The sequence below is a fragment of the Vombatus ursinus genome, unplaced genomic scaffold, assembly GCF_900497805.2.
Source record: "Vombatus ursinus unplaced genomic scaffold, bare-nosed wombat genome assembly UNPS02014832.1, whole genome shotgun sequence".
NCBI lineage: Eukaryota > Metazoa > Chordata > Mammalia > Diprotodontia > Vombatidae > Vombatus > Vombatus ursinus.
Genome location: NW_020954610.1, coordinates 45,778,260 through 46,022,428, shown reverse-complemented (window position 1 = coordinate 46,022,428; position 244,169 = coordinate 45,778,260). Strand labels below are relative to the sequence as shown.

General features: G+C 39.4%; 4 protein-coding genes across 10 annotated transcripts in view; 2 read left to right on the top strand and 2 right to left on the bottom strand.

Moving 5' to 3' along the window:
- The first annotated feature begins 2,462 nt into the window (after positions 1-2,462).
- NDE1 (nudE neurodevelopment protein 1) lies at positions 2,463-26,383 on the top strand. Its single transcript, XM_027839266.1, has 9 exons — positions 2,463-2,515; positions 12,945-13,074; positions 14,064-14,217; positions 19,464-19,612; positions 19,826-19,962; positions 20,969-21,148; positions 21,902-21,993; positions 23,580-23,731; positions 24,460-26,383. The coding sequence occupies exons 2-9, from the start codon at positions 12,989-12,991 to the stop codon at positions 24,551-24,553; spliced, it is 1,044 nt and encodes a 347-aa protein (XP_027695067.1). The 5' UTR covers positions 2,463-2,515; positions 12,945-12,988; the 3' UTR covers positions 24,554-26,383.
- Positions 26,384-26,741: 358 nt separating this feature from the next.
- On the bottom strand, positions 26,742-145,675 carry MYH11 (myosin heavy chain 11). 2 transcript variants are annotated; one of them, XM_027839265.1, is made up of 42 exons: positions 145,572-145,675; positions 126,662-127,023; positions 119,216-119,372; positions 106,425-106,452; positions 90,926-91,028; positions 86,991-87,083; positions 85,561-85,624; positions 80,881-80,979; positions 79,778-79,921; positions 75,571-75,666; positions 73,777-73,895; positions 73,170-73,322; positions 71,735-71,908; positions 68,355-68,528; positions 67,720-67,834; positions 66,070-66,263; positions 65,362-65,483; positions 65,174-65,243; positions 64,858-65,018; positions 63,560-63,668; positions 63,074-63,205; positions 62,679-62,885; positions 60,421-60,558; positions 59,854-59,977; positions 57,781-57,952; positions 54,811-55,023; positions 54,140-54,284; positions 52,024-52,230; positions 49,049-49,153; positions 48,806-48,958; positions 48,206-48,454; positions 43,487-43,699; positions 42,557-42,769; positions 38,891-39,052; positions 37,799-37,927; positions 37,312-37,400; positions 35,712-35,835; positions 34,641-34,849; positions 33,475-33,583; positions 33,216-33,388; positions 30,980-31,012; positions 27,425-27,512 (listed from the first exon to the last, which is right to left on the bottom strand). In XM_027839265.1, exons 2-41 carry the CDS (start codon positions 127,004-127,006, stop codon positions 30,988-30,990), a joined length of 5,811 nt encoding a protein of 1,936 aa, XP_027695066.1. In that variant the 5' UTR covers positions 127,007-127,023; positions 145,572-145,675; the 3' UTR covers positions 27,425-27,512; positions 30,980-30,987. The 2 variants fall into 2 exon arrangements, with proteins under 2 accessions (XP_027695065.1, XP_027695066.1); XM_027839264.1 differs by lacking the exon at positions 30,980-31,012 and having other exon boundaries at positions 26,742-27,512.
- Positions 145,676-158,143: 12,468 nt separating this feature from the next.
- FOPNL (FGFR1OP N-terminal like) lies at positions 158,144-178,994 on the bottom strand. 3 transcript variants are annotated; one of them, XM_027839749.1, is made up of 5 exons: positions 178,892-178,994; positions 175,972-176,169; positions 173,560-173,644; positions 169,138-169,278; positions 158,144-159,979 (listed from the first exon to the last, which is right to left on the bottom strand). In XM_027839749.1, exons 1-4 carry the CDS (start codon positions 178,917-178,919, stop codon positions 169,179-169,181), a joined length of 411 nt encoding a protein of 136 aa, XP_027695550.1. In that variant the 5' UTR covers positions 178,920-178,994; the 3' UTR covers positions 158,144-159,979; positions 169,138-169,178. The 3 variants fall into 3 exon arrangements, with proteins under 3 accessions (XP_027695550.1, XP_027695552.1, XP_027695551.1); XM_027839751.1 differs by lacking the exons at positions 158,144-159,979; positions 173,560-173,644 and having other exon boundaries at positions 169,158-169,278; XM_027839750.1 differs by lacking the exons at positions 158,144-159,979; positions 169,138-169,278 and having other exon boundaries at positions 173,556-173,644.
- A 20,533-nt stretch (positions 178,995-199,527) lies between these two features.
- Positions 199,528-244,169, top strand: part of ABCC1 (ATP binding cassette subfamily C member 1) — a 138,693-nt gene continuing 94,051 nt past the window's right edge. For 2 of the 4 annotated variants that reach the window (XM_027839205.1, XM_027839203.1), the window contains exons 1-2: positions 199,534-199,607; positions 242,312-242,488. In XM_027839205.1, coding sequence (XP_027695006.1) covers positions 199,560-199,607; positions 242,312-242,488 — 225 coding nt within the window. In that variant the 5' untranslated portion in view covers positions 199,534-199,559. Of the gene's footprint in view, positions 199,608-200,058; positions 200,181-242,311; positions 242,489-244,169 lie in introns of those variants that run through there. The other 2 variants (XM_027839204.1, XM_027839206.1) reach the window with 2 other exon arrangements.

Below are 244,169 nucleotides of genomic sequence, written 5' to 3'. Positions count from 1 at the left end.
TGTTAAGTTGAAACTTAATAAACAGTAACTCCTAGGAGAGCTAACCAAGGGCTTCTTAGAGACCTGTTTCATGAATGGGAAAAAAATTTATTTATGAGTGTTTGAATATTATTTTCCTTTAAGTCTCATCTCCTTTATAATGATAAATTCCTTTCAGCGACAGACCTATATATCTCATAATGTCTTTCAGTGCCTTGCACAGTTCCTAGCAAATAACTAGTGCTTAAAAAATGCTTGTTGATTGATTATACACAAAAGTCTCAATGAATGAATAGATTGAACATACCACTACAATTTTCATTTGGGTAGTAAATTCCTTTATCATAAAACAAAGTTAAATTTCAGTCAGCCTCTTGTTAAAATTTATAAGAAATTACAAATTGATGATGTCTGAATTAATTAGATTTTATAATATACTAATTAGATCATTGCAGTTCCAATGCTATGATTGCTGAATTTACCAAGGTAGCACCGAAGGAGCTTTTTCTATAGCAACCTTCTCTTCTTTCTATGTTGGTGTTAGTATTTTGAATTAATAAATCATGATTTGAAGCCCATGGAAAAGAAATAAAGGGCTCTCAACTGATAGAGGCCCAAAGGTATAAGGAAAATACTAAAAAAAAATGGATTAGACAGCAAAAGACTATTTTTAAGTCCATCAAGCATTATTTTAACTACTTAAGGGTTTATAAAATCACTAGTGTTCAGATTTTTCTGTCATATTTATTCATTTATTTAACCTTCAAAAAGGTTTGTAGAAGAGGATAGGAGGAATAACCCAAGATAATAAAACCCCACCTCCAAGGAGGTTAAAGGATGATAGGGGAGATAAGATAGTTATACAAATAATATATGATAGAATTTGTTATAAAGTGCTATGAGATCAGAGGATGGAGAAATCAATACAACTGTAGCTATCCGGGAAAAGTTTATGTAGCAGATGGTCTTTGAAGAATGATGGTTTGGAAGTCACAATGTGGAGAGACGGGAGGGAATTGCATATGACAGGTATCCCACAAAGGCATGGGAGGTAAAAATGCACAGAACCTACTTGGGGCATGAGGAAGTAATCCAATCCGGCTAGAGTGAACAGAACATGAGAGAGAGTAGTCTGAAATTTAGACAATTTTATACCTGAAAGATCATCTTTAAGAGAGGAAAACATGATGCAGCGGTTAGAGGGCTGGTCTTGTAATCAGTAACACCTAGTTCAAATCCTGCCTATGACAGATTCTCCACCACCTAGGCTAAATCCCATAGCCTCTCAACTCTCCAGCTCTCTGAGACTATTATTAAGTAACTAGCAAGTAGTCTAACTGCAGGGAGATTCCACACTGAGAGTCCTCAACCTAGATGAAGTCACAGGTTCGAGCCAAAAATGAGGTCGTTCTATTTTCTCCTTAAGGAACATGCGATCCAGAAAAGTAAGACTCATTTAATGTCCCGAATCTAATTAGTAGGAAAGCTTGATCTAGAATCCCAGGTCTCCTGTTTCGAAATCCTAAGTGGTCCTTTCACCATCCTGAGCATCTCTGAAAGTTTCTCGAGTGACTAGGACAATAAGAGAAAAGCAACCAGCCTGGTATGAAAGGGGTGTTGATGATTTGCCCAAAGAGGAGGAATTGGGTGGAGGTGAGGAAACAGAAGACTTGTTTTGCCTTAGGTGCAAAATCCGGGGCAGAGAGAACAATGTTTTCATTTCAGTCATGTCCCACTCTTCTGGACCCCATTTGGGATTTTCTTGGCAAAGATACTAAAGTGGTTTGCCATTTCCTTCTCCAGCTCATTTTACAGATGAGGAAACTGAGGCAAACAGGGTGAAGTGATTTGCTCAGGGTCACACAGCTAGTAATAGCTGAAGTAGAATTTGAACTCTGGTCTTCCTGACTCCAGGCCCGGCGCTCCATCTACCGCGCCACCTAGCTCTCTCATGGAGGATCTTTTTCCAATGAACAATGCCCGCGTTGACATCAGCGGCTCGGGACCTTAGCCTCTGATCTGGGGCTAGGGGTTGGTGCAAGAAGCCGAAGTCCCGGAGGGTGGGCGTCTGAGGTTCACAGCTCTTGCGGGAGAGCCGGAGGGACAGCGCGTGGGCCAGGTCCATGCGCTGGACCTTGTCCATGCTAGACGCTAGGGGTAGTAAAACATGCTGTCCCGTCCTGTCCAGGGGGACGAGCGTGCAGAGTTCAACTACACCCGCAGGTGAGGCAGAGCCAACCACATTCCCCTCCACTGACCCCTCCCCCGCCCCCCACCCCGGAGCTCCCGGCTGGGCCTCGAGGTCCCCGCGGCTGCCGGGGGAGGGAGGGCGGGAGAGGGGAGGGGGAGGAGGGAGATAAAAAGTTTCCAAATGGCGCTGAGCTGCGCTGATTGGCGGAGGAGGTCGCGATTCCGCGGCCAGGCCGCCAATGGCAGGCGCGGCCCCGGGGGCCGGGAGGCGGGGGCGGGGAGCCGGCCGGGCTGGGCCGCGCCGCTCCCGCCCCTCCCGCCTAGTCCTCGGCCGCTCGGAGCCCGGGTAAGTGCAGCGGTTGGCCGCGGGAATGGGAAGGAGCCCGGCTCTGTTTCGGGGCTGCGGGTGCGTGGGGGGGAGGTCGGTCGGGGCTGAAGAAGGAGCCTCGGGAGGCGGCCGAGCGGCCCCGGGAACAGCCGCGGAGCTCTGGCCCCCGCCATCGGCCTTGGCTGTGCCTGCCGACCGAAGTTGGTGTCCCCGCCCTTTCCCCCTTCCACGGCCCGTCCCTTTCTCCCGGGCTTGGGGTCCCGGACTTCGGACTTCTCACTGCTCCCCGCCCCGCTTTCCAAACTCCTTGTGCACCCCCAGCCCGTTTGGCCCTCCTGCCCCTGGGCAGCGCCCCGCCCCTGCCCCGTTCCGCCTCCAGAGCTCCCCCAAACCTCCTTCCTAGTGTGTCCTTTGGGGGAAGGACCCCCATCCTTCCCTTCCCCCGCAGCCCCATCTCCTTTGGGGAGCACAAGTCAGCCCTCCCCTTTCACTTTCCCCCGGCTCCCTCCCCCCACCCCCCACTCCCTACTCCCTATTCCCTTCCCTGCCTCTGGTTTCTGCTGCAGGCAGTTTCAGATTTCCCCAGACAGCAGTTTTGGGTGGTGCTGGATAGATGGAAAAAAAAAAAAAATTCTCATCCACAGCTTGAGTTTCAGTGACTTTTCTGGGGGTCATGGGAAACCCCTCCAACACCTTCACATCCTCCTTTTTGGAAAACTGATTAATAGTCTGGGGAACAACCAGACCTCTTAACCTCTTTTGTATGTGTTATGGGCCCCTTTGACATTCTTGTGAGGACTGTGAATCCTTTCTCCGAAAAATGTTTTTAAATGCAAAATAAAATAGGATGACAAAGGAAGCCACTTTTATTGAAATAAAGATGTAGGATTTCTCTCCCTTTTCACCCCCACCCCCCAAATCCAAGTTTATGGACCACTTCTAAACCTTGCGAGATTAAGAGCCCTTGATCTTGCAGATTCGATCGAGCAGTAGATGCCACCTGAAGATTTTAAGCTTCCTTGGTCCCTTTGTCATGTTTTAAGCAAAGTTGGAGCTGTCTTTATCTTTAGCCTGATATTTCTTTTAGCTTTTTAAAAAAGTGTTCTTTGGTGGAGTGTCGCTGGCTTGGAGCTTATGTCACTGTACTTGCAGATCATATGGCAGATTTTAATGCATGGGGAGGATGCTTCCAAGGATTCCTGAATTCCAGTCTGACCCCTAATCACTTATTTTTTGGTTCGTTGATGGATGAGATTTCCTTGGTGTGGGTACTGTATCCATCTATCCATATCTGTGCAGATGAAAACCTTCTTTATTCCTTTTCATTTTCTTGCCTATGGCTTTTCATAAATCTTTTATAGAGCATCCAATCAATGTGCTAGATATCTCCCTCTGATTCTTTTACGGAGGGTTACCATTCTAGCACTCAGGCTGTTCATCTGTTGTTTCTCATTCTTAGTACATGACTAGCCTACCTCCTTTTCTGGTCATACGTATTTCCCCTTCTTAAGAGCATGTCATCATTGGTAATATGTTTGCAGCCTGCTTGTTTATGTGCATCATGAGCCTTGTTCTTAAGTTCTTTAATTGCATTTAGCCTCATTCACCCCATTGATAAAGTGGATGAAATTTATCAATGATATGTAGCATAGACAGTGCTATGCAGCTGGGTGGATAACCTTGTTGAGAACTTAATGTTCTTTCTTTTTCAAACATAATGAGCGTACATGCATATATATCTTGGACACTGGACTGCAGGTGGACGATTGAAAACTGCACTGTAGCAGAAGCCCATTCCTGTAGTGTGGATTTTCTCTGATATATGTCTGAGTCATGGAGCACTGTGATCACGGAAGAATCAAAATTAAAAATAACGGAAAGAGTAATTGGAAGGGAACAAGCATTGATTGAAGCCAACCGTGTGCCAGATACTGTGCTTGTTGTTGTTCAGTCCTGTCCAACTCTTCATGAACCCACAGAGCATACTGTCTGTGGGCTTTTTTTTGGCAGAGATACTGGAGTGGTTTGCTCTTTCCTTCTCTAGTGAATTAAGGCAAACAGAGGTTGAGTGACTTACTTCTGGATCACACAGCTAGTTAAGTGTCGGAGTCTGTATTTGAACTCAGGTCTTCCTGACTCCAGGCCCAGTACGCTATCCACTGAGCCACGTAGCTGCCTCCAAGGCAAAGAGGTTAAGTGACTTGCCCAGGGTCACTCAACTAGTAAGTATCTGAAGTTGAATTTGAACTCAGATCTTCCTGACTCTTGGCTCTATCCATTGAGCTATCTACTGTGTTAAGCACTTTCTACAAATGTTATATCATTTGATCCTCACAGCAGCCCTGGCAGATGAGTGTTGTTGTGATCCCTGTTTTGCAATTGAGAAAACTGAGGCAAACAGGGTAAGTGACTTGCCCAGGGTAACCCAGCTTGTAAGTTTCTAAGGTCATATTTGATCAACAGGTCTTCTTGCTCCACCTAGCTGTCTCTCATGGAAAGACTCTTATTTGAAGGTCAATTCCTAAGTGCATTCATACCTGTTTTCCTCATCAGGTTTTACTTCTTGCATTTAACATTGGGTAGAAATAAATTGTGCTTAGGAAATTTTGAAGCTCCTGATTTGGCAGAAGGCCATTCTTATTTTAGAGAAAGATTCCTTTAACCCAGTTCATTTTCCTGGGAGGTTTTTTTTACACAGTGAATGTTTTCTTTTACTTTATTGTGTCTAGGTCTATATTGCAATCTAACTCATTGGAAGATTATTCATAGTATAAGAGAGACATGCTGGTATTGTAGATAGAGTCAGTTCTATCTGTAGTAAATAGAATAGATAGAGCTTACTTCTGACATGAGCTGTATGACCCTGGGTAAGTCATTTAACCTCTGTGTATCTCAGCCTACTCCCTAGAACTTAGTAACTAAGTCATGGGAGGGAATTCCCACACTGAGAGTGCCCAATGTTGAAGAAAGTATGTATCCTTTTTATGTCTGCATATGGTAGATCTTGTGTACAACTTTAAAAAAACATAGACATTAAAATCAAAACTGAAGCATGGCCTGCTTGCTGTGACACCATGATGTCACTTCTGTGAATCATGGAGCTTACATCATACATTTAAAACTGTTGGAGTGTGACGCTTAGTAACTTCTTTACTATTCCTTTCTTCTCTGCTCCCGTCTTCATTTGTTTTAATAAGAAGCTGTGCGTGATAGGTCAGGGAGGGAGAATATGGAGGAAAGAAAGAGCAGGTGACATAAATTCCTGTGGCTTGACGTGGTTTTGTGTTGTCGGGGAACACTGTGATGACTTTCTGTACTGACAGGAAACTTGAAAATTTGTTTAAAACTTGTTCTGCTTTTAAATGGTGTTTTGAAATCAGATGTGCACCCAGAATTTGTTTTTAAGCTCAATTTTCTGGGAAGTTTAATTAACACTTGTACATAATAAGCAAAAATCTTTCTGTGTGCAAAAACAGATTTTTGTATGATGGATACATGACTGCTTTTTTGGCATAAAATACTCTGGTGGAGTTAGTCCCAATTTTATTCCTTTACTTGCATATTGTGGCAAATATGTTAGGAATTTTGTAGGCTGATATTTTTTCTCATTGTAACTACTTAGAATTGCTCGGGCATGTATTCTGAGAAATGACATAATTTAATAGCATCATTTAGTTCGAAAAAAGACCAAGCTACAAGTCTGAAGACGTGGGCTTTAGTTTCTGTTCTGCCATACTAACTCGGTGTAACCTTGTACAAAACACTTAACTTTTCTGGGCCTCAGCTGTGGAGTGGGTGGATTCAACTGTTTGGTCTTCCAGGTCCCTTCTAGCCTTAAGTGGTTCGGGGACCATATAACCCAAGAAAAATGATGTGAAAACTGGAAGTTTTGATTTAGGCAAGGTAATACTCAGGTCAGCTGGAGGAAAGTCCTGCCTCAGTCAGAACATCTGCTTTTTCCGTGGTTCTGAAATCAAAGGTACACCCTGTTTGCTCTTAAGCTTGGTTTTCTGGAAGGTTAACTTTTGTATGTTAAAAAGCATTGATCTTTCTCTTTGTCAAAGCAGAGGTGTAGGAGGTATGTACATGTCTGCCTTCTGGAATTAGTAATTTATTTACGTTTAAAATAGAACTAAAAATCTCCTTCTGTAGTATGCCATAGTTCTCAATAAGAACTGTAGGATCAAAGACAAGTCCCTTTCAGTTCTAAGTCTGATCCTGTGATCCAAGGAAAATGACTCAAGATAATAAGATTGGATTAAGTACATTTCTGGCTGCTTGGGACAGAGATGTTTTTAGCCAGTCTAGTACTGGGATATACAAAGGGAATTGAGCTTAAGAACCCTCTTGGAGTCTGAAGCAATTTTTATCTTTTTATTTTTGTTTGTGGAATAGAACTCTCTGAATAATAGCCTCACTTTTATTTGTGTGAGTACAAAAAAAATTGCTTTATGTCACCCAGATAATGCTATATAAGAGATAAATAAGACATGCTAGAGGAACATGTCTTTGAACTTTATTGAGCTTGTTTGCTTCAGAGAACAAAATGTTAGATGTCACTATATTCTGTGCTGTTTTCAAATAACAAAATCTTAAATTATTAAGATATTTATTAAAAAGTTGAATTGTTGCTTGCCTCTTGCCTTTCTCAGTAGCACTGTGTGGTTTTCCCAAAGGTTTGTTTTTAAGATGAAAATGCTTGATATGTGTTTACTCTTAACTATCTTCATTTTCAATTTCAGGTTTAAATAATTGTGCTGACTGATAAACATTTAAGCATACCACGTACAAGGCACTGTGTTTTGTAACGAAGACCCATGATTCTGCTTACCAAGTCCCAAAGTCTATGACTGTACTTTATGTACATGTGGCTGTAATTAAGACCTCGCCCTATCATAGGATTTTTGCCCCAGAAACATGCCTTGATGTCATCCTTTCTTTAATCCATAAGGTTATGAAATACTAGAGAGAATGGTTTTACCTTAACATGAGGATCTACTTTTATGTTTTCATTTGTTGAGATAGGTGGCATCCCCTGAAAAGGAAACCCTTTTCTGAAACTCACTTTGTCATAATGGTACACTTTTATGTGCCTCATGTCCTTTATCTCCTAGCTTTTTCTTCTCACCTCTCTACTAAAGTTCATGTTTATTTACAGATATGAGTTAATCCCAGAATGGGGACTTTTTTCACCCGTAGCCATTTGTTTTTTTCTATTTAATTCTTTCTTACATGTTCATTTTGCTGTTAAATCTTTTTTGTTCTGAACTTTAAAAAGTTAGACCTATTCAAATGATTCATGAGAATAACATATACTTTATTGCCTCTGTATGGTTTTTAATTATTTTTGATTGTCCAGTCACACACATATGCACATACAAATTAGTGTATATGTTTCTAGCTCTTCTTTCTTTGATTTGTATTGTGGCTTATATCATTTTCATATTTCTTTGTATTCTTCATAATTGCAATTTTAATGGTGGTGTAATGTAGTAATTCATTCCATTCAAGTGTATCTAAGCTTATTTTAGTCAGCTTTTATTACAAATAACCTTTTTCCAGATAGCTCTTTCTTTCTTCTTTTAAAAATGAAATCCTTGTAGTGTATCCCTAGCAGCAGGATTATTTGGTCAGAGGTTTGTAATTTGTGTTATATGCTCCTTCATTGTTCCTTGTTTTTCACCGTATTAATATCTAGTTTTCTCAGTATTTTGAACAATGATTCCTTTTGCCAATGTTTCATATCTATATGTTTATCAAACACCAAACATACTTTTTATACATTTAGTTCTATTTCTGGAATCTATATTATGATCTAATTTTTTGTCTGCTAGATGATATTGATAATTGTTGTGGCTATATATGTGTTAAAGCCTGTCCTTTTAGAAGACTGAGAAAAAACAGAATTATTCAACTCTTAATTTACGTCTCTTTTCTCTGCTATGGAAACTGATCTTTGGACTGGAAAGACAGAACAAATGTAGCTAAAAGGGGAAAGATAAGTAAAATAAATATAGCTATACATATATAACTATATATGTATATAATACTATATATATAATATAAATATAACTATATATATATAACAAATATAAGTATAACAAATATAGCTAAAAGGGGAAAGATAAGTAAGGAGATGGTAAAAGCCCTTAGCTGTCCTCAGTTACATAAAGTGACTGGGTCTGAATGAACTGCATCTTAGGGTGCTGGCAGATATGATTGTCAGGCCATTGGCAGTGATTTTCAAAGCATCATGAAGAATGGGAGAGGAACTCCAGAATTGGAGAAAGAAAATATCCCTGTTTCTAAAAAGAAGGAGAACAATCTTCAAACTGTAGGCTAATGAGCTTGTCTTTGATTCCTGACAAAATTCCAGAATGTATTCAAAGTATGATGATAGAACATGCAGAAGAGGAAGTTGTGATCACAGAGGTTCTTCAAGAATATGTCATATCAGAGGAGCTCCCATTTCCCTTTTTGCAAGGTTTTTAGATGAGTAGATGATTTGAATGCTGTAGAAATATCATTTACCTGTATTTTAGCAAAGTATTTAATAAAGTATCTCTTGTGGAAAAGAAAGAGGTGTGGGCTAGATGATAGTATAGTTTAGATGGATTTGGAATTGGTTCAGTGACTGGACCCAAAACACATTCATTAATGGTTCATTTTATAAAGCAGTGGCTTTGGAATCTGGGGACCTGTGTGTGATTCTCAACTCTGCTATGTATCATTACCTGTAACACTTGGGACCAGTCACTTTAACCACTCTGGACCTCGGTGAGGGGGCTGATGACCACTCAAGGCCCTTACTGCTCCAGATTTATGTTTTTAGGATTCCATCTGAACTTGGAAGGAAATCTCTAGTAGAATGCTCCAGGGTCCTGTGTTTTTAACATTTTTATTGGCAACTTGAATGAAAGCATAGAAAGCATGCTTATCAAATATGCAAATACTGCAGAGCTGAGAGGGATAACTAACTTGCTGAATTAACAGTCAGGATCTAAAAAGATCCTGAACAGGCTAGAATGTTGGGCCTGACCTGTTAAGTTTAGTTTTAAATTTAATAGGTATCCAAAAATGAGATCTGGGAGTTTCAGTAGACTACAAGCTCAATATGAGTCAACAATATGATTTGGCAGTTAAAAAAAATCTAGTGTTCAGGGTCAGGAAAGTGGTAATCCCACTGTACTATTTTTGGCCACATTTTGGGAAAACCATTGGTAAGCTGTCAAGCATCTAGAAGAGGGTTGTGAGGATAGTGGAAAAGGCCTCAAGTTCATGCCATGTGTAGCTCCATTGAAGGAATTGGGGACAGTTAGCCTGGAGAAGTGAAGACTTGGAGATGTGGTAACTGTCTTCAAGTATTTAATGGGCTCAGATGGGAAGAGGAATTAAACCTGTTCTGCTTGGCCCTAGAGGACAAAACTAGGAGCAGAGGATAGAAGTGATAGTGGCAGATTTAGGCTTGACAGAAGAAAAAGCTTCTTAAGAGTTGGACTCTCTTGTCAAATATGCTATCGAAGGGATTTGGGGGGGGGTTATGTTTATGGGTTTTATTTGATGGTATTTGGGTTGTACATACAGTTTGACCTCTGGGGTCCTTTACAACTCTTAACAAAGATTATTTCTCTAGTTGTTCAGTGCTTCCTTTATGTCTGTCATTATTTTAAATTATATAATATTTTTGATTAGCAATACTGCCAGGCCTCCAGGCAACTTTCTTACACTAAGTTATAGAAATGATGTCATACCATTTACAATGGTACAGAGAGTTTCCTCTGCAGGTCCAAACTCTGTCCTCCATAATGAAATTATTGAGCACTGTTTTGGGCACCATAGAGTTTGCTTAGTGCTTAGTAAATGTGATCTGGTCCCCCATAGATCTGATCAACTAGATCTAGTGTAACTGATGACCCAAGAATAGAGCCAATAGTGTGAACAGGGAAGAGGAGATGGGACTGATAAGCATATTTGAGGGTTTATTCCTATAATTCATAAAATATCTCCCTGCCCTTCCCCCAAATAAAAACAAACTACCTTTTTTAAGCATTGAGAATATTTTACTCACCAAAAAGAATATTTTCATGCAACTGAAACTTCTCTCTTCAGAATTACCAATGGTTTCTAAATAATCAGATTTTTTTTTAGTCTTCATTCTTTTCTTTTTTTTCTCCCACTTAATAGTATTTTTTTCAATTACATGCAAAGATAGTTTTCAACATTCATTTTTATAAGGTTTGAGTTCCAAATATTTCTCCCTCCCTTCCTTCCTCCTCCTCCAGCAAGCAAAGTCATCCTTTTCAACCTGTTTGCTATGTTTGACTCTGGTAACCATACTCTCTTCCTTTCTGTGACTTCATGACTGTTTTCTCTCCTGCTTCTTCCCCCACTTGTATGACCACTCCTCAGTCTCCCTTGCTGATTCATTATCAGTATTATGCCTCATAACTCTTGAGATCATATCTACATGAATGAGTCATAGCTTTCTGTATATATCTAGCCCTAGTCTTTCCCTTGAGCTTCAGGCCAACCATCACCATTTGACTAGTTGACATTTCAAATCAAATGCCCAGGAAACGTTCTAAACTCCACATGTTCAAAATTGAACTCACTGTTTTTCCTCTTAAACCCTCCCTTTCTTTAAGTTTTCCACTTTTTTTTCTTAGGCAAGTGGGGTTAAGTGACTTGCCCAGGGTCACACAGCTAGTAAGTGTCAAGTGTTTGGTCTGAGGCCGGATTTGAACTCAGGTCCTCCTGACTTCAGGGCCAGTGCTCTGTCCACTGCACCACATGGCTGCTCCTTAAGGCTCCCACTTTCAATTGAAAGTACCACCATCCTTCCAGGGTTTCAGGTTTCTAAACTTAGCATTAGCTTGAACTCCTCACTATCCTTCACCCCAGATATCTTAGATCTTGCTGTTTCTACCCCTTGTCTCCATTCACATAGCTGCCACTTTTGTTGAGGCCCTTTTTTACCTAGATTATTCTAACATCCTACGAATTGGTTTCTCTACTTCATCTCTTACCACTTCAGTCTATTTTGTACTCTGCTGCCAAAGTAATTTTCTGTAAGCACAGATCTGACTATGTGTCTCTCCTCTCAAATCTTTCTTGTATCATGGACCCGTCCTTTGGCAGTCTGGCGAAGCTTGTGGATTCCTTGTCAGAATGATGTTTTTAAATGCACAAAATGAAACACAGATGATTACAAAGAAACCAATTATATTGAAATGCAGTTCTCAGAATATTTAAAAAATTTCACAATCTAGCATAAAATTTCCTGGCCCCAACTTATCTTTCCCGTCCTAAACTCTGCAGTTTAGCCAAAGTGTCCTTCTCTTTCTTTCTCACATACAACCCTCTATCTCCTCTCATTGCCTCTGTACTAACCATCTCACATGCCTGAAATGTATTCCATCTGTACCTCTACCTCAGAGATACCCTGCCTTCCTTTACGAAACCGCTCAAGCAGTATCTTTTGTGTGAAGCTTTTCCTGATTCCAACTGCTAGGATCCTCCCCAAATACTTTGTATTTAACTCTTTTTGTGTTGGTTTACTTTATATTTCCGCTGCATATGTTTGTATAAGGACTTGTTGCCTCCTCCATTAGAGTATAAGCTCTTGGATCGTAAGGGATTGTTTCATTCTTTGCATTTGTTTACCCAGCTCCTAACAGTGCTTACAAAGCAGGGGTTTAATAAATGCTTGCCACCCTAAGGGTGAACCAGGGACAGTTATTAATAGCTAACACAAAGAATCTAATCTGCCTCGCCCTGCCCCCCCCTACAATTTAGATATAAACCACTATTAATATTTTTAAAAACATTCTTTTTTTGGGGGGGGGGAGCAATTGGGGTTAAGTGACTTGCCCAGGATCACACAGCTAATAAGTAAGTGTCAAGTGTTTGGTCTGAGGCCGGATTTGAACTCAGGTCCTCCTGACTTCACGGCCGGTGCTCTATCCACTGTGCCACCTAATTGCCCCAAAAATATTTTCTTAACTTTCACCAAATAGGGTCAGTTACTTTTTATATTTTTTTAGTAGCACTAAGATCCAGAGAGGCAGCTGGTAAGAGTGGGGAACTTCGTGGAGGAAATACAAGGCATATTCCCTCCTCAGAATTTGGGGAGGACAGGGAAATAGGTGAGAAAAAGTAGATAAAGCCTAAAATGAAGATAAGAAACAAATGATTGCATTGAGAAGAGAAATGCTAACAGAAAGTATTACCTTAGCAAAATCTAATTTGCTGATCATTAATAGAAGTTAGCAACATCAGCCCCTATGTTGAATACATTAATAATTTGTATGCCCTGAATATTCTGGTGATTGTTGGATTTTATTTTGACTTACTTTGAGTATTATTTCCCTGGAAGCATTTTGTAGGACTTTTGGGCTACAGATTGTGTGTCAAGTATGTGTAATGTTATCTGAATTTTTCTTTATAGGTAGCATGCCTCGAAAGTAATAGATCTTTCCTCATATTCTTACCATGGAGGACTCGGGTAGGAAGAATTTCAGCTCAGAGGAGGAAGAAATTAGCTACTGGAAAGACTTAGCTATACAGTATAAGCAACGGTAAGTTATTAAACTTCCCCGTTGCTCCTATCTCATTATATATCCACCATCTTAACTCCTTGTGGACTGGCATAGTGGTTAGAGTGCTGGACTAGGAGTCAGAAGACTTGTATTCAAATCTTCCCTCAGAAAAAGTACTAGTTGTCTGATCCCAGGCAAATCATCTAACTTCTCTGGCTCTCAGTTTCCTCATCTGTAAAATGAATGAGATTGGACTTGGATCTCTAAGGTTCCTTTCAGCTCTAAATCTGTCGATCCATGCCCCATCAATTCTGAAAATAGAGAAAATGAGCTTTCCTCAGCATCATGTTATAAGCATATGTAGTGTGGTGAAAAGAGCCCTGAATTTGGAGAAGACCCAGGTTCATATCATGTCTTTGTCATTTAGTAGTTCTATAACCTTGCTGTAACCAAGTTGCTTGGTGTGTGTGTACTTCAGTTTCCTGATCAACAAAGTAGGGATAATAGCTGTACTCTCTACCTCTCATGACTGTTTTGATGATCAAATAATGCAAAGCATTTTGTAAACCATAAAAGGCAGTATACCAATGTCAGCTCTTATGTCTTCTGACAGTCAAATCTTTATGAAAAAAAGAAAAGGGTATTTAGGACTTTGAATTTTCTGTGGTAGTCCTCACCTCTGGTTTTGTGTTTGTTTGTTTTTTAATGGTTTCTCATTATCTCATGTAACCCAAAGTTGCCTGATATAAGGATAAATACTGGTTCTCAAGTCACCGGACCTGGGTTCAGATTTCACCTCTGATGTGATTATAATCCTGGAAACCTCCCAGGAGAAGTTTTATTCTATGGATTATTACTTCCTTCTACTCAAACACATTTTAGATTTGGTATTATGTCGTTCCTCCAATTTCAGGTATTGGGGACAGGAGGTTAGAGAAAAGGAAGATTAAAAGATGGATGGTACTAGATTATTCCACAAAGTTCTGGACGTCCGACGTATAAGTTAGTGGTTGGGAATTCTTTTTTAGGGCGGAAAATACACAAGAGGAACTGCATGAATTCCAAGAGGGAAGCCGAGAATATGAAGCTGAACTGGAGACCCAGTTGCAACAAATTGAAACTAGGAATCGGGATCTTTTGTCAGAAAATAACCGCCTCCGCGTGGAACTTGAAACAGTTAAGGTAAGAAGGCAACGAGCAGAGATCCATTTAGGGACCAGTTGTGTTTTCAGAGGACTGTTGGTGAAGTAGGCCGTCTTGTCCAAAGCACAGGTCGGAGTAGGCTGGAGTCCCGTGGGGTCAGTTATGGCCAGTGGGTTGGTTCACTTTTCTTACCTCTCCTTTGTTATAAGGAAGTATTCTGTTGGGCAGAGGAAAAAAAGAGAAGCATCAATTAAAAAAAAAGAAAAGAAAGATGGAACAGAAATCTTTTGCAGGTGTTGAAGGAACAGGAACATTTTAAGTGGGCAAAGGCACACGGGTAGGAACAAGCTTGGTGGGAGCTGTGGACATGAAGATCCTGATCTGCCTGAAACAGAGGGTACGGTTTGGGTGAATGATAGGATAAGGTGAGGTAGGGCTTGGAAGCTTTGTGCCCTAGGCAGCTACATCCCTCAGTAGCTAAAAATTATGCCACTATATGTTACTTTCCACCTGAGGTTTTGAACTTTCACTGCACATGCAATTTAATTTATCATGAAATAAATACATGTTATGGAGAGCAGAATTTCTAGCTTGAAGAATCACATACATTTATAAAAAATAATATTGAATAGTGTTCCATAGAACATCCCTGACTTATGGCTAACACATTCCCTCCTAATTCAGAGTTCTAGGCTGCCTACCAAAAGCACCTTTCTTCTGCGTTTTCTCTCTGATTCTTCATTTTCTTCCATCTCAGCCATTTTCCTTTCTCTAGACTCTTATCCTGTTGTGTTATCCCCTTCTCTCATGTCCTATGGAATAACTTATATTTTACTGTTAACACACTTTTCTTTGAGTTGGAGCCCTTTCTCTCATACTCCTTCCATCTTCGTGAATTCAACAGAAATCTGGCTCCCCCCTAAAAGATATTGCAGCCCCAGATACCCTCTCCAGTTGTGAGTGTACCTTCCCCTCTGCCTCAGGAGGAAAATAGGTTCCTTACTAACACTTTCAGACCCTCCCTTTGCTGCTGCCATTCCTTTGAGATTTACTGCATCATCTCTATCACCCTTTCTAGCTTCTGGTTTCAATTAAAAACCAACTCCCATATCATTCTCCCTCCTTTCTCAAGGAGTTTAACACCTGGCTCAGCTAGGTGGTGAAGTGTAGAAAGTGCTGGACTTAGGAAGACTTGAATTTGAATCCTGTCTCAGGCACATCTATCAGCTGGGTGACTCTTGGCAAGTAACTTCACCTCTCAGCCATATCCTTATCTATAAAATATAGATAATAATAGCACATACCTCACAGGATTATTGTAAGGATCAAATGAGATAATTTATGTAAAGTTCTTTACAAGCCTGAAAGTGCTATATAAATGGTAGCTGTTGTTAACTGTTATTTTAAAAATCTTTATTTGATCTTGCTGTCCTCTCAAACGATGAACATAGCTTTCTTCCCTTTTATAAGCAAACACCTCAAAAAAGCCATTTATACTTTTTTATTTCTACTTCTCCTCTCTTGTAATTCTCAACCCCTTGCAGTCTGGCTTTGAACTCCTTACCATTTTCCTGAAACTGTTTTCTCCAAAGGCATCACATCTTTTAACAGCTAAATCTAGTCTTCATCCTTGGCATCTCTGCAGCATTTGACCTTGTTGATTACTTCCTCCTTTTCATGGGTATTCTGTCTTCCCTCCTGCTTTCATGACTCTGTTGCTTGGATTTTTCTCCTACATTTGTGCCCACTGCTTGTCAGTCTTCCTCGGGGTCATTGTCCATGTCCTGACTCCTAACCATACCCTTAGACCTTCTGTTCTGTTTCCTGTTCTCTTTTTATATACCTTCTTTGGATGATCTCATCAGTTCCCATGGTCTAAATGGACTCTGTGCAGATAGATAACAACAAAATCTGCACATCTATCTCTAATTTCTCCCTTGTGACTTCTTTCCTGCTCACTAACTACCTGTTGGACATCTCCAACTGAAGGCTTCTCAAGCTCGGGTTGTCCAAAAGAGAATTCATTGGCTTCCATGCTGAATCTACTTCTCTTCCAGACTTAACCATTTTTGTTGAGGGGATCACTGTCTTTCTAGTAATTCGAGTTTGTAGCCTAAGTCTGCTTTCTCCCTTGCCCCTCCATACCAATTAGGTGACAAGTCTTGTCAATTTTATATTCATTGCTTCCATTCTCTCCTCTCCACTCACACAGTTCTCATTATCTATCACTTGCATTATTGCAACAGCTTTGTAATTTGGCTTCCTGTTTCCAGTTTTCCCAGCTCCAAGCCACCTTCCACACAGCTGCTGAAATAGTCTTCATAAAGCCCAAATCTGACCTCGCCACAGTCCTGCTCAAGAAAGTTTGGTGGCTCCTTTTACTGCTAGGAAAAAATACAAACTCTTAGTTTATAGATTAGAGCTGAAAGGCACCTGATGTCATGTATTCCAAACCTCTCATTTTATTTTTAATTTTTAGCTTTTACAAAGATATGTTTACTTTGAAGAAATAGCAAGAACAAAGTACAGACGTTTTCCCCAACATCTCTGGAGCATACTGTTCCCTGCACCTTGCTGTCTGGTGGAGGAAGTAGGCTCAAAACTTGGCTCAGTTCCTACGTGTCATTGGTCCCACCAGTTTCATGTCCACTCTTTGTCTCATCCGCTGGTCTGGAGTCCCAAAAGACGCTCTTCAGAGGATTAATGCTGAAAGCCTGCTTGGAACACTCGGACATCAAGGTTTCCTCTAGAACCCTCAAATTCCCAGTGTCAAGGAGGCTTTACCTCCCTCACTTGGAACAGAAAAAACCAAAGAGCTAGGCCTATTTCTTGGGCTGTGTGGCTCTCAGGGCTACCCCCACTTTGCGCGTGGTCTCACCAGATTCTGTAACTAAGTCCAAGCTCTCCTAGACACAAGTGAAGCCAAAACCAGCCTCCACATTTTATAGATGAGAAAAACTAGAGAGGGGGAATGACTGCTCCAAGGTCCCACAGGGAATAAAAAAGGGCAGGCCTGGGCCTTAAACCCAGACTCTCTGTCTTCATTTCCTGTGCTCTTTTCACTGTAGCTGGTATTCATACCTTTTCTCCTTCCAGCTCCAGCTAAGTTTTAATCAGACTTTTCCTGAGCTGGAACATAACTCCATCTCTTAAGAATTCTAGCTTATTTAAGTTTCAACTCCTTGTGCCAACTCCAATGAGAAGCCTTTATTGATGCCTCTACTTATTTGTGCCCTCTCTTCTCCTCATACTTCCATATATGTACTAAACTGTTTACATATTGTCTCCACCAGTAGGAAGGAAGCTAGTAGGGTGGGGGTGGAGTTCCTTATCTCTATATCCCTGGCACCCTACACAGTGCTTTGCACCTAATAGGTGTTTTTAATAAATGCTTGTTGCATTAGATTGGATTTGCTGCCTTCTAGACAGCTGCCTACTTTGCACATCTGTAATCCCAACTGGTCAAGTCAGGTTATGAGGAATTGTGAAATCAGAGTAGAGATAAGTGTAGACCTGATAAGGTAGGCAACAGGGAACTATTATTATAGGTTATTAAGCAGGGGAGTAATATGACTGAAAACTGCATTTTAGGAAGATGAGTCTTACATAGTGGTGTGCTAAGTGTTTGGAAGTACACAGCACCTGAAGGACGTAGGAGGGCCAGATGGCTGTTGCAGTAATCCAGATGTGAAGCAAATTGCTGGTGCTGAGTAAAATATTAACTCTTTCAAGCATGAAAGATTGAATTACTTAGACTGATCCTAAAAAGCCAACATTGGAGAATATATTAGCATTAAAAAGTGGGAATAGTAGAAAATAGAGGGAGAAAAAGTAGAAATAACTTGGTCTTTGTTTTTTAAAAACCTCTATACTAAAATACATCAACAAGTACTCATTTGTAAATCACCTTATAGAAACATTCAACTGAGACTGACTTCCTGACAATTGCCTTATTCATCACATGTTGAATATAAAACCCTGTAAGGGAAGAAACAGAGAATCCATTGATAGCTGCATCAGCTGACAGTTTATTATAATTAGCACAAAATGAAAGCTCAACCTTTCAGCAACATTCTTTCTTGTTCATCCTTTCAAAAGAGAGAAGATTTAAATGTGTAAGTATATGGGAAGTGTCTTACAAACCTGTGTTCTTTCAGGACATATTTTGAAAGGAGGTTTTCTGTCCAGGATTTTGTCAGAACATACTACATAGTTATTCATTATCCTGTTTCCCAAATATATGAATAAGGACTTTAGAGAATCTCCCAGTAAAATGAAGTGAGATATCATCAACTCTTTGGGAACGCCAGTGTGGACAACTTTGTCATTAGGGAGTGACATCAGCTTGTGCTTCTTGGTTTGGTAACTTACTGAGATGGAGATTGCTTAAGCGGTGTGTTTGCTTGTGGCCAGGAAACTGCCCCAAGGGGAACAAAACCATTAAAGATGTCGAATGTCTCTCCTCACACTGTGAACAATATGCATGTTCTTCTGATGTTCTTTCACAATGGCTCTCTCCACAACTCTCTGGTCTATTCGTCATTACATCACTTAAAACCCTCCCAGAGACTGACTCATATTTGTTTCTGGGAACAGCTTTGTTTACAGAACAGAGAAAAGAAAAAAAAATGTTCGTTTCAAAAATTAAATTGAATTTTTGTTCTTGAACATGAGAGGTAGGTGCTTTTTTCATTCTAGCAATAATTTCAGGCTGATTGCAAATTACTCGCTATGATTATGTGGAAATGATTTTATGGAGAAAAATTGAGGCAAATTTTGTATTTTGTTTGGGTACATGTCTTGTGAATTTTTAAAAAGAGAAAAGTGGTCTCTGATTTTAATTGAGCTTATCATTAAATCATATGAGACAAATAGACCATTAGAAGGAAAGGTTTTAGATCTATATCTGTCTTTTACAAAGGATTACATAAAGCATACCAAAAAAGTAAAGACCTTCCACGTTTCAGTATCCTAGAGGTTAAAAAAAAGTTTTCAAATTCCTCTTGCTTTAGAGGAAACATGCTATAACAAAGAAATTAGAAACGATGTTAAGGAGAATGTGTTCATTGCTAATGATGTATGATCTAGACAAATTAAAGTACGTAATGAAATAGGTCAATATTGTTTTCATTTATTGGCTAGACAGAGAGGTTAGAATAACTTTATTTAGGTAAGTAACATAACAGTAGTTGCAGGATTGACTTTTCTTTTACTTTTAATGAAACAACAAATGTACTTTTTCAGAAATGTTAAATCATTCATGTGGCATTGGTTTCATTTCTCAGGAAAAGTTTGAAATGCAGCATTCTGAAGACTACCGACAGATCTCTGCATTAGAAGATGACCTTGCACAGACTAAAGCAATTAAAGATCATTTACAGAAATATATCAGGGAGCTAGAACAAGCAAATGATGACTTGGAGAGAGCAAAACGGTGAGGATGAACAGATAGTTTGATTTTCACATTTTAATCGTTTTTGTTTTTTAGAAAAAAGTGAAATGATTTATTTTTAACATGAGAATAAGATATAGAAATATTACTTCTTTGAACAAAAATTTACCCAGTTTCTTTAGCCAGCTTTGCTAAAATCTTTTGATCTGATGAATTGTGTAGTGTGAGCTTATGTGTAATTTTTTCTCATTACAGAGCTACTATCATGTCCTTGGAAGACTTTGAGCAGCGGTTGAATCAGGCCATTGAAAGAAATGCCTTTCTGGAAAGTGAACTTGATGAGAAAGAGAATCTCCTAGAATCTGTTCAGCGATTGAAAGATGAAGCTAGAGGTTAGGTGGACATTTGTGCAATTTTGCCATTTTCCCTAGTGTCCTCATCCAGCAGTCCTAAGGCCTCATCCCTCACCTTCCCTGCCCCATCCCACAGCTTTAAGCAGACACTCCCTTTTGCTGGGAAGTTGAAGTTTCCTATGTTAATGAATGCTTATGGAGCAGACTCAGACTCGTTAGACTACCTATTACTGCTTTGGGTTAGGCACCTCACTCTGTTGTCTGCGTGAGAACAAGAGGTATTCTTTCATGGAATCGGGCTATGACCCATATGGAGTCTTGGCTGAAATTCTTTTCTCATGTTAGGTTCTGTCTCCACAGCCTTAGCCACTGTGGTAACAGTAGTACCCATTTCAGGAGAGATGCTTCCTCAGTGTTGCCTTTACTTCTGAGGTGATTGGATGTTAATTAAGAGCAATGATGGGGGGAATTGCCCTGTTTGTGGAGCTTCCAACTGCCAGCTACAGTCCTGTGGCCTAATGGGAATTGGAACAGTCTAAAATCCTGTCTGTCCCCTTCAATTCATTACTTGATGTAAAATCATCAGATTTCCGAGTATTTACTAAGGTGTGTGTGTCTGTGGCTGTGTGTCTGTGTCTGTGTGCGGTGCCTGAGTAGGACAGAGAAGAAGTAGAACATGAGGTTCACAATCTAGTTTATTTTGAAGGCCTGGGAGGGATGGAGGGATAGTTCTCTAGTTGTGTACTTTATGCTCTCCAGGTTCTTTTTAGAATTCATCCCATCAGTTTGTTTTCTTCATTTTTGGTTTGTTTTTGCTTTTTTGTGAGGTTAAATGACTTGCTCAGGGTCACACAGTTAGTAAATGTCAAGTGTCTGAGGTCGGATTTGAACTCAGGTCCTCCTGACTCCAAGGCCAGAGCTCTGTCCATTGCGCCACCTAGCTGCCCCCATCAGTTTGTTTTTACAGTCAACATTTACTGTAGACACATGATGGCAGTTTAGATTGAAAGGAGAATAATTTTTTTTGTATCCTTATCTTTGTAAGATCTGCGACAGGAATTAGCAGTGCAGCAGAAGCAAGAGAAACCCAGGACTCCTATACACAGTTCATTGGAAGCAGAGAGGACAGATACTGCTGTGCAGGCCACTATGTCTGTGCCATCCACACCTGTAGCACACCGAGGACCCAGTGCCAGTGTAAACACACCTGCATCATTCAAGAGAGGTAAAGGGATGGTGAGAGAAATTTCTAGCATTTTTGAAAAGAGATCAAAGGGAGGGAGGAGCAAGATGGATAGATACCCTAGTTTGTTTTTATAAATGTATGTGTATATTTATACATGTATATATGTATGACATCATTCCAGTGTCTGAGTTATCCGCCTCAGGTAGAAACTGGATGAAAAAGCTGGTAGTGTTCTGAACAACACCCAAGAAGCTTGTTTAACCTTGAGTAAGTAATAGGGTGAGAATTCAGTGAAGTGAATTCTAACTCCAGTGATTCCATGGATAAATTACATGGTCCCAGTCAAGCCACTTAGTTTGACTCATACATCATTTTTCACATCTGTACAATAGATATACATTACTACATTCCAGAATTCTGCTGAGATAATTAATAAAGATAGTTATGAAACACTTTGTATTTAGTATTTAATGTTAACAGGTACTTTTAATAATGATACAAATACTATATTATTCTAGAATTAGGTAGTATGTATTTTGGACTTCCTTGGGAAAACAGAAATATTTGCCACACACTACATAAGGACTACAAGAGTTACCCATAGAACAAACCCCTAAAGTGGTAGGGTGTGAAAATGTTTGTTCTATTATTGTAGTATATTGTAGAATTGGAGGCCATTCATAATGAAAGTGCACAAAAGAATCTGACAGAATGCTTCTCTGCCATACCTTGGTCTGGGACCTTGGAGTTGCATAGCGTTTCTAAGAGTCTTCTCCCTCTGCACTTTCTAAGGCTTGGAGGACAGTTACGGGGGCACTCCTCTCACACCGGCTGCCAGGATATCCGCACTGAACATCGTGGGAGACTTGCTTCGGAAAGTCGGGGTAAGAAGAGGTGGCTTCCCATTGTTTTGTATGGCCTCTTACAGATGCAGAATTCAGATGGAACCATAGGACTTTAGTTGAGATCCGTTTGTTTGTTGTATGAATTTTATACTTGACTTTGGCTCTTTGTGCAACATAACGTGACACTTTGATGCATTATCTACATTTGATTGAAGTTGATTTCTTTTGAAAGACTGAATAATTCAGTATTGAGAAAAGTGATCTTTGTGTGTTGGCTTCTTCATTTCAGTGTAAGGTCCGTGAAGGCAGGAACTGTCTCATTTGCTTTTAGTTGTATCCCTAACACTTAGCACAGTGCCTGGCACATAATGAATGCTTAATAAATGACATTTTTATTTAATTTTTTTTATTTTTAGTGAGGCAATTGGGGTTAAGTGACTTGCCCAGAGTCATGCAAGTAGGAAGTGTTGTGTGTGAGGCTGCATTTAAACTCAGGTCCTCCTGACTCCAGGGCCGGTGCTCTATCCACTGTGCCACCTAGCTGCCCCTCATTTTTATTTAATTTTAACAACTGATCTTCTTAAGGAAAGGTTAATAACATGAGGAGACTGGTTTAATTTCCTCTTCAGCATTTGGTTCCCACCTGACATTCCTACCAGTGGCAAGTCATTTAACCTGTCTAGCTTTAATTTTCTTATCTCTTAAGTGAGAATATTAAATCTATTGATGTCTTTGGTTTCTTCCAACTCTCAGTATGTGAATCTGTGTATTCCAGAATAGAATTCACTTAGAGCTCTGTCCTTTCAAACCAAGACATTCAATCCTTTCCCCAAGGTGGCTGTATGTTTTACTAGGGAATGTACCTGGATTTTTCTTCTCAAATTGACTTTTTAAAAATATTTAGAGATTTACTTAATTCTGGAACTCTTGAGGGATATTTTGAGGCCATATTTGTTTCTCTTTGTTTCTCATGCAGTTAATTTCTTAAAGAGAAAATTTTAAAAGGCTGAGGCAGAAAACTTACTTTTATAGGTTTGATATTCACTGCAAGGGAAGCGTTTCTATTTTGGGACTAACAAATATTCTTCATAATTTAAAAAAAATGATATTTTGAAGGCTATGGAATGCAAACAAAGCTCATCCTATTTTCTATATGAGTAGGTACCAACATGTATGACTTCATGGAAACTTGTAACTAATTCTTTTTGTTGTTGCTTTCAGTTTTCTTCTTTAAAGAGCCTAATTTCATTAAACTTATCTTATTTTCCATTATATTGAACAAAGTCTAAAGTTTGGGCACCTACTGATATTTGTGCCAGGCTCTGAGGCTGTCTTGATATGTTGGCTTTGCTTTTCACATCATTTGTTTTCACAAGGCAAAACCAGTGCCTGTTTGATTTCTAGTCTGCCTTTGCACTTGTGACCATGTTTCAAGTCCTGAACAAGAACCTCAGGAGTTCCTTTACTAATCTAGGTGTGTGGCATGTTTCCTTAGAACTGAGTAAAAGAGCAGTTAGGGTTCATCATTTTGTAGAGACCACTTAATTTTTTTAAGCAGTTCTCTGGAATTAACTTGACAATAGAGTCCCTGCCTCTAACTCAGAAATAAAAACATTTCTCTTTAGGCACTGGAGTCCAAACTTGCATCCTGTCGAAACTTTGTATATGATCAGTCCCCAAACAGAACAAGTGTTGCATCCTCAGGGAGAGGCATGAAGACCAGAGATGGCAGTGACAAACGGCCAAACAGCACCAGTGTGCCTTTGGGAGAGAAAGGGTTAGTATTGGTTGCTACATACTCTCTTGAGAACTGAGTCTGTGCAAATAGCTAAGGAGATGCTCATTTCATTTTAATATCCCATAACATTGGTTTGTAACAACATTATGAGAATTCTGCAGTTGAACCCATGTCACCAAAGTCATTATTTGTCTTTATAACTTCAAACAATACTCTCTTTCTTGGAAGAGTATTTTATTTTTTCCAGAACCTTCAGGAAATTGGCATTAAATTCTGATCAGATAAGATTACCAGAACTAGTCACTAGATCTGGAAATACTTAGTTGTCCTAATCTACTTTATTTGTATTTATGTTGTTTTTGTTTTGGTTTTTGAAAAGGTTATCCAGAAGCATCTTCCAGATTCATGGAGTTTATTTAGAAATATGCCCACCACCTTTTTAAACTAAGAGCCAAGTTTCTAGTTGACCCTCTGTAAGGCAAAAGTTAACCAGGAATTTTTCCGATGTCACTATGATGCAAAACTGATTGCAGATTTCTACTGAACTGTTAGAAATCACTGTTTTTAGACAGTTTTCAGAAACTGAACATGTCATTAATCCTCTTCCACTAAACACTAATCAGAGGCAGGTATAATCTCATCCATAGAGGAGGAAATTGATGCACAATTGTTGGCCTTCAGATTCCGCTTCTAATTATTCTGTGTATCCTGATGTAAGCAAATGACTATCTACTGTATTAATAGCTTAATTTTCATTCTGTCCTAAGGTTAGGAAAACGACTGGAATTTGGAAAGCTTCCTTCAAGTATTCCATCACCATCGCTGCCATCACCACAGGGTGTTGTCAAGATGCTGCTTTGAGAATCGTGGGCATTGAAGACCGTGGTGTTCTAGTTTTGTTACCATTTTCTTTTGAAACTAATCTTTTAAAATTTGTTTGAATAAAAGAACAAACAGGCATAGTAGTTAACTCCATGTGTTGTGGACCAAGTGTGTAATTTGGAGAACTAGCCTGCAGGCAGCAGTTTTCTTACCAAATTTAGTTTAGTGTTGCCACTGTCTTACAGTGAGAAGACTGAACATTTTGTCACATGCTTTATTGTGGAAGTGGCTGTAACTCAATTTTGACCAAATACCTGGCCAACTCCGATGTCATAACTGGCGTCATAGCCAGGGGGATGTTTTATTAGTCATTGGTTCCTCATATATGTGCCTGCCCATCTTACCGGCCTGCCTCCATCCTTCAGAGGGCCCTTATTCAATTAAAATACACTATTCATAGTGACCCATTTTGTCTGGTATGGAATTTCCAGTGCTGTGTAGACTTATTAAGGGATGGTTTCATTTAAATTATTTCTAGGAATACAAGGTAGTATTCCTGTAGAATACTTCTTTTAAAAAGGCATAAATGGTGCAGGGCTACCCTTGTTGCCTTGCCAGAACATTTTAACCTCTTACTGAGTTATTTAGGTGCTTTATCCTAAGACTTTTAGTCCAGTTCCAAGCTAATTTTGATTTTGACCAAGGTCAGTAAAAGTTGGTTACTTTATAAGTAAATTGTAACCATTGACTGTCTAAATCTACTAGTAGGTGTTGGTTTCATTTTTGAATTTCATGAGGCAATTGAGGCAGGTTGCCCCCTGTAAGGTGATCTGTATAAAACAGGCTTCATTCAAAGGCAAATTCGAATTATGTGAGATATCTTTTAAATGTGCCTACAATGGAGCTTACTTGTTTTGGAAGATTTCCTTTCCTTCAAGGAAAGACTGTGGCCTCAACATTGCTTAAAACCTAGGGGATCCATCAGTTTGCAGCATTCAACACTGCTTGTTGGTAACACCTGTTCTGTATCTTCAGCCTGGAGAGGGGAACTGCACTAACTTCAGGGGCATATTCTCATCTTGAATCAAAAACCTTTGCTGACAACCTTCTGCTGAGTTAGTTTTTGGGGAGACAGCAAAAATCTTTGAGTTGGGAATATAGCTTTAATTGCTACTGAAATTATTAAGTGGAAATATTGCTACTATTGATGTTTATTAATCTAAGAAATGTTCTTAACGTGTATCAGAAAAAATGCTTTATTTTTCTAAAAAAAAATTTTTTTTTGTCAAGAGAGAGTAATGTTTCACTTTGTTTTAAACTAAGCAATAATTCCAAGATAGTTATTTAATGTCATTATAAGTAGGTGCATACCCTGTCTAATGTCTCCAAGTTGGTTCTACAGAAGTGCAGTATTGGGTACAGTGACTTTACGGGGGGGCAGTTAAGTTCCATAAAAAATGTTATAAATGGGCAGTCAGGCAAATGATGTTACAGTGGGGTTTAGTGACATTATGTCAGGGTTTGGTTATAATTTATTAAGGATTTAATATGGTGAAGTGATACTGATTAGGGCAGCATTATATAAGGTATGCTTTTATTTGTATTTTGTCATGTGGTTTAAAGCCTTGTTTTTTTAACCAAGTAAATGGATATGAATTGAAAATTATCTTTGAAAATAAATTATTTCCACACAGGTAGCCTTTTTAGAAAATGCTGTTTCAGGTGAGGGCACCGATAAACGTGTGCTAATATTGTCATTTTACTGAGTACTTGTTACTTCTTATAATGGAAATTAGCAGTCTTTAATTTCCTTGAATCTACCTTATCTGGCTGAGTCAGTGTACAGAATAAAGTTTGTTCTTAATGATATATGTGTGCAAGCCGGTGTTTTGCCATCTGAAATTCTAAAGAAATCTATTGCTACCCCATATTCTTGCACTCAGCACATACACTGCAGTGACATTTGAAATTATTCCTCATCACCTGAGTTTGGAAAAATTCTTGAAAGAAGAAATTAAGCATGATTGCCCTTTGAAGCCCCTTTCCTCCATCTCTCCCTTGTAGTTTGGCTTCAGGTTCCACAGTGATCTTCATTGGCTGCTGATGTCAACTTCTCACTCGACTCACTGCTCCCAGGGAGCCTCTCAAGTTTATTTCTGCCTCAGGACTCCTCTATTTTCCCCTTGAGGCCATGGAGAAAATTCCCCAACAAGAAAAACCCATTGCATTCTAGTGATTTATAACCTTTTATTAGTGAAAGTGTCTTTAAGCACAATCAGGGTGCATATAAAACAGTGCAACATTTCTGCTTTATTAGTTTGAGCAAATTATTTCGTTTTTAATGTGTGACTAATGAAGGCACTTCATTGTTTTTTGGTGAACTGTGCATCAGAAGTGTAGTAACCAGGAAAGAAAAAAAAACTTCAAACACGGGCATATGGCAAAAGAGACAAAGGATATGCAGTTAAGAAAAAGAGTATGGGGGCAGGACCACCCGATGTGGTGACTGTGTCCCCATTTCATGTAAACTAAGGCTCATCTGGGATTAAAAACTGCCAGTGATTCAGTACTGTGGTTGTATTTTCTTTCTAAAAATCTCAAAACATTTGCACAGTTCAGGAGGGACAGAGAGAAGGCATGCATGCAGGGCACATATTTCCTGGTAAGATTTTTTTTTTTCCTAATTTGGTAACGATTGAAAATTTCAATATATACCCTGTAGCCAGGGCTGTGCTTTTTAATCATTGCTGTAAGAGTGTTTGTTGAGTGTCTTGTGGTACTGGAACTGAAAATTGATTTAGACAGTGCTAAATATTGTCCTTTGGGGTATCTGACTGCAGTGCGATATGCAAGCAGAGTATTTATCTATTCACTGGCTTTGGTTCCATTGAAGTCTGTATCTCTGGCATCCATTTCTTCTTCTGAGCCTTCTGCATTTTCAATCACTCTTCGGCCTCCAGATCTTCTAGGGGGGACAAAAGATGTCTCGTTTCCTCTCCTATGTATTTTGAGAAAATAAACATCTTTTAGAAAACAAGTTTTTCTCAAGTCTAGATTGGATTAAAAGGTTAAAAATGCATCAACATGAGAGTACAATTTGAATTCAAGAAATCCGGAAGGCTTTTCAGGTGTAGATTAGATAATTTAAGTTAGCCCAAACATGTCTTGTGCAAATTCTAGGCTATATCTTAAGCAGAAATAATCCATATTTGGAAAACTATGAAGGTCATAGAGAAAAAAATATTCCTGCTTCGTCTTTTTCTCTATGAAAAGAGAAGGGTTAATTTTTATTTAGACCCTTTAATGAAGGTGTAGCTCTCCATCCCTAGGAAGTCCAGGGCTAACTTCAATCCCATAGTAGGTGTTTGTCCTTTGCTCCCTCAAAATAGTTTTATCTACTTGAAATCAGGTTAAAGTAAATAACGAAGGGTATCCTTCAAGAGGAGGAAGAGTCACAAAGAGCACCCTGAGGTGTATGGAAGGAGAAAGGGCAGTCTTAGGGAGCGTAAGGGATTTATGGGCTGACTGTGCATTTAAATTTCAGTGTTTTTTTTTTTTATTGTTTTTTAGTACTAACTTGCAGACGCTACCTTCTCCACCTTTGTGCTGCTCAGATAGTGGCTGGTTCTGATTCACGTTGAGGTAAGTGCTTTATAAGTAAAAATTCACGCTGTAACAGCAGCTGAAAGACTGCTATTAAGATGATAAGATAAATCTAAAAATACCAAAGGGAAAACTGATGAATGTACCTGATTTGGAAGAGGAAAGCAGGTCCATATTCAATTTAATTTTGCTAGTTTGGAAGAAATGATTTAAATGAAATGAGCCTGCAAATATCGGAAAAGATGAAGAAGGAATAAGAGACGATTTTTCCCCCAGCAGAGTAACTGCAGTAGTTGAAATGCTTTTAGGTGTGTGGGAGGAAAGTTATCCCCAGCTTAGTATTTTTGTCTCTGACCTTGAAGATAGAACTTGCTCCTTTGTCACCGTCTGAGAGCAAGCAAAGTGTGTCCTATATGAGAAAGTTATCTGATAGCACCATAGCTCTTGGTAGACATGCTTGGGGCAAGAGAAGACCATAGTTTTGTTTTTGTTTTTTAATTCCAAAGCAGCAACTATATTTAGAGGTAAGATTATAGACATAATAAGCAAGGGCCTATATTTCATGATCGCTGAGAAAAGTAGCAAAAGTCACTCATTGTATTGGAAACATGAAGACACTGGCCTGTAAATGCTACCAGCTTTGGGAATGTGTTGTTTCCAAGTAGGCAGCAATCATGGATAAATAGTTAAAGTTGTATCATGTCACTGCAAAAGACTCTAGGTCAGCTTCACTCATTTCAAAGGATGGATGTTTAGGCCTTAAAAGCCACCTTAGAACTTCAAAGGGTCAGCAGTAACTCTTGTAGGCTAGCTATTATTCTGATCTTAAAAGCTTCAGTAAGTTCTACTTAGACTTATTCTGAAAGCTTAATCATTTAGGGCAGTATTTCCCAACACTTTAAAGTCAGTGACATACCAGTGAACTGGCGTGGGGAGGGGGAAGCTACACAGATCTACATATACTTTCCTAGGAATAGCAAGGTAGGATATACTTCTGAGAACTAGTGTACTAGTGTACACACACACACACATACACACACACACACCTTTCTGCCACACTTGCTGCTTCATGCCAAAAGTTGAAAGAGAAGGGAGAGGACTAAGGTTGCCCAGTAAAACACACACAACTCCATGTGTTGAAAGTGTCCCACCTTAGTAGTTGAGAAATGGATATTTTAGGAAAAACACAGATGAGGCAATAGAAAGTTGTGAAAAGGGCACAGGATTTGGAGTCACACCTGGGTTTCAATTCATCTCTACTACCATGTGATTCACTATACCTGTGTAATCCTAAGCAAGTAAACCTTTTAACCTCTGTGGTCTCCTCAGTTTCCTCCTCTGTAAAATTAGGCTGGACTAAATCATTGCTAAGGTCCCTTCCAACTCTAAATCCTATTATCCTACAGTTAAAAAATGAATTTTAAAATCCCTGCCTTATATGGTTTCCTGCCTTCTGTTCTGATTCCAGTACCCAAAGGAGACTTGTTGTGATCCAGAAATCCCTGTCTTTCAAACCCTAGTGCCAAGGGTTAAGGTTGGGTCTATTTATACTATGAGATAATATTTTATTTAAAGGCCTGGTCCTAGGAGAAGTCAAGCTGAGTAAACTTCCCTAGAAAAAAATAAACTTGCTCTGAGGATAATACTACTTTTGAGGACCTTGCTTAGTATCCTAAACCAGCTTCATTCCACTATTTGAGAACTTCACTAATAGGAGGCAGTCTCCTCTTTGTAGCAAATCAAGCCCTAGGCTTGCTGAAACAAGTACCTACCTGCCTTTGTAAAAAAAAAAAAAAAAAATAGTGCTTCACCCTCTGCCCCCTCCAAAAAAAAAAAAATAGTAAGCCCTGCAGCTGCATGTACTAAAGGAGTCAGGATGGTTCTGTAGAATTAGAAAGTGAGATGTCAAGCTGATAATAAAGCCTTTGCTAAGACATGATTCATCTTTAAATATTTTGGTGATAGTAGCAAAGCAGAGACTGCCCCAAAGAAAAGATTCACGCAAATATTACAACACAGGGTCATTTGGCCTCTGAAAGGAAACCAGGGGCAAAGTGACATAACTTTAGATAGGAAAAGACAATTAACTCTTTTCAGAAATTAAAAATTTCATCTCTTGCAAATGACCTTCACAAGCATTTTCAAATGAAGGGTTCTGCCTTCCATTCCTTGAATGCATTGTTCCTGTGGTTTTGAAAAACAACTCTGCCAATAAGAATGGTAGCTGGTTTTGCAGTGGCTAGGGCTAGACCTTTCTGTAACCTACACTGAGTAAAGTGGCCACTGGCAATTAGGACATTCTTAAGCTTCATGCAGTTCAGGCACTAATGAAATATTTTGGTGACAGGTTTCTTTTCTTTCCCTGACGTCGATGCTATTTGTGAAAGCATAGTTGTGAGAGAACATTGGTTGTGCTCTCTGTAAATGTGGTGCTTTGTGATTTAATATAATTTGTGAACCACCATAGCCAGATGGGAGCAGTTTTTCTTGCAAAAAAAAATTGTGTCAATGGCAAAAAAATTGATGCTCAATTATCAATGTGTTTTTAAGGGTGCAGAAGACTTCATGCAGATAAGAAAACTCCAGCAATTCATTCAGTGTACAGCTTCTCATCCTTAAGAATTAAGTATTATTTGGTGTAAAATCACATGCTACAGTGTTTCCTAGAAGTAGGGAAAGAATATGGGTCAAGGGATGGTCTTATTGTAATATTTGTCTCTTGGGATAAAAGACAAATTGGTACCAAAAGATGTTTAAGCCTTCAGATTTTGCAGGAATCTCATGGAAATTTGCCAGGGCAAGAAAAACGAAAATGGAAACTTGGTACAACAGAAATGAGCTGCAAAGTTGAAGGCATGGTACCTGGTGAGTCATTGCGAAGGTTCCTGTGGGCCTCTGAAACAAAGAGAGAAGAGTCCCTGGTGGTTACCATTGGAAAACGGGAAGAATTCCATTTACTTACGTAACTTTTCAACAAAATGTAAGCATTTGGTACAGCACCTTCAAACCAGCCTTGCAGATACCCAGGTACCTGATGTCTGTGGCAAAGATACTGACTTTTCCAAAGCTTTTTAGAGAGAGGGAACTAAAATTTTTAAAAATAAAAATTTAAAAAATAAAAGGTTGGGCTGGTAAATTTCTGTACACCAAAGCTCCTCTTAAAAAGCTATGTTACTTCATACTTTGTGAATGTCTTGCACTACTGCCTCCCTGCTTAGACAAAAGAGCATTCAAATGCCTTGCTCCAGAAGCCTGACTTTGAAACAGAAGCTGAGAAGTTGTAGATAAAAGGTCTTTGGTAACATATCGGTTTTATCTCCTCTTGGTATAGATCATCATGCTCATTCCCTTTACACCCAGTAAGGGGGTAGAAATGGATATCCACCAAGTAACTGGCAACATGCTAAGTGATATGTCTTAGACCATAGACAAGAGGAGAGTAGGTCCTGTAAGGTCTATCCTGATGAGGAAGTAAATTTCTATTGCTACATTTCCTGGAGAAGCCTGGAAATCCCTGTTGAGTTGAATTACTACCTGGGACCTGACTAGAAGCCTCTCTTCATCTCAAAAATGAGGCTGGACTACCTTTCTAAATGTAGAGACAGAGAGTGACACCCAGGCAAGGCAAAAGAGGTACTGAACTTTTCCAATTATTTGGTATATATTTTTGTATTATCAATTTCGACTGTTGATTATCTCTTTTTTTTTTGTACAGGTTGTAAACTACGTGAGGACAGGGATGTCTTGTCTTTTCCAATACCTCCCTTTTGTCCCCAAGTGTTTGGTATAAAGCTAGGCATCCCACAAGTGCTTAATAAATGTTAATAAGTTGATCAGTTGATATTTTATGCACAAAAAGTAGGTAAGATGGCATGTTGTTTAGCTCGACATAACTAAACTGAGGAAGCTCCTTCCAATGTTTTAACCCATAACTCACCTACGACCTTAAAAAGAACAGCATAATTTAATACATCCCAAAATCTTTACTTCACAGCCTGAATAAACTGCTGAGACTAGCTTCTGTTATCCTGTCCTTGTCCAAAAACTTGGTCTCAGGACACTGCTTCACTAGTAGCAGGTGAGGCCTGTGTTCTGTGACAAATAGTTCAATATTCTCTCTTTTTGCTAGTAATGGGTCCTTCCTGAAGACATGGTAGAGAGCTATAATTCAGAGGCTGTCCTGGAGGAGTCACAAACTGCATTAGGTTACACTGATCCCTTGTTAAAGTGGGATCTTAGAGCTCTCTTCAAATGGGCCCAATGGGCTCAGGCCCTTTGACCATTGAGAGCTGTTACTGTAGACATAATTCTTCTGTATTGTATTTGCTCTTCTTTCTAGAGAAGATAGGATAGGAGGAGAAGTAGGTAAATAGATAGATAGATAGATGGATTTTTTTTTTCCAAAGCACTGGAATGAATTAAGAGGTAAGAAGAAGAAAACAGTTTTCATTGACTTTCAGCTAATTGTGGAAATTTCAGAAAGGGACCTGAGCAACAAAAGTCATAGTCCTTTCTACCATCCATATACCATCCTTTCTTTAAACTGTCCTACCTGTACAATGCGTGGCACAATGGATAGAGTACCAGGCCTGGAGTCAGGAAGACTCATCTTCATGATTTCAAATCTAATTAGACACTTACTAGCAGTGTGAGACCCTGGGCAAGTCCCTTAACTCTGTTTGTCTCAATTTCCTCATCGGTAAGATGAGCTGGAGAAGGAAATGGCAAACCACTCTAGTATCTTTGCCAAGAAAACCCAAAATGAGTTTATATAGAGTTGCACACGATTGAAAATGACTGACAGAAGGGGCAGCTAGACTGCACAGTACATAGAGAGCACCAGCCCCGAAGTCAGGAGGACCTGAGTTCAAATCCAGCCTCAGACCAAGCACTTGACACTTACTAGCTGTGTGACCCTGGGCAAGTCACTTAACCCCAATTGCCTAAAAATTAAAAAAGAAAATGACTGACAACAAAAACCTGCACCCTAGGCTTCTACTGGGTTCTTGCTCCACCAGACCATTTACCAGGCAAATAAAACTCCCAAGCCTGGGAAGGCCTTGGTGGAGGCCTCTACAGATTCTGCCCCAGACCTTACCTGAGTTTGCTCTTGAGTGCGTTCACCTCCCGACCCATGGCCTCGTTGCTTTCTGTGGCTTCATCCAATTCTCTTTGGAGCTTCCTGCGGTTGGCATTGATACGCTGGGATTCCTCTTCTGCCTCCTCCAGTTGTCTCTTCAGCTGCTTCACCCTGGTGTTTCCTTTCTCAGCCTGGGAGGAGAGAGCCAGAAGTCAGGAAAGGGCAAAGAGCGAGGTGCTAACTTCCTCTGGGAAGACCATCTGCCCAGTTCCATTACCTGTTCTTTGTATTGCTCTGCTAGCTTCCTTTCGTCTTCCACTTGCAACATGACTTCTTTCAACTTCTTGTCCTTCTGGCGTAATGTCTTGGTAGCTGCCTGTTTTTCCCTGCAAACATCAGAGAAACAAAACAAGTTTACTGAATGCCTACTATGCATAAAGCATAATGAGGAAAGATAGGAAAATAGGTCAAACACAAGAATTTGTAGTCTTGTAGTGAGAAACACATTCATCTCTGCCTCAAAGGAGATGCTTTCCTTTTTGGGGCAGCTAGATGGCACAGTGGATAAGTGGTGGGCCTGGAGTCAGGAAGATCTAATTTAAAATCCGGCATCAGACACTTACTTGCTGTGTGACCCCAAGGCAAGTCCCTTAACCTCTGTTTGCCTAGGAGGCAACTAGATGGGGAGTCAGGAAGCCCAGAGTTCAAATCTGGCCTCAGAGACTTACTAGCTGTGTGACCCTGGGCAAACCACTTAACCTCTGTTTGCCTAGGAGGCAACTAGATGGCTTAGTGAATACCGTTAGGAAGCCCTAAGTTCAAAAATGGCCTCAGACACTTACTAGCTGTGTAACCCTGAGCAAGTCATTCAACCCTATTTGCCTTAATACACTGGAGAAGGAAATGGCAAACCACTCCAGTATTTTTGCCAAGAAAATCCCATCAACAGCATTGATGTACTATGGTCTGTGGGGTCATGAAGAGTTGGACACAACTGAACAACACATGAGATGCAGAGGGCTTTTTTGGGGGAGGCAGGCATTCCTTGTTCCTGGTTTGTATTTAAATGACAGAACTAACTGCTACAGGAATATACTGTGATCCTTGATCTCAATTATCTTATCTTCAAAGGGAATGCTTTTACTTCAACATTAACCTTTCCATGGAGACTCTGGGAAAACAGTTTGGAACAGGAAAATACCTTCTTCTGGTGAAAGATGGCTGATTTTATCGTTAATGGATGATTTATACAAGTCCACATTGTGATTAATCACAATCTGTGGTCCTCAGGTCCCTAATGCCTAGAATTGAAGACATAATTCCTGTCTTTCCTTGCTTTTAAGTCAGACCATTTTCAGTGGGTTTGGGGGCTGGAGCTAAGGGATTTGATATCCTGCAACCTTGTCAGCAGATAAATACAAGTGGAGCAATGTCCTCTGGTACCTGGCTTCCTGTTCCACCTGTTCCTCCAGCTGGGCGATCTTGGACTCTAAGGCAGCAATGGTCGCCTTGAATTTGGATTTGACAGCCCCCTCCATCTCCTGGAGTTTGCTCTTCAGCTCCTTGTTCTGCCGCTCGAGTTGCTGCCGGGCACTCTCATTCTTTTGGGCTGTGCTGCGCTCTGTGGCCAGTTCATTGTTGAGCTGCTCCGCCTGGGTAGATGTGGAAAAGGGAGTTCAGGGCTCAGGGGAAAGACCCACTTAGCCTCATGAGGAAAGGAATCATGACAGTGAAATCTTAGGGTAAGACAAAAACCATCTAGGAGAGTGATACAAAGACTTTCATTGACATACATGCAAGGTATTATAACTCTAAAGCCTCTCATTTCTGTATGACCAGATTACATATTAAACATTACAGGGTATATAATAGCCCCATTGCTCTTTTGGTTAATGGCAATAATAGTAATAATAATGATGATGATAATGATAATAGCATTTACCTAGTACTTTAATATTTACTGTTTAATAGTTAAATAATGATAATAGCATTTACTTTAGTGCTTTAATATTTATTACTAAATTATTGTTTAATAGTTAAATAGTGATAATAGCATTTACTTCAGTGCTTTAATATTTATTATTGTTTAATTATTGTTTAATAGTTAAATAATATGATAATAGCATTTACCTAGTACTTTAATATTTAGTTATTGTTTAATAGTTAAATAATAGCATTTACTTCAGTACTTTAAGGTTCACAAAGTGCTTTACAAATATTTTTGCCTTACAACACCTTAGGTGCTATTATTATTCTCATTTTATAGGTGAAGAAACTGAGGTAGACAGAGGTTAAATGACTTGTCCAGAGCCACAAAGCTAGTAAGCATCTATGGCAGGGTTTGAATCTGGGTCTTACCAACTTCAGGCCCAGCACTCTATCCATTGTATCACCTAGCTGCCCCGTTAATGGTTAATGGTGATTGCAAATGTGGCTTCAGAGTTATACTGTGTATCATTGCAACTAGAATGTCAGGAATGCCTCAGTTCATCCACATCACTGTCAAACCCTTACCTGTTGGGTAGCTTTCCTGAACCGGTCACTCATAGCCTCCATGTTGCCCTGTTCTTCTTCCAGTTCTTCCTCCAGTTGGGCAATTCGAGCCTCCAGGCGGCGCTTATCATCTTGCAGGGCATTCCTGAGTAACAGAATGGTCATGGGTTTCTGACATCAACCAGAAATTTGGATAATGTCTCCCCTTCTTGCATCTGAACCTGAATGAGGACCAGCAGATTTTTTTTGTCTCTTTCCTTTCCCTTGTCATTCATTTGCCCATTTCTCCTTCTCATGCCTACCACAACATTTACTCTCAAAACACCAAAAAACAAAAAAAACCCCAACAACATGGAAATGCATTGTTGGTAGAGTTGTGAACTGATCCATCCATTCCGGAGAGCAATTTGGAACTATGCCCAAAGAGCTATAAAACTCTGCATACCCTTTGATCTAGTGATACCACTTCTAGGTCTGTATTCTAAAGAGATCATAAAAATGGAAAAAGGACTCACATGTACAAAAATATTTATAGCAGCTCTTTTTGTGGTGACAAAGAATTGGAAATTAAGGGGATGTCCATCAATTGGGGAATGATTGAACAAGTTGTGGTATATGAATGTAATGGAATGCTATTGTGCTATAAGAAATGATGAGCAGGCCTAGAAGAGACTTATATGAACTGATGCAGAGTGAAATGAGCAGAGCCAGGAGAACATTGTACACAGTAATAGCAACATTGTGAGATGACTGACTTTGATAGACTTAGCTCTTCTCAGCAATGCAAGGATCTAAGACAACTCCAAAAGACTCATGATGGAAAATGGTATCTATGTCCAGAGAAAGAACTTAAGAGTCTAAATGCAGATGGAAGCATACTATTTGCTCCCCTTTTCTTTGTTTTGTTTCTTCTTTCTTGTGGTTCCTCCCATTATTTCTAATTCTTCTTTACATCATGACTAATGTGAAGATATGTTTAACGTGAATGTATATGTAGAGTCTGTATCAGATTGCATGCCATCTTGGGGAGGAGGAAGGGGGAGAAAATGTAAAACTCAAAATCTTATGGAAGTGAATGTGGAAGGGGCAGCTAGGTGGTGCAGTGGATAGAGTACTGACCATGGAGTCAGGAGGACATGAATTCCAATCTGCCTCAAATACATAACACTTACTATCTGTGTGACTCTGGGCAAGTCACTTAATCCCAACTGCCTCACCAAAAAAAAAAAAAAAAAAAAAAAAGGAAGTGAATGTTGAAAACTAAAAATAAATTATTAAAAAAAACCCAAAAACATGGAGCACCCTCTATCCAAAAGTCCTGGATAGGAAATGCTAGATTTAATTCCTGTTAAGTAACAATGTGTAATAAGCTCCCCCTAGAGGATTTCTTCCACTCTTAGATTCTCACCCCAAAGACAAAGCTCTGTTGAGAATCTCCATGCATTTTGTATCGTAAAGATGAGTCCATTACTGCCAGTCCAAATGATTCTTCTAGCAAATTGAACTGTGTTATTTAAACGCCAGGAAGATCTGAAGGAGTGAAACTACTTTGCCCCACATGCTCTTTGGTTTTTTGCAGTATTACTTCCCCAGGGACTGAGTGTAGACGTTGGTCTCTTACCTCCCAGACACACTGCTGGCCAGCTCCTCAGTCAATTCATCTTTCTCTAGGTCAGCTTGTTTTCGAGCCCTCTCAGCAGCAGCCAGATCCTAGAGAATTAGGGGAAAAGAGAAATCTGCTGTTTTCAAAAGAAGAGACTTCTGTGTCATTTTTCCCGAAAATCATTCACCGTCTCCCTTGCTCTTCGTCCAGCTGGGATGCTGAATCCTACCTGAGGATTGTCCGTGTCTATCTATGTCTTTAGATAAAGTCGGCCAACCAAATCAGACTTGGAAATAGCCACTCAACTTCTAACCAGGAGAGAAAGGCAATTTACATCAGGAAAATAGAAAGAACTTTGGTTTCCTTAATTTTATTACTTTCCTTGGAGAAAGATTGACAGGGAAAAGATTGATATGGGAGGGGGTGAATTGAGAATACTGATTTTTAGGCCTGGAGTTACTATAATGCAACTTGAGGATTTACTTTTTTCTAGGTGAGGTCTTACCTCTTGAAGTTGCATGAGATCTGCTTCTAAGCTCTTGGCCTTCTTCTCATTCTCTTTGGCAGTGGCAAAGATCTCTTCTCTAGAGGCCCGGGCATCTTCCAGCTCTCTTTGAAAGTCCTTCATCTGAGCCTGGATTGGTTCAGCAAGAGTGAACAAAAGGAAAACTGTATCCCCGTGAGGGGCTCTGTTCCTTCTTTTAACAAAGCTCTATTCTTCAGCTTCTCTTTTAGTTCAAACATAGATTTGCCCCGCTTACCACAGACACCCACGAAGCTATAGAGCTCCTCGTGATGTTTTGGCTTTTAGCCTCAGACCCCAGCACCTACATGAGTCTCTTCTTTGGCTGTATTCTATGTGTCCAGATTGACCTATCTTAGAAAAGGAGCCCTCAGGGCTCAGGTGGAATTTACCTGGTCTACTATTCACATCTGCTGCTTAATATAGGGTCATGCAAACAGCAGGTACCTAGTACATGTTAGCTGTTGAAAGGGGAAGTCCTACTTATATAAAAAAAGTTCAAAAGACAATTTCTGGGTAATCATTTTATTAACAATGCCAGTATTTTTACTAATAAAAGGATGGTCGTCTCTTTCTTAGACCAAAGACAATCATGGCAGCAGACTCAAGGCTTATATACCCACTGGAAGATGGGCATTCTTGAGGGTGGCAATCAACTCTGATTGGTTAACAATGAAAGAATGAATATCACAATGAGGGGCTGAACCTATTCAAATGAACTTTGATTATGTCATTTACTTCTAAGTTACCCCCAGTCTTGGCCAATCTATTCAAAGAATTTATCCCACCCAAAACTGAGTAGAGAGCACAATGGTTTCCCCACCTGGGTAGTGTCTGAACAAGATTATTAAGAAAGTCCAATCTCCTTATCAGTAACGTCCTTCAAGAGACTGAACTTTTGAAATCAGGACTTTAGAAAAAGGGAACTATGGATCTCCCCAAATCATTGGTTATTAATAATCATTCCTCTCACTTACAAGGCTGTAATGTTAGAAAGATTGTGTCCCGTCTTTTTGTCTGACTCAGTGGGGATCTGCATCATGCCCAGTGAACCCAAGGAGGAATTCTACCCACCTGGAGTTTACGGAGTTGCTTGATGGCTTCCTCCCGCCCTTTGATGGCTGAGTCAGCCTGTAGTTCCAGATCTTTGATGTCTACTTCTAATTTCTTCTTGGCTGCAGCTGCCAGGGCCCGCTGTTTTCGCTCATCTTCTAGTTCTGTCTCATACTCATGGAGCTAACCAAGGAAAGGAAAGGTTGGTGTGGTGCAGGTTTACTTTCTGGCAGGCACCTGAATTTAACTATCATCCCTGAGGGGTAGGTCACAGATAGCAGTCAAGAAGAGCTGCCTCCGGGATAGGAGAGCTCAACCAACAGAATTCCCAACTGCTTAGATGGGGTGTCTCTGTTTGGTGCCAAGGGTCCAAATGAAGCCCAAATATGCCTAGAGTAGACAGTGGAGTCCCTCAGGGGAAGCTAAAACAATTGTTGGTGTGATCTACCACTCAGTACTACCCCACCATAGAAAGTACCATAGGAAGTATGCAGCTAAATGTTTAACAATCAGCTCCTCCAGCACAGCCCCTTCTCCCCCAAAGTACAAACATACTTTTATGTTTAATTTGCATTATTAACATTTTCTCCTTCATTTTCTTAATTCTGGACAATCAATAAATCAAGCCTTGACTTGTAGTGTTTGTCATTTTCCAAGGAGTAAATGCTCACAATGAAATTTTAACAATCAGCTTTCTGCAGCTGGTATGAGTTGGCGCCAGGCCTAATACAACCCCTAATACATGCATTTCTTTCTATTTCCTTCTTTTATCTTTTTCTGCTTTCCTAATCCTTCTTCTCTAGTCCTTCCTTTCCTTTCCTCACATACAGAGTTAGAATCAAAATTCAGTTCAGATACCATCTTCTAGGCCTTTCCCCTTGTGACTCTAGTGCCCTTTTCTCTCTTTTTTTTTAGGCAATTGGGGTTAAGTGACTTGCCCAGGGTCACACAGCTAGTAAGTGTCAAGTGTTTGGTCTGAGGCTGGATTTGAACTCAGGTCCTCTTGACTTCAGGGCGGGTGCTCTATCCACTGCACCACCTAGCTGCCCCCTGTCTAGTGCCCTCTTCTCTAAAGCTACCTTGTAGCCCTACTCTATGCACTCTGTGTATTTCCTATGTATTTTGTATGTGACTATTTATATACATGTTGTTTTCTCCATTAGAACATGAACTCCTTGTAGACAGGGACTGATCATTATTAATCTTTGACTCTCCAGTCAGTCAGTAAACATTTATTAAGCACCTCTGATGTACCCAACATTGTGCTAAACACTGGGGATATATAAAGGAGCAAAAGACAGTCCCTATCCTCAAGGAGCTCACAATCTACTGGGGGAGACAGTAAGCAAACAAATATATACAAACAAGCTATATTGTATAGGATAAATGGGAAATAATTAACAGAAGGAAAGACACTGGAATTAAGAGGGGTCAGGAATAGCTTCTTGTAGAAGATGGAATTTTAGTTGGGACTTAAAGAAAGCCAGGGAAAACAGTAGGTAGGGGTGAGGGGGGAAAAGCATTTCAGGCATGGAAGACAGCTAGGGAAAATGCTTAGAGCCCAAGAGATGGATTGTCTTGTTTGTGAAATAGCCAGGAGGCCAGTGTCACTGGACTAAAGAGTAAGTACATGCTTAGGGAGGAAGGTATAAGAAGAACAGAAAGGTAGAAGGGGTCTGGTTTATGAAGGGCTTTGAGTGCCAAACAGAGCATTTTGTATTCAATCCTGAAGGCAATAGTGAGCCACTGGAATTTGAGTAGGAAAGTGACAGGGTCAGATCCCTGCTTTAGGAAAATCACTTTAGTGGCTAAATGGAGAATGGATTGGAATGAGGAGAGACTTATGGTGGGTAGACCCACAAGCAGGCTCTTGCAATAGTCCAGGCATGGAGGGCCTGTACTAACATGGTGGCAATAAGTCAGAGGAGAAAGAAGGCAACGTGTTTGAGAGATGTTGCAAAGTTGAAATAGTTAGGATTTGGCAACAGACTGGATAGGGGGTCTGAGAGATAATAAGGAATTGAGGATGCCTTCTAAGTTATGAGCCTGAGGGACAGGGACAATGGTGTTGCCCTCTACAGCAATAAATCCCAGTGCTCAGTAAATTGCCTGGCACAAAATAAGCACTTAATGATTGAGTTCCATTCATTCTATAGTAAATGCCTCGATAGGGGAGTACTAGGGCATGGTGTAGTGAATAGACCCCTGGATCTAAAGTAAGAGGACTTGACTTGGGATCACCTTCTTGCCATTCAACAGCTCTGTGACTGTGTTGATTACTCTCTCTGAGCCTAAATTTCCTTACCTTTAAAATGGAAATAATAATAGTTGTCCTACTTAGTATTGTTGTTTACTCAACAGCATTATTGTATGGATCAAGAGAGGTAGCAAGGCGCTTGTAAATACAAAGGGTTATATAATTGTGTGCTGCTGCGGAACAATGTTTTTTTTAACAGCTGCCAATACTGTAATTATAATATTGTATTTCAATAGCTGCTAATATTATCGTTAATTTTCAAGGCATGATATGGCTCACTACAACATGGAATTTGGTTTAACTCAACTGTTTTTGGAGTCTAACCCTGTGGGGGGTTAGTTATCAGAAGGAGTTTTGTTATAAAAGGTCTAGTGGCATGAATGAATGAAAGAATGGGTATTGAGTTCTTTCTACTCTGCTAAGCACTGGAGATACAAATACAAAAGCAAAGACAGTCCTCTTCCTCAAGGAGCTTACATTAATAGGGGTAGACCACATGCCTAGGGAAGCAGTGGCTAGCCACACAGTTTTTTGTTATTATGTGAGCACTATTTGTTGAAGACGCCCAGGAATTTTTTCCAACACTCTTTTTTTATTAAGAATGCATTTTGGGAGGCAGCTAAGGGGCACAGTAGATAGATCTCTGGTCTTAGAGTTAGGAAGACTTGAGTTCAAATCCAGCCTCAGACACTTGACAGGTACTAGCTATGTGCCCCTGGGCAAGTAACTTAACCCCAATTGCCTCACAAAAAAAAAAAAATTCATTTTGAAATATTCTGTTTTATGTTGAATTCTGTATTTTTGATTTTTGTAAATTTTTAATTAAATGTCTCATTTTTAAAATATGTTCTTAGTATCTTAAATTTAGATACTTTTTCTTTATTTCACTTTTGCTATTTATTTTTAATAGAAGTTTTATTTAATTTCTATATTATTGTCAAGTATAGGTATTCTTGTATACGAACAAGAGCGTAAGAAAAGTGATAGAGGCAGCATGACATACGATATGTGTTTGGGGTTTGAAGTCCAGAATACCTGAGTTCCAATCCACCTCTGGCACTGAGTAGTTATACAGTCCTGAACAAACCCTATTTTACTCTAGGACATAGTGGATGGATTAGGCATAGACTATTGTAAGGGAGTTTCAGTGTAGGAACCCCATATGCTGCCTGCCTTGCATTTGTGTATAAGAAACTGACCAAGTAAGATGAAACTAAGGAGAAGATAACTGTAAATTATTGTGCATGTCTATTAACTACTATTTGCAAGTTAACCTCACCCCAAAAGATAGGTATGTGGAACTTAACTTAATCGTACCCACAGCATCCATGTCAGGTGAAATGATATACGTATGTATACATGTTAGCTATTATTATTATTGTATGTGAGGGACAGCCTCTGCTCCTTTCCCTCCCCACCAGGAACAGTACCTGCTTCTGCAGCTGCCTTCTCTTCTCTTCATTTTGCTCATCCCTTGCTTGGAGATCTCTCTCATACTGGCCCTTCAGGGCTTGCATGTTGACCTCCAACCTCAGCTTGGCATCTTCAGTGGCCTGTAACTCATCCTCCAGCTCCTCCAGTTGGGTCTTCATCTCCTCCATCTGGGTTTCCAGAGCTCGTTTGGACTTCTCCAGTTCATGGACCTTGTAGACACAATAAACATTATTACTTTTATCATCATTTGTATAATCGGGCTGCTAGATGGTGTATTAAATGTTAAGTGTCGCACTGGGAATCAGGGAGATCTGAGTCTGAATCTTGTCTCAGATACTTTATTAGCTGTGTGATCCTGGGCAAGTCACCTAACCTCCCTCATCCTCAGATTCCTCATCTATAAAATGAGGATAACAGTAGCGCCTACTTCACACAGTTGTGAGGTCAAATGAGATAACACATGTAAAGTAATCTTCAAAGACTAAAGTGCTATATAAATGCTATAGCTATTATTATTGTTGTTATCACTGTTTTAGTTATTATATAACATAATGAAGATTACTAATGAGTAATATTGCTTTTAACCATACATAGGATATTCTTGACCAGAAATAACAATGCTGTCCCAAAAGCAGAGTTTTCCTTTCCTCCCTAGGTCTCCTATTTTTATCTTCCACATTGATCTCAATTCTTTCTGTCTCTGCTCCAATTTCAGGCATCCCTTCAACTTCTCAACGTTATGGTGATGTAAAATGGTTTTGGCCGCAGGTCTGTGCCCTGAGCTCAGCCTTTACTTTTCGGGTTCTACCCTGGATTTGTAGCTGGTGGGGTCTGGCAATTGTAGGCTCCTGTAGTGAATAAGTGGTGGGACCAGTGCTGGCAGACTTGAACGATACAGATGAGAAGACGGATCGGGGAAGACTCACATTTTTGCCCACGTCATCCTTGGAGCTAACCAGATCTTCCATTTCGGCTTTGAGCATTTTGTTGGTTCTTTCGAGTTCCTCTTTGGATTCCAGAGCCTCCTCCAGAGCCCGGGCTAAGGATAAGGCTTTTGTTTCCTTCTCTCGAGCTTCCGCCTCTGCTCTGTCTCTTTCATCAGCGTATTTGGAAGAGATGTTTTTCTCCTCTGCTAACAACTGCAAAACAGCCAAAAAAACACAGAGGTAAGTGCTGGCTAGAGATAAGTGTTAAGGACTTTGGAAGTTATATCGGCATATGTTTTCATCTTCGTTTCTTAATCTCCAATGCTAAAAAAAAAAAAACAAACCTTGTATTACCTGTAGAAATAATTTAGCTATTTATGCAAACAATTCAACATAATAATTCTGCTTTAGTTTTTCTCAGTTAACCACATTAAAAATCAAAAGTAGCTGAACTACTTTCTCTATGTAATTCTATCATAGTCCAGTGATAGTTAATGCTGATCAGAGCATGACTCGATTGAAGTCAAATCCAAATAAGAACTTATTCCTGTTATGGGCCTGTTAACCTTGTTCTAGTCCCCCATCCACAAGTATCTGTCACAAATATGTTCTCTTGGTCACAAGGGTGGCCAGGGGAGAGTGTAGATGAGTAGCACAAATCCATCTCTCCCACTGGAAAACCTCAAAGCATAACAAACTATTGGTATCAGCATAATCTCTATCTGCAGAGAAAAAAGTACAATATTATATAGTAACTCCTCATTTATACAAAGATCTGGCTACTGGGAAATTTAAGCTTCCAAAAGATAACCAGAAGTAAGAAAAACAAAACAACAAAAAAGCAAGCTTCTAATATCCATAATCCATGCAATTTTACTAAATGGGAGAGGCATAGAGTCAGAGAAAGTGTTAGATCCTCACCTAGACACTAAAGTAGGTTAGAGGCAGTGAGGGCAGACTGACAACAAGGAGAAGAGATAGCTAACAGAGGTGATAAAAGACTGAAACTGAAAAAATAAGCAGAATTGTAAAAACCACTAAATATAAAGGGAAGCACACTAATGTTCTTCAGTTTTCCCAGAAGGCATGCCTGTATTACCGAACAATAGGAGATATGTGCTCTGTATATGTGTGTATATCTGCAGAGCTAAGCAGTGAAAACATTGAGTTAAAGATCTGAAGAGTCTTAGCCTGACAGATTTGAACTCCACCTGGGCTTTTATAGTGTTTTGCAGTTTAAGAGGAGTGGAATAGTCAGAAATTCTCATATTTCTGCCTACGTAGGGCAGCTAGGTGGTGCAGTAGAGAGTGCTGGACCAGGAGTCAGGAAGCCCTGAGTTCAAATTTGATCTCAGACACTTACTAGCTGTATGACCCTGGGCAATTCACTGAACCCTGTTTGCCTCAGTTTCTTCAACTGTAAAATGGTGATAATGACAGCATTTACCTCCCAAGGTTGTTGATCCCAAGGATCAAATGAGATGATATTTGCAAAGTGCTTAGCACAATGCTTGACATGCAATAGTTTCCATATAAATTTTTATAATCTTTTTTCCTTTTCCCTTCTTCTTCCCTTCCCACTTGCTCTGTGACTACAGTGTGACCCATCTTGAGTTAAAAAATGGGTTTGTGAAACTCAAAATAATGGGTCCAAACTAAGAAATTATGGGGATAAGTATGAAATTCTATCTTTAGATTTAAAAAAAATCAACTTCCTGAGTTCAAAGTTGGAAAAATCATGGCTTAATGGCAATTCATATTTTTTATTGTTGTTGTTGTTTTTTGCTAGGCAATGGGGTTAAGTGATTTGCCCAGGGTCACACAGCTAGTGAGTGTTATGTGTCTGAGGCCACATTTGAACTCAGGTCCTCCTGACTCTAGGGGTGGTGCTCTATCCACTGCGCCACCTACCTACCCCAGCAATTCATATTTTTAAAAAAAGACTGAGGGATTTTAGTTGGCTACAAGTTCAATATGAGGTAACAGTGTAACATAGTTGAAAAAAAATTAGAGAATATACAGGGAGAGATAACAACCAAAATGATAATTCAAATGCAATCATATGATAAATGGTTAACAAAACTGGAGAAAATTAAGGAGGAAAAGATGTCTTCAAATATCTAAAGATACTTGTCAAATTGGCAAAGAAGATAAAATCCAGAAATAGTCAGTGTTGGATCAGCTGTGGGAAAATGGTTATACTAATACACTGTTAATAGAACTTTGAGTTCTATTCAACTGTTCTAAAAACAATTTGGAATTAAGGAAAAAAAAATCACAATTTCATAGTCTTAGATCCAGCAGTCCTAGAAATTACACCCCAAAGAGTCAAAGATAGAAAGAAAAGTCCTGTGTATGATAAAATATTCATAACAGCACTTTTTGTGGTAGCAAAAAAACAAACAAAAAACCTAACTGGGAAGAAAATGAGTGCCAATTGATTAGGGAATGATTGAACAAATTTTGGTGTATTCTGAGCCATAAAAATTGATGAATATTAGGAATTCAGAGTAACATGGAAAGACATATATGAATAGCTGCATAATAAAGAAAGCAGAATCAGGAGGACCATATACAAAATGACTATAGTGATGTAAACAAAAACAGCAATAATAGCAGGTGAACCCTAATCATTCTGGGTCCCAGAGAACAAAAGACAAGACACTTTTTTTTCCCCTTTCTGTAGAAAGGTGAAGGACAAGGGATTTGGAATTTTGCAATTGTCAGAAGCTTTTCCTTTGTTAGTTTTACTTAATTTTTTAAAAAATTTTTAATTAAATTTTTAAAATTAATTTATTTAATTACTTTTCTGTGTTACAAAGAAGGGGTCAATGTATTTGTTGGAAGATATATCCAGAAATGACTTTTTTATATTAAAAGGCATCAATAAAAACATGAAAAAGTAAGGGATTGGATTTAATTTTGAAAATAGAAGTTACAGGAAAATAGATTTTGGCTTAACAGAGAGAACTTTCTCATGAAACTATCTAGGAATGCAAGGTACCGGTGAAAAGTCCACAATGGATAAATGAGCAAAGGATCTGTTTTTACAGATAATTTTCAAAATAGGAAACAGAAATTATTAGTAATCACTTGAAAAATGCTCATCCTCGGTGATAGAGAGATGCAAATTAAGACAAATTTAAGGTGTCACCTCACACCAATTAAACAGGACAATAAAAAATAAGAACAATGTTGGTGAATTTGTGAAGACACAGGTACACTCATTCATTGCTGGTGGAATGGCAAATTTGTAGAATTTTTTGGCGAGTAATCTGGTAGGACACAGTAAACATTGCAAAAATAATCATATTCTTTGACCCCATTATTCCATTGTTAGGAATATATCTTGAAAGGTTTGTTGTTGTTGTTTTTTCAGTTGAAAAAGAGATGTCTGTATAGATTTTCATAGCAGCGCATTATGTGTAATCACAAAAACTGGAAGCAACCTAAATATCCAACAGGGGAAGAATTAATTACATGGTGATACATTCATGTAATAAGATGCTATAATATAATTAAAATTGATGGGTGTGAAGTATATAGAAATTTTTGGAAAATATCTATATGAAATAATGCCAAGTGAAAAAAGCAGAGCCAGAATGAAGTACACATGAACTACAACCATAAATGAGGAAAAGTCACTGAGAATGAATGGGCAAAAAACACAGATTCCTAATGAGGACCTTAGAGGGAGCAACGAAAAAAGTGTTATGATATTTTACATATTGAAATTAATTTAAATGTAAACACTAATAAAGTTTACTTGCTTGATGTTCAATGTTGATCTTTTAATTAAACATTTTAAAAAGTGGAATGTCCTCTGGAAGGCAGTAAATACCTATCCACTGAGGGTGAATGACACCCACCAGGTTGTAGAGTGAATTGAACTAAATATCTCTGAGGTCCCTTTTGATAACTCTAGAAATAACTAATCATCATAACAATGACCCTGAAGTTATTGAGAAAAAGTTAAACTATATTTAGTATATTCTGCTTAAGAAAGCAAGCAGAGGCAGCTAGGTGGTGTAGTGTATAGAGCTCCAGCCTGAGAGTCAGGAGGACCTGAGTTCAAATACGGCCTCAGATACTTGACAATTACTAGCTGTGTGATCCTGGGCAAGTCAATTAACCTTGACTGCCTCACCAAAAACTAAAAAAAGTATATAATAATTAAGAAAGCAAGGAATCTGTGCCTAACACATTTTAGGAAGATTTTATATCCAAAATGATTGAGATTAAAAAAATAATAATTTTTGTCCTTAAATCATTTAAAGTCATTTGGAATAGTATGTGTGTGTGAGTGTGTGTGTGTGTGTATGTGTGTATCATGTATGTGTGTACATATACATATCTACATATATGTTTATCTGTGCACGCGCTCGCACACACACACATATTCCTTGTCAATGCTGGATAAATTTAGCGGCCCAACAGTCAAACTGATCCCATTAACGATAGTCTCCCATACTGGTTTCCTTGCCAGGGGAGGTTCACTGTGAGGGTAGATCCCTCTTCACTTTCCACATCTGGTTTATACTTCATCGGGTTTAGCAGCCGACAGATCAAGATTGTTCTGTGACCAGAGGTTAGGTGGCAATTCTTCGAGGAGAAATGGGGAACAAAAATACCCAGAGGAACTTCAAATGCTAATTTGACTCACTTGACCATTTCCTATGTGAACCACCACAGGTAAGAGATCGTAAGAGCAGACTCTACCTGGTCAAACTTCTTTTGCTTCTTTTCCAAATTGGACACCAGTTGGCGCTGGTTGTCCAAGTCCACAACCAGGTCATCCAGCTCCTGCTGAAGCCTATTTTTAGTCTTTTCCAGTTTGTCATAAGATGCTGCCTTCTCCTCATACTGCTGGGTGAGGCCTTCAATCTCTTTCTGGAGCTTCTTCTTGCCCTCTTCAAGGCCCTCCACAGTGCTGGCGAAATCTTGCAGTTTCTTCTTTGAATCAGAGAGCTGAAATAAGAAAAAAATTCAGGTAAGAAGAAGGGTGTATTACTGTGTGCTGCTCAGTTCCCTGAAATGAGCCCACCTTGCGTCCTATCCTTGTAAACCAAGATTTCTCTTCTTCTTGAAGATATCCAGCCAGTAGGGAGAATAGAGTGGCTAATAATTAAACCAATGAACTAAACAACATGGTATAAATTCTCCATGGTCCACACTTTAGGGTCCTCTAGACCTAAAGATCTAGTAAGAATTCAGACTCATGAACTTAGCTGGGTCATGGATATAGTATAGATTCTTAGAACAAACTCTTCTGCCTCTTTCCAAATCCTGCCTGTCCCTTGACTGGGATCAAGATGGTACCTGTATGTTAAGAGTTGAGATGTGCCGCTCCAGGTTTTGCTTGGCTTCCATTTCCTCATCCAGTTGGTCTTGCAGGCTATTCCTCTCATCCTCCAGCTGGCGAAGTTTTGTAGACACATTCAGTTTCTGCCGTGTTTCTTCTTGAAGCAGCTCCTGTGAAAAGAATACAGCAAGTTTCCTTACCATGAAGATTTGTGTCTCAGCCCTGCTCCCATTTCCTAGGTGGTATGGCGTGATACTTACTTGAGTATCCTGAAGCTGGGATCCTAGGGATGCAACGTCTTTGGCCAATTTGATGGTCTTCCCCTCTGCCTCATTCAGCATCCCAGTGACACTCTCCACTTCATTCTAAGGTTCAATTACATGTAAAAGGAGAAGGGTTCACTGATTGATTCAGTTGACAACCCTCCCTCCCCATACACAAAATAACACTCTATTGGATGGAAAAGCTAAAATCTGTTATATCTTGGTATCAAATACTGAATTATTATCTGAGATCTCTAATCTCATCTAAGATTCAATTGCAGAGGAAGCCTCTATTGATTGGGACTTATAGAGAACCTCCTCTAACCAGAGCAGTCCAGCAAAATTAAAGATATAAAAAAATAAAAAGGGCTGATTTGAATGATGATGGGTTCACCTTTACAAAAGCTGGATGACGTCTTATTGGGTATATTTTAAAGAGGATTCTTTTTTTCAGGCACAGATGTATATGCCTTTGAGGTTCCTCTCAATTCTGAATTACTGTGATAAGTTGGTCTTAAGCACCTTACCAAGAGAGGCACAGGCAAAGAAGACTCTGTGTCTGATCCATTTCATTTCCATAAGATGGACACAGAGTGGACATTTACCATGGGATGAAAGACATGCCCTTCCCTTTGGAAGTATATTTACTAGAAGGAGTTTGCAGTTCCCTATTCCCATACTTATTTCTCCATCTATTTGGAGGTGCCTCAAGATGGGGAAGGTAGTGCTTTATACCCAATCCTTAGGACCCTAACCTGTCATAAATTGCCTTCTTCTCACCGTAGAGAAAACTGTATTCAAGATCTCTGCTGTTCTAGATTTTTGTAGTTCTAAGATAAACCATTTTAATCCCCTCCCTGAAATCCATCTTATTCACATTTGCACAGATAGTTTAAATTAATAGTCTGTACCCAGATAAGAAGTTGCTTTTATTATGATGATAAAATCAATCCTCTACAGAACACTTAGTCTGCAAAGCACAGAGGGAAAAACACCCTTCCCCTATCTCAAACAAATAAAATAGTAATAAGTTTTTCTATACTTCACTATTCATAGAACAGCTAAATCAGTGCAAATGAGTCAAATTCCTAAGAAGAGAAGGATGAAGGGAAAATGCAGTAATGGTCTTTAAGAATTATGAAATGGGTGGTAACACACTGTTCATTTCCACCAAGAGACCAAACTAAAGGAAATTGACTGATTTTGCAATAGTGGAGACTGAGGTTCGCTATAAAGAACTTTCTGGGAGAGCTGTGAGATTTCAGAATGGGCTATTTTGGGAGGCTGAGGGAAAGAGCTAAGAACTGAAGAAAAAAAAAATCCATCATCCCATTATGAGCTAAGTGCAGAGTTGCGTAAGATAGAAGCAGAGAATGCACAAGTATAAAACTGGGAGGACAACATTAGACAACAGTTCAAATGAAAAGGGCATGGGGGTGTCAGGGGACTGCAGGCTCACTACAAGTCTACAGAATGACAGAGCAGTCAAATCTAATGTGATGTTAGGATGCACTGATAATAAGACAGATTACAGAATAAGGGAAATTATAGACCCGCTGCATTCTGCCCTGGTCAGACCATACTCAGAGGGGTCTGTACAGTTCTGGCTGCCATATTTTAGGACAGAAAACTGATAAGTTGGAACATGTTCAAAGGAAAGCAAATAGTAGAATGAAGGGATTTCCAATTATTGCATAGGATTGGGTGAAGGAACTGGGGTACTTTATCTTGAGGAGTGAAGACTTGAGGGGTTGGGGATGAGGTGCAATAGCTATCTGCAAATATTTGAAGAGTCATAAAGCAGAACTGGAAACAACACAGAAGTTTCAGAGAAGTCGATAGAGGCTTCTTGTTAGGAAAAATATCCTAACAATCAGAGCTGTCCAAAAGTGCAATAAGCTCCCAGAGGAGACAATGAGTTCTCTAGCACTGAAAGTCTTGAAGCAGATGCTAGCTGATCAGTTAGAATAGTGTACAAGGAATTCCTGATCAGGAAGGAATTGTCCTAGATTCCCTCAGAGATTCCTTGCCAACTCTGAGATGATGTGGTGCTAGCTGGTATGGTAGATAGGGCACTGAGCCTAGAGTCAGGAAGACCTGAATTTAAATCCAGCCTCAGACCCTTACTAGCTATGTGACCCTGGGCAAGTCACTTTACCTCTGCCTCAGTTTCCTCAACTGTCAAATAAGGATAATAATAGCATCTACCTCCCAGGATTGTTGTGAGGATCCAATGAGATATTAAAATATCTTTTTTATTATTTTATTATTATATATTATATTAAATATTATAAGATGTTACACATAGTAAGCACTATATAAATGTCAGCTATTATTATTACCTCAATTTCCTCAACTGTAAAATGGGAGTTCTATAATCCCCTAGCAGGGATTAGAATAGTACCTATCTCCCAGGGTTATTATGAAGAACCAATTAGATAATATTCTTAAGGTGCTTAGCATAGTTCCTGGCACTTAATAGTCACTATACATTATTATGATGACCTCCGTCTCCTCAACTCTAAAAGGAGGATTATAACAGCACCTACCTTGTGAGGATCAGAAGAAATAATAATCGTAAAGCACTTAGCACAGTGTCTGGCACATAGTAAGCACTACATCAATGTTAGCTACTATTATTATTACCTCAGCTTCCTCATCTGTACAATGGGGATAATAATAGCACTTCCCTCCCTGGGTAAGGATCCCATGAAATAATAGTCATAAGGCATTTAGCACAGTGCTAGGCACTATATAAATGTTAGCTATTATTGCTATTGTGATGATGATGATGATGATGATGATGATGTAATTTTTATGACTAGTAAAAACTCAGAAGGTCTTTGCCAATCCCAAGATTTCAGCCGTTTCAGAAAGCTGAGGAAGTTAAAGAAGCCGCTGCTGGGACCCTACCTGTCTCTCTAGTCCCTAGTTATCTCCGCCCCTCCTCTGGGATGGGCTCCGGAACTCACCTGCAGCTTGTGGACTTTGTCATTGAGCTCTGCCCGAACCCGCTCCCCATCACTGTACTTAGACTGGAGGTCCTGCAGCTGCGCCTCCAGTTTCTTCTTCTTGTGTTCCACCTCTTGCTTCGCCTGGTTCAGGGACCTCAGCTCACTGGTCAGGTCTGCGTTGTCCTTCTCCAGAGTCTGTTTGTTCTTGTCCAAGTTGGCCTTAGCCTGTCCCAAGAGAAGAAGAGGAAAAACATGATGGCTAACCCAGCAATAGTGGCTGAGACCAAAGGCTGCAAAGGCTGCCTATGGAAGCAACGGAGTCTAATTGAATTCAATATTTATGAAGCACATACTGCATGCGTTTGTGGTGGGTGAGTGAAGAGATGAGTAAAAACATGGTCCTTGCCCTCCACGTGTTTATAACCTAATAAGAGGCTAAGACAAGTACACAGATAAAGGACAACTCCAAGTTGCCATCTATTATCACAGTCTCTGTAGGCCTCAGTTTTTTTTTAAAAAATAAAATAAATTAATTAAATTAAATAAAATAAAAGGGGAAAAATAATTCCTCTCTACCATTCTACCTAGTACAGACCAGGTTATGGAAAGACCCATAAGAAAGGTGAAAATTAAGTTGCTGGGGATGGGGGAGGAAGAGATGATGAAAAGAGCCCTGACCTAGGAGTCTAGGAATAATAGTAATTTGTGTTTATGTAGTTTGCAAGGTTTGCAAAATCCTTTAAATATATTATTTTATTTGAGCGTCACAACCCTGTAACAAAGATGTGATTGTTATAGGTGAGGAAACTGAGGCTGACTCAACCAGCATCACACATCTAAAGTCTGAGGTGGATCTCCAACTCAGATCTTCCCAACTCCAAGGCCACTCCATTAAATCACACCCACTCTCAAGATGGAATCTGGGTTTTAATCCTTGTTCTGTCACTAACTAGGTGTGTGTGATGGCAGACCCACTAAAGAGACAGAGCCATGTTATAAGAGAGATATCGGAACTTGACATCCAAAGACCTGGATTCAAATCTCAGCTCTGCAGCATGACTTGGGCAGGTCAGTCAACTAACCTCTCCAAGGCTAATTACTAGTCTCAGAGGTAGTGATACCCGCTCTGTTTACTTCACAGGGCTGTTCTGAGGATCATGTGAAAGAATGTTTGGGAAAATACTTAAAGAACTTTAAAGAGCCCTAGGACTCTGAGGTAGTAGTATTATTATCTTTAGCCTCTGTGTGCCTCACCTTCTCTCAGACACCTAGGTAGCACAGTGGATAAAGTGTTGGGCCTGGAGTCAGGAAGACCTGAATTCATATGTGGCCTCAGACACATATTAGCTGTGTGATCCTGGGCAAGTCACTTCTGTTCTGCCTCAGTTTCCTCATCAGTAAGGTGGGGGATAATAACATCACCCACCTTGCAGAGTTGTTGTGAGGATCAAATGAGATAGGTAAAGCACAGTGCCTGGCACATAGTAGGCTCTGTATAAATGCTAGCTGTCATTATGATGATGATGATGATGATGATGGACAATGTCAAAGATAGAACCCTATATTCAGAGTGAGAAAGATCCAAATTCAAATCCTACCTCATATTAACGCTGATTGCCTCACCAAAAAAAAAAGCAAAAAAAAAAAATAGTAGGGGCAGCTAGGTGGCATAGTGGATAGAGCTCCAGCCTTGGAGTCAGGAGGACCTGAGTTCAAAACCGACCTCAGACACTTGACACTTAGTAGCTGTGTGACCCTGGGCAAGTCACTTAACCCCAATTGCCTCACCAAAAAAAAAAAATTATCCTACCTCATGAACTTAATAGCTATGTGACTCTGGGCAAGTCATCAGTTTCCTCATCTGTTAAATGTGGATAAATGAGATACATGAGGATCAAATGAGATAATACATTGTAAAGGGCTCTGCAAACTTTGTATAAATATTAACTATTATTATGATTTCTGTCAAATAAAAGGAGGGCAAATAACTCATCTCCACCTACCTATCTCCCTACCGCACAGAGCTGTTGTTTGACAGACCCAATGAAATAAGAGCAAGAGACCTGGAAAGGGCTCATTCCCGCCCTACTAAGCTGCCTTCCTTCCTGACGCTCCCACAGCACGCTGGGTTTACCCTCTTGAACTGCTCCAGTTGCTCTGTGAGCTCTTCTACGGCCTGTGTGTGCTTCTGTCTCATCTCTTGGACCTGGGCTTCGTGAGTCCGGGTCTCCTCATCAAGAGCCTTCTTCAATACTGTCACTTCTTGTTCCCGCTTGGCTCTGAATAGGAACAAAAACACGAGAGCCGTTTGAACCGGGAGAGAGGAATGAAGGGCATGGAGAGGGACGTGCTGCTTCCTCCTTGATGGATTATCCATTATGACCAGTCTATAATCTCAAACCAGCTTCCCTTTGTGGTCTTGTATTTGCTTGTGTGTGTGTGTGTGTGTGTGTGTGTGTTCTGGAAAGATGACATAATTTTAATATCAGCCTAATCAAAACATAATCCAGAAGGCAGGCATTCACCATAAACCATGGCATGCAAGGCCACCAAACCCAACCCAACTCACTATTGAGGTGGTTGAGATAACCATTGTCCTTTGTTGTTTTAGCTATGTTACTGGTCTCCCTCTCCATTCATGTGGATAAGTGGGAGTTGAATTTTAAATACCACTATTTAAGTAAAAAAACACATTTTTTTTTTTAAAAAGAGGCCCAAGTGGCTATTGTGGGAGAGGGTGTGGGTGGGAATTTGAGGGGCTATTGATTCCCTGGGACATGGAACAGATGAGACAGATTTCTGTACCTGAGTTCCTGCTGTGTGGCTGTGCTGTCCAAGGTGTCCTCTAACTCTGTCTTCAATGCCTCCAGCTCTTCCCCCAGGTCTCTTTTCTGTTTCTCCGCCTTATTCCTTGCTGCCCTTTCTGAGTCCAGATCTTCTTGGAGGTCAGAGATATGGCCCTCTAACTCTCTTATCTTCTTCAAGGCATTGTTTTTCTGAGCAATTTCATCATCGAGCCTGTGAGGAGGAAGTCATCATGGTCTATACCAAAGGGCTTGCTTATACCTTATCTCTATGGTGATGCTACAAGAAACTTTTTTCTAGGACCAGATGCTCTCATTCCCCCTGATATCAGCAATGTTCCTTCTGCACCCTCCTATTATCATGGACACAAGTCCCAGAGCCTGAGAGAAAGTGGGTTGAAGAAAAGTGAGACAACCCATTGTACCATTCCACTCCTACTACTTTGGGTTTGGTTTTTAATGTAACTTTCATTTTCAACTAGATCCCTACCCTTATTCTACCCAGTGAATCACTGTTTGTAACGATTAAAAAGAAATGTGTGGTGGAGGGGTTTGGTCGTGACCTGTGATTTCACCGAGTCTTAATGTAGAAATTTCCTTCAGTGATCCATATTACTATCTCGTATGTAATTTCATAGTCTTTTTTTTTCCTTTAAGGCAATTGGGGTTAAGTGACTTGCCCAGGGTCACACAGCAGGTAAGTGTCAAGTGTTGGTATGAGGCCGGATTTGAACTCGGGTCCTCCTGACTTCAGGGCCAGTGCTCTATCCACTGCGCCACCTAGCTGCCCCATAACTTTATAGTCTTAAGAGAGTTGTCTGAGGCAGTGAGAAGTTAAGCGATTTGCCCATGCTAGTATGTCTCAGAAGTAAGACTTGAACCCAGGTTTTCCTAATTCCAAAACCAGCCATCTCTCCACTATATCGCCCTTCTTCTAGTCCTTTACTGGCACCAAATTAATTTATTCAGCAATCACAGATCATCTACACATGTGCAAAGCATTAGTAGGTGGTATGGGCAATACAGAAAAAAATGTCTAAGGTCTGGTTCCTGCCCTCAGAAGCCTGGAAGGAGCTTACAGTCGAGTAGGAAAATAAACTATGTACACAAATAACTATTAACAGAGAGCAGTATGTAATAAGTACCACATGAATGGTACAAAGAGTTATATAAACTCAAAGGAGGTAGGGATCACTTCTGGCTGGGTTGAACAGAAATGGTTTCAAGGAGGGAAGGATATTTAGACTAGGTCTTAAAAGATGGATAAGATTTCACTGGAAGCAGGTGATGTGGGAGTGAAGAAAAGGCATTGGAGGATTGAGGCTAGGTTTGGAAGCAGGAAAAGGCAAGGCACATTTTGAAAATGACAAGTAGTCCAGTTTCACTGAAGGCAAAATAGAATTTATATAGGAAAATAATAGGGGATAAAGCTGGAAATTTGTTAGAGCCAGGCTTTAGAAGATCTTTAAGGAGTTTGAACTTCATTTAGGGGAGAGTAAGGAGATATCAAAGGTTTTTAAGCTAGGGAATCATTATGGTATTTAGATCAATCTGGAAGTGGTTTTTTAGGATAGACTGGAAGGGAAGGAGATATTAGTTAAGAGAGTGAAAGCCATAGTCCAGGTATGAAGCTGAAAGGGTGTCAGTAAGGCTGGTCATGGTAGTGAGAATGGTTCCTTCCCTGTAAGATATTTTGCAGAAGGAATGAACAGAGCTCAGTGACAGGTGTGGGGGGTGAGGAAAGGGAGGCAGGTAGTGACAATGTCCAAGAAGAGGAATCAAAGCTAGCTGAAACTTCAAAGCTGAGAAGAATATTGGTATCCTAGGCAAAAACCTCCCTACTTCTTTTTAATTCTGTTACAGTGATTTACTTGGTAGAAGAAGGGTAGGGATCTAGTTGAAAGTGAAAGTTACATTAAAAACAAAAGACATTAATTTTTTTCAAATAAGGAAAAAAAGAAAATGTTGAGCAAGCAGTTGGAATTGTGGGCCTGGACCTTGGTGGGGAAGTCAGGGTTGGAGATATAGATATAGCAGTCAGTCTGTCACAAAAATTTCCCACTTAAAGTTGTGAGGGGATAAGATCACTGAGGGGTCGGGGGGCATAGAAAGACAAGAGAAGAAAGCCCAGGAAATAACACATGGGGAGTTTGAGAAATAACACATGGGGAGTATTGGAAATAACAACAACAATGACAATAGCAAGTTTTTCTATAGGGCTTTTAGGTTTACAGAGCGCTTGACATATGTATCTCATTTGGCCCTCACAACAAACACTGTGAGGTCCACGCTATTGTTATCCTCACGTTATCGATGAGGAAACTGAGGTAGACAGAGATCAAGTGACTTGCTCAGGGTCACACAGCTAATAAGTGTATGAGGCCAGATCTGAACTTAGGTCTTCTTGACTCCAGGTTCAGTGCTCTATTCACTGTGTGACCATACCTAATGAAATCTACAGCTTGGTGCTTTATGATTGATTTTACTGGGGCAGGGGTGGGGTGGGGAGGGAATACAGAGTGTCCCAAAAGTCTGAGTGCAGTTTTAAGCTTTGTTAGGATAAACTATGTACACAAATAACTATTAACATAAAGCAGTATGTAGTAAGTACCACATGAACAGTACAAAGGGCTATGGTAACTCAGAGGAGGGAGGGATCACTTCTGGTTCGGTTGAACAGAAAGGGTTTCAGGGAAGAAAGGATATTTAAACTAAGTCTTAAAGGATAGATAGGATTTCAATGGAAGGAGGTGGTTTGGGAGTGAAGAGAAGGCACTAGAGGATTCCAGATAGAGGAAATAGCGTTGAGGACAGGTTTGGAAGCAGGAAAGGGCAAGGTGCATTTTGTTGGCTTAAAAACGCACTAAGACTTTTGGGACACCCTATAGTATCGACACCCCCCAAGGTATTCTAAAATTCTAAAATTACACTTGGGCTACCCCAGCAAGCAGAGAGAGTCAGTCCCACTTACCTGGCCAGAGCTGCTTGGAGTTCCTCTTCTTTCTTGGCCAGCTGCATTTTCAGCTCAGCAATCTGGGCCTGGAGGTCAGCAATCTGTTCATGCAGGTCACTCGCTTCTCCGTCTAGCTTCCTCTTCATCTTCTCCAGCTCCTGTCTACTCTTCTCTTCCTTCTTTAGACGTACTAAGAAAAAGGCAAGCATCTCTTGAAATGGAAGAAAACAGCTCGAGGGACACTTGGGGAATGAGCCTCTGAACTTGGACGAAAGGTTACTGAGCGAAAAAGTCAGACTCAAGAGAACCATAGACACAGTGATGACAAGCACCTAAACCATGACAGCAAAAGTCAGCTGAACTATGATAAACTGTAAGGAACAACCTGGGCAAGATCTATAGGGCGAGAGAGAGAGGCGAGATCTAGAGATGTAGAAAGCACAAAGTGCTTTCGGAGATGGCATCTATGTCAGCAGGCCTGGTTTAAATTTTTGATTGTTACAAAAAATAGTTCAGTGGTGGATAGGAGCAGGGTTAAAGAGTCATGCTATAGTAATGAAAACAAAAGGAAACAATAACACTATTTTTAAAAGATAAGAAAATGAACCTCTGCTGAATGCACTTAAAATTGAGATAATCAGGAAAATGATACCTAGTAATTCCCACTGTCCAAATAACTTTTTGATGTATGCAAAATAAATAATATTAAGAAAACCTCATATTAATGTATTAGTTTGTTGGGTACAAAGCATTTCCCTCACAGCAGCTTTGGGAGAGGAATCCAGGGGTGTGGTAGAGCCAGCTTGAACTGGCTGGCAAGACCCAATTGTTAAATTTTCATTGTGAGCATTTACACTTGGGAAATTGGCCAGCTACAAATCGGGGCTTGATTCAGTCTTTTGTTGCATCATCTGAACTTAAGAAAGTGATGGAGAATATGTAAACAATGCAGATTAAACTTAAAAGTGTATCAAGCACATGCACACACACACATTTTTTAAGGACAGCTAATTGTTAAACATTTATCAGTACACCATTGGGTATATTATTTCTATTCAAGATTCTCCTCCTATATCCCTATACCTTAGGTCATTAGGGGGAAAGGGGAAGGGAATAAGCATTTCTCTCTCTCTCTTTCTCTCTTTTTTTTTTTTTTTTTTTAGGCAATTGGGGTTAAGTGGCTTGCCCAGGGTCACACAGCTTGTAAGTGTCAAGTGTTTGGTCTGAGGCTGGATTTGAACTCAGGTCCTCCTGACTTCAGGGCCGGTGCTCTATCCACTGTGCCACCCAGCTGCCTGGGGAATAAGCATTTCTATAGCACCTACTACGTGTCAGGCACTTGGCCAAATGCCTTTTACAAATATTACCTCATTTGATCCTCACAACAACCCTGGGAGGTAGGTGCTATTATCATCCTCATTTTGCAGCTGAGGAAATAATAATAATGATAGCATTTATATGGCACTTATTACATCAGCCACTTGACTAAGTACTTTATAATTATTATTTCATCTGGTACTCACAACCTCGGGAAGTAGGTGCTATTATTATCCTTATTTACAGTTGAAGAACTAGGCTAAACAGAGGCTAAGTGACTTGCCCAGGATCACACGCCACTAAGTGTCTGAAGCTGGATTTGCGCTCAGGTCTCTTTGATTCCAGACCCAGTGCTCTATCCATTGTGCTACCAGCTTCTTCTAATTATTAATAAATTATTAATAGAGACTATTTTGTACTAACTTCCCTCCTTCTATTGAGGGCTTTACTTATCCTTCATCATACTTTTGGCACAGGGCAGATTATGACTGATTCTCTTAAAGCATAGCTCCAATCTAACATTGTCATGCTTCCTTTTCTAATTTTCATGTTTTTTTAAATTTTTTTTAAAATAAATTCAGATGGGGCAGTTAGGTGGCACAGTGGTTAGAGTTCTGGCCTTGGAATCAAGAGGACCTGAGTTCAAATATGTCCTCAGACACTTGACACGTACTAGCTGTGTGACCCTGGGCAAGTCATTTAACCTCGACTGCCTCACCAAAAAGAGGAAAAAAAAAAAATTCAGTTGTAAGTCTCTCTGGCTAGTGCATTTACCTTCCAGTTCTGAAATCATAGATTCATGTTTGTTCTTTAACTTTGTAAGGTTCTTTGCTTTTTCTTCCTCTTCTGCCAGATTTGTCGTTAAATCACTTATCCTTTCTTCGAGGAGTTTTCTTTCCTTTTGTGAAAACAAGAAATATTTTTTCCTTATTGTAAAAAAAGCATTGCAGGAGTTTCCAGGTAGCAACTAAAAGATAGAATATATTCCAGGCAAAAGTAATCTAGGATGAGGGGGAGATCACCATAATTTTAATATAGTTAAGGAGAATGGGCTAAGTCCTCAGAGTGCTAAAGAGCTCTCTCTCTCTCTGTCTCTCTCTTCTCTCTCCTTTCTTTCCCCCCGAACTCCTACATGTAAACAAGACATGAAAAATTTAAAACCAGCAAAAAAGATATCAAAAAAATGTTTTAAAGTAGGTCTTATATAGTTTTAAAAGGCCTGAAACACAGGTATTTAAAATTCCTGGAACAATCTAGCCACATCTTGAAGGAAAGAGACAACATTTCAGGTCCACGTCAGTAACCCTGAACTTCTTAAGCCAATAAGCTTAATCCACTCACTTTGGTTAATTTGTTGTTTTGATCATCCATGACCAGGATGTCATCCTCCATTTTCTTGATTTTCGCCTCGGCTGTGACTTTCTCAAGCTGTAATTTTTGCCTTGCGGCTTCTTCTTCCTCTAACTGTTCCTCAAGGTCCTTTATTGGGGGCAAATAAATAATCACAGTCACAGAATCTCAGACTAGCAATGGTCCAACATTCAATAAGCCTAGAACCCCTTCTACAAAGCTGGCCCCTTCCTCCCTTTCTAGGCCTCCTGTACCTTACTCCTCTCCACACACTCCAAGATCTGGTTCACACTGGCTTCTTTGCTGTTCTACCCACAGCACACTCCATCCCCCAGCGCCATGTCTTAGCGCTGGGCTGTCTTCCACGACTTAGATACTATGCCTTCTCACCACTGCATGGCTTCCTCCAAGGCTCATTTTAAATACAGCTTTCTTCCCCCTGCTGCTAGTGCCTTCTCCCTTAGATTCTTCCATCTATTCTGTATGCATCTTATAAGTACCTCGTCATTTCCATGTTGTCCCGCTCATTAAAACATGAGCTGACAAAGGGCAGGGATTGTTTTTGCCCTAGTACTGTGCGATGCCAGCACTTGGCATAGTGCTTGGCACATAGTAAGTGCTTAATAAATACTTGTTAACTGACTGATCATCTGAAAGCAGCATAGCTGGAAAGAGGTATAGAGGACCAACATGCTACATTTACATAGGAGAAACTGAGGCCCAGAAAGAAAAAGTGATTGGTGTGAGATTGCTCAACCATTAAGGGACTAAAACCTAAGTTTCCTGAAGCAGAGAGAATTAGAGAATTCTGAGGTAGGCAAGAAAGAGGGGCCAGATCTAGAGCCAGTACTAAGGGCAGACAAGGCAAAAAGTCTCCCTAGGGATATTATAAAGATGCAACAAGGGACTCTTCTTCCCCACCCCATTACTTTTTATAAATGCCTATAGTTTTAATACCAGAAAACTTGACTTTCTATGGCATGTAGCTTTTTTTAATGACAAATCAAAGATGACTGCATTGTTGTTCAGTCATTTTCAGTTGTTTTTCAACTCTTCATGACCTCATTTGGGGTTTTCTTGGCAAAGATACTGGAGTGATTTGCCATTTCCTTCTCCATTTTACAGATAAGCAAACCGAGGCAAACAGGGTTAAGTGACTTGCTCAGGGTCTCACAGCTCGTGAGTGTCTGAGGCTGAATTTGAACTCATGAAGATGGATCTTTGTGACTCTAGGCCAGCACTCTATCCACTGAGCCACGTAGAGTACATTACAATAGCATATAAAAACTTCCAGTAGGCAGTAGCCTACAAGGGCGACAATTATTAATCCCAGTATAGAACTCTCAGATGCCTTTTGGAGGGTCTGGCAGGATCAGAAGGGCTCCCAGGGGCTCTAGGACCTCTTTGGTTAGAACCAAGAAGGTATTGCTGCTGAAAATTCTCCATGGAGTGTATAGGCTTTGATTCAATTCAACACCACACCTGTCTTAAGTGTCTACATGCAAAGCTCTGTGATAGGGTGTAAGAGTAAAAAGAAGAAATGAAGCAGCTTGCAAAGAACTTACATTCTACCGGAATCTGTGATGGCATCTTTCATTCTTTCTGTCTCTGTCTCTCTCCCCCTTCCTTCTCTCATTCCTCTCTTCCACTATCTCTTTTTTCTCTCATTTTTCTCCTTTCCTCCTTCTTTCTCTCTCTTTTCTCTCCTCTTTTACCCTCTCTCCCCTTCCTTTTCTTGCCTTTTCTATTTCCTTTCTATTTCTTTTTTCTCTTTTCCCTTCCCTCCTACCCACTCCTCTCTTCTGTCTCTCTCCTCCCTCCCTTTTTCACTCCTCTCTCCCACTCTGTTTCTTTTCTCTCCTCTCTCTTCTCACTTCTCTCATAAGAAACATGTTTTATATTATAGGATCACAGTCATAGATTCATACCTTTAGAACACAAAGGGACCTTACAGATCATTTAGTCCAACCCTCTCATTTATAGACAAGAAATCTGAGAGACAGAGAGTTTATGTGACTTGTCCCAAGTCACATAAGTCAGGATTTGAACTCTGGTCCCATGATTCCAAAATCCATTGCTCACTCCACTCTACCATATTGATCTAGAGTTGGAAGGGACCTTAGAAGTCATTTAGCGCAACCCTCTTATTTTACAGCCGAGGAAACTGAGAACTAGAGAGACTAAGTGGCTGGAATTCAAACTCGGGTCCAGAAACTCTAAATTGAGCCATCTTTCCCCTGCACCCTTACCAGCATCTGCTGCGCCATCTTCTTCTTCTCGGCCTGCAGCTGCTGGCCCCTGTCCTCCTCTTCCTCCAGGCGGGCCTCCATCTCATGCAGGATCTCCTCCAGCTCCTGCTTCTTGGCCGCCAGTCGCACCCGCATTTCCTCCGCTTCCGCATACAGTTCAGTCTCGGCTTGGAGCTGTTCCTGAAGGAGGTTCTTCTCCTCGGACAACTGGGCAAATGAGAAAGGGTTCCCAAGGTTATGGCACAGGCTCTCCATTCCCTCCTCCCTCTCACCAATGAGTGCTGACTTTACTGTAGATGAATGGCTATCCCATGCCCTGGCCCTTCTCCTCCAGGTATCCCAACCTATTCTGAGATATGCCTTTGCTGTGGATTTTTGAAAGCTTTTGATGGTACCTGAGTGTGCTTCTGTTCTAGCTCCTTGAGTTCACTCTCTGCTTTCTGTTGTTTCTCCTTGATCTTCTGGAGCTCATCTTCCTTTGCCTGCATTTCTTCTTCTTGGCGAGTCACTTGGAGCAGTGGTTTCACCTAGAGTAGGGATTTTACTTCTGTTAGGTATCTGGTTAGTGATGCACAATGAGGGAGTTATATTAAATGGCTCTGTCCCAGGCATTGGACTAAATGAAGAGAGGATTCCCTAAACTAGAATCATGTTAAATGTGTCTGCTTGGTTGAAAACAATTAAAAATGACCTCCACCTCAAATTGGAGGCCTTGTAAGAGATATTGGAGGCTAAGGGTGGGGAGAAAGGAGAATAAAAAGGTGGGGTCAAGCTGGCCCTGTCAATGTTCAGGAAAGGAAGGTGTCACTGCTCCAAGCTCAGTTGAAGTCAGGAATAGCCTTAATGACATCAAATTGGCAGGAAGAAAGAAGCCTACTCACTTTGGTGAACAGTCTCCACCACTGCCAATTCCTTAGCTTGAGGTAGGCGGCACAGTTTCTCTGGATGACTTTCATGGCAGTGAGCTGCTGCTGCCTCTTGGCAAAAGCTCTGCAAACAAAGGCAGTGATAGACTGAGGAAAGACCATCTCTGAGAATGGAGAATCCAGAAATATCTGTTTTCTTAAAATAGAATGACTTGATCTGCGCTACACCAATCTCTGCCTTGGCCTCCAATATCCTACCCAGCATACTTTTTCTACATTCTTCTGACTGCATCATTTTTCTCTGTCTCTGCAAATTGTGACTTCAGATGGAAATTACCCTAGAAGTAGGGACCAGGTTTTTTTTAGTTTAGTTTGTTTAGTAAGAAAAAAATTAAAACCATATAGAAACAATGGGCCACACCATCATGGACACTATATAGTTCATATTTTGTATTCTATAGAAGCTTGGGATTTCAAGACAAAGAGCTGGTTCTGGCCACCAACCTAGCTTAGGTAAGTAGGAGGTGAGAAGTGGCCCAGTCACTAGGGAGGCAGGGTCTCCATAAAAACACATTGTCTCAAAGCTATGACCTTGGAACACAAAGCTTTGAATTATGGGACACCATCAACTAACCAGAAGAATGCCATTGCCGTTGCTGGTGTATCAACCTCTACAACTGTGTTTTTTGAAAGAAGAAATATTCTGCTCTCTTTCACGCTATAAATTGGGAATATCTAAGTGGAGACCAGTCACTTTCCCACCATTTTCCCATCAGAGGGCTATGAGGCAAAGTGAATGATTTCTCTCATTCTTGAATGGTCACCATCTTGATGAACTCTACAGCATGGGGGTGATAGAGTAGCCCTAGCATCTTTTATTGGACTTTAGGAATGAAGTCATTTGGATGGGGATGGAAGCACAGCTAAGAGGTATACCTCATAAGACTAGTTTTTGGGGCAGACTTACACACCCTCTATGCAGTTGATAATCCACTAGCATGAATCTTTCCCTCTACCACTGCTCCCCAAATACAGGAATTGGCCAGACCTAGCATACCTTAACTATATAAACACTTGATCAATGCTTTTAGACTTCTTCTTGGTCAAAAGACTCAGCTATCTAAGGCCATAACTAGTCCTCCATAGCCCACAAAGTAGACGGAGCACCCATTTTTCTAAATTGCAAGTTTGTGACCCACTATTTTGTCATCCTTCATATAAAACATGAAATTCAAAATGAAAGACATTTATGGGATTGCATTCTAGGGGTACAGGGAAGGAGGAAAGGTTGAGATATTGAAAAACATCTTTACTTTCTTGCCAGATAACCCCGACTCATTGCTTGGAATGCCATGATGACATCTGTGATCTTCAAGTCTCTCTCCTCTTCCAGATGAGCTAGGACACCAGTTCTAAAGAAGATTTTACTTTGCCCAATTCTGTACAAGTTGGGATCAAGTTCTAGTGCTTTAATCTATGGAGGGAGGAGGAAAAACATTCTTATTTCCAACAAGAGGTTGAGTGAACAAAAACACAAGTGTCTTCTTCAAGGGTCTTAATATAGGAGTAGTTCATTGCTGAAGGACCAAAGGTCTAGATGCGCAATGTATGGGCAAGGCCTATACTTACCATGAGGATACAAGCCTGCTTCCCATCCATGAATCCTTTAGGAATGGCATTTGCTGCCAAGATCTCATAGCTGGAAATAAATGACAGAAGTCACTTGGGGCTGTTTCACCATTACCCTTCTTTTCACCCAGTCCCCATTGACTAAGCATCCCCACCAACATAACGTGTTCAGAAACAGGAGAACCTACCGTTGGCGGAACTCTTGGAATACAATCCTGTTGGGGAAGCCCTGACGACAGATCCGGATGCCTTCCAAGACTCCATTGCATCGAAGCTGCTCCAGCACCAGAAATGCATCAAGTTTTCCAGACTATGAAGGCAATTAGAAAGTGATGAGGGGAAGGAGAAAGTGATGAGCAATGTAGGGCCATATGCAAGCTCAGAAGTGAGGTTACCGAGAGCTGATGTGTCCAGATCATACAAACTAAAATCACTCCCTAGTTAGGACAAGAATGCTGTTATAGACTTCCTCTTGGTCCTTTCTCTGACCTACATGTCCTTCTTTATAGCTGAAAAAAAAATCTAAATTTAATTTTCCCCTTTTTCTCACTTCTTCCTTTAGTCCCTAGTTAGATTTGGGAGACTATGTGAAGCACCCTTAACTGACCAGTGGAAGATCTCTTGAGGTCATTTGAGGTCAGATGACCCCTATCTTTCCCTCTTCCCTATGACTGCCACTATTTCTTCCTAGCCCTTATCCATATTTACCCAAGCATAATTAGAGTCCCTCACAGTATCCCCAGAGGGACCATCCTTCCCCACTCAAGGACACGAGATCCCAAATCCTTCAGCTTGGGTTTGTCATACCCTTTGGAGAAAGGTCTTAAAAGTTTAAGGTCATTTGAGAGGACCTAGAGAAAGCCAAATAATCCAGCTGGTTGAGACATAAGTTTTACCCGCTTTTCATGGTTGGGGATGATACATCGGACAAAGTTGGGTGTGGTGTTCCTCAGTGTAGTCATTAACTTCCCAAGTTGCTCCTTGTATAGCTGCCCCACTGTCCGAAACATGCCCTTCTTTGTCTTAGAAGCACTAGGCAGGGAGCTTTCTGTCATCTTAGCCATCTGGTCCAGCCCCACAATGCGATCCACTATCAAGCACATAAAAGAATCATGTCAACAGCCTCCTCCCTCCCCCCCCCCAGGTCACAGCCTATTTTCAGAGCTGCTCCATATTCTTTGTGGGCAGAGCACAGGGCCATGCTAGGGTCAGGGGATTTGTAAATGGTGCATACAGCTTTCTGTGAGAAAATTTTTACAAGGGCGTCATCCCTGCTGATCTGGGAAACCATGAATTGGGAAAATGGGAAACCCTTCCCAATAGCTATAGTGGATGGAGAGCTGGATTTGGAGACAAGAAGACCTGCATTCAAATCCTGCCTCCAAAACTTATTAAGCTGTGTGGCCATGGAGACAAGTCACATGTTTCTGAGCCTTCGTTTCCTGATTTATAAAATGGGAATAATAGTACCTACCAAGCCAAATTAATGGGTTTGTTGTGAAGCTTAAATGGTATAATACATACAGAGTGCTTTGCAAACCTTAAAATATTTTGTGAAGGTCAGTTATTATTTTTGCATGGGCATGGTTACTCTCAGAACAAATCAAATGCTTTTCTTTGTGAGCTGAAGGCCCCAAGAGGTTATAGGAGTTGGCATGGGATAGAAGAGGTAAGAGATTTGCTTATAAACCTATATGGGAAGCCTCCAAGGATGTTGTGAGTAAAGAGGAAATGGGCCTCTCTCTGATTAGCCTTTAAGCATGGAAATAAATCCCCTTAGCCCTCAGCACTACTCACATAAAGTCTATCTGGATCAGGAAGAGCAAGGGAAACAAACATTTATCAAGCTCCTACTATATACCAAACACTGTGCTAAGCACTATACAAATATTATTTCATTTTATCTTCACAATAACCTTGGGATGCTGTTATTATTCCCATCTAACAGTTGAGGAAATTGAAGCAGACAGAGATAAAGTGACTTGCCCAGGGTCACACAAATTCTAAGTATCTAAGGCCACATTTGAATTCAGGGTCTTCCATAGTCCAAGCCCAGTGCTCTATCCACTGTGCCACCTAGCTTCCCCTGGGTCTTCAGTGTCTCCCACAAAACTCTTTCCGATTGCACTTAGAAATAAGACTACCTTGCAAATAAGCACTGGTCTGTGGAGTCTGGAAGAACAAAATAAAGTTGTGGGCACTAAAAGTTTGCATAAGACAGAAAAACACCACCCTTAGTTTCTAATTGTGCTTCCTTAAGCTACTTACTACCTTTTCACCACCCTCAGGATATTGATTAAACCTAGGTTAGTTTGCGGGCAGCTAAAGGGACATTCTTTGTAAGGCTGATTGCTTCAACAAAATTTCACTAGGTCATCATCTAGCTCAAGTTGGGAGTTGGATTTCAAATCTCCCTAGTATGATTCTGTGACTATGGAGCAAGGCAGGATCAGATACTAGCTATAAACCCTATTTGGGCAGGAGAATGGGGAATATGGGAGCAAATTTCCAAGATTGTCTGTGATCGTCAGGAATGAGGATGATACCATCTTTCCATAGGTCAGCCACAAACTTGTCTGAGGAGGCATTGAGCAGAGAAGTCACATTATCATTCAGGGGGTCCATATTCTTTGTCAGCCAAGCACTTGCATTATAGTCAACCTGTCAAGAATAATGCCATTTAGAAGTTAATTAATTAATTAATTGATCTCAGTTAATAAAGGAGAACAAGGGTTGGATCATCATTTGGCTATCTCCACTAAGATTATAATAAAAGTAATCCTAAACTTGTCAGTTGTCACTGGAATCAAAATAACAAGTCAGTCAATAAACATTTATTAAGCATCAGCTAGGTGGCAGGCACTGCTAAGAGCTAGCGATACAAAAAGAGGCAAAAGACAGTCTCAAGGAGCTCATGGTTTAATGGAGGCTTGCACTGCTTGGGTGAGTTTAAAACAATCTGATCTACATGCGAGGAGATAGACTAGGTTGTTTCCAGTCTTGAGATCCCACAATTCTCAAATTATTCTTGAAGTCCTGCTCCCAGTATTAGTTTCCAGGTTGTCATTCTCATTTTGACCAGGCAAGTTCTTGTGTAGGGGGTTGGAGAGTGGTATTCACAGGAGTTAAGAAAGTCCTCAGATAGAAGGGAATGGCTTTAGACAGGGGGACTAATTAATACCTTTCCAGCATAGTGGATGATAGAGAACTCAGTCTTATCCTTGAGCTGCTTGGGTTTCTGAAATTTGGGGTGACTGCCCTGTTCTGAGCATAGCTTCTCCACAAAGGACTTGTCTGTGGCTTTGGGGAACCAGCACTCCTCATCCAGCAGAGCCAGGACACCGGGAGGGTTGTTCTGGGAAAAAAAAAAAAAGCAGATCAAAATTATGGGCAATTCACAAAACAAAACATATCCAAACTATGGAGAGATGGGAGTGGGGGAGGGGGGGTGTAGGAATATAAGGAGGGAGAGGCAGAGAGACAGAGAAAGAGAGAATTGACAATGTATATATTATTTGTTTAATTTCAAAACATATAGGCATTCTCCTACTGCCTATTATTTTCTTCCTTCTCCCTGTAATTTCTCTTGGTGCTGTGTGATGGTTCAAAATGAAATAATTTCCAAATGGACTTGATTTTACTTGGCATTCCCAACCTTGATTGCTGGATGTGAATGGCTCTTATTCTCTCCCACCTTCACTTTCTTAAGTGTCAGGAGAACCAAAGACACTCCGCGGCCAACAAAGGCCAAAACATTAGACTAATGTTCTAGTTTAGTTTTATTCTTCTTGGCTCAGAGACTCAGAGTGGTAAAAGAAGCACTTTACAGAAGGAGAACTCTTAAATCAAGTCAACAACAAGCATTTATTAAGCGCCTATTACATACCAGGCACTGTGCTAAGCAATGGGAATATTCTCCACTCTGGGCATTTTCTCTGGCTGTCTCTCATGCTTGGAAGACTCTCTCTCTTCTATTCTGCCTACTGACCTTCCAATCCCAACTAAAATCTCACCTTCTACAGGAAGTTTTCCCTAACCTTTCTTAATTTCAATGCCTTCCCTCTGTTAATTTTCTCCTATTTATCCTCTATGTAGCTTGCTTTGTATATATTTGTTTGCACGTTGTTTCTCCCATTTTGAATTGTAAGCTCCTCAGGATGCTTTCAGAAAAATCTGGAAAGACTTATTTGAACTGATGCAAAATGAAGTGAGCAGAACCAGGAGAACACTGTATACAGTAACAGCAATGTTGTATGATGATCATCTATGAACGACTTAACTATTCTCAGCAACACAATGATCTAAGACAATTCTAAAGGACTCATGATGAAAAATGCTATCCATCTCTAGAAAAATAACTGATGGAGTCTGAATGCAGATTAAGGAATACTTTTCTTAAACTTTATTTTTCTTGGGTTTTTTTGTCTGTGTTTTCTTTCACAACATGACTATTATGGAAATATGTTTTACATCACTGCACATGCAAAACCTATATCAAATTGCTTTCTCAATGAGGGGGGAGGGGAGTGAGGTATAAAGAGAATTCAGAACTCAATTTTTTTAAATGAATGTTAAAAATTGTTTACATATGATTGGAAAAACAAAATGGTATTATAGAAAATATGTAACACATGATACATGTTACATATGTTATACAATGCACGGTATAACTAATATGTTATAATATGTATCATATTATGTAATTATTATAGATAATATATGTGATAAAGTGGGGATAATCAACAGAGAAAGTGCTAGCATTAAGGTGGATCTGGAGAGGCTTCTTATGGAAGGCAAGAAGGCAGAATGAGAGGTCAAGGGAACCTCACTCCTCATGATTCCATGTACTATTGAAAGCAATAAAAACACTGAAACCCCTCAAACTGGTCAGATATCCTGACAAGAAAATTTAAAACTAACATCCATAGAACAGGCAGCTCTCAAACAGCTCCAATACAACACCAAAAATACACCACAAGACAATCAACAGAAGAAGGATGGGCTGAGACAGAATTCAAAGTGAAATCATAAACCATAGAAGAATTCTAAAGCCACAACTAAGTGGGTAACAGACAGAATCAAGAAATTAGAGGAATAAATGGAATCAACAAAATAACAACAACCAAGCAGCCATGATAAAGGACAAACTGGGGAAAACTAGACTCTCAGGAGATGATGAAACAACAACAGTATGGAAATCAGTAAGGAAAACATGAAAATATCAAGAAATTACAGAGAATAAACTTCATGTAGTGAATGACATGATGGCAGATGGCCTACTCAAGTCAAGGGAAAAAATTCATAAAATAGTTATATTTTTGAAAGATTGATAAATAATACTGATGAAAGGGATAGATTTGGAGGATGAATGAAAGGAGCAAACCTAGAATTACTGGGGCCTCGGAGAAAAAAAATCCAAGAAGAAAAAAATCTGATCACCATGTTTTAGGAAATTACACCAAAAATATTATCAATGATCCACTAAGACACAAACTCAAGTAAGATTTCATTAAAGGATGATGAGAAACCATAGTAGCAAATACAGCAACCTGGGCAGTAACCAAAACAAGGAGGCTCATTTTGAGAAGTACCATTGCTGCTATACAGTAGCTAGAAACTAACATATAGATATAAAACTATGATGGACACCCAGAAGGAACTGTTAGTTACAGATCTGTCTATTCAAACACAACCATATATGTATATATGTGTGTATACATATATGCATGCACACTATACATACACATACGTGTATATGTATACCTATATGCATGTGGGTAAGTATATGTGTCTACATGCATGCATGTACATGTATAGATGCATGCATATACATATATGTGTGTATATATATGTATTATATCTATATCTATATCTATATCTATCTATATCTATATCTATATATATATAGTAGCAGCTAGATGGCACAGTGGATAGAGTGCCAGGCCTGGAGTCAGGAAGACTCATCTTCCTGAGTTCAAATGTAGCCTCAGTTTCCTCATCTGTAAAATGACCTGGAAAAGGAAATGGCAAACCACTCCAGTATCTTTGCCAAGAAAACCCCAAATGGGATCACAAAAAGTCAGACACTCTTGAAAATGACTGAACAACAAAAATATTAGATAGATAAATAAATAGACAGACATATAGATAGATAGACAGACACATATATGTATATATATATGTATATGTGTTCTTCTTTAAGAAAACAATTCACTGGAGAAATGAACTCATCAATTAGAAGGTACAAATAGAATTTCTACTTTATGTAAAAAGTTCTTTTAATAGTTAGCATCTCTAGTGTACTCAAGCAGTTGTTTACAGGTCATTAACTTTTTAACAAATAGGCTAGGCAGAGACACTCCAAGCTTAAGTTTTAGGATCCACTGCCAGCTGACGACCCCTTTCCCCGCCAGCCCATAAGTCCATCAGAATGGTTGTCCATTGAGTGAAGCCATGTACCCAATGAATGGCGATACCATCAGCCTTGCTGTCCTTGTACAAAAAAAACTCCTAAAAAAACAATGAGGTATATGTGTACTGCACACAAGGACGGACTCTTACCGGCCTCTCAATCAGTTCAATGCAAGGTTGCAGATCCAGGCCAAAGTCAATAAAATTCCACTCAATCCCTTCCCTCTGGTATTCCTCTTGCTCCAGGATAAACATGGTGTGGTTGAAGAGCTGTTGTAGTTTTTCATTTGTATAATTGATGCAGAGTTGCTCGAAGGAGTTAACCTATAGACAAGACAGATCAGAAGAAGCTCATGAACCACAAGAAACAAAAGGGGAAAATATGAAGTTATTACCCCTCAAAGCAACTTAGGCACCAGTGGAAAATCCAAAGTCCGTGATTTCTTCCAGTTAGGGTAGTTTATTTTTAAGATTTCATTATATAAATGAACTTAGAAATTAATGTCAAAGAAAGCACATTCTATATCAAATGCAAAGCCAAAAAAATTGGCCATCTGGTCAATAAACATTAATGATTTTTACTTGCCTACTGGAAGTAGAAGGCCATATATGGCCACCTCTGTTTATTTACCTCCATTTTGCCAATATCTGAAAAATACGGCTAATCAAATTATCTAAAGGTCACATCTGTTGGGCTTGAGAATTTGGGATATTGTAATGTGTTTTGGTACTTAAAGGTGTGGGCATTACCGATGCTCTGAGAATTCACTTGAAACAAAAAATAAAGCCACACTTGGAAAAAGTGATTCAAGGTCTCTGGCAAGCTTGTCTAAATTTCTGATTCTGTTTCATGGTCGACTCCTCTCTCAAATGTGTCCACTGTGTGATAAGAAAAGTTAGCTTATCTCTCAGACAAAACCTAGGCAGAAAACACTTTCAAACCTTCCCAGGCTGAAGTGAGACAGGGGTAAGAGCTCACAATTTTTTTTTTTTTGAGGCAACTGGGGTTACGTGAATTGCCCAGCGTCACACTGCTAGTAAGTGTCTGAGGTGGGGTTTGAACTCAGGTCCTCCTGACTTTAGGTTCAGTGCACTATCCAATGCACCACCTAACTGCCCCAGAGCCCACGTTTTCAAAGGTCTTCCCCACATAGTGAATGAAAAGTAAATAAAGAACAAAGACCTAAACAAAGACCTCTTGCTCCAGGATAAACATGGTGTGGTTTAGAGCTCTGGGCCTAGAATCAGGAAGACCTGAGTTCAAATCTGGTCTTAGACACTCACTAGCTATATCACGCTGGGCAAGTTACTTAACTTCTGTCTGCCTCAGTTTCCTCAACTGTAAAATGGGGGATAAAAATAGCACCTTCCTCTCAGGGTTGTTGTGAGGAAAAAATGGGATAATGTTTGTAATGTGTTTTATAAACCTTAAAGCACTATAATGTATTATTTTTATTATTGTTGCTGTTGCTGTTGTTGACTTAGTGGAGCCCAGTTCTGCCATCTTCCTTTCTCAAGAAAGTTCGATTTCTCCAGAAAGAAGCCACATCACAGGCCACAGTCATTGAAGCTCCTTGTACTTTACCTCAAAGATCTCAAATCCAGCGATGTCCAGGATCCCCAAGAACGATGCTCCTTGTCTGTGTGTTTTATCTAGAGCTTTGTTCACTCGGGTTAGTATCCAGCGGAAGAGGCGCTCGTATGTTGCTTTAGCCAATGCTTCTACGGCAAAGTCAGCCTAGAGTGGTAAAGAAACCAAAAAACTACTTGCAAAGATTCAAATGAGTCAGGCCAATTTATATTCAGCTTTTAATTCTGCCTTCTTCCCATACCTACCACTTTCCAAGAGAAGGAAGATGCCATTCCCATAAAGATAAACTGGAAGATGTGGGCTCATACTACAAGCCATACATTGTTTAACCATTAGAAAGAACTTTATGACAGGAGTGATTAAATGCTATTTAATAGGGAGATTGAATATCGTGATAGGGTGACTGAATGATATTTAATAGGGTAACAAGGTAATTAAATACTATTAAAAATGTAATCATTTTCATTCTAAAGATCTTTAAAGAGAGACAATAGGATGAATGATTCAGAGAGCACGCTGCTTAAAAGTGGTTGGACTTGACCCCGGAAGGTCTCTTCTGCATCCAGTAATCCACAGCAATCAACCCAACTGACATCATTACCTGTTCTTTGGTCTGAGCCTTCTGCACCACATCCCGCCCAACTTTGATCCGGGGTGTAAGGATGGATCTGGTGAAATCTGTCACGTTTATACCCATTAGGTGGCAAACTTTCTGAGCAGCTAGGAGGTGAAAAGACACCAGTGAGTTCAAAGACGAACAGGAGATTTGTAAATTAAGATATACAAAGAGACATTTCTGAAATCTATAAGTAAATCTATTATTTTAGGCATAGCACAGGCCTAGAATCTTGGAGAGGAGTTTACAATCTAGACGACTAGATTACAAAATTCCTTAAAGGTAGGGACAATATGTGATTTATATTGGTATCTCTCTGCCCTTCATGCCTAAAACATTATGTGCTTAATAAGTGTTTGTTGACTGAATGAATGAGGGTGATATATATGAGCAGGTACTCCTGCCTCTGTTATTGTATTTCTTGAGACCGACCTAAATAAATTCAATCTAATAAGTGTTTATTAAGTGTCTACTATATGAAAGGCACTGTGTTATATCCTAGGGATAAGAAAATGAAACAACAACAACATCAAGAGTTCCTACCCTCAAGGAGCATACATTCTTCTGAAACCAAATACTATTAAGAATAATTTATCTGCCCTGAAATCATAAATATAGAATGGGGGGACCTAGGTACTGTGGATAGAGTGCTAGACCCGGAATCAGGAAGACCTGAGTTCAAATCCAGACTCAGACACTTACTAACTCTGTGACCCTGGGAAAAACCTTTAACCTGTCTGCCTCAGTTTCTTCATCTGTAAAATGGGGATAACAGCATGTCCCAAGATTGTTATGAGGTTTAAATGAGGTATTCCTAAAGTGCTTTGAAAGCCTTAAAGTGATATTTAAATGCTATTATTGTTATTAAGGTAACTTAGAATCATAAAGGTTTTGAACTCTCCCCAAAGCAGTTTTTGAAATAGAGGTCTCTTAATGTAAATATGAAATAAGTGTTATAATAACTCATCAATGCATATTATATACATATTAAAACAATATCCAGTACCTATAATGGTTTAAGCATAGTAAGTCTTGGAGACTGGTTGGAGGCAGGTAGGTGGTACAGTGGGTAGAGCACTGAACCTGGATTCATAAAGACCTGAGTTCAAATTCAGCTTCACACTTACTAGTTGTGTGACTTTGAATGAGTCACTTAACCTCTCCCTGGCTTAGTTTTCTCATCTTGAAAATGAGGTTTAATAATAGCATCTACCTCCCAAGGTTGTGGTAAAAATAAAATGAGATAATGTTTCTAAAGCACTTTGTAAACCTTAAAGCACTACGTAAATGCTACTTCTTTTTACTATTTTTAGACAGGTGATTAGAGGTGGACTAAGTAAAATGATATAGTGAAAAGACTATCGGCCTGAGAGTCTGGAGACCTGGGCTCCAGTGACAATTTTGCCATTTACTAACTTTCTGACCTTGGACAAGTCATTCAACATCTCTCTCTATGTATTTCTAAAGTAAAGATGTTGGCCTAAATGATCTCTAATACCCCATACAACTCTATAGGTCTATGGTTTTACTTTCCAAGGTCCCTTCTGGCCCAGGTATATTTAAAGTAAGTTCCTTTTAAAATATCCCTTTAATTAAAAAAAAAGTGCATATAGATTTCTTTAGGAGTTGCAAAGTCTGAAAACGAAGTCACCAGTAATTTGGCCACTTTTTCAAGCCCTTCATGGGTTCTAAAAGTAAACAACTAAGTATGACCTGCCTGGATACTACTGTACAAAATATCTTTCACTCCAATCATTTTGAAATAATTGGAAAAAATACCTGTATTATCTGGCATAGATGCTTGATCTGTGTTTCTTTCCTTCTTAAAGACAATATTTCCAAGCTGCAGGACAGATGAAACAACCCTCAACATGGCTGTGGTCAGAGAGAGAGAAAGAAACAGGACATAAGTCTCAAAACAAAGACTCAATTTATGAGTGAGAATTTAAAAAAATCATTAGAAACCTGGATTTTACCAAATGTATTTCAAATGAGAAGCATAGAGGATGATGATACTATGTGTCAGGAAAGGGAAAACAACACAATTTCCTACTCAAAAATAGAATAAAATTAAGCAAAGAGAAATTTCATGGGTTAGATTGTTTTAAGGCTGTGTCTACATGTTGTATATTAGGATGAAAATGAAAAACTCAACTTATGATGCAAATATGTCAAGATATTGAGATGTTTAGCATTATTTGCAAATGACCTCAGTTTGACTTTGGGCAAAAGACATATTTCCAAGGGAAAAAATGGCTGCAACCAGCATATAAAAAACATGGCCTGAGCAGTTTTCAAAACAAACAGAAATGATCCAAAATCATTCAAAATCTCGAATAAACTGAAGAAACAAAAATTAAAATAGCTCTGAGATAATACCTCATACCCCTCAGATTGCCAAAGACCATGAAAAACAATAAAATTGGCAAGGCCACATGGTGAACAGCATAATATTGTTAGGTTGTTCACTAAACAAAAATTTGGTTCAGTCTTTTTTTTTTTTAAGATAACATAGCTTTATATAATAAAGGCTACATGTTTCTATATCCTTTGATCCCAGTCCATAGGACTGTACCCTAAGAATATTATTAGGGGGGGAGTCCTATTTGTGCAAAACTATTCATAGCAGCATTAAAACTTGAAAGCAACCTACATGTCCAGCCATAGGGTATGAACTTAAAATGTTATTGTGCCATAAGAAATTACAAGATAGGAAATTTCTGAATGTAGGAATGTTGAATTAGTATTGTATTTAGGGAGATCTCAGTCCTAATTCTGCCTCTACTTCATACTGCTTGTGTGACCATGGACAAGTCATCTAACTTCTCGGTGCCTTCAGGCAACCTTCTTAAGACTACATGTTACAAATGGGTCGCTGATCTTATTTGCATTGCTTGGTGGATGCTTCCACATCAAGAGTTCCCTACATTACGGAACTAACAAATATAAAGAATATAAATATGGGCAAACATAGAAACTGATTCATCTTTGTAGCCACATAATTGGAATTTTAAATATCTGTTTCATTGCATTATTTCAATTAATTAGATGTCATTTAAAGCCACCCTAATTTGACTGCTTTCATGAGGTCCCCTTGGGTGAAGGATCTTTATTCTACTTGTTCTAAGCTCTTCTGTAAACCTTCAGAAGGACTTCCAGGGGTAGGGAACCTGTAGCCTTGAGGCCACACGAGGCCCTCTAGGTCCTCAAGTTCGGCCCTTTGATTGAATCCAAACTTCACTTCCAAACAAATCCCAGATCTGTTCTGTTCCCACCCCTGGAACCATTCCTCTTAAAAATTATGGAAGCAGGGGCAGCTAGGTGGCGCAGTGGATAGAGCACCGGCCCTGGAGTTAGGAGGACCTGAGTTCAAATCGGGCCTCAGACACATGATACTCACTAGCTGTGTGACCCTGGGCAAGTCACTCAACCCTAATTGCCTTGCCAAAAAAAAAAAAAAATTATGGAAGCAGTATAATTGAAAGAGCCTTGGACTAGGGGTCAAAAGAATTCTAATTTCCATTAGACCGAGTTCTTTGAGAGCAGGGACTGTTTTTTATTTCTTTGTGTCCCCAGCTCTTAGCACAGTAACTGGTACACAGTAAATACATAATGGATGTTTGCCAACTGACTGACTGACTCTGCTATCAACTAGCTATGCGGCCTTAAGCAAGCAACTTTCCCTCTCCAGGCCTCAGTTTCCTTTTCTGTAAAAATGAAGCACTGGACAAGATGATGTCCAAGGTGCCTTCTGGCTCCAATATTCTATGATTCGATCTTGAATGGAGTCAAAGTCCTTCTTAAGGTCATTGATGTTTAGCTGCCTTGAATTGAACAGCTATTCTTCCGAGCCTCAGTTTCCTCACCCATAAAATGAGAGGTTTGGACTCAGTGGATGCTTAGATGCCTTCTAGATCATAACTCTATGATCTCATGACATTTTATTTCACCTTTGTAGCCCCAGAGACAGATAGTGGTGCTACCATATACTCCTCTTCACACTCATGTTGAGGGGGAGGGAAGTATGTGATACCACAGAACCTGTGGAGGCAAGGGGAAGCAGTGCCCTGACTCCTCTGGTCAATCAGAGCTGCATGGAGTCATAGGGCACAAGGCCAAAAGAGCCATTTTTCTCAGCTTCCATTTGGAGGTGGAGGGGAAAGCTCTGGTTTTACAGCTGCTGCTGGTTTATGCAAGTTCCACGACAGGTTTCAGCTTTCATCTCTGCATCTTGAGTTGGTTTGTTTTTTTTTAAAGGGTGAAATGAAGAAAAATAATCCTCTCCCCTCAAAAAGCCCTACAACCAAAAATTCAAAGGGGGAAAAAACCTTTTGACCAAAACAAAACAAGATGAATCATTTTTGAAGACTCTTAGTCATTGGGGCACTAATGTTAAAATACTGGATTGAGATTTGGGATATTCTCCAAAGTTTCAAAGAAGTTCTACAGTTCATCCATTTGAGGTAGCTAGGTGATATAGTAGTCAGAAAGATGTGAGTTCAAATCCAACCTCAGCCACTTAATAGTTGTGTGGCCCTGAGCAAGCTATTTAACCTCTGATTGCCTCAGTTTCCTCAACTGTAAAACACGAGGATAATAACATCACCTAACTCTTAAGGTTGTTTATGAAGATCAAATGAAGTAATATTATAAAGTGCTTATATATACCTGGCACCAAGGTGTTTATTGGTGATTGGTAATTGCTAAGGTGATTATTTCCTTCCTTTCTTGTTGCACAACTAAACAGACATTTTTCCAGCCTATGAATTATCTTGGAAACTGCTGCACATTCAAATATTGGTAATCAACATTTTCTAGGGACCAGAGAGTAAGGCTGTCAGCCCTGGTGGTTGGGAACTGGTAATGAATTCTGTGGCAGTTTTGCCTGTATCTGGAATAACAATGATGATGATGATAATAATAATAATGTGATGATGATGGTAATAGATCTCATTTCTATAAACATTTTAAGGTTTGCAAAGCACTTTACAAATATTATCTCATTTGATCCTCTCAACAACCCTGTTAGGTAAGGGCTACTATTATTCCCATTTTACAGAGGAGGCATAGGAGGCAGGCAGAGGTTAAATGACTTCCCAAGGATCACACAATAAGTGTCTGGGATAGGATTTGAGCTCAGGTCTTCATGACACCAGGTCATGCTATATGCACTATGCTATCTAGGATTAACAGGGCAGATAGCACTGTCAGTGTTTAGTGCTATTCACCAAGCTATGCGCAAGACTTCAGAGAGTGTCAAAGGCTTGGCTAAGGATATCTTGGGTTCCTTTATGTTCCCTTCTGTATTTTTTCTGTAGCCTTTGCTGTGAATATCCTAAGAGCTCATGTGGTCTATCCTGTGCTATTCGGGAGCCTAAACACACACCATTAAAAAGTATCCTAGTGACAACAAAGTGTGTCACAGATTCAGCCTTAGGATCCATCGCTGATGCCTAGAAACTGAGCTCAGTCCCTCCTCCTTTGAGAAGAGTTGCCCCACAGAAAACACCAGGACATGACAGAGGAAAGTAAGGGAAATCTCTGTTTTTAAATGGGTATCTTTGAGTGATAATAATCTTGGCTTGTATCTAACCCAGAAAAAAAAAAGTATTAAAGAATTATATTTTTGAGAAAAATTTTTTTTTATTTTAATGACCTCTATGGCACATTCCGTTCTCATAGTGAAATACTATTCTATGCCATTTATTTAAAGTTGGAACATTAACATGACCTTACTTTTAGAGGCATGCCAGTAAAAAAGAAATTTTAAAAAGAGACATTTATCTCTACAAAAGGTATTTTCTTCTTTCCCCCCAAAGATGAGCACAGACTATCACCATTTTCCTCTGTTTAAACTCCAATCTCTAGAATAACAAGTACAAAAATCTCCTTTTTGTCTCAAAAGAACACTCGGATGCTGATACCCAAGGGTGCATGTCTGACATAATACTTCTGGGCCCTGGACTTAAGATTCTTAGATCCTTACCGAGCTGTTCCTCTTCACTGAAACCCATAATGCTCATTGCCTCCAAGGTCTCCTGGAACATCTCATCATCTTGGGCAGCAGGAATGGGTACAAAGCCATTGGAAAGAAATGTATAGTTGTTGAAGCCTTCAAGTAATAAATCATCTGAAAGGACATAACAATGGTCAGGGCATTAAGATAATGGCATTTTTCTTTCAACTAGAAGCTTTCTTCATTCCATGACAGTGACAAGTCTGGTTTAAAAACCTTCTACCTTACTCTTCTCCGAATGGAGGGGGTTGCCAAAAAAGAAAGGCAATGCTTTTTATGCTTAATTTGGTAGATATCATTATGGAAGACATAAAGCTGTCTCCAAGTGTGGAATAACGTAAACCTTTTAGATCAAGCTTACTCAGTTTTTCGTTTTGCTAAGATACTTTTTTAAGGGCTTTTTTTTTTTAGACCAAGTCACTTGCAAACCAATTTGAAAAACCAAAGGCTGAATTAAAGCAGGACTTTGGAGTAACTCAAATGAACAAAAAAGGGCTGAATTGGGCATTTTGCCAATTCCTTATTATCCAGGAAAATGGAGGCAAGAAGATGATGGGAAAAATCAAATTTACTAATAGTCCTAATTCTCTTTTTCTACTTTACTTTTCATTGACTATTAACAAGAATCAGAATTGCTTGGAAGGAGTTTCACTTCCTCTCTTGTTCCTGCCCCACCTTCAGTAGGGGGTGCAGATATTCGATGAGAAGGCCAAGAGGCTAATGACAAAAGAAAGAGAGAGGGAGAAGTAAATGGACCGGATGATTCCCAAATTGGATTATGAGTTCTCAAATTACTGAGTGTTAACTTTATTTGGTCTTGTGATACATGAGAAGGGAAGCCAGCAGTCATGAGGTGGAGGTTGAGTCTCTTTTTTTCAGGCCATTTGGGCACTCCCTAGTATCCTGAGGGTCAGGCAGAAATTTACCAGACCTGAGGAGTAAAGAGTCACAATCACATCACTCTTTTTCCTTTCAGGACCCAGGCCATTATTTCTAAAAGCTAAAGACATCTCATGTAAGAGAAAGAGCTGAAGCCACTCAATTTCTTGTCTAATTTTTGTCTAGACACTTACTTTTCATTTGTTCCTTAGCCCCAGCAATCAAGTAATAAAAGATGTGAAATGTCCTCTCATCTCTCGCTTGGCGGATGGCCCGTGACTTTTCCAGCAGGTCTGGTTGGGATGAATTAAGGATTCTAATTGTCCAGAGGGCATTCTCTCTTGCAGCAGCCCAATCATCTCCAAAGTTCCCTTACCAACAAAAGATGCTTTGGGGGAAGCATCTAAAAGCCAAAAAGTGGCTAGAAGCTCTCATACTTTGAAAACAACATTCCTTCATTCTGGAAATGAGCCAAACAGCAAGGTTGAACTTTTTATTCCAGCCCATCCCGCTCCTTTCCACACAGAAATTCATCAAAGAATTGATATGCCTTTCCCTGCCAGGTTAAGGCCCTGGAATGTAGTAGGCACTTATGTTTTGTCTCCCCCACGAGAATGTGACTTCCTTGAGAGCAGGGGTGGTCCAGCTTTTCTATTTGTATTCCCAGTATTTCACACATAGCAAGCATTGAATAAATGCTTTTTCACTAACTGATTAATCGACTGATTGATTAAAAAGAGCAATAGTAGATCAGTCTAGTTCTAAATCATCAGCCTCTCCAGCTCTGATGGTGGCCAGTCAGACTAAACAATATCTTGGGGTGTCTGTGACAGGCCTAAAGCATAGACTAGGAAGAAAGAAACATAGGAGGGAATCAAAGGGGTGGGAAGCAATTGTTGTTGTTTTTCAATGTTTCAGTAGTATCCAACTCTTTGTGACCCCATTTGGGGTTTTCTTGGCAAAGCTAATGGAATGGTTTGCCATTTCCTTCTCCAGCTCATTTTACAGATGAGGAAACTGAGGCAAACAGGGTTAAGTGACTTGCCCAGGGTCACACAACTAGTAAGTGCCCGAGACTGGATTTGAAATCAGATCTTCCTGACTCCAGGCCTGGCACTCTATCCATTGTACCACCTAGTTGTTCTGTAGGAAGCAATAGAGGGGTATAAAAACAGAAAGGACAGAGGGGGAAGAGAGAGACAGAGAAAAGGGTCTATCTATAGGGTAGAAAATAGTAGAGTGCTGCTAACAATTGCATTTAATGACATCCATACTGATACTCTCATAAAGATGGATAGCTGAGACCAGAGAAGTGAGTACTTTAAGCTTTTAGGAAGAAAATAATAGAGCAAGGGTTATTAACCTGAGATCCATAAACTTGAGTTGTTTTTTTTTCTAACTGTATTTCAAATATTTGGTTTTCTTTGTAATCCTGTGTACTTTATGCATTTAAAAACATTCTAATCATGTTCTAAATGAATAATAAATTAAATTTAAATGATAAAATATTAATTATTAATCACATGAATAAAGTTTAAATTAATAATAAATTAATAAAATAGTGAATAGAGTCATTAATCCTAAGAATAACATTTTAAGTGAATAATAAATTCTAAGCTTCAGATTGCTAAAGGGGTCCATGGCACATTCTAAAGCTAAAAAGCTTTAGAATCCCTATGCTAGAGAAATCCTAGTCATTAGCGTTAAAGAAATTCTCACCATTCTTCCCTTTGAATGAAAATCTAATTCACTGATAACTTTGGCTCTACTACTGATAGAAAGGAGGTAGGAGGACAGGGCTCAGCCAAAGATGAGCTCAAGAGTGAAGAAGAGGGGCAGCTAGGTGGCACAGTGGAAAGAACACTGGCCCTGGAGTTAAGAGGACCTGAGTTCAAACCCCAATTGCCTCATCCAAAAAAAAAACAAAAACCAAGAGTGAAGAAGAGTGAAAACCTGAGCCATTAGGTCAATGGGAATGTTATAAGCAGGGCTGGACCATTTCATAAGTAAGTATAACTTTAGTAGAGGACAAGAGGGCATGGGGCAGCCAGGTGGTGCAGTGGATAAGTTCCAGCCTTGGAGGACCTCAGTACAAATCTGCCCTCAGACACTTGACACTTACTAGCTGTGTGACCCTGGGCAAATCATTTAACCCTGATTGCCTCATCAAAAGGTAAAAAAAAAAAATTTTTTTAATTAAAAAAAAGTAGAGGATGAGGGATGGAGCAACACTGGCCAGCTGGCTCTGGGAATCTACCTCACGACCTGGGATGGTGGACATTTGCCCAGACCGATCCATGTTAGTCACACCTCCTTGGTTACTAACCACCTCAATTTCTCTGACGAATATTTGTTGTTGAATCATTTTAGTGGTGTTCTACTCTTCATGACCCAAATGAGGTTTTCTTGGCAAAGATACTAGAGTGGTTTACCATTTCGCTTTCCAGTTCATTTTACAGATGAGGAAACTGAGGCAAACAGGGTTAAGTGACTTGCTCAGGATCACCCAGATATTAAGTGTCTGAGGCTGGATTTGAACTCATATCCTCCTGACTCCAGGCCCAGCACCCTATCCACTGTACCACTTAGTGTCCAGACAAATATTTAGGCACCTGATCGTAGCCTATGCTCTCTGCCTCAAGTATCATTCTTCAGGCTATTTTTTGAAGGAGAGTAGGGCGGGGAGGAGGGAGTTTTATTAAGGGAAAACAGCCAAAGTTTGTGTTCAGCTGTCCAAAAACAAGTCGGTCGTCCGCAGCATTGGCTGCTCCACAGAGAGACTTGAGATCTTTTCAGCAATGAGCTTTGAATCCACAGTGGGTGGGCCAGGGGACTTGATGGCAATAATCTTAACTAACAAAATGCACCTGTTTTTTAAAGAATGAGTCAAATAAACAGTAGGATGTTACACTATTGGATACTGCTGGCAAGTGAAATGTCCCAGAAAGCAAAATAATTTTGCGAAGGAAAGAAGCCTTAGGCTTTGAGGCTTTAATTTTTTTAATTTTTAATTTTCAGGCTCCCCTCTATCCAGCAGCTCAGCTGTTACTGAAGGAACAAAATTAGTGGGCAACTAAGAGTATCAGGAACGAGAGTTTAAGGGAAGGGAAAAGGGAAAAAACAAACATTTATTAAGTACCTACTACATGCCAGGTACTGCACTAAGTGCTTTACAAATATTATTTCATTTGATTAGGGGTTGGCAGAGCTATAACTAGCCATTCTGACTCTTGGGGCAAGCAGCAAGGCAGAGAGGCCTTCGAAACAACTTTTTAGTAAAAAATAATAACTAACAATTACATTGTGATTTAAGCTTTTGTAAAGTGCTTTATATACATTATTTTATTTGATCCTCACAATAACCCTAGGAAGTAGGCTCTATTGTCGTTTTTCAGTAATGTCTGACTCTCTGTGACCCCATTTGCAGTTTTCTTGCCAAAGGTACTGGAGTGGCTTGCCATTTCTTTTTCCAGCTCATTTCACAGATGAGGAAACTAAAGCAAACAGGGTTAAGTGACTTGCCCAGGGTCACATAACTAGTAAATGTCTGAGGACAGATTTGAATGCAGGTCTTTCTGACTCCAGGCCTGGCACTCTATCCACTGCACTACCTAGTTGCCCATTAGGTACTATTATTATCCCCCTTTTATAGATGAGGAAACTGAGGCTGGGAGAGGTTAAGTGACTTGCCTAGGGTCATATGGCTCAATTAGGGTGTGGTTGTTGGAAGAAGAGGGAGTAAGGGTACCATGTATAAGCTTCCTACTTTAACTAATGGATCTTTCTAACAAAGGACTAAGCTCAGACAGTTCCAACTTCTAACGGCTCAGTAGAGCCTGTTGTACCCTTTCTGTCAAAGCCCCAGTTATGTTGCCCTAGTTAGAACACTGGGGCAGAGAGGAAGAAGTGGTGGGGAAAGGAGAGGCAACTACCATTCAAAGAAAGAAGGCAGATTCTGTTGGGCAATGATGTGAAGGGCAAAGGGAAATTCAGTGAATGCAATTGGACAGAGAAGCATGATAAGCAACCCATACCCCAAATTCCCTTTTCTTTTTCCTGAATTTTTTGGGTAATTGTCTCATTTTTCACTTGGACTATGGACACAAGCATATAGTTCCTGAGTCCTTAGATTTATGTTCAAGAAAAATACCATCTGCCATGCGCTGCTCTCCCTCATATAACTGGTAAATTAATTTTATGTTTTAGGAGGATAAGAGATAAAGAATTATGGACTAAGAATATCAGAAGGGAATTTAGATACCATTTGATCATAGGCTTATAGATTAGAGGTCACCTGTCCCACTTCCCTCATTTTAGAGAGGAGGAAATGGAGGCTCAGACTGCGTATATAAGGTCATATAGGTAACGAGCAGCAGACTCAGGAGCTGGGTCCAGGTCCTCTACCAGACACTCCAGCTGTCTTTCGTACTTTACCATCGTTGCCACCTTAGATCCAGTACCCTCATGTAACAGATGAGAAAACCAGGGCCCCAAAATGTGAAGAAATGAAAGGTTTCTGCTTAAAAACTTTTACAATGCCCATATTCTGCCAGGTAAGTATTCTCTGGGCAGTGATGGAATGCCAAGATGAGATTTCTGTTAGCGAAGTCACTGGATGTTGCAGAAGAGGCTCCTTAATTCGATAAAGACCCTCTTGGCATACCCTGGCGTTCCCATCTCAGTTAAACCTCTGACTGTAGCTACTTTAGAGAAAAGAAAGGGGCAACTGCATGGACAGAGGCTGTTCTTCTCATCTGCTCATGCCATCCACAAAAATTCTTGCCATTCTTAGATGTCCAATATGACTGCTGACATCACTTCCCTCAGCCCTCTGTAGTAGAATTCCATATTTTCCAGTCTACTGTAAAGGATACAAGTTTCAATGTTGGCTCCCACGATGTAGCCCGTGACATCAAAGTTGATGCGGATGAATTTGCCCTACCAACGAGAAGATAGGTTTTTGTATGGCTACTAATTAATCTGCTTCAATGCTATGCTTCAAGAATGGAAGGAACAAGTCAGAAAACACATTCTCAATAGCTTATTTAACTGAACCGGATTCCCCCTCCTCAAACCCCTCCCCCAGGATTGAGAACATCTCTATTGTACTCCTCAGATGAAATAAAGTGACTGACATCTATGGACAGTACTGGGTCAGCGAGCAACCAGGCCAGATATCATTCAGCTACTGGGCCACCTGCTATCAGTCTCCTCTTTTAAAAAGCATGTTATGCTAGAATGCAGCAAGTAGGCTCCTAATTGGCCTCCGGTCACTTGGTTTGATCACAGATCCAAAGTTGGAAGCAATTTCAAAAGTCAACTAGTCTAACTCCCTTATTTTACAGAAGAGGAAACTGAGGCCCTGGGAAGTGAAATGACTTGCTCCAGATAACAAATGTGGTAAGTGATAGAGCCAAAAATCAAACTCAGGTTTCATGCCTTCAAGTTCAGGACCCTTTCCACTGTACCTCAAGGCTATATTTCATGTAGTTCTCTCCAAGTGTACCTGCATGTGAGGATCTGAGAGAAAAGTTTGACTCCATATTTCAGACTCCCAGACGTAGGACATTTCATACCACCTCAGAGGGATTGCCCTAACTCACACCTTCTAAGACTGAGTCTATGAAAAAGTAAATATATGAAAAGGGCCCAGTCCTGGAGAAGGAGAGGGAAATGAGACTCAGAAAAATAAGAACAACTTCTGGCCCTTGAGGAAAAATGTTTGTGGAGACCCTTGCTTGAGTCATTTAAAGGTATTCCACCTGGTTGATTGATCCTTGAGAAGGAAGGAAGGAGTATCTTTAAATGAATGAAGTAGTGATCGCCACAACATTTTCCCCAAGAACCATGGAGAAATACAAGACAATTAGGTTGGGGATGTAGAGAAGGCATTGAGTCATGAATGGATACCATGCATTCTTCCATTTTAATGGAGGCTATGTATAACTGCCCTTCAATTTGCATATTCATGAGGAGAGGCACAGTTTACTCCAAAGCCATTTTCAAGTTCAATTTTTCCACCTAAGTTACCCTCTTCTCTGCATCAACCCATCCATCTACTATCCCAGTCAGAGTTCTTTAACACCAGAAGTGCTTAACTGAGAAGGGCAGTGGGGGGAAAGTGAGGCACTCTTAAAGGGCCAGTTGGATTGGAGGCCAGTGGCTTAAAGGAACCAAGACAAAGTATTATAGTTACATTGCCATCTTGATCCACTCTGACTTGCCCTGCATTCTGATGCAAGTTTGGGAGACACCATCCTAACACTTGCCCTCCACAAGAATCCTGGATATTTTTGCTACTTACGAATCTTGAGGAGTTGTCATTCTTCACGGTTTTGGCATTGCCAAAAGCTTCCAGAATAGGGTTCGCTTGTAGAAGTTGTTTTTCCAGCTCACCCTAAAATTCATTCACATTTAGCTGTCAAAGAAGTCAGCACAAACCCTAACCCTTCTGCCCCTGACGTGGTCAATAAACTCCATTCACCCTGTATATTATTCTTGTTACTACCCTTTAGGTTGTTCCTAGGGGATATTTTGCATGTCCTTAGTCATATGAATGTTATGGGAAAGAAAGAGCACTGCTGCTGCTGGCTCTATAAAGAAGTTTACCCTTTAACACTGTTCGCTTCAAAGATCAAAGTGTAGTTATCTTTTGGAACATCATTGCTGTTCTAAGCTACACCACAAAGCAATGTTCTCTTGGTTTACAAAAAAATTTTTTTCTTGCAATACAAACAAAACAGGTAGGAGATTTCTTCTTCAGGTTTGCTTTATGTTTTATTTTTTAAGAAAAATGAGGATATCATTAGAAAAACCTGCCAGGAGTCACTTTAATCTAACAGCAGCAGAAAGCTACAAAGCATACTGTGTCAGCTCCATTAATCAGGTTAAAATGCGGCTGAGAATAGAAACAACCACTTTCTCTCTCTGTCGGACCATGAGCTCCCATGCACAAAAATGGAGTCATGTTGTTAATGATGACAGGGAATAGCTAATTAGACAAGTCATGCCAGAAAAGCAAATATGCACTTTGTGGTCCCTCAGCCTAAAGATCAGGCTTGCCTGCCAAAGAAACGTGCTTATGCATTCTTCCAGTTGACTGGAAAGTATTCATTTCTCAGAGCCTTGTATTATTCTGCCTCCTTATTAGTATATGCTTAGTCTCCCCTCCCTTGTTGAAACAATCTTTTCACTTCGGGGCATCTTGGCTCAGGTCTCTGGGATTTCAGTCAGAAACTCCCTGAGCAGGGAAAGATTTTCAGACAAGGGTAAATGATAGAATTTTCTCCTTGCCCTGATACATGTAATTAAGGTACATGGGTATTTGCTCTGGTGGAAATGAGATAGGAAGCTACTATTTATATGTATATTTATAAATACACTACCACCCCCAAGATTCCCAGGATGTCCCTACAAAAAATAAAAATAATTTTTAAAAAAATAGAAAACAATTCCATAGAAATTGTGAATAACTGCTGGAATTCCCCTGTACCAGATCCATGGAAAGATATAGTTTAGGGACTGTGGTTTCTCTATCTGCTTCTCCGAGTGAGGAAAGATGAGAAATACCTTTCTTTAGTCCCCCACCCCCATTAAGGGGCTAGCCTGTACAATCCTAACTTACTTGCTCTCAAGCAACTCACTTACAGCAGAACTTGGTGGATCCTTCCCAGGCAAGCTATTTTAAAAAAGTAACTTCCCCTGTCATAGGATCATAGATTTATATCTGGAAAGGACCTCAGCACTTATCTAGTTCAACCCCCTCATTTTATGTCTGGGATGAGTTAAGTGTAGTCATACCTAGAGCCAACAAGATGGAAAAGATGGCCTCTAATGGTCTCATAATCCTAGAATTCTGACTTCTAGCCCCTCAATTCTTAATTATAATTCTGGCAAGACCTGGTTTTGTGGGATAGCTAGTGACTCCAGCGATCAATTTTATTATCCCACCACTAGAGCTTGTGTTTTGCAAATCAGAACGGCTGTTCTTGAAGCTTTATGTCTTGAGGCTGAGCAGAAGTGGTCAGCAGAAGGACTCGCCGAGACAGACAGACGGACAGACATCACAAACAGCACTGCAAACACATGCACAAGGACACTGCTTTAGAAGCACAGTCCCAACTAGGGGAGAGGATAGGCATGCCAAGGCTATATTGCTTGTCAGTCAAATCTCAAAAAAAGAGTGGAGGATATATTTCACAACAGTCCTAAAAAGCTCAACCTGACAGGACAGAAATCTTTAGATTGTTTTAATCAGAAGTTTTGGTGGTCAAATTTCAGGCTGTTGGCTCTTTCAGGATCGTGGGGAAATTCATTTGGATAAGAAAAATCCATCACAGGCAGGTAAGGATGGGAATTCCAAAGAAACCCTTGCAAATGTCAGACAATAAATTCTCTCAGTGGCGTCTGACACAGGCAGGGTTGATGTGCGAAGATACTGATGAGTGTTATTCTTGCTTCAGGTTGTGAGACACGAGAACCTAACACGTTCTATCATCAACTACGGGCACTCTGTTGGTGCAACCACAGCATGCAGATCTATACTCTGTGCCTTCCCAAGCACACTGAAGAAAACACACTCTAATTCATTTACTCACGTAAGCAAAAGATGGGCCTTGCTGTAGTTGAATAATGTGGTATAAAACAAATGTCAATGTTATTTCAGTCACACAAACATTGGGTCTTGGTGGGTATTTACTTATGTTTCTTTATTTCCACCCCTCTACACACACATACACACACTTACAGTCCAACAACCCCAGTATAATTTTCCTAGAAAAAATGGAGAGACACACATTCCTTACTCATTCCTTCTATTTCCTTATCTACCTCTCTCTCTCTCTCTCTCCCTCTCTCTCTCCTTTTTTTTTTAAACTACTGAGAACACAGTCACATCTTTCAATTCAGAAAAAAAAAAGGGCAAAAATGTTCTCTAGGTCTTAGAACTGAGTAGGCCTAAAGTCACAGGCTCATAGGAAATCTAATCTCTCCCCTTCCCCCCTATTTTACAAAAGAATTTAAAATGACTTGCCCAGAGTCATACAGCTAGTAAGTCTAAATCCGGTATATTACCCACTAAGTTGGCAAGAGTGGGAAGAGATAGTCAAATCTTCTTGGCGACCCATAATGATAAATTGTAGTATCGGACACTCTTTGGGACTACCCATAGTCAGAGCCCAGCTTGAATGTTGTACTTTATGGTTGAAATACAGGGAAATGTTTTTTCTTGTTTGGGTTTTAGGATTGAATAAGAACCCAAAACCACGGGAACGGGCCGCAGCAAGAAACTTTAGCTATCTCTGCATATCTCTAGATTTCTGTTCTTTGTCAGGTTTCTGGCTCTATGACATAAAGATAAGCTGAACTTTTAGATGGTTATAGAATTAACTCATGATAATCCATAGTACATAGTGGATAAGGGTGAGCAGGGACCAATGAACTCCACAGGCAGTTCCCAAAACTCATCTCGGCCTCTTCCATTCACCAAAGCTTTTGGCAGAAATGTGGGTGCTGTCAGATAGATAAAATGGACTAATTCCAGATTAGTTTTTCACTTCTTCTCTGGTACCAGGGCTAACATGAGGAGGCAGAGTCTTGAAGCTGGCTTCAAGGAAGGAAAAGTAATAGAATCCAGGAGGATTCAGAAAAGGCCTTAGATAATCCACTAATTGAATGGATTAGAAATCCTGGAATCCTCAGGAGATGACTGGAGAGTCATTTCCCCATGCGAGCCTGTTTGAGTTTCTCCTTTCTTTCTCAGAGAAGAAAAGACAGGGATATATGTAGAAATAAGCAAAATACAATATTACGACTGAGAGCTCTTATTAAAAAGCTGTGCTTCCCCCAAATCGTCACTTGTGAGGGGACAAATTATTTTAGTTTTCTCTAGGCTGACTGGCTTCAAGAGAGCAAAAGTGCCTTCAAGGTCTGGGTCCTGGCAGAGCTGAGCTGATGCAAGGCCCTGCTATAAATAGGCATTATACATGTGGCAACTATGAAGGCTTTTCTCTCAGCAAAATACATTCCTGTTTTAGGCCTAAGGGCCCTTCAAACAAGACTTTCCTCCCCACCTCCTTTTTCCATAGACCCCAAAGCCCTGACATAATTGCATGTTCTTAATAGGTTATATCTCTGAAAAGGCATCCAGGTAGCCAGAAATTGAGCCTTTCAATTATTTTTTTTTCCTATCCCTGGTCAATCTACTGCTCAAACCCCCAAAGACAGGAAGGGGCCACTTACAGTGATGCTTGTGTCCTTTTTGCCCTTATGGGAAGAAGCCACCACAGCTAAATACTGGATGACCTTTTTGGTGTTTTCTGTTTTCCCAGCTCCAGATTCACCTCTGAAAGACATGGAGACAGTAGACCATGATGCTCTCTGCCCATTGACAGGTAGGTGAAGAAATCAGAAAAAAAAACAAAACAAAACAAAACAGGATCAGCTTATTGGATGAAGCCTACAGAAGGAGTCTGGATTAGAATCAGGTCCATCAAAGAGCATTTTTAAAGCACCCACTATGTGCTGGGTACTGCTTGAGGCCCTCAAGGCATCTACATTCTACTGGCAGAAACAACACATACATATTTAGGTATAACAAAAAATGTACAAAATTAATATAAGACAATGTTAGGGGAGAAAAAGAGAAGTAACAAGTCATACAACAGGTTAATTGAAATCCAAGTTAGCTAGAGGTAATAGAATATTAAACATCAGTAGTATTACTAGCCTTAATATTATTAGCCATGAGCTTCCAATTTAAGCAGAAAACAGTCTCAAGGAAGGGCCCAGAATAGGATGGGACAAGCCCTGCACAGAGGAGGCACATGTTCTATATGTTTTCTCATACGATACAGAATGATACTGTGGAAAGAGAGGTGAATTTGGAATCAAAGAAGCCTGGTTTGAATCGTGGCTTGGTCACTCTCTAGTTGTGTGACCTTAGGCAGCAAGTAAGTTACCCCTTTCTTGCTTTGCTTTTCCTCCTTTGTAAAATGAGGAGATTGGACCAAGTGACCCTCAAGGTCTACAAGCATATAGACTTACAGACTACAAGCTCTAGTCTAGACCTGTGATGCACAATTCTAGGTCTATAGGCAGAGTCTCATAAGGTTCTGGAAAACCTAGCCTTGGTAACCAGGCAGCTTAGACAAGGAGTGACGCTGTCATTAGAAGGAAGGTGACGCTTCTGTGGCCACCAAGCCCTTAGTAAAATGGAGGGGAGGGAAAAAGGGAAAGGGGATACAGTCTAAACTTTTTTTTCCTCTGTTGTTTCCCTCCTTGCCTGGCCCACTTCAGCTCCCTTCCTTTTCTGTTCTTTAAAAGATAATTAAAAAGAGTTTTGAAAGAAGTCGGTTTACCCTCAGGGTCAGCTTCAAGGCTTCTCTGAAACTGAAAGATGCCACCAGAACTATTACAGTTCCTGATCTTTTTCCTAATTAGGAAATGAAGAAATTAAGCTCCTCTACTGAGGCCCCATTAAGAATTACTCACGTCAAACCCAAAAAGAAAAGAAGCACGCACTATCTTTCTGTGCATAGTCCTGTTGACCTCCCATACCCAGAGGATAACTCATAGAAAGACTCGATTTCCTTTAGGTTTTTTAGTAAGGAAAAGTGAGCGTCTGATTCCTGGTAACAATTTTAAAAAATATTTTGTATGTTTTAATACTGAGATTTTTTTAAAAAATTTCACATATGTAATTTTTCCCTTTTAAACAAGCTTATGGGGTAGGTGAAAGACCAAGGTTAATATTCTCATTTTATGTAAAAGGAAGAAAACACTATGACAAAAGAAAGGAAATCATCTTCCCCACAGTCAGACACATTGAATTACTGTGCTAGAATAGATCTTAGAGATCATCTGGTTGAACCCCCTCATATCATTTTGTTATTGTTGAGTCATTTCAGTCACATCCAACTCTTCATGACCCCATTTGGGGTTTTCTCGGGAAAGATACTGGAGTGATTTGTCATTTCCTTCTCCAGCTCATTTTACAGATGAGGAAACTAATGCAAACAGGGTTAAGTAACTTGTCCAGGGTCATACAGCTAGTAAGAGTCTGAGGTCAAATTTGAACTCCAGTCTTCCTGACTCCAGGCCTGGCCTTCTAGCCATTGAGCCATCTAGCTGCCCATATTATTTTTACCTTTTTAAAAAAAATTGTAGACTTAATAAACCCCAAGTAAAATGAGCATTTCCATATACAAAGTAAACTGAAAAAAAGAAGAAAACATGAAACTTGGAATTTCTATTATGAAATGGTTGCTTTTCCTTTTAAGTATAAAATAAATTTAACATTAAACTTTCATACTTGTCCTTCTTGTTTTTGTTTCTTTCTGTCCTTCTTTTTGCTGTCTTCTTTACATTCTTAATGCCCCAACGACCCTTTTTCTTTCCTTTTGTGGCGGGGGGGGAGAGAATCTTATTGCCAGCCCTACCATCCTTTTAACTTCCCCCCTCCCATCATTAGAAAAAAGAAGAACAGAACCCTTGTGACAAATAGATATAATCAAACATAACAAATTCCCACACTAGTCATGTCCAGAAATGTTCGTCTCATTTTGTGTATCACCTCTCCATCAGGAAGTGGATGACATGCATCCCCATCGACATCTCCTCTATAACCTTATGTTACCAGGAGGGAACTGAAAACTCTGAGTGGTACAGTGACCTCTCCCAGGTCTGCAGCCCAGGTCTTCTGACTCCATGGGCAGTATGGTCTAGTAGTAGATAGTGATCTGGTCTTGAGTTGGGAAGACCTGGGTTCAGATCCTGCCTTTGTGACCCTGGACAAGTTACTTAACCTTTTCCCTCCCTCAATTCCTGTCTAAGGCTATATATTGTAACACACAGATCTACATCAGCAGAACTTACGCTCTGGGAACTCCTTAACCTCTGAGATCACAGGGTTGGACAGTGAGGAGGGTTGGCAACCTTTCAGAGGTGGGATGATATAGTCCTGCTCTCCTGGGAAGGCAAGGGAGGGGAGAAGGATATTTGTGGGTCAGGGTGGGAATTAGCCAGTGTGAGCAGCAAGAAACTGGTCAACTTAAAAACTTCCTCCCATATTGGCTAATTTTTCTTAACATTTAATTGGATTAACACATTTTTTTTTCATATGCCCATTCTCTATCCCCTCAACTTTCTTCCTCCCTGCCCTAACAAACACCCTAGAATTAAGCCTGTCACACTTTAGTATGAATTACTTTACCCTAATCTCATAATACCTAGCAAAATAAAAAAAGAACCGAGGGATCCAGAGTTTTAATTGACTGAGAGTAAGGAGAGATTTTTTTTTTAATTCTGGGCAACTGTCTGTTTAAGACACTGAGACACACCAAATGTAGGAGCAGATCTGCACACTTCCTATAAAGATGCTGGCATATGGTACATCTCATATAGAACCTGAATATACATAGAAATACCACACAAAGCTAGAGACATAGGTAATAATATTAATAGCACGAGAGGCATGTTGGTAAATGTTTAACAATCTGCTCTCTGTGGAAAAAAAATACCATACATATGACACATGTTTAAGTTTTATCTGCATTATTAACATTTTCCCCATTACTTTCTTAAGTCTAGACAATCAACAAAACAATAAATCAAGCCCTGATCCGTAGCATTTGCTGATTTCTGAGGTGTAAATGCTCACAACGAAAATTTAATAATTCATGGTAAGCTAGCTCCAACGTAACACTATAAGGCTTTAAAGTCTGCAAAGCATTTAACAAATATTATCTTGTTTGATCCTCATAACAGCCGTGGGAGGCAAATACTATTAGTATCTCGGTTTTACAGATGAGGAAACTGAGGCAAACAGAGACACCTGACTTGTCCAAGGTCACACACCTTAGGAAGTATCTATGGCTGGATTTGAACTCAGGTCTTCCTGACTCTAGGTCCAGTACTCTACCCACTGTGCCACCCAGCTGAATAGATATCAAGCTAGTTAGATATTCACCACCTTTTTTAGGATTAATTTAAAATTTTCCACCTTGAATGTGTTTTTTTCCTTATCTTCTCACTTTCACATTTTAAGACTCAGGCATGTTCTATATGAGAGTCCTGTCTCCTATTTTGAGGAGACAGGTATTAAATCCGGAGTTTGGAAATCTGGTTTATCCTATGTTTGTTGCTTGGCTAAGCCAGTTTCATGTTTTATTGATTTTTTTTTTTGAAAAGTATCCCAGGCAAACTTCCAAACAGGGCAGACCAATAGGTTTTCAAATTGATTTACCAGTCAGATCACTGTTTCTTTGGAAAAACTAAAAATCTTTCTTTCCCAACATGTGGCTTCCAAGTTGGCTCTCTGGTACAAGAGCTAGTAATTCTAGTCTTCTAAACTGCTTCTCCTTCCTCTCTGGGCAAGGGTAACCATGCCCATCTTCCTTTCTTGAGTCCCTGGAAGTATTGCCATATATGGCATCCTTTCCCTTTAAATTACCCTGCCATGCTGTAGGGCCTCTGGAACTCAGCTTAGATTCTTGGAATACACTGCTTAACCCTTTGTTTCTCAAAGGCATTACAAAAGTTTCCATGTGGTATTCTGGGGAAGTGTGTGTTTACTTTTGCTGAGAAAGTAAAATGTGCTCTGAGCCATGGCCTGTTTCCAGAAGTCTCTGGGGCTTAAGTTGTTTCTAGCTCTCCTTCCCCACCCCTTGCCCTTCTAAAATGTCCTCCCTATTCACAGAATCACAGAATTTCAGGGTTGGAAGGGACCCTGGCAGCTGTCTGGTCCAACCAATACCCCAAAAAGAATCCCTACTGCAACACACCAGAGAAATGATCATCTAACCAGAGGTGGAGAAACTGCAGCCTTGAGGGCACATATGACCCTCCAGGTGCTCAAGTGTGGCCCTTTGACCAAATCTATTTGGATGTCAAAGGGCAGCACCTGAGTGCACAGGTTCCCACCCCTGTAACCTCTCCTTAAAGAATTCTAATGATGGGAAACCCACTACTTAGGGGAATCTATTTCACTTTGGGATAGCTCTAACTGTAAGGATGTTTGTCCTTATATCAAGCTTAAATTTGCTCCTTTGTAACTCCCGCCCATTCCTCCAAGTTCTACATCTTGGGGACAAACAGAATAAATTGAATATCTCTTCCTCTAAGTGAACTTTCAAGTATTTTAAGACAGCTAGAGACTTCTTCAAGCTAAAAAGATCTCAATTCCTTCAGCTGATTCTTACATGGCATGACATGAAGGCCCTTCATTGTTCTGGTTTCTCTCTGGACTTGTTTCAGGTGGTGACTGAAATGCATCACAACATTCCAGAGATTGTCTGCCCGAAGCAGAGGATGATAGGACTATTATTTTAGCCTACGCCTCTCTCTTTTTTTTTTAAGGCAATTGGGGTGTTAAGTGTCTTGCCCAGGGTCACACAGCTAGGGTTCAGTGTTTGATCTGAGGTCACATTTGAACTCAGGTCCTTCTGACTTCAGGGCCAGTGATCTATCCACTGCGCCACCTAGCTGCCTCAGCCTATGGCTCTCTTAATGCAGGCTGAGACTGCATTAGCTTTATCACATCACCCTAAACTAGGCATAATAAAGAGATAATTCTGCTGAAAATAACCACATAATGTACTCACTATCAAATCAAAACAAAATAATTTTTGGATTATTCCTACTATTAGTCCAAATAATGACAGTGCATAGATTTAAAGCAGAAACAGACCTTGGTGCTGGGGTTCTTGAACTTGTTATTCAATTGATTTTCTGTTGGGTCCAACTCTTCATGACCACATTTGGGGTTTTCTTGGCAAACATACTGGAGTGGTTTACCATTTCCTTCTCTATTTCATTTTACAGATGAGCAACTGAGGCAAATAGGGTTAAGTGATTTGCCTCGGGTCATACAGCTAATAAGTGTCTGAAGCTACATTTGAACTTAGGTCTTCCTAAGTTCAAATGGGTAACACTGGGTAACACTCTATGTACTGTGCCACCTACCTGCCCTGGTTCTTAACCTAGAAGTCTGTGAATGTAGATAATTTAAAAAATATATATTTTAGGGGCAGCTAGGTGACATAGTGGATAGAGCCCTGGATTCAGGAGGACCTGAGTTCAAATCCGGCCCTCAGACACATAACACTAACTAGCTGTGTGACCCTGGGCAAGTCACTTAACCCCATTGCCTAGCAAACAAAAATTATATATAGAGATAGATAGATAATTGTATTTCATTATAATTAAATTCCTTTTTAATCTTGTGTATCTTATTTTATGCATTTTAAAACATTATTATGAGAAGTATATAGGTTTTACCCAAACTGCCCAAAAGGCACAAAAAAGTTAAAAAACCCTGCCCTAGAAGTTATCTAGGCCAAACCCCTCATTTTATAGATGAGAAAACTCTCACCCCCTAGAGTTTAAATGACTTGTCTAAGGCCACATCGGAAGTAAATGTCACAGATAGAATTTGAACTCATATCCTCTGACTAGATTTGACCCAAATCTAGCATACAGTCTTAAAGGAAGAGCCAGAGTATTAGTTACCCCACAAAACTTTCACCACTTCCTACTCCAAATGCCAATGTCAGCACAATAATATACTTGTCCCTGAGCAGTAATATACAGGAGACTTTAGAAAAAGTTTTAGTATCCTAGGCTATTTTTCAGTTTCTTTTTTTTTTTAATCTACCTTTCCCCAGTCTAGCTTTTTTCTTTTCCAGTTTTGAAGCTGGGAATGTTTGGGATTGTTCCATGGGTCTGGCTAATTTACTGCAACTCATATTAAGAGAATGATAATAACATGTTAAGCTCACTGTCTGTTATCATTACAGTGGAAGGGTCTATAATTTCAGCAAAGTATACAGCAATGAAAGTCACCTTATTCTTGCTCCCTGATTTGCTTAAAGCTTGTATTTTAATCAAAGTTAAAATATTGTATCAAGCTAGTTTTCTTTTTTGTCAGTTGCTTTTGTCGGCTTGTAAACACATTAAGACTCATTAAATGGAATGTTCTCTCCATGCCATCACTGATCATGTATGCAGGTATGCATATCATCACTGATCACGTATGCAGGTTAACATTACATGACAACTGTCTCTGGATTTCAAGATTTTAAAAAACCTTCCTGATTTTTATAAAAGAAGGGCTTTATACTACATGACTCTAGGCAGGTTACTTAAACTCCTGAGACCTCAGCATCTCCATCCATAAAATGGGAATATTAATCAATCAACTAACTAACTTGACTTAACCAGACTAACTTAACCAGACTGTTTCCCCAAACCAGGCAAGGTTTTGTAAACAGAGGAACAAATCATGATCCTTGAATTAGAGAACAGAATTCAGAAGACTGGAAGGAATTGCAAGAGCTCTAGCCCTGTAATACTTAAATAGAAGATTAAATGACTCATCTGAGATTACATAGATAATAAGCCCCAATCAATCAATTAACTGGCATTTATTAAGCACCTACTATGTACCAGGCACAGTGCTAAGAGCTAGGGATACAAAGAAAGTCAAAAGACAATTCCTGCTGTCAAGGAGCTCACAGTCTAATGGGAGAGAATAAATGTAAACAACTATGAACAAATATATATATATATATATATATATGACAAATAGTAAGTAATCTCAAAGGGAAGGCAGAATCTCCCATTCCCTGCTTCTCTCTAGCACTGTTTCCTTACCATTATCCTTTCAATTCCTTGACCTTTTAAGAAGGATGCCCAAGCCAGCCATCTCTTCATTTCTCACCAGGCTGTACTCCTTGGGATTTCTCTATCATGCCCCTGGGTCTTTGTTTTCATCTTCCTTTTATGTATTATCTTCCCCATTACAATGTAGGCTCCTTGAGGGAAGAAACTGACTTTCTTTTTGCTTATGTCCGTATTCTCAGTGATTAGCTCAGTTGCCTGGCACTATTAAGTGCTTAATAAATGCTTGACTGACAAATGTTGACTGACATATAGTTTGGTGACCATTGTTTCCCAAAGTCTGAGGATCATAGCATGTTAGAGTTGGAAGGAACCTTAGGGAAAATCCAGTCTAGTCCCTTTGTTTCATAGATGAGATGATATTGGCCATATGGATTTTCCAGAATTGTAGCTCTATACATATTGGACTTCCTCACCTACTAGAGAAGAACAATTCTGACTTCCCTCACCCAACCTACTGTTCCTCTTATCAGGCTATCTTCAGAAAAAACAATATTGCTACCATTTTCTCTCTTAAAACAAAAAGTTTTTATTGAGGCTTTTAAAAAATCCCATCATTTTCCAATTTTGTTGTTGTTGAGTCGTTTAATCATATCTGATTCTTCATAAGCCCATTTGGGGTTTTCTTGGCAAAGACACTTAAGTGGTTTTACCATTTTCTTCTCCAGCTCATTTTACAGATGAGGAAACTGAGGCAAACAGGGTTAAGTGACAGCTAATAAGTGACTGAGACCAGATTTGAACCCATGAGAATGAGTCTTCCTGATTCCATCTCAGTGCTCTACCCACTGTACCACCTAGCTTCCCCCTCATTTTCTACTACCCTACCCCAATATAACTCTCCCTTGTGGCAAAGGAAAGCAGATAAGTAAAACCAGCTGAGACACTGACCATATCTGACATTGTAGATAGCATTCCTAATCCATGGTCTACCACCTCTCTGCTAAAAGGATATACATCATCCTCTTTCCCACTCTACCCATCTAAACTAACTTGGTCCAGAAAAGAAACTCACATGAATCCGTGGCCCACAGTGGCTTAGTTTATTTTACACAATAGAGGAAGTAGAATCTTCACAGCCTCAAGATGCCCTGGGACTACCCCACTCCCAGCTCACTCAATCATCTTGCTTGAGAGAAGGAACTGTTTCTGAGGGGAAGAACCCTTGTGTTTGAGTGAAGAATGAGGATTCACCACCCATTCCATATATTTGGTCATGTTATGCATCTCCAACCTCCAGCCCACAATAGCCCTCCTTCATGCTATGATTTCTAACTCTAACCCTGCCACACTTGCTTAAGGACATAAATTTATTAGATTATTAATCGAGAACTGAAAGGGACCTCAGAGGCCATGTAGTTTCGCAGATGAAGAAGTTGAGGCCTACAAAGAGCAAGTGACTTACCCAAGGTTGCTCACATCCTCACCTTGAATTGTATTTAAAAGAAATAGACCAAAAAAAAAACCCAAAAAACCAACTGAAGTGAATATCAGTCTTCCTTACTTAATTTCCGCAGCCAGAAAAGTTAGCTAACCGTCTAAGAACTCCTGATCACAGGGTCTGTTTGGCTTACTGGGTCTGGTCATTACCTCTGAACCAAAGCCAGAATATTTTATGCCAACTCATATAATCTCCTGATAACCCTAAGAAGCCCTTCTTGGATCAGCACCACCACAGGCAGAGCAGGAATGGTTCCAGGCCAGCCCATTCTCTTCGTTAGCTCCCCAGACTTAGACACTCCCAGCCTTGTAGACTAGAAAGTGGAGAGTATATAAGGAATGACAGCTAGGATAATGGTGTTCTACCTGATTTGTTGTTGTTGTTGTTGTTTTTTGCCCTTCATTTTCTTTTTCTTTTCTTTCTTTTTTTTTTTAGGTAATTGGGGTTAAGTGACTTGCCCAGGGTCACACGGCTAGTAAGTGTCAAGTGTTTGGTCTGAGGCCAGATTTGAACTCAGGTCACCCTGACTTCAGGGCCGGTGCTCTATCCACCGTGCCACCTAGCTGTCCCCTTGCCCTTCATTTTCAAAGAGAACCAGTGGTATGAAGTGTGATGTCTTGACTTACTCATGAGTTAGATTTAAGTGAGGCAGAGGTACCCAAAATTGTCAGCCTCACTCCCTCTTCCTGAGTCATGGTTTAGCTTTAGATTTAAAGTTGGAAGGGATCTTGGAGGTCATCTAGCATAATCTCCTCATTTTATAGATTAGAAAACTGAGGCCCAGAGATGGGAAGTGATTTTGCCCAAGGTCACTTGGCAAGAAAGCAGTGAAGGTGGAATTTAAACCCAGTTCCCCAACTCTAAACCTAGTGCTCATTCCAATTTACCATGCTGTCATGTAAGGGTGACCTCCCTCATGGAATTCTATGGTTCCTATTCTAAGGTTCAATATTAACAGCAAAGTGACTCCCTCTGGATTTTCCTGGTTTTTCCCAGGCAGGATGGATCCATAAAGCTGAGAGGACACCATTTCTAAGTACCTAAAGGTTCTTGGTCATCTCATACCTGGAATGTTCTCCCTCTTCATCTCTGCTTCTTGGCTTTCCTGGATTGCTTCAGCTCCCAGCTAAAATTCCACCTTCTTCAAGAAGCCTTCCCAATCACTCTTAATTCTAGTACCTTTACTCTGTTGACTATTTCCAATGTATCCTGTATATAGCTTGTTTGTACGTAGTTTTTTACATGTTGTCTTCCCCATTAGAATGTAAGCTCCTTGAGGGCAGGGCCTGTCTTTTACCTTTCTTTGTATTCCCACTGCTTAAAACAGTGCTTGGCACATTATTGACTATTTTATTTATTTATTTATTGACTAACTAATTGATTGACTAGTAAAGCCAGCTTTAGGAACTGGAGAACTCATCAGCTTGGCCCTATCTCTGACCTAGAAATGAGTTCTGTGGTTACAACCTAGACTAGGACCCAGGCCCTTCCATTTCATTGTATTTCCTTCCACTGTTTATGCTAGCTACAAATAATCAGACAAGTGGGGCAGCATAAGAGAAATGTAGTTAACTCTTAACAGTCTTGGAATCCACAGAAAATTTAAAATCTAAAATTGCTTTCATCCTCTTACCCAGCATATCTGTGGAACACCTGATGCACTTTTAGTTGACTCAGTGAATGCAAACATTTTAATAATAGGACCTTAAAATAAAGGAATGTTAGAGCTCGAACGGGCCTCAGAAACAGAGATCACAAGTCTCTGAGCTGGAAGGGACTTTGGAGGCCAGCAAGTTCAACCCAAATCTGGACAAGAACCTGTTCCATAACATCTCCCAAAAGTGGTCATTCAGCCTTCCCTTGTAAACCTCAAGTAAAAGGATATCCATTATCTCCTAAGGCAACCCATTTGTTCCAAGACTGGGGTCAGGAAGACCTGAGTTCAAATCTGGCCTCAGACGCTTACTAGTTGTGTGGGCAAGTCACTTAACTTTCATTTGCCTCAGTTTCCTCATCTGTAAAATAGGAATAATAATAGCATCTACCTCCCAGGGTTGTTGTGAGGATCAGATAACTCAAGTATAAAGTGCTTAGCACATGTACTTGGAGTATTTTAAGTATTATGTGAATATCACCTATTATTATTATTAATGATAATAATAATTGTCAGGAAGTTTTTCCTTGTATCTATCCTACATCTGCCTTTATGCATCTTCTATCCATTGCTCACAGTTTTGCCCTTTGGGACCAAGCAGAAGAAATCTAATCCTTCTTGCCCATCAATTACTAGACAACATCTCTCATTCATCCCTATTAGATTCATTCCAATGTTGAGATCTGTTTTGGATCCTGACCCTGTTATCCAACATGTTAACTATCTCTCCTGGCTTTTTATTCATTGTAAATTTGAAAAGCATGCCATCCCTGGGTTCATTCAGCTTACTGAGAAAAAACAAATTTAAAGCAGCACACAGCCAAGCAGAGATCCCTAAGGCCCTCTACTAGAGACCCCCATTCAAAGTCATGATCAAGCCATTGATGACCATTCTTTGAGTTCAGGTATTCAAACAAATCTACCTCCAGCCCATCATGTCATCCACCACAACTCCCTATCTTGTCCATAGGAGACGATAATGACAACAAGAATAGCTAGCATTTTTATAGCCCTTTAAAGTTTGCAAAGCATTTCATAAATATCTCATTTGATCCTCCAAGAACTCTGAGAGGTAGGTGCAATTTTCAGCCTCATTTTGTAGGGATAGGGAAACTGAGAAACACAGAAGTTAAATGATTGGCCCAGGATCACACAGTAAGTATTTGAGGACAGACTGAGAAATGAATCTAAGAGATTTTGTTAAATATTTTGCTGAAATGTAGATCTGCAGCACTTAACCCTGTTTGCCTCAGTTTCCTCATATTTAAAATGAGCTGGAGAAGGAAATGATAAACCACTCCAGCATCTTTGCCAAGAAAACCCCAAATGGGGTCACAGAGAGTCAGACACAACTGAAAAACGACTGAACTGAACTGAGGTTTGTAGCAGACTATGCATGTCTGGAATATTCCCTTCCACCATCAATCTAGTATCTCTGTCCAAAAAAAAAGTACATGGCATGACCTGTTCTTAATAAAGTTATGCTATCTCTTACAGATGATCACTACATTTTCTAGATTTTCAGAAACTGTCACTTTCATAATTCATTCTAGAATTTTTCCAGAGGTTGAAGGCAAGTTCAAAGACCAATAGTTTCCAGACTCTATTCTCCTTGCCTTTTTTTTTTCTTAAATGGGGGGGGGGGTTGCCCTTCCCAACTTCTACAGCATGTCTCTGGTTCTCCAGGCTTTAAAAGGTCATTGATAGTGGCTCAGTACCCACATCTTCTAGTTCATCTACCCTTGGAAAGAGTTCTCCTGAGCCTAGTGAGTGTGTCTAGACCAAGTTTCTCGATGTATAGGCACCTGAGGTTTCAAGGAGTAAAGTGACTTGCCCAAGATCACAAAGTAAATTAGTGACAGAGCTAGGGCTAGAACCCAGATTTTCTTACTCTAAGCTCAGTCACTTTTAAGAGGTAGGGGCTTCCAAGGATTGGTGACATTTTGTTATGTCTCATTTTATGAGTGTGGGATTAGGGCCCGACAAGTAAATGAGAGGCAAGGAAGGCATCCTAGTACGGTAGATAGAACATACTTGAAGGAAAGAAGACGTAGGTTTGAATCTTGCCTTTATTCCTTAATAGCTGTATGATCCTGAGCAAATCACTTGACATCTCTGGATCTCAATTTCCTCATCTGTAAGATGGGGATAATCCTACTACTTACCTTACAAGGTGGATATCAAGATCAAATGAAATAATACATAATGGATGTAAAGTGACTTATATAGGTGAATTACTATTATCTTCAAAGTAAAACCACATAAATAGTGTATTCTAAAGTGAAATATAATTTTAAAAGACCTATTTTGAATCCGTACCCTCAAATGATATTGATAATCAAAAATTAGCTGTATTTTGAACTTATGTAACAAGTTTCATGTCTATGACTTCATTTTATTCTTATTATATTCCAGTGTGATAAGAAAGGTAGGTAGAATCATCATATTTTATTAGGGAAATTGAATCTCTGAGGAGTTGCCGAAGTCCTCAAATGAATGGAACTAGAACCCAAATTACTGCACTATTTCTTATTTCCATCAGTGATTTAGTTGTGAACAGCTCAATTCCACAAGGGCCTACTACGTGCCAGTAGGTGCCAGAGAGCCAAAGAAAAAAGTGAAAATTAGTCTTGCCTTCAAAGAGCTTACATTCTACTGGAAGCAAGGGTAGCACAGGGTGGGAACAATGCAGATATAGATAAAGAAATGAAATGCACACACATTATATAAATACATATACACACATATACAGATAAATGCACATGTTATATAAGTTCAAATTCAAATATCTATATTAAAATTATTTTTTAAATATGTGTATATTCAAAATAATTTCAGGGTGGAAGTAGGGATCACAGTACACTAACCCACCTAAAAAAAGCCCATGAGCAACTATTAGGACATTTTTGTTTGTTTTTGTGTTGTCTTTTTTAAAAGAAGGAAAAAAAACTGACCCAAATGGAAAAACAAACTAAATGGGGACCTGGTCCAGAGGGGGAACAAGCCATCCACTAATCAACCTACATGAAAGACAAAGAACTTATTCTGGGAAAGGAGGAAAAGCAGTAATCTATAGTCCATCAGAAACAGTGCATTTTTTATAGGGCTCAACTTTGGCCCTGGGAGAGATACAGGATCCAGCTGTTGGGGGTGAGTCACCTCCCAGAGAAGAGACAGCTACCCTATCCATAGCCTCTGAGAGCAGAGATCTGTATCACACCTGTCTCTGTACTCATTCCTGGAAACTCAGTTGGTAGCTAAGGATTGGGACCTGAGGGGAACTATCTCTAGGCGATTCATGCTAGCTCTAGTCCTTGATGTAATCAGTCTAGGGTCTCTTAGGTCATTAGTCTCTTAAATGTCATTCATGGATGCATCTGACTACTCTACCTCTCCTGGGATATAAAGCTCTAGTCCACATTCAAGCTCATCAACAGAACTAATGGAATTGATTCTCCATTCTCTCCCTATCCTCTTCAGGAGTGGGGAACCCTCGGCCTCGAGACCACATGTGGCCTTCTAGGTCCTCAAGTTCAGCCCTTTGACTGAATCCAAACTTCACAGAATACATCCCCTTAGAGATTCAGTCAAAGCGCCATACTTGAGGACCTAGAGGGCCACATGTGACCTCAAGGCCACAGGTTCCCCACCCCTGCTATATTCAACAGAGCTCAGTCTTCAGCTGGCTTCCACATAGTAGGTCAAGAATACTCATATAATATCAAGCCCCTTGGAAGTTTCCAGGACTTTATTCCAGCCATTATTGCTCCTTCCTCCTCAGAAATAGGCAAAAAAGTAGAGTTCTCCTCACCTGCCACTCATCCATGTCAACTCTCCACCTTCTCCCCTCCCAAACCTCTGGGGAACAACCCAAAGAATATAATCTTGGGCCATAGTCATTAAAAAAGTCAAATTTTCTTCTCTGTGTAGGGTGGTGGTGATGATAGAGTTTTGTTGGAAGAACCAAATTTTAGAGAAATAAGAAAACAGAAACAGGGAAAGAGACATGGCAGGAGCCAGGTCATAGATCTTGAAAAAACTGAGACAGACTCAAGTCTCAAGTCTCAAGTCTCGAGGACTTGAGTTCAAATCCGGACTCAGACACATGATACTCACTAGCTGTGCAACCCTGGGCAAGTCACTTAACCCCAATTGCCTCTCCCTCCCCCCCGCCAAAAAAACTAAAACCGAGACAGAGACAGATGGAGACAGGCACAGAGACAATGGAAGTGCCAGGGTCTCAGATCTAAGTAAATCAAAGGGAAGGAAAGAAACCTAGAAGACTTATATGAACTGATATAGAGTGAAGTGAGCAGAACCAGGAGAACAATTTATACGATAACAACATTGTAAAGATGAACAACTTTGAAAGATTTAGCAACTTTGAGCAATGCAATGATCAACCATGATTCCAGAGGACCCATGATGAAACCTATTACCCATCTCCTCACAGAGAAGTATTGGACTCCAGGTACAAAAAGAGACACATAGTTTTTGGACATGGCCAATGTGGAAAAAGTGTTTTTCTTGACTATGCATATTTGTTTCAGGGGTTTTTCTTTTTCTTTTCTTTTTTTTAATGAAGGAAGGAAAGCCAGAAAATAGATTTTTGTTAACTGACAAAAAATTAATTTAATTTTAGAAAAATACAATGTTACCACATTAAAGAATAGTAGGGAAGCCAGAAGGACACAAGGAAAAAAGCTTCGAAAGTTATATTTTGAGATTATTATATACTTAAAATAAAAAGTAAGCAGTTCCTAAGAAAGATTCTCAGTTTCATGTAAAATCCTATTTCTCTGTTCTACTTTGTATATGGAAATGCTCATTTTATTCAATGTCAGTTTCAGAATGAAAAAATAAAATAAAAATAAATCAGAGGGAGGGAGGGAAAATCAATGAGAGAGAAGACAAGTACATGTCTACATACATGTATTAGACAGATTGAAAACAGCAGCTTCACTTACGTGCACAGGATAGACTGATCTTCTCGGTCTGTGAACAGAAAAGGAAAAAGCCAACGGTTAGAATCGAACCAAGAGCTGAGAGTTCTTTTTTTTTTCCTTTTTTTGAGCTGAGAGTTCTTAATGCCACTTTAAAGATTTTTCGTTCCTCTGCTCCTACTTGGCTTCATCACATTTGTGGGGTGCAAGGGGAAGGATTAACTAATGGTCCCTCTAGCAAAAAGCGAGAGGCCAAGCCTTGAGAGTCAATCTCAGAACCCCAGGGCAAGTCAAGCACCAAGCTCAGAGCCCCAAGGAAGGTCAAGGACCAAGCTCAGAATCCCAAGATAGGTCAGGAACCAAGCTCAGAGCCCCAGGGCAGGTCAGAGATCAAGCTCAGAGCCCCAGGGCAGGTCAGAGATCAAGCTCAGAGCTCCAGGGCAAATCAAAGAACAAACCCCAAAAGAAATCCAAGACTCTTGTTGCCAGGAGCAGCAGTGCCAGAGGGCTATAAGAATCCTGGGCACACTACATCCAGTCATTTCTCAAATGTCTCCAGATGGGTGATTCCTTTATGCTATAGTTAACACTCCCTCCTAGCTGAGATCCTGCGCAGCAAACCTCTTTAAAAAATGCTTTTAGTCTATAGAAAGAACCCCTAGAATGGCATAACACTTCTACAAAAGAGTCAGTTAGAGCCATTGCTATCCCTAATAGTCCACAGGCATTTCCCGACCACCCACTGTACTGGGTATATAGTCTTCTAGGTTTCTTTCCTTCCCTTTGATTTACTTAGATCTGAGACCCTGGCACTCCCATCTTGGTGGGAGATCCCAAAGAACCAAAAGATGTGGTTTGTGCCATGAAGGACCTTGGTATCTTGGGAAGATAGATCCATGAGACAACGTGAGAACAATTACAAAGCAGCACGTGGACAGATGGGGATGAGTCGTCTGTGGCAGGTAGGGTTAAGTAGGAAAAACTCTATTCTCTGGGCCAGGGAGGAAGCAAATATCCCCTCCATGAGGAACAGAAGTGTCTGGAGCAGAAATCCTATAGTAAGGGATAGTAAGAAGAAAGGCTAGAGAAGTGTCAGGGAGAGGAGCAAATATTGTATACAGTGTCCCCTCTGTGTATTTTACATAATACGTTTTACATAATACATAAACCTACTTGCCTTGGGCTTATAATACAGAGAGGCAAACAAACGAAGCTGCCAACAGACCAGCCACAAGTTCTTAGGTCTTCATTGACTCACAAGTATCATCCTAATGTGACCAGAGGCAGAAACCAAACCAAATCCTTCTCACTAATTCATTCACCCAAGTGACGGAAGGATCTAGTTCTAGACAGAATCATGTGGTGCTAAAGTCTCCCAAAGGAAGGGGAAAAAAGGTAAAACAGTAAAGGGAATTTTAATTTCTGTTCTTTCTCTTCTTTCCCATCCCTTTTAACTTAACAGTATTCCTCCAGAGAGCTAGATGGGCTTTGAGTATTTGTGGGGACTGTGGAAAGAGGTGCTGAAAAGCTCAAACCTGGGCAGATCTGAACTTCAAGCCTCGAGGCTGATAAGACAGCCCCTTTAACTGGAGTAGTAAGGGGCTTAAAAGTCCTAGAGAGGGAGATAAGACCTATCAAGCTGCAGAAAGCAGCCCGAGCCCTACCAAAGACCAGCCCCGTGAGAGACAGAGCCTAAACTAGCTTCCCCCACCCCCACCCCCATCCCCAAATTTCTCTTCATTCTATTTCATATCCTGAACTAGCTTCCCCCACACCAAAATTCTCAATTTCAAATCCAGCTGAGTCCTTTTTTGGCCCTCATCCTTTGGCCTTCTAGGCTAGAGATTCTTAAGTGTCTGCACTAGATCTCCTTTTAGCCCTGAGACAGGCAGATAGCAAATATTGCTCTCTTATAGAGATGGGGGGGGGGGGGGGAAATAGGTGTAAAGAAGGACAGCATTAAAAACAGAACCTCAAAGCCCTGACTTAGCCATCTCTATCAACTGTAGGGGAACTTCTTTTGGTTAGTTTAGGGAATTCCCAATGGGAAAACTACCTCCACCGACACAGACTGGCAAGTGGTCTATAACTTACAGTTTTGGAGATTTGCCACATCATTAAGCCATTGACTTGCCCAAGTTTCCACAGCTAGTCTGTATCAGAGGCATAACTTGAGCCCAGGACTTGAGCAGGACATCAAGGCTAGCCTTTCTGTCTTTAACATGCTGCCTCCAAAAAAAAAAAAAATGCTGCCTTTCTCCATTATTTAAACTGTTACCTCTCACCAACAGTTACTTGTACTGTAATCCTCTCTGCCCTTCCATTTTTATTCAATGCCAAAAATTCTCTTGAAAATAGAATCATATTAAATAAAGATAAATTCAGGACTGAGGGTAGGAAAAGTCACACCACCCAGATAGACAGGTTCCCATGACAGTGGACCTCAATGCCAAAGACACCCAATTATTTTGAAAAAGCAGTTGTGATTGTGAGACAAACAAATCCTCTTAATCCATTTTCATCAATGACAAAGTGAAATAATTTTCCCAGTCATCAAAAAAATTTATGCCCAAAGTGTGAGGAATATGTATGTCAGATTTTAGCCCAAGGGCACTTCACAGGACCCCAGAGATAATAATTGGAGGGGGACTGACTTGGGAATGCTAGCTAGAGGGCTGCTTAGCAGTGGAGACCCATGGCCTGGGAAATTCCCATCTGAAAGGCACTGATTCGAAGCGTGGGAAGTCATCTGAGATCAGTTTAAAGGGAGAAATTGATACTCCACATAATTATCAAACCATGAATTCTGGGCCCTTGGAGTAAAAGCAAAACTCAGATTCTTTGGGGCTTCCTTGAGCCTGCTTTGATTTTGGATCCTAGCAAAGAGGCCTGGGTTTGAATTTTACCTCTTCCACTACCTACCCTATGTGACATTGGGTAAATTCTGCCAGGCTAGCCTTATTCCAAAGTCTGAGTTTTCTTCTCTGACATGGGGGTGATTGTTCTTGTTTTTTCTCCCTTAAAAGGCAGTCGTGGATGAGAGTGTCATAATGGCTACAAGGGATCTTTCACCAAAGCTGCCAACTAACTTTCTACCGCCCAGCTTCCAAGACACCAGAGCCCTTGTGCTCTTTTGAAGACACTTCATCTCAGCCCTCCCGGCCTCCCAGGCTCACAAACCTCATCCTCGTTCCTCTCCCTCCTTCCCTTCCCTAGAACTTTAAACAGCTGAGTAAGTAAAGAGGAGTCCCCTAATCTCTCCCTCAGATTTGGATTTCTCACTCAAGTGGTTAGCATCTCAAAAACCCTGTTGAGAAAAGGCAGATGGTCTCTACATCTAGGGTGAGTTTTCCCAGGAGATGAAGCAACTTCGCAAATCCCTACCCAGTTCCCTCCTCCAGCCTGCCCTTGGAACCATGGAGGGCCCCCAGCTCCCAACAGACTTGGCTATTTCTGCCTGATCACAAACATAATCTGATGGTTTATCACTATGAAACAGCAAGTTGGCAACCCGACCATAAAAGGAGAAAACACTGCTTCGAGCTCCACTCACTCGCTTCCTGCTTCTTTAGACTCGTTCCTGGCTAGACTGCCCAAAGGGTATAATTCCCATGCCAGGAGACTCTGGGACCCAGGGAAAAGGAGACCTTTTAGCTAAGCAGTCCTATCCCTGTACAGCTCTAATATACTTTAGCTGTATCTAGAAACTAAACCCATTCTATTTCCTTTCCTGTCCCCAGTCCCATGGAGTAGCTTTTCATCAGGGGATCCAAAACCTGCCACCAGAGATTCACGGGCAAGTCATCTCTATTATCCATCCTGGGAAATAAATAGATACCTATTGCTTCCCTTCTCAATAGGTGGGGGAGGGGTAAAAGGGAGGGAAAGAATTTGAAACTCAAATTTTAAAAAAAAATGAATGTTAAAAATTTCTTATAAAGAAAAAAGAAACGAAAAAAAAAGGTTGATAAAGAGATAGTCCAATGCCAGGACTAGGAACAGATACCCAATGAGAGTACGTGATCCTCATTTTAGTACAAGAAGGATGTGAGCATTAATGGATAAGACTGGTAGTGTGCTGGTAAATGCTTAACAACCAACTCTCCAAAAAAAAACAAACAACCAAACTATACTCCCAACATACTTTTAAATTTAATCTGTATTATTAACATTTTCTCCATCATTTTTTAAAGACTAGGGAACCAGCAAAACAACAAATTAAGATCTGATTTATAGAGTTTGTGGATTTCTGAGGCCTGAGGTATAGGTGCTCACACTGAAAATTTAACAATCAGCTCTTGTGAGGTGGTAAATTGGCTCCAGCACATCCCTGAATAAGACTCTACCACAGCAGATAGTCCCAGAATCTCCACATTGAGTTTGTTCCAAAGGTGCTATTATCATTATTATAAGTAATAACCTGTCCTTCATATATAAAGGTGTTGCCAAACCAATATGAGTGGAATATGTACTTCAATAACTCAGCAAGTATTAATTAAGCTCCTACAACCTGCCAGGCACTAGGAGGAAATCTTGCCTACTGTCTGTTTTTGTACTTCCTGTGATTTACATTTTTAAATGAAGTTTTATCCACCCTTGGGCCATAAGTTTGCTGATCCATGGTCTAAAAGACCCAGAGTCTATTTGTGAAGACTTGACCAGGGGAAAAAGGAGATTCAAGGTAGACAATTGAGAGGGAAAGTCACTACATGAATTCAAATAAGGAAGTTAGTTTTTTCTGATGCCCCATTTAGATTTCAGAAGATGGCCAAACAGCCTCTCAAACAGTCACAGGATCACAGTCTTGTTAGATGGAAGGGACCTTGGACATCATCTCTTACAATTCCTATGTGAAGGAAGAATTCCCTCCATAATATACCAGGCAAGCCAACACTCGAAAACTTCCTGAGGCAACCCATTACATTAACAACTTTAATTGTTAGGTAACTTTTTCTTAGGATGAACCAAAATCTCGCTCCCTGGAACTTCCACCCATTAGAACTAATTATACCCTTTGGAGCCAAAGGGAATCAATTCGATTCCTCTTCTAACACTTGAGAATAATGATTATGTGCCTCCTAAATCTTCTCACCTCTAGAATAAACATTCCCAGTTCATCAGACTGGGCTCCAAAATACTTTGAGCTCTTTCCAAAAATCAGATGCAGTCTCAAAGGATGAAGGATTTCCTATTTTTGAAGGTCTTCAAGCAGAGAGACTGGATGACCACTCTTTGAAGACATAAGGAAGGCATTCTAACTTCCAAAGGAGTTAGAATAAATAAGTTTGCTTCCAACTCTGAGGTTCTATGATATGCCAATGTTGAGGATACTTTTTACAAAATATGTCACAATATCTGGAAACAATTTCCAAAGAGATATTGAATCACAGAATGTCAGTATTAAAAGGGTTTTAGGGATCATTTCTACTATTCCTTTTATTTGACAGGCGGTGAAACTGAATCTCAGAGAAGTTAGAAAACTGAGGCCCAGAGGGAGGCAGTACAATGACTGGAAAAAGTTCTGGACTTGGGGTCAGGAAACTTGGGTTTATAACTCAGCTCCAATACTGACTAGGGCTGTGACCATGGAGAATTCACGTAAGCTCCCTGAGCCTCAGTTTTCTCATCTGTGAAATGGGGAGAATAAAACTTGCCCCATTTACCTCACAACAAGATTGCTGTGAGGAAAGGACTTTGTAAATCTTACAGTGCTCGATAAAAGTGAATAACTGGTATTTATGCCAATGATTATGAATAAATGTTCAAGATCTTATTACTGGCAGAACTAGAATTAGAACCCAGACTCATTCAATTTCTAATTTGGAAGGAGCATAGGATTACAGACATGGAACTAGAAAGAACTCTAGAAAGCATCTAGTCCCACACCCTCATTGGACAACTTGAGAATTTGCCCAGAGAGACATCACTTGCTTGCTCAGAGCCATTACAAGAGGTTGTCTTCCTCCAAATTCAATACATTTTCCATTCTACCTGGATGGAATCTGGGGTTAGTCATTTTACCTTGCTAGGCCTCAGTTTCTCATCTGTCAAGCTAAGTTACGACAAGTTAACTGGCATTTATTAAGCACCTACTATTCAGTGCCCCTATACTGTTCCTCCTCTTCACCTCCAGACTCTGGGCATTTTCTCTGCCTAGAATGTTCATTGCTTACATTCATAATTGAATGAAATGCTAAGTTTCATTGTATTCTTTAATGAAAATAAAGATGTAATTTTTTCCCATCCAAGTTCATGGATCCCCTGAAATCTATTCACAGGCCCCTTTGGGGTCCATGGACCCTAGATTAAGAATCTCTAGACTAAATGAATTCTAAGGCCTCAACTCTAAAATTATAGGATCCCATGACTTAGAGATCATCTACACCAACCTCTACCTGCAGCTGTGTTCCTTTCCTACAACATCTCTGACAAATCATTCAGCTTCTGCTTGAAGAACTCCAGTGATAAGGAACTCATGATAGGTTAGCTCAATCTATTATTGGACAACTGGAATTGTTAGGAAGTTTTTCCTTATAGTGTCTGGCAGCTTCCACCCTTTGGCTACTAATTCTTCCCTCTGGGGTCAAACAGAACATGTCTGACCTGTCTTTCACATTACCAGTCAGTCAACACTCCTACAGGCTTTTAGCGTTGTAGGAAAGGAAATGTGTTTGTATACTGTCTTGTAAATGTTCTTCATCATTCTCCAACAGTGTATAATCTGTCTCCACAAACGGTCTGTGGGCAGATGTTTTTAATTTTCTGTCTTTCTCCTACTCCAAACTCCTTCAATGCTCAGCACACAGAGTTCAATAGCAGTAACAGTATTAGCAACAACTAGTATTAACTAGTAGTAACTGACATATTAACAGTTCACATTTCTGTAGTATTTTAAGGTTTATAAATTTATTCCCTATAACAACAACCCTGTAAGACTGGCAGTACAAGTCTTATGAATTGAACAAGCCTTATCATTTTACAGATAAAAGAAACTGAGGCACAGAGAGATGAAGCAATTTGCACACAGCCATACAGTAGAGCAGCTAGGTGGTAAAGTGAATACAGTGCTGTGCCTGAAGTCAGAAAAACTCATCTTCCTGAGTTCAAATCTGGCCTTAGACACTTACTAGCAGTGTGACCCTGGGCAAATCACTTAACCCTGTTTGCTTCAGTTTCCTCATTTGCAAAATGAGCTAGAGAAGGAAATGGCAAACCACTCCAGGCTCTTTGCCAAGAAAACTCCAAATGGAGTCACAAAGAGTTGGACGCAACTGAAAAAAATGACCAAATATATAATAAACCTCAGAGCTAAGATCCAAACTCCAAATTCAAGCTATTATTATATGACTGTTACAACTGGATGAAATAAAACAGATAGATAAAGAACATACGTCAAGAAGACCCAAGTTCAAATCTGACTTCAAATGCTGACTAGCTGTATGATCCTGGGCAAGTCACTTAATCTCTGCCTCAGTTTCCTCATGGGTAAAATGGGGAGAATAAATAGCACCTGCCTCCCAGGATTGTTGTGAGGATCAAATGAAATTATTATAAATTGTTTAGCACTACACTTAGCCAGGGCCTGGCACCTAGTAAATGCTAATATAAATGTTAGCTATTATTATGATTACTTCCAACGCAACATACAAACAAATGTAAATTAGAGAAAACAACTTTTTTTTTAAATTTGGAGAGAAGATATTTGGTGTCTAAAATGCAGCCAATTAAATGTAAATGTGTAAAGCCCTTCTTGTCCTATGTGTTATATTCATTTTCCATTTGTTGGCAAAAAATATTTAAGGTTAATATTTTTATTTGTTCAAACTCATTAATTTCTGTCAAGCTGTTGCGGGTTTTTTAAATCAGTGTTCTCATTTATAAAATGTCTCTTAACATTGGTTAACTTTTATTTTGGGCCAGGACCATGAAATACCAAGCAAATAAATCCAGCAGCATGCTGGGGTGGAGGGGGCCCAAATGAGTGCAAATTAATACAGGGCAAATTGGTTACCTATGTACTGAAAACATGTAGAATTCCTCTCACTAATTAATATTCACTGAGCCTTTAATACACTCTCACCTAGTTTCAGAGATTCAGGACAACTTGGTGACCAGTCCCAGTAATGAGCATTCTGCTTGACCATTGAGATGGTATTTCCATTTCCATTTCCAGAAAAAAATCCACACTCCAGTCCCGGGGGTAGGCATAAAGCCAAGAAATAAACAGTGAGAGACAGAACTTCTGACAAAATATTGCGGGCACAAGTCTATTTACGTAGTCTGTATACACAGCATACATCGCACCCCTTTACAGATATACGTGAAGCTAAATATTTATCTTGGGGTATAGATGGCTATGTATGCAGCCAGGGATGCTGCATCTTCCTGAGGCTGCCAACACATCTACTGAAGATCTTGTCAGTAGAGAGACTAGTAAGGGTCCTTGGGGGAGGGGTGAGAAGGAGTAGGTGGCAGTGTGATACAGAAGAAAGAGCTTTGGAGTCAGAGGACCCAGGTTCGAATTCCACCTCCTTGGGCCTCAATTTCTTCATCTTTAAAATGAAGGGTCAAGGTGCAGCTAGGTGGTGCAGTGAATAGAGCACAGGCCCTAAAGTCAGGAGGACCTGAGTTCAAATCTGGCCTCAGACACATAACACTCACTAACTGTGTGACTCTGGGCAAGTCACTTAACCCCAGTTGTGTCACCAAAAGAAAAAAAAAAAAGAAGGGTCAGACTAAATGATATTTAAGGGCCTTTCCACATCCAAATCTGTGACTCTACAGTTTTCTATGGGACCCTTTTCTCTTCTTTCTTTCACTCTCATGGCTTCAACTAACACTTCCATGCAGATGACTCCCAAACTGCATCTCTGATCCTGACCTCTCTTCTTAGTGCCAGACACTCATCTGGGCATCTCACTGATCTCAAACTCAACATATCCAGAGCCAAGTTTATTATCTTTCCCCCTATACTTTCTCCTTCTGGTTTAGCTGTTTCAGTTAATGGTACCACTCTCTAATCTTCTAGTCTCCCATGTTGGGAACTTAGTGTTATCAATGACTCTTCTCTCTCACTTCAAGCCACTATCAATACCTATTGATTTCACTCCTCTATGATCTCTTGGATCTGTTCCCGTTTCTCTATTCCCACTGTCTTAGTATAGGTAATAATAATAACGCTAAAAATTTTATAGCACCTACTATACTATGTGCCAGGCACTATGTTGAGCACTTTACAATTATTAGCTCATTTGATTCTCATGACAGCCCTGGGTGGTAGGTGCTATTATTATCCCCACTTTACAGATGAGGAAACTGAGGCCAATAGAGATCACATAATTTGCCCAACTAAGTGAGTGTCTAAGGCCAGATTCAAACTCAGGTCTTCCTGACTCCAGACCAACACTCTATCCACTGTGCCACTCAACTGCCTCCATTGTAATAGTTTAGGTGGGTGGTAATTGGGGGAGCTAGTTGGTGCAGAGAATAGAGTGTTTGCTGGTCCTGGAGTCAGGAAGATCTGAGTTTGAATCTGGCCTTAGACACTTACTAGCTGTATGAATCTGGGCAAGTCACTCCACCCTATTTGCCTCAGTTTCCTCATCTATAAAACAAGCTAGAGAAAAATGGCAAACCACTCCAGTATCTTTGCTAAAAAAAAAAAAAAAAAAAGTGATGGAGCATGCATGTTAACCACTTCTTGACAATATGATGACCTTAAGGTACAACTTCACACACACACACACACACACACACACACACATATATATTTAAAATAATCAATTGGGGATTTGACTTGCTTGATTAAGCATATATGTTACAAGGGTTTTGTTTTTCTTTTTTTTTTAAATGGGGAAAAAGAAGGAATAAAAAATAGATTCTTTTGAGGGAGAAAAAAAAGTACTGCAATGAAACCATGAGACTAGGAATTTGTCCCTGTAATATTATGTGAGGATAATAATACTTGCCTTATCTGACACAAAAGAACTTTTCTGAGAATAAATTAAAATAATAGATGTGAAAATATTTTGAAAAACTAAAAGCATCCAATGTATATAAATCATTAAGATCATGACCTTTCTAATACTTCATTCAAGAAATTGTACCATTATAGAATCCCAGATCTAGTTCAACCCCATCATTTTATAGATGAGGCACTGAGGGAAAGGGAAAGTGAACGAACGGGAGGGGAGAGAGAGAGAGAGAGAGAGAGAGAGAGGATTCTTCTCTAACTGGGAAATCAACATACCCTTGTTTATGGTAGCCAAAAAGGAATAATTATTGACTTATGAAGTCTATCTTATTTTTTTAAGAGTAGCTATATTTGTTTGACTGTAATTGGGTGAGAAAAGATATTTATTGTTGGCACCTAGTGCAAGGACTGCAGAAAAATATCCAAGTTTCCTTTCCACAGTCAGAGTGTAATCTTGATCTGTTATTCATGCCTCCTAGGAACCAGGGACAGAAAGAGGAAGAAAGTGTCCAGAGAGACTGATTATCAGGGAAGGCTAATTATGTTTTCATCACATTTGTTTTATTAATTCACTGAACTTCAATTTCCCAACCTCTAAGCCCCCTGAGATTTAAAAAGAACAAATTGCAAAAAATGAATAAATAATAATGCTGGCACGTGTCTGCCACCTGCCTCTGCTCTCAGGTTTTTAGGAGTGGGGGTCCTGTATATCTGCCAGAGACTTTCTGCCCTTCCCCCACCAAATGTAACTCACGTTTTTCTGTCATTCGTAAAGGTTCAGTGACCACACGCTTCAGTAGCTATATCTTTATTCTTGAAGGTTAAGAAGTATCTCAGCCTGTGGTATCTTCTTCTCCTCCCTCTTCTCCCCGACCCATTTCTCCTGATGTGGTATATGATGCAGTGGCCACCGTACTCTAACACGAACTTTATGCTCTAGTCAGGTTCTCCTTACTATTCCATGAATTCCCACCCAATGCGCTTTCACTCACCCACACCTTTGCTCACATTATTAACTTTTCTGCTCCCTTCCACCAAGATCAAAGCACAATGAAATCCCACTTTCTTCACAGTGTTCCTCCCTCACCAATCTCCCTCTCTTTAAACAGCCTACTGTACAATATTGTCTTCCACTGTTCTAACTCGTAAGATTCTCAATAACTGGACTATCAACTCCTTTGAAAACTAGGATTGTATTTTCCCAAGTGCTCAGCACAGGGCTCCATGCACAATAGATGGTCACTAAATACTTGCTGGTTGATTGACTGACTGAATGATTCAATATCAAACAACCCCCCACCTCCTTTTACAGTCTTTCCATATAAGGTAGAACATAGAGCATAAATAATGTAAAGATTTGGGCCACTAAATTTCCGCTTGACCCTTCTCCCACAGTGGCATATACAAAAATAAGAATCAAACCTCCTAAGTAGTACCAATATCCTTGGGTCAGCATTCCTTGCGGTTTTACTTCATTATTCAATAACAATGGCTCTTCAGTTCTTTTCCCCAAACTCCTTCAAGATGAGATGAGCTCCACAAAGCTGGCCAGGCCCATTTCCCAAAGAGACCAGGCCCCACCAGGCTGATTTTTCAGGAGCTCAGGTCACTGCCATCCCTCCCTTCCCATTCTTAACAACATGGCAATGGAACAGGAATTATCCTCGCTTACACATGGTCTTTTAGGTACTCCAGAGTGGGTCTCTTTCTACTGCCCTATGCCAGCATACATTATACCTCACTGCCCCAAATTTAAGGACATCTAAGAATTCCTGAGTTCAAAGATAGTAGTTACATTCAGGAAAACACACGGCACATGTACCCAATGAATAACATCCAGATACCTTAGTTTAGTACAATGCCTAGCTTTATTAAGCTTTAAATAAATGCTTTTTTTTGTTGTTGTGTAGTCATTCAGTCATGTCCAACATTTCATAACCCCATTTGGGGTTTTTTGGCAAAGATAATGGAGTGGTTTGCCATTTCTTTCTCCAGTATGTCTCCATTTTACAGATGAGGGCTAAGTGACTTGCCTAGGGTCACACAGCTGGTAAGTGTCTGAGGCTAGCAGGAAGACAGTCAGGAAGATGAGTCTTCCTGAATTCGGCCCTGGCACTTTATCCACTGTACCACCTAGCTGCCCTTAATAAATGCTTCTATTTAAATTAATTCATTTCCTCTGAAATATGGTATTCTTACATATAGCCAGCAAAGCCCTTGAACAAACTGAAGGAATACTGATGCAGAGCTCAGCTCTGCTATGGAGAAGGAAGGATCTGAGGCCATGAGAAGCAGGAGAGATCCCTGGCCTGTATCTGAAGGGAAGGAGTTTGTGCCCAGCCCTTCACAAGCAAGTCCCACTGCTACTCCAGGCCCACCAGGCAGGGAGAGGGGGTCAGCATTCTCTAGTGAGGACCTGGGAGCTGGCTCCCAGCACTGTCTATGCCCGTATTTGCCAAAGCTATTTGTTCCTCAACCCATTTCTCCCCTCCCCCTTCCCCCCTCCCACCCCTTAGCCCTTCTCACGTGGGAGGCTGCCTTATGAGGGAGCTCAGAGTTGGTTTTTTCCTTTTTCAGTCACAACATTCAGGGACCCTCTCTGCCTGCCAAAGAATTCCCTGACCCAGCCAGGAGAAGCCTGTGTGGCTCTCAGAGGCAGGCAAGCGAAGTAATAAATTTTCCCTGGGTGAACCTCCCTTCACATCCTCCTCTTCCCTAAGGAAGATCAGGAGGGCCCTTCTCAAGTGTCCTTCTATCACCCCACCTGGCTTGTTTCCCACATCTCAGCCTTCAAGAGGAGGCCCTACAGACGCAGGGAGGACAAGGAATTTCCGAAGCTTACCTTGCAGCATACTCCTGTAGGCTGTGTCTGCAATGGCGTAGATGTGGGGTGGCATCTCATGCCTCTTCTTTCCTTTGTACATGTCAATAATCTTCTCTGAATAAATGGGCAGTTGTTTGTAGGGATTGACCACAACGCAGAACAGGCCAGAGTAAGTCTGTCAAATGGAAAGCCACAGATATCTGTGCTTACTCCAAGATATTCACAAGTAACAAATAAAAGAGAAAAAGCCTCTCAGTTCTAGTAGTATACTAGAAACCCTTCCATAACAACAGTGCAAAACTGGCAGGACTAACAGCCACTTGATAAACCAAGGAATCAAGGCCTGTTGAATGAAGGAATGAATCAATATTCATTCCTTTAGATTGTAAGCTCCCTGAGGACAAGAACTGTCTTTTGCCTTTCTTTGTATCTTAGCACAGTGCCTGGCACATAGTAGGCACTTAATAAATGTTTATTGATTGATTGAATATCATCAATCTTTTACTGTACAGGTTGGTTAATGTTTCAGGAGACAGTATGTAGTCTATCGTATATTTAAATCCAGGTAATAATGAACTGTGTTATAACAGGGTTCTTTGCCTCCTGTTACCATAGTGCCTTAATTTCTGTAATTGTTATCCCATTTCCCAACATTGTTGGGAGACAAGGAGAGAAGAGTTAAATAATACTATAATTCTCATGTTGGAGACTGGGAAAACTGATCGACAAAGATGGAATTCATTTACATGAAGTCACATAGCAAGTTGTAGGAAGTAGTCATAACACTGGTCATGACCATCCTTTGCTCAAAAATCTTCAGGGGCTCCCTATCTCTTCTTAAATAAAGTTTAATCTAAAAAAAAAATTTTTTTTTAGAGTTTAATCTCCTTTGCCTAATATTCAAAGCCTTCTAAAACTCATCTTTCCAGATCCATCTCATATTATTCCTTTACACATATTATTTTATGCTCAACTTTCTGTCTGTCCCCCAAAGATGTACTATCCTCTTATCCCTCTGTGTTTCACTTAATCTGTTTACTCTATATCTGAAAAATTTCCCCTTACCTTTTCCTGTTGAATTTTTACCTGTTTTTAAAATCTAACTAAAATGCCACTTTTTCCAGAAAGCCTTCTTTTATTCCTTTACATAGCACAGTTTTATAAATGTATATTTAAGCATATATATGCTTAATAAATATAAATATAATAATAAATTACTGATAATAAATCAATAAATTATATACTAATAAATTATAAATATATTATATGTCATATGTGTATTATGTATTATTGTACCTGTATGCATTATGTGTGTTATATTGTATACACACACATACACACACATATATATACACACACATACACACAGTTGTGTAATATTGTCCATTACAGATAAGTTTTGGAATCTCGTCTCTCCGCTAGACCATCAGGTCCTCAAAGCCATGATCCAGAGGGATCATTTCTGATCTAAACTTTGTATAGGTAGTAGCCCAGTGAATAGAGTGGTCCTGAAATTAGAATGATCTGGGTTCATTTCTGAGCTCAGATACATAGTTATGTGACCCTGGAAAAGACACTTAACCTCTGTCTGCCTCAATTTCTTCATCTGTAAAACTGGGATGATAATAGCATCTACCTCCCAGGGCTGGGGGGGGGGGGGAATCAAATGAGATAATATTTGTAAAGTAGTCTGAAAAGATTAGAGCATTATATCAATGCTAGCTATTATTATTATCTATCTCTCCAAAGCCTACTTAGCTAGGTGTTCAGCACATAGGAGGCATTTAATAAACGTATGGGAATTTCTCATTGATTGAACCAGTCCTGAAAACCAAGCCTGAGGACTCCCTCAGACTTAGATTCAGAAGACATGGGTCTCAATCCTTGTTCTGATTCTTACTGTGTGACCTCGTATACACGTCACTCAGTTTCCTCACCAGTAAAATGAGGGTTGGGCTGAATGACCCATAAGGTCATTTCTAACTCATATTCTCTGAAGCCATGATTATCAGAATCCCAGTCACATCATCTAGTCCTCAGGCTACACACTGCCTACCTAAGGAATTAAATGCATGTGTCTGAAAATTGAAGAATGTTCTTAAGGTCCATTCCTATGTTTGGTAAAGATGTCCATGTGTGATATTCCCCTGATGCCACAGGAATGGTCCCTAAAATCAGCCAGGGCAGGGTAGCCTTAGCATTCATTTATAATGTGGCACAAGCCCGGTATGTCTCACTCTCCCATTAAGGAGAATAGGGATGGTGCCAATATGAGTCTTCTCTAATGGTTAGCGCTGGGATGATCTCTTGGAAACAGTCCAGGTATAATTTCATGATGCCAGACTATGAGTTCAGTTCTTTCTTCTTTTTAGACAGCTGGTGGTTCAGGGGGTAAAACTCTGGGCCTAATCAGAAAGACCCAAGTTCAAAGCCAGTCTCAGATACTTTCTAGCTGTGTGACCTTGGACAAGTTATTTAACCTCTGTTTGCCTCAGTTTCCTTAAATGTAAAGTAAGGATAATAATAACTCTTCCCTCACAGGGTTGTTATGAGGATCAGATGAGATATTTGTAAACGTGCTTAATTCAGTGTCTGGCACATAGTAGGTGCTATATAAACTCTTATTCCCTTCTCCTTCTTCCTTAAACTGGTCAATGATTGGTTGTTTGAGGTTGTCTGGATCTGGCAGGGGAACAAGAGGGGAAGTTCTGCCTTGGTCTCTGCAACCAGTTCTCTAAGAAGATGAACCAAATCTCATATGTCCTTCTGGGCCAAGCTTGAGTCCCTACCACCTCCATGAAATCATCCCTGACTTTCCCAGCTGATCATGGTTTTTTCCCTTTTCCTGGATTCTTGTGGAACATGGACTCCATACTAGAAAATCACACCTGATTATACAGTACATCATGTTGTGTTCTTCCTCAGTTGTTTCATGAACATGAATCTTGTTTCCCACCAAGATCACAAGCTCTCGTAGGGCAGAGGGGCTTGTCTTTGCCTTCTTTTTTATCCTCTGCCTCCCTAGCACTTGGCAGAGTGCAGAGTGCACAGTGGACACTTGATAAACACGTCCTAGTTTGATGTGAATCTAACTGGACAGTGCAATTTGCAACAAGTCTATGTCAGAGCCATTTTTTAAAAAATAAATCTGGCAATGATACTATCATTGTGTCAATTCACTTGGATCTGTTCTTTTGATTAGGTTACGATCGTAGTTGGATTAAGTTTTCCTCTCCCTTTCCCTCATACAATCCTCTTCTTCTGTGTCTACATCAGGGAGTCAGCTGCCATGTCCCCCCTACCTCTGAGGGTTGCTTGTCCTGGCAGGCATCTGAGCGGGCACCTTGCCATGGGCAGGTTTCAAACATCAGCCCAAGGATTTCCCTCTTGTGACCGTATTAGGAAGAAGCTGAAGTTTTCCTGGACACTTTATATAGTAAGCCAACAAACCCCAGAGCCATGTCTGTGAGGAGAGCTGGCTGGCTGGTTCTCTTGCCCTAGGCAGGAGGCAGGAGTCAGGTCCCGTTGATGGTCCTATTCGTGACACCTTTACTTCCCTGCGATGCTGGGAAGGAACACGTTCCCAAAATGGCTAAGCCAATTCTTGCTCAGGACGCTCAGTTCTCCTGGCAAGTGTCTTGGAAGGGAGGCATTTCTTGCCCCATTCCCTGAGAAGAATGAACTGAAAGAATGTCCTCTTGTGTTCACTAAGGAATTCTGTCTTAGGGGAGAAATATAGAGTACAAAGAATAAGGATGCCCAATTCTTTCTTTATGCTGCTCCTCTCTTCTTTCCTTTCTCCACCTCACAAAAGTCTTCCCATCCTCCAAGGCCCCATTCTAGCCCTACCTTTTTGTAGGAAGCCTACTTCCAATCCACTTTTAACCTTGTCTTCCTCTGAATTCTCCTTGTGATTAAATGATAGAATTTCAGAGTTGGATGAAAGACTCAGAGGAAATCTAGTCCCAATTATACTCAAACCACAAATCCCTAATAAGTGAACATCTAGCCTCTATTTGAAGACCTATAGGGATAGGCAACTTATTGTCTGCCTGGGGCATCTCCTTCCATTTTTTTTTTGATAGTTCTAATAGTTCCTCACAGTTTATTACTTCATTGTTTTTGGGTTTATGAGTGATAACATCTTCCCAACTCAATTATAAGAAACTTGAGGGCAGGGACCAGGTCTCACTTTTATAGCTACTCACAGCATCTAAGAAAGTTCTGAGCACTTGATAAATGTTTGTCCAATCACTTACTCAGAAAAAGTATGAGAAAAAAAGCTACTCTCTGAATGACCATGTGGTATAGTGGGAAAAGCCCTGGACACAGATGGCAAAAGACAAAAATGATTGATGTTGGAGGGGCTATAAGAAGACAGTTAAACTAATACATGGTTGGTGCAGCTGTGAATTGATCCAACCCTTCTGAAGAACAAATTGGATCTCTACTCAAAAAGTCATTAAATTGCACATACCCTTTTACCCACCCATCCCGCTACTAAGCATATATGCCAAGAAGGTCAAAGACAGAGAAAAATGTCCCGTGTGTGCAAAAATGTTTATATCTGAACTTTTTGTGGTAGCAAAAAAATGGAAAGGTGACATGGTTTAGTGGCTTGAGAGCCTGCCTTGGAGTTGGGAAGACTAAGCTTCACTCCAGAGGACTAATAATGAAACATTATTAAATATGCTTCTCTTGTCTTGCAGAAAGATGGTAGATGATAGGTGCAGAATGAGTCATATGTGGCCCTTGCATTGATTTATTTTGCTTAAATAGGCTTCTTTGTTATTAGAAAGGGTTTGGGACATGAAGAAAGTTATTGGAAATGTAAAAAAGAACATCAGTAAAACATTTATTAAGAGAAGAAAGAAGCCTGCACTAGGAGTCAAAAGACTTGGGTCCTGAGTTTGCACTAACTTATTCAATGACTTTGGGCCAGTGACTTCCCTCTCTGGTTCTCTTATTCTCTCTGTAAAATGGAGTTGTTGGCCTGGTGAACTCCAAAGTCCCTTCTACAGCTAAGATTCGAAGAATTCAGGCAATATTAACAAAAGGCCCATAGCTCTTAGCTCACCTTGCAGAACGAGTAAAAGTTTCTTCATTATCAAAAACGAAGTATGGTTCACCTTGGCAGTTCAGCTACAAAAGCAGGATCACCTTGCAAGTCCACTTATGAAAAGTTTTTGCTTTGGGGCAGCTGGATGGCTTGACCCATACCTTCTTTCCCTCTTCATGGCTGACAGTTTCTATTAAGTGATTAAATCAACTGGAAAGGAAAGGTCTAAGAGCAAGACCATCACATGGTTTGAAAGGTTTTAATCTAATCTACCCAGGGAAGCGAAGCCGGAATTTGGGGTGTTTAATTACATTCTCATCTAGGACTGGAAAGATATTTTAGGGACTGTATTTTATGTCTCTTCATCTCTTTGCAAGTCCTATAATTTTTCTGAGTCTATTTTCATTCCAGGTACTGTTTTTGAGTACAGCAGTTCATAGATACACCTTTTCCCTTTAAGTCTCTGATGGAGATGACATACCTTTGAAAGAGATTTATGGACCCAGGGAACCAAGTCTTGCTTTTCAGATTGTTGTTGTTGTTTATGTTTGGGGGCTATAAATGTTTTCTTTGCACCAGCAACTCAGACTAGTGATTTTTTTTTTATAAAAGAACTTCCTGACAAGGCAATTTTCTTCTCATCTTTTTCCAAAATTTCCATTGATCCGTTGATATTTCTCAAAAACAAATCTGCAATTTTCTTCAGGCAAAATGCAAAATACAGACTCTACAATGGAAAGATGACATCACTGATTATGTGGGGGAAAGTCTGTTGCTTCTTCGTCTAGCCAAAGACTACCCATCTTTCAAGCCCCATCTCAAGTTTCATCTCCAATGATTCTAGCTGACACTGATTCTTCTTCTCTCTGAACTTCTCTTGCACTTAGAATGATAGAATCTTAAGAAGTGGAAAGGGTCACCCAGTCCAACTCCTACTCAAAAATTGAGTCCTATCACTCGGCCATCCAAACCCTGCTGGAAGTCCTCTACTGGAACTGCAGTTAACCAGATTGGATCTTCCCTACAGGACCGAGAGACAACAGGATATTGGGATGGAGGCGTCTGCCTATTCTTTTGCCGGAAGAAGAGAGAAACAAGGGCCTAGACTAACAGACACTATTATAGAGATTTATCTATCCCATTTTGGAAAGTTCCTGCCATCCTTCAAGAAGAAAATGTCCTCATGAGTCACAGTTTCCCCTGAAGTCTAGGCTATTCTAGATGAAATCCGATCTCTCCTGGTGATACAAGTAGGTCTCCAGAGCAGAAGGACTTAGGAGTTTGGGTTTTCTCCAGGGGAACATGATGTAGTGGAAAGAGTGCTGAGTCTAAAGTTAGGGCATATGGGTTTATATCCTGGCTCTAATTTTCCTGGCTCTAATTTTTTTTTGGGGGTGAGGCAATTGGGGTTAAGTGACTTGCCCAGGGTCACACAGCTAGTGAGCATCATGCTTCTGAGGCTGGATTTGAACTCAGATCCTCCTGACTCCAGGGCCAGTTCTCTATCTACTGTGCCCCCTGGTTCTAATTCTTAATAGTTGTCTGATCAATCATAGGCAAGGCATAACCTTGCTGAGCCTCAATTTTCTTATATGTAAAATGGGAGGGTAACAATACTTATACTACCTACCTTACAAAGGCTGTTGTGGGAAAAGAGGGAAAAAATTAACATTAAAAGTTAATGCTAGGGGCAGTTAGGTGGCACAGTGGATAGAGCAACGGCCCTGAAATCAGGAGGGCCTGAGTTCAAATCTGGCCTCAGACCAAACACTTGACACTTACTAGCTGTGTGACCCTGGGCAAGTCACTTAACCCCAAATGCCTAAAATAAATAAATAGATAAATAAATAAATAAAGTTGATGCTGATGCTGAGTGAAGTGAGCAGAACCAGGAGAACATTGTACAGAGTAACAGCAATATTGTACAATGACCAACTTTGATAGACTTAACTGTTCTCAGCAATTCAATGATCTAAGACAATTACAAAAGACTCATGATGGAAAATGCTATCTGCATCCAGAGAAAGAACTAGGGAGTCTGAATGCAGATCAAAGCATACTACTTTGTCTCTTTTTTTCTTTCTCATGGTTTTCCCCTTTTGCTCTGATTGTTCTTTTACAACATGACTAATGTGAAAATATGTTTAATAGGATCATACATGTATAGCCTATATCAGATTGCATACCATCTTGGAGAGGGGGGTGAGGAGGGAGGTGGAAAAATTTAGAACTCAAAATTTTATGAAAGTAGATGTTGAAAACTAAAAATAAATAAATTATTTTTTTGACCACTGGGATTCCCTCTGGTGTCTGCCTGGCTATCCCCAAAGGCCCCCACAATTCCCCCAACTGATTAGAAAGAGGACTGTCTTAAGACAAGGAAAAGCCTTACCCAGAGTACTTACATAAATAAGTCCTGAGAAGTATCTCTCCCTCAGGTTATGCAACACGGATGCTTCATTGAGGCAGGTCAGCTCTGCCATGTCTTCTACTTTGGAGAATTTGGGGGGATTCATCTTCTGGATGTCATCTTTGCCAACTGTGATTTTTTTGCCATTTTCGGCCAGCTCCACAACCACTTCATCCCCTTTCTCCTCTTTGATGCTTGCAGCTTCGAAGCCCTGCTTCTCTGAAGGGACCCATACTAGTCTTTTGGCTGACCAGTCGGCTTGGGCCACTGGGTTATTGATGAAATTTTTGTCCACGAAGAGGAACTTCTCATCATCACTGAGCTGACCTTTCTGTGCCATGATGTCTCAGTGATCACCTGGGAAATAAGCAAAATGGCAGTCTGAATCAGTCTGGGATGAGACATTACCTGCAAATAAACTCCCCAGCATTTGTTAAGAATGGAGTTATCGGCTGTGAAGGCAGCCTACCATCCGCCAATCATCACTAAACAATACTTACAATGCCTATGAGTGGAAAAGCCCCAAGACTGTGTTCCTAGGGTCACAGGACCCTTGACCCATGAGATTAAGAACTTATTTCTCTTGCATTACACCCCCTCCCCCACCATGCCCATGCAGTGGTTGATTTGTAAGTAATTGGGTAAAGGGAGAAGGGGATACTGGGCAAATATAATCTTGCTATAGCTCCAAATGAGATGGTATTAGAAGCTAAGGAATAAAGGGTAGGGAGTAAAAGGTCATAGGATCATAAGAACATGGACTTTGACCTGTAAGGGACTTTAGAGGACATTTAGTCTATCCCACTTGATTTAAAGAAAAGGAAACAGGGTCAGGACACCTAAGTGACTTAATTATCATAGGCAGTTAAGTATCAAATGTAGGATTTGAATCCAGCTCTATTGACTCTTTCCACTGTACCACACAGTATTAGAGGACACGAAGAAGGAAAGGTCTCTGCCTTCCACAGGACCATAAGATCATAAATTTAGAGTTGGAAAGGAACTTAGAGGTCATCTAGTACAATCCTTTTATTTTAGAGTTAGGACATGGATGCAAAAGTGTAGGAGTTTGACTGAGGAGAATAGCACGAGAACTTGAGGGGATGGTAGCGTTTAGTAAAGGTTTAAGGATGGGTGAAATGGACATGTTTCTTTTTTTTTTGTGCTCAACTTATTACTTAATAAAATGTAGTTACTAATTATATGGAAAGAAATAAATAGGACAAACATGAAATAAACAGTATTTCACATGCATGTGGAATGCTCTCAAAAATTAATCTTGTATTAATTTATTAAAATCTGACAAATTCAAAAATGTAGAAATTATACATGCTGTAAAATATTATAGAACTATGAAAAATTACTAAATATAAAAAAATCCACAAAGCTATCTTTTAGTAAATCAGAGCACATAAAGAAAATAGATTTTTAACTATAATATCAATTACTAGAAATGATGAAAATAATTTTCATGTTGTAATAGATTTATTTTATCATAGGAACTGTAGTTTTGATCTACAATTATTTAAGAACTTTTCTTCTGGCTGCCAAATTTTTTGTTATCACTTTCTTTATTAATGGCAAGATTAATACTCTTTCTTCAAGGCAGATAAATCCAAGGCTTATTATCATTACACAAAACAAAACTTTTGAAAGTCTTGTGGCAAAGCTACTGGTAATAATATCCTTTACACATATGATCTTAAAAGAGCAAGGACGTTTTCCTTGTTGGACAGAAATTGGCACTACTAATGACTAGCATCATCAGGGTGCCAGTATCAACATTGCTGAAGTCAGTGATTCTGCCAATTTCTTTTTCTTTATAATTTATTTTGACATGTTTCATTTTAGAGTTAGGTAATCAACGTCCAGAGAGAAATCAAGTTTTTCAAAGTCAAACAGGTAAGGAGTGACAAAGCTGGGATCTGAACTTAGGTCCATTCACTCTAAATCCAGTATTTTTCCCATTGTACTATGCTGTCACAGATGTATGAAAAAGTATGATAGAATATTAGTAGAGTCAAGATATGAGACATACCATAACAATACTGTCAGTAAAAAGATGCTTTTTGATCCAAACAGAATATATTAAAACTGATTTTGTTCATTTAGGATTATTCTTTTCTATTCAAGACTGTCCCCTCTGGTTGTCTAAAATTCTGAAATTCTTTATAGCCCTGATAGTTTCCAACATTCATTATTATAAAGAATAATTGCTGGGGCAGCTAGGTGGCATTGTGGATAGAGCACCGGCCCTGAAGTCAGGAGGACCTGAGTTCAAATCCGGCCTCAGACCAAATACTTGACACGTATTAACTGTGTGACCTTGGGCAAGTCACTTAACCCTGATTGCCTCACCAAAAAAATAATAATAATAATATAATAATAATTGCTGAAAATTATTTGTATAAATAGCTTTTGTTAAACTTACTGAAATTTTCCTCCTCCCCTCCTCCCATGAAATTAATTTATAAAGAAAACTATTGTTCTCCCAGAAAGATGTATTTTTTTTAATGGATGTAAAAAATAAAACAAAAATGAAAGTTACAGAATCACAGAATCTTAAACAGAAGGGACTGCCATTTACCCAACTCACCCTGAAAGAAATTCCCACTATAATCCGAGAGGTGCGTGGTTATCCAGTCTCTACTTGATGACCTCCAGTGATGGAAAACTCTCCACCTAGGGAGAGTCATTCCATTTCTGGACAATTTTAATTGTTGGAAAGTTTTCTAGGATTTCAAAGTTAGATTTGCCTTTTTGTAACTTTCACCCATTGTTCTACCCTTTGAGGACAAAACAAGTAAAACACCTTTTTCAAGTTAACAGCCTTTCAAATACTTGAAGACAGTTGTCATATCTACAGAAGTTTATCCTTTGGTAACCAAATCAAGAAGCGATCACTGATTCAATGACCTACTCTAAGTAGTTAACTGCTAAATTTATATTTCTACCCTCAACCTATCATCTTCAGTCCCACATCTCCACTTAGATGTCCCTTAAGCATCTCAAGCCCAACATATCCAAAAGAAAATTCGTTATCCTTTCCTCTAAACCCACTCCTTCTCCAAATGTTATTTCTATTGAGGGTACTACTGTCCTTCCTGTCATTCAGGTTTGCAACTTTAGAGTTATCATTGACTCTTTCTCTTCTTTACTGTAACTCCCCTTATTTGATCAGTTGCTAAATCTCATCAATTTTACCTCCAAGATACCTCTCACACCTATGCCCTTCTCTCCACTCTATTTATAGAATCATTACCTAGTTCAGGCCCTCCTCACCTCTCACTAAGGCTATTAGAATAGCCTTTAAGTTAGACTCTCAGCCTTCTGTTTCTTCTCTCTCCAATCCACCCACTACACAGTTTCCAAAATAATTTACCTAAAAGGATCCATATATACAAAAATATTAACAGCAGCTTTTTTTTGTGGTGGCAAAGAATTAGAAGTCTAGGAGATGCCCATCAATTGAGGTATGGCTAAACAAGTTATGGTGTATGAATATGATGCAACACTCTCGTGCTATGAGAATTGATGAAGGGGAAGGTTAAAAAAAAATCTGGGGGGCAACTAGGTAGCACAGTGGATAGAGCACTGACCTTGGAGTCAGGAGGACCTGAGTTCAAATGTGACCTCAGACACGAGTTAGTTGTGTGACTCTGGGCAAGTCACTTAACCTCAATTGCTTCCAAAATAAAAAGAAAAGAAAAGAAAAATCTGACAAAACTTGTATGAATTAATACAAAGTGAAGTAGTCAGAATCAGGAGAAAAGTTTATACAGTAACAGCAATATTGTCATGATAATCAACTTTAAAAGACTTAGTAACTCTGATCTACTGAATAACAAACTACAATTTCAAAGGACTCATGATGAAACATGCTGTCTACCTCCGTATAGATCTGTCTTTTAAAGTTGATTATCATGACAATATTGCTGTTACTGTATAAACTTTCCAATTTGCCCATCACACTTCTGACAAAGTAATCTTCCTAATTCAAGGAATTAGGAACACATCATTCCAATGATCATGACATTCAAGACCTTCCATAATCTAGCTGCAATCTACCTTTTCATACTTATTTCCTACTATTGCCCTTCACAAATTATATATTCCAGTCAAATAAGTGCACTCATTATTCTCTGATTTCATCTGCTTTTCATACCCCTATGCCTGGGACAGCATTCTCTAACATCTTAGCCATCCGAATTTCTTCCCTTCTTTCAAAGCCCTATCTATATGCAACTTCTTCCACAAAACTTTTTTCAGTCCTTCAACTATGAGAGTTCTCTTCCTTCTCAAACATCTCATAACACTCTCTGTTTAGGGCCACTCCTATATGTGTATCTTATGATTTATATGTTAGTTATTTGTTTATTTGTCATATTTCCCCCCTAGAAATTATAACCTTCATTGTAGGTACTGTATCTTATTTCATGTTTGAAATAAGAAAGTTTTGAAGTCATGTGATTTGTATTACACAGAGCAGGTGCTTAAGAAATGTTTATGGAATTGACTTCAGTCTCAAACATATCTTTATATTGGTTATTGTTTTTTTTTCTGTTCTGGACCCCTTTTGCAGTCTGTAAAACCTATGGACCTCTTCTCAGAATAATGTTTGTAAATAATTTAAGGAAATACTCAATTTCAGTTAGAAGTTAAAGAAAATGAACATGTAATTTTTTTCCTATCTGAGGTTACAAATCCCTTGAAATCCATTTAGGTGTCTGTGGTTCCCAAATTAAGAACCCCTGCCCTGGAGATATTTTACTTTATACAACAGCCTATTAACAAATTCCATATGATGTTTAGTGATCATGCTGCCTGCTACAGAAGATACAAAGAAGTATAAAATACCTCTCTATCCTCAGAGAACTTACATCTAGTTGTGAAGATAAAAAACTATCCTCCTTTGCTTACCCTCTCCCTTAAACATGGATGTCTGTCAAGACACTGCCCTGCTTCTCTTCTCTCTGTATACTTTCCCCCTTCCTGAGCTCATCTGCTCTCATGGATTCAATTACTTTCTCTGACTGCCAAGCATGTGTATCCAGACTTTATCTCTTATCAGAATTCCAGTCTTGCATCTCCAACCACCAGTACTACTGCCTGTGTCCTCTGTCATAATTTCCACCAGGGTGTCCATCAATATCTAAACTTAACATCTTCAAAACAGAAGCCATCATCTTCTCTAAATCCTTCCCTCCTCCAAACTTCCCTTTCTGTTTCTGTTGAAGGCACAATAATCACTCAAGGTTATAATCCTTCTGAGACTACTTTTTTTCTCTGATAAGTGAGTTTTCCAAAAGAAAACTAACGATCATTTCCCCATAAACTCATTTCTTGTCCAATGTCCCTATTCTGTTCAGGGTACTACCATATTTACAGTTATCTAAATTTGCAAACTTAGAGTTATCCTTAACTCTTCCCCTCCTTTACCACCACCCCCATACCCAACCAGTTACCAAATCTTGTTGTTCCTTCCTCCACAACACGTCTAGCATCCATAGTTGGCTTCATCCTGTCTCCAGATCCCCAGTCACCAATCTACTTCAGGTCCTCATCAACTCTTTCCTAGACTGCTGTAATAGTCTCCTTATTTGGTCTCCCTTCTTCCTCTCTCTCCATTTCATTTTCCACACATCTGCCAAACTAATCTTTTCAAATTGCCTTGTACTGTTAATTATCTTCCTCCACTGATATGACTAGGAGTGTGCTGGTAAATGTTTAACAACCAGCAATCTGGGAGAAAAAAAAAATGTACCCACAACATCATCAAGTTTAATGTGCATTGTTAATATTTTATCTATCACTGTCTTAAGTTTAGCCAATCAACAAAACAATAAATCAAGCCCTGATTGACAATATTTGCTGATTTCCAAGGTGTAAATGCTCACAATGAAAATTTAACAATTGGCTCTTGCCGTTTGGTACAAGCTGGCTCCAGCACACCACTGGATACAAACCATGCCAATCACTTTCTTAAAAACACTAAGATGTTCCCTATTTCCTTCAGGACAGAATACAAGCGCCTTGGCTTCCTATTTAAGCATACTCAAAATCTGACTCCAATCTACCTTTTCAGTCTTATTTTATACAGTGTGTCCCAAAGGTCTTACAGTGGCTTAAATAATTTAAAACTACCAAGACCTTTGGGACACTCTACCAGCACTCTCCATTCTGGACCACTAGCTGGTCCTTGAATTCAAGATTTCCCCTCTCCACTGCCATGCACTCTCTGTCTAGAGAGGCAGCACCCTGTAGTAGAGAGAATGCTGACCCTGGAGTCACATAGCCCTGGGTTTAATAACGATAACTAACATTTATATAGCACCTACTATGTGTCAGGGACTGTGCTAAGCACTTTGCAAATATTATCTCATTTGATCCTCACACCAACCCTAGGAGGGAGTTGCTATTGTTATCTCCATTGTACAGATGAGGAAACTGAGGCAAACAGAAGTCAGAAGAACAGATACAAGGACACTCTCAAGGTCTCTCTAAATAACTTTGGAAATGGTTGCGTGACATGAGAAACAGTGGCAAAGAACCACCTAGCATGGTTTGCTTGCATCAAAGAAGGCACTGTGCTCTATGAGTGAAGCAGAATTGCAGAAGCTCAAAGGAAACGTGAGACATACAAATTTAGAGACATCTCCATTCCAAATGTTCATGTGGACTATTTGTGTCTGACCTGTGGTAGAGTCTTACAAGCTTGTATTGGTTTGACCAGCCATAGTAGGACACACTGAACCCTGACCCCAACATAGTGATATCATTTTGCTCCTTTTCAAGAATGAAGGACAACAAACAGCTCCAGTCACATAGTAGATAGTAAATGTTTATGGAAAGAGCCTCAGATGTGGTGCCACAGAACCTGGCTTCCAGTCCTGGTTGGGCCACTTGGACAAGGGTCTTTGGGTCTTAGTTTCCTCATCTATAAAATGAGACAGCTGCACCAGATGACCTCTATCGTTCCTTCTAGTTCTAAATCTATGATCCTATGAATTGAGTTAAATTGAATGTTAAAGCAAGACAGGGTCTTGGAGATAATTTAGTCATAGAATCTTAGAATTTTAGAACCAAGAGACCTCAGAGGTCATCTGCACTGTGCTTGGTACATAGTAAGCACTATGTAAATATTATTCATTTATAGTATTGTTATTGTTATTATCATCTGGTCAAATTTCTTCATTTTATAAATTAGGAAACCAAAGTCAAGAGAAATGAAATTATCTAATTCAAGGAAGTAGAGCTGATCAGTGGCAGAACCAAGATTCAAACCCTAGTGTTTTAATTCCCAAATCCAATGTTCTTTCCATTACAGCATCCTTCTCCCCCTATTCTATCAATCAATAAATAAGCAGTTCTTAAGCATTTACTCTGTGCTTGGCAGTATGCTAGTTCTATGGCAAAAAGAAAGGAAAAAGAAAAGGAAAAAAAAGGTGATTAACACAAGTCAGCACAATGATTGGTGCCAGAGAAGAAATGCTACAAGGGGGACAGCTAGGTGGCGTAGTGGATAGAGCACTGGCCCTGGAGTAAGGAGGACCTGAGTTCAAATGTGACTTCAGACACATAATACTTCCTAGCTGTGTGACTCTGAGCAAGTCACTTAACCCAATTGCCTCACTAAAAACAAACAAACAAAAAAAAACACTACAAAGATGCAAAAAGTGGGAGAAATCATTTTAGTCTTGGGGTGATCAGGACTTTACAAAGGGAGAATAATTTGAATTAGTTCTTGTAGGATGGAGAAGATTTAGGTGAGTAGAGAGAAGGAAGGCAGGCATTCTGAATGAGAACAGAAGGAGCAAAAGCTATGTTTGGGGGACAATGAATAGGGCAGGCATCTTTCAGAGACTTAGGGCAGATGTGGGGGTGAGAATACTGGCTTTTCACATACAAACTGGATACATTCCAGAAGAAAATTTTCTTGGAATGTAACTGTGGGAGATTAAGCCTCTTCTGCCAACATATTCCAACTCCATATCTTCTCTTTCAAGAATGATCATCCAGAATGAGAAAGTGTGACAATCAAGACATATTATATAGCTCATAGTCATACTTCAGCAAGAAATATTCCATTGGTTATTTCTAAAGTTGGAATAAAGGATTTGGCCTGATCTGTGAGAAGTTATTCTTATCACAAAAATCAGTGTCTATTTGAGTCCCCTATATACAACAACCAGAAAGAAAGTGGGTACCAATAGATTGAGGAAAAGATAGTGATACACGAACATAACAGAATAGACTAAGTCTAAGGGTATCTGGCATCAATATGCTGAACCTCTGAGAATGGGGGTGGGGTAAGGGGCAGCACCCAGCTGCCTAAGGAGAGTCTATGTAGTCCAGATCGGGAATGGAGGCCAATGCCCTTGAGCCAATCAGCAGCAGAATTGGGCTTATGAGTGGTGGTTGCACTTTCAATGTAGGTGACACAGAAAGACCTGGTCTCAAAATTAAAAAAAAAAAAAAAGAATTGTATAAACTGTTGCAGAGTGAAGACAGCATATGTCAACAGTATACATAGTAACTACAGTAATATAAATAAAAACAATATTAAAAGGCAACTGATTTCAGATTGGAGGAATTCAGCAATATTAATTTCAGACAGCACATGACTACCTTCTTGGTAGAGAGTTAGAGGACCACAGGTGCTGAACGCTGCATACACTATCAGTCATGAGGTCAATTTATTTTGCTTAACTGTTTTTGTTTGGTGACAATGGGTGGTTTCATGGGGAAGGTGAATATCAGGAAACATCTCAAATGTATTTTTAAAAAACATCTATAAAAATTTTAAAAAATCAATGTCCACTTCTCCACACTGGCCTCTCTGATGAGCCAGAGTCCTTACTAAAGAGATAAACTAAATTAGTCTCATCACAAATCATTCCACTGAGCTATCACAGTTTCCCAAAAGAACTAAAATGGGAAACTGATGTAGAGCTACAGAATCTAATTTTGCAGAGCAAATGGAAAAGGTAAATAATGTTCATCCCAATGATAAACTTTACTCTTTTTCAGGGGGGAAACAAACAGATATTATTTTGTTCATTGGAGAAGCTAGCCTACTTAGGAAAATGGAAGGGTGATTCCAAAATATTGACTCAGAAAAGGGAGAAACTGATGAATCATTCCATGAATCTTAGTATTTCTTCTTCTCTTTTTTTCTGTGAGTAACAAGGCAAGATCAAGACCGTAAGCAAGAAACATACTTCACCTAATGTTGAGAGATAACATTTAGGTTATTAAGATTTAATTAATTTCCTACATAGACTCAGAGCTTTAGATCTAAAAGGGACCATCTAGTCTGGCCCCACATTTTACAAATAAGGAAACTGAGACCCAGAGAGGTTAAATGATTTGCCAGAGGTCACAGAGAGACTAAGTGGCAGAAGCAAGATTTGCATATAGGTCTTCCAGGGTTCTTTCCAAATTCCATTTTGCCCCTTCTCTCATTTCACCATAAATAATGAATGATTCACAATAAATAATATTTTTATAAAGGCAGTTAGGTGGTGCAGTGGATAGAGGGTTGGGCCTGGAGTCAGGAAGACCTGAGTTCAAACTGAGTCTCAAACACTAGCTGTATGAACCTGTGCAAGTCACTTAACCCTGTTTGCCTCAGTTTCCTCACCTGTAAAATGAGCTGAAGAAGAAATGGCAAACCACTCTAATATCTTTGCCAAGAAAACCCCAAATGGGGTCACAAAGAATTAGACATGATTGAAACGACTAAACAATAGCAACATTTAGGGACAACTAGGTGGTGCACTGGATAGAGTACCAGCCCTGAAGTCAGGAGGACTTGAGTTCAAATCCAGCCTCAGACCAAACACTTCACACTTACTAGCTGTGTGACCCTGGGCAAGTCACTTAACCTCGATTGCCTTAAAAAAAAAAAAGTAACATTTATATAACATTTTACAGAGCACATTCCTAAAACAACCCTGTGAGGTATGTTAATAGGTGTTATTAACCCCATTTTATAGATGGGGAAATGGAACCTCAGAGAAATGACTTAATAACTGACATTTAAGTAGCCCTTCAAAATTTACAAAGCATTTTACATGTATCATTTCATTTGAGCTTCCTAAAAGCCCAGTGAGGTAGAAAACCAGAGGTATTATTTTCATATTTCACAGATGAGACTCAGAGAAACTAGGAGAGTTGCCCAAGGTCATATAGCCAGAAAGCAGCAGTGTTGGAATTTGAACAACGGTCTTCCTGCCTCCAAGTCTGGGGCTATATCTGCAATTCTATTCTGTCTCTCAAGTTTAAAAAAAGAAAAGCTTAAAGTCAGGATTTAAATCCACATCTGCATCCAAGACCAATGCTCCTCTCATTACACCACATTGTTTTTCCTATATGTTGATCCTTTATTTATAAGCAATGTAAATGTTTCATTATCTCTCAGTTTATTTATGCTCTTAAGTTTTCAGTACTTCTTTAAATCTGTGTGCATCCATGTTTTGGTTCCTAATAACAAGCTCAGAAAAAAAAGACCACATCTGTCCAATTCATTCCGTGTAACCCGAAAGGCAAAGAGGTGCAGAGATGGAGTGGATTTCCTGTTGGTTTGTCTCCACACTTCTCACCCTCCCAACCTATACATATCTCTGCCCAAACCCTATAAAAAAAAAATAATTGGCCCTGATGATATAATGAAGAACTAATGGAATAATTTTCATGAAAGGGAATATCTACAATACAGACAACTTTCCATAAACCACAGACTAGGGAAAAAAATGCATGGCAGAAATAAGAACCTGGGAGCTGTCATTGACAGAAACCTGTTCTAATCCAATCCCTACAAACAAAAACTGAGATCAACCCCAAAGAATTCATTTCTCTCCAAAAAAGTAAAAAGAAAAACCAGCTTCACTAGATGTAGATGATTGCTTTCCATTTTTCTGGTACTCTGTACAGTTATGATGTGCTAATTCCACTTTCGTCAAAGAAGACCAGGAGTAGCAGAGGAGAATCGAAAGTTCAGAAAACTTTAGAGACCAATAATGCTTCAGTATGGATGGGAACTAGACTCGAGATTTTTTTTTTTTTTTTGGCATAGAGAACCCCTGGATGGGGGTTCTACTGATACAGGTTGGCACCTTCTCTCTAAGTCATCTTAAAGAGTTGTCCAGAGCATTGAGAGATTCAGTGACTTACCCAGGTCATACAGCCAATATGAACCAAAGATGGGCCTTAAACCCAAGTCATCTTAAATCCAAGGCCAGACTGCCTCACAATACATCAGTGACATCAATGTAATTTACTAATAAAGAATTCTAGCTTCAAAATACAACTTTCATTATCAATTCAACTTTTGAGTCTTTCTGGAAGGTGCTGTATCCATAGCCTCATGTCTCCTCACCCACTGGAGCAAGAGGAAGAACAGGTATACCTTTTTTTCTTCTTCACTCTCATTTCCAAAGCTCTACTCCCATCATCACTTAACAACTTCTCCTCCTTCAATGGCTGCTCTAGTCATCTATATCAACCTAACCAGAGCCTTTTTTTCTGTAATCTACAAGTTTCTAGGTCATTCTCCCTCCATTTTCAAGAAGTTCAACACCTGACTTACCCCCAACCACTGACCCTTAGGGTCTTCAATCTACATGTTGATGTGCCCTTAAAATCCTTGGCCTCTCAGTTGATCAAGTACTTCACTTTCCATGATCTACATCTTCATTCCACCTCAGTGACACATGGGGATGTCTTACCCTAGATATTATCATCACCCATAATTGTTTATCCTCTATGATCCAGAACTTTGACCTTCCTCCAATAGATGACAACTTCCTATCCTCATCTTCTCTCTGCCTCATTCCTCCTAATCCTATTCATAATCCCTAATACAACCTCTACCCCATCATTGTTCTTCCAATCACTGATACTCTGACTTAATTTTCTTCCCAAAAATTTTGACCCTGAATTTGACCAGTTCAACTCTACACTATTCTCTACATTTGAATGCTCATTTGTCCCCCTATACAATTCCCCACTCATGGTTTGCCAATCCCATCCCTATATTAGCCCACCAGCTATCTACTCTTAATCATGTGCTACTGAATGCTACTAGATGAAATAACACATTATTCACTGATTGGGCCCACTACAAATTTGTGCTATATGGCAATCCTTTTTTATTCTTCTCTGATTGATTTTATCACACTCTCTAAGCAGCTATTAACAACATTCTCTTCTCTTTTCAGGTCCCCTATATCATCCTGACCTCCTCCTTTTCAGTGGAGGCCCTACCTTCTACATCTTACTGAGACAACAGGGACCATTCAACATGAGCTCCATCTTTTCCTCTACTCCACACTAAAGACCATCTTTAAACTGTCCCCCATTCTCTTCTTTGCTCCAATCTCAGAGGAAGAGGCTACCTCTGCCTCTTTTTTCAAGGCCAACTATCCTACTTGAATTACTGATCTCTCCCCCATTCTCTTTTCCAGGACCTTGTCCCTTAAATCAGAGATGTTAAATACAGCAACACTTTCTGAATATAGCCCAAACAGATTAAAATGTAATTGGGGAAATACTTAAAGAGATAAATAAAAATGCAATAAAACATAGATAACATTACATTTTATTATCAATATGCAAGGATCCTTAGGTACAGATTAGTGGCTCTCATTCTATTTGAGTTTGACACCATTGACTTAAATCATTCCTGTCTCTCTCTCATCTTCAGTCTTTCATTATCTACACGCTCACCCATCATTGCCTACAAACATGTACAGGTAGCCCCATTCTTGAAAAAAAAAAAACTTCACTTCACCCTTCCATCCCCTCAAGCAATCATCTTTTATCTCTTCAATTTCATAACCAAACTCCCAGATAAGGTTATCAATACTCATTGCCCCCAGCTCTTCAACTCCCACTTACTCCTCAAATATTCCAAATTGGCTTCTGATCCCATGATTCAGTCACTGAAGCTGTTGTCTCCAAGGTTATCTCCTAACTACTAATGCCTAAGGTCTTAACCTACTGGATTTCTCTACAGATGCTGATTTTGTCAACTACCCCCCTCTTTCCAGATAGTCTTTCTTCCCTTGGCTTCAGAGTTAAATGAATGAAGCTTTGCCACAGTGAACTCACATGGGGGAAAGGGAGCATCCTGTCTCCCCATATTGGTCACCATTCTCGTTCTTGCCCTTGCCCTATAATTGTACCTTGATTCGGAGTGTTTTACAGCAGGGCTTCTTAAACTTTTTCTACTCTAGATCCCTTCAGCACTTTTTTTGTTGTTGCCTTTTTGGTGAGGCAATCGAGGTTAAGTGACTTACCCAGGGTCACATAGCTGGTAAGTGTCATGTATCTGAAGCCAGATTTGAACTCAGATCCTCCTGACTCCAAGGCTGGAGCTCTATCCACTGCACCACCTAGCTGCCCCCAGCACTTCTTAAACTGTGAGTCATGACCCCATATGGTACTGTATTTAAATATATTGGTTCCTTTGGAATCATATGCATTTTATTTTCTCCACTTAAAAATATTATTCTGAGGAGGGGTCCATAGGCTTCACTAGACTGCCAGAAGGGTATATGATGACAAAGAAGGTAAGAACCATTTTTCTAAAGAAAGGTACGCACACAAATTGAAACATTCCTGGGAGATGTATGAACAAAGACCTAGATGGGTTAGATATTGCGAAGTATTGTCTGTAGCCAGGGTTTAGATTTCCAAATTTGGGAGTGATGAGTGAGCTATATGCAAACAGAGTTGGTGCAAAGATGAACACTGAGAAAGAATAGAAAGAATGTGACACAAGAATGTCAGTTGTACTTGATTCTAGAGGAAAATTTGAAAAATCAGCCCTTGAGATACTGAAATAAAGATAAACATTTCTGGTTGCTCTATATCTAAGTCCTTGAGCATAACTGAAAGAAAGGAAGGAAGGAAGGAAAGAAGAAAAAAGAAAGAAAGAAAGAAGGAAAGAAAAGAAAAGAAGGAAAGAAAGAAGAAAAGAAAGAAAGAAAAAGAAGGAAAGAAAGAAAAGGAAGGAAGGAAGGAAGGAAGAAATGGCAATTCCCTTAGGAGAAAGATCAAAACTCCAAAGCTGATGAGTCAGTACTTGGATAACACTGCCTTCAACACTGAAACAGCCTTAGCTGCTCAAATGGTGACTGAGCTACTCCTGACAAGAAACAGATCACTGGCTCATCTTATCTCCAGTAGAGTGCACCACCTATCTCTTATCAGCCTTTTGAACTCCTCCTTCCATCACAACACTAAAGCCCTGTGAATATCCCAGGGATGTGTTATGCAGGATGATAAGAAGGCTCAGGCAAAACTCTTTTACAAAGTACTGCTAAGTGAATGACTGAATTGCATGAATCTATTGCATCCAAAGAAACTGTATCTGAGTGCCCTTGAATACAAGGTAGCCCACCTAGTACCTAGAGTGTTGGATTTGGAATCAGGACATCTGCTTTTGAATCCCATCTTGGACACTTAACAGCTTTGTGACTCTAGATAAGGGACTTAGCGTTTCTGAGCCATGGCTTCCTCATCTATAAAATAGGAATAATAACACTTGCTGTAGCTGCCTCACAGGGTTGTTTTGAGGCTCAGCATAAAGTGCTATTTATGTAAAGCACTATGAAAACCTTAAAGACTGCATTAAGTTTTAGCTATTATTTTCCCTTAGTGAAATATAAGCTCCTTGAGGGCAGGAATAGATTTGTTTTGGTTTTTGGTTTTGGTTTTTTTTTGGTTTTTGTATTCCCAGAATCTAACACAGTGACTTGTATATAGCAGATACTTAATAAATGTTTGGTGAATTGCATTAAGACCCATACACCATGAAAATTTCAAGGTCAAATAAACAACTGACTTTCCTCAAGGGCTGATCCTGTATCCTGCCCAATTACTTTTTTCTGGGTTCTTTGTCCATCCCCATCATTAGTTTTTTAAGAGTTGCTAATTACAAGGCAACTAGGTGGCCCTGGATTCAAGAGGACCTAAGTTCAGATACATAACACTTACTAGCTGTGTGACCCTGGGCAAGTCAAAAAAAAAAAAAAGAGAAAGAGAGAGAGAGTTGCTCATTAGTCTATGTAACAATTGCTTAAAGCACACCAACAGAGAATGTCCAAGAGTTCATGATTTGGAATTTTAAGGAAGCTTGTTTTGGATGAACTTTATTTCCCAAATAGAGATTTCTGGTAAAGATCTTACTCTCTGAGTATTAACATGGAGACAACTAGAAACAAACCTAAGACTTTGGATCCTTTCCCTGACATTTTAGTGTCCTCTGAGCCATGCCTGAACATATTTACTAGAATTTTTTTCTACACAGGATCACACAATTCAAAGGGACTTTTGAAATCACCTCATCCAACTTCTTCATTTTAAAGATGAGGAAACCAAGGCCCAGACATGTGAAGAGACACGTGGCTTTCTCCAAAATGACACCATTAACTAAGTACACCAATAGTTATCTGGAATTGGACCTAAAGCTCCCTGAATATGAACCACCTCTGAAATCACAAAAAGCCAACAGTGTCAGAGTTGGGAATAGCAATGCTGAATGCATCAGTTCTTCCAGATAAAGTTAGTGTCTGGAGGGAGACCCAAGGAGAGATAGTAAGATGTATTAACTGTGAGTAACCTCAAAGGGCAACAAAATTTTAATCCTGAAACATGGAATTAATTAAGTCTGTTTAGATGGCATATGACTTTTATTGAAGAGGGTATGTCAACTTCCAAAGAATAAGCTGACAAAATTCTCCACATGTGGATCCCCAGGCAGAGTTTCTTGTAGTTGCAGAACCTAAATATTGGTTCCCTTCTGCAATCTCAGAAAAGATCAAACAGAACAAGTTACTGTATATAGTCACAAAGGAGTATATATCTAAGAATCCTGACTCCTGGAAAGAAGCAAGAAGTGAGTGTGCTCCATTGGTCTTTCCTTATTTTTAGTTCCTCCAGATCCTAGATAAGGTTTTTATTATCTCTTTTTAAGAGGCGAGAGTAGGTACCAGGGCAAATACAAGTGTGTCGGTCTAACTTTGACAAAGAGATAAAAGAGATAAGAGATATGAGAGCTTTCCTTTACAAAAAGGATTCAGAGGTTTCTTTGAATTGGTTTCCCTAATCATGCAGATTTCCTGTCCTCTCAAAACTCATCTAAGCATTAAAAATGACCCAAGATGGAAATTATTCTCATCAGTGAAACCTATTTCTTTTTTTCAAGTGAACTTTGTCATTTACCAGAAGGTATAAAGATCTACATGTGTACAAAGACATTTGTAATTTTCTGGTTATCTTCTTTAACTTCCAGATGAGGCATGACAGTTTAAAAAAAAAAAAGAACTTGATGAGACAGAAAGCCAACTTCATGGGATGCCATTCTGCCTGTAGGGAGGAAGATGGACACAATGACCTTTGGAGGTCCCAAGCAATATTGGTGTCCTGGGATTCTATATCCATTTGCTGTGTTTCTAGCCTGGACAAGTGAGGGGAGGGCAGGCTATCTGTGTCAAAGAGCAAATCCTAGAATACCTTACTATTGATCTCAGAATCTAGGAAAACTTGTACCTCAGAATCATCACAGCCTTGGAACTAGTTACAGAAGTAAGAGATAAACACCATTCTGCAGGTTTTCATCTGTCAGAACTAATGGACAACTCTCACATTTTCAAAATCAATTCTCCTGTTTCCATAGGAAAATTATTTCAAATTCTTGTGTAGCCTTCATGAAATTCTGCCTTTCCTCAAGGTACTGATCAAGATTATTAAATGAGTTTTTAGAGTAGGCATAAGGGGAAAAAAGGAGAGAAATACATTTGTGCCAGTAAATCTGATTTCCTATCCTCTTCTTATAGAGTGAGGTCTCTGAATAATTCCAATAAAACTTGAAATGTGTAGTTAACCTATCATTTGATACAGCAGAGGGTTCCAACAACAGTTTCTAGTCCAGAACACACCCTAATATGTCAGTTAAATTTGACAAAAAGATAAATTTAAGGGAGAGCCTTCTTTTACAAAGAGATTCACACTAAGTTCTCTTCAAGCTCTGAATTTCTAGGTGTTTTGTATATTTAAAATACAGACTGTATGTTTAAAGCCAAAGACACCTGTTGTGATTTTATGCACTGAGGAGAGTGGTCCTATTTTCACACATACATACACAAATATATTTGGTCTTCTTAAATAATTGAAGCAAAAGTTCTCTTTCCTTCAAAATTGTGATTAAAATCAGTTAAGCAAGATTCTTTCCCAACAATCTCCACATTTCATAAAGGGATAGGGTATGGAAAGATAAATTCCTTGATTCACAGCTAGCAAGTATGAATAGTTTGAAAAGGGCTCTGGGTGCTCAACATATGAATGCTACCATAAAAGGACATGTTCTCCTCAATACTAGCTGTTCCACAGAAATGTAATGATAACAAATTCAAAACAAATACCTTGTAGGGAATAACACGCCTATTTCCAAGTGATAATAAAATCATAGGGCTTTACATGGAAAGAATCACAGCATCTGCATGTAGGAAAGAAAACTAAGAAATCTGACAGCTAGTCTTTCAGATTTTCATTTATTCACTCACTCATCCATTCAACAAATATTTATTGAGAACCTACTATGTGTAAAGTACTGTGCTAACTATTGGGCATGCCACAAGCATCCATCAGATGAATTCTCTGCCCTAAAGGACTTTACAATCTAATAGGACAGCTAAGTCATACACCTAAATAACTATCTACAAATTGTAATGTAGTAGTTCTTAAGAGAAACTATGAGTCTAGATAAGGATAAGGTCACTTAAAGTGATATAAAATGAGCATCACTGAGATTACAGCTTTGGCAGGACAAGGGAAGGTTTCAAAGGGCAGAGGCAGCTTTCATCCCCATTTATATCCAGTTTCCTTCTACTCTCAAACTGTGAAAAGCACACTCCTCTGGAAAAGTACACAGACTTCCAGTAATTCACAGAAAGCCCATTTATTTTCTCCTCAAAGAGATGCTTACCAATACACATCATAAACACAAAAAGTGAGTTATTTAACAGACAAGAGACACTTGGGATTTAGGCTTTTTTCCACTAAGCCCTGAGTTAATACAGCCTTGAGACTGATACAGCCCTATAAAAAGAAAGGGTACCCTCAAGAAACTTTTACATACTGCCATCTACTGACATTCTTTAACCATGTCTTAGAACTCATTCACATTGAAAAAAAATTACTGTAAAGGGCATTTAAAACACATGAGAGGAATAACTCTGTTTCAGAGATGTCTGCTTGGTTCCTCTCTCTGACATTGGCCAATTTGCAATTTAACATAAGTATTAGAGCTCTCAAATCAAATCTACACGGATTTTGTAGTCCCAGATTTTTTTTTTTTGGTGGGGTGTACTTAACAAGTGTTGCCTTGAGTTGTTTCCTTAAATACCAAATTCCTTGTTAAGGTGCATAAACTGAGATTGATATAGATGGTAAAGTAACTTGGGGGCAAAATGTGCTGCATAAATAAATGTACTGGATAATAGAACTAGGGACCTCGGATGACCAATTTTCATTACTGGCTGCCCAGGAGTTGCAAAAACCCTTGCATAAAATTGACAGTATATTCTATTGTCTATGGATGTTCCAATGACTCCATTCCCGTTTTTAAATAGGATTAAAAGGACCATACTGATGATGCATGATGATGCTTTGAGATTTTGGCAAGGCATTTTTTGCACACAAAGTCAGCTCCGGTGAATACTTTACTTTGATCTTAACTAAAAAGTTCCCCAAAATTTACATAAATATCCTCCTTATTGCATGCAACTTAAGGTAGGTCCTCAACCCTGGGTCTTGAGCGACAGAGTAAGGGTGACATCTGGTGTCAGTCTTTCCCCCCACCCCCAACTCTCCTTGGACCCTTGTTGTCCACTACTTACAGATATCCTATTGGGGAAGCGGAGAAGGAACTGGAGAATTCGGATCCTGCACAGTTCACAGCTGAGACAGTCCAAATCCCCTCTGCCTCTCCAGCCTCTCTATATAGAGGCAGAGCTGATATGGGGTGGGAAGGATGGGGCGGGAGAGGGGGAATAGAAAGAAAAGGGGAGGGGGGAGGGGGACGTGAGGGGAGGGTCTGGGCCCAGGATACTGCCCCCTGCTGGGGAGATTTAATGAAGCGACCCCAAGAGCTTTACAAACAGCTGCCAGGAGCGTGATGCTGAGGGCTTGGACATGCAGGGTGCGTGATCTGGAAGGGGATCGTGCAGAACAAAGTTTCGGCGTCTCTTCCCCCCCCCTTTTTTTTTCAATTGCCAAACACTCAACTGCAAGAACCCTGACTTTAACCTTTTCTTCCCCACCTAGGGGCCAGTGAGAGGGGTTCGGCTAAGGATTGGGGCACAGAAAGAGTGCGGAGCTGGCATCCATCAGTCTGTATCCCACGGTCGTGTCTTCTCCTTTCCTCCCCCAATCCCCTCTCCAAACCCTCCTAAAATGTTTATTTCTCACATTCAGTCTACTTGAGGGGAGAATTGAAAAGAAAGGAGGGTGGCATTGCTGGGGAGAACAAGGTAGGGGAGGGGATTTTGTATTTTTACAGAATGTAGAGCAAGGATTCCCGACTTCTAGGAGCTTAGGGCCATTTATAGTTCTGCCCGAAATCTTTGGGGGAAGGAAAGTTTTTCACATTTCTTAATTTTCTTCCACCACCCAAAACTTCATGGCCAAAAAAATAAATAAATAAATAAATAAATAAAAAACTATAACCCTCTCTGGACATACACACAAGCGCGCACACACATTCATTCTTAGACATCCCATAAAAGGAAGAGGGGAAAGGGAGCTGGTAAATTACTAAGGGGCTAGAAAGGGACAGGCAACCCCGGGAGAGAAGCCCTGGTCCTTAATATTCTCGTTAAAATTCTTCCCCCACCATTTTCCTGTCAATCAACACTGAGGTGCCCTCTCTCTCTTCCTCCTCCCTCCACAACCCCGCCCCAATTAGATAGATAAATATCCCTTGGGCTGAGGAGAGCCCTAGGTGTAAGACATCCCAAAAAGGGAAAGCCAAAGTTCCTCCAGGAATTCCCTTCAGCTGCCTACCGGATACGGGGCTGCCCGCTACCCCTGACTAAATATGGTGCCGTGGTAGCATCCCAGCTCCAACATAGTGCCCTGGAGGGGACTTCAACTTGCACTCTGAGGTTCCCCCACGCACTCTTTCCTCTCCCTAGTTTCTCTAGACAATGTCAGGAGATATGAGGAAAGGGGATGCAAGAAATTTCATCCCACACAGGTTGTATCTCTACGAATGAAAGGGAAACATGAAGCAGTTCTTCAGATAACTCTGTTGTTGCTCCGTCATGTCCTATTCTTCCTGACCCCATAGACTATTACTGTCCGTGGGGTTTTCTTGGCAAAGATACTGCAGTGGTTTGTCATTTTCTTCTCCAATGGATTAAGGAAAACAGAGGTTAAGTGACTTACCCAGGGTCACACAGCTAGTATCTGAGGGTAGATTTCACTCAGATGTTCCTGACTCTAGGCCCAGAGTTCTAACTACTGGGCCATCTAGCTGCCTTCAGGTAACTCAAGTCACTGCAAACCCTAAATGGGTCTCAAGTGTTTCAAAAGTTGACCCTGAGGAGTTGCACTGGATTTACTTCCATTCTTCCATTTTCCTGGATATTCACTCTCTCTCTGCCCCTTCTTGAGCTATCACCGTAGAGAGGCTAAAGAGGGGCCAAGCCTTTCCCTGAAGACCCCAGAGGAATTTGTCTGACAGCTGATTCTGTCCCCCCTCTCGAAGGATTTTGTCTATATACAGTACAGCTTACTCTTTGGCATAATATCAAAGATTTCTTCCCACCCCTCCAGCATAAAACTTACCTTTTCATTTTAATACACTCTTTCCAGCTCAACCATAATTCCTCCAACTGTCACAGAAAAGTTTGGGTTAGTTTTAGTTGAGTAAAATAGATGTAAAGCTATTGGGAAAATGATAAATGGACTTCTGCCACTGGGGCATTTTAACAGCAAGCACACTGTAAAAGGAGTGGAAATTGTCTGTCCCTGGGTTGGAGGATCTGCTAAGAAGATATTTTGTAGCAGGTTTAGTACAGTAATGGTGCTGAGCCATGAACAATGTGAGGGAGGGAAACAGAAGAATGAAGGAAAACCAGAAAAGAAACAATCAAGGGATTCTAGATTTCTGGAAATGTTTGAAGTTAGACACTGAGAAACCAAGTATCCACTTCCAGTGCAGTGAAATCCTGGAGATAGAAATTGATGCCTCAGAATAAAAAAGATATTTTTGACAGAAGAATTAGCTTTTCCTTTCCAAATCATCTTCCATTTACAAAATATTTTTGTTCAAAACAAAACAACTACACACACACACACACACACACACACACAAAAACCAACCAACCAACCAACCAACCTTGGGATATTAGCAATGGCCACCCTTCTTACAAATGATTTAACTCCTTTTGGGTAGGAATCAGATCTTCTACCTTTTTTATATACTTCTGGTAATGCTCAATTATGCACAAGTTTTGTTATTATTGCTGAGTCATTTCAGTTGTGTCTGACTCTTTGTGACTCCATTTAGGGTTTTCTTGGTGAAGATACTGGAGTGGTTTGCCATTTCTTTTTCCAGCTCATTTTACAGATGAGGGAACTGAGGCAAACAGGGTTAAGTGACTTGCCCAGGATCATGCAACTAGTAAGTGTTTGAGGCCAGATTTGAACTCAGTAAGAGGAGTCTTTCTGATTCCAAGCCTGGCACTCTATCTGCTGTGCCACCTAGCTGTCCTATGTAAAAGTAAGACATTCAATAAATGTTTATTGAATGAGTAAATGGATGGCTGGAGTTTATCACCATGGAAGGACTGCTGAACCTTTAACAATTTCCTGTTATATCAGCTCTAGAAATAATCTAATCTAATGTCACTTAATCAGATATTTGCCCAACTTTTTACTTGTTTCTCTTAGCTACTCAGATGACTAAGATTTACTCTTTAATCACTCACCAAATAGTTATTATTGAATACCTACTGTGTGTAAAGAACTACAAAACAAATTATGACAGTCTGCTTTCAATGAGCTTACAACCCATTAGCGTAAAACCATTAAAATCGACCTCCTTTTTCCAAATTTGGTTTTTATAAAAATTGAATGTGCCCTGTAATTCATGTCATTTTTCAATGCATACTTATATATTTTTTTCCATTTAGAGAGTTCTCATATTAGTGTGTGCCCTATGTCAACCAATATATTAAATAAAATGTTAATCAATCCAGGATCAGGTTCTAGAAAGGTACTATTCTCAACATGATTTCATATCTGCCAGAATGTTAACGCTGATAGCTCCCCAGCAGCAAGTGTTTGGTCAATTTCAGTCTGGTATGACTTCTCAGTGAAGGATTAACATGTCCAGGAATATGACTCAGCATATTGGCATTGATCAAATCCCTCCCTTTGATTCTTCTTTAGTTGAATGTCTCCTGTTCTGCTACTGAAAACCTTTAACACCCTCTTAGTTTTAAGAACATCACAGATTGGACTGACCCATTTCATTTGTCTGTATACCTTGAAGATTTAATAGTTAAGAAGTTATCAACTATGGGGCAAAGTCAAGATGGTGGAGTAGGAGTAGGAATTCACCTAAACTCTCTCAAATTCCCTTCCCAAGGACTTTAAAAATAATGCCTAAAATAGAATTCTGGAGCAGCAGAACCAACAAAAGTTGGGGTGAGACAATTTTTCAGCCCAAAACAACTCAGGAGGTCAGCAAGAAAAGTCTGACTCACTGAAGTGGTGATTAGCCTGGAGCCCCTAACCCCAGTACTCACCAGTAGCAGGCCTTGGAGGTGGCTGCAAAAGTGGCAGCCCACAGATGGTAAGGGGGTTAGACAACTGGTCAGAAAGATTATGGGGGCCCTTTGCTGGTGCTGGGTTTAGGACCCTATTGCATTGCCCATATGCAGTTCTGGGTCACAGTTCCAGGGCAAGAAGGAGTACTAGCACTTGAGGCTGTGGTGGAACTGTGGCCCTGGTCACAGTTCTGGGGTGGAAAAGACTGCTTGTTGTCAATCAAAAGGGAGCAGGGGTCCTAGTCTCATTTCTAAGACAGAAAGGAGCACTAGCAATTGTAGGAGAGTTGGGGACCTGGTCACAGTGTCAGGGTCAAAAAGAGTGCTCCCATTTGTGCCTATAGAGGAACAAGGTCTCCTCCTGGTTAAAGAATAGAGCACAGGCCAGGAGAGCGGTGATCACACTTCTCCTTAGATCATACCACTTTGGAAGCATCAAAAACCTAACAAGCCCCTAGAATTAGCTCTGAAAACAGCAGCATGAAAAACTTGAAGCTTGAGACAGTGCCCCCTCTACCCCAGGAGCAAAGCCCAACTTAAACATAAAGCTAAAAGTCAAGAAGTAGTCTAGAAAAATGAGCAAATCAAAAAAAATGATATGATCATAATGAATTACTATGGTGACAGTGAAGATCAAGACAAAAATTCAGAAGAAGACAATGTCAAAAGGGCTACAAGCAAAGTCTTAAAGAGAAAATGCGTATTGGACACAAGCCCAACAAGAATTCCTGGAGGAGTTCAAAAAGGATTTTAAAAATTAAATAATTTTTCTCCATAGAGGAAAATTTGGAAAAGAAATGAGAAAGATGCAAAAAAATTATGAAAAGAAAGTCAATAACTTGGTAAAAGAGGCACAAAAATATACTGAAGAAAATAACACCTTAAAAAATTTGAAGAATTTGAAGAATTTGAAGAATTGACCAAATATTTAAAAAAAGGCACAAAAACTCACTAAAGAAAAGAACTCCTTGAAAAACTAAATTGGTCAAGTGGAAGAACAGGTACAAAAATTCACTGAAGAAAAGAAGTTCCTAAAAAGGAGAACTGGCCAAATGGAAAAAGAGGCTCAATGAAGAAAATTATTTCTTAAAAATTAGAATTGGGGGGCAGCTAGGTGGCACAATGGATAGAGCACTGGCCCTGAAGTCAGGAAGACCCGAGTTCAAATCCGGCCTCAGACCAAACACTTGACACTAACTAGCTGTGTGACTCTGGGCAAGTCACTTAACCCCAATTGCCTAAAAAAAAAAAACAATAGAATTGGGCAAGTAGAAACTAATGACTCCATGAGACACCAAGAAGAATAAAATAAAATGAAAAAAATGAAAAAAAGAAGAAAATGTAAAATAAGCAATTGACCAAGAAAATAGATTGAGGAGAAATAACTTTTTAATTAATTTATTTTGATTTATCAACAATCACTTCCATAAGCTTTTGAGTTTTAAATTTGTCTCCCCCTCCCCAAGACTGTGTGCAATCTGATATAGGCTATACATATACATTCCTATTAAACACATTTTCACATTAGTGATGTTGTAAGGAAGAATTAGAACCAATAGGAGGAGCCACAAGAAAGAGAAAATAAAACAAAACAGAAGAAAAAAATAGCAAATAGTATGCTTTGATCTGCATTCAAACTCCAGTTCTTTCTTTGGACATGGATAGCATTTTCCATCATGAGACCTTTGGAGATGTCTTAGATCCTTGCATTGCTGAGAAGAGCTAAGTCTATCATAGTTGATCATCACACAATGTGGCTGTTACTATGTACAATGTTCTCCTGGTTCTGCTCACTTCATTCAGCATCAGTCCATACAAGTCTTTCCAGGTTTTTCTGGAAAGTCTGTCTGCTCATCATTTCTTACAGCACAATAGTATTCCATTACATTCATATACCACAACAGCCATTCTCTAGTTGATGGGCATCCCCTCAATTTCCAATTCTTGGCCACCGCAAAAAGAGCTGCTATAAATATTTTTGTACATGTGAGTCCTTTTCCTATTTGTATGATCTCTTTGGGATACAGCCCTAGAAGTATTATTGCTGAGTCAAAGGGTATGTGCATTTTTATAGCCCTTTGGGCATAGTGAGGAGAAATAATTTAAGAAATTTTGGATTACCTGAAAGCCATGATTTAAAAAAAAAAGACCCTAGACATCATTTTTTAAGAAATTATCAAAGAAAACTGTCCTGTATCCTAGAAATAGAAGTTGAAAGAATATACCAATCACCTGCTGAAAGAGATCCCAAAATGAAACCACCACCCCAGGAATAAAGCTAAATGCCAGAGCTCCCAGGTCAAGAAGAAAATATTGCAAGCTTCCAGAAAGAAGCAATTCAAATATCATGGAGCCACAGTCAGTGTCATGCAGAATTTGGTAGATTCCACATTAAAAGAGAAGAGGACTTGGAATATGATATTCTGAAAGGCAAAGGAGCTAGGATTACAACCAAGAATAACTTGCCCAACAAAATTGACTATAATCCTTCAAGGGGAAAAAATAGATATTTAATGAAATAGAGGACTTTTAAGCATTTCTGATGAAAAGACCGGAACTAAATAGAAAATCTGATTTTCAAGTACAAGACTCAAGGGAAGCATAAAAAGGTAAACAGGAAAGCAAAATCATAAGGGATTCAATAAGGTTAAACTGTTTACAATCCTATTTGAGAAGATGCTACTCCTAAAAATTCCTAAGAACTTTGTCATTATTAGGGCAATTATAAGGAGTATGCACAGATAGAGGGCACAGGTCTGAATTGACTACAATGGGCTGATTTTTTTTTAAATTATGGGGTGAGATAGGATCAGCTAGGTGGCATAGTGGATAGAGCACCAGCCCTGGAGTCAGGAGGACCTGAATTCAAATCTGACCTCAGACACATGATACTCATTAGCTGTGTGACCCTGGGCAAGTCACTTAACCCTGATTGCCTCACCAAAAAAAAAAAATTAAGTGGTGAGAAAAAGAGATGTTTCAGGAAGAGTGAGGGATAGGAAGGATGGGGAAAATTATCTCTATAAAAGAGGTGTGCAAAAAAGAGCTTTCACAGTGGAGGGGAAGATGGGAGTGGTGGCGAATAACGCTTGAACCTTACTCTCATCGGAACTGGCTCAAAGAGGGCATAACATACACATTCAGTTGGATACAGAAATCTATCTTACCTACAGGGAAGTAGGAGGAGAAGGGAGGGGGCTGATAGAAGGGAGGGCAGATTAAGGGAGGATGTGGTCAAAGGCAAAATAGACTTTTTAGGAGGGACAGGGTAAAAAGAAAGAAAAGGATAAACAGAGAACAAGTAGGGAAGGAAGGAAATACACAGATATTCATCATAACTGTGAATGTGAATGGGATGAATCACCCATAAAATAGAAGTGGATAGCAGAATGGATTAGAAACTATAATCCAACAATATGTTGTTTACAAGAAATACTTGAGGGGGCAGCTAGGTGGCACAGTGCATAGAACTCTGGACTTGGAGTCAGGAGGACCTGACTTCAAATCAGGCCTCAGACACTTGACATTTACTAGCTGTGTGACCCTGGGCAAGTCACTTAGCCCCATTGCCTCACCAAAAGAAAAAAAAAAAAAGAAACACTTGAAACAGAGAGACACACAGAGTAAAAATAAGGGGCTGGAGCAGAATCTATTATGATTCAGTTGAGGTTAAAAAAAAAAAAGCAGGGGTAGCAATCGTGATCTCATACAAAGAAAAAGCAAAAATAGACCTAAGTAAAAGAGATAAGCAGGGAAGCTATATTTTATTAAAAGGTACCATAGAACACTTACTAGCTGTGTGACCCTGGGCAAGTCATTTAACCCCAATAGCCTTGCAAAAAAACAAAAAACAAAAAACAAAAAAAAAGGTACCATAGACAATGAAGTACTATCAATACTAAATGTGTATGAATCAAATGGTGTAGCATCTAAATTCTTAAAGGAAAAGTTAAATGAGTTACAGGAAAAAAAGACAGTAAAACTACAATAGTAGAGGACCTCAACTTTCCCCTCTCAGAACTAGATAAACCTAACCACAAAATAAGCAAGAAAGAAGTTAAGGAGATGAATAGAATTTTAGAAAAAGTTAGATATGATAGACCTCTGAAAAAAAATGAATGGGAATATAGAAAGGAATATACCTTTTCTCATCTATACATGGCAACTTCACAAAAACTGACCATGTAGTAAGGCATTAAAAACTCACAACCAAATGCAGAAAAGCAAAAATATTAAGGGTATTCTTTACAATTCAATAAAGATTATGTTCAATAAAGAGCCATGGAAGCATGTTAAAAATTAATTGGAAACTAAATAATCTAATCCTAAGGAATGAGTGGATAAAAGAACATATCATAGAAACAATAATTTCATAAAAGAAAATGACAACAATGAGACAACATACTAAAATTTATGGGATGCAGTCAAAGAGTTCATAGGGGAAAATGTTTATCTTTAAACACTTGCAATAATAAAATAGAAAAAGAGAAAATTAATGAATTGGGTATGCAACTGAAAAACTAGAAAAAGAACAAATTGAAAATCCCTGATTAAGCATCAAATTGGAAATCCTGAAAATCGAAGGAGAGATTAATAAAATGGAAATTAAGAAGTTCCTTGAACTACTGATTAAAACTAGGAACTGGCTTTATGAAACAACCAATAGATAAACCATTGGTTAATTTGATTTAAAAAAAGAAGAAAATCAAATTTTAGCATCAAAAATAAAAGGGTGAATTCATCACCAATGAAAATTAAATTAAATCATATTGTACTAGAAATGCTAGCTATAGCAACGAGAGAAGAAAAAGTAATTGAAATTAGAATAGGCTATGAGGGAACAAAGCTATCATTCTTTACAGATGATATGATGGTATACTTAGAGAATCAACTAAAAAATTAGTGGAAATAATAACTTCAGCAGAGTTGTAGGATATAAAATAAATCCACATAAATAATCTACATTTCTATATGTTACCAAAAAAGTCCAGCAGGAAGAGATAGAAAGAAAAATTCATTTTAAAATAACTGCAGGCAATATAAAATACTTGGAAGTCTACTTGCCATGACAAACCCAGGAAATATATGAACACAATTACAAAACACTTTTCATACAAAGTAAGATCTAAACAATTGGAGAAATATTAATTGCTCATGAGTAGGCTGAACCAATATAATAAAATGACAATCCTACCTAAATTAATTTATTTATTCAGTGTCATACTAATCTAATTACCAAAAAAATTGTTTTAGAGAGCTAGAAAAAATGAGAACAAAATTCATCTGAGTCTTAAGAACAAAAGGTCAAGAATATCAAGGGAACTAATTTTAAGTGTGAAGGAAGGTGGTCTAGTTATACCAGATCTCAAACTGTATTATAAAATGGAAAACATCCAAACAATCTGGTACTGGCTAAGAAATAAAAGTGGTGGATCAGTGGACTAGATTAGGTATACAATGTACAGCAGTAAATGACCACAGTGATCTAGTGTTTGAAAAACCCAAAGATCTAACTTTGGGGCAAGAACTTACTATTTGATTGGCAAAAAATGATGGGAAAACTGGAAAGCAATTTGGTAGAAACTAGGTATAGACCAACATTTCACATTGTATACCAAGATAAGGCCAAAATGGATTCATGATTTAGACATAAAGGATAATATCATAAGCGAATTAGGGGAGCACGGAAAATTTTACATGTCAGATTATGGATAGGGGAAAAATTTATGACCAAACAAGAGATAGAGAATATCGTGGAATGTGAAATGGGTAATTCTGATTATATTAAATTTAAAAGGTTTTGCACAAACAGAACCAATGCAGCCAAGATTAGAAAGAAGGCAGAAAACTGTCGAAAAATTTTTTTACAGTAAGTTTCTCTAATGAAGCCCTCATTTCTCAAATAAATAAATATATATGTATATATATATATATGTATATATAGAATTGAATCAAATGTATAAGAATACATGTTATTCCCCAATTGATAAATGGTCAAAGGATATGAACAGGTAGTTTCCAAAAGAAGAAATCAAAGTTATCTATAGTCATATTTAAAAATGCTCTAAATCACTATTGGAGAAATGCAAATTAAAACAACTCTGAAGTGCCACCTCATACCTATCAAATTGGCTAATACGACAGAAAAGGAAAATGACAAATGTTAGAGGGGATGTGTGAAAACTAGGACACTAATGCACTGTTGATGTAGTTGTGAAACTGACCCAAAAATTCTAGAGAGCACTTTGGAACTTTTCCCAAAGGGTAAGACTACATAGCCTTTGACCCAGCAATATCACTACTATGTCTGTATTCCAAAGAGATCATAAAAAAGGGAAAAAGTCCTACATTTACAAAAATATTTATAACAGCTCTTTTTGTGGAGGCAAAGAATTGGAAATTGAGGAGATGCCCATTAATTGGGAAATGGCTTAACAAGTTGTGGCATATGATTATGATGGAATACTATTGCATTATAAGAAATGATGAACAGGATGCTTTAAAAAAAAAAACTGGAGTTACATGAACTGATACAAAGAGTAGTGAGCTTATGGAGAACATCGTAAACGGTAACAGCAACGTTGTATGATGACTGTGAAAAACTTTGTTATTCTTAGCAACACAATGATCCAAGACAATTCTGAAGGACATGATGAAAAATGCTGCCCATCTCCAGAGAAAGAACTGATGGAGTCTGAATGTAGATTGAAGCATACTTTTTTTACTTTTTCGGGGCGGGCGGCTGGGGGGTATTGTGGATTTTCCTTTGTAACATGGCTAATATATGTTTTGCATGACTGCATATATATAAGCTTTATCAAAATGCACGCCTTTTCAAGGAGTTAAGAGGATGGAGGGAGGGAATTTGGAAGTCAAAATTTTTTAAAAATTAATGTTGAAATTTACATGTAATTGAGAAAAAAATATTTCAGGAAATAAAGCTATCAGCACTCAGATCCATCTATCCTAAGAGTCGTATAGGAATGGTCTGGGCTCTTTATTTTTCATTTTGGCAAGGCAATTTGGGGTTAAGTGACTTGCCCAGGGTCACATAGCTAGCGTCAAGTGTCTAAGCCCACATTTGAACTCAAACCCTCCTGACTCCAAGGCCAGAGTTCTATCCACTGCTCCACTTAGCTGCCCCTGGGCTCTTTATGCATGACAAATACTTAACAAGCCAAAAATCTTGCTTTCAAATGTGCTCCTCTTCAGTCTGTAGTAGATCCCCAGAACTTCCATACTGTTAATACTGTTTTATAAATGCTTTGAGGCAAGTTACTTAACGTCTCTGGGCCTGTTTTCTCAACTGGAAGAAAAAGATGGGGCTACACTAGATGGCCTTTGAGATCTCTTCCAGTTTAGACCTATAATCCCATGTTTACTTAGTAAGTGATGACTCACCCTAATATTACAGGAATCCAGGTTATCTCCAAATATTATATCAAAAAATCCTAGGACAAAATTAGCTTAAATTCACTTTAACAATCAATAAATGACAAAGGAGAGGAGACACAGAACCAAATGACAACAGGGTGACAACACCTAAGAAGTGATCCAGTACTAGCTTATTGACTGTTTAAAAAGCAGAGGTACAGCTAGGTGGCACAGCGGATAGAGCATTGGCCCTGAAGTCAAGAGGACCCGAGTTCAAATCCCGCCTCAGATCAAACACTTAACACCTAATAGCTGTGTGACCCAGGGCAAGTCACTTAACCCCAATTGCCTAAAATAAAAAAAAAATTTAAAAACAAAAAGCAATTAGAAATTAGTCCTTTATTTATATACCCTTTTAAAATCAAAAGGTACTTCAGGGGCAGGTAGGTAGCGCGGTGGATAGAGCACCGGCCCTGGATTCAGGAGGACCTGAGTTCGAATCCGGCCTCCGACACCTAACACTTACTAGCTGTGTGACTCTGGGCAAGTCACTTAACCCCACTGCCTAACCAAAAAAAAAAAGGTACTTCAAATGTTCCATGACCATGAACACATCTCTATAGGTAAGTCCCAAACCTGTTGATTTGTCAGACTTAAGCTTCTCATAACCCTAAAATCCCATCTTGGCTACCAGTTCAATCCATCTTCCCCAACTGTTTAGTCTTTACTTTTTCCATATTTCCTTTTGAGTATACTCTGTACTAATTTTCTCCCCATTAATCCTATACCTCCTTCAGAACTGATAAAATCTCTCAATTGCCACTAAAAACCACCAATGCTTTATTAATAAAAAGGATTAATGATTATGGTGAGCTGATTAAAAAGACTTCTATACAGTTAACATCTCTTCCTTCTAGATGAAGTCCTCCTTTTTAGTGTCTTACCCATTTATCTATTCTAAAAACAGGGCCTCATTTAAAGTAAAGACTATGCTTGGTGCCAACTATCCTAAACACAGCAAGTAAATTTAGTGGCCATGATTAAGATAAACAAAAATTCATTTAAAGAATCCGGGGGAAAAAAAGCTGTTCTAACTTAATTCACATAATCATACAATGACTGGGCTTAAGGGGATTCTGGAATGATAAAATATAGCCAAAATCTAGTTTAGAGTTATTCCAAAATAGTGTGTGACTTGAGGCCAGAACAGTAAAACAAATGTCCTTTTAAACAAAGGCTACACAAAGATTACAAAAAGGTGCTTTAACCTCATTTATTGAAAGATACACTTAAATTATTAGTCATCTTAGTATAAAAACTGTTACAAAACATTGCATCCAAAAGCACTAGGGTCTATATGTGACACAATTCTATTTAGTTTCCATTTTGATGTTTTGACATCTGTATCCAAAATTACAGTACTCAATTTTGACTGACTCTGGTCCTACATGATTGCAATTCCTGAGGTAAATTCAGCGTTCACTGCCAACATCCTTGAAGCCTGAAGTTAATCTTCTGGGAAGAATCCAGACATTTATACTCCCACATAAAACATAATGGAACTCATAATTGTAATCACATAGTACAATTTTCATTTTAAAATAGTAACTAGTTCTCTTGCATCTTCATATGGTTTTATTCAATCAATTGTACTTAAAATTCTTAACTGTACAGTAGACTGATCTATTTAAAATCTGACGACTTACAAGATTATGGCTAATGGTAGCAGTTTAAAATTTTTTTGTATTCTGGTAACACTTTTGATCTGTTAATCCCAAAATGCTAAACATCACCTACTATCATCAAACATAAAATCAGTACAAAGTATTTTCAACTGGAAGGAGTTTGGTTTGAACTAGCCCTTAACATTAAGAAACAAGAGTTTCCAGTTAGGCTAAAATTTCTCTAGAACAAAGAGATACCTTCCAAAATTTTACTTTTATTATATTGCATGTAACTTCTGAAAGTAAGGCACCATACTTTGTAGCAATCAGATACATTCCATGACAACTGGGAAAATGTTAACTCCACTTTATACATGTAACAAATGAATACGTGAGAAAGCAAATTTTAGAAGAGCTAGCTTTGTAAGAAAATTTCATAATACTTCCTATTTTGAAGCCAAAATAAATTTTAATGAAGATTTCCAGATGTGAGTATGGGGTAGGCACTTTGATATTTCATCCTTTATACAATTGAGAATTATATAAAAGCTAAACAACATCTTTTTAACAGGTAGACACATCCTGGTATTTTAACTCAAAGCCTGTCCCTTCATGCCTGCAATTTCACATGTCCATACTACAAAATAGGCCCTTTGTTTCACTGAATGGAAATTGAAAGAGCTAGTTCTTTGTCCAACTTCTAAATTAACCCTTCCAACAAAAGCATAAACTTTTCTAAGGTAAGAAATTGCTGAGATATTAAAAAATCATATTCAATGGTAATTTAAAAAACCTTAACAAAAGCTGAAAAAAACAGCTTCTTGGAAAATCACCTTACATTTTACAAATTACTGATTAATCAGTTTTCCTGGTTTTAATATTATTATTATTACCTTTGCCTTTTAATTTTGCTACCTATATATTTATATATGTAAATGTAGGTATTTTGAAGTAATTTTGTTATATTACATAATTTTAGTTGGATGAGAAAATACAGCAAAATGAAGAACGTTGAAAAACACACAGCTATGTTCAGCCTTGTTTCCCAGTAGGGACAAAGAAGGCACAGAGGGGAATTTTATGGTAAATGAAAGCATTTTCACTTTCCACTAGTTTGGAGTCTCCTAAAATACTGTCTAAAAACAATATACTTATCTTTCTCAAGTCAAATTCAGTAAGCTAAATGATAAAGTCAACCTTTATTCACAAATTTAGAAAAACATGAGACAGCTAAATATGTTCCCAAAACTTACATTTCTACAAAATATACATATTATTTATATATTGTTAAATCACAATAAATAGCAATTTAATATGTACATATGGAAATCAAATGATGTACATTTGCACCAAATGAAAGCTACTTCTTCACAGCTTGAGAAACATGATGATCTTCTGTGCCCGTTAACCTCTACTTTTCTAAATGACCATCTGAAATTTAAAACACATACAAAATTAACATTTATACCAAATCAAAACTGGCAAGACAGTTCTAAATAAATTCTACTATTACCAAAATTTCTTCCATTTTATGAGAATTTTCCTCTACAAGTTTTCTTCCAATACCAACTCATCACATGGAGGTCAGTGACCCTGGATTCTTGATGGTTATGAGTCTGGATCACTAACTCTGACACGTAATGTTAATCTAAAAAGGGTCTAGAAACAGGCAACTGCTCAAGGATCAGTCTAGTTAAATTCAGAGGGGTTTATTATCAGAAGGTTGGGAGATGAATTTGTGGCTGCAGCAAATCATGAAATGACCAATGAAAGCAAGGAGGAGTCATAATTAGTAACTGCGGAGTGAGTACCCACATTAATGAAATCACAGACCTTTTCAAGTTTTTAAGAATAACAACTTTGTACAGTTTGGCACAAAAAGAAAGGGGTTTGTATCCTCCTATAGGCAATTACATTTTAACATAATTTTCCCATATACTATTAAAGAGTAGTAGGAATTTACATTATCACAATTTTAAACTACTCATTTTAAGGTAAAAGACTATACTTGGCAAGTAAATCTACATTAAGAGAACTGAAATCATTTTACATTCTATTAAAGAAACAGAAATCTCACAAGTTTTGGGTGACAGCATTTTTAATCACTATTCTCTGATGTCACAGTTACTCACCGAAAAAAAGATTCTTCTTATTTAAAAAATTTCTGCTTCCAGAGCACCCTCTTGTGGTAGGAAGAGAACTTACCTGGTAGTTCTCATACTATTATCCTTAAAAACGTCTTTGTGCATTCACTGAGAATTTCCATAAGTTATAGTAAAATATGAGTTAAAATCACTTAAAGTTTCCAGGAATTACAGAATATATGACAACTATGCCTTAAAAATTAAAAAGAGAGAATTCTTTTTTTTTTAAAGAGAGAATTCTTATAGCAACAATGAATATTTTATCCACTTTACTTATTTTCTCTTATGACAAATACAAAGTGTGAATATTTTAATAGTGGTAAAATGTAGAAGATTAAGAGTGGACTAACAGTTAACAATGAGTTTTCAAAGATAATTAGGCTGCAGAGATGTAGGTAAATACATAATTTTATTGAAACGCATCTTGGAATACAATGAATTTTGAATAATAGAATAAAATAAGGACACTAAAATAAGAAATGCTCATTTTTGGTGGGAGAATACAAAAAATTAACAGAAATGAATGTAAACTTAGAACAGATTTATAAAAAAGGGCTATAATTTATCTTAAAGGAATTCTTCAATTTTAAAAGCACGTTCATATGAAGATACGGTCAGAATGGGTACATGATTGACACATAAAGGGTGACACCATAAGCAAATCAGAAGAGCAAGGAATAGTCTACCTCTCAGATCTATGGGGAGGGGAAGTACTCAAGACCAGACAAGAGATAGAGAGCATTACAAAATGTAAAATAGATCATTTTGATTATATTAAATTAAAAGGCTTTTGTACAAATAAAACCAATGCAAACAAGATTAAAAAGAAAGCAGAAAACTGGGAAACAATCTTTACAGCAAGCATCTCTGAAAAAGGTCTTGTTTCTGGAACATATAGAGAATTTGTAAAAATTTATAAGAATACAGGCCATTCCTCAATTGATAAACGGTCAAAGGATAGGAACAGGGAATTTTCAGATGAAGAAATCAAAGCTATCTATAGGCATATGAAAGACAAAAAAGAAAAATGACAAATGTTGGAGAGGATGTGGGCAAACTGGGACACTAATGCACTGTTGGTAACAACTATGCCCAAAGGACAATCAAACTGTGCATACCCTTTGATCCAACAATATCACTACTAGGTCTGTATCCCAAAGAGATCATAAAAAAGGGAAAAGGAAGAGGCAGAGCCACGATGGCGGAGTAAAAGCAATGACTTGCTTGAGCTCTCCCCCAAACCCCTGCAAATACCTATAAAAAAAGGCTCTAAACAAATTCTAAAGCAGCAGAACCCACAAAAAGACAAAGTGAAACAAATTTCCAGCCCAAGACAACCTGGATGGTTGATTGGAAAGGTATACCTCGCTGGGATGGGAGAGGAGCACAGTTCAGCGTGGGAGTGCAGGCCTCAGCGAACCTGGAGTAGGCCTCAGAAGACTGAATCGCAGGCAGCTGTGGCGGTTTCCAGACTTCTCAACCCATGAATGGCAAAGAAAACTTAGAAGCTCCGTGGGAAAAGTCTGTTTATGTGGTGAGAGAGAGAAGCACGGTGGTCTCAGCTCCAGGCCCTGAGCTCGGCCCTGGGGCGGCAGCTGCCTCCTGAGCTTCTGGCCCACAGACTGAGGGGGAATCAAATGGCAGATCAGAGGGGGATTGCAGGGATCTCTCTGCTGGTGCAGGATTCTCTTGCTTTGCCTGTGCTTGGATCTGGGTCACAGTTCTGGGTGGTGGTCCTGGGCCCTGGCATGGTGGAGTTTGTAGTGGCTGTGGGGAGGAAATCCTCCTCACAGTTCAAAGACATAAAGAGTGCCTGTGATCACTCATAGAGCAGAGCACAGGACAGGAAAGGAGTAAACACCTCACCCTTGATCATAGCACCTTGGAAGAAGTGAAAAATTACAGGCCCCTAGAAGTATCTCTGAAAACAGCTGCACAAAACCCACCCCTGAAGCTTGGGGACTGTACATTCTCCACACTGGAAACAGACCCCTACCTTAACAAAGAGTTTATAACTCAAGTAATTGGCCGGGATCATGAGCAAGCAATGCAAAAAGAGTCAGACTATATTATCTTACATGGATGACAAAGAAGATCAAAACATACAACCAGAAGAAGACAACGAAGCCAAAGCTCCTACATCCAAAGCCTCCAAGAAAAATATGAATTGGTCCCAGGCCATGAAGGAACTCAAAAAGGATTTTGAGAAGCAAGTAAGAGAAGCAGAGGAAAAACTGAGAGTGATGCTAAGGGAGACCCAAAAAAAATACTGAAGAAAATAACACCTTAAAAATAGCCTAGCCCAAATGGCAAAAGAGGTCCAAAAAGCCAATGAGGAGAAGAATGCCCTAAAAAGTAAAATTGGTCAAATGGAAAAAGAAGTCCAAAAGCTTATCCATGAAAATACTTCCTTTGGAGAGCAATATGGAACTATGCCCAAAGGGCTATAAAAATGTGCATACCCTTTGACCCAGCAATAGCACTTCTAGGGCTATATCCCAAAGAGATCATACAAATGGGAAAAGGACCCACATGTACAAAAATATTCATAGCAGCACTTTTTGTGGTGGCAAAGAATTGGAAACTGAGAGGATGCCCATCAACTGGGGAATGGCTGAGCAAGTTGTGGTACATGAATGTAATGGAATACTACTGTGCTATAAGAAATGAAGAACAGGCCGACTTCAGAAAAACCTGGAAAGACTTGTATGGTCTGATGCTGAGTGAAGTAAGCAGAACCAAGAGAACGTTGTACACAACAACAGCCACGCTGTGCGGTGACTAATATTGATAAACTTAACCCTTCCCAGCAATACAAGGATCTAAGACATATCCAAAGGCCTCGTGATGGAAAATGCTATCCACATCCAAAGAAAGAACTATGGAAGTTGAATTGACATTTTTTTTCCTCTTCTGTTGAGTTTTGTTTCCTCTTTCTGGTGGTTCCTCCTATTGGTTCTAATTTTTACTTACAACATCACTAATGTGAAATATGTTTAACAGGAATGTACACGTATAGGCTATATCAGATTGTGCACCATCTTGGAGAGGGTGGTGGGGAGGAAGGGGGATAAAAATTTTAAACTCAAAAGCATATGGAAATGATTGTTGATAAATCAAAATAAATTAATAAAAAAAAATTTTTAAATGTAAAAAAAAATACTTCCTTAAAAATGACAATGGAGCAACTGGAAGCTAGCAACTATATGAGAAATCAAGGCACTCTAAAACTAATCCAAAAGAATGAAAATAGAAGAGAATGTGAAATATCTCATTGGAAAAACAACTGACCTGGAAAATAGATCCAGGAGAGAGAACTTAAAAATTATTGGACTACCTGAAAGCCATGATCAAAAAAAGAGCCAAGCCATTATCTTTCAAGAAATTATCAAGGAAAACTGCCCTGATATTTTAGAACCAGAGGGCAAAACAGAAATGGAAAGAATCCACTGATCACCTCCTGAAAGAGATCCCCAAAGGAAAACTCCTAGGAATATTACAGCCAAATTCGAGAATTCCCAGGTCAAGGAGAAAATATTGCAGGCAGCCAGAAAGAAACAATTCAAGTATTGTGGAATAACAATCAGGATAACACAAGATTTAGCAGCTTCTACATTAAGGGACTGGAGGGCATGGAGTATGATATTCTGGAAGGCAAAGGAGATAGGATTACAACCAAGAATCACCTACCCAGCAAAACTGAGTATAATCCTTCAGGGTAAAAAATGGTCATTAAATGAAATGGGGGACTTTCAAGCACTCCTGAGGAAAAGAACAGAGCTGAATATAAAATTTGACTTTCAAATACAAGACTCAAGTGAAACATGGAAGAGGTAAACAGGAAAGAGAAATCATAAGAGACTTATTAAGGTTGAACTGTTTACATTCCTGCATGGAAAGACAGTTGTAGCTCATGAGTCCTTTGTCAGAATTAGGGTAATGGGAGGGAAAAAATTGTATGTATGGATAGATAGACAGATAGATAGACAGATAGAGGGCACAGGGTGAGTGGAAAATGAAGGGGTGATATCTGGAAAATAAAATTAAGGAGTGAGAGAGGATTATACTGGGAGAAGGAGAAAGAGAGAAGTAGAATGGGGTAAATGATCTCACATGAAACAGACAAGAAAAGGCTTTTACAGTGGAGGGAAAATGGGGGAAGATGAGATGGAATGAGTGAATCTTATTCTCATAGGATTTGGCTTAAGGAGGGAATAACATACACAGTGGGGTATGGAAATCTACATTACCCTACAGGAAAATAAGGGAGGAAGGGGACAAGAGAGCAGGGGGTAGATGGGGGGGGCAGAATGGGGGAAGGGATAATCAGAAGCAAACACTTCTAAGGAAGGACAGGGTCAAAAGAGAGAATAGAATAAATGGGGGGGGGGTAGGATAGGATGAAGTGAAATATACTTAGTTTTTCACAACATGACTACTATGGAAGTGTTTTGCATGACTACACATCTATAACCTGTATCCAGATGCTTGCCTTTTGAATGACAGTGAGTGGGGAGGGAGGAAGGGAGAAAATTTTTCTTTTGCTCTGTTTCTTCTTTCACAACTGTGACTAATATGGAAATATTTTTACATGATAATACATGTATAAACTATATCAAACTGCCTGACATTTTCAGAAGAGTGGAAGAAGGGAGGGAGAAAAATTTCAAACTCAAAATCCTGTAAAAATGAATTCTAAAAATTTTCCTGACATAACTGGAGGAAAAAAAATAAAATACTATTTAAAATAAATACATTAAAAAAAAGCAAGTTCAATTGCATGAGCCCCTTTATATTATTTGTTGACATCTTAAATTTCCAACTCCTGGAGCTATTATCTTACAGATACTTCATACCAACTAACAAAATCTAACTGTGCAAATAAAAGGTACGTAAGCAGTAAACTTAGGGTGGGGTAGGGGGAAGGAGGGTTCTTTTAAGTTTCCTTATTAAGACAAAGGCAGACTCATAAAGCTGAAATGGCACTTAAGAGATAATTTGGTTCAACTCCATTATTTTACAGAGGTAACAACTTGCCCAGGACCACAAACACACACACACCTTTCTTGGCCCCCACCAAAAAAAGTGGGCCAGTAGCTCTACAATCTAGCTCTCTTTGCTCACAGCCCAGTGTATTTTCGACATAGCATGTCAGCTACAGGCTTAGAGGTCGAGTCTTACTAGTTAGTTTCATTAGGTATTTTGAAACACTGAAATCGATTCTCCTTTGTGAAAAGGATATATAAAGTTGCAGAAGGGGAAGTTGTATGGAGGCTATGATGATATAAGATAATTAATATTAGTGACATTTCATTCATTATTCAACTAAATCTTCTAAATTAGATGTATAAATCATTCAAAAACAAAATGATCATACAACAAAGTCCTATTGGTAAATCATGCTTTTGGAGTGGATGAGAGGGAAGAAAATGACATACGTTTCAGGTATTTGTACAAAATGGTCATAGCTACTTAGAAAGAAGTTATCTCTGATGACCAAACAACATATATTTTGAATTATACTTTACCCTTTTATGTCTATGATAATTTGGAAGAAAAGATCACAATCAACATTCTATGATACACAAGACTCCAAATGCTTAACCAGTAAAAGTAGAGGACAGGAATGAAAACAGCTTCAAAGGCAATGTAGGATATTAGAAAGGGCAAAGATTTGGAGTCAAAGGACCTGGGTTTAAATTCTGACTCTGCTTTCTGTGTGATTACAGGCAAATCATTTAAACCCTCTAGCTGTCAAATATTCTTATCTGTAAAATATAGGGGGGGTTGGATTAGATGATCCATAAAGTCCTTTTTAGCTCTTTATGATGGGTATTCTTTCTTCATAAATCAGTACTGGATTTAATAAATAGTATATTAAATCCAATTCTCTTAGTGATTTGCCTAATTAACAAAATGTATCCTATAGCCAACAACATTTATTTACAGGTATACTTGATACCAGAAAAACTATTTCTCAACAGGATGTTTTTCTTAAAAAATGACCAGGAAAACCCACTATAATATTTATAGGAAAATGACTTATAACCCAGAGATCCCAAAGTTGACTAAGGTGGCTCCATTTTGTTTAGTCATATTTAAATGTCAGTTGTCATCATTAGTGTAAACATTAACAATACCAGCAGGTGAATGTGAATTTATGAAAACTCAAATGGTAATGATAACTTCCCTAAGTGTTCACTCCAAGTCATGTAAGCAGTATGAGAAACCTAAGTGGGACTGTGAATAATCAACATTTGCTATAAGCCAATAATGGATTCAATTTTCTCCTAAGTCCTAGTTTTGGGGTATAACATTTAAAAGAGAGATGAGCAGCTTTCCTTGATTGGATATAATCAGAAGCCTCAAGGTATTAAAAAAGTATGAAAGACAGACTAACATCTAATTAAGATTTTCCCCCTTGTTAGAAAAATTAAAAGATCACTGAAAAAGGAAAAGCTTTGAAATGAAATGGGAACAGTTATCAACAAATTGCTGTATCCAATGTTAGAACCCATCCCCCCATATCCCCTGGAAAGAGTGGTCTATTCATATTTACTTAGTCAGCTTCTTCTTCCCTTATTTTTACATGAAGGTGACAGAGACCAATGAATGCCAAAAAAACCCCCAAAACTCCTTTTTATTAATTCCTAAGAAAATTCCTTAATGGATTAAAAAGACAGCTAGTGAACATCCAGAAAAAGAAGGCTTCATTACAAAAAGCCAACATAGGTTTATCAAGAATAAGTCATAACAAACTAACTCTATTTTCTTTTTGATAGAGTTTATTACTAAAAAAGTAGATCAGAAGTGTTGTATAGTTTAATCAGACTTGAACAAAACATTTGATGAAGTATCTCATAGTCTTCTTAAGAAAAGATGGAGAGATATGAACTATAGATTTACAACTAAGTGAACAGCTAGACAAAAAAGAAGAGTAGTTATTAACTGATTCGATGTCAATTTGGCAGGAGAACTCCAGTGGAATGTCCCAGAGATCTGTGCCTGGCACTATAAATGACCTGGATAAAGGCATAAATGACATGCTCATTAAATTTGCAGATAATACAAAATTAGGAGGGATAGCTGGATGACAACGGATAACAACCAGGATCTCCCAAAAATGGACAGGTCAGAATACTGGGGCTAAATCTATTAAGATGAAATTCAATAGGATAAGTAAATGTAAAATCTTACACTGGGGCAAAAAAAAAAAAAAATTCCCAAGTACAGAATGGGGAAGACATAGTTAAATGTCAATCTGCCTTAAAAAGACAAAAACAAAAACCCAAATAACCTAGGTGCTTTAGAGGAATTCTAAAGAACACTCCGCCCCTCATGCCACCCCAAAGGGAAAGAATACCTAAGTTTACTGCTTACATACCTTTTATATACAGTGAGATTTTGTTAGTTGGTATAAAGTATTTGTAAAATAATAAATAGCTCCAGGAATTGGGAATTTAAGATGTCAAAAAGTAATATAAAGGGCTCATACAATTGAACTTGCTTTTAAAATTGGAAAAATTCCTCTATGATAAAATATACTCTTTTTACAACAGCCTGTTCAATGCGATATGGCAATGCTGTGGCAGCTAAAAAAGCAATCGTGGGCCACATGAAGAGAGGTTAAGCTTCCAGGAATAAAGAGATGAGGATGCTGCTGTGCTCTGTCCCAGTAAGAATACATCTGACATATTCAGGGATGACAATGATAAATTATCTTGGAGGAAATCCAAGAAAAGGCAACCAGAAAAGTAAAGGATTTTGAGTCTGTGCAGAAAGAAGTGGGGATGTTTAGCCTGAAGAGAAGAGGCCTGATAGCTGTCTTCAAGGATCTGAAAGACTGTCATATGGAAGAGGAATTTGACTTGCTCTGTTTGGCACCACAGGACAGAACCAAGAATGATGAGTGGGAGGTGCAGAGGCAAATTTAGGCCTGATCAGTAAAATGTCATCCACGAGTGGAATAGGCTGTCCTGAGAAGCAGGGGATTACTTGCTTTTCTCCCTGTGGCCTATCCCTATCCCCCATTTGGGTGTTTTCAAGCAGAGACTGGATACCACTTATCAGGTAGTTGTAAAAGACTTCTTTTTGGGTTAAGTTACATGGCTACAGAGGTACCTCTCAACTTTAAAATTCTGTGATTCTCTGAAGCGTACTAGGATTCAGTCTGCAACAAAACTTTCATTAGGAACTCTTATTTCTGGGAAGAAAGATCAATTTGCATCTCAGAATTTTGTTCATGATCATTTTCTCCCTGGGATTCCCTCAGTATAGCATAGGCTAGGAGGTATGAATTAATAACACTGTGCAACAATGTTTGGTACAAAATTAAATAAAACTATGTTCACAATGAAATATTCCAAGGAAAAAATTATGTAGCATTAACAAAACAGAAATTAACATTCAATTACAGTTAAAAGATGTATTTCTTTAAAAACTTACAGATATTTCATGTTTTTTTAATTGGACTGCCTGCCAAAATTTCATCTTGGAAGCTGCAGTGAAGATCCTTTTATGAAAGTGGTTTGGATGCCATCTTTATTCGCATGTAAGAAATGAGCTATAATTCCATACAAAAGAGGTCTATGACAGAGAGAAAATAAAATAAATAAAAGCAGCAGATAAAGTATTAAAATGAAAGAAACATTCATTTTGAAAAAGGTTAATTTCTGGGGGAAAAAACATTTTATGACATAAATACCAACTGCTAATACTTCTCTTAAATCCAAGATAGCTAATATCATTTTACTACACACCTTCCAGATAAAATATGTCACCAACAAATACATAATAGAAAGCCTTGAAAGGACTTCACAGACTACCTAAATTCAACTACTTCATAATAAAGATAAGAAAACAAAGGACTACTAGGGATGAATGACCAACTCAAGGTCACACAACTAAAGGACAAAATCAGAACTTGAACCCATGCATCTGACCCTCTTCTCCCAGATACTCTTCTTTCTGGATTCTTGTGACACTGTCCTCTCTTCTTTCTTTCCTGTATGACCTTTCCTTCTTGGTCTCCTTTACCAGATCACCATCCATAATACACCCTTAACTGTGAGTATACACCAAAGCTTTATTCTGTACCCTTTAATGTTCTCTTTCTTAGTGGGTGCATCAGTTCCTATGTATTTATCATCTCTACCTAACGACTCCTAGATCTAGTTCTACTCTCTATCCTAAATTCCAATTCTATATTAACAACTGCCTTTGGACATTCAGAATAGGGTATCCTGTAGACATCTCAAACTAAACAAGTCCAAACCAGAACTCATTATTTCTGACACCCCCCTCCAATTTCCAACCACTCCGTTTCAGAACTTCCCTGTTACCCAAGAGTACTAGCAAACCTCCAGGCACTTTGGAGTCACTTTCCCTCACCTCACACATACAAACATTTGCTGAGCATTGTCAATTTTACCTCCAAACATCATCTCTCACATATGCCTCCTTCTCTCTACTCACATAGCCACTATTTTATTTCAAACACTTGAGATCTCTTGCCAGGACTTTGAAATAGCTTCATAATTGGTCTCCCTGCCTCAAGTCTCTGCCCTCTCCAATTCATACTCCACACACCTGCCAAAATCATATTCCTAAAAGCTGTTTCTCCCTACTTAAACTCTAGTAGTTTCCTATCACCTCTAAGATCAAATACAAACTTTTCTATTTGAGAAGATCCAAAAAACACTACAGATTGCAACAGTGGGCTGAAAATAATAAGGAAAAATTTAAGCAGGATAAACGTAAAGTCTTAAACTTGGATTTAAAAAATCCACGGCTCAAGAATAGGATAGACGAGAAACAGCTACAAAGTAGTTCATGCGAAAAGAATTTGCAAGTACAAAATGAGTCAACAGTGTAATAGAGAAACCAATGCAATTTTGGATTATATTATAGAAGTGAAATGTCGAGAGCAAGGAAAACCACCATTTGGAATTATGTCCAGTTTGGGGTGCCATATTTGAGGACACCAACAAGCAGCAATATTTAAAGGAGGGCAACCAGAATAATGAAGTGACTTAAAACAATGCCATATACAGGACTGATGTAACTAAGGATGTTTAGTCTGGGAAAAAGAGGGTTTGCCAAAAATACGGTTAACTGTCTTCAATTAGCTGAAAGATTAGTTAAAGAAGGATTAGACTTATCTTGCTTGGCCTCAAAGAGCAGAGCTAGGACTAACCAGATATTTTACTGGGAGATTTTAGCTCACATAGAAACTTTTCCTAATAATCACAGCTAACTAAAATCACAATGGGATATATTATCAGATAAGGTATTATCCATATCAGTAGAGATCTTCAAGCAAAGGTTGAATGACCACTTGCCAGGGATATATAGGTCCCAAGCGTATGTGGCCTGTAACAATTTCTAGGATGGCCCAAATCAGATTAAAATGTTAAAATGGAATCAGATTAAAATGTAAATTTAACAAAACAAATAAAAATGCAATAAAACACAGAAAACATCGTATTTTAAAATTAAGTCAATATGTGGTCCAAAAGGGGTCTTTACGTATGGTTTAGTTTCTTTTTGAGTTTTATGCCCCTGCTGTAGAAGGTTTTCATGATCTGAACAAGGATTGACAGGAGGCAGTTGTACAGTGGCAACATCTGGATCTAAAAGCAGAGGAACCAAATCTGAACCCTAGCTTTGCCTCTTACTACTTGTATTATCTTGAGCAGGTTCATTTTTTCATATGTAAAAAGAGTAAGTTGCCTAGACAACATCTAAGGCCAACTTTCAGCTCTAAATCTAGGATTCTATTATCTCTGAGTTCTCTACCACCTTTGCCATTCTACAGTTTTTCAATGCAGGGATTATGTCTAGGCCTTAATCTGTTAATTTGTTAATTAATCTGTTAAATTGCTACTCTTAAAACAACTGTATTACTCAAGTAAAATACTAACTCCAAAAATTCAACATCAGCCTGGAGGAGCAGATTTATTTTCAGTGCAGTATATCAAAATTTCAACCAGGGTTCAATCCAAAAGTATTATTTTTTCAAAACAAGGAAAAACATTCAGCTTTAACAAGACAGCTTCCTCCTCATTCTTTTACAACTATTGGTTCCACTTGTTTGAAACATTAAATTATGCTATCAAAACCCATTTGGTCATTTGACCATAGAATAGATTAAAAACATTAAGAGAAACAGAATTTGGGTTCTCCCAGCTCTGCAATTTATTAACTGGGTAACCTTGGGTAAGTAACTTCACCTTCTGCATCTCAAGTTTCCTCTTCTATAAAATGGGGAATGCCGGTGGTTTTGTACTACATTAGAGGTTGTTAATCTGTAGTTTGTGGACTTTTAAAAAAAATTTTGTTAACTGTATTTCAATATAATTGGTATCTTTTGTAATGCTTTGTATTTTATAAATTTAAAAAACGTATTCTGAGGAAGGGCCCAAACCAATGCCAAAGGGTTTCATGAAACATAAAAGGTTAAGAATCCCTGTACCAGACTGCTTCTAAGGTCTCTTCTAGCTCTAATTATATGCCATCCTAAATTAACTGACTCAAAAAGAAATTGATTTTATGCTAATTGTGCTAGTTTGGGGAAATTTTTAAAAATTATCTCAAATTTTCCTTCACATAGGTCTGAAATTTTTATTTATTTATTTATTTTTTGCCTAACTTGATATACTAAAAAGCAATTCAATTTTAAAATTATAGATTTAATAAAAGGGTTTTTTTGGCTTATTTTTGCTCTAAAAACTAAATATCACAAATGTCTACATTTTAGTTATTTGCTGTTCATTGAAGGTGATGAACTTTCATGAGTCTATTATATTATATGCTTGGTATTCCTTACTAAAAAAGCATCATCATAAATATTAATAAAATAAGCCTCTTTTAATTAAGCATTTTCAATGTTATACACACAAAAGAAGTTGGTAAAACTAGAAATGTGTATGTCACATTTTAAAAGCTAGCCATCAGTGCAGTAACAGACTAGAAAAAAAAACCATTCAAAGCTCTCACCTTTTATTAAACATAACCCCTCTAAATAAATTCTTGAAATATCTATTACCTCAAATATTACACACAGCAGTTTTAATTTTTAAAATAATTCTAGGTTTAAATTATAAAAAACAAACAACATTTATTTAATTAAAATTATACTATGCTTACTTCCATATTCCACACAATATGAAACAATTAAAATAAAAAGAGAAAAAAATTTTTTTAAAAAAGTAAAGAAATAGTACTGTATCTGAGATAACTACCTACAGCTACACAATGAAGTGAAATAACATGGTATTATGCTACTACTCATGAAATAATTAAATAGTACTGAACTCTAAAGCCTCATTTACTTGGCATATGAATTATTTGAAGAGAAATTAAGAAAACCTCTTGAAAATTTATGAATAAACAAGACTAAACCAAAGGACTATTTCTGGCCAAGAAAACAAATAGAAACATTCAGTAATTTTCTTCACATTGTTTTTCCAAACATTCTTTCTTCATTCATTCAGCTATAAATATTTACTTTATGCCTCTCATGTAAAAGAAACTGTGCTAGGTATCTATTGAGGGGCATATAAACAATAAGATATAGCCTCTATTCTCAGAGAACTTTTTTCCTGGCAACCACTGAATGGTGCCAAGAATTTTGGCTAGGGTTTATTGGAGCAGACCTAAGAAAGCATTTGCAAAAATATCTGGCTTTGCAAGCTGCCTTTCAAGAAAATCTGGTCTCCCACAATAGCTCAAAATTGTCCATTTTACAAACTTTGGTTTACAAACTAACTTCTACTGTTAGCTGAAACAAACATTAGGTAACTGCGTGCCTATACAGATGTGGACGAAGAAAACAAAAAAAGGAAAACTTAAAAAATAACTTCTTACACTGTTTTTGCATTCGAGTCTTCATATATATTTAATTCCTTAATGAGAAATTGTCTCTCCAATGGCATTACTGGTTGACCAGATTCTGAAAAAGTAAGACTATTTTTATGAAATCCTCAGGTACCATAAAACACAAATATAATCTTGCAAAGAGTTGCATTTTTATGTTTTATAAAGTTATGGAAGCAAACACCCCGTATAATCAATTGAATAGTCTATTTTCTAAGAGGATGATCAACAGAAGAGATTAGAAATCTGATCTGGATACTAATTGGTATTCTTTCAAAAATATTTTTAAAAGACACATATAAAACACAGTTAAACTTATACAACTACTGACACTACTACATACATCGTATTTTCCCCTAGGTTAAGTACAAGGGAAAAACTCACTAAAACCAGACAGACAATATTTTCATGAACGGGTAGTGTTTAAAATTAATGCTTCCTTCAAAATCAGATGAGTGGAAAAAGTAGCATCAAAGTCCACTCCATCAGTGAGACTGACTATTCTTTAAGGAACAGATTCAATAGTATAAAGACTGACAAAATCGCCATCCCAAAAGGTGCATACACTTTTATCTATTCTAAGATGATGAATGGCCTTGAACCATAACCATATACAGTCACTAACACTAAGCCTTATTTAACTTCAAGCTCCTTGTTGTTGTGAGGTATCTGACTCTTCCTCTCCCCAAACGGGGCTTTTTGGGCAAAGATACTGGAGTAGTTTGCCATTTCTTTCTCCAGTTCATTTTACAGATGAGGAAGCCGAGGAAAAGAGGGGTTACACAGCTAGTGAAGGTCTGAGACCACATTTGAACTCATGTCTTCCTGACTCCAGGACTGGTTTTCTATCCACTGTGTCACTTAGCTGTCCATCAAGCTCACTAAGCTCCTTTAATTTTTTAGTTTCTTCATTTCATTCCTTCACTAGCTTACAAAGCAGTGAATGTTCAACAAATATTAAAAGTTAATAAATGATGAAGGTAATCTAATGTCTAAATATAGGTACAAATAATTACAGAATATGTAATAGCACATCCTCCCTCCCCTAAAAATTATATATTTTGTGTTAGGTCTTTTCTCATTAAAATTTTTGCTTCACTCTGATCTCTCAAATGTGAAGATGGTCACGCTGTTCTACTTGGCAGAGCTTTAGAATTCTTATTTCTACATATATGTCAGTACACTAAAGCATTAATGGAAATATTCAGTGTAATAGGTAAGAGCTGCAAAATATACTACCTACATAATATAGCAGAGATGAGAAAAGTAAATAATAAATAAATAAAAATAAATGCCTGGGTCAAATTCTAAATTACACATCAGAAATTTTTAAGTGATTTGTACTATTTTTCCTCTACGTGTAATTTTTTTCATGTGGATTATTTCTTCCACCTAAAAAGTTTACAATCCATGTATTTCAGACTTGGTCTCTGAGAATTTCTATGACTGAAAAACTCACTGATAACTAACTTCTCTAAACTTAGCCAGACTGGTCTTTGGCTGAAAAACTTGGAGAATTTCTAGCTTTGCAGGACTTGTACTATAATACCTTTAAAAATTAATGTTCAGTACATTCTAATAATGTTTCTATCTTTAAAGTTCTTCATTATCAAGTCAGTTAACAGAGAACTCTAGCTTCATTTGACACCAAGAATACCTATACTAATAACAAGAATACTAAACAAGAGATTGTTACCTAAATTGACGAGGAAAATACCTAATTATCACAAGAATAAAACTTCTCCAGAATAAAAACCAAGCATTTGACTCATCAACAAAAAGGAAAATATGCATGTACTAAAAGTACTTCACTTGCAAAGTGAAGCAAGAAGGGCCAGGAGGTTATTGTGTACAGTAACAGCAATGTTGTAATAATGATCAACTTTAAAAGACTGGATTACTCCGATCAATACAATGATCCAAAACAATTCCAAAGTACTCATGACAAAAAAATTCTATCCAACTCAAGAGAGAACTGCTGAACTGAGTGCAAACAGAAACATAATTTTCCTCACTTTCTTTATACTTTGCTTTTTTTTTTTGAGGGGGGGAGAGCAATATATGGCTAATATGGAAATGTTTTGCATGATTTCACAAGTAAAATACTGAATTGCTTACCTTCTCATGGGTGGGAGGGAGAGAATTTGGAACTCAAAATTTAAAAAGAATGTTAAAAATAAATAATAATTTTTAAAAACAGTTACTTCATTTATCAAGTTGTTTTCTATCAAGCTGATAAAAGTTATGAGATCTTGGTTAGGCTTTGGAAAAGAGATCAATAGGCTATTTCAAGTCTCAAGTATCCATTGCTTTTATCGAGGAAAATGGATCATCAAGCTAAATCAAATTCCAAAAAAGTAGAGAAAACAATAATGATTCATTTAACAAACAATCCACACTTACCAGCTGTAAGGACAGATGCAGAATACTTATATTTGTTGAATTCCAAATACTCCCGAATTAGTTCATTAATTAGGAGGTTTTCATGAGACAGAGGTGGAGGTTTTTCACCTTGATCATCTAGTGCATTAAAAACTTCAGCTCTCATCTTTGCTCTTAAGTGTCCCAGTACACCCCTTTTTTCCAGAGTATCCTTTAAAACTATTAAATAAGACATAACATTTTATTGCAAGAGAAATCATTGATCATTCTTATATTCTGTTATTGAGCAACTTGGGGCACAAAGAAAATGAATTTTAAAGCACTACCAACAAAGCAATGAATGATGGTCTCAGACTAAGTTTTGGGGCTTCTTCTAAACACCATCACTGACCTCTGGACCCAGCACTAGCCTACCTCCCCATTTCCATTTACTTAGCAGATAACTGTTTAAGGGTACTATAAACCCTCAACTCCAGTTCTCCTTACCTTTTTTAATCTGTTAGCCATTTTCAATGGTAACTCACATGACATACAGAAATAAAACATAATTAAAAACTGTATACCTTTTTTTTTGTTTCTATTTTAGTTAACGAACCAAAACATGTGGGGGCTGGGGAAGATGGGCCAGCAGGAAATACTCAGAAGCATGGACACACTCAGAAATTTACCTGTAAAGTTTGGCAAATCCAAAAATTCCATATGGTTACTGAAGCAGTGTAATTAAAAGTTTAATGGCCGTTTAAGTGACTTATTTTCTACACAATGCTAAATCCCTCAATTATCTGTATATGTAAGTATAGCTAAAACCCCAGCAGCCTATGCAAATATTAACAAGTATTTACAGAGTACCTATGCTATACTTTATTTCTCCTTCACCAGCTGCATACAGAATGCCTCCAAGTCATCACTTTAGTGTGGAAAAAATGCAAGACATGGTTCCTTCAGAGAATTCTTACTCTAGCTAATGAGACCAAATTATAAATTTATGGAATCTTAAGAGTTAGAAGGGGTCATAAGTTAAAGTCTCAGGTCTAGAGAGTTTCATGAAAGTAAGTATCTAAGGTCACACAAGTACTTAGTAGCAGAGCCTAGTTATAATAACTCAGGTGTCCTGAATCCTTCTCACCCTTCACCCTCTCATATTTCCATAACATTAATTACAGGAGAAAACATCAACATACAGGCAAAACACTACAAAAATGTGAGGTGCTGTTATGATTAAGATAGTGTAAGCTGAGTCACATCAGGACATAACAGACAACAAACAAAATCTCCAAAGTTACTGATTTGGTTTAGTCTTTTTCAGTTGCCTTGACTTGTCACGACCCCTTTTGGGGTTTTCTTGGCAAAGATGCTGGAGTGATTTGCCATTTCCTTCTCCAACTCATTTTACAGATGAGGAACTGAAGCAAACAGGGTTTAATGATTTGCCAGGGGTCACACAGCTACGAAGTGTGTGGATTTGAACTCAAGTTCTCCTGACTCCAAGGCCTAAACTCTATCCACAGCCACCTAACTGTCCAAACTGAGTTCTAATCCTGCTTCTGGTACAGACAAGCTCCATGGTCAGGGGCAAATCCCTTAACTTCTCAAGGGCCTGGGCAGACTTAAGTAGCTAGACAGTCCAATAGATAGAGTGTTAGATCTGGGAGTCAGGAGAACCTAAATTCAAAACCAGCCACTTAGAACAATGTGTGGCAAATCATAAGCGCGCAACAAATGCTTGTGGATCATCAAGTGACCCTGGGCAATTCCCTAGATCTCTTTAAGCCTCTGGTTCCACCATTTGTAAAATGGGGCCCATAAGAACTACCTTACAAGCTTGTTGTGAAGATCGAATGAGATAATATAGCGTGCATCAAAAAAAGTGTTACTGTTTAAACTATTAAAGGTTTAACAGCTTAAGACTACAGCAGGACTTTTAAAACAGTCAATAAACATTCATTTAGAGCCTACTATGTGCTAAGCACTATTAAGCTCTAAGAATACCAACGGCAAAAGACAGTCCTTCCTCTCAAGATGCTCACAGTCTAATGCAGACAACAAGCAACTATGTACAAATAAGCTATATATGCTGAGCAATGTAAGCTGACAGTTAGGATAAAGAGGAAATAACCAACAAAGGGAAGGCACTAGAATTAAAGATCAGTAAAAGTCTTCCTGTTGAAGGTGGCATTTTAGCTTGGACATTTTGTACTTTTTGAAAACCTTAAGATGCTATAGAAAGGTTAACTATTATTATTAGGTAAGCTACAGTTGACTGATGGATCTGCATCAATGGACAAGTTTTTGCACCAGGGATGTCTCTTGCGGGACCCCATTCCAGGCTTACATAACCCCACAGTAGTGGGCATGGGGGGAAGGAGGAGGGTTTGGCAGCACACAATATTGTCACGAAAGGTTTGGAGGGAGGGGATGAGTATTGTGAATCAGATGTTGAGGTAATCTGTGAACAGGGTTTAGGGATTTGAGAAATGTTTGGATCCCACATGCCCCTGACCCCAGGGTCTAGTAGATTCTATGCTGGTTTTTTTCTTTTGCCTGTTTTTGTATTCCCAGGGCCGGGCTGCCCCTAATCTTTCCATAAAATAAATTACAGGCGCTCAATAAATGCTTACTGACTGACCAAATAATCAATCATTATTTATTAAGGGTCCACTACGTGCCAAGCCCTGGGCTAAGCGCTGGAGATACAAAAAGTAGCAAAATAAAGCCAAGTCCCTGCCTTCGGGGAGCTTGCTAACCCCCCATCTAACAGGGGGTTAAAAACACCAGAAAAAAGCAAATTGGATAACACCCCCAAACCACAGACCGGCTGACAACTCCCGCCGCCCACCCGGTCCTCTCCGTCCCGGTTCCCTCCCCGGCCGGTCGGCAGCCTCTCCGCTCCATCTATGTCCCAGACTGAACTGCCCGGACTCCTCGCCCGCTCCTCAGCTACCTGCTTTGAGCTCCGTGACAGTCGCCATTTTCCAACGGCCGCCCAAAAGAAAAGAAAAGAAAGGCCGGGCCTGGCAGCGCCACGCTCAGCGCGCCTGCGCGGTACGCCTCCCCGCCCGTCAGTGGCCTCGGAGCGCCCCAGAATTCCGCACGCCGAGCCTCTCCCCACTTCGCCCCCTCTCGCCTCTTGCTCGTCACGTCCGGTCCTCTCTCCCGTCTGTAATTCGTGGATTTGCGCAGACGCCTAGCCCACGAGCCAATTGGGTGGTGCCGTGGGCGGGGCCTCTGCCTGAAAAAGTGCCCTAGGTACTTATGCATCAGCTGAAGCTCCTTAGTTCTGTTTATTTATATGTACTCTGCTTTCACTTGTGGTATTAGAAGTGTTTAATTTATAGGACTAATTTAATTTCCCACCAGATGGAGAGGCCTGGAAGGGTTACGATGGGTACCATTAAAGAAAACATCGGAATCAATGAGATCGCAGGTCTAGATGAGTATTTGAATATTCGGCTTAGATCAGATGGCAGAGAACTCAGGGATCAAGAGAATGGCAGGAAACATCCACCTAGGAGGCGATAAAAGCAGAGTAGTGAGAATGCAGCGGAAAATCCAAGAGATGCTTTAAAAAATTAACCCCCAAAATGGCGTCAGTTTATGTATAGGAAGATGGAGAAATTGGAAAAGTAAAAATAATAATAACTGACAGTTACATTGTGCTTTAAGGTTTGCAAAGCACTTTGCGCAATTATTTCATTTTCAAATTTGTGAATGAAAATTACTATGAAAATTATTTCCTTTTCAAAACAACTCTATGAGGTAAAAAAATCTATGTATGTCATCATCTTCAGAAATCAGAGAATTCTGAGGTACTACCTCACACCTATCAGATTGGCTAATATGACAAAAAAGGAAAACGTTGGCTGTTAGAAGGGATGTGGGAAAACTGGAACACTAATGCCTTGTTGGTGAAGTTGTGAACTGGTCCAACCATTCTGGAGAGCAATTTGGAATTATACCCAAAGGACAACCAAACTGCATACCCTTTGATCCAGCAATAACACTGCTAGGTCTATATCCCAAAGATATCCAAAAAAAAAAAAGGGGAAAAGGACCTATTTGTATAAAAATATTTATACTCGATCTCTTTGTGGTGGCCAAGCGTTGGAAATGGAAAAGATGCCCATTAATTGGGGAATGACTAACAAGCTGTGGTATATGATTGTAATGGAATATTATTGTGTTATAAGAAATGACACGTAGGATGATTTCAGAAAAACCTAGAAAGACTTACATGGACTGAAGTGAAGTGAAGCAAACAGAACCTGGAGAACATTGTATACAGTAACAGCAATATTGTTCAATGAAGAACGATGAATGATTTAGTTATTGTCAGCAATACAATGATCCAAGACAATCCCAAAGGACTAATGTGAAGCATACTATCCCCTTCCAGAGAAATAACTGATATTGTCTGAATATAGACTGAAGCATGCTATTTTTCACTTTCTTTCATTCCTTTTCTTTTGAGTCTTCTTGTGCAAAACGACTGATATGGAAATGTTTTATATAATTGTACATGTATAACCTGTATTCGATTGCTTACTGTCAAAGAGGGGGAGAAGGGAAGGAGGGAGAAAAAGATAGAATTTAGAACTCAAAATTTTAAAAAATATTTAAAAGCGTTTTGACATCTAATGGGGGAAAATAATATATTTATATATTATATACATTTGAAAATCAGAGAATCACAAATTTAGAGATGGAAAGGATTTTTAAGGCCATTTGGTCCAAACCCCTAATTTTACAGATGAAAAAACTAAGGCCCAGAGAAGAAAGTGATTTACCTAAGGCCACACAGCTAATAAAAAGCAGAATTTCAACACTGACAAGGGAAAGAGACTATTCCCCATAATGAAATTATATCCCCTGCTCTCAAAAATGTTATCAGATTCTTTTCTGAGGGTTGAACAACAGGTTCATTCAATCGCTTGCTTACTGGGAAGATTAAAGATTAAGGCATTATTGAAATTACTATTTCATGTCTCTAGGATCGAAGTGGGACAGACACTGCAGGTCATTTCAGTTCGAAAGAGTAAGGCTTGACTGAGAATTAAAATGATTCATCTGTTAAACAGCCATTGCTGGGAGAAAAGGAAACTTCCTCACCCTCCAACTCTCCCAAAGGTGGAATTTTACAAAATGGAGACACCTATTTTATGGAACTACCTCCCTATCATGTTGGGACAGCTTTCTTTTTCTTTTTTTTTGTAACCATATTACATATCCTATACATCAGAGATCTCTGTCCTGTAAGAATATGAGAACCAAGCCCAAATGGTTGATTGAAGATAAATTTTAGGGAAATCTGCATGTTTTGGGACCCTAGAAACAGCACAAAGCTCTTATACTTGTAAAATTTGTACAAGCATTTGAAGCCTGACAAATAGAAGAGGATTTGGACTTGATCTGCTTAGCCCCTGAAGGCAGAACTGGGAACTAGGAATTCGAAGTTACCGGGAGGCAGATTTCAGCTTGATAAGAGGAAAGTCTTCCTAACCCTAATAACTCTCCCTTATGGGAATGAATAGCCTGGAGGATTGTGGATTCCCTCTCTGTGTAGGTCTAAGAGCAAGTCCAATTTAAATACGCAGATACCTGCCTAAGTATCTTGTTAACCCAGGAAAAGCTGTACAAGACTGCCTGAGGAGGTAAAGTCCCCTCAAATCACCTTTTAAAAACAAATTCATTTGAATATTGAAGGGGAGAGACTTTGGAGAGAGACCTTTGGACTGATGGTTCTAAGAGGGAAGAGATCTAGGCACTTTATAAAGCTGCTGCTGGAGAGGCCCCCCCCACTGGATAGGAGACTAGGGAAGAACTTAAGTAGAATCTTAAGTTGGGATTCAACTCAGGAAGAGGTAAAGGGAGAAGCACACTATCTGGTGGCTTCCTATTTAAGATACTATTCTTTCTAACAAGGTGCTAAACTAAATTCTGGCGCCCTACCACAAAGTGCTGATCACCTCACCCTAGGTAGACCTCTCTCGTAGCTCTAAATTCTATGACCTCTGAGATTTCTTCCTACCATCAGATTTTGTGATTGTATATGTGCAAATGAGTTTTACCATTACATTGATTAGGGGCAGCTAGGTGGTGCAGTGGATAGAGCACTGGCCCCGGATTCAGGAGGAGCTGAGTTCGAATGCGACCTCAGAGACATAACACTTACTAACTGTGACGGGGTTGGAATCTGGGCCCCAGAAAGGGAAAAATCCTGCACTTTCCCATGTGGCCAAATCTCTGGCGGTCCCATGAGGCTATAATCCCATCAACTGGCCTTTCATTATGGCTACACCCAATCTCCCCTCCATTGTTTTACCTCCCTAAGGCCCTGGCCATTTCCCACACTTAATCCTAGCTAGACTCCGTTGTCCAGGTCCCAGGAGTTCTGTTCACCCCAGTTTACTGGTGACTCCTATCCAGATCTCCTTAGACCCCTCCTCCAGTCACCCCAAACTACTTGGCCACTCCTAGATCCCTCCCACAGTCTTTCTGTATATAAGGTCCATCTTGTCTCCATTAGGAGGCTCAGATTCTTAAAATCTAGCCACTGCTTAGATTCTTATAATCTAATCACTGCTTACCCATGTTCAGACTCCTTGAGAGTCTGCTCAATATGATGGATGTTCTAATAAACCTTGTCTTTGGCTGAAAGGCTTGGGTCGAATTCTTTTGGGCAGGACCCGCGTGTTGTGATTTTGGGGTCCCAGCACCCCTGAACCCCTAAACCACATCAGCTCTGTGACCCTGGGCAAGTCACTTAACCCCATTGCCAAAAAAAAAAGTCATCAGCCTTACAAAGAGGAGAAGCCAAGTTGGGGCTAACAACTGTAGGTTTTCCCCAAAACAAAGAAAGGCTCAAAACTATTTTTTCACTGTTTCCCAAATTAGAAATTCTTTTGGGTTAACTTGCTCTTCTTTTAAAATGTAAATACCATGGGGGAGGGAGGGTGTTAGAAGGGAGGGCAGATTGGGGGAAGGGGTATTTAGAATGCATGCCATCTTGGGGTAGGGGAGGGGAAGGATGGGGAGAAAATTTGGAACTCAATCTTCTGGAAGTGAATGTTGAAAACTAAAAATAAATTAATTAATTAATTTTAAAAAATAAAATGTAAATACCTTGGGGAGGGTTAACCCTATGAGTCATTCTCATTTTATAAACTTGCCTTGGGACAGCTAGGTAGCAGTGGGTAATCTTTCTGAGTTCAAATCTAGCTTACTAGCCAAGTGATCCTGGGCAAGTCACTTAACCTGTTTTGCCTCAGTTCCCTTATATCTGTAAAATGAGCTGGGGAAGGAAATGGCAAACCACCCCAGTATTTTTGCCAAGAAAACCCCAAACGACTGAACAACCAAAAAACTTACTTAAGATTAAGTCTGAAGGTTTGATTGTAGCCAAGAAGGAGGGCATAATTCTCTTTCTTTAAGAAAGAAGTTCTATTAATACTTTTTTTTTACAACCCTTGTTTCCATAATATAAGAGGAGTAATTTTCAATCTTAATATTCTTGGGAAAGGGGAGGCTTTTGGGGTCGCCTACTGATGGGGTTGGGATCTGGGCCCCAGAAAGGAAAAATCCTAGACTTTTCCACGTGGCCAAATCTCTGGCTATAAGCCTGAGGCTATAATCCCATCAACTGGCCCTTCATTGTGGCTACATCCAATCTCCCAATTCTGTTAACCTAGCCTGGCCTTCCATTGTTTTACCTCCCTATGGCCCCTGGCCATTTCCCACCCTTAATCCTAGCTAGGCTCCATTCTCCCTTGGTCTGGCGGTCCAAGTCCCAGGAGTTCTGTTCACCCCAGTTTACTGGCCACTCCTAGATCCCTCCCACAGGCTTTCTGTATATAAGGTCCATCTTGTCTCCATTAAGATGCTGAGATTCTTAAAATCTAGCCACTGCTGGCATTCTTTTAATCTAGTCACTGCTCACCCATGTTTAGACTCCTTAAGAGTCTGCCCAAAATGATGGATGTTCTAATAAACCTTGTCTTTGGCTGAAAGAAGGCTTGGGTTGAATTCTTTTGGGCAGGACCTGTGTGTTGTGATTCTGGGGTCCCAAGACCCCTGAACCCCTAAACCCCATCATTTCCAGGACCCTTGAATACTAACCTTGCAGAAAGATCCCAAAGAAGACCCAGAGCACAGCTCATTGAGGCAATTACAAATGTGATGCCCATAACCGGGGTTCTAAAGGTCCTAAATAGAGGACTATATCTCTAATAATAGGGGATACAAACCTGAGATAAGGCTGTACCCTGAGTCAGTCAACCAGGTAAATTTGAAATGCCTCCAGTTAAAAGGGTCTCATTTACTTCAGATTCTGTTAAGAATAATAGGTCCCACCAATGCAACCAAGATTAGAAGGAAAGCAGAAAGCTGGGAAACAATTTTTATAGCAAGTATCTCTGATAAAGGCCTCATTTCTCAAATATATAGCGAACTGAGTCAAATGTATAAGAATATAAGTCATTCCCCAATTGATAAATGGTCAGATGATATGAACAGTGCGTTTTCAGATGAAGAAATTAAAGTTATCTAGTCATATGAAAAAAAGCTCTAAATTACTATTGATTAGAAAAATACAAATTAAAACAACTCTGAGGTACCACCTCATACCTATCAAATTGGCTAATATGAAAGAAAGAGAAAATGATTAATGTTGGAGAAAATGAGGGGAAATTGGGACACTAATACATTGTTGGTGGAGCTGTGAACTGATCCAACCATTTTGAAGAGCAATTTGGAACCATGCCCAGAGGGCTATAAAAATGTGCATACCCTTTGATCCAGCAATACCAGTTCTAGGTCTGTATCCCAAAGAGGTCATAAAAAAGGGAAAAGGACCCACATGTACAAATATATTTATAGCAGCTCTTTTTGTGGTGGCCAAGAATTAGAAATTGAGGGGATGCCCATCAACTGGGGAATGACTGAACAAGTTGTGGTTTATGAATGTAATAGAATACTATTGTAAATGATGAGCAGGCAGACTTCGGAAAAACCTGGAAAGACTTGTGTGGACTGATGCCGAGTGAAGTGAGCAGAACCAGGAGAACATCTCCAAAGGTCTCATGATGGAAAATGCTATCCACATCCAAAGAAAGAACTATGGAGTTTGAATGCAGATTGAAGCATACTATTTGCTCTTTTTTTTTCTGTTTTGTTTTGTGTCCTCCTTCTTGTGGTTCCTTCTATTGGTTCTAATTCTTCCTTACAACATGACTAATGTGAAAATACATTTAATAGGAATGTATATGTAGAGCCTATATCAGATTGCAAGCTGTCTTGGGGAGGGAGGTGGGGAAAGAGGAGGAGAAAAATTTAAAACTCGAAAGTTTATGGAAGTGATTGTTGATAAATCAAAATAAATTAATTTTTAAAAAAGCAGACTAGAAACATCTTTTACAAAAGTAAAGCCTGTCTGGAAGCAAATAAACAACAGGATTCTCCTCATGCTGGTTTCTATACTTATATGAATAACTGCATCTATCATCCATATCCCAGGGATATTCCAAGGAGAGGTGGATTGCAAATTACTACCTCTAGTTTGAGTCTTTTTGTAATGAATGACTTTATCTAGGAAAATGGGTGCCTGTAAGGTTTTTCCCTGAATAGTTAAAAGAGATGAGAACACTGCACTCAGTTGCTAAGTGCTAACTGTCCTTCAACAATAGAAAGATTGCAAAAGGAGGAGAACAGGGCATGCCCTTCAGAAAATTTACCCTTGAAAATGAAATTTTGATTTAGATACTGAATAGGACAATAAAAGTTACTTAGGCCAACAGCCTATACCAATAACCCCAGATGTCCCCACGATATAAGAAGTACACTATGAAGTCGTTGGTGTTACATGTGTAGAAAGACCGTAGCCATGTAATCCCAGGCTCTATGTGGGCTTCATCATAGCAAGTAATGGCAGGATCTTATTTCTCATTACGTCTCAATACTCGACTTATGGTCCAGTTAGGTTAGATCTATCCTGTTCACTGGCTCTTCCTCCTTTGACTCAATGTTGGTTTTTTTTTTTCACCTGTAATATCCTCCTTCCCTTTATGTAAATTCTATTCATGCTCAAGGTCAAGTTTAAGTTTTGTCTTTCATGTGAAACTTTTCCTGCCTACTACAGCCAATATGAATCTCTACTATCTCCAAACTCTTATTATATGTATTTACAATCATAGAGGTGTTAGAAGTCATTTGAAGTAATACCATATTCTATGAATCACCTCTACAAAATAATACTAAATAATACCAATAATAACTAGAATTTAATATAACTACTATTTATAATATTATATTATTATTACCATTTTATTGTGGCTTGCAAACCACTTTACATATATCACTTTATCTTCACGTATGAGATTCACTGTTTGGCATATAAAGTACATTTTCTTATATTGAGTGAAAATCTTCCTCCCTGTTTCTGATTTCTAAGAGATGGTCTTTGTGATACTTTCTGAAGTTCCACCCCTAAGTCTAATTCCTCTTCCATCTAATGTTCCTACAGATCTGAAGGCAACTGTTTTGTCCTATTTAAATATTCTCTTCTCAGGACTAAATATCTCTAGTTCTTTTTCCTGATCCTCATATGAGCCCCCAAATTAATACCCATTTAACAACCATTGCACTTGAAACTTTAATGAAAAGAAGCCCCAAAAGACAAAAGAAATAAGTGAAAACAATGTAAATGTTATATCAAAGTCATTGAACAAGTTGATATCAAGAGAAAAGGCAAAGAGGTAAGTGAGACTGAATGAAGAGTTGTTACTTTAGCATTTTATTTTAGGGCACATAAGATTATTACTCCTTCAAACTAGCAAACAAAGAATATTCAAAGAGCGAACTTACCTGAACGTGCCACCAAGACAACTTCAAAGGTGACCAGAGGGTGGCTCTAATTGTGGGGAGCTCAGCTGCCTACTAGGCAGAGAAATAGAAAACAGTCTTACTAGGAATACCAAATGAATAAACTATTAAAGTTGCATACCTACTCAAGTTACATTCTAGTAATCCAAGTGGGAATTTCTTAGGGTATGTCTATATTTTTATTAACACAGCCTATGATTACAATGGGCAATTAGATGGAGCAGTGGATAGAGCACAGAGCCAGGAAGACCTGAGTTCAAATCCAGCCTCAGACAGCCTCACAAATGAGCCTTTGTGATCCTGGGCAAGACACTTAACTCTCTTTGCCTCAGTTTCCTCAATGTAAAATGAGCTGGAGAAGGAAATTGCAAACCACTCCAGTATCTTTGTCAAGAAAATCCCAGAAGGGATCATGATAAGTTGAACTGAACAACAATAACAACATGATTGCAATAACTTTTTGGGTAGTTTTGTTACACTTTTAGCTCTCCCTGAGCTTGAAGTCCATTAATATTCAGGGGGTATGCTGGAGCCAGCTCTGATCCATTAGGGAGAGCCTATTATTAAATTTTCAGAGTGAGCATTTACACCTCATAAATCGGCAAATGCTACAAATCAAAACTTGATTTATTGTTTTGTTGATTGTCTAGACTTAAGAAAGTGACAGAGGAGATGCTGTTAATGAGATTAAATTTAAAAGTGTGTCATGCACACAAATAGTTTTCGGAGAGCTGGTTGTTAAATATTTACCAGCACTCCCCTGACTAAACTCTGTGAGAACACAAGGAGGAAGAGGATGAATACTGGGGATAAATATGCTGATATAAGAAACAGAAGACATCAGCGAAAAACATGTAAAAAATTAAATAAAATCCACACAGACTTCTGTTAAGTTTTATCTTCATTTCCCATAATTATATAGTTAATTTTTTGGAGTTAAGAGTAGGACTTTACTTTTATCCCTATTAAATGTCATCTTGTTACTTTGGGCCCACAGTTCCAGTCTATTAAAATTTTAAGATTCTGACTCCTTCATCTGGAATATTAGTTATATTTCTTAGTTTTAATAAGGCTGCTTTCTTATGACTTCATTTAAGGCAATGATGAAAATGTTTTGGAGAGTGGAGCAAACAAAAGAATTCTGCAGCACTCCCTCCACTAAAAATCTCCTCCAAGGCTGGTATCTTAATACTAATCAACATTCCTGCAGCACAACTGTTCAGCTAGCTACTTTTTGCTTCATGGTCCTATCTTCTAGCCCACATTTATACCTTTAGCCTACAAGGATCTTATGAAAATATTTGTCATATTTCTTAATAAACAAAATGTACCATGTCTAAAGCATTCTGATCTACCACCATATTAAGAATTGGGTTAGGGACCTGATCTAGGTGTTCATTGAAACAGAATTACCTGGTGAGGAAATTCTCTCTACCAGTACAGGATAGCACTTCTCTGCAATTCACAACTTTAGAGAGTTGCTTAGAGCACTGAGGTCAAGTGATTTGCCCAGCATCACACAGCCAGTATACGTCAGAGGGAGGATTTGAATTTATGCCTTCCTGGCTTTGACCCCAGCTTTCTATCTGCTCTGCCATGCTCTCTCTCTTTAACAGAATTACCAGTTTAGCAATTATATTAAAAGATGGACATGTTCTTTTGGGTTGGTTGTTGTCGTTCCTTTTTTACTTTGAAATATTTGTTCCTATTTCACTCCTGCCAGGAACTGTGAGTTCATCAGTGTGGGCACTCCCTACATTAATGCTGATTAAAATTCCTCTAAGAGTTAGTGGCTGGTTTCTGAGGGTTGCTGTCATCAAAAACAAAACAAAACAAAACAAAAACCATCATGCTAGGGATACCATTGTAATGAGTCCCTCTGTACTTGGCTATGCTGGTCTATAGGTCACAGATACACGTGGCTAATCGCTTCAGCATATACTTTCAGACTTTCCATTTTGGTAGAACCTGGCATAGCATGTATTCTGTTAGCATTAGCCTTCAAGAATCCAGAGTAACCTCCATATCATGATGAAGCTTTGGTTTTGTTTTTTTTTATGATGAAGCTTTGGAATAAGAATTCAGCGGAATTTTGTTCTTAGTGATATTGGCATCTAGTAATCAATGACAACTTTTCTAAGTGCTCATGAACCATCTGCTTAATAATTCATTTCAGAACTTTTATAGAGATCTGTGCTAATTACACTATTATGTAGTTTCTAGGGTTTTCTTCTTCCCCCTGCCTGAAAATTGGGACTTCTCTCACCCCTACCCTTCCTTCAGTTTTTTGGTATTTTTTTCCATTCTTCACAATTTTGAAAAGGAAAAAAAATGATTGTGATTATATTAATTTTAAAAATAAATAAAATAAAATAGAAAAAAAGTTCTATTTGGTGTCAGTATTTCCACAAAGCTCAGTTTATTTTTTCTACCTTTCTGGCATGACTTATAAAAGTACATGATACTCTTTTGTGGTTTTTTTTTTTTTTACTCCTTCCTGTTTAAAATCTGAATTTATCACAAACCCCCCTGTACAGCTATATTCGTTTCTTTATATGATTTCTGCTTTTCCCTTTTATCAGAATTATTTGCTTTTATATTAAGATTTCATTTCTGAGAGTCCCTCCCCTTCCCATCATACCCTTCTTTCATTATTTTCCTTTTAAGAGTCTCTGACTGTGGGATCATACCTATTATTAGTCTGAATTTTTAAAATCTATTTTCCTGAAACTACGGTATATTTTACACACACACCAACACACACACACACACACACACACACACACACACACGTATGTACATATGGTATATAACTATGCCCAGCATTACTTTCCTGAGCTATTATGAACTTAGAGATGACATAGATACTTTTTCTTATCACTTTTGAGATCTAATTTGTTGTTTGCTGCCATTTTAAAAAAAATATTTATTTTTAACATTCTTTTACAAATTTTTTTTGAGTTCCAAACTCTCTCTCTTCCTCCACCTCCTTCCCTCCCCATTGACAAGGCAAGCAATATATCAGTTATACATGTGAAATCATACAAAACTTTTCCATATTAGCCATGTTGCAAAAAAAAAAAAAATCAAGAAAAATAAAGTGAAAAAATTAGACTTCAATTTGTACTCATAGTTCATCGGCCCTCTCTCTCTCTTTCTCTATCTCTCTGACTCATCATGAGTCCTTTGGAATTGTCTTGGATCATTGATCAGAGTAACTGTTTTTCACAGCTGATCATCATTACAATATACTGTTTTAGTGTGATCTGTACAGTGTGCTGTACAGTGATTTCCTGGTTCTGCATACTTTGCTCTGCATCAATTCATATAGGTCTTCCCAGGTTTTTCTAAAACCATCCCCCTCATCATTTTTTATATAATAGTATTCCATCATGGTCATATAGCACTTGTTCAGCTGTGACCCAGATGATGGGCATTCCTCAGTTTCAAGTTCTTTGCCACCACAAAAAAGAACTGCTATAAATATTGCTGTACTTATACGTCCTTTTTCTTTTTCTTTGATCTCTTTGGGATACAGACCAAGTAGAAATGAGGCCTTTATCAGAGAAACTTACAGTAAAATTTTTTGATATTACTTCATTGTCTATAGCACCATTTAGCAAAATGTAGTTTCCCTGTTTATCTCTTTTAATTAGGCCTATTTTTGCTTTTGTTTTGTCTGAGATCATGGTTGCTACTCCTGCCTTTTTTTTTTTTACTTCAGCTGAAGCATAATAAATTCTGCTCCAGCCCTTTATTTTAACTCCATGAGTGTCAGTTTCAGGTGTGTTTCTTGTAAACAACATATTGTTGAATTCTGGTTTCTAATCCATTCTGCTATCTACTTCTGTTTTATGGGTGAGTTCATCTCATTCACAGTCACAGTTATGAGAAGTAATTGTGTATCTCCCTCTATTTTATTTTCTTATGTTTATCCTTCTCTATGAATTTCTACTCTGTTCCTCCTCAAAAGTCTGTTTTGCTTCTGACCACTGCCTCCTTTGGTCCACCCTCCCTTTTTATTCTACGCCCTCACCCTTTCTCCTTCTCTCTTGGGTAAGATAGATTTTTATACCCAATTGAGTGTGGATATATATTCTTCCCTCTTTGAAACAATTCTGATGAGAGTGAGGTTTAAACATTGCCCTCCTCCATTTTCCCCCCCACTATAAAAGTTCTTCCTTTAATGCCTTTTTTACGTGAGATAATTTTCTCCCTTCCCCCTTCTCCCATGCATCCCTCTTTCTCACCCATCTTTTTTTTTTTAGATCATCCCAATATAATAGAATATTGTGCCCTCTGACTATAGAGTCCTTGTAATAGCTCTAATAAGGATAAAGTTCTTAGGAGTTACATGTATCATCTTCTCTTATAGGAATATAAACAGTTTAACCTTATTGAGTCTCTTATGATTATTCTTTCAAAGTTACCTTTTTATGCTTCTCTTGAGTCTTGGGTTTGAATATCAAATTTTCCATTCAGCTCTGGTCTTTTCATTAGTATTGCTTGAAATGCCTTCCTTTCATTGAATGTCTATTTTTTCCCTGAAGGATTATACTCAGTTTTGCTGGGTAGATTATTCTTGATTGTAATCCTAGCTCCTTTACCTTTGGGAACAACATATTTCAAGTCCTACTCTCCTTTAAATGTGGAAGCTGCTAAATCTTGTGTGATCCTGACTGTGGTTCCATGATATTTGAGTGGTTTTTTTCTGGCTGCTTACAATATTTTCTCCCTGACCTAAGAGCTCTGGAATTTGGATATAATACTCCTGGGGTTTTCATTTTGGGATCTCTTTTAGGAGGTGATCGGTGGATTCTTTAGATTTCTATTTTACCCTCTTGATCTAAGATATTGAAGTAATTTACCTTCATAATTTCTTGAAATATGATATCTAGGCTCTTTTTTGTATCATGGTTTTCAGGTAGTCTAATAATTCTTAAATGACCTCTCCTCAATCTATTTTCCAGGTTATTTGTTTTTCTGATGATATAGTTCACACTTTTTTTTTCATCCTTTTGACTTTGTTTTATTGTTTCTTGAAGTCTCATGGAGTCATTACCTTTCAGTTGCCCAATTTTATATATATATATGTTGTTGTTTTTTTTGTGAGGCAATTGGGGTTAAGTGACTTGCCCAGTCACACAGCTAGTGAGTGTTATGTGTCTGAGGCTGGATTTGAACTCAGGTTTTCCTGACTCTATCCACTGGACCACCTAGCTGCCTCCCCAATTCCATTTTTTAAGGAATTATTTTCTTCAGTGAGCTTTTCTACCACTTTTTCCATTTGGTCAATTTTTTTTTAAGGAATATTTTTCTTCATTGAATCTTTGTACCTCATTTACCATTTGTCCAGTTCTGTTTTTAAGATGTTATTTGTTCAGTATTTTTTGTGCCTATTTTATTTACCCAGATGTTAATTCTCTTTTCATAATTTTCTTGTATCACTCTTATTTCCCATTTTCCCCTCTACCATTCAGCTTTTCTTTAACACTTCCAGGAATTCTTGTTGGACTTGTATCCAATTTACATGGTTTTTTCCTTTAAAGCTTTGCTTGTAGCTGTTTTTACACTGTTGTCTTCTTCTAAATTTGTATTTTGATCTTCCCTGCCACCAAAGTAATTTTTTATGGTCAGGTTCTTTTTTTTTGTTGTTGTTGTTTGGTCATTTTTCTAGCCTATTTCTTGACTTTGAACTTTATGTTAAAGTTGGGCTCTGTTCACCCCGGGGGTAAAGAGGCACTGTCTCAAACTTTAGGCCTTTTTGTGCACTGATGCAAAAGGAAATGAGCAGAACCAGGAGAAGGATTAATAACTATAGTGTAAACACAATTATCTTCATAAGTCTTAGCAACTCTGGTCAACACAATGACCAATCACAATTCCAGTGAACTCATGAGGAAATAGGTCACCCACCTGATGACAGACAGGTGATGAACTCAGAGTGCAGATTGAGGGAATAGGGAGGCAAGGAATCCATTAGAACATAAGCTCACTGTGTGTCATTCTTTGTACTTGTACTCCTAGCACCTAGCACAGTGCCTGACACAGTGTAGGTATTTAATAATACTTGATTGGTTTACTTGGCCTTTCAGAGGAAGTGGTATTTTAAGAGTTCTTAGTCTGAAAGAAAGAAAGAAAGAAAGAAAGAAAGAAAGAAAGAAAGAAAGAAAGAAAGAAAGAAGACTAAGGGATTAATAGGGATCTAGGACCACAAAGCCCACTTTTGCTTTATTCTGTCCTTGGTTTAAGACTGATCTGCCCCCTTATCCCTACCTCTTGAGCTTCCTGGGCTTTCTTCTTCAGTACTTTTTGGGTCTCCTTTAGCAAGCTGTTGACTTGTTTTTCATGATTTTCTTGTATCACTCTCAGTTTTTCCTTTATTTCTCTTACTTTCTTCTCAAAATTCTTTTTGAGCTTTTCCATGGCCTGGGACCAATTCATATTTTTCTTGGGGGCTTTGGATGTAGGAGCTTTAGTGTGTTGTCTTCTTCTGGTTTTATGTTTTGATCTTCTTTGTTACGAAAGAAAGATTCTATGGTTTGATTCTTTTTGCACTGCTTGCTCATGATCCCAGCCAATTACTTGAGTTATAAACTCTTTGTTAAGGTAGGAGTCTGCTTCCAGTGTGGAGAGTGTACTATCCCAAGCTTCGAGGGTTTTCTGCAGCTGTTTTCAGAGATACTTCTAGAGACCTGAAAATTTTCAGTTCTTCCAAGGTGCTATGATCAAGGGGGAGGTGTTTGCTCCTTTCCTGGCCTGTGCTCTGGTCTATGAGTGAGCACAAGCACTCTTTTCTGCCTTGGAACTGTGAGGAGGATTCCCTCTCCACTGCCACTAAAAACTCCACCACTCCAGCGCTCCTTCTCTCCTCAGGACCACCATCCAGAACTGTGACTCAGATTCAAGCATGGGCAAAGCAAGAAAATCCTGCACCAGCAGAGAGATTCCTGCAATCCCGCTCTGATCAGCCACTTGATTCCCCCTCAGTCTGTGGGCCAGAAGCTCAAGAGGCAGCCACCGCCTGGGGCCACGCTCAGGGAATGGTGCTGGGACCCCACCGAGTTTCTCTCTCACCACCGCAGACACAGACTTTTCCTACTGCCCTTCTAAGCTGTCTTTAGTGTTCATGGGTTGAGAAGTCTGGAAACCACCACAGCTGCCAGAGATTCAGTCCCCTGAGGCCTGCTGCAGGTTCGCTGAGGTCTGCGCTCCTCTCCCAGCCAGATGCGATGTACCTTTCAAATTAACCATCCAGGTTGTCTTGGTCTGGAAATTTGTTTCGCTCTGTCTTTTTGTGGGTTCTTCTGCTTTAGAATTTGTTTAGAGCCATTTTTCACAAGTATTTGGAGGGGTTTGGGGGGAGAGCTCAAGCAAGTCACTGCTTTTACTCCACCATCTTGGCTCCCTCCCTGGCTTTCTTCAAAGTCTACTTCTGAAGGAAACATTTCTGGGTTCCCCTCCATTTGTTAATGCATTCCATCTTTTCTGCATATATATACAGTATGTACATAGATCGGGGGCCTTAAGTGTAAGGTATGTGTGTATGTGTGTGTGTGTGTGTGTGTGTGTGTGTATGTGTGTGTGTGTGTATGTGTGATGGACCCTTTCTCAGAATAATGTTTTTAAACGCATAAAATAAAATACATAGGATGTGAGCTCTTCCAGAGCAGAAACTGTCTTTTGACTTTCTTTGTTTCCCCAGTGTTAAGCTTATTGCCTGACACAGTAGATGCTTAATATTTATTGACTGATTGACAAAGGTAACCAATCATACTGAAATAGTTATCAACTATTAAAAACCACAAGTTCATACACCATTTATTCAGTTTGTTTGTACATAGTTGTTGGCTTATTGTCTCTATCTCTAGACTTGTGAGTTCTTTGAAGTCAGATATTTTTTGCTTCTTTTTGTATCTCCAGAGTTTAGCACAGTACCTGGCACATAGTAAGCACTATATAAACATTTTATTATTAAGCAGATTGAGACTTTTTTCATATTTTTATGTGGCTAATTCAGGAATTTATTTTGCTTGACACTACATGTTTGTAATGGAATTTTGTTTTTCTTGCTTTCTCTGTAGGAATGGGAAAATCGGGAGGGAAAGAAGTGGATCTTTGAAAAAAAAATTAATTAAAAAGAAAACCAAAACTAAAACCAAACAAGTATATACCTATTTGACATACAGTGTTGCTCCTTCTAATAGATGTTTGTCTTAAAAAAAAATACCCTTTCAGTACTATATTTCAGTAATGAATATTTTTCCATCAAATGTCAATACCAACTATGAGATTAGTTTTCTTGTGTTAAAAATTTCAAGTTTGTTACCCATGGACATTTGAGTCCATTAATATTATAAAGATACCTTCTTCTCTGTTGTTTTGCTTCTGTGAATTACTGGGTACCTCCTCTATGATTGTTCTATGTCATTTCTGTTTTGTCCTCTATTACATCTAGTTTTCCATTTTTAAATAATCTTTCCAGATTTCTGTTTTAAATAATCTTGATCAGGTTGGCAAATTTAAAAAATGCTGTTTGCTGCTTTCAAAGGTTTTACAGGGTACTTAGATCATATATTTAGATCTGAAAAGTACATTAAATGTCTCTACTCTTCTCCATTGGGCAATTATTCTGATACAGTCAAAACTATGGGGTTTAGCACTTGATTTTTTTCTATTTGATCTAGGTTGTGTCTTCCCAGCTAATTCATTAGCTTTTTGAAGGTTAGGATGGTGTATTTTACTTTATTTTGTATCTTGAAGTCCTTCTCATGCCTCATCATGGTATGGAGGTGATCTTGAGTTTTTGAAGGATCTACCTGGAGATCATTCAAATTATGGGCCTGGCAATGAACTGTTTGTGTGGCATCCAAGAACCAGCCAAGTTGTCCCCAGTAACTTATGCAGTAGTTAGTAAATATTTATTAAGTACTTTCTATGTACCAAGCACTGTGCTAGGTGCTCAGGATATGAACAAAGGCAAAATATAGTACGTGCCCTCAAAGACCTCTGTCTAAAGGAGGAGACAACATGAAAAACAAAGTAAGTACAAACAATCTATATATAGGATAAACTGGAAATAATCAACAGAGAAAAGGCACTAGAAATAAATTTTTCCATAGCACTTGTTTTTATTAATTGATTTTTAGTTTTCAACATTCACTTCCATAAGCTTTTGAATTTTAAATTTTCTCCCCCTTCCTGCCCACCCCCCTCCCCAAGATGGTGCACAGCTATAACCTCTACATATACATTCCTATTAAATATATTTTCTCATTAGTCATTTCTATTGGTCCTAATTCTTCTTTACAACATGACTAAATGTAAATGTAAAGAAGAATTAGAACCAATAGGAGGAACCACAAGAAAGAAGAAACAAAACAAAACAGAAAAAAAAAAACCAGAGCAAATAGCATGATTCCATTTGCATTCAGACTCCATGGATGTGTATGGTATTTTCCATCATGAGACTTTTGGAGATGTCTTAGATCCTTGCATTGCTGAGAAGAGCTAAGTCTATCAAAGTTAGTCATCGCACAACGTGACTATTACAGTGTATAACGTTCTCCTGGTTCTGCTTACTTCACTCAGCATCAGTCCATACAAGTCTGTCCAGAGGTATGCACACTTTTATAGCCCTTTGGGCATGGTTCCAAATTGCTCTCCAAAGTGGTTGGATCATTTCACAACTCCACCAACAATGCATTAGTGTTCCAATTTTCCCACATCTTCTGCAACATTTATCATTTACCTGTTTTGTTGTGAGTCAATCTGATAGGTGTGATGTGGTACCTCAGAGTCATTTTAATTTGCATTTCTCTAATCAATACTGATTTAGAGCACTTTTTTTCATATAATTATAGATAGCTTTAATTTCTTCATCTGAAAACTGCCTGTTCATATCCTTTGACCATTCATTATAATCTCTACTCCATATATAATCCACTCCCTACCTCTCCTCACAGCCACTCAGTTAGTTACCTCTTGCCACATCCAGGCCTCATAATAACCAAATTACTCTTCTCCTCATCCCCATCCCTCTCTGGCAAAGCTAACCTTTGAGGGGGAATGGGTCTGTTCTCATCTCTCCGTTAGGAAGAAGCAATCTGATGTTCAATTTGCTCTTTTACTTCTAAGATATATGATGTAGAAGGAGATTTTGGGAACTTTCCCTGACCTATGCTCTCCTCTTCCAGTCTACTCCTCTGTTAGCATCTCTTGTACCATTGGCTAGTATTTACAAAATTCGAAGTCTGCTAAAGCCGATTTTTATCACATTATCAGTCAACAAGCATTTATTAAGCCTTCACCATGCCAGACCCTGTGCTAAGCTCTGAAGATGCAAAGAAACGCAAAAAAAAAAAAACCAACAGAACCAAACCAAACAAAAAAAAAAAAACCAAACAAAAAAAACCCAACCAAAAAAACTACAAAAAAACCACCAAAAACCAACCAAACAAAAAATGAGTCCTTACCCCTATGAAACTAACAGTCTACTAGGACAGACAACATGGAAATACATATTCACACAAGATATATACAGTGCAAATGGGTTGTCTGGAAATCCAAATCCTTTTAGTTACTATTGTCCTGCTTTGGTATCAGTACTGTGTGGTGCCGGACAGGTGCCTATGTCTTGGTGTACACAGGGTATTAAGATATTTATTTTTCTTACCAGAACCTCAGATGGGGAGGGAGGGAAGAGGGGGTGTTGCTATAAGTGCATGGAAAAGAGAGAAGCAATAGCTCTTGGACAACTTAGGGAACTAGCAAACAAATCAAAGCAAACTTTAACAAGAATAGCCCATGCTGTTACAAGACTTAATGTCATGATCACCACTCTGTCATTGACAAAAAGCATTTAAATGGCAATCAATAGTTATCCTCCTGTGATGCACTGAACACCCCTCATCCTCCCCCATTTGATCCTACATAGAGGAGATCTGCACTTACATTAGTCCAGGTTTTGTTTTGAAATCACATCAAGGAGAAAAACAGGGGATAGGAAGGCAAGGAATCCATTGGAAGATAAGCTTACTGTTTCTCATTCTTTGTACTTGTATTCCTAGCACCTAGCACAGAGCCTGACATAGTTTAATAATACTTGATTGGTTTACTTGGCCTCTTAGAGGAAGTGGTATTTCGAGAGCTCTTTGTCTGAAAGAAAGAAAGAAGACTAGGCGATTGACAGGGGTCTAGGACTATGAAGGGAACCCACTTCTACTTTGTTCTGCTCTTGGTTTAAGACTCATCTGCCCCTTCATCCCCACATCTTGAGCTTCTCTGGCTTTCTTCAAAGTGCACTTTTGAAAGAGACATTTCTGGGTTCTCCTCCATTTGTTAATGCATTCCATCTTTTCTGCATATATATAGTATGTACATAATCAGGGGGTCTTAAGTGTGTGTGTCTGTGTGTGTGTGATGGATACTTCTGGCAGCCTGGCAAAGCCTACAGACCCCTTTTCAGAATAATATTTTTAAATGCATAAAATAAAATACTGAGGATGTGAGCTCTTCCAGAGCAGAAATTGTCTTTTGCCTTTGTTTCCCCAGTGATAAGCTCATTGCCTGACACATAGTAGGTGCTTAATATTTATGACTGATTGACAAAGGCAACCAATCATACTGAGATAGTTATCAAAATATTTTTAAAAACCACAAGTTCACAGACCCTTTATTCAATTTGTATATAGTTGTTGCCTTATTGTCTCCATTTTTAGACTTGTGAGCTCTTTGAAGTCATATATTGTCTTTTGCCTCTTTCTGTATCTCTAGAGCTTAGCACAGTACCTGGCACTTAGTAAGCACTATATAAATGTTACTGTTATTATTGTTGTTGTTGTTATTATAATGTCCCCCTTTAGATTGTAAGCTCCTTATAACAACAGGGACTTTTTTTAAGCCTCTTTTTCTATCCCCAGTGCTTATCACAGTGCCAGGCACATAGTAGGCGCTATATAATGATACTTATACATTATTATTATTGTAATGGTTATTATTATTGTCTTCCCCCTTTAGAATTGTAAGCTCCTTGAGGGCAGACAACTTCTTTTTCTATCCCCAGCGCTTAGCATAGTGTCTAGCACATAGTAGGTGGCTTAATGTTTATTGATTGGTTGATTGACCCTAGCTATCTCCGAGGTGTCTTCTTCCATTAGCATGTACGCTCCTTGAAGGCAGGGACTAGTGGAGTGTGTGTGTGTGTGTGTGCGCGCGCGCGTGTGTGTGTGTGTGTGTGTGTGTGTGTGTGTGTGTGTGTGTTTTCTTTGTATCCCCAGCACCTGAACACGATGAATGTTTACTAAATGTTTGTCGGTTGCCTGCTTGACAGAGTGACCAGGGCGCGAGCTCGGGAGGAGGGCATTTTGGGCAGCCTGGGAATGGAAAGCACAGCGCCTCCCCCGCGCCCCCGCGTTCCTCAGTTTCCCTCCCCAGCCTCTGCCCCCACCCCCCACCCAAGCTCTGCCCTTAGGTGAGCGCGAACGAATGGGCGGAGCCGGGCCCCATCCCGGTGACGTGCGGGCCAACCAGGCGGCGTTGCGGCTCCCCGGGCTCCCTCTCGGCCGCTGCGGCCACCGCCTTCTCCTCCTTCGCGGCCCCCGCCTCCTCCCGGCTTTCTTCTCTCCCGGCCTCACGGAGCAGCCCCCGCCGCCTCCAGCCTCCGCACTCGCCGCTGCCGCCGGCCGCCCGCCCGCCAGTCCATCCGTCCTGCCGCCGGCCCGGCCGGGCCTGGCCACATGGCGTTCCCTCGTTTCTGCAGCGCAGACGGCTCCGACCCGCTCTGGGTAGATAACGCACGGGGCTGGGGAAAGGCCGCTCCCGAGCTGGGGAGGGCAGGGCCGGCCCAGGGCTGCCCGACCGGGACCCTGGACACCCCACTGGGCGAGCCCCGAGTCCGCGGGAGGGGGAGCGAGGACCTACTGGTCTGCCCCCCCCCGGAGCCACCTAGACTGCGGCTTCGGAACCTGGGGGGAGGGGGACGGCCGCGGCAGCATGCCCGGCACGCTCTGGGGGCGCCCTCAAGCTTGCCTCCCGCCGCTGCTCCAGGTTTGGGGCTGGAGGCTGTGCCCTGCTCTCCTCCGGTCCCCAGCCCAGGGGCTGGCAGAGAGTTGGTGCTCCCTTTTCCGATGGTTAGGGGTGGGTGGGAATCTGTTTGGGTCGGATTTGGAGCCGTAGGAGGAATGGGTGCAGGGAGGTGGAGCATCTGCTTAAGAAGTGAACGCAGCTGGGCACTGTCTTCCCCCATCCGCCCCTCACCACCTCCCCCCTGCTCGCACACCCCGCTTCCCCTCTCCCGTGGGACCCTCGGTGGAGTGAAGTGTACAGGAGAACTTCAGTGTCTCAGCTGCATGACTTCAGTAAGCAGGCTCCCTGGGGAGTATATGCGTGGCTGAGCCTTGAGACTGTGAGGGGTGGGTGAAGAGACTCTAGGTTCCTTGGATATGGGAAGTTGTCTAGAGACATCTCTTCAGTTGGCCTGGGTCTCCCTGGCTGGACTAGCTGCTTTCTTTCATCTGAGTGAGTGGTATTGGGGGCATTTCATTAGACCCTCAGAGGTACTTTTCTTTCTTGTGGCTCCATGCAAATAAGTGCACTTGGGGGATTTTGTGGAAAGTTTGGGGTTGATTCCTGACTCCTCCCTCGAAGTCAGGGAGTGAATTTATTGTTCGGCCCCCATTGGAAATCACAAAGCATGGCTGTGCTCTGGCTGTGCTCTGGCTGTGCTCTGGCTGTGCTCTGGCTGTGCTCTGGCTGTGCTCTGGCTGTGCTCTGGCTGTGCTCTGGCTGTGCTCTGGCTGTGCTCTGGCTGTGCTCTGGCCTCTCATTGTGCCACTGAGGGAAACCACTAGAAGGGACCACTAGGCAGGAGGTGGAGTTCTCCCACTGATAATGCTCTGGGCTCAGTAGCCAGGGAAGTAAAAAACAAAACAAAACAAAAAAACAAAACACACTATAATAGTGAAAAATGAATCCTGTAGTTAGTTTTGTGCATGAGGTCTTTGAGAATGCATCAGCAGGAGTAGTAGGCCTGAGACTAAGGTATTCCGATACTTCGAGGATACTGATTCCTGTTAACTCTCAGATTGTTTACCTTTCCTTAGTTTAGGGTTACTTTCACCATGGCAAGCATTGTTTCCTCCTTTATCTTGAGGTAGGGAGTTAGACTTAACAAAACCTTGGATACAGTGTAAGTACTCTGATCACAACTCGGCTGGAAACAGTGTGGGGTCTTTAATGAGGTAATTGTTAAGGGGAGGGGAAGAAATTCCTTGTAATCCAGAAGTGGGTAATAGGAAGTCCAGTACCCTAAATGCATTCTTTTCATTGTTTTTCTTGCTTCTCTGCATCATAAACTGCATTCAAGGTTTTTGGGTAATCCCCCCACAATTGCCTCAGTAGTACTAGAGGTGCCAGCTCAGTGTGGCAGAACCGTAATGAGCCACTTGCCCTGTTTTCAGTTTACTGGAATATGATATTTAGTGTAGTCTGGAAATACTTAAGATTCTTTAGAGTCAAAGCTTAGGAGAGATTTAGCAACAAAAGTCTGCAATGACCAAATGAGATAATATTTGTACAAGACACGTAGCGCAGTGCCTGGCACATAGTAATGGCTATATAAATGCTTATTCCCTCCCCCTCCCTTCCTCTACAAAGGCCAGCTGTAGTAGTCAGGATGTTGTAGTGGAAAGTGTGTAAAACTTGGAGATAGGAGAGATCTTAGTTCAAGTCCTGTCTCAGGCACTTTATTAGCAAGGTAACCAACCTCTCTGAGCCTGTTTTCTTATCTGTAAAAGTCAGCTATTCATGGCAGTACTTTCTAACCTCACAATTGTGGTTGTGAGGATCAAGTGAGACAATGTTTATAAAGCCTTTTGTAGACCTGAAAGTCATGTATAAATGCCTGACAATTACTACCAGTGTCCGTGCTTTGGTGGGAGTTGAGGAGAAAGGGTGAGGCTTTTTCTTCCATTTGTCATCTTAGTATTCGTGGCATATAGAGTCTGTAGGAATTCATTTGGAGGAAGCAGCTAGGTGGTGAAGTGGGTAGAACACTGGCCCTGGAGTCAGGAGGACCTGAGTTTAAATTCGACCTCAGACACTTAACACTCACTAGCTGTGTGACCCTGGGCAAGTCACTTAACCCCAATGTCTAGAAGGAAAAAAAAAGAATTCATTTGGAGTTGTCAGATTGCTAGTTACCTTGAAATGATGGAAGTTTGTTTTCCTAACTTCATGGAAAATCAGCAAATGATCCTTAGGAGACTACATATTTCTAGGAAAAGGCTGCTGTTCACTAATGTTTTTCCCTTGAAAATTGTTATGTGATCGGTCTTACGGTTGCCTTAATTTGGGAAAACTCATCCAGCAAAAATCTAAGTCTGCCAATTGTAGTTTGTGCCTTCCTAAAGTTTTCTGCCATACCTTTCTAGCCAGTTAAGTAATAGTCACCAAATGGCCTCTTCCTCAGTTTCTAACTCTGGAGGGGCTTCCTTTCTTGCCTGCTAAGAGAATCATGGCAAACCAGACCATGTCACTCTATTTTTCTAATATGCCCTAATGAATGAGTGGATAGGGAAGAAGGAAAGAAGGCATTAATAACACCATAGACAGTTGCATGAGAACAGAGGACTCCCTGGATATATATAAAACCTTCATTGTAAATAACATCCAAGCACTATTATGGCCCTAGTCTGATCATATGCTGCCCTTTCTATGGGAAGATGGTGTAATTGGAGTTACGTAGACTTACTCTTGGTTTATTTTTTCCTGGTGATGGGGATAGGTTGCATTGAGCCATCAGTACTCATGACAAAGGCCTCCCATTTGTGAGACAGTTGTCTAGGTCCTGGAGGGTGTTGGCTGGGCTTAGATGTCTTATTGTTGTGATGGAACAGAGAAATTTCCTGGCCTCTAGGTAGATCACATCTGTTATAATGACTTCCCTTTAGCCAACTGACCATAGACCTGCAGTAGGCATCAGAAAAAGACTAATAATGTGCCTAAATGTATATAAAATGTATACACATTATTAGGAATAATTTTTGTTGTTTCAGGTGTGTTCAACTCATTGTCACCCCATTTGGGGTTTTCTTGGCAAAGATACTGGAGTGCTTTGCCATTTCCTTCACCAGCTCATTTTATAGATGAGGAAATCAAGGCAAATAGAATTACTGGACTTTGCAGGGTCACACAGCTAGTAAGTGCCTGAGGCCAGATTTAAATTCAGGTTTTCCTGATTCCAGGCCTGGTGGTTCATCTGTTTGCCCTAACAATAACAACAACAGTACAACAACCCTAGGAGGTATTTTACATTTTACAGATGAGGAAACTGAGGCTCCTCAAGATTAAATGACTTGCTCATTGACACTTAAGCAATAGCAGTAGTGGCTGATTGAGTTCTGTTAACTCATAAAATCTGAATCCTTTCTATGGATCATAGGATCATAGATTTAAAACCAGAAGGGACCTCAGAAGTCAAGTAGTCCATCCTCATTTTGCAAATGAGGAAACTGAGGCCCAGAGTAATGACCTACCCAAGGTTATATAAGTAAGTGGCAAAACTCAGGATTTGAACCTGAGTCTTTTGACTCAAATCCACTAGTCTTTTTCACTGTACCACAACTTTTTCTTTTTTTTTTTTTAAGTTGAAGGAAAGTAACCATGTTCTTAATCTACTCTGATTTTCCCCACTTTTGGGTGAGTCTAAAATGAAGAAAGGAAGAGGAGGAGAAACATGGCCCAATGAACGAAGGCATGAAGCTTATGAAGTTCTAAACAAGTTTTTCCATAGTCTGTCTCCATTCTTGATTTTGGTTAAGTCAATAAACTTCTTGAATGATCAAGTTAAGAGCTTTAGAACCTGGCTTAAGTGGGGTATTATTACCATTGAAGTGGCAATGAAAACCACAGAGAGGGTTAAGAAATTTCTAATAAGGTGTAACCTCTCAAGATTGGAACTTATACAATGAAATTTTTCTGCTCTCTTAGCTTTCTTGTTCTGGAAGAATAGATGTTTTCCTTGGAATACATTGGCATGAAGTTATTTTAAACAATTTGACTTGTTGGATTTCAGATCTCTTAAACAATTTACCTTATTTCTTTCTTCTTTTTTTTGGCTTTTTGGTGAGGCAATCAGGATTAAGTGACTTGCCCAGGGTCGCACAGCTAGTAAGTGTTGTGTCTGAGACCAAATTTGAACTCAGGTCTCCCTGACTCCAAGGCCCGAGCTCTATCCACTGCGGCACCTAGCTACCCCCCCCCCCCCCCCCCGTTTCTTTCTTTGTCTTTCCTTTTTCTATATCCTTTCCACCTCCTCTGGTTGTTTTTTCTAGGCCTTGTGGACTGACACTCCAAACCATAGTTAACTACATAGTTGGTCAAGCTTCTCTTGAAAAAGGTCGCTTCCATTTATTTTTCTGGTAGATAAGAGATTAAGTTTGGTATTTCCATCCCAAGAGACCTTAAACACTTTTCTTCCATATTTCCTCAGTTCTTGGTGGTTGAGATGGTTTCGGATGGTTGAGGTCTTACATGATGACAGTAAATGGTTGATGAACATTCCTTTACCACTTAGGTTCCATTTTTTTCTTCCAAAGGGGTTCTTAACCTGGACTGTATGAACTTATATGTGTGTTAAAAATTTTTTTGATAACAGTATTTCAATAGAATTGATTTACTTGGTAATCCTATGTATTTTATTTTATGCATTTAAAGATATTATTCAGTGGATAGAGCTTTGGCCTTGGAGTCAGGAGGACCTGAGTTCAAATCTGGCCTCAGACACTTGACACTTACTAGCTGTGTGACCCTGGGCAAGTCATTTAACCCTGATTGCCTTACCAAAAATAAAAAAAATAAAGATATTATTATTCTAAAAAGGGATCTATAGGTCAGATTGCCAGAGGGGTCCATGACACAGAAAAGGTTAAGAATCCCTATTGTAGGCCAATGAGGGATATTAATGTAATCCAATCCAGTACAGCAGTACTTATTAAATTCCTGTTCTGGGCCTGGCACAGTGTTAGGTGCTAGGGTATAAGGATTAAAAGACAACTAGTCCCTCAAGTAGCTTACATTCTACTGTAAATGGGCCTCTAGGTAGCCAGGAATTTCCTTTTTTGGGGAGCCCCGAGTCTCCTATAGGCACTGACCTGTGTTTCCAAACTTCTTATTGACTGTGGAAAGAATGATCGATAGGTTGTTAGATGACCTGGCTTCAGATCCACTTGGCTAGTCTACCTGTGTGACCTCTGATAAGTACATTTTTGGTCCACAGTTTTCTAGTCTCTAAAATGAGTTAACTTCCAAGGGCCCTTTCAGCTCTTATCTGAATGAGTCTATGTGGTTGGGTCCTGTAGCTCTTCGAGTAGTCATGAAACCAGAAGACCTGGGTTTGAGTCAGTGTCTGAGACATATCAGTAGAGGGAATTTCCTTGCCTGGAAATTTCCTCTGCCAATTAAATCCCAGGTCCAGCCCTCTTTCTTTCTTTATATTTTTTTGTTTTTGCAGGCATGACTGCAAATGTGGTTCCAGCCCTGTAGAACTGTATCACTGACTTAGATGGAGGCAGATTTGGAGGCAGAGGGATGGACACACTGTAAATCTACCTGTCTGACTGAAGTATTCACAAGTGTATAATATAATCTGTGGGTTGGCTCAGGAGGGAGCATTGAATTTTCAGTATGCTTTCATGCTTCCTGAGACCCCCTTCATTACTGATCGTAATAGCTCATAAAACCCCAGCATATAAAAACTTCCCTCAAGCATTTGGCAAAATAAATATTAAGTCTTTGCAAAATGGCCTGATGGTGAGAATGAAGGCCTGAGAAGCCTTGGTAGAAGTGTAACCCTTCCCGACAGGAAACAACCCATCCTCACAGGAAAAATGAAAGTGGCATGGTTGCCTGGGGTCCTTTCCCGCCCACGTATTGACTCATAGACCAGCGTTGCAAGGTGCTCGCTCATCCCCAGTGGACTCAACAAGTCTTCACTTCCAGCTACAAGCAGCTGTTGCTTGTGGTAAAGGGAGGTGAACTGTTCATGGGGTGTGGGCTAAGACTCTTCCTCCTCCTCCTCCTCCTCCTCTTTCTTTACCTTCCCTAACTGGTTCTGATAGCCCTTTTTGATGACTTGGAAAGCCTAATTTTAATTGGCTGTTTTGAGGTCATCTGCCAGGTTCTTAATCTGGGAAGAATAATATATTTATATAGCAATTGAGATAAAACTCCTAAGAGTGAAGTGATTTGTTGCAGCTTTCCCATAATGATATCTTTTCCTTATGAAGTGAGTTCAAATCTTGCCTCAGATCCTGACTAACTGTGTGACCCTGGGCAAGTCACTTAACCTCTGCCTGCCTCAGTTTCCTCATCTGTAAGATGGGGATAATAATAGCACCTACCTCCCAGGGTTGTTTGAAGGATCAAATGAGAAAATAATTGTAAAGCACTTCACAAACTTTAAAGAACTATAGAAATGCTAGCTATTATGTCAGTCCACATAAACCCATTTAAAAAAATTATTTTCAGTTCCAGATTCTCTTCCTGCCTCTACTCCTCCCCCACCCATTGAAAAGGCAGGAAATACAATATCCATTATACATATGAAGCCATGCAAAACATTTTCACATTAACCATGTTGCAGGGGAAAAAAAAAGAAAGAAAAATGTTTCAATGTGCACTCAGAGTTCATCATTTCTCTATCTGGAGATGGATAACAGTTTATATCAGAATACTTTGGAATTGTTGTGACATATAAACCCATTTTCCTGACCAAGATCTACAAATTTATTTTTATTTTTCACACCCTCCTCCCCAAGTGGATTCAGAATAAAATGTTTTGTTTTTTTTTTAAAATTTTTGATCATAGATACTTCACTTTAATCAGACTTTTGTGAGAATGGTTGGAGAATTATGAAGTTTAAATTCAATTTAAGGGTCCCTGTGCATGAACTCTGAATTCTGTTGACTGGTTGCAATCTAGGATCAAAGGGAAGGAACTCACTGTTTTGTAGGGGAATTTGGACCAGTGCTACTTAATGGACCCGATGGATGTTGAAAGAGGATAAGAGGGCTGGACCTGAGGTCAGGAAAACCTGAGTTCAAATACCGTCTCAGACACTTGCTTCCTAGCTGTGAAACCCTGAACAAGTCAAATAACCTCTCTGCCTCAGTCTCCTCATCTGTAAAATGGGGATAATAAATAGCACCTACTTTCCATGTTGAGGCTCAAATGAGGTCGTATTTGTAAAGTGCTTTTCAGACCTTTTAAACTTCCCTTGTCTGTCTTCTTATCTTCCTCAAGGAACCCTTGATATCTTGTGTTAGGTCCTGTTTCTCCTCATCTAAAGCAGTATAGTGGAAAGGGCATTGGACAGTCAGCAGATATGAGTTCTGGCCCACCAAGGCCACTTACGAGCTTTTGGGCAGGCAATTCCCATAGTCACTTTTGGCGTCAGTTTCCTTTTCTGTAAACTAAAGCTAATAATTACTTGTCTTACTTAGTTCCCTTTTTTCCTTTCTCATTGGGGTGTGGTAGGGGAGTTGAGGTAGTAGAGAGAGAAAATAAATGCTTGGTAACTGAAAAAAATTAATTAAAAAATGATACTCCGACCCTCACCTTTCAGGGCTAATGTATTTGAAAATGCTTGTCTAGTAGCACCATATTGCGAGAAAAATGGTACTGCCTTTTTGGGGTGAATTAGTGGAACCCCCTAATCCTACCCTCTCACTTTATAGAGAGGAAATATGTGACTTACCTAGAACTAGCAAGTCACAGAGAACCCAGGCTATTCAATAAACATTAAATAAGTGCCCTCTGTGTACAGTATGTTCTGTGGTAGTGAATGACTAATACAGAACGATTTTAGCTTTTGTGGAATTTAGGAGTCTAATGAGGCTAGGGGAAGGCACATGCGGTAAATTATAATACAGAATAAGACATGGAAGTACCCTAGAGGTTAGACCCAGATCTCCCAACTCTAAATACAATGAGTGTTCCATTCTAGCTAATTAATGTGTGTTTGAATCTGTCGCATTTTGTCAGCTAATTCTCTTCCCCTCCTCTTGGCTCAGAGCTGCAGATGAAAATTTTACATTCAAGTAGCTGTCACTTGACAGCTTGTCACAAAATTCTAGCCCCATTGTGATTCAGTGTCTCCTTAGCCCTTAGGCTAAATTTCGGTTTTTTGTTTTTCCTATAGTAAATATTGTTGATTGAGCAATCCCAGTGACTTTGCAGAGATATAAGAACATTTCCTTTGGGGGTTGCTTCTTAACTGAACTCACTTTTGGGTCCAACAGGTTATACCTTTAATTTTGTAAATTCTGCTGCCTCTCATTGTCCAGACAGTGTTATCAGGAGCATTTAAAACAAATGACAGTCTTGCATAATTGAGAACAAGGTATTAGTTAGTCTGGTTCCTTGCATGTGTTGATCTTGTTGGGGTAGTGTGTGGGTGTGGTCATTATGGTGATGGCTGGTGGTGGGTGGGGGTTTCCACCCAATTGAACAAATTCCACTCTAAAGGATTTCCAACCCTCAGGTTTCTGTTGATTGTGGACCTCTGCCTGCATTTGGCTCTCATGACTTTTAAAAAAAAATAAAGAAAGAAACAAAATAGAAAATATTTGATTTTTAAGTGCTCAGAAGAACTGGAAGGCTTCCTAGAGATCATCCACTGTGCTGTGGCAGTCTGGTCAGAGTAATGTCTTAAAATGCAGAAAATAAAATATATAAGATTATAAAGCAAATTGATAATATTGAAATACAGTTATCAAAATAGTTTAGACCCCAGGTTAAGAATCCCTGATCTAGTCCAACTTCCATCATTTTACAGATGAGGAAACTGAAGGTCCTACAAGTACTAAGTGACACATCCCAGATTCTTTCAGGTTTCCTGACTGAAGCCAATGCTTTCCCCCATTATACCATCTTTACTGATTATTATTCTTTATTTTTTTTTAAAGAAATATGGGTTTGTGAAATTTCTACTTCTTGTATCCTTTTACAGTTTCTTAAAATTGGGAGGGAGGGGTTGGTCCAGGTGGAAAGCATTTGGTGGGGGAGGGGAAGAAGGCGGTGACCTGGTGGTTATAATTAGGTTGGATTAACTAAAGCCTTTTGAGAAATCCCCTTCCCCAAGATCATTAATAAAATTATTTCTGGATAAGAGGAAAAGCCATGTCATAGGTTAAAATCTGTTGAAGGACTAGAGTGTAATTTAATGAGGGTGAATGATCTGGTCATTTTATTAATGGATCTTCCCCATTTCCTTTTTCCTTCAAATAAAGCTTCTGAACAAGCCATTGCATGCCTTCCATTTGGGCCTTCTGAATGTCTAGGTCAGGAACAGTTAGTTCCAAGTTACAGCTTTTAGCCAGTCTGAATGACTTGGGTTGGGGAGGTGGGATTGGGAGTGGTGTTTATGTCCTGGAGAGATGGGTTAGTCATTATAGAAGTTGGAAACCTCTACCTCTTGAATTTTGATTGTCTTATAACCCAGTGCTTTGAGGGGAGAAATAGCCATTGGTTGAGGGAAAAGGGGGTGTAGGAGATAGAGAAATGAGGAAGATTCAGAACAATGCTGTTGTTATAATTTGCCTAGATCTGATTTAGTAGGCCCTAGTAAGCCCAAGATTACATGGAAGGCCTTAACGGAATTGGGGACACAGCCTAGACCTCTATCTCTAGGTCACTCAAAGTTCTTTTGGCTTGGGCTGCATAGGAGTTAGGGAGGAGAGTTTGGGTAAAATGAACAATAGGCATTTATGTCAGGTTTAAGAACTGAATTTGAGCAATTGGCTGGAAAAAGCAATTAGTAAATTCCTTAATTAGGTCCTGTTGGTAGTTCTGGTATAAGGATAATCCTTTAATTAGCTTAATCTGTGACAATAGGGCTGTTTTACATTTTAACAACCACTGACCCATACCTGTGAAGTTCGGGTTATCCTTTACTGAAAGGAAAGGATGACTGAATTAGCTAAGAAGTCGTGACTGTGTGGGATTCATAGACCTCTAAATGTACACTGTAAAATGGGGGACTATAATCTGCAAATACAGAATTACGATCTGTACAACTCCAGTGTTTAACTCAGTACCAAGCACATAGGAAGCCCTAATAAATGCCTATTGATTGACTTCCTTTTAAAGTATATTTTCTTAAAGTGTGTGTGTGTATATATATATGTGTTTATATATTATATACATGTATAGACATTTATATGTATGTATATCTATGTCTATCTGTCTGTCTATTTAGAGTCCTAGGAATATAAGAGATACTTTCCATGTTGGAAAAAGTCCTGCTTGGCTTCACTTCAGACTTGATGAGTGATTTGAGGCCAGTCACTTAGCCTCTCTTAGTTTTGGTTTTGCCATTCATTGACGAGGATAATGAGAGTTACTGGAATACCTTTAATTTTCAGAGTGCCTTACCCTTTTTGAAGTGTCTTTTTATCCCCAAAATGACCTGTGAGAATACAAGAATCTCCGAAAGAATGGGAAATAACACAAGAAAGTTTATACATCCAAAGTGTTGATGTTTCTCATCCATCTTACATGCTGCACTGAAGTGGGATAGGAGGTAGGGAGGGAGACTCTCAGAGGTTGATTGAGGTCAGTGAAGTAGCTGTTTTCCTTCTGCCAAAGCCAGATTCAAGTATGTGATTCAGCACATTGTGCTCCCTGTGCCTAGGGTAGGTAAGAATGAGTATTTTGCTCCCCCCCTTCTATTAATCAGTATTTCCATAAGGGAGAGAAGAGGATGATGTAAGGCAAAAGATATTCTGCGTGATAGTACGTTGAAAAATACTCTGTTGTGGTGAGGTATCCCGGAGAGACGGGTTTTATTGCCACCTAAGTGCCATTGGTTGGCAAAAACAACACTGGATTGGGCAGGTGTTGGTGGAAGGAATTGTTGAAACAAGAAGGATCAGAAGCAGCTTGTGGGAATGAGTTGTTAAAGACAGACCTGGGATATTTGGCCAAATTTTGGTCAGGTCACAAGGCAGTCAACTGTAGAATCTGAGGCTAAAATTAGTCCTGCTTTGTTGTACATTTGTCCCTCAGTGGAAAGATGTCCCAAACCAAGAAAATGTTATCTTATTTAACTCTGATAATTTAACAACACTTTCTTAAAAAAAAAAGTTTTTTGATGCCTTTTTTTTTGCCTTTTGTTTTTACACCATAGTTATTTCCCTTATACAACTCTTCCACCACCCCATCCTTGTGCCCTTCAGATGAGGGGGAAAAATATTAAGCGACATCAACAGTCACAGACATGTAATTTTACTGCATATATTATATTTTGTACCCATAGTGCACCACCTCTGTACTGAGAGGAAAGAATTGTGTTTTGTTGGCTCTTCTCTGGGACCAGGATTGGTCATTATAATTAATTAGTTCTGGCTGCTGCCTTTTAGCTATGTTTTAATTTAAATTGTCATTATGAATATTGTTCTGGTTCTGTTTACTTTTCTCTGTATCAGTTCATCTAAATCTTCAGTGCTTCTAGGAGTTTCTCATATTTGTCCCTTCTATTTTTTTCTTGTTTTATTGATGGTCTTGTTTCATCATTGTCACTTCCTACATTCATTTATCTTTCCCCCTAACTAACCCTTTTCCCCTCAAAGCTTCCTTATTACTGTTGAGGGTACCACCTTCCTCTCAGTCCCCCAGGCTGGCAATTGAAGTGGCATCTTCAACTCTTAATCATCTTTCCCTCTCCATATCTAATCTCTTACTAAGGCCTATCACCTTTTCACCTTTTCAGTATCTCTCTTGTATTACTCCTGCTTTTCCTCCGACATTGCCACCACTCTGTTTCAGACCCTCACTTTCTGTCTCAAGTCTACCCCCACTACAATCCATCCCCCATTCAGCCACTAAAGAGGTTTTCTCAAAGTTCAGGTCTGACCATGTCACCTCCCTACTCAGTAAACTCTAATGGTTCCCTATCACCTCCAGGATTAAACCAAAATCCTTTCTTTGGCATTCAAAGATCTTCATAACCTAGTTTCCTCCCATCTTTACAGGATCTTTACACCTTACTCCCTGACACGTACTCTTCGATCCTGTGACACTGGCCTCTTGGCTGCTTCACCAACAAGACATTCTATCTTCTGGCTGTTCCCACATGCCTGGAATGCCCTCCCTTCTTTCTGCTTACTGCCTTCCCTGGCTTCCTTTAAGTCTGACTGAAATCCAGTCTTCGACAGGAAGCCTATCCTAATCCCTGTTATTTCTGGAGCCTTCCCTCTGTTAGTTATTTCCTATTTATCTTTTTTCCCCCTCTTTGTCTTGTATAGTTAATTTATATTTGTTTGTTATCTCCCCATTAGATTGTAAACTTCTCAAGAGCAAGTACTGTTGTGCCTCTTTTTGTATCTTTAGTGCTTAGCACAGTGCCTGGCACACAGTAAGTATTAGCTTAACACATTTATTGACTAACTGACCAACCTTGGAACCCTTCCTTGTAGCAGATGCGTCATTTTTTCGTCACATAATAATATTCCTTCATGTTCCTCTCACCCCAGTTTGTTCAAACTCATCACTTATTGTACTCCCAATTTTTACTACCTTTAAAAGTGCTGCTGTTAATATTTTGGTGTTCGTGGAGCATTTCTTGGGGTATATCTCCAGCAGTGCCTTCCCTGGGTCAAAGATGATTGCACTTCTTCATTCAAATTATTAGATGACTTCATTGTTGAGTATGAAATGATAGCTTTAGATTTATAGTGGTTTGTTATTGCTTTATAGCTTTAGTTTGTCTGAGTTCACCAATTCCTACTTCCGTTCTTCCTCCCCAGCCTTTTCTATGTCAAATGGAACTCCACTGGAAAAACAGCTAGTTAAGGCACTGGTCCCTGTGTATCTGATGAAGCTGCCTTTGGATTTGAGGCAGAGTAACTCTAGGCAAGTTATGTAATTTCTCTCTATTTCTTATTTCCTCCTTTGTACAATGTGGGGGTTAGACAAGACCAACTACAACATTGTATAGCAGAAAGAGCACTGAGATTTATAGCCAACGGTGAAGGTGGAAGGGGGAAGAAAAGGGAGCAAACGTTTAGTAAGCACCTACTGTGAGCCAGTATTGTACTGAATAAACATTTAACAAATATTATTGCATTTAATCCTCACAACAATCCTGTGAGGTAGGTGCTATTATTATCTCCATTTTACACCTGAGGAAACAGAGGCCAGCAGAGGATAAGTGATTGCCCGGGGTCAATAAGCATCTAAGTCTAGATGTGAACTCTATCCACCATGCCACCTAGCTGCATCTGGTCAGAGCATTAGGGTTTGAATCCTGACTGATAATTACTACTCATGTGGCTGTGGGCAAGTCATTTCCCCTCTCTGGAACCTAGTTTCCTCATCCATAGAATGAGTGTGTTGGACTAAATGATCTCTGAAGTCTTTTCCTCCTCCAAATCCTATAATCCCGTACTAAGAGCCCATCTCTAATAATAGGAGTTTTTAATCTGGCATCTATCTGTGAACTTAAAAAAAATATAGAACTTTTAATATAATTGATTTCATTTATAATCCTCTTTTATGTTATTCACTTAAAGCTATGTCAGACAATAAATATTTATTAAATGCCTTCTCCGTGCCAGGTAGTGTGCTAAGCATTGAAGAGACAAGGACAAGATATCCCCTGCTCTCAAGGGGCTCATATTTTTAATGGGGAAGATAGGATGAAAACAACTATTTACAAACATGTATAGGATAAATTGGAAATAATCAAGAGAGACTTGATAATAATCAACAAAATCAAGAAATAATCACTAGAATTAAGGGAGGGGGAGACAGAATGTGTCCACCAGATTTCCAAAGGTGTTCATGATACAAAACAGGTTAAGGCCCCTTTTTGTGAGAGCTCTTTCAACTCTTAAGTTTCCATTAGTTTATGTAAGCAAATTGTTTGTGTATGGTATGCTCCGGAGAACAAATTCTGGACATCCAGTGTCAGGATGTTAGAAAATTGGAATAGTTAGAGTAGATATAATATATAGTTATATAATATATAAAATAGATATCATATATAATAAATAGAAAAAAATTTTTTTGGTTTGTTTTTTTGCTAGGCAACGCTTGCCAAGGGTCACACAAGTAGTGAGTGTTGAGTGTCTGAGGCTGCATTTGAACTCAGGTCCTCCTGACTCCAAGGCTGGGACTGTATCCACTGAACCACCTAGCTGCCGAAATAGTTAGAAAATTGGAAGATAAACAAGTAAAACTAGAACCTAATGCTCCTGACTATCACTCTGGTGCTCTTTCTACCATATAAATTTGCTTGAAATCCCTTGAACTAGCTGAACTGAAAGGAGTCTCAGAAACTGAAGATATTCTGGTGGTCACTTCAGATCAAACCATAAACCCCCCCTGTTGAACTGTTTTATGAGACAGTTTGACGATGTCTAAAAAGCTTGACTTTGAATCAGAAAAGTCGTAAGTTAAAATCTGCTTCAAACACTTGCTAACTCTGATCTGGGCCAAGCAAGTCACTTAGCTTTTAATTTTCCTCATTGATAAAATGGGGATAATAATGGCACTTACCTCATAGGGTGGTTGTTAGGATCAAATGAGATAATATATATATAAAAGTGCTTTGAAAACCTTAAGGCACTATGTACTGTTTGTTGGCTAGAACTTATAGTATATGGGTGTCTCTGTAGGAAGCTCTTACAGAATTCGCTACTGAGATTAGATGGTTTTATCACCTTGATTAAAGGGGGATAGCATATTTTCAAAAAGAGTATTTAGGCATTGACTTTTATAAGAAGTACTTGACTCAGCTTCCTCATTGGTAAAATATGGGGGCAGGACTAGAGGATTCCAGGCCACTTCTGGATGTAAATCTATGATTCACACCCTTGAAAGGACTCCAAGGTTATTTGGTGTAGTTTAAAATATTACTTGGGTTAACAACGTTGCCCTTCTCCCTCAGTACAAGCTGGTTCACGTTAAAACAAAAAGCCTTGCTGTGCGTGGGCTGTTTTTCAAAGTAGGTAATGTGGGAACTCCCTCTATTATCATGGGACTGCTCAATACTTCTGGACAACTGATTATGCATGGAAAAGGGAGTGAAGTGGGAGGGTTGGGGAGGTGAGGAGTTGAATGTGACCTTGGAACACAGAAATACCACTCAGGCTGGAATTCACCAACACATTGATCAACATTTATTAAACTCTGACTATGCAGAGCACCTTATAAGGTGCTAGCAGATACAGAGATCAGGTAAGGCTTGGTTCCTCCCTTCATGGAGTTAATAGTCTTTTGAGGGATTCATTTTAGAGTATACCTTCCTTGAGGACTAGGGTCACGCTCCTTTTTTGGTACGCCCTAGCATGGTGCCTACCACATAGTGGGCACTTAATATGCAGCTTAATATTAGTACCCTTAGTATGTGGCATGAATGAAATATAAGTAAAGTGTTGAGTGTATTTCTGAAGGATATAAGAGCTTATTACTGATTGGGGGCATTAGGGAGGGTTTCATAGAGGGATTGTGGAATTTGAGTTAGGCTTTAAAAGTAATATAATGAGTGGGATTTTACCAGCTGGAAGAGTATTCCAGGCATAGGGCATGAACAGAAGCATAGGGGTGGGAAGAGATGGGATGCAAATTGAGTTCCTAAGAAGATGGGCACAGGGGATGCCAATTACCCCAGTTTGTATGTGGAGAAGAATATTCTTAAATGGTGTGGGAAAGAATGAAAGGTTTTGAAATCAATATTTCTAGCCTCCTTGGGCATTATTCCCCCTTCCGAATTCTGTTGTTGTTGAGTCATTTCAATTGTGTCCAACTCTCCATGACCCCGTTTTGGGGTTTTCTTGGCAGAGATACTAGAAGGTTTCCCATTTCCTTCTCCAGCTCATTTTACAAATGAGGAAACTGAGACAAACAGTTAAGTGTCTTGCCCAGGGTCACTCAGCTAGTGTCTGAGGCTGTATTTGAATTCATAAAAATGAGTCATCCTGATTCCAAGATCACTGTTCTATCCACTTGCCACCTAGCTCTCCCAAACACTGAGATCCAGCCAAACTAACCTCTCTATTCCTTATACGTGACACTCCACCTCCTGTCGTCATGCCTGGAGTGCACTCTATCCCTTCCTCACCCTCAGGAAGTTGGTCGATTTCTTTAAGGTACAGCTCAAGTTCCATCTCCTGTAAAGAGCTGTTCCTGATTCCCCCAGCCACTAGTGTCCTGCCTTCCAGACCACCTTGGGTTTAACTTCTTTGTGTAGATATGTATTTATTTGCTTTATGTTTATGCTGTATATATTTATTTATGTCCTTGTCTCCACATTAAAAGTTCCTTGGGAGTAGGAGTGGCTTCATTCTTTGATCTTATTTTCCCCAGCATCTTGAATACTACATGGCAGACAGTAGGCACTTACTAAATGCTTGTTGATTGGTTGATTGACTTTTAGGTTCTGGATTAAAGAGTGCATTTTTCTATCTTCTGGGTTTCATCCTCATAAATTAACTAGTAATCAACAAGCATTATTTAAACTCCCTATGTATATGCAAAGGGTGGTATTGGGTGCTGGTGTTAGAAATACTCAGGATGAAACAGTCCCTGCTTTCAAAGAGCTTACATTTTCTCAGGAGAGATAGCATTCACATGAATAATTATATACAAATAAATGCAGGGCATGTTTGTTTTTTTTTTTTTGTGGGAGGAGGGCATGAGCAGTGGGAGATGAGGAAAGGCATCATGTAGAAAGTGATATTTTCTACCTCCAAAAAAAAGGGGGGGGTGATTCTAGGAAGCAGGGGTAAGCTTCTAGAGGGCATAGACAATCATTTTTAATTGGAATTGGGCTGGACTCATTCGGTCTGGACACACTTTGTGTTTCTCTGCCCGATGATGAAACTGATTCTTCTCTTTTCTCTTGCTTAAGGGGAGGAGGAGTATAAATCACCATTTCTCCTTCTTAGTTTCATAACTTCTTAGGGCTTTTGCAACATGTGGGTGATGAAGCACTTTTTTGTTGGTTGGAATCTTGGCCTGTTTTGCCTACTTTCTTCCTGCTGCCCATTACTTCCCATATTGAGCTCCAGGATGATTATACTGAATAACACTGAAAGACCTGGGAAACTGAAGGAAATTAAGACTTCCTTCTAAAGTTAAAGAATACCTGTTAACTTCTTGACAAACAACCTTTCTCTTATCCTTATGAGTTTTATGTTTCCTAAAATAAATTTTGTGGTCATATGGGAAGTAAGGGTTAGTTTTATGTTTATTAGCCCAAGGAAATGCTTGTGTCCTTTTGTTGTCCATTTTAACCCAGGGATACAGGTGGAACATAGGAGCAAAAACTCCCAGTCATCTTATCTTAGCACTATCATCTGGGTGAAAACAACAGAAAATAAGATAAGAGACACTCTTAGCTTCCCCTGAAAGTCTGAAGCATTCATTACAGAGGGCTGAACCACCTGGCTCTCCTTCCATTCAAGCTAAGTAACAACAGCAAGAGGAAACTGTTGGCACAGATGAAAACCTGGAACCTAATGAAAGATTGAATTAAGAATTAGAAAGAGTGTTGATAAGCGTCAAGGAGGCAAGACAGTGAATGGTCTCTCAGTTCCTGTCTACATTGGATTGACTCTGTTCATGTGCATTTGTTTGAAAAGTTGATCATTTTCATATCTTTTCCTGTTCTTCCATTAGGCTAGAAGGGCAAGAACTGAGTCTTCTTTTTTATAACAATCTCCTTGCCTCTCCTAGTACCAGAATTTTGCCTCCAAATCAGTAATAATACAGATATATAGGGCTCTAAGATTTTCAAAAGACTTCACATATGTTATCTCATTTGATCCTTATAACCCTGTGATATAGGTCTTATTATAATTTGTAAATAATTATATATTATTTATGTATAATACATAAATATTATAATTAATAAATAATAAGCAGTATCATTCCCATCTTACAGATGAGGAAACTGACTTAGGTTAAATGAAGTGTCTGAGACCAAATTTGAATAAGGCCTCTCCTGAATCCCGAATCCAAGGTCTATGGAAAACTCTAAAGTAAGCAGTTTATTTTCCACACAAGCTTCTATGTCTATAGTTTCCTCTCCCTGGACACTTTTCTCCCTTCAAGTGCCTTGTCTTTTCTCTTCATTTAAAACCTGCTTTTAAGACAGGAACCTAAATTAGGCCTTTATACTTTAGGACGGGTTTCTTAACCTCTTTTGTGACTTGGATGCCTTTGGTATTCTGGGTGAAGCCTCTGGACCACTCCTTAGAATAATATATTTAAGTATATAAAATAGAATTACAAAGGAAATCAATTATATTGAAATAGTTATCAAAATGTTAAAAAAAACAAGTTCGCAGACTCAAAGTTAAGAGTTTTTAAAGAATATTTTAGTGGTTTTTTTTAAAAGTTTTTTAGTGTTTTAGAGTTTTTAGAGTGAATTTAATTCAGTGATCCTTGTTGATTACATTTAAATAAAAATTAATTGTGGAATAAAAGCATCCTATGCACAGTGGACATTGGAATCGTGGCTTCCTTAAATAGAATCAGACTTCTTTGTGGGGGATACTTGGCATTTGAGACACAGAGAGATTTGGGAAAATCATGGTGGTAGCTATTTAGAGCAGCAAGCTTTATCAAAACTGACTTTATTTCTACTTTTCTCTATAGGAGAATTGAATCAGCATGTACAGTAGCAGAGTAAGTGTTTCTGTTGATAGGAACATTTGTCATTAACAAGTGTCCTTTTGGGTTCCACTCTTTGGATTCAGAAGGTCTTGCAAAAGTTGATGCAGGCTTCCTGGGTGCTGTGGGTAAAGGCAGCTACAGGAATGCCGGATTGATAAATATTCATGGTTGTTTTATTTTTAGACTTGATGAGTCAGAGAAGGAGGACTCCTTGGAAGGATCCCCAGTGAGTAATTGTAGGATTGGTGGTGGGAGACTGGAGTCTTCTCCTCTACAGATATGTTTGATTCTCTCTCTGATACTGTCCAGTCAAACCTTATTTTTCTCCCCTTGTTTTGTTCTACCTTTAGTCCTGGGAAAATATATACACAGTCTGTCCTAGATAGGATTGGCATTCAGAGCACAACAAGTCTGATATTGTTCCCATCAGTGCCTGGCTGCAGGCCTCTTACTGCTTCTTTGTTTTGTATCCCCTCTAAAGTTAGAGATTCATTTTGAATGGGACTTATTCATTTGTCCTTGTTCTGAATGTTGCTTTTTCCTGTATTTTTGTTTTTGTGTATGTATCCTTTCTCTCCCAATAGATAGTAAACTCCTCAAGGACTGGTACCACCCCTATCTTTTTGAAATTTTCTCATGGGATTTTGTTTATGGGGGATGTTCAGTCGATGATGTGTTGGCTTGAGCAGTTGCATTTTTCCCTTCCAATTCACTTCAACCAACATTTTTTTTTTTTTTGAGCATCAGTGAAAGACTCCAGGCTAAGTCCTCAGGATACAAAAACTTTGAACATCCAATCCCTGTCTGAGAGGAAGAGTTGACGGTTGAGTAGACTGATGATGATTCCCCACCTTTATTAATCGTAGCTAGCATTTCTGTTTCCATAAGGCTTTAAGGTTTGCAAAGGGGTTTACAAATATTAACTTATTTTGTCCTTACAACAATTCTGCAAGGTGGGTGCTATTGTTACCCCTATTTAGAGATGAAGAAACCAAGGCAGACAGAGTGACCAGACACTGCCCAGTGTCACATAGTTAGCAAATATCTCAGGTCTTCCTGACTCCAGGTCTAGTGCTGTATCTACTGTACCACCTAGTTGCCTCTAAATTTACACTTTACCTTTTATTCTTAAAATTGAATTCCATTGCTACTTAAATGGGGTCACAGCAAAGCTTCACTTAGTTGGAATGTTTAGGGATAAAGATGTTTTGATTAAATGATTACTGGAAAGATGTTTGTTTGCCCTTCGTTGAAAATGTTTCTGAAATAATAATAGTGATAGCTAACATTTATATATCCTTTACTATGTGCCATGCACTGTGCTAAGCACTTTCAAATTATTTTATATACAAATATCTCATTTGACCTTCTCAATAACCCTGGGAGTTATTAAGTGCTATTGTTATCCTCATTTTACAGATGTGGAACCTGAGGCTGACAGAGGTTAAGTGACTTGCCCAGGGTCACACAGCTAGTAAGTGTCTGAGCCTGCATTTGAACTCAGGACTTCTTGACCCTGGTCCAAGCACTCTATCCACTGCACCACCCAGCTGCCTCTAAATTTACACCTCATATTTTATTCTTAGAACTGAGTTTCATTTAGTTGGAAAACTTCATTTAGTTGGAATACTCAGTAACAGAGATGTTCTGATGAAGTTTGGTTACTGGAAAGACTTATCCTTTGTTGAAAATGTTCCTGAAATGTTTGAAAAGAAAAGTAATAAGAGGCTGATCTGGTCTTGTTCATGTGATTATTAAGGTGAAATCTGCTTGTTGTTTTATTTTATTTTTAATTAATTTATTTTGATTTATAAACAATCACTTCCATAAAGTTTTGAGTCTTACATTTTTGTCTCTCGCTGCCCACCTCCCTCCCGAAGACCGTGCACAATCTGATATAGGCTGTACATATACATTCCTATTAAACATTAGTGATGTTGTAAGTAAGAATTAGAACCAATAGGAGGAGGAAGAGGAAACAAAACACAACAGAAGAAAAAAATAGCAAATAGTATGCTTCGATCTGCATTCAAACTCCATAGTTCTTTCTTTGGATGTGGATAGCATTTTCCATCATGAGACCTTTGGAGATGTCTTAGATCCTTGCATTGCTGAGAAGGGCTAAGTCTATCAACATTAGTCATTGAAAAATGAGGCTGTCATTGTGTATAACGTCTGTGTCTTAATTCTCCTGTAAGGAAAAGTTCAATCACTGACCCTCTTTTTGTGTCATATGCATGGAGTGAGTAGTGTTGTTTGGATGAAGAAAAAGTGTGAGGCAGCAGTAAACATTTTTTGTTCAGGGGGAGGTTTTAGATGGGTTTTGTGCTCGGCAGAAGTCAGAGATGTGCAAGGCCCTCTCCTCCCTGCCTCACTTGTGCAGCTAGAATGAAAAACCACAACTCTGCCCTGAACAGCACACAGCATCCTCCTCAGAAATTGTTTATGAAGTCAGTGGGCTCAGTACTGTGTGGCTGTCATTCTAGGAAGTGCATTTACCTCCCCACCTCCCCCCAAAAACAAGCAGCCATGCAATTACATTTCAAATATGCCCATACTCCAGAAATAACACTAAAATAGAGGTCATGAGCTGGAGTCGAAATGGCACTGGGGTGAGCATCAGAAGTCTTGGGTGAAGAGCCCCCCTGCTGTGCTTCTTATTAGTTGGGTGATCATGCTATCATATCATTTTCTCAGTTTTCTTTTCTGTAAAATGGATGATAAACATTTAGATTTAGAATTGGAAAAGACTTTAGCAATTATCTAGCTCAAACTCTTCTCCCTCCTTCCCCCATTTTACAGGTGAGGTTGTTGTGTCTTAGGTTGTGTGATTTGTCCAAGATCACTCAGTAAATGGCACGGCCAGGATTTGGATCCCACATCTTTTAACTGTGCTCTTAATTGCTCTTTCCATAGCACCAAGATGCTTCTCCTGGGGGTGAATAATTTCTGCCCTGTCTACTTCACAGGTTTTTAAGGATGAAATGAGGTAATACATATGAAAGTGCTTTATTAAAGATGTCTTAGAGCCATTTGTAAGGAATTATTATAATTGTTTTCTGATTTCAGTTCATCAAACACTTAGAGACAACTAAGTTGGTGGTGGATAGATCTCTGGATCAAGAATCAGGAAGACCTGAGTTCAAATCCAGCTTCAGACCCTTACTAGCTGTGTGACTGGGCAAGCCACTTAACCTCTGTCTGCTTCAATTTCCTCAACTGTAAAATGAGGACAATAACAATACCTACCTCCCAGAGTTTTTGTCAGGATCAAGTGAGATAATATTTGTAAAATCTTTAGCACAGCGCCTGGAACATAGTAGGTGCTTAGTAAATGCTTATTCCCCTTATTTATTGAATACTTACTATGTGCAAGACACTTTGCTAGGCAGAGAAAATGAGGCCAAAATGCGTTTGTCCCTGCTGTCAGTGACCTTGCATTCTATTGGAACATCAAGACAGTTTTAGCTGTTTGCTAGCCATGTCTAACAGTAGCAACTTTGCATACATTTGTTATTAATTTTATATTTTTGCTTAATTTTATATTTATTTTTATATGTACTTGTTGTCTCTCCATTAGAATGTAAGAAGGAGGCATTATTTTATTCTTTGTACTTGTATGCCCAGTGATCAGCACCAAAATGGTAGATGTTTAATGAATAATTGCTGATTGATTGATATTTGCCTCCTGTAAAGAATTTTCTCTGACTTCCACCAATTGTGCAGAGCTATATTCAGTGTCTTATTAAATGATGAAAATACTCTTCAGAAGACAGTCTAACATCTGTCCTCGTTTATGACCGAGTGTCCCACTTGCCTGGCACATAGTAGGCATCCAACAGATGTTGCTGTTGACTGACTTCTGTATTCTTCAGCAGACCTGAAATGGACAAAGTTAAGACATTACAAAGTAAATAGTATCTCGATGACAAAATTCCAACTGAAAGAGGCCTGGTCTATGTATCAGGACCTATAGCTTCTAGCCAGCTCTGCCACCAAGTAGCTTAAGGATCTTGGATTAGTTATTTTATTTCTCAGGGCCTCAGTGTCCCTCTCTGTATTGGTTTCATGTTCCTTCTTCATGAAGGATAAACTATTCTACCTGGGCCCTCTGTAATTTGTAAACCTATCCCACCTGACCAACCCATTTTTTTCATAACCTCCCCCAACACATACCTTCTTCTGTAGTCAAGTTCAATCCTTGTTGTCCATTGAACAGTACGTGAAAATTCCCACCTCCATTCATGGTATTCTTGCCTAAAATGTCCTCCTCTGTCCTTCGCCCCACTATTACTGCATAGACAGAGGGGAGTATCCACCCTAATGAAATCAGAGCTCTGTGAAGAGTTGAAATAGGTATAAATTATGCATTTTTAAATGTGTAGTTGTTCTGTCTCCCCAACTGGAATGGGGGATATCTTTATTTAAGGATTTGGGCTAAGATCTTTTCTGGTTCGAAATTTTCTTTATTTAAAGAATCTTCCATGTTATTGACCTAAAGAAGGTACTCAATAAATACTTTAAATTTATTAGATTAGATGTTCGTGTTCTGGGAACCCAGGCGTCTGCAGATAGATTCCAGGGGGTCTATGGACTTGGATAGGGGAAAAAAGTTGCATCTTTAGTTTCACCAACTTGTAACTGAAATTGAGCATTTCCTTCAGTTATTAAAAAAACAACAACATTATTGTGAGAAGGGAGTCAAATGATTTCACCAGATTGCCAAAGGGGTTGGGGCATGACACATAAAGGTTAAGAAGTCCTGATCTAGAAAAGGAGTAGAATATTTAGCTGGCTTGTGGGAAACCTGCAGTTTTTGCCCAGAGAAAGGAGTAAGTGCTGCCTGGGAACAGGGAGATTGCTTGGGCCTGTTTGCTCCAGAGAGCTCATCCTGTCCTGTTAGAGTCAGGTATCTCCCTACCCCTAGCCAACCAGAGAGTTTGGTGGCAGAAATCTTCTAGCCTTTCAGCTGCTCCTGCTAAAAAAAGAAACAACAGTTATCATTCCCTTCGGGTAAATGAACCTGATGGCCTATGAGACAGATATAAGGAACAAGAATATTTCAGGAGTTAGGACTGGTAGTACTCTGCCCTGCAACTTGACCTGGAGGGAACTCTGGGTTAGAAGGGGCAGTAGCTACATTTTTATTAATTATTGAGAAAATGTCAGGGAAGGCTAAAGTATCTGTTTGGTGTCTGGCTGGTTTTTTCCTGACCCTTTGCTTTCTAATAGAAGAGACTCTCAGGGGCAGCTCGTGGTGCAGTGGATAGAGCACAGGCTCTGGAGTCAGGAGGACCAGAGTTCAAATCCAGCCTCAGACACTTGACACAAGCTGTGTAACTCTAGGCAAGTCACTTAACTTCAATTGCCTCACCAAAAAAAAAAAACCAACCAGTAAACCAAAAACCCAAACAAAAGAAAAAAAAAAAAGAGAGAGAGAGAGAGACTCAATTCAATTCAGTTCAGTGTCTACTATATACAAGTGCCTTCACCAGGGGTATAAAGACAAAACTGAAAAACAGACCCCATCCATGAGTTGAAGAAGGAGGGGTGATATCTGGAACATAAAATTAAGGGGTGAGAGAGGATTATACTGGGAGAAGGAGAAAGGGAGAAGTAGAATGAGGTAAAATATCTCACATGAAACAGACAAGAAAAGACTTTGACAGTGGAGGGGAAATGGGGGAAGGTGAGAGGGAATGAGTGAATCTTATTCTCATAGGATTTGGCTTAAGGAGGGAATAACATCCACAATGGGGTATGGAAATCTATCTTAACCTACAGGAAAATAAGGGGGGGAGGGGACAAGAGAGCAGGCGGTTGATAGAGGGGAGGGCAGATTGGGGGAGGGGATAATCAGAAGCAAACACTTCTGAGGAGGGACAGGGTCGAAAGAATAGAATAAATGGGGGGTGGGATAGGATGAAGGCAAGTATAGTTAGTTTTTCACAACAGGACTACTATGGAAGTGTTTTGCATGACTACATATCTATAACCTGTACCTAGATACTTGCCTTTTCAATGAGGGTGGGTGGGGAGGAAGGAAGGGAGAAAATTTGTAACTCAAAGTTTTAAAAACACGTGTTAAAAATAAAAAAATTAAAAAAACAAAACAAAACAGACCCCATCCTTAAAGAGTTTATGTCTTACTAGAGGGATACGAATGTACATATATAAATACAAGGACATTTGGAGAAAGAGATACAAACAGAACAGTATCAGTGAGTAAGAGGGTATTAATAATAGGGGAAATTAGGGAAGGTGGCATCTAAAGTAACGGACGAGGGACAGAATAGAGTCAGTGTCAATGTCAGTAAGAGGGCATTAATAATAAGGGGAATTAGGGAAGGTGGCATCTCAGCCGAGTTCTGAATGAAGAGAAAGATGGTGAGAGGAGAAGACCAGAGGTGGTGTTGGCGTGAGCAGGTTGTGAATGATCTTAAATGTCAGGCAGAGGTGTTAGGATTCCATCCTGCTTTGCTTTGAATAATTGCTTGATTGATTATCTTAGAGTCAACAGAAAGACTAGGAATGTTGGTGAGCAAGGTAGTGACAGATTATTTTGACAGCTATTTAGAGGATGTTTAGAGGACAAAAGACTGGAAGGGAGGCCAGTTGGTCCAGGTAAGAAGTGATGAGCATTTGAACAAAGTCGGTGTTCCTTTGAGTAATGGGAACAAGTGTGTAAGATATGGAGCTTGAATCAATCGGCAAATGGCGTTAGCAAAAAAATCCGCCACCAACGAAAAGTGCCAGGTATTCAAAAGTGTTTTATAGCAGCATTATGTGTAATTGCAAAAAAAAAAAAAAAGGAAGGAAAAAAAAAAGGAAGCAGCTCATATGAGTAACAAGTAGGGAAATAGTTAAATGAATTGTAGTACTTTAACGTAATGGAATATTATAATGCAATTAAAGTAGATAAATCTAAGGAACACTTGTATGAGCCAGCTAAATGGTGCAATGGATTATCAGGAAGACTCATTTTCCTCAGTTCAAATCCAGCCTCAGACACTTACTAGCTGTGTGACCCTGGGCAATTCACTTTAACTCTGTTTGCCTCAGTTTCCTTGTCTGTAAAAGTGATCTGGAGAAGGAAGTGGCAAACCACTCTAGTTTCTTTGCCAAGACTACCCCAAATGTGGTCGTGAAGAGTCAGACTTGACTGAAACGACTGAACAACAACACATTACTGTGCTCATAGGTGTGAGGAATATCAAGGAAGAAACGTGGATGAGTAGAAAGAGAGTTGGAATGGGAGTCAAAAAGCTAGAAGGTAAGCTGGGTTTAAGCCCTCACTCTGCCGTCACCTGACTTCAGGCCTCCATTGCCATTACCTCCATTACCTAGACCAGTGGTGGAGAGCCTGCGGCTTTGAGGCCACATGTGGCTTTGAGGCCACAGGTTCCCCACTCCTGACCTGGACTCACTCCACTCTACCCTACACACTGCTAGCCAAAGTAATTTTCCTAAAGAGTGGATCTGATCTTGTGACTCCTCTACTTAACAGAATCCATTGGTTTCCAGGATAAAATATAAACTTCTTTTTATCTTTTAATCCACTAAAGACCCTGACCCTTAACCGATCTTTTTTTTTTTGAGCTAGGCAGTGGGGTTAAGTGACTTGCCCAGGGTCACACAGCTAGTAAGTGTCAAATGTCTGAGGCCGCATTTGAACTCGGGTCCTTCTGACTCTAAGGCCGGAGCTCTATCTACCACCTAGCTGCCCCTTCCCTTAACTGATCTTTAATGCCTCATTGGACATTTCTCCACCTTCTGGACTCAGCACGTCAGCCAAACTGTCCTCTCTGCTTCTCATCTGTGACGCTCAGTCTTCTGTTTCAGTGCTTTGGCACTGGCCATCAAATACCATCCTCTTTACCTCTGCCTGATAGAGGCTCTGTCTTCCTTCAGGAACCATCTTTTGCCTGAAACCTTTCCTGATCTCTCCCATCTGATAGTGCCATCCTTCCCAAACTGCCTCATACTTAACTACTTTATGTATATTTGTGTGTGTTCGCTTCATATTTATTCTATGTATGTTTTTTATATGAACTTGTTTCTTATTAGAAGTGGTAAGCTCATTGTGAGTAGGGATTATTCAATTCTCTGTACTTGTATGCCCAGTTGTCCAATATAGTACCTCGCACATAGTAGGCTCTTAATAAACACTTGTTGATTGATTGATATTAGCCAGGCAACCTTGGGCAAGTCACTTCAAAGAGAGGTTTGAATTAGTCGACCCACGAAGGTACTGAGTGTTGAATGCCATCAGATTGTACCTCAGTGGGTATCAGAACGTCTAAATGCTAATGCTGGCAATAACACTAACCAACTGTGTGACTTTGGGCATGTTATTTGATTTGCTTGGTTCCAGTCCCATGTTCTGTAAAATGAGAATGTTGAGCCAGGTGATTTATAAAGGCTCTAATCATTCTGGGTCTAGAATTGTGTGAGGAACCGGGTTGTTGCTGAAATGTTCTCCTCTTTTGCCATTAAATTATAAGTACTTTACCTGTGAGGATGTTCTGGGGGAATTTAGAAGAAATAAAAGGATTAGTCTCAGCCTTGGAGTTTATGGTCTATTTGGTCAGGTCAGAAATACACAGGGGAAATAACATGGCAAAAATTGTAGTGGTAGTCAGAAAGTACACGGTGACATTGTACAAACTGAATAGTCAAGGTCCAGAGAACCCTTTGAGTAAGAAGCAGTTAGTGTAAGGACACAGAGACCACTGAACTTGGAAATAGAGTGATGCTCTCAAGTACTTGTAGGTAGACCAGTATAGCCAGAGTGGTTGGTATAATCAAGGTGGGCCTTATTCATTTATTTATTTATTTATTTATTCATTTTTTTTTCTCCTATTTTTTGGTGAGGCAGTCGGGGTTAAATGACTTGTCCGGGGTCACACAGCTAGATAGTATCAAGTGTCTGAGATCAGATTTGAACTTGGGTCCTCCTGACTCAAAGGCCAGAGCTCTATCCACTGCGCCACCTAGCTGCCGCTTAGTTGGACCTTTTTGAGAGGAGTTTTGAGTCAAGACTGGGCTGAAGACTGGAGAAAAGGAAGGGGAAAGAGTGAAAAATGAAGATTGTAAGGATCACAGATTTAGAACTGGAAGGAACCTTAGAGGTCATCTGGTCCAGCCTCCTTATTTTAGAGATAAAGAAACTGAGGTCTAGAGAGGTTCAGTGATTTGCCCACATGACAGAGCCAAGAATTTGAACCTAGGTCTTCTGACTTCAAATTCATTAAACATACATTAAGCATCTAAATGGGCTGCTAGGTGGCATAGTGGATAGAGTGCTGGGATGGAGTCAGGAAGACCTGAGTTCAGATTTGAATCTCAGATATTTCCTAACTGTGTGACCCCGGACGAGTCATTTAATCCTGTTTCTCTCTCAGTTTTCTCATCTTTAAAAATGATCTGGAGAAGGAAATGGCAAACTGCTCTAATATCTTTGCCGAGGAAACCCCAAAGGATCACAGAGAATCAAAGATGGCTAAAAAAATCACTAAACAACAACAAAGCATCTAAAAAGAAATAATATTCATCCTTCACCTACCCTTTCGCTTTCCCGTTGGAAAAAAGGCCTAATAACCTATTTCTCACTTTTATAAGCATGTAATTAGACTAAATGAAATTCTTATATAGAAAGCACATCAGACTCTCTGGATGGACATGTCAGTGGGATTTGGTGGCTTTGTGTTTTTTAAACTATGGATTTTGTTGAAATGTTATGATTAGAGTATGTTGAAGCTAGTTGTCATTCTGAATCTTTATTAAAGCTTAAAACTGTTGAAACTTTTGGGACAGCTTATATATTTCTTTCTTTTTAAAAAATATTTCTTTTAATAGAGAAGGAACTCAATGCTGTTGCCTTCCTTCTGAGATTATCTCCAATTTATCCAGTATAAAGCTTGTTTGTACATAGTGATAGATTGTAAGCTCCCTGAGAACAAAAAGTATTTTTGCCTTTTGTTTTATCACCACCACTCTGGCACATAGTAAGTGTTTAATAACTGCTTGGTGACTTGACAGTATTCTGTGGGGTTGGAGGTCTTATCTATGGTTTCCTCCTCCTATGGTAAACTAGTTTTTGTTTTTGTTTTTTTTTTTAAATTAGTGATTTTCCTTCAGGACACATAGTAGGTTTAAAACTGGAAAAGGGGACCCAATGTGAGTGATTCTGTATTCCTTAACTCCATATTTCAATGAAGCTTTTCCCATGAAATTTTGTTACTGACTGCCTCCCAGAGGGTAGAAAGGGAAGGCAGCAATATCAACTTAAATAGTATTAGCTCCTTGAGGGGCAGGAACACTCTCTTTGTATGCCCTGTACACAGTAGGGCTTAAGCACTGTTCGGTAATGTTTTCCACAATCCCTAACCCTTGTGAGGCCCTTCAAAGAGGTTCAGAATAGGTGTTATATTTTTTGTTTCCTCTCTGCTTCTTCCTTAACAGCACTAATTTCCTGTACAGTCCTTCAAGGTAGACATGGAGGGCCCCCTTGGGGGTAGAAAAGAGCCCCTTAACTCCATCTGTGGGTTAGAGGATTATAAAAAGACAAATACAGAAAACTTCCAATGTGGTGGTGTGCTTTGGTGGCCTTTTTCCTCAGCCCTCTTAGCAAGCCAGCCAACTTTATTCATCATCAGGTTAGCTGTCTTCTACTTGAGGAATGCTTCCTCACCTCTCATCATCCCTCGGGAGGGAACTTGAATGGAGCACCAAACTCAGGTGACAGGTTGTGCTGACCTTCCCAGATAAAGTTGACATTGAGTAAACACTGTTAGTGGGCTGTCTGGAACACTATCAGATATTCCTGGGACCTACTGGTTTTTTTTTTTTGCATCTGTCAAGGTCTTCATTTTAATAGGGTTTACTATCATTGTACCTAAAGAAAATAAGCTCTGTCTTTAGGTTGTAATTCTTCTGTTTTGATTTTCCTTTTTTTATTATAATGGAATACTTTAATTTTCTTTTACTTAAACTTTTTCTTTTATTTATTTATTTCATTAATTTATTTTTAGTTTTCAACAATCACTTCCATTAGCTTTTTAAAATTTTTCTCCCCCTCCCTTCCTCCCTCCCTCCCCAAGATGACATGCAATCTGATATAGGTTCTACATGCACATTCCTGTTAAACATGTTTTCACATTAGTTATGTTGTAAGGAAGAATTAGAACCCATAGGAGGAATCACAAGAGAGAGGAAACAAAACAAAGCTGAAGGAAAAAAAGCAAATTGTGTGTTTCCATCTGCATTCAAACTCCATAGTGCTTTCTCTTGATGTGGATAGCATTGTCCATCATGAGACTTTTAGAGATGTCTTAGGGGATCTACTGTATTTTGAGCCCTGTATAGTTCATACAGATTTTTTTCAAACAGAAAGTGTTTTAAATTCCTACTCAGGGCTGGGTATTGTGCTAACTGCAGGAGATGCAAAGAAATACTGAAAAAACTCCTGCAATTTTTTTTTTCCTTCTGGTAGGAAAGAAAATAGAGACAGAAGTAAATCACAGGAGGAAAATGGGCTCTGGAAAAAGCAATGAATAAGATTCTCCTCTGGTTCTAATACTTTTCTTTGTACTGATTTGCTATTTTTGCTGTGTCTTAAAGATCTTGATTAGACCTATCATGAATATTCTGTTCATTTTGTGTGAATGAATATGTGTGTGTATATACATGTATGTATTTCTAGTCAGAGATTTCTCTTAAATATTAATTTCAATTTATGCCAAAACTTTGTTAATTTCTCAGAATTAAATTATTAGAATTAAATTCAGAATTTTAGAGGGTGGGTTACAATTATAAAAGTTCTCAGTAAGCAAATTAGTAGTGTAAAAAAAACTTGGGAGAAAGAATACTTAGGAAAATACTCTTTAAAAAAATTTTTTTATTGATAGGTAGAGAGAGGGACTCAAAACCGGGAAGAACTGAGATCAAGTTTTATCTGTGGTGTATGCCTAGCAGTATGACTGAGCTTTGTAACCTCTCAATGTCCCAGGTACTTTTATTAGTTTATTAGATTATTAGTTGCAGAGAAGGTGCCCACCTGCATTGGTATAGTTTCTGAACCCAGGAGTTCCCTATGCCAGTGAATACAGAGGTCTAGTGTCTATCCCTGTTCCTATTCCTCTACTCCCTGAGAAGCTTTTAAGGAAAACAGTTCAGTAAAACTAACAATAAGTGGAAGAAGTTTGACTTCTGTGCAGGGTTCCACACCTGTATTCCTTAAGTGGATGACAGCTAACCTGAAGATAAATAAAGCTGGCTGGCTTGCCAAGAGGGCTGAGGAAAAAGGCCACCAAAGCCCACCACCACATTGGAAGTTCCCTTCTGTATGGTATAGCCCATTTCTTCAAAGATGTGTTTTTGCATATCCCTTGTCTTTTTCAGTTTTGGTTGTTCTGTTGTAATTTTTTGCCTGCCTTCCTTCCTTCCTTCCTTTCTTTCCTAGGCAATGGGGTTAAGTGGCTTGCCCAGGGTCACACAGCTAGTAAGTGTCTGAGGCCAGATTTGAACTCAGGTCCTCCTGAGTGCTCTATCCACTGTACCACCTAGCTGCCCCCTTTACATTTTCTGAGTCATGGTGTATATTGTTTTCCTGGAGGGGCTTAATCCAATTTACATCAGTAAGAATAAACTTGTAAAAGTACTTTCTACCTGCCTGAGGCCTCCACTCTGTAGATGCCCACTTGGTTTATTCAAACAAGCATTTGTTACTTTTTAAAAAATAAATTTTATTGGTATCTTTTGTTTTTATACCATCTCCATTTCCCATTGCATAATTTCCTCCCACTCCCTGAAAGCCATCCCTTAGAAAAAAAGAAGGGGAAAAAAAAGCTCAGCAAAATTAGTATCAATCAACAAGCATTTATTGGCTACTGTTAGCCAGGCACTGTGCTAAGTACTGGGGAAAACAAGTATGAAGAATGAAACTTGTCTCTCTCTATTCCCAAGGAGCTTATTCTAATGGGAGAGACAATAAGAACCTATCTAAGTACATACAGTAGAAGCACAAAGCAAGTAAATAAAATATATATGCAAAGGAGTTAAACCCGAAGTAGTCTGGGAAGGAGAACATTAACAATTGGGGGAATCAGGAAAGGCTTCATGCAGAAGATATCTTCAAGAAAGGGAGGAATTTTCCAAGGGGGAGGTAAGGTTGGAATGCCTTCCAGGCATGTGGAAATTCAACCAGTCAGTTAACAAATATTAACTACCTACTCTGTGCTAGGCACAATTTTAGGTGCTGGGAATTCAAAGACAAAAATTAGGTAATAACAGTCCTGCTAAGTCTTAGGTCTTAACATTCTATCCAAGAAGATAATGTGTATGTATGTATACACACTTATGTATTTACTTACATAGGTATGTAAAAAAGACAAGATAGTTGGGGGAGGTCACAAAAGACTTTCTATAGAAGGTGGTCCTTGAGAATTGATCATAGAACTTTGCTAGGGAAACAAGAGGAATGCACCTGATGTAAAAAGGAGTGATTAAAGATAGCCCAAAATTCAATTTTTCAGGAGAGGGAGATCACTGAGGCCTGAAAGGGGAGGCCTATAAGGCTCCCTGAGGAGATGGAACTGGAGCTTAAAGATGGGTAGGATTGGAAAAGGCATTCAGAGGCAAAAACATGAGGGGATTTGATCATGGGAATAAGTGTGCTGTTTGTGGGTAGGGAATGTGGGAGACTGGAAGACATATAGTTAGGAGATCAGCCTGACTAAGTTTACTGGAGGATGAATTGGCCAGTAATAAATAAGGACAGTGATGTTGGGCAGGTAAGTCCTGATTATGGAAATCCTTCAAATGGGGGATGGACTACAGATACAGGGAGTGATGGCCAGAGAAGTCACACAATTAATAGATATATAGTTATCCTTTCTGAGTTGTGGGTGTTAGGGGTGTGGTACCTCCCACAACCTGGAAAATTCATGTAAAATCTTTTGGCCCTCACTTCATACCAAAGAAGAAATCTGAATTATGGTATTAAAAGATAAAATATGTTGACATTATACAATGCTATACACGTTTTATGCATTTCTGAGTTTCTAAACTTTTTCTGTGTAGTCTGCTGGCCTTCATGTGTCACCTGCAACTTCTACAAAACGCCCCCAAAATTTCCATTTATTTTCTTATTCCAATCTACGATATATTGCAGCTGTGATGGGGAAAGTCGCAATGTGGAAGGGAGAACTGTAGTACAGAACAGGGAGCCTTTGTAGATTTCCTGAACAGGGGAGTGACAAAGTGTTCATCTTAGTCTGGCAATAGTCCATGGGATGGAAGAGATGAGAGGAGAGTCCGGATTGGGGTGGAGGGGGCAGTCAGAAACATACTGCATTGGTTAAGGTGTCAGGTAATAGGACACCATTGAAACGACAAAACTTTCTGTAATTCAATAAACATTTAACAACTTATTAACAAACCCCTCCAGTTCAGTCCGTATCATACAACATAACATTTAATTACATAACGTTGTATTGTTGACCTTCGTTTTATGTGTATTGGTCTTACTTCCCAAGCCAGTCTGTAATAATTCAGACTTTTAATTAAAAAATCCATATTTGGTTAGGTTTTGTTGTATTTTGTCCCGTCCTCGAGAAGGGGACCATCTGGTCGTTTCTCCTTTAAAGGCCTGGCTACGCTTAAGATTATTACCTACTTAAAGCCTGTTCTTTTTACCAAGTTCCCTCTCTTCTTAAATCTTTACAGGTCAATTCCCACAGCACAATGATAATAGGGGTTGCCCTGTGCCACCAGACGCTTGCAGGAGATCTTTAACCTGTACTGAGAGCTGAGGGTTCCATGAAGGAACCAGTGGCACCCAGCCAAGTCATTGTGGCAGCAATAAAAGTTCAAGCCCAGAATCGGTTCTTCCCCTTTTTCAGTCCCCACCCTTCTTCCTTCCTCTGTGCTGACCCCATTTGTCATCATGCTTTCTGTTTCAAGACTCCTGGTTTTATTTTCTCTTATGTAGCACTCTCAGAATGTCCTTTGTGTAACTGTTACCTTCAGGACATCTGTACATAGTAGGTCCTCTGTAAATATTTGAATTGGTTCCCATAGTGTAAGCAGATACTCCCTCACACCAGAGACTAAAGAGTATTCCTTTGTATTTGGGAGGCATTCCAGAGTGATTGGGGAGAAAAACAGCAGGTATTGGGGACAATACTGCTTCTGGAGTTTCCCAATCTGCCCAATCTAGGAAACTGTAGGTGTGGCTCAGTATAGCATGAGTAATATGAATGTCATCCCTATCAGGGTCATTCAAGGTGGAGGGAATTTTTGTCTGTGTTGCCCAAAGCCAATGTTTTGTTTGGATTTTAACCACAATAATACATGCTTCTGGCCTTAAAGGAGGTTTGACCCAGTCACAGTAATATATTCAGAGACTGTCATCTATCAATTCCCTTTTCATGCCTCATGAGCCTATTTAGTAGAATTTTTTTAGATCAGTCTAGGTTAATGGCCCAGTGGAGGGTCGACTTTTGGCTAAGGAGGATGGTTGTCTCTTTATTGTTATTTGAGGGGGTATAAATCAATTCATCAGCAAGCATTTATGTCAGTCACTAAACATTTATAAATTGCCTAGGGTGCCACACACTGTGCCAAGCTCAGGGGTTACAAAGATAGGCAAAAGATAGCCCCTTGCCATTTGGCCACACATTAGAAAGAAGCTAAAAAAGAAAGGGAGAAAAAGGGATGATATCAACCCCCAGGACATGATGAAGTCCTGCAGCAGGTGAAAAACAATGAAACAGCCAACCCTGGGCACTCTCCTTAAATGGAAGAAGGAGGAGCTTCCTGAAGCCTACGGTCCACCCTCGCTAATCTGAGGGAGGTAGGGGAGAGTACTAGGGCCAGGAAGTACTGAGGACGTGTAAGCTTCCATGAATAGATCTTGGGGACACAAAGAAACAAAAATGAAATCAGTTCCTGTCCTCAGGGAGTTTCCTTGTCAGAAAGGAATATAACATGTATCATTTATACAAATATGTACACAGTGATTAGTGGGGGGCTTGGGGAGGGAAGCATCTGAGGTGCTAATATACTGTACTGAAAGAAGATGGAGCTTGAGCTGAGGGAAAGGAGGAAAGTACCTTCTGGGCATGGGGGAGGGCCTGTGCAAAGGAAGGAGAGGAAGATGTAAAAAAAAGAAAAAGGAGGCCAGGACCCTGGATTATAGCATGTGACAGAGGAGAAATTCTCCCCTGCTGGCCTGATCTAGCTTTTCCTTTTTGAGTTATGACATTTATTTATTTTTTAAAAAAATGTATTTAATTGTTACCATTTGTCTGTATGTTTACCCTTTTCAACCTTCTTTCCTTAATTTTGGCCTCAGTCCATTAGCTCTGTGACCCTGGGCAAGTCATTTAACCCCCGCCTCAATTTCCTCAACTGTACAGTGGAGATAATAACAGTACCCATCTTGCAGGTTTGTTGTGAGGATTAGATGAGATAAGGCACTCAGCACAGTGCCCGGCACATAGTAGGTGCTATATTAATGCTTCCCCCTTTCCACTCCCCAGCCTCTTTGCTATGAAGAGATTTTCTCATCTGTTCACGAGGATGTCACTGATTATTTAGTTACTCAGAACCTGGTTTCCTCTTAGTGATATCTTCATTTATATTATTGTAATTGTTGTGTATATTGTTCTCTTTGCTGGTTCATTTTGATTTTCATCATTTCATACAAATCACATTTTTCTCTGATTTTGTCTTCATCATTTCTTAATGAACAGTAATTCCTTTACATTATAGGCAATTTAAAAACAAAAAACAAAAAACTAAATTTGTTTCCCAGGTATTGTACGCTCATTTTGTTTCCAGTTCTTGGCTACTTCTTTGCTATGAATATTTTGGCACATTGAGCCTTCTTCCTTTGATTTCCTTGGCATATGTGCGTAGTAGTGGAATTTCTGGTTTTAAGTATTGTGTAGACAGATGTGACATTTTTCTTCTGTAATTTCAAACTGATACCTGGTGTGGTTGGGTCACTTCATAGCTCCACCAGCAGTGTAATAGTGTGTTTGTCTTCCTTGGACCCCTCCAACATTCATTGCATTCTTAGTCCTCTTTGCCAGTTTACAGGCAAGAGTGGAGGGGTACTGGGCGGGGGGTGTGGAGATTTGGTGAAAACTCAGACTTGTTTTCATTTGCATTTCTTTTATTTTTAGAAGTTTTGAGTGTGTTTTGATGGAGTCATTTCTTTCTTTTTTTTTTTTAGATTTTTTTATTTTTAGGCGCTGGGGTTAAGTGACTTGCCCAGGGTCACACAGCTAGTAAGTGTCAAGTGTTTGGTCTGAGTCTAGATTTGAACTCAGGACCTCCTGACTTTAGGGCGGGTGTTCTATCCACTTCGCCACCTAGCTGCCCCGAGTCATTTATTTCTTGCAATTCTTTTGAAAACTTTTTTTTGGTTTATATCCTTTAATTACTTATATCTTGGGTAATGATTATTGGCATAATATACATGTCAATTCGCTATATATCTTGGATATCACGCTTTTGTCAATGATATTAGATGCAAATTTTATTCCCCGTTCTACATTTTCTCTTCTTATTCTATCTGCATTGATTTTATTCATGTAATAGCTTTTGAATTTTGGCAAAATTATTTTATCTTCCATAATCTTTTCTGGTTCTTCTCTTATTTAGTAAAGAATTCTTCTAGCCACAGTTGTGAAAGATACCTGATCTTAGTCTCTTCTAATTTTATATTCAGGTTGCTTATCCATTACAAGTTATTGTAGTATGTGGTATAAAATATTGGTCTTAACCTAATTTTTTTTCCAAACTTCTTTCCAGTTTTCCCAGAAGTTCTTGCCAACAAAAGAGCCCCCAATAATTCATATTTTGAAGCTTATCAAGCCTTCTGCTGCTTTTAATGATGTCTGTTTCATGCTACTGAAGTCTTGTTCCACTTAGTGAATTTTGTATTTTGTTGTTGTTGAGTTGTTTCCACTGTGTCCAACTCTTTGTGACCCCATTTGGGACTTTCTTGGCAAAGGTACTAGACTGCTTTGCCATTTTACGGCTGAGGAATTAAGTGACTTGCTCAGGGTCACACAGATAGTAAGTGTCTGAGGCCAAATTTGAACTCAGGAAGATGAGTCTTCTAGACTCCAGGCCCAGCACTTTATCCAATGTGTCACCTAGCTGCCCTTCTACTTTTTTAACCAGTACCAAATAATTTTGCCAATTATAATTAATAAAATTTGAGATCTGGTAATGTTTTTCTCAGTCATACTTTTTCTTATTTTTTTTCTTGAATTCTAGAACTTTCGTTTTTCCAATTAAGGCATGGATTTCAGAAGACCCCTGTGAAAGGGCAAATGTGTTAACCTGGGTGGAATTGCATTAAACCATTTTTACATTAGGACAGCTAGGCCTCAGATCACTAAAGCTAGAGCATGAGGTCTAGAGTCAGGAAAACCTGAGTTCACATTCGGCTTTAGACCCTTCCTAGCTGTCACCCTGGGCAAGTCACTTAACCCGGTTTGCTTCAGATTCTTCATGTGTAAAATGAGTTGCAGAAAGAAGTGGCAGACCACTCCAGTCAGTATCTTTTCCAAGAAAACCCCAAATGGGGTCATGAAAAATTGGATACAACTGAAATGGCTGAACAACAACAAAATCTTTACATTAGGAAGAATAAGTTGATTAGTTTGGCTGGGAGCCATGCAGTATCTAGAAGATGAGACCCAGAGCAAGGAATTTTTTTTTTTCCAAGTACAGGTAGAGAGGGGGATAAGGTCTGGAGCATGAGGCACTAGGAGGAGGGCTCAATTCATTTCATCAAGCCTTTATTAATTGCTTGCCACATGCCCAGTCCTATGTTAAGCGCTGGGGATACAAAGGTAAAAACAAAATAGCCCCTGTTCTCAAGGAGCTTACTTTCCAATGAGAGAAATATCTTATTTAGAAAATTAAATGCAAAATGTATAGAGTAATGGGGTGGGGAGGGAGAGGGGAAGAGAGAGGGAAATGATGAATGGACATAGCTGTAGGAACTTTGAGGTAACCTAAGGATTCTGTTAAGTGGAGAGGAGGAGGGAGTGCATTCCAGTCCTGGTAGATAGTCTGAAAAGACAGACATGGGAGGCACTGAGACTTGAACCTGGAATGTCTTGGGGTGGAACAGTGAATAAATCATTTGACTGGAACCAGAATGCACAGAAAAGAGTTTTGTATGGTAAGCCTTGAAAGGGAATCTGGAGCCAGATTGTGAAAGCCTTTAAAAGCCAAAAAGGAGTTTATATTCTATCCTAGAGTTGAGAGAGTCCCAAGGGAGCCTTGGGAAACTGGGCCATATCTGGGATAGCCTGACAGCAATGCTTTGAGGTGTGGCAAATGGGCAAGAAGAAGAGGAAGGAGAATAGTATAAAAGACAAATTTTACCTCCTTCATAATTTTAGCTTTATATGAAAGCCGTATTAGTCAGCCAACAAGCATTTATTAAGGGTCTACTTTATGCCAGGCAGTGCCCCTGGGGACACTTGGGGAATATGAAGAAAGACAAAAGACAGTGCCTGCTCTCAAGGATCCCCAAGTCCAGTGGGGGGGAGACACCCTGCAGACTACTGTGTAGCTACACACAGGATAAATTGGAAATAATCAACAGAGGGAGGGCATTGGAATTAAGGGGGAAAGACAAAGGCTTCTTATAGTTGGTGGGATTTTAGCTGGGATTTGAAGGAAGCCAGGAGCCAGAGATAAGGAAGGGAGAGAATTCCAGGTATGGGAAAAAGTGAAAATCCCACTTGGGAGATTGAGTATCCTGTTCAAATAACAGCAAGAAGAACAGTGTTACTGGATTACAGAGTACTCTTTGTGTGGAGAATGGGGATGGGGGAGCAAGGTATAAGAAGACCAGAAATGTTTGAAGGCTGGGTTGTGAAAGGCTTTGAACACCAAACAGAGGGTTTTATATTTGATCCTGGAGTTGATAGGGGGCTGGGTGTGTGTATGTGTGTTTGTGTGTGTGTGAGAAAGAGAGAGAGAGAGAGAGATAAGGTGATTTAGGAAGATGACTTTGGCAGCCGAATAAAAGATGGATTACAGTGTGGAGAGACTTAAGGCAGGCAGATCCACCAGCAGGCTGTTTCAGTAGTACCGATGTGAGATGATGAGGGCTTGCACTAGTGTGGTGGCAGTTTTAGAGGAGAGAAAGAGGCATATATGAGAGTTGATGAAAGGAAAATGGATAGGACTTGGCAACCAGTTGGTTGGGGGGAGAATGAGATGTTGAGCCTGACACTCAAATTCCCAACCCGAGTGCCTGGGAAGATGTTGGTGCCCTCCAACAGTACTAAACAAGTTCAGAAAGAGAGGAGGGTTGGGAGGGGGGAGATAATGGGTTTAGCTTTGGATGTGTTAAGATGTTTATGGGCCATCCAGTTCAGATATCTAATAGGCAGTTGGAGATGTGAGTTTGAAGGTTGAGAGAGAGGTCAGGACTAGAAAAGTGGATTTGAGAATAATCAACTTGAAGGTGATGGTGAGAGCTGATGAGAACACCAAGTGAAATAGTGTAGAGGGAGAAACAGAGGGTAAAAGAGGGAACTCTGAGGAGATACTCAAGGTTAGCTAATTCTGCACTGCCAGCTTAACTTGAGTTCATTCTTGCTTTAGGCTTCTTGTGCCCAGGAGGCTTCTTGTGCCCAGGAGTGGTTTTGCATTTTTGTCGTTCTGTCTTTAGTGCTGGTTTTTGCACTTAGTAGGTGCTTAGTAAACCTTAGATGAATTGACTGTCTTTGGCCTTTCATCCTTTCTAAATGCAGGATTATTTGGTTTCTGCCAAATAAAAGCTCTTGGACAGAGGACATGTTCAACTTTTAATGGAGAAAAAAAAGAAGTGCTAGATGGCAAAGCCTGGGAGTCATGAAGATCTAAGTTCTGAAGTTCAGATGTGGCCTCCAACACTTTATTAGCTGGGTGACCCTGGGCAAATTGTCTGATTTCTGTCTGTCTCAGTTTCCTTATCTGCAAAACGAGAGGGAGTAATAACACCTACCTCTCAGGATTGTTGTGAACATCAAATAAAGTAATATTTGTAAGAGATTTTGCAAACCTTAAAGTGTTATATGAATGGAAGCTATTATTAACAAAATATGAAATTGTGTTGAGTTCTCAGTGTTGATGGTGATGTGTTTGAATTACTTTATGAGCTATCACATAGTGTGGGGTTGTGATTCTCAGTATAAGCCAGATTCTCTTGTAGAAGTAGCCACATGTGGTTATTTATAGGTAGCTGTTTGCGCAAAAGGTAGAATGCTGGACCTGGAGTTGGAAGGCAGTTCAGATCTGAACTCAAGACACATGCCCTGTGTGATGCTGGGCAAATCACTTCACTTCTGTTGGCCTCTGTTTCCTAAGCTGTAAAAGGGGGATAATGGTCCCTACCTTGCAGAGTTGTTGTGAGGATCAAATGAGATAATCTTTGTAAAATACTTAGCACAGTGCCTGGCACATAGTAGGTACTATGTAAATGCTTATCCCCTTCCTCTTCCCTTGCCAGTATCATTTTACTACTTGAAGAGAGTATTCTTGGGAAAGAGAGTTCCTTCTAGTGACAGTTTAGAAACAACTCTAGCTAGAGGACCCCACACGTGGCAGGCGCCCCATGGGTACCTGAAAAATTTCATAGAAAATGGGCATAAGTAGTAGCTCATCTTAGTGAATAACTATTTACAGAGTTGTTTTAAAGTTCACAGTCATGGGGGGAAAAAAATTGACCTTTCGGTATTTTTTTTTGTGGTTTGAAACTTCCTGGTTGAGTTTTTGCATTAGTTTTAAAAATAAATATTAGTGTTAGAGCTCCTTGTTCGTATTGCCGTAAAACACTACATAAATGTATGACTGGGGGTGTGTAAATAAATAGTGCTGGAGAAATAACATTTTATGTTCTGATGGTTCCTTGTCTCCCAAAAATTAGTTCTGCTTAATTCATTTGGAATTATTTCGATCAGGTAACAGTTGGGACTCATAAGCAAAGTGACCTCATTTGTACAGTACCTCTCATCCTGCTTCCTTCTATATACTTATTTTCTATGTGACTTTTGGTAATCACTTAACCTCTGTGATCCTTAGTAAATTGAGAGGCTTGGAGTAGATGGGCTCTCCTAAGATCTGTCTCCTACGACTCTGAACTTGTAATACTGTGATCCTTATGGACCAACCATTGACTTACTAAGGAAATCTGCTTTACTTGTCCCTGCATTGTAGTGACAGTATCTAGTTTGCTAGTTAGACTAGGCAGTTTTCTCTTTCTCTTTTCATTTTTAGTTTAAAGCCTCTTTTATTAGATTCACAAGACTCTAGCTAGGTGGGTATAGTGGATAGAGTGTGGGGCCTGGAGTCAGGAAGACTTGAGTTCAGATCCAGCCTCAGATACTTCTTAACTGTGTGACTATGAGCAAGTCACTTAACTTGTGTTTCCTAGTCTGTATAGCACTTACTTCGAAGGGTTGTTGTAAGGACCAAAAGAGACAATAATGGTAAAGCACTTAGCACAGTGCCTGGCACATAGTAAGTACTATCTTAATTTTTGCTAGCTTCAAGTCAGATCTTACCTTTGCTTGTTGGGTGGCCGCCATCCCTGACCAGGAGAATTTTTTTCTGTTTCTAGCAGTAGGTCCAGAAATCCAAATCCCATTCTTAGATACCATGTTCCTAACCAGCTTTTCACTTCCTGAATCTACCTTTATTTAAAAAAAATAAGTTTTTATTTATGTCACTTTTTTTAACCTCAGTATATTTTCCCCCAGTATCCCTCTCTGCCCCAGACAACCATTCTGTATAATTTGCCTTTCTCTTATAAAACCTTTTCTTTAGCTAACATATGCTAAATACTTTGTGACCCTAAAAGGACTCCTTAAAAATGTTAGCTCCTATTTATGTCCCTTCTAATTCCAATGTTCTGTGTTTCTATGACTCTAGAATTCTTCATTAAAAAAAAAAAAACTAAAACTTCACCATAGAAAACTCTTTTGTTGGCACATGTTAAAATTTGATAACATTTGCAAAAAATTCCAACTTGCATGCCATCCTTCTAGGAATTTTTCTATATTATGTAAAAGCAAGATGTAGCTCTCTTCATACCTTTGTGTTTATTGGTTTACATTGTCTGCCTTGATCTTATTTTCCCATTAAGATTGTGTACAGATGTTCTCTTCTTAAGGTCATTGTGTCTGGGAGGGTTGTAACCAGGGCAGTGCAGCTGGGCTCTCTGCTGAAATTCAGAGGATTCTGACAGTACTTGTACTCTTTCAACAGGTGGAAACAACTGAGCCTAGAACCAGATGGAAAGACTAATTAGTTAAAATAGGACACAACCAAAAGGCAGACTTTTTCCCCTAAGTAGTCCACTCCAGGCAAGCCTCCTCCTTACTAGCAGCCGTCATATTCTGAATTTTGGCTCATTGTGAGATGTGTGGTGTGAGGTTGATGTCTCCCTGGACAGTGACCTGGGTATTCTTCACCAATAGTGCTTTGCGTCTCCAAGGCCATGATGTCTTTTCCTCCCATCACCCTCTGCCTTCCCTCTCCCCACAAAATTTAAAAAAAAAAAAAAAAAAAGAGAGAGAATTTATCTTGGAAAAACTCCCGCTATGGCATGTTGTGCTGCTTTTCCCTAGACTTGCTCTGTGGCACTTGCCCCAGGTGTCAGAATCGCTCAGTGTGGCTCTGGTATCTGGAGCAGGTCCTTAGAGGGAGGCGCTTAAGCTTTGCTCATGAGTCTTGGCGTTCTGTTTGATTTCACTGACAGAGCTCCTTCTTTTGTCTCTATAGGATTGGAACACAACCTGGTACACTAACAATCCAGACTTCACCAAGTGCTTTCAGAACACAGTGCTGGTATGGGTGCCTTGTTTTTACCTCTGGGCTTGCTTCCCACTCTATTTCCTCTATCTCTGTCGGCACGACAGGGGCTATATCCAAATGACACATCTCAACAAAGCCAAAACTGTAAGTAACTATGATTTTTGTTGTGTGTGTGTTTTGTGGGGGATGGAAGTGGGGTGAGGGGACAGACAAGTTGAGGTCAGCAGCATACCCTTGAGAGAATTTGGCTCTTTCTGTTCCATGGGCAATAAAACTTCAGTTAATTGCAATTCAGCTAACCAGAATCGTAAGACAGCTAGAATTTTAAACAGTAGTTTATTGCTACATTTTGTTTTGATATTGCAGTCATTTCTGAATATGTGTCCCTCCACCAGTTCTGGATATCCTTCCCCTATAGCAAAAGAAAAAAGTTAGGGGCAGCTAAGTGGATAGAGCACCTGCCCTGGAGTCTGGAGGACCTGAGTTCAAATTTGACCTCAAACACTTGACACTAGCTGTGTGACCCTGGGCAGGTCACTTAATCCCATTGCCTAGCAACCCCCCCCCCAAAAAAAAGTTTAACAAAACCAACCAACTCACCATCTCCTCTAATAGTTTTAGTCAGTCATCAAGCATTTATTAAGTACCACTGTGCTAAAAACTGGGGATACAAAGAAGGGGATATAAAGATAGGCAAAAAACAATCACTGCCCTCAAGAAGCATTTATTCTAATGAAGGGGTGGACATGTAAATAACTGGGTATATATTAGCTATGTACAAAGTAGTTGAGTGTTATCTGAAAGGGGAGGCATTAGCAGCTAGGGGACTAGAAAAGGCATCCTTCAAAAGGTGGGTTTGGACTTTGGTCTTGAAGGAAGGTAAATTGAAATGGAAGAAGTGAGATGTCTTATGCAACACTCCACACCCATAGCCCACCACCTCTCCAAGGAAAGGAGGGGAGTGCATTTTTGCTCTTCTTTTTGGGGGCCAACCTTAGTCCTTATAATTACATAGCATTCAGATGGTAGATGGAATTTTTTTTGGCACATGGCTTTAAAAAGAGAGATGCCAGTGACAAGAAAACAACTTCATCAAAGAATTATTTATTTAATAAAAAATAATACATGGTATATCTGTATGCCCTGAAGTCACTATACCTTCATTTTGATTTCCTCTGTCTTCTATGTCTCTGTTCCTTCCCTGGTAGAAATAGATGTTAGGACTAATGCTGCTGAAGTCCTTTAGAGTCTGGGTCGTTAAAGATGGCACAGTTCTGTTCACTGGGTTGTACTCAGTTTTCAACAAGAAGTTAAAATGAATAACCCTTGTACTGTAAATTAGCAGGAAGGACACCTACTCCTCTTCTATTTATTATCCAAATTAACTGAAGAGTGAAGCTATGATTTGGAGACTTGTATTCACCCTAGGATTGTGCCAAACCAAGTACTTTGAATGTCATTGAGTGGCAGGTTGTAGATGTCACAGATGAATATTTAGAAATCTCCTTGATTTAAAGTACTTTGCTGACCCTTTCTTGAATCCTATCCCCTAGCCCTACATCCTAGAAGGGAAACATCCTTGCCTGGGGGAGGGGGAGAAGGAAGACAAACAAAAGGATGGCATGATCAATTTTAGGTAATGGAAAATTGTCCATTTATCTTCAAGGTCTTTTAAGGTTTGTGAAAGATGGTCTGGTGCAATGAATTTTGGAAATCATCTCCCTTACCCTTTCTTGCAGAAGAATTGTATTTTAAAAATGCATGTTTTTGGACCTATATTTTTCAGTTGTAATTTATTCTTGACATACATTTTGGGCTGCTGTGG

Excerpts from the sequence above, each read along its gene's own strand:
- NDE1 (XM_027839266.1), top strand. The coding sequence starts at position 12,989 with ATGGAGGACTCGGGTAGGAAGAATTTCAGCTCAGAGGAGGAAGAAATT. Across the intron at positions 13,075-14,063 it reads GCTATACAGTATAAGCAACG|GGCGGAAAATACACAAGAGG; the intron begins GTAAGTTATTAA and ends ATTCTTTTTTAG. Across the intron at positions 19,613-19,825 it reads GACTTGGAGAGAGCAAAACG|AGCTACTATCATGTCCTTGG; the intron begins GTGAGGATGAAC and ends TTCTCATTACAG.
- FOPNL (XM_027839749.1), bottom strand. The coding sequence starts at position 178,919 with ATGGCGACTGTCACGGAGCTCAAAGCAG. Across the intron at positions 173,645-175,971 it reads TGCATCTGTCCTTACAGCTG|AATCTGGTCAACCAGTAATG; the intron begins GTAAGTGTGGAT and ends TTACTTTTTCAG. Across the intron at positions 169,279-173,559 it reads GACTCGAATGCAAAAACAGT|ACCTCTTTTGTATGGAATTA; the intron begins GTAAGAAGTTAT and ends TCTCTGTCATAG.
- MYH11 (XM_027839264.1), bottom strand. The coding sequence starts at position 127,006 with ATGGCACAGAAAGGTCAGCTCAGTGATGATGAGAAGTTCCTCTTCGTG. Across the intron at positions 48,959-49,048 it reads CCCAGCTTCAGGATACTCAA|GAGCTGCTTCAAGAAGAAAC; the intron begins GTAAGTATCACG and ends TTCTTTTCACAG. Across the intron at positions 35,836-37,311 it reads GCCAGCAGTGTGTCTGGGAG|GAATGCCCTGCAAGATGATA; the intron begins GTAAGAGACCAA and ends TCTGTTACTCAG.